The following is a 263,767-nucleotide window of genomic DNA, read 5'->3' as shown; positions in this document are numbered from 1 at the left end:
TTTCCTTTTTTATTACTGTAACATATTAATTATCATATTCAGAAATGGTCTTTCCTGTTGTGTAATCCAGTATAAGGACGGTGACTATTCCTGGTCCAAAATGATCCAATCCATCCATACAGCGATTTGCTGTATATAGCTTTGTATATAGCTTTGTATATAGCTTTGTATATAGCTTTGTATATAGCTTTGTTTATAGCTTTGTATATAGCTTTGTATATAGCTTTGTTTATAGCTTTGTTTATAGCTTTGTTTATAGCTTTGTATATAGCTTTGTTTATAGCTTTGTATATAGCTTTGTTTATAGCTTTGTTTATAGCTTTGTATATAGCTTTGTTTATAGCTTTGTATATAGCTTTGTATATAGCTTTGTTTATAGCTTTGTATATAGCTTTGTTTATAGCTTTGTATATAGCTTTGTTTATAGCTTTGTATATAGCTTTGTTTATAGCTTTGTATATAGCTTTGTATATAGCTTTGTTTATAGCTGTGTGTGTGCCAGCACCAAAGTTGAGGTAGGGTTTCCTCATTAGTTGTCATGCTATCAATAATTCAGAGATGGTCCTTGTCTGTGTTCAATGGTCCTGGTGCTAATGTGCTGTCAAGCCAAAGGGGGCCCGGGGTCCAGTGCCACTTTAATGGATGTCATGATGAGAAGGTGAAATCGGAGCCCAGTGATCCCGTGTCACCGATGGGAAAGACGATGGAGGCGGAGGACAAGGAGACGGCGGGCGTCGGAAGGCCTCGGGACGGATGGCTTCATCGGACAGGTGAGCCCAGGAGAAGGTGAGGGAATTGGACAATTAGGGGTGTTCATTTGCAGCTGACCAAAGATTGTTTATTGTGACGATGGTGTGCTGACCTCTGTCATCTCTCAGCTCATGGGAGACGTGTTGTGGAACCGAGCTACAAGTAGCTCATGAGCTACTGGTTGGAGACCCCTGACTTACCATGTATGAACAAAAATTATGGGAAAAAACCAATATACTTTCATGACATAAAAAATAAAACTGAACTCTTAACTCATTGACTGGCAGCCATTTTCATTCTGCCAGAGTTTTGGGACATTTTTGGTGAACTTTGAACCCACAGAATATTCAGTTTTAGGACGACATCAACATTGGAACGATGTAAAGAAATTTTAGACTCAAATGAAATGGATTGAAAGGGAAGATATGTAGGATGGTAATATGTATTTCCAATGAGCTATCTTCAATATTTCTAGGTAATGAACATAATGAGGATTATGTTTTTTAAGTGTGCAGGAGTTGGGGGTACATGGCTTCAGGTCAAATGTCAGAAGGGGTATGTGATGTTTGGAACCACTGCCTTGCAGTATTTATATGCACAATGGCGCCCTCTGCTGTACAAAAAGGGTATTGGACACAATATGCTGTACATGTACACTACATAGAAGTGATGAATGATTACGTGGGTTTTGCTGCCCTCTCCTGGTGTGACGATGGAGACACGCCTCCAGCAACCTCGGGGATGAAAGGGAAGTGCTTATACTGTATGTTTATGTACTTTATGGATGGGAAAAGTCATATTAAAACTATATAAAACTATAAAATGGTGTATGGTGCCCCCCCCCACATGGAGGGTGTGATGAGGCTTGTTGTTGACCCACAGTCTGCACTGAGGTCCTCTATGATGGCTTTGGGTTTCTTGTGGCACCATGGTGGTGAATTTAGAGCCTGACTACAAGGGTCAAAGGTCAGGCGGTGCCCACTGAGCAGTAGCCAATAGCATACTCGCACTTCCCCCCAAAGCTGAGGTATTGAGGTATTCCAGTGCTACCAGGAGATCAGTCCCAACGTATTACAGAAGTCCCACAATGAGCTCTACTGATAACTTCATGAAGAACATTACAGCTCATGAAGAGCATGAAGATACAGCTCATGAAGAGCATGAAGAACATTACAGCTCATGAAGAGCATGAAGAACATTACAGCTCATGAAGAGCATGAAGAACATTACAGCTCATGAAGAGCATGAAGAACATTACAGCTGAGTCAGCCCATAGTGATCACGATGACCTCTCGTTCACGAGCTAGCTAACAACAGACTTAGTTTTATTATAGTATTGTGAAATACCTTTTTGATGCTACAGCCCTCCCAAAACAAAACAAAAAAAACGGCAACAGTGTTTATTTATTATTTTGACATAACTGACCTGTATGTTAACCTAGCTACAGCGATTGGGACTGATGGGCAAAATAACTGATTAGTTATTAGTCCTGTGGTCTAAATGTCCAAATCGGATCTAAGACGTCTGCACAGTCCCGTGTAGGTCATCACAGAGGCCAATAGAACGCACGGTTTGGACCGATGCTGTTTGTGTGTGGAGACCTTTGCCGTCCCCCAGAAAGAGAATGTTGAAGTTGACTGTCAGACTAACACGTCCGTGACGTTTTTACACCCACGCTGGAGAACAGGACGTCTTTCTTTCCAACCTAATTCCCATCTCACAGGAGCAGCACCGTCGCTGCTCTTCCTGGCTGAAACCAAAACCACTGGCACCTCCAGTATTTGTCATCGTTGTCGTTCACACTCGGACATTCCTCATAGTGGGAAAGCACATTTTTAATGACACTCTTATTTTATTGCCACTCTTAGACAGGATGTGTGGCGCTCTTATTTTGAAGGCTGAAATGTGTTGAAAATGTGTTTTGACAGTTGCTAGGTGATGGCTTGATGAGAGGCCGTCGTCGTTTCACACGCAACCGTCCTAAAAAGCTTGGTTACACGAACAAACAGTAAAGCAGCCTGAGGGCCACCAGCATGCTCTAATAAACTAAACGTAACATGCCAAGATCTTTACACACCTTTGGGATGATTTACTCCTATTTTGGGGGGTCCATCTGGTCTGTGGTATACCCCCCCCCCCCCAACAAACCAGACCGAGTGGGGGTTGGGGTTTGCATATAGACGTGTTAAAAAGATCATTTCCAATCAGACAGTAAGAGTGGACAGAAAAAGGTTCCTTCCTTACCTGCCCCCCACATTGATTCGCCCTCCGGAGCTTCCAAGGTCAGATCTCCAACTCCACAGGCAGACTCACTAATTTCCTCAGATTGATGGATTGTTTGAATTATTTGGAAAATGGGTCAGCACAAGGAGAAGATATCCTGCCACCCGTACCACCTTTGGTGGTAAAGTCCTGGACATGAGCACCTTAGTCAAGCATCCACCACCAGCACCAAAGCATCACCCCCCCTCCAGTCCACATCTACTCCCTCCCTCCCTGCTCTCCTTGCAGCTCTATGTGAAAACATCTACGCAGGGCCTTGGAGTGAGCATTAAAATGAAGAAGAAGAAGAAAGGAGCAGGTAAAGCTGCAGAAAAGTGGCGAGGAAAAGTCAAATGTTGGTGAAGTCATGAGGGGGGGGGGGGGTTTAGAACACGTTGCTGAAAGGACGTTTGTGGAGAAATACTTTCAACAACTTCAGATATAAGGAATATAAGGAATATAAGGAATATAAGGAATATAAGGAATATAAGGAATATAAGGAATATAAGGAATATAAGGAATATAAGGAATTCTAGTTCTAGTTCTAGTTCTTATTATTCGCTCATCCCTAGTTATGACCTGAAGGGGGTATAAATGTTTTTTTCTCTAAATGAAAACATATTTTGGTACATTGCAGCAGTGTTTTTGTTTATTTTGTTCTTAGTCTATGTGATGGTCCCACAAAAGGGTATTTATTGTTATTAAGGGTATTTATAGGGTACATATATATTTATTATTTATTGGGTATTTATTTGGAGTGGGTGTGCACACCCACCAATCTGAGTCCAATCAGCGTTAATTAGACTCTGCTGTGAAAGCTGCTAAGGTCACCTGCTAAGGTCACCTGAGGGGAGTCGATCAGCGAGTTCTACCTAAGCGCCAAACATTAAGCTAAGCTACGTTGGCTAAGTTATGGCCGGCATTGAAGACTTCACCAGAAGGTTTGATGTCCACGGCAAGATGTACAGTCATGAGTTCCGGGAGAAAACCTTTGCAGACTGGCCCTTTCGAGAGGACTGTACCTGCACACCTGAGAAGGTGAGTACTACTCTTTGAAAGTAGTCGGCTGTGTATTAGCTGATGTATTAGCTTCAGATGAAGTAAGCTAAGTGTGGAGCGGCTGCCATGTTTGTTATGTACACGTCATGTAAACATTTGGTCACAAAGGGAATTGTTGCTGTGTGAAACTTCCCATTGGAGGCTTGGTGAGATGGGATTGGGATTAGAATTATGATATCACTTCTCCATCCCTCCAGTCGTGTGGATTATGTCTAAAGTACACTCTACCTTTGTAGCCATAAACATTAGTATTGCATCATCACGAGTACAGCATCCATCAGCACTCCATTGGGCTGGGCGGTGGGGTTCCGTGGAAGTGGAACACTGCTCTCTAGTGGATTTCTTTCACATCACATCTCTCTTCCCAGTGAGCTTCATGGCCCACTTTGACTCCAGTCTAACACGGTGACCAGAGGTCCTGTTTTCCGAGGACATGCCCTGTTTGGCCATCCTGGAAAAATGACCCTGTCCTGGTTTTCATTCTTTTCCCGTTGGGCCACTCATGACCGGCATGCTGCTCATGATATTTCTGGTATTTTAGTTTTAGTTTTGGGAGCTATAAAATATTTGTACATACTGTTGCATAACCAGAAGATTTGTCTTTGGTTGTTGATGGCGTTTGTTTGGTGTTTGTGTTCATACGGAGGTGCTATATTTTCAATATCGGAGTCGTATGGCCGTGTTGCGTTCACGAGTGGGCACCATAAAATATGTGAAAGAATCCGTCTGGCGTCCACAGATGGCCAAGGCCGGCTTTGTGCACTGCCCAAGTGCCAATGAGCCTGACGTGGTTTGCTGTTTCTTCTGTCTGATCGAGCTGGAGGGCTGGGAGCCTGATGATGACCCCTGGTGTGTTGCTCCTCAGCCATTCGGTTTTTGGTAGCTTTAAGTCAAATCATTCAATGAGTCGTGGCAACATGGCTGACGTTCTAACTTGTGGACGCTTCCCTGACTCCAGGTACGAGCACATAAAACGCTCGCCTACTTGTGGATTCCTCACCATGAAGAAAGACCTCATCTACTCGACCGTGCCGGAGTTTTACCACATCGAGAAGGAAAGGTTAAAGATTTACGTTGTGAGTGTTCTTGCGTGGATGGAAGACGATGCTTGAGTACGTTTGGTCTTCTTAATCTCTTGTTTTTGTTGTAGAGAAAGGTTTGTCATAAGAGGATGGCGTATCTTCGAGATGAGATAGATAAGGTCCGTCGGTCCTTGACGTGCCAATTGTTGCTTTAAGAGTCATTATTCATGTTCCTAATATAAATAAAGCTTTTTATACCTTGGTTGTTGTAGTATTGCTGCTGGCCACAAGGTGGCGCTTTGGTTCAACTATGTACCACAAACCTGAAGCTACCAGATGTTTCCAAAAGCATCTTAAATGAGAAGACTGGTTGCATGACAATGGCGTCGCTGCTTCCTTTTCCAACGCATACTTGCCATATTCCTGAAGGTGCCGCCATCTTCAGCATCCCTTTTCAAACCTTGACCCTGGACAGATGGCCTCAAGCCCCGCCCCTTCAATACCAACTGTTGCCTCAGTAACATCTGTTACATATAGCTAGGCTGGGAGTGCTGGGAGAGCCGTCACAACACAGCGAGACCCAGCCAGAGACTGGAATGGGGGGGGCAATGTGCTCATGTTTGCACAAGTTGTGCACGATTGTCATTGCAACGAAGCCCTCTAATGGTCTAATAGTCAGGCTGCTGTTTGAGGCCAGGCTGCCTCCTCCTCCAATGGAGCCAAGGAGATCCAGTTTGCTGATCCAGAAGTTCTCCATGAAGGCTTGGTGGGATGGCGACTAGGATGGCCGCCCCTCCAGTCTTCAAATGAAAGTATGATGGTTATGGTCATGTTGCAGTTATGGTTCTTTGTGGGTTTTTCTTGTCATAACATTGTCAACACAAGCGGGCTTGGTTACTGCATCACACGCCAAAGCATTCATTCATTAATGAACAAAGCTTCCTCCTAGCGTGACTTCTATCCCCGAGTATCACAGATGTTTCCCAATAGGTTTATCTATGCATGGGAATTGTGTGAAACTGTTGGTTTGGATAATCGGGGGGGGGGTGATTTCCCACAAGGTGCTTAAGCCAAATGCTATATTTAACCCCGAGGGTCAAGGTTAAAGACGGGATACGACGTATGAAGCCGACATTGACTAGGCTATGGTTTATGTTTGCTGATGATCAATAAATGATTGACTGCTTGTTTTACTAGCGTGAAATCACATTCGTGGATTTTATTGTCTAAACATTGCAGGGAGTTAAAAAGATTCATTGGACCTTTTTAGCAAAAAAGGTTTATTCAAGTGTACAATGAGTATACTTGTATTATACTAAAACTATACTGTGGTATACTGTACCAATACTACACAATATGACCAGCAGCAATGTAATTTGTAATTTGTACAAATAATTACAATAATTTAGAATAAATAAAGGTTTTGCGTGTGGACAGGTAGAGGGTCTTATTTGGCATCCAGCAGTCTGATGGCCGGGGGGGGGGGGTCTGTAAATGGAGCCACCTATTCCCTGTTCATGCTATGTTACATCATGTACAGTTCATCAGTGGCAGTAAACGTGATTAATATTCCTCATTGCTCCCACGATTGTGCTGTCATTGGTCTGCCATAACAAAACATTTGACCTCCAGTGTTTCTCCTCATGAATCAGGTTCTACTAAAACTGTAAACGCTGATTGTAGCAGATGGAGGAACGGACAGATGTTGCTGGCACAAAGTTTACAACCTGAGCCTTCCATCAGGCCCATCTGTTGCTGCTGAACCTGGTACCTCCTCTCCTCTACCACCCTCCCCACCCTCCCCACCCTCCCCACCCTCTCCTCCCTCCCCACCCTCTCCCACCGCCTGGCCATATTTCACAGGAGCCCCCTTCTGCTGTGCAGCCCCATTTGACCTTCTGCCTGACCCGGGCTAACCTTAAGTGGACAATTAGCCGCTTCGCCCACTGCGGCACCGTGTCCAGTCGCCTTCCCATTTTTGGGCCTGGGGAGTTCCGACTAAACAAACATTGTCAATTAATGAAAAACAAAGCTATTAATAGAAAATCCTTTTTTTCAAGTTATCCCCACATCCCTTGCAGTCGGTGGGCCTCCCAAACACTCCGGCCCACCTACCTTTTGTACCCTCTTCCAAAAGGGGCGCCCATCTGTCCCCTCACTCGGCCTATTGTGAAGTGCTAAAGCCTGGCAAGTTCCACAATGCAGAAGGCGGGCCGAGGGGCACGGGGTAAACACCACAGCATCCACATCCCATTAGAAGCTCTTTAATTTCCACACGCTAATGCTGGGACGCCACCCTGGGTGGGGAAGGACAACCCCGTATCTTCACCCCCTGCTCCCACCCACAGGCAATGAGGCTGCGAGCTGCTTGCTTGTCTTTCTGCTCAGGATGTGGAGCTGTACTAGATTAGAACGTTATTACATCACTACTGCAGTAGCGATGTAATAATAGCAGTAGTTGTAGTATATCGCTACTCTTCACACCAGGTCTTCCATTTTTCATTGACTCCGCCTAAATCTTCATCCTCCACCTTCATCCTTCGTTCCTCCACCAGCTGCTCCTCCGAGTCTGAGACTTCTCCATGTCAGGGTGCTCCACCTCTAAACCTGGACCCTCGCAACCCTGCTTGTGTGTGTGTGTGTGTGTGCGTGTGTGTGTGTGTGTGTGCACACAAGAAGAGGGAGGGATGAGTGTGTTTGGGGGGCTTAAAGGCAAAGGGATTACTGGCACCCAGACCCTGATGAAAGCTTCCAGCCTCCTATGGCCTCATTAATATAATCTTAATCACAATGCTTCATCCCTCAATCTCACTCCTGTGGATCAGGACCTTCTCATTTAGTGGCAGACTCTGTTGTTTGGCCCGTGGATTAAGGATGCACGGCTCCCACAAATAAAAGCAGAGGACGTGTTTAGTCTCTGCTGAGCATCAGGGGTTGTTGAGGTTATGTTATTGGGATGTTATATAAGCATATATATATAAGTATAAGCATAAAGATGAAAGCATCATTGACCAGCTCCCAGCAGATATGGGACATTACCTCTGGCCCCCAAGGGGGGGCTAAGACACAGGTCCCACAAAGATGAGGTGGCATTGAAGGTATTCTATGTTGTACTATTGTCCCAAGAAAAATATTCATTCGTTTTTTATGGTGCTTCATCTTTCTTGGAGTGGTTGCTGTATGCTGGAACCCACACAGCAGGGTACTGGTGGCCTGCCAATCACATGGAACATTTAGACTTTACACCCACGTTCAAACCCATGGACAATTTAGAATGGCATAACGTATGATTTTGGAAAAATGGGAGCTATGCTAAAAGATATCATTGAATATTTACAGAAATGGGAGGGGTGTCCTCCCCCTTGTGACGTAGCGTGCCTGCTCAACGTACAAAAAAATGGCTGCAGACGGGATTTCAGGTTAAAAGTGGCAGATGGACACCTTGCACTCCTCCATCTTCCTTGATGATGGATGCTGGAGGATGCTGGAGATGCCCAATCGGGTTCAGACGTGGAGCCGCCACGCGCCATCACCTTCATCTTCCTCAGCACTTGTCATCTCGGAGGCGTGTTTTTCTCAATGAACCGTAGTTCTCCACAGGGCCAGCAGCACTCGTGTAGCCACAGTCCATGATGCTACACCACTAAGCTGGTATTGCTAGGTTTGTAGTAAATCAGTATTGCTATACAAGCGGTACACTGTTTACCTGTTTACCAGTTTGCTTGTTTACCTGTTTACTTGTTTACCTGGCGATGTCATGATCTTTAACGATAGAGGCCGTGGGATCGATTCTCAGCCAGGGTTAAATCCAGAACGCCATCTGTTCTGATTGACTTCCTGTGGCAAAGTCACAGTGAAATGCTTCAGCTGCACGCTGACTACTCCAAAGTTGGCTTTCTGTAGTATTGTCTCAGTAGTATAAAGGTATATGCCTACTGTAATAAAAGTGTTGTGGAATTTAATGTGAGATCTGTGGATACTGTATACTGGGGGGGGGCAATGAAAATGGATTGACTATCATACAGAAGGGGAAGGATGTGGGGGCCACGATAACATTAAAGATGCTAAAAGCAATCCAACTTGGCTGAGTATATTGTACTACAGTATCAGACATGTACTGTAAGCTTTGTTGGTATTTATTTGCAGTAACTGAAGGTCAGCATTAATAACCCAGCTTGCCCGACTGTCCTCAACTCTACTGAACAGGCGGCATGCTGCTTTCTCTCATGTGGCCGGGGGCCCAGCAGGCACATAGCTGAGGAGATCGGGGGGGTCCAAGCTGACGTCACACTTGGCCGACACAGTAGGCGGGGCCACACGCCCGTTCTTGCCTGTTTTTGTCCACTTTTGGACAGACGCTCCCTCGCTTGAAATATGTGCAGGTGGGGAAGTAGGACATCAGATCGCCGGGACGACTTTTCACCACCTGGACTGGCACACGCTGGGCCCAGGAGGGGGGTTGTCTCATTGTCCTGTGCAGGTTTTACCGTGTACGGTTGCATCCCTGTCGTATCCGGTATGGTAAATGTTCAGTGGATGCACCATGGAATACGTTGTGGTGATCGACCACTCCAAGGATGTCAACTCATTCATTCATTTTCTACCGCTTATCCACGGGGGTGCTGGAGCCTATCCCAGCAGTCTTGGGGCGAGAGGCGGGCACATGGATGTCAACTGTTGGTTCCTAAAGTTGTGTTCTTCTTTTGTGCCTACTGATGACAAAACATTGAAGTTGGAAAACTTGTATCCAAAGTACATTCATTATCCCATCGACTTGTTTTGGATTTGGATTCAGGAAAATAATTGAACTTTTGTCCCAGGCCAAGTGCGTGTAAAGCTATGTCACTGCCGTACGCCAAGGCTGCCACACGGACAAGAGAAGACTTTTGAATGAGGACCAGGACCTCCATCACCTTTCCTGCCCTCCGCCTCCCCGGCCTTCCCTCGGCACACTGATCCCCTTTTCTCTCCGCCATCATGCTCGCATGCTCTCACTCTCCTCATTCTCTTTTCCAAATTGGCCCAGCTGTCCGTTTGCACCCCCCCCCACCCCGGTTCCCTCAGCTGTCTGCCCTCCCCAAATGAGCGAACCCCACAACAATAGAGGTCACAGGTCAAGAGAAAGAACAGGCTGCACTCACAAAAGACCAGTGGCGCCCTGTAAAACAATCGTTCCCTTTTTCTCTTGCTCAACTGGAAAAGACAAACCTTTGGAGAGCTATCTGAAGTGGGGGACATTCTTCTCCACAACAGCTTCCGAGGCACCGTCCCGTTCAACAATTGCCTAAACGGCCACGGTGAGAAACACAAGCGCTTGCTCTCGCCCCCCTGCTGTCGGACCCTGCCACGTAGTTTTTGTTCCGGTCGAGAGCCATCTTGGCCCTCGACGTCTTCATTAAAGTCAAAGTGGAAAGCTTTTGACATCAGTGGAGTGATATAAACGTGTTAGCCCCCACTTTATATCCGGACAATCTGGAAGAGCTGCATCCTATTGAGGCCTCTTATTGGTCCGTGACATTTCTGGAATAATAACAATAATAATAATAATAATAATAGACTATTTGGAATAATGTGGAGGAAGATGACTTTTTGTCTCAGCGTGTGTCTTCATGAGATGAATGGGGAAACGGGACACATGGCAGAGAATAGAGACAGTGGGAAAGGCCTGTGCCACATTCACCTGTTCCCCCAGTGATGTTTCCCATGGCCCCCAACGGGCTCCTGCTTGGCCTGGTAGAGCCCCCAACGGGCTACGGCTTGACCTGGTAGAGCCCCCAACGGGCTACGGCTTGACCTGGTAGAGCCCCCAACGGGCTCCTGCTTGGCCTGGTAGAGCCCCCAACGGGCTCCTGCTTGGCCTGGTAGAGCCCCCAACGGGCTACGGCTTGGCCTGGTAGAGCCCCCAACGGGCTACGGCTTGACCTGGTAGAGCCCCCAACGGGCTCCTGCTTGGCCTGGTAGAGCCCCCAACGGGCTCCTGCTTGGCCTGGTAGAGCCCCCAACGGGCTCCTGCTTGGCCTGGTAGAGCCCCCAACGGGCTCCTGCTTGGCCTGGTAGAGCCCCCAACGGGCTCCTGCTTGGCCTGGTAGAGCCCCCAACGGGCTCCTGCTTGGCCTGGTAGAGCCCCCAACAGGCTACGGCTTGACCTGGTAGAGCCCCCAATGGGCTACGGCTTGGCCTGGTAGAGCCCCCAATGGGCTACGGCTTGGCCTGGTAGAGCCCCCAACGGGCTACGGCTTGACCTGGTAGAGCCCCCAACAAGACTGAATCGCTCGTCCGTTCACACCATGCAACAGATTTCATATTTTACAAAAGAGTACATTTAGTACATTTACTACATAGTACATACGTAGTACATAGTACATTTAGTGTGAAGAGAAGCTCATTTGGCATCAATGCCCATTTTATATTTTATACGCTGCAGGGAGTCCAATTATTCCTAAAATATATATGTATGTATGTTGAAATGTGCAATATGCACTTGGGGATCACTGAGGAAATACACGCGCATGTTCAGTTCTAACATGACATCCAAAAGAGGTTCATACGGGTTTTTAGGATTAGGATGCTCCCATCAGGCTTTTATTGCCGATGCCGATATCGATCATCCATGAGTGAAATCAATCACAAAGACGATGTGTACTACTTGGCTGTATTTGGGGTACTGAGGGTTTTTTCTTGAGAGCTACTTTTACCAAATGATCTCCCATCTCGTTGTACATCTTGTATAATGACAATAAAGACCATTCCATAATGGAAAAGAGCTACTCATTTTTGTAACATTCATTATCATAGCTTACTTAAAGGGGACCCATGATGCTTTTTCCACGTTCCTGCCCTATAAATGTAGTTGGAATGTTGGATCCTGGTGTTAAACCATGCCAAGGTTTCAGATAAGGAGGTTTGGGCATTTGGAAGTGAGCCCTGAAAGAACTTTGGGATGGCTCAAAACGCTCGGTTTCAGAAGGTGTGGTGAAACTGCTCCTTTGTGATGTCACAGAGGGGCGGACTCTGCCCTCCCCGAAGCGCTGATACTTTGTTTACGAAACGAGCTCAGGCAGACGTTATTGCATTTGGTGCATTTGGTCATTCCAGCAAATACTTTCTTTATTGTAACTCCGATACCCACCATATTAGAAAATGGGGTTGGTTCCTAGTTAGGTACGTGACCAATCACAGCGGAGTGAGTGTGCCCGGAGGCGGGCCATGGGTGGAATAAATTAGGCACAAATCCAAAGGAATACAGCTGGAATAGGTGCAGATTCTAGAAGAACTATAAAGCTTTGTGTGCTGGTTATTGTGTGTATCTGCTCTATAGAAGTCCACAACTCAATCCAAAGGGCTGAAAAATGAGCCTGATAGGTCCCCTTTAAGCCAAACAAAGCGAATGTGCTTGTTCTACCAGAACATGAACACAAATTTTGAAAAGAAGAAAATATTATCGGGAAATAGAATATAATATGTAAATATTTATTCAATTAAGTGCGAAACAGCAAAAATATGTACAACAATAATACCCAAAAACCATTGAGAGCAAATGAAGAAGTACCTGAAGGACAAATAAATAAATTAAATACAGTCGAGTTTGCAGTGACTGATAACAAACCAAGAAGGCAGTGAAACAAAACTAAAAGTTATGAGCAAGATAAATATTAAATATGGATATAAATAAATGTTTTGTCTGGTCGGACGGATGTCCATCATCTTGGCTTTCAGTGTTCAAACCCTGGGATGCTCGTCACTGCAGTGATATGACATCCAGACATCAGCTTCAAATCATAACCAAAGCAAATAAATAACGTATGAAAGGTGACAGGTCTCAGGTAGATCAACGTGATTGGTCCCTGGGGGGGGGGGGGGGGGCGTCGTCTCAGATTCTCACCACAATGCAAGCGGCAGCAGTCTGTAGCGCCAACGCTCACATGGAGCTCATCTGAGAAGCCAGCAGATGAGAGGAAGCGAAGGAGTCAAACGCCGCATCTAATGGCAGCTCGTAGCGGGCGGCCTGAAAGAGCGGATGGCCCTGGGGCCCCCCAGGGAGGCCGCCGGCCGTGGAAGCGGTGTAGTGGTGGGACGAGAGGTAATGGGCGTGGTGGCCCGAGTGGGCCGTGTAGGTTCTCTCCGACTCGTGGGGTGAGGGCTCCTGCTTGAGGGCGAAGTTGCCGCTGATGCTGAGCGGGGGCGTGAGGGGCCCGTCGTACGGCGGGGTGCCGCCGCTGCACTCGTTAGGGGAGGGGTTGTCAAACGCCTGCCCCTTGAATCCCTTCATGTGGAGGAGGTGGGACGCCTCCAGGGAGCCGTAAGGGGGGCTGGGGAGCCCCGGGGACGGGTAGCTGAGGGGATGGCCTGCCTGACCGCCCACACCAACCAACCCCGGGACGCCGCACTTGTCTTCCAGCTTGTTGATGAGCAGTGAAGTGGGTCCCAGCTGCAGGCAGCCGGCAACTAGGTTACTGGTGGGCTGGGAGAGGCCTTTGCACAACATCTCCATGAAGCCGTGGCCCTCCGGGGACTGGCCGCTCTCCAGCACCTCAGACAGCGCCCAGATGTAGTTACGGGCGAGCCGCAACGTCTCGATCTTGGACAGCTTCTGTGTTTTCGAATAGCAGGGCATCACTCGCCGCAAATTATCCAGGGCGTCGTTCAGTCCGTGCATGCGGGAACGTTCCCTGGCGTTGGCCTTCATGCGGCGAGCACGAAACCTCTCCTGCCGAGCTTTCGTCATCTTCTTCTTCTTAGGGCCTCTTCTTTTGGGAGCATTTCCTCCATTGGGACCGCCCTCCTCCTCGTCTTCCTCTTCCTCTTCCTCCATGTCCTCACTGCCCAGCTCCACGCAGGAGTGGTGGCGCCCCCCTGCCATCAGACCCATGTCGGGGTTCTCCTCTCCGTCCTGAGAGCTGCCGTCCTCATCCAGCCAGGCCAGGGAGCTCACCAGCTCGCTCACGTCTCCGCTCTTCCCAAACGGTTTGGTCATCATTTTCACCTACGGAGAACACAAACGTCATCAGTTACTCATCCGCCGTTTGGAATGTTGTTGAATGTTGTCAGTGGGCGTGCTCCGATATGATCCCATACGAGCACGCGATGGGAATAAGCTGTTATGATATCCTTATTAGTATCTACTTCCATGCTCCTCTAGAAGATGAAGGTACAGGTGCTTTGTGATCGTGGGAGCATGGCTGGGCCCCTGCTGGCGGGCTGGGTGGACGTCGTAGGGACGCTGTCAATCTGGGCCATGATGGGATTTACTCGGCAAATAAAGCCCAAAGATTAAATCAACAAAATTAGAAATCAACGACACAAAAGGGAATTTACTTTTTTTTCCAAATTTGGAGTCTGAAGCTTAAAAGGTCACATAAAAAAATCTTCCACGGAGTCCTCAAAGCGGGAGATTAAAATAGTTTCCAGGTGAAATGTTCCAGATAATAATTACGTGCTATACGGATTATTGTAATGTATGAATTCATAAGTTTTGCCACACAATTATGAGAATAGAAACGATGATAAAAGACCATCTCGACGTCTTCCGTGAGGGTGCCTACCATGCGTGCTGAGATGTTCTGTGCATGGATGCCAATCATTGGAATAATTCTGACTACAAATGAAGATAAACAGAAGAAACTCACCTGCTTGGATTCTCGATGTTCAGGTGCAAAATAGTTTTGAAAAAGAGCTGCTAATAATTGAATAATTTAATAGTCCAAAATGTTCCTTCTGTCAGCAGGTGCCCCGTCCCAAAGTCCCAAAGTCCCAAAGTCCCAAAGTCAACTCTTCATAAGTGCGCATGGAGGCTTCATCCCAAAATGACTGCAGCGGGCTGAGGGGGGGGTTGCCTTAAAGCGGACGAGCCACGCAGGCCACGCCCCACCCTCAATTTACGCGTGGCAGTCTTGTGGCCTTTTCCAACGTTGGCGTGGGGGGGGGGGGGGGGGAGAGAGAGAGAGAGAGAGAGAGAGAGAGAGAGAGAGCATGCGTAATGACCGTTTTATTTAGGGGGTGTACAAAGGCAGATTGGGGGGAGAGAGAAGATAAATACCGTATAAATAACAATGGGGGGGTCACTTTATATAAATATCAAGTGATCAATATACAAATAAGCAGATATTTGAATTCCATAAGTAGGTTTTGCTGGCGGTTTAAGATAATAAATCAAATGTAAATGACAATAGCATATGTTACAATCTGTTACTCTTACGTCATAATCCTTATATTTATGTTTATTTCTGTGTTTTATAATCTGTCCCATGTGCATTTCTGCTCTAATCAATGCATAAAAGTGTCAGGTTGTGGTCCAGCCTTCCATCGGTACCATCGGTACCATCGGTACCATCGGTACCATCGGTACCATCGGTACCATCGGTAGGTTTTAATGTTCGGGACCTGAGTTAACTATTTGGAATCGATTGTCCGTCTCATGATTAGTCGGTCGGATTAGGAATTTTCCGCTTAATTAACCCCCCCCCCCCACCCCAAGCTGTACGGCTGCTTGGTTGACCGAGGAGACGCGCGTCCATGTGTGCGCATTGAAATGATTTTGCCATCTTGGTGCGCAAAGAGCAGGTGTTTGCGTCATTTTCGTCATTCTCGTCCTTTGATTCTTTCCTCGCATTTGATTGTCATATTCCGCTCCTCGGTAGGGATTGGATGCGCCATTTTGGTTACCAAGTCCACGTTTGGGTGGCTTTTATTCCCTTAATGCAAAAGCCCCCCCAACCCCCCCCCGTCTGTGACCCGCCAGCGAAGCCCGTGTTGTTTTTCCACTCTCCACATTGAAGAGTTTTCACAGTTTGCGTGGCATAATAAAAGCCCGGCAGCCTCGTGCGTGGCGACCCTCATCCCAGCGGGGTCCCACATTGTCCTCTTGGGGGTCTCGCGCCTTGCACGTGCCCCCGCATTGATCCCATTGTGCGCGCCACTGCGCACAGCTGTGGGAGAGACGAGGCGGGCCAAACTCTGCCGAATCCACGCCGAGCTCTGCCGGATGCGTGGAAAAAAGTTGGGAGGATCACTCCACGGCATCCTCGGCCGGGGAGAGGGCGCTCCACCAACGACTTACGGAGAGGACCCTGACAGATGGCGGTGTTGCTGGCGTGGGGGTGGGTGGGGGTGGGGGTGGGGGCGGGGGCATCTGTTGCTTGGATGCTCACGCATCACTCGCTTGTCCGTGGACGATGTCTCGTGCTGAAACAGCATTTATCCATCCACTGACGGTTCTAATCACTGTGGACATAAAGGCATGTGGACAAAGAGGAGGACGCCTTGTGTGCGTGTGCGTGTGCGTGTGCGTGTGCGTGTGTGGAGTGGAGGGGGCGTCATAGTGGCAATTTATATGAAAAACTAGAGGACATTAAACTTAGTAGTAATAGGAGTAAATATTCAGTTTTGGTGAAAATCTGGATAAAAATGGGATGATTGAGGAATTGAATTTTTCTTCATGTCGTTTTTGTCTTTTGGTCTTTTTGTTTAAATCATCGTATAAACCGGAAAGACTTGAATTGAACTGACTTGAAATCAGGCAACTATTCCACAATCTTCGCATGCCCCCCCCCCCCCCCTCTGTTGCCCCCACCACTATTGATCTGACAAAGTCTTTCTCAAGCCAGAAGCAGCACGCTCTCCAGGAAGGTACCTTCATTTTGGGACACGCTGTGCGTCCATGCGGCGCCCTCACGTCCAGCTTCTGAGCTCCACAGTACCAGCTGTGCTTCTGGCAAAGTGTGTCCGACAAACAGTGCTCCAGATTCTGCAAGATCTAGTACCTTTTTTGTGCTAGTTATTGTGTGTAGCTGCTCTACAGGAGTCAGCAACTCCATACAAAGGGTCCAAAAATGGTCAGAGACAGTCAAAAGTGATCATTTTAACTACCGCAAAGCATGCTGGGGAATGCGGCATGAACCCACTCCACAGCTACAAACTCTTCCAGGTTTCCCATCTCAAGCATTGGCATATTTTTGTGTTGATTTAGACTAGTGTAGCTTTTAGAGAACGATGATGGTGGTCCATCAACAAGCATTTATCAACATGTCCGCCATATGAAAGCGTATGTCGCTTACATTTCAGCAAGATTGGGTGAAAAAAGTCGTTGACCTCCTGCGTCTAGTCAGCGATGGCAGTAAGAAGATCAACCGAAAGGAGGTTGGGGCCGTGAAGGAGATGGCGCTAACACGCTACATTGAGCAAAACACCAGGAAGTTAGTAAGACGTCAAATGATGCTCCTATTCAGCCTGAGATGATTCCTGCTTCTCGAGCATGAATGCTAATTGCATACCTGATTGTCTTAACTTAAAGAAATGAAAGAATCGACAAAGAGTCTACGATGACACTCATTCATGTTGCAACCGAATCAGTGCCCTGTGTCAAATAAACCATATTAGCTGACTAGCTAGGCTGCTCCTCGCCATACAGACGAGTGCATGTGTGGAGACCACCGTGCCGTGCCCAAGCCCTCCCCAGGTATTCCCTCACATACAGTGCCCCGGGTCCCATGAGCCAGCGTGGCCTCCATCACACCTGCAGCCTGCACAGGGAATAGGACCGTCGTATCGTCTCCCACAATCCCCACATCGCTCTCCCAAATGACTGCCTGTTCAACTGAATGGGAATTGCATCCTGCTCCCATTCAAGCCGTAACACAGATAGCCAACCTTCTGGAAGAGGTCATGTTGCGTGCACGCATCTCATCTGATATTTAGTTACATCCCGTATGTATTACTGCATCAAGTACAGTAATAAAGAACAACAAGGTTGCTGAAGCTAAACCGTCGTCGTAAATAAAAGCCTTCCCACGCCATCATGCCCTGAAGTGGAATAGAAGGAAGTTCTGGAGGAAAGGAAGTGAGTGTAGTTGGTAGTCCCCAGGTTATGGCGTTTTGTGGTTACACATTTTCGTGCTTATGTATAAGTGCGCTCAAAAATGGTTACATGTATTTTGTATTGAGTTGTGGACTCCTATAGAGCAGCGACACACAATAACCAGTGCACTTAGCTTTCTAGATCTTCTAGAATCCGCACCTATTCAGCTGTATTTCTTTGGATACTTCTACTCAACTTATACTGCCTCCATATTGGGGTTCTAATATTACCTCCCTATCGCAATTTTTTATACAAATAAATAATAAAAAAAAACACAATAAATTGATAAATGGTTGAAATCATGCATATATAAATGCAAATTGTTTAGTTGTTTTTTTAGCCTAAATTAACCTAACACATACACATACACATACACATATATATACATATACATATACATACACATATACTGATGGGCTAGAACCATCAGGAGTGAGAATCAGTGCTTCTGATTAATTAGCGTTTAGCTGCAGGGAGTTAGCACTTTATCAATGCTAGCGCTGGATGTCATCATAAATGATAAGAAGCATCACTGAACTTTACGGTGAAGTTTTAAACCCGGAAATGTGCTGTTGGCCATAGCACTAATTCTAATGATCTATAATGATCTATAATGGTCTAAATGACGGTGCCTAATTGTTGCATCATCTGATGATGATGATGATGATACAAAAAGGCACCTTTTCCTGTCCATAAAGTCTTTTTCAAAGCTCCGTTTCTAAGATCAAATGTTTTTCGTAGTTAGCCAAAATAAGACGAGTATTGTACCAGCTTTGTAAGTTCTGTTGCTGCAAATAATAGGAACAACCCCCCCCCCCCCCCCTCCTCCAAAAAAAAAAACTGCCACAAGTGCGTTGTCTCTCACTCCGGTCCCCAGGGATTCATTTTGGAATGGGAGGGATCCGTGCTCTCTGCTGACAGATGGGTCCTTGTTCCTGTCTTTCTCTTCATCTCCCTCTTTTGCTAAAACACACTCACACACACACTCACACACACACACACACACACACACACACACACACACCGACTGCACCGATACAATAGGAATTAAAGCTCCGCACACATGCACCCTGTACCCTACACACATGCACCTTACACACATGCACCCTGTACCCTACACACATGCACCCTACACACATGCACCTTACACACATGCACCCTACACACATGCACCCTACACACATGCACCCTACACACATGCACCCTACACACATGCACCCTACACACATGCACCTTACACACATGCACCTTACACACATGCACCCTACACACATGCACCCTACACACATGCACCCTGCACCCATGCACCCTGCACCCATGCACCCTGCACCGCTCCTGAAAGCTGAGCCCCTTGTAGGGATCATAAAAGATGGAGTGTGCGTGGATTTGGGAGAGGGGTGGGCCGTGCTGGGGGGGGTGGGGGGGGTGCATGGCACAGAGTGATGAAATAGTATTGTTATGCAGTCAACATAAAAGGTTTGCTGGTTTGCATGCATTACAGTTTATCAGAGGGACAACAAATATGAAAAGTTGAAAGGGAAAACGGACTTCCGATCCCCAATTGTGCTTTTTACTGTCATTTCTCCATTTCTATTTCACGTTTATCAGAGGGTCAACAAATATGAAAAGTTGAAAGGGAAAACGGACTTCCGATCCCCAATTGTGCTTTTTACTGTCATTTCTCCATTTCTATTTCACGTTTATCAGAGGGCCAACAAATATGAAAAGTTGAAAGGGAAAACGGACTTCCGATCCCCCATTGTGCTTTTTACTGTCATTTCTCCATTTCTATTTCAGTGAGTGTTTGAAGTGTTTGAGTGCGGGCGGCACGTCAGTCGTATGCAAGCCCAACATTTCATAATGTACGTTTGTAAGATCTTGCGACGATGATTGGGCCATCGTTACGAGCAGATTGTTTGCAGCTTATTGGTCCTTGCTCGGGGATAATGGATTTAGAAAACATTCCAGTCTGGCAGATAGCTCCAGAATGGGAATCTGGCTGGAGGGCAGTTCTCACTAAGTGGGGAGAGAGCCATTAAACAAAGGTGCCTGTGGTTTCATATTCAGGATAGTTTACAACCTCCGTCCCAGGACATCAACAGTGTTTTTGGGTGTGCTGTTGGAGGGGGCAGAGGAGGGGGAGGAGGAGCCATCTGCCATCCTGCCGGTCCTGAGGGAGGCGGGCATATCCCTGGGGTGTTTTGGAGAGAGAGAGGGGCTGAAAGGATTACACCCGACCACTAATCAACGGTGGTAATCTGCAGGCCCCCGTTACAAAATCCCCGCCGATCCAAACAACAATTTGGGACAAAACATAAAAGCTGGCTGAATGTGCGACGTGTGACCGATGCCTGACGGTGGGACCGATTGGCGAGCAAATACACGTACAGGTGCGTTGAAGCTGGCAGACCCCCCTGAGGAGGTGTGATTGGCGAGGAGCCACCGTGTGTCTGTGAGGAGGTGCGAGTGTCCCACAAGTGGCCTGGTCTGATTCCCAGTGTGACCATTATGCAAATCCTGCAGGAAGACAAGCCCGGCCATCCTTCATGCAGATTGCAGGAGCTTTCTTGCGGTGCATTTTACAGCATTGGACTCTCTAGAAGGAGGAAATGCCATCCACAAAATGGCTTTTCCCGACTGGCGATGTCGTAGTCACTGACTTGGGGGGGCCACAGAGCTCCTGGCGACTCCTGGCACCTCCTTCCTTACGTCCTTTCTGCCCCTTGGCAGGGTGGTTCTAATGGACGGGATCTGAGCCCGCTAGTGGTGGCTTCAAAGCTCTGCTGGCCCATAGAAGAAGCTACTTAACCATGGTGCCAGTCCTCCAGGGCATAGGGAACCGGAGCACCCCGGCCTTCTCCTATGCTCTACCTCCTGCAGCCTGCCCATTGGCTAGCCCGCCGCTAAGCTCCCTACCCTGGAGCCTCATTGTTTAGCGGGCCGCACTGCCAATCTTAAGCCCGGCTAATGTGATCTGGAGGCAGCTGGAGCAGCCCGATTATTACCATGACACAGCCAACTGAGGGTGTAATATCATTAAAAATAAATCAGGTGGTTTGGAGATTTGCTCCACCAGGGGGGCGAGGCTTTGAATGGCATTAGGTGGGAGAACCGCCATCATTTCATGAGCCAGCAGGGACATCTCACAGGATCTGTTGAAACATCTCCTTCAAGTTGCACTAATTCCATTTCTGCTCGCACCCAATGATCAAATGAATAAAGAGGATTGGGATGGTAGAATTCCCGTGAAATGAATTGTCCGGCAATTATGAAAATGAACATGCGATATGTCACAAATCACCTGACTATACTGGCCGTTAACAGGATGAAATGCAATTTCCTAATTGAAAAGCGGCGATATTGTTGATTGGCTTCTCGTGTTGGATTATTGTTGGAGATGATAGGAAAAAACGTGAGGCCTGCTAATCTTCTTAAACTCTTTGACACTGAGCCGTCTGCTCAGCACTCGTCATAATCAGATGCTCAATGGCTGACACAACACAATAACATTTTGGTGCAGCAATGCAAAGCCGCTCGACACGATAATATCACGACAGTATCACACTATTGTATTGTATTATTGTTTTTTACATGTATTTATTTTGTTGATGAATAGTTGATGATATTTCGGCTGCATGAATGTTGCTGCTATTAGAGAGAGTGAATTGTTGACTTGTGACAAGTGCCGTTAGTCGCTATTGTTTGAACGTCAACACGCATGAATAAGGCGATTTCAGGGCCCATTGAGTACGAGATGGATTGATAGAGATGCTTATCAGGACACACCCATGAAGCTTTATTGATTTATTTTCACCATCAAGATCGAATGAGTTGAACGGTCGCCGATGTAGTAGCTTGAGAACTGTGGCAACACTGACATCTCGTGGTCAATCTTAAAACTACAATCAAATACACAAAATACCACATATCGGTATATAGTTTTGTAGTAGAGATCTGCAACATGAATACACAATCTACAGTAGAAGTAAATGTCACACTAGTCGGCCCAAATCCACAAAGGTTGAAGCGCTTTCAATGTAGTTTGACGCATACTCGTATTTATTTACTTGCAAGACTATCAACACAACACAAGGTGGTCTTGAACGCAGCATGCTTATATATATTTTCTACACCGTTTATCCTCACTAGGGTCGCGGGATTTATCCTGGAGCCTATCCCAGTTGGCGGGGTACACCCTGGGCTGAATGTGGGAGGAAACCCACGAACGGGGAGAACACGCCAACTCCACACACAGATGTCCAAGCAGAGATTCGAACCCAGACGCTCCCGATTTCCTGACAGCCAAGTCAAATCCAGAGTGTGCAGTGTGTATATATGTATTTAATATGTTAAAGATTGAAGTATGCTCACATAGATGGGTTATTGAGGGTTATGAGGAGGTGGTGCCTGCTGTGATAATAGGAGATTATTGTGTCGTACTACTGATAGTGTTGTGACGTTCACGAAAGAACCGGTTCTCTTGAACGGCTCATTAACATGAAGGATGGGAACCGAGTCGCAGCTGGTAACCGTTCTCTGGTCTGCACATACCACACAGCACCACTAAGTGACGCTGTTTTGCGGAAATAGGTCAGAATACAAAAGAGTTTTTGCTCCATAAACATAAACACCTTTCCGACCTAAATATAAGGCATGCACACGTCATCCTTATTCATTGTATTTCCCTCCTGCTCCTTATTCCGTAGCTCTTCCTACACTTTGACGCCTTTCCTCCCTGTTCCATGTGCCCACCCCTGTGGTCCCTGAGCATCATCGCCCGCTCTTTCCCCTCAACCAACCCCTCCACTGAACTGACACACTTTAATTCACTAAGTCGTCGCTTCCATCAGCTGGAGCTAATTTCAGACACAGGCCGTCCAGAGCGGGCAAAGAATGGCTCCTAAAAGAGAAGCATCTACAAAGAACCCAATTTCACCGGTGACCCGGCCCAGATTGGGGCCCCCTTTCCCCTGCCTGCCAAAAGCAGCCCAGGAGCAGAAACCAAGGATGGGGCCAGCATCAGATTCCCTGTTTGACCCCAGTGCTTTGGAGGTGAGTGGAAAATATCAGGGGTGTTTTGTGACCAAGCTTATGTGGACGTTTCCCCGTGAATCACCTGATGTGTGATTATGTTTAGCTGGTAAATCGAGCAAAGGACGAACGAATAGTAGTTTGTTGTCAGATAACGTGGAGACCTCGTAAACCAATCAGTTTGCTTGAACAAACACGGAATTGAAGATGATTTAGCATGGTAGCACACTTCAGATAAAGATGGCAGCCCCAAGCCGAGAGATTGCTAAGCTAAATAAAGAAATAGGTCACCGAGAGTGATGCTGACATTGAGTCTCTTTAGGGAGAAATGCTTCTTTTTGTGTGTGTACTAAAATGTAGTACAGGCAATTCCAATATATATATTCTTTCTACTTGCTATACTCTATATGAAAGTGTCAGAGTGGAAGTGGAGTATAGGAAAAATTGCTAAATGAAAAATAATAGCTGGCTTATTCTAGAATCCTGATGTCCATGCAGATTCCTCAATGCACACATGTAAATGTGTACACGCTCTAAATGATGATCTCACCCGAGTATAATTCCAATGTTGAGTATTCCTATAAGACATATGATAGAACATACCTGTCACGTCATTTTAAACACGTTTTATTTTTGCTATATCAATAACAGAACAGACTGAATAGTGTAACAACATCAAACCGTGATGAGATTTCTCGTTTGGGGAAAAGCTACAGTATTTAGCAAGAAGCCAATCAGGCCGTGTAGGATGACATCACTGCTATGAATGATAAGAATAAGAATGATATGGAAGCGGGAGTGCCTGAGGCGCTAATGGAGCCGTGCATTAACTGGTGATGCGCATCAACAAACCTTGCCATCCAACCCACTTCAGTGTTCCCAACAGCATGTGGCTGTTTTTTCGGAGTCCAGCAGCTTCATGCGTGTTAATGTCCAAGTCGGGTTGGAGATAAAAATGTTCCCACGTCCTAACGAGTCCTCCTGAGCTCCTGACCAAGTCAAAGAGAGTTAGCTCATGTGAAGCACATGAGGTGAACATAAACAATGCTGAGACATGGAGAAGAGGAAGGACTAATAATTAGCTCTACCATCAATCAAAATAACAACTTAAAGACAATCAAGTACCTTATAACCACATTACATGGAGGAGAATTAAATGCAATAGTTAAGGGAGATATAGTCTCCTTTCCAAAGCTGCAGTAGGTTCCCACTTCTATATATGGCTCGATCCACAGCACCGTGATGACGTCATGACGGAAAGCTCCAAGCCTTTTCTTGTCACCCCGCCCATCGCATCGAGCAAACGATCTTTTTTACCCTGCCGATATCTCTGTCACAACTTACCCGCCTCAGTCATGGTGAGTGTTTCCCTCTAAACTCTTCCTAACAAATGTGTCGATGTACACGCCGTTTAGCGTTAATGTGGTTGTTTCGGGAAAGTATGTTGGAATTTAAAAGGCGTTTACATTCGTTTCAAAATGTCGCTGTGCTGGCCGCTTGCTAGCGGAAGTGCAACTTTTTTGAAGCTAGCGTCAGCCTTCACGGTTAAATATGGAAGCAACACGCACACGTTTACGTGGTTCTATGTTGTAAAACATCTTTAATCATGTGTGCAACAGACATGTTAAAGACTCGTTACTATATTATGTGAACGACATGTTTAAAAGCAGTAGTTACTCGGAGCTAGCTTAGCACCGAGCCGCCACACAAGCCATGTTCACCCAGCTAAATGTGTCTTTCCACAGTCTGACTTCACGGACGATCAAATCCAGGGTGAGTTTGCACTCTTTCACTCTTCGAATGCATGCTGTCATTGTGGCTTGCTTCAGATTAGCCTTTGTCCCTTCTCACCTTGCCTTTTGGCCGCCTCCTGTCACAGCAGTAGCGCTTTTAATTTCCTCTTTATTTCACACAGTTTCATTCCTTTCCACTTGCAACTGCTTGTTTTTTCACAGATTGGGTTTAACCTGCAACAGATTCATGGTAAGTCGGTAAATGGGCGACTGACTTCGGAAATAACTGCCGGCTACCTTGGAGTCTCAAGGTTTTGCTTTGCATGAAGAACTAAACGCACCATGTGTTGTGATTGGGGCTTCTAGTCGGTCGTATTCCCATAACATTCCAAAACATGCCAGCTCTGACTGTGTTGCGGTGTGTTGTGTTCAGTCATGCATTTGTACTGCCTGTTATGCTAACCGTAGTAGACATGCAAAGTTCTTTTGTCCATATATCGTCTCTGGTTTGTGTCAGGCTACGGTAAACTTTGCCTTATCTTCTCCAAGACGCTCGTTGTCCCAAGCTTACCCTTTTTTGGTCCACACAATGATGGACTTGAGTCATTGTGGACATAATTGGCCATGTTTGTTGCACACTCCTCCTCCTCTTTTCCTCCACTCCTCTATTACCAAATATGGTGTGGGAGAAGTCCTGTATTGCCACAAGGGAAAAGGGAAGAGACACATTCCTTTCACCAGGGGAAAAAGCTCCATAACACTGCCTGAGCTACCTTGGCAGCATTGTTTGGTGGGGAAGTGCCTTGACAAACATTTATTTACTCACTAGATTGCCCAATTACAGGCTTAACCAGTGCAAAGATAAATACTTAGATAGTGGACAAACTGAAGCGCTGCATTGGTATTCCAGAATCCTGTTAACTGTTAAGTATTGATCAACTAACGTTATGAAGTTAGTAGTTGGCTTGCTGTGATTTGAAGTTGAATTTATGAGATCAAATGCCAATATATTGCTTTATTTGTTTGTATTTTCTAGCATGAAATTGCTCACATTGGGAGTTGCTCATGAAACATGGAAATGTGTGCCTTGACATCCCACCACTTTTTTGTAGTTCTGCCCCGTTGCGCCCCCTTCCACTGGCGCTGTTGACAGTGGACTCGCTCATCTTCCTCTTGTTGGGCCGCTGCTGTGTCCTCCCAATATGTTTTTATGTGCCTCCAGATCTCCAACTAGGATTTCCACCTCCGTTTTGCTTCTCCGTCTTCGGCGTCTCAGCAGCCGTGATTCAGAAGAATGGAGCCAAATGCAATCAAGGGTCGTTGAATTTGGCCTCTTTGCATTGACCATTTATGAAATGAAGACGTGTGGAGGGGGTGAGAAGGGGTGGAGGTTTTTTTTTTTAGGTCAAAATATTTTTGTCCTTATGCACATTTGGAGTTTCTGGCGTACGCAGACTTTTAGTCAGATTTCCACGTGCGTTTGGATAAATGAGGCCCCGGTTCAATATCCGCCGTGCTAGTGTTGTTTTTTGGATACAGGAAGAAGAAACGGGAATGACGTGTTCTCAGTGCATCGAGGCGTTGTCCGTGCGCCACTGTTTTGATGGCGATACCCCAATTGATTGGAGTTAGCATGTACACAGGAACAACCCCGCGTGCTCACACATAAACGGGTTATTCCAGATGCTTCAGAATCTACCAGAAGGTCTCAATTGTAGATGAATGACCACAATCGTGTTTCTCTATAAGTGATATGTCAGCGCCAAATGGTGCACTGCCTGCTTCTTTTACTTTTAGACTGTTTAAGCAAGTCGTGACAATTTTAGCTGTTTGCTTTGTGTGCTTGCTCATAGTTTCCACCATTTTCATTCCTCATTCTTCTCTTCTATCGTTTTCTGACCCTGCATGTGAATTATTCTACTCATGTTTTTCTTTTTCACACAAAATACCATCCCTTCTTGTAATGTGTTGTGTTTTCCAGAGTTTAAGGAGGCGTTCCTGCTGTTTGACAGAACAGGAGATGGGATGATCTGTTACACTCAGTGTGGGGATGTCATGAGGGCCCTTGGACAGAACCCCGTCACCGCTGATGTCCTCAAGGTCCTGGGCAACCCCAAAGCTGAGGGTGAAGCTAACATATTACTACATTGCAGGGGGGGGGGTTGCTGCTCGTCCAACTTGCTTACTGTGTTGTGTTCTCCACGCGTTTTTAGAAATGAACACTAAGATGTTGGACTTTGAGAAGTTCCTGCCCATGCTCCAGACCATCGCTAAGAATAAAGATCAGGGCTCCATGGAAGACTTTGTTGAGGGACTTCGTGTATTTGACAAGGAAGGCAACGGCACAGTTATGGGTGCAGAGCTACGTCACGTTCTCACCACACTAGGTAAGACATGTCTAACGCTTGGATAGATATCTGTGCCACAGTCAGAAAACATGCGTTGGATACTACTGCTCACATTTTTAACTGTACTTAATAATAATAATATACAGTATGGAAACATATTAACAGTTGTACATCTGATAAAAAAGTGAGTTCAATCTGTTGATTTTTCAGGTGAGAAAATGACAGAAGAAGAAGTGGAGACACTCCTCGCAGGGCACGAAGACGCAAATGGCTGCATCAATTACGAAGGTGAGATTGGGGGGCAAAATGTTGGAAATGCAACTTTTTAACCAAAGTAGGCACTAGTGGAATCCTTTATATACACGCATTAAATCTTGGTTGACATGTAGGATAGAATTAACTGACCAAAGGAAGTATAGTATTCATTTCATTGCCAACCTTGGAAGCACTGCATCAATGCTGGGCAGGCCTGTGCTCAGGTGGGTGGGTGTGGATGTTTTCCAAGACATGCTGACTTGACTGCTTTGACAGAGCCTTCAAAGTCACTCCACTCAACGTGTGTTAACTGTTCTTCCTCCACAGTGTTTGTGCGCCACATCATGTCAGGCTGAGGGCCGGTACGGGCATTGGGTATACCACCAAGTGGCACGAACAGGCTTTCCTCCTTCCTAGCTTTTTAATAATCATCCACTCACAATAGGCCTCCCTAACACTTCAAAATGTAGTTTGCATTCTGCTCATTGGGAAATGGTGAAAAGATGCGCAGGGTCAAAGTAGTAGAACCTGCCGGGAAAGCCTTGTGGTCCTTCTCTGTTTCAGGCTGAATCCCCGTTCCACCCCTCAGCGCCTCCCCTTTGTCTTACCCCTTAAATCGTAGGCCCAAGGGGAAGAAGCCGCTAAGAAATGGGACATTATCATGACATCACCCGTCACCGCTTGCTGGCTGTGACAAGATCTCTAATGGCTTACAAGCAGCACTGTAGCAAGAGTTGTAGCTCCGCCTTCCCCTTTTGTTTCAAGTGTGGTCCCCGACGACGGGGTGTATAGCCCTGAGCACTTCCTCTCCGTTTAAAGACAATTGGGACACCACTTGATCGTTGTGAACGCGGGTAAGGGGTACGGGGTAAGACAAGGGCCAAGGGGTAGACTTGGGATTCAGCCTTAGTTCTGAGGTTCTGGTGCGGTTGTAGCCGCCTGCTGCCCCCCCCCCCCCCCCCCCCCCCGCAGCAGTCTGTCGGGTTCTTGGCTGCAGCATGCCCCTCTGCATGTCAGGCCCCTCCTCAGGTGGGGCACGTGGGGGGCACACTAGGTAGCGACTGGTATCATTCAGGGAAAGCCTGGTGCCCACTGTCACGTCATTGCAGCTGGTGGCTGTGGGGATAACATGGCCGCCCCTCATTTGCATGTCAGCGGCGCTAGTCCATGAAGTTCTTCTGTTGGTGTTAGACGTTGCTCTTTCCACTCCAAGTAGGCCTTTAGCTTTCCCATCAACTTGTTGCCAGCTTTGGGAGAATGGACCAGCCCCCCACCTTTCTACTAACAAGACAAGTTGCACTTACGCTAATTGTTTTCTCCTCTGTGCTGACGAAAGACAAATTTGTAGCTGGCCGTTACCTTGATCTTCTCCCTTCTCTGCATCTCGGCTTGAGGAAAGCGTTCAGGGCAGATGGCTTCTCTAACCAGCTCCTGTTGGAATGTAGACCTAGCCAAACGCTTTGGGTCAATAGGGGATAGAGATGACCCTTCTGTCTTTGTATCTGGGCTCAATTTGGGTGATGAGCCTCCACATGCGTTTCTCATGTTTCCTTTGTCTCCTCTTTCTTCACAGAACTGGTCAGGATGGTCATGAACGGCTGAAGACCAAAAGAATCCGTCGTGTTCTTTTTTTCTACCCTTTCACGTTTGCAATGAGCTTCCTCCATCTCCACATGCTCTTTTCATGGATTTGTCTAAAGATGAGATATGACCTTTGCTGATCATATACTGTACATGACCAACACATGCATTCAGGCGTTCAACGCTTTTGTTTGCATTCCATTCCAAAATGCGTCCCTTGACACTTCTCCAATTTGGACATGATGGCATATCGTAATAACTACTGCTGGTAGTGTCATTTTTGGATGGGACTTATTTATAAACGTACACATTAACCGATGAAGTATCTGATCTACTCACTTCATTGGCCTTTTGAAGTCACCCAAACGGTAGGTGGCGTTTCAAATATTTCCCATGGTTTTAATTCACCTTCTCTTGCGCATATCAATAAATGTTTCCTGGAATATTACTGTGGTTCTGACAACATTTTTCTCGCCCGACATTCAGCGTAGTCTTCAACCGGTGCCTCAATGAAATGGCATCCGCACTGTCGGCAGGCTGACACAAGGGGGCAGTGTTACACTGATATACTGATACACTGTATGGCTAAAGCTCCGTATGTATAGCATATATATATATATAGGTCTTGGTCCTGGGAAGTGCTTTTCATAGAATGCAACTTTTTGTGTAAAACCGCTTAATCTGGATCAACAACCACTAAAAGGCTCAGCTGAGCTCGGACGGTTTGAACAGCGTGGTGTACTCCATTCCAACTCATACCTTCAAATAAAATCAAACATTAGCATTGCAATTGTAGCTTAAACGAATGGCTCGCTTTCAATATAAAGGTAGGTGTTCGATCCCCGGTGCGGTTTTTTCCCATAGAAAGTGACAGTTTTTGGTGCCTAATGTTTCCCTAGTTTATCAGTGCGTGTATGAATGTATAAACCTAACATTTGTTTTTAGAAAGGCGCTTCATGACGGTCAGCACATTCCCTAGTTTTCATTAGAACCGCCATGACGGATCCAAAATGGCGGCGACGTTGAGGTACAGTAAAGAACTTTTTCTCTACCGTGTGGCTTCGTTAGCTGACCAGGTTGCGGCGGCCCTGTGCGTAACTGCTAAAGCGTCCCAGTGACTTCCAATTAAGCAAGATAGATGACATTGAAGTTGCAAACAATATAACATACTGTTACACAGGAAGTGGATCCCGAGTAAGTCTAGTGTAAAACAACACATAAAAGGCACCCATAGTATTATTCATAAATGCTAGGCTGAGCACTCGGTAGTTAACAGGATAAATGAGTCCGTCATACTGTTAATGAAGCATACCAATGCAAATACAACAGTTATATAAGCCTTTAAGCATTACAGTAGTTTTCCTCCAGGGACTCAATTCTTGCGTGGCGCCATCAACACTGACCTTGAGGTCTGAGTCTTTGGGACCTCTTGGATGAGTCGTCGCTGAGCTTGGGGTCATTTTGGTCGGAAGGTTCACCACTGTTCCATGTTTTTGCCATTTGTTATCAATGATGGCTCACACTGTGGTTTGCTGGAGTCCCAAAGCTTCAGAAATGGCTTTTCTAGACAGATAGAACTCAATTACTTTCTTTCCGTAGGGGGCAAACGCATATTCACAGAGGGCCATGGAGGTTTGGATTTTGTTTTTCTCTTAATGATAAAATATATTTTAAAATATATATATATATATATAAATATTTAAAACTGGCATTTTATGTTCAGTTGGGTTGTCATTGACTAATATTTACATTTCTGGAAGCACGTGTGACAAAAACAACCAGGAAATGACATTATAGGCCTGATATTTGGCAATATAGTCCTGTATTGTCAATAATGGTAAGCTGTCGTCTATACACTACTGATATATATATATATAACACCCCCCCCCCCCCCCCGGAGGAATTAAACAGTGGGAAGTAACTACACAGTAATACTGAATGCCGGCAACACAGTACATGGATTTGACATTGTACGTGTTTTTTTCCAAATGATAATTATGCATGTTAATTGTCAGCGTTGAAAGTATGCAAATATTGTGTGTAAAATATATTGTATAAAAGGCTATGTGGTACTCCAGTGGATTTTGTTTATGGTGACTAAACACGAGATATGACCATCTTTTTTCAAATGCAGTGTGGTAGCTTCGTGACCTTTTATTTATTTCTGTGCACAAGCAGCCACTATTTCTTTTCATTAGACACCAAGCCGCTATTTCCCTGACTGTGTGTGTGTGTGTGTGTGTGTGTGTGTGTGTGTGTGTGTATCAGCTTTGGGAGGGCTTCCCGGGTCCACTGCTGAATAGGTTGCCCACTAATTACTTGGCGTGTGTATGTGTGTTAGTCGGGGCTATTGATTATTTTAATCCTCCTATTTGTGAGTGTGTGATCCTCATGGCTCTGCTTTGACAGGGGAATCGCTAATGGGCCACAGCGCAGCCCGTCTCAGACCTCTCTGCTGCTCCAATTAACTTTCAGCTGGGCTCTGCAAGCAGACTGAGGGGTCCCGCCAAGAAATGCTAAGCATTCATCTTAATGCTCAGAGGTAACGAATCCATCCAATATTGTACTTAAACATCCAAAACGCCATCACGTATCTTGTCTAATAAGATTTGGGTTGTACACCATTTCTGGTCACATGATGCCATTTTGCAGGGGTGGTGTAGAAAGGAAGAGCCCTCCAAGCGACCACAGATAGTTTGGGGATAATAACAAATTGACTTTACAAATGAAAAATGTCTCGTAACTGACTGGATTTGCAACAAGTGATTTGGCTTTAAACCCACGATAAACAACGTCCACTCGCTTTGGTTTGTTGGTGCAATTGATTGTGATATTGTTTCATGTGAGATTGGCTGCGTTTTGTGGATCCTGGGTGTATTACAAGTTGAGATCAATATAGCGCTATTAATGTTTGTGCTTTGGACAGTGTCTTAAGACGTATTGGAAATCCATGTCGGAGCAGGCGCTGGGTCTGCTCAGCCACAGGTACTTCGATCTCAGGTTGTAAGTCCACAGCGGTAAGCTCCGTATATCCAACTCTCTGCAGTCGGTGCAATTGTAGGTAGAAGTGAACAGTGTGTGTTTAGGACCCTCAGAAGTCCACGCCTATTCACTTGGATTCACTTGGCCCTGATAAGAATAAGGCAGCCGCACATGATGTAGGCATGGATCCTTTAATAGCAATTGTTTACCCAACCTGTTCAACATAACAGGCAGCTGAACATCATTATACTCTATATATTACAGAAAGACAAAACCAATAAATAAACACGTTGGTGTAATGAACTGTACAACATTTAATGGGGGTTAAACACTTTGGCGCGTCCTTATATTATATACTGTATCCATTTATACACATACGTAATGTAAACAATGCACTCATCACACACAGCTGCAGTTATAAAAGATGCTGATTCTTTTTTCCTTTGTGACGTTCCATCCATCCGCTCTCTTTGCTGCTTATCCCCACTTCAGGTGAGAGGAACATCACTTGGATGTTTTTGGAATGCGGGAGGAAACCACACAGAGATCCCAATTGGAGATTCCGAACCCTGGTCTTTCCGATCTCCTGACTGTGGGGCCTACACGCTAACCACTCATCCACCGTGCAGGTTTGTGACATTGGCCAAATAAATAAAAAAAAGGTACACCTGCACAAACAAATGAGGTCCACTACAAGATTTGTCATTTTCATACTCTGAGAGATGGGAATTTAACAACACACATGTTACTAATTGTTAAATAATATTATACTCACCAAATATTACAAGCAACCTTCCTTTGGATGCAGTGCAGTTTAACGTGCAGCGACAATGATAAACAGATCTGTGACAAAGGTTAGCAGGATTGTTTTCTACTTGTATTTTTAATACATGTCTTCTATTGTTGTTGTATGTTTATTCACCGGGGGTGGGGGAGGTGTACCTAAAGTTCAGGCCAGGGGATTGATTTGGCACAGAAGAAATGTTGAAACAAACACAGTGTAAGTGAAATGAAAGCAGCTTTGGTCATGATTAATGCCAAGACAATTATTGCATAAATAATACAAAATGAATATGGATCACATTAGAATATTTTGGATTACTGCATTTCAGAGCCACACAAAGGAGGTTAAATGTCCCTCATATAAATCACGTCATTGTTACGTTCCCTTTGATTCCCCACTTTATTAGCATTTATTAACCATGTGTGTGTGCGTGTGTTGGCGGGCGCTTGCATGCATGCATGTATGTAAAGATATGATGTGTAGGATTGCATGCATGGGTTGCGCATGTGTGTTGAGGTCTGTATATTATTGTATTATTATATAATAATGTATATTTTGGAACCGCTCTTCTCAGTCTGGGTAGATGAGGAAGCCAGAGAAGGTGCTGTACTTGTTTGTGTTGCCTCCGTGGACCTTGCCGCCATCCAGCTGCACACACACCTCATCCCCCACGTCCAAATGCAGGATCACACTATTGGAGGCATAGTCGTAATTCTGATCAGCGTCTTGAGCGATGGCGCTGGCTCTTACCTGTCACCAGGAAAGGACAAACCCATTAACAAGTGGATGGAACTGAACACACTTACAAATGTAGTATGACAATGGGCTCTAATTTCGAGGCGCAGCGCTAATTTGGTCCAGCGCACCACTGTGCATAGCCAATTTGGTCATTTGGTAGACTGGGCTGGATCGAGATGGGCGTGGCGGCGCAACAGGGGAGGTGTCCACATTTTCAGTTGGTGCAGGAACAATTTCCTGACAAAACAGTGCGCTAAAGGTGCGCTAAAAGCTCCAACTTGGGGGTTCTTGGCGCAGGCGAAGCGCACCCTTCGTAGTGGTAAGTTGGCTGACGGCGCACAGTGCACAGAAGTCCCCAAGGGTTTTTGGTAACGTGTGTGTGTGCACTGTGAATAGGCGCAGGCGAAGCGCACCCCGCACAGTGGTAAATTGGCTGACGTGTTCACAGTGCACACACGTCACCAAGGGTTTTTGGAACTCAACCTGACGGCAGCTGAAAGTACGATGCCAACCGCGGTGTAGGGACAACGTCCCCCCAAATAAATGGCTCGGTGCCTTGTCTACGAAATTCGAGCCCATTGTCTCCTTCTGAGATTGACAGTCATGCGGATAAACACACGGATAGCATGGTGACCTGTGACCCCAGAGGTAGAGTGAAAACACAGCCCCTCTTCCTTATATTGATTGGCTGTCGTAGGGACTCAGGGCGAAGGCTCGGGGACGGAGATGTGATTGGGTTGCGGAGATAAGCAGCAATGCTGGGAATAAGAGCGGAAGAGAGAAACAGCATGGCTTTGCATAGCGGCTATTGACCTGTTGCTCCTGATCCTAGACCAGCTTAATATGCACCATATCGAGTGGCGATGGCCAAGCCAGACAGCTTTACATTTGCACGCCGCGTGCGAGCTGGGGTTTATTGACCCGAAGGCAGTGGATCTTTACTTGTTTGTTAACACATTTAATTGAGTTTACTCTTTCTCGATGTTTAAGTACACATGCCTAGATTGAGGACCAAAATTGTCTCGTGTTAAAGCCATTATTAGCCATTATTTGATAAGCCTTGTAGACATGAAATAACATCCCTATAGTCACCTTTACACTCGGGGTTAGTATGTCGGCTGCAGTGGCGTGTTCGAATCCTGGATTTGTGGAGGTGTGAATGTGAGGTTGTCTATATGTGCCCCCCAAAGGGTGTACCCCGCCTCCTGGCCAAAGGTTCCAGCCGATGCGTAACCCTAATGAGGACATGCGGGATAGGAAATGATCAGCAATTGCACCAGGCTATTCACTCGGTAAAGGTTAGCTTGCGTGATGTGTTCACTGACAGCCGATATCACATTTGCATCTTTGGCTGCCTCTGACAGTGATGCTGTGAGTGCGACTTCCTGTTGACACCACGCATATGTCATCTTGCTCATTATTTGTGGCCAAGTGGCAGGGGACACACGCCTCCTTTCACCCATCAGGCCGTGGCAGATCCCACACAGATTCCACTTAATGTGTGTCCATCCTTACAGGGAAATATTCTTTGCTTTTGTAGGGATGCAACAATTGAATTCGTGCCCCAGCCCATGTGACTCTTGAAGGACTAACACGGGTCACGAGTACCAGACAGACAGGCCTGTGGGAGCCACGGCGGGATGAAGACAGAAAGCCCACTTTGATAGGGAAGGGGACACGGACTGATCCGTGAGATCGGGGCTGGGGTCCAAGCATGAGGCTGGCACCCCCGGAGCTTGCCTATGGCAGTCTTGGTCTTCGCCTCGTCCTTCCAAAAGACACCTGCAGCAGTCGAGCCCCCAGGTGAGGTGAAAGGTGAAGGAGTCGTCTGCATTGTTGATGTGCACAAAAGCAGAGATGGTCTAAAAGAAAAAAAGTAGCAGCGTAACAGACTGATCAAGCCAGGCTATTTTGTGAGACCAGAGAGATGGGTGGGGGGGTGGGGGGGCTATATGAAGTCTTGTTTTCATCTGTGGCGCTGTGCTCCACGGGTAATAAAAGTGACAGGATTCATTCACTGTGATATACTGACCTCTTAGAGCGGAGACAATAGAAAAGTAGCTGTTAAACTTACCTAAGGGACCGCCGCACGTAGGACGACGTTAGGGAAGGACTGGCGCGTGTGCTCCGGTTTACTGTGAGAGTGTGTGTGTGTGTGTGTGTGTGTGCGTGTGTGAAGGGCTGAAACCTTGCTGGAGTGGAGCTGGAATATTTATTGAATAGATGGGCCTTCTCCTTTGGGAGCACGGGGCTTACGACAAGTGTCTATAGCATGGAACTATATCCCAGATTGCTTTTCCCTGCCACTCCATGTTAGGCTTTGTAATAGACGGCAGCATGGTCTAGGGCAGCCATAACGATACCCAGATGGACACATACTATAATGGTTATGTCACATTTCATCCGAGTCTGATTGCGTCATTGAAACGCTTTGACTTTTCGGGCTCTAATTTTGTGGCGCAGCGCCAGGTGGAGGAGGGCGGCGTTGCCCATGCAGTGGTAATTTGAAGTAATTTGAAGGTAGGCTGGGTTGCACCGAGATGGGCGTGGCGGTGCACCTGGGGAGGTGCCCACACTTTCAGCTTGGTGCAGTGACAAAACACTGGAGCAGATAGTCGTTAGTATAAACGTTAGCAACGAGTATCCATTACGGATAAGGAATTTTTGACAGATAAGAGTATGAAACGAGTACATTTCGTCATCATCCGTAAACACAGGCCTATCTGTAGATATAAAGATATCTAGAACCCTACTTTGGGACTAATTCCATTTCACCAGTGGCTTATTAAGATGTCAGCATTAGAATATTTCTTATCGCTACCAGAAAGGGATGACATTTTAACATTATGGTGTGAAGCAACCTGACCTTTACCTGGGTTATTAAAAGATCACATGACAGGTGAAGAACCCGGCAAAGACTATATTACTGTAGAAGACTACAGAACTTCAGAACATTGTATCCATCAAATATGATTTCTTATTCTGGTCTGGGTGGCGTCTATGCTGGAGCCTATCACACCTGACTGTGTGAACATCCTGGACCGATTACCAGTCAATCACAGAGCATGTTTTTGTTATCTGATATGAAGTTTAAATGTTAAAGTATGAAATGTAACATAATTGTAAATAACCCAAAGAGAAACATGTAGGCCATGATGGTGAAGGGAGTTGGGGTTACAACGCTTTATAACACATAACAAAGCCTACACCAGATACCAACAGGCATGTTTAATTAAATCTGTCAGAGACGAGTCTCTGGAGGTTCTCTCTCTGGAACCAAGCCACTCCCAAATAGATCTCCTTATCAAAGCCAACAGAAATGTTCAATAACTCCAAAGAACACTTTTGGCCACAAAACAAAGCCATCTGCAGCCAAACGCCTCGCAGACATCAGGAGAACAAGTCTAACATGTGACAGAAAACATAAGAAAAAGCATATGCTACCTCTATCTACTTGGGTCTGGAAGTCCAATTATGGCTCTTCCTAATTCAAATGGATCGGCCAATAGCACAACGTTGCATCGTGTCACAGACATGGAAGCAACCGAAGTGAGACCTGTGCTGTTCAATCCCAAATCCCCATACTCGGAAGCCCTGTCAGGCTGCAATGATTTGTGAAAGTTAGATTGGGGTGTGAGCACGTCGGCTTCACACACTGTGGGGATTTAGGGAATGTAATAGGTATTGGATCTATGGCAATCCCATGGAAGCCATGCCGCAGTCAACACATCCTCCTAAGATTACCAAGCTCTTGTTCCACACAGGCGCTTCCTACCTGTGTAGCATTTTGGACAAAAATGATGCACTGTAATTATTCTACAGTGAAATCCGTCAAAATACATGAAAATCAATGACACAATGCAGGTATTATTAGGCTAGGTTAGTTCTACCGTACTCGGGATGGGTTGTTGCAGTACTAATCCTGCTAGTTTTTGATGGCGTTTTGGTATAGTTGCTCTAGTTTTACTGGGAATCCGCACATACTCTTCTATGTCGCTCTCCACACCAGCAGCACATCCTCATTATCCTCAATCACACTCATGGTGAGGTGCTTTCACAGATACCACAATCCCAATATCAACATGACGACGCAAGCGACTTCATGTTGGCCAATTAGCGCACGGCTCTCGTATGTACAACTGAAGTCTAGAAGAGTCTAGTAGCTTCACAATATATCACAATTTCCATTTGTATTTTCATGCAAGTATGCACTGAGTTATAATATTACTTATATTATTGAAGTATTTGAACTAGGGATGTTCCCACCAGGGTGTTATGCTCCCGATCTCGATAATCCCTGAGTGAAATCGACCAATACCGATACCAACACCAATCACATATACGCAACAGAAATATCAACGCTACACATTTGTTGTTGTTCCCATTTTTCATGAGATGAACTTAAAGATCTAAAATTCCTTCCCGATAAACAATATTAGCATTTCTCTCAAACATTGTTCCCAAATGTGTCTAAATGTGTGATAGTGAGCACTTCTGCTTTGCTGAGATCATCCATCCCACCTCACTGGTGTGCCACATCAAGATGTTCATCACATTTTCACAGCTTCTTCTGGGTTGGTCTCTGGGACACTTTGGCATCTTCCATGTTGCAGCTAGTCTTCTATTCCATCTTTATAGCTCTTCTACAACATCACGTCAGTTTTTAGTTTCCTTGTCAAGGCTTCAAATCTCTTTCAGGGAATTCTTTGGTTATCTGGAAGTTCTGGTGAGTCTTGTTTCCATGGCAACTTCACTTGATATCGCCCCTCTTTGTAACTGACTGATGTGTTGAACTGTTGTTGAGCCTCAGTGTCATCTGTTCCATCCCCAGCCTTGTTGGAAATGCCAAGGGGTTCTATTTCCCAGAAACTTGCTTAGGGTCCTCAATGCAGATCTTCATGCTTGCCATGGATACTGGTCCCTGTACTGTCCAGCCAGATGTGGTTTCTATGGCAACGACAGAATCTGATAGACTTTCCACCTTGCTAGACACAACCTTCCAGCAGTAATCAGCACACATCAGCACTGACAGCTCCAGTTCTTCATCACCACCGCTTGAAACATCTGCTGTCACCCAACCTTTCCCTTCTACGTGCTTCCCCATTTGCTCCCCTGGGACCTGGATAATGGCAAGGCTGACTTGGGGGATTTCCACTGCTTCAATCTCAAGGGTTTGCTCTTGGTAACGGATGTTTTGCAGCGTTAGATTCCCAACATTACCTTCCATTGTAACTGGAGAGCCCCCGCCAAAGGTGAGGCGCCTCAATGGTGAACTCCGCCTCAATGTTTCTTTTCTCACGGGTGGTAGTCCTTCTAACGCTTCTAATTGTTTCCCAAGCACAAACCGTCAGGCGGCGCACCTTCCTCCTTGTCACCAAGCTTACTCCAACTTTTCTTTCCACATGCTTTTCTTTTCTGTGCACCTACTTGTGACTTGTACTCTCACTAAATAACCACCCTTGTGGCGCGTCTGAACCGCTGGTGTGGAGTGTGGAGATGTTGCCTTAAAAAATAGTAACCAGAAATTCCCTTTAGTGCCACCATTTTTGAGGCACGATGAACATGCCCGCGTCCTGTTTGACCTTCAGCCCATACAGTAGTTTGAGAAACGCAGCGCTTTTGCAGTTCATTCAACAATTTTGAGCAGAAGTAGAAGAATAGAAATGAAATGGTGAGTTTAGCTTGAAAGCTCTCTCGACAAGTCCAGTCTACTGTCTGCTGAGTTTCAAATGCCACTTGCTAGGCTCTAATGGAGATACTGAAGGACCAAGAGAGGTTTTTTTTATTGCCATTTACACGCTGCTGCCTTGGCAGACTGTATGAGTCCCAACTGACAAGTGTTGGTTTTAAATACACTTGTTTTGTCCGTTTCACACGAGCGCTGTGTACGGCTCGGCACTGCCGGCGTTTGTTGTTGTTTTTGCTTCAAGCAGTGAACTCCGTGTACTCTCTGAACTTCCAGTGAACAAGGCTGGCAGGTGATTTCCCTGTTTGCCATCATTGCATGTTCACCAACTTCACACAGATGATTAAAAAATAAGTCTTAGAGATCACTGACACACATACTCGGTACACATATAGCGACATAATAACAGATATAGCAACTTCCCATCGTCATGATGTCTTGATGGCAAAGGCAATAAAGCTTTCTCTCTTTGAAAGTGGTATAAGCAAAGCCCCTCGCCATATGCTGCTGGGGTGGGATGCCTGATGAACACCGCCTGCCCAAATCCATTTTTGAGATGAACAAGAATGCAGCAGCCCCTCATCAATGAACGCTTTTTTGAAAATGCTATTTCTATTTCTATTTCAGGCCAAAGGAGAGCACAAGAAAAACAACAAAATGGTTCTTCCTACTGCCTGAAGCGTTTCATAGTCCCGGGGTGACTTACTGTCTGTACCACCCTGATAGCACTACATGGGCTACAATAAAAGGCAACCAAAGCAAAATGGTGAGTTGAGTTCAACTTTATTCTACTATTTAAAAATACATTGACACTCAAATGAATCTCCCACAAATCCATGAAAGTCCTGCCATCAAACATGCCTCGTTCCCGCTCATCATTGTCGGAGTCAGTCTCGTCATCAGGTGACTGTTCAGCAATGATGCCGGCTTTCGCCAAAACGACAGTTAAAGCAGCCACCTTAGCCCAAATATCGACAATCCATTCACATGTGGTGGCGTAACTCGCCTGACCCTTCGCTTCCTTTTGACGGCCTGTTTACGCTAATGTCCTTCTTCTTCACGACTTCTTTGTAGATCCTCCTGGAATGGTGGCAAGCTCTTACTTCGTTTGCTTCTCGTGGCAAGATGGGCGTAATGTTGTGTTGCAACGTTAAGCGTACGTACTATACAGTTGGTTTATCGTTTACCTCATAGCGCAGAAAATACGGTACTTCTGCTTCTTTCTACCAATTTCAGTATGAGGCTCCGCTTCTCCTCCCACGGAGACAAAGCGACTGTAAGACCGACAAGTGTCATTCCGTTGGAAGATCGTTGTTTGGCATAGACATGGGATGGATGGAATTCTCAATCATAGCACTTCAGGGTCTAAAAGCTTTGCTGTTTAGCTTGTTTGTGGAATTTGTTACAGCAGGCTCAATTTGAGTTTAATTGGGAAGACGTTGGACTGATAATACTGGTACTGTAATACTGGTACTGTAATACTGGTGCAGTATGTAGTACCGGTGTCGTCCTTACATTCAAAAATGTATCCTTGAAAGATAGGACCCAAGCATGCAGTACGTGTCAGAGTCCTTGAAGTGTTTGCTTTTGTTTTGTCTTCTCCTGGTCGACCTTGTCCTCGGCTTGTCAGGCCCAAACGTAGAGGGTGGGTGTCCGTTGGTTACTGCTGGTCCCGGCCTTCACTGCTGGCCTCCCTGATGCCTCGTCTACCAGTCCAGCGTCTCCACACCTCCATTAAGTCATCTATCTTCTTCTCTTTCACCCCCCATGTCGTCCCCCCCCCCTTTTGTTCGCTCCAAGTTTATCTCAGCGTGTCCCTGTCATGTCCAGCCAGGCGCTTGCTTTTCATTCACTGTCACTGTGTCCTGTGTGTGTGTGTGTGTGTGAACGTTAGAACAGAATACGAAGATAGGTTTTTCCTTTGTTTCAGTGTAGTTTGCCACCAATAAAGTCCAAGCCCCGTTGATGATTTCAAACAGAATCAGCCTGTCAATCATCGTCCCATTTAGTCAGCTGTAGCCACCGCCCCAGGCTGACTAGCCTCCAGCCCCCAGTCTTGGGTGTATCTCCAAATATCATCAAGTATTCTGCAGCCTCATACCCTTTTTTCCTTCCGCACGAGCAGATCGCTTTCTCTGTTCTCCATTAACCAGCCTGTTTAAATAGTAGGCCACCTGACGGGTGTCAGATGGAGGTTAAACACTTGAATTGAATGAAAATATCATTAATGGAGACTCAATGAAGAACCATTGGAGGGGGGTCAGAGCAGGGGAGTATCGCGGGTGTTTAGGACATCTAATCTAAAATGTTTCAATTATTTATCAGGCAAAGATGACTTGAATGAAAATAATGGACATCAGACGCCCCCCCCCCAAGCTCGTCACTGTCTCGTCTACTGCAGCCTGTCAAAAGGACGGCGAGGACAAATGATTTCAAACATATATTTTATATATGCTCGCGTGAGAATACGTGGAAAAAATCCACTAGTTTTGTGTATTCGGGGTCCTGTGATTAGATGGCAGCGATTGATCCTGCCCCCCCCCCCTCAGTCCCTCCGTCTTTAATTAGCGTTTGGGGAATGCCGGGCCGGATGACTGGACTGTCAATTTAGCATTTATTATTCATTTGTCTGAGGTGTCGAGCGGCCGGTCCACGTCGTGATGGACGTCTCTCCTGTGCTCTTTTGCACTTCTGTTTTGGCGCTAATCAAACTCCGCGTGTGATCCCCGCTAATTGGACTCTTCCATTTTGGTGCGCCTGCATTCCGCATTCTGCCACTTGTCACTTGGCCACCGCTCACGTGCAAATGCAAATACGGGTGGGCGCTGACGGCGGCTGTATGAATTCCGCCCTTAATGAGGAGGCAGATTGCACCTTCATTCCTCGTCTGTCATGTGGCCACCTGCTAAGTGGAATGTGCTCGGAATGTGACGAGCTCAATGTTGGAGGTGAGGCGAGTCGGCGGCGAGAAGCAAGTACGTGTCGGGCGTCGGCCGAGCGTGTGTGCGTACATCCACGGGTAAACATTATCGTGCAAACTTTCATGCAGCCACAAACACGTTTTACTAACCAGTCCGTTCTTCTTCAGGTCCGCCCACATGCTGGTGCCGTCCCCGCCCCTCATTAGCACGTGGTAGGTGAAGAAGTAAATGCCGGGCAGCGGGCAGGTGAACTTGCCGGTGCTGGGCTCGTAGTAGTTCCCTACGTTGGTGACCACGTCGTCAAACTTGAGTATTTCGCTGCCCTCGTGCTGCTTGCGGAGCCCGGCGTAGAAGGCGATTTTGGGAGTGTAGAGGGAAGGGGAGTAGCCGCCAGGACCCGGACCCGGGGGACCTTGGGGCCCCGGCTTGCCTGGCTCCCCTGGAGGCCCACGTGCTCCCGGGGGGCCGGGGATCCCCGGAGGTCCCCGTATGCCCGACTTAATCTTCTTCCCAGAATAATCCTGGGGTGGCGGGGACACCGCCGTTAATTCCTGGCCCGGCTGAGAAGTGGCGTAGGGACCGCAAACCATCCTGCAGCTTCCCAGCATTTCATAATGGCTGCCATCGCTTCCTGCCGTCCCCCCTTTGGTTGTGTGGACCAGCAGAGGGATGGCCACCAGCAGGATCAGAACCATGGCTACGCCGACCGCCGCTCCGATCACGCGTTTCCTGCGGCTGAGCCGGGAAGCGGCCAGCGTCAGGAAGTCCTCTTCCCCCTTGACCGGAATGGTGCCCGCCAGGGTGAAGCCTCTCAAAGGACCGGTATCTCGTGGGAAGGAGGGGGGGGGGGTGTCCTGGGAGATGAGCCAGGCCAAATGGCAGACTGCCAGACGGACACGAGCAGATGAAAGCGTCCAAGAAAAATGATGCTGATGTCCACGGGAGAAAAAATCTAAACGTCTAAGATTGGAAAGATGAAAATGGAAACACTATTGAGTTGAAGGTCATGAATATTTTGGGCTCCGAGGAACTCATGATCTGATGAAATCCTCTTCACTCTTGGATTTGGGTCTAATGTTTCCGTTCATTTGTTTGCATTAAAAGAAGCTGGTGGCTCCAAATGGACCTCATGAGAAGCTTGTCCTTTGCTGTTGAGCCCTTAGAAGAAGTTGACCAGCAATCTTCTCCTTGGCATGGTCTTTGTTTTCCAGCCCAATAAAGGATAGATTCCTCCTCTGGGATCTACAGCTGCATTGGAGGTAGATAGCAAAAATATACGTTTAAAAATGCAAGCAGTTATTTCCATTTCCTAACAAGTTTAGTAGCATTCACGCCTACGAAGGCCTACCAAGGTGTTGTTCATGAAGGACAAACATCCTTCCATTGAAGTCTTTAGTCGCTCCAACGTTCACTACTGAGAAAGTAAAAAGCTGCTCACCATCGCTCCGGGTAAATCCCGGGATAATCTTCAGCGCAGGAAGAGCAGCGTGGCGCGAGAGGCTCAATTAACGGCCAATGTTTCCAATCCCTTCTTGTGTCCAGGTAGGACGATGGTGACGTCAGATGGAGGTCAGTCCTAAAAGACACTTTACAAAGAGGTCCATCAGAAGGATGCGCACGCTGTGGATGTCCACTCATCCACTGAACAGACCGCCGTGTTGGCAGACACCTGTTAGAGCGGGACTCTCTCTCTCTCGCTCGCTCGCTCTCTCTCTCTCTCTCCCCCATCTCTCTCTCTCCCCCCATCTCTCTCTCTCTCCCCCCCCATCTCTCTCTCTCCCTCTCCAAACAGTGTGGCTAGAGATACAGATGGCGGAGGTTAACTCCACTTCCCAGCTTGTATTTATGATGATGAATTGAATTGAAAGCATATGTTCTGGAGTAATCCAAACAGATGGAAAATCCATTGTCCAATCCTGGATTTTGGGGGGCAAAGGGAGCATTCTCTCTGCTGTGTCTGTTGCATCTTGAATGAAGCCGCTGCAGTCGGACAGGAAACAACTGAAGCCCAAGTATTGATCTTTTTCCACATTGATATTGGTCAATACTGATACCAATGTTGCTTTCAATATTATTGATATTTGTTGAAAAGGTTTGTGAGGATACCTGACGGCTTTCATCACCAGTCCTGGAATACTTCCAGATCTTCTCAGATATTCTGCTGTTATCCACAATTGGGCATGTAAAGATGCTTTCATGGTGGGAAGTTCAGTGTTTAGCTCCACTTTTCAGTTGCTGAGAAATGAGGGAAGAATCTACGGTGTTTTGTTGTGGGGCAATTATTTATGCATTTTTCCATTTCCGTCCATGGGCCCCTCTTCCACTTCCACGCTTCCAAGGCCAACTGTGAGGCATCATCCCTCCAGCGTGTTTTGTGTCTGGACCAGGGCCCCCCCCAGAATGGGCATGCTGGAACACCTCAGCAAGGAGGCGAGGAGGCCGCATCCGGACGAGGGTATGTTGTGCTTTATTTTGGAATATCCCACTCTGCATTTCCGTGACTGATTGGGCAACATAAGACTACACTTCCTCCCTTTTGGAGTTGATTTCAACCATTTTTTGTTTTCTTTTACAGCCAAAACGTGTGATGAAGTGTGCTAAAGCAAAAGCGGATGTTTTCATCTTCCTGCGTGTGGAGGCGAGGACAGATGTGGCTGACAGTGGTTGCCTCGCAATGATTTGTGAGTAACGGAGGCTAGACTCTAAACATTCTTCCTGTGTGTGTGTGTGCGTGCGTGTGTGTGTGTGTGTGCGCGCGTGCGTGTGCGTGTGTGTGACTTGCATCCGACTGCTGCAAGGCCTCATTAGCCAGACACCCTGTCCTGCACGTTGTGCCAAACCTTTGCCTCACACACAAACACATGATCCACATATCGATACACATATTGTACATGGTTGCCAGGTATACAAAGAGCGTGTTCACCATTAGTGATGCACGCCGCCCACGTCCTCCCCTTTTGTAATGACAAAATATTACACGTACTGAAGTGTATATATGTAGTATCCAGTTACTATCTAATTACCCCACTTGGTACCGTGTCACATTCACTGCTCATATAACCTTTCATCTTGGGAACATTTTGGGCTCATTGAACTCATCATTTCCTGCTTTTCCCCGCGGTCACCCGTCTGACAGGCTCGATCGTGACTTTAAAGTTTAATGGCGACGCAGTGGGACCAATAGGGACAGGTCTACATACAGTATTGATGACTCCCTTTCATCAGGCACCACCTTGTCCCCCTCAAATACGATGAGCGCTGCCTGGGAATATGGGAATCTGATCCCCGCAGACACGGAGGGCTGGATAATCACTCTCCTTTCCACAAGGTGGTCGGGATTTAGCGGGAAATGGTCCGGGAGGATTGGCTTTTCCACTGATGGGACGCGGCATCCGTCCCAGGCCGGTTTAAGAACCAGAGTGTGGTTATCTCAACAAGGTGAAGAGCTGCTGCTCAGCAGGTGGGACATCCGCATGGCCGTCCGTCAGAGGCAATGAGCTCACAATGGGATTTTGAAATATTACTGAGCTGATGAATATTGAAATATGTGCATGTCTCCCAGCTGTCTGTCTCCCTTTGTGCTCCCTCTTGTCTGATTTGCTCCCTCTTCACTGTCACTGAACATTTCAATAACATCCACTGTGTTGACGGTTGAAATCCAGGGCTTTGGCTCCATGGCCGCCACAAACTAAAGGCAGAGTCACGGGAGGAGAAGTCCTGCTCCTGTTTGACTTATTGTCTTATTTACAGATGAATGTCTTACACTGAGATGGACCGAGTAAATCTCTGCCTTTGTTTTGCTTTTGCATCATTTTACTTTGCGCTTATCTCTGCTCTGTGTAAACAAGTGGAGAGAGACAACAGGAACTTATTTATGGACACATTACTCATGGAGATTTTTCCTCTACTATACAGCCGGCGTATCCGCATGGTTTCCGATACTAATTCTTCAAATCAACCAACCGCAGCAACATTTAAATAACTCCGCACTGTTCATGTGGAACACTTGGGAATTTGCACAGCACAAAATAAGTCAATTGTTTCTTACCATGGAGGTGATCATGACTGCTTTATATGGGCTGTACAGGTATGTCACAGGTTCAGCTGGACTTTGGGGAGCTGACAGGCCAGTCACGCAATACGCGCGATACGCACAATACACACACTGCACGCAATACACACACTGCACGCAATACACACAATACACGCAATACACACAATACACGCAATACACACAATACACAACATCACAGGGAACAGAGCAACCAACACGTATTGATCACCAGTTTTGAGGGATGATGACACCTTATCCCCGAGAGGCGCATCACCGCCACAGGGTCATCACTCCCGGGGGGTGGGGGGGGGGTATATTTCCATTTAACACTGACAGGAATTCAGCTATCAAACTGCCATTCTTTGCTATGGAGATTACTCCCTTGTAAGTACATTTAGGGGCCATGGGGGGGTAAACTGGCATAATGGAGACCTTCTGAGTACTGCAAAAAGAGGAAACATGAAGGGGTAGTACAACAAAAGTACAACATCAATTGCTACTTAAAAGCCATGCATGCACGGGACAACGCCTGGGCGCTATATATAATATAATCATATAATTATATAAAACAGCCCGGGCACTATATATAATACAATAATATAATCATATAATACAGCCTGGCCGCTATATATAATATAATTATAAAATACAGCCTGGGCGCTATATATAATATAATAATATAATACCGCCTGGGTGCTATATATAATATAATAATATAATAATACAATACAGCCTGGGCGCTAACCACTCAGTGGGTGTGCAGCCCCAATTATTCCTTTTTTTTTTTTTTTTTTTAAATCATACAAAAGATTTTGTTGTTTCAAGTTAAAAACTATCCAGAACTTTCTTTTTGGCACTTAACCAAAAATGGCGGATGAAAGCATGCTAGCTTATGTACTACACAGGCACATGCAAAGGTGCGCATGGGACACCCCGGGGCTGGGGTCTGATTACGGGTCCTGGTTGAGATTGACAGTGTGTAGATTGAGTTCCCCTGCCAATCTAATAACCAGCCTCCATGCCACGTCCAACATTTATTCATCACAATTTGTCATCTTTCTGCTCCCTGACTTGAGCCGTGTTCTCTTTCTTCGCCTCGTCTCTCTTTCCGTCCCAGCAGGCCCAGTTACCCCCCCCCCCCCCCCGCCCCCCACTTTAGGCTGGAACGCAGAGAGATGGTCCAGCCTACAGCAGGATGTTTTCAGGATGTTGTCATTTCATGAATTGCGTTTAGCAACAAGCTGCATTGTGTAGAATGCTGAAGATGGAATTCAGGATTTATAATTTATCATTTATGGCGACAAGTCCGTTTCTCAACCAAGCTCAGATAAACTGGGATAGACTCCAGTTTACCTGTGACCCCAATGCAGGGGCGGACTTACCTTTAGGCAAACTGGCAATTGTTTGGGGCCCGAGAAGTCCAGGGGCCCTCCAATGTCTCATAAAAAGTGATTAGCTGTAGATGGCGCACCAATCCGCCTGATGCTCTTGCATTCCATCCTTTCCTCACTTGTGAACAAGACCCCGAGGTACTTAAACTCCTCCACTTGGGGCAGGATCTCATCCCCGACCTGGAGATGGCACTTCACCCTTTTCCGGGAAAGAACCCTTTACGTCAGACTTGGAGGTGCTGATATTTGGATGGATTTATTTTGGACCATAGATCTTCAGCTCTTCATTTGATTCCAATACGATGGTGCTTTCATGACCATTGCTGCCAATCCAGTAATTGGTGAAAATAGCGCCATGACTGGAGTGCAATCACATCTCTGTCAAGCGGCCTTGACCCTCCTAGAGTGGTGATTTATGAGGCAGACGCTCCCTGAGGTGTTCCTCCGCCACTCGGATACTGTGGCTACATTTATGCTGATGGTTGTGACACTTTACAGATTTTTCATTTACCTTGAAGTCGTGTTTAATCACTGAGCTGGCTCAAGTTGGGCTTTTCCACAAACACGTGTAAAAACCACCTCGGTCAGCATCTCCAAATTTGGAATCGCACCATTTGACCATGAAAGCTCAGCACGTTCCTTCAGTTGTTTTCTCTAAGCAGAACTGGTGTTTGGGGAGGAAGCCGAGGCCATTTTCATGTGCAAATGTCAGTCGGTCCGTTCCCAGCAATCACAGGCCGGTCTCCTCCAGAGATGGCGGCTTGAGACACAGCCTGAATAATTTAGCAGCTCGGGGCCGCCGTGCTTCGGGGTCGCAACCTTCCAAAGCGATGACAGAAAGATGTTGGCTGATTTCCCCTCCCATCACTTCCATTACCACTTATTTGCCATCCCTGATTTGGAGGAGCCAAAGCGGGGGCCGCGGGGGGGACAAAAATCATTGGTGCTGAATAAATGATGTCACAAAGTGGAACACAAGCAAACAATGTGGTGATCATCTTTTGTACCCCCAGCCCCCACCCGGCAGAGGTGATCACAGACACGGACCCTCAGAAAGGTTAGGAGGCGACACAGCAGGAACATGATTTCCTAAAGGTAGACCTGAAGGAAAGATCCAAATATTCCCCTTTAGAGGACAGTCATGGAGGCCATGCCAAGCCCACGCGAGCACACATTTTCATTCCGATGGTGCGGCGGTTGGTCTGACGGAGTGGTCATCAGTCGTCTGCGGCGGTACTCTGACAGCAACAAGACGAGAATGAATGAAGTGTCCAGCTCTCCAGACCGAGACACGTGTTGTTGGGGGAGCCGTCGTCTGTCAATCATGATCACGTCTTCACTTTTGTCTTCGTGTACGACCGACGTGGCTCCCGATAATGAATGGCTAGCGAATGGCCACCTTGAGCAGGCGGCGTCTCGATGAACATGTTATTAAAAGCACTTTAGGGACTATGTCAGCCATTACACTGCAATCTGGTCCGCCTAGACCACGTTGGTAAGGACTTTGGAGGGTCATCGGCACGTAGTTTGGCCCCCTGTGATGGGAGTACATGACAAGGGCAGGCAGAGCGAAGGGAGGACGTGAGAGATCCCCCTGAATTATAGTGCGTGATTGTTTGGTGAGTTATGGTGGCCTGCTGTCAGGCCCGGCGTGATAAATGGTGCTCAGTAAGAATTACACTTTCTCATTTCCCTGCTGTCTATTTATCTAACTTTGGCTGCCAGACCCCCCCCCCTCGCCACGCAACGCTCATCTCTCTGTGTCCTTTGTGTTAGTGCAGATAGTGACCTTGGGGGGCATGTCCTAGCGAGACCTATAAAGACGGGGGACTTGGTGGAAGCCGCCAGGGGGCAAGAACGAGACCAATATAAGCCAATCATGAGCCTGCCAGTGTGCGATTCCCTGCTACACTAAATATTGTTACCATGAAAGCTTGGTCGTATTGGAGGAAACAACTGCCTACGAGGGACAATGTATTGTTTCTTCAATTGGCTCATCGTTGTGTTTGATTTCCTCAAGCCATTCCATAGTTTGATTCCACATACTGAAATGCTTTTTTTAACCTTGTCCTAGCATAGAAGTGTTTCAAATGTAGCTAATTTGTTATTTTTATCCTTATGCATTATTTTAGCTGTTTGAAGATGAACTATATCAGCAAGTTTAACTCATTTGAATTCATGATAATTGATTTTGCAGTACTCAAATTATGTTAAATATTATGATTGGACTCACTTGTTTATTTTGAGTACAGAGTACTCAAATGAACTTGAATGAACATGAACATGAATTAGATGACAGTAACTTATTTATTGTGAGCTTCCACTATTCAAGTGATCCCATCCATCATATTCAGGTCAACTTCATGTCATCTATTACACGATTTACACGAACACCCTTAAAACACATTGTATCCTTCTTGTCAAAAGCGGATGCGTGTCACCAAGTGTAACTTCGTAACGGCATGGACTATTCATATACGTATTTGCTGTCAAAAAAAGGGTTACAGCCAAGCATCTTACAAGAACAATACAAACATGCAGTTCAACGCGTCTGTCAAAATGTCACTTATTGTTATTTACAGTTCCAGTTATTTTAAACAGCATAGATACTCAATGCTTCGGCCTTTGTTGTACAAACGCTGCTATAGATAGACTTCCATGCTTCCTCTGGGCAGCTAACATATTCATTAGCATCTTGGCTATCGGTGCTATCTGTGCCAAGACGCGTTCACGTATATTATTGTGCAAGATGCAAGGAGCGAGGAACACGAACACGAGATTTGGTACGACGGAAAGCGTGGCGGCCCCAATCCTGGGGAACGACTTGCTTGAGTATAAAGCGCTCATGTCACCCTTCAATCACGACGTCACCGATCTCCACTCAACCATGAGGAGACTTTATTCAAGTGTATTCCCCACTGCCCTGGACACGAAATCCTCCCCTTTCCATTCCTACCGTGCGCATACCGGAACTATTCTCCCAATTCCTCCTGACATCCGCCATTGCATAATGTTTCTGACTGACTGATCAGGTAGCAGAGATTGAGGTCTTTGTGTAAATGCGGTGTGAATAATTCATACAAGACTGTCAGTGAGAGAGAGAGAGAGCGAGGGGGGGGGGGGCATTTTGGAAATCAGCTCGCTAGGCCCCTGACCATGAATAATTGATCTGAACTGATTAAAGTTTGCGGTGATTACCTCTTACCTCCTCAACATATAAAGTGCCACACCTGTGTTGCTGTCTCCACCTGTCCGTCATATTGTCAACCATCAGCCTACGCTAATGGCGCATGTGGCGGAATGTACTACCCTACCCGGGAATATTGGCTTTAGTCACATGACTACACTGTCAACCAATACAATGCGGCCCAGCCCTTGGCTACCTGGAGTCATCAGGAGCTTCTGTTGTTAAAATCTCTTCTTCCTGGTAAACGGGCCAAAACAAATATGCCAGCCAGCCAGGGTGTTATATACATAAGTCTGCCATATCATACTGCCATATAATACTGCATATTTAGCAGTATTACTCATCTAAATGCTCTTACATGCTCAACAGATTTGCTCTGCCAGGGAAAAGTGGAAGCCACTTCCCTGTTCTAGTCCTAGGAGTATTATTTGGCTTTATTTGATGGTTTTGTTTTGGAGCATCCGGACCAGAGCAGGAGGGGATAGAAAAGAAGAAAAAATAAAACGGGGGGGGCAGAGAGGGACAATACAGAGAGAGACAAAAACAACAACAACAATTGCAAAGACAACAACAGAACAACAGAAAGAAACCAGATCACAATGGAGAAGATAAAGTTAGGACAATTCTAATCAATCCCATCAATGAAATGACCACAAAAAATGCAGATGCATAGGAGGACCCAATGTAATTTTTTTGGGGGTGGGGGATACAAGCAGACGTAGAATAGGGGCATAGTTAAGGAGCATAGAAGTGTTTTTCTTGACACGGTTTGACCTCCTTCCAATGGAAGCCACCCTAAATGAGTAGCACCAGGTAGCATCCCACATGCTGGACCACTCACGGACGCTCTGTGATGTTCCAGCAGAGCCACCTTGATGGGCTTAGCTCCTTTCTCTATGTCTGCACATCAGATAATACTCGGCACCGAGGGCCCATTCAGGGATTGGCATCGCTTTTCTCCGCTCTTAACCTTCAAAGTCCGGCTAAGGATGGAGCTTTGATCTGTAGAAGAAATGTGTGTCAGAAAGGAGGAGCGATGCCGGGAACGGAGGAAAGAGTGACAGTTCCTGACGTGACTACAAGCTGTGACCTTTCCAGCAATCACACGGCCGTGACAAGCCAGGCGCAAGGTGACACAACAATGGATTACTTTGGAACAAGCTTTGTTTCTGTGTGCTTTAGCGGCCATGTTGGAGAACCGGTCATGGAGATGGTGTCTGTCAGCTCAATGACACAATCTGCCTCATTCATAAATTCATAGTCCAGTGGTAAAATCACCCGGCAGGTTTGAACCCCCAGGGATCAATGCAGCCCCATGCACCACGCAAACACTAACCCGACTGTTGTACGCAGTTCTGGTTTTTGTTGTTTTTTTTGGTGGAACGTGTATTTGTCTATTTTTGAGTCTGACATCAGTCACAGATTATTTTCCATTTTTATTGTCCTTACGAAAAATGAGTGTTAAAGAGGTTGTTGGATCCGGTTGTCTGTCATGATGGCTTTCAGATTTAGGATGAAAATGTTCCCACTTTTGAGAATTAGCACGGAATGAACACGGGAATTATCATGGGAACGGATGACATTTCCATTCCAGGTTCCTGTTGAAGGTTTTAAAAAGGCAGGGCGCTCCGAGCGTCCTGTCAACTGAACATGGTCCTAAGAAGGAAGAGAAGGAAAAAAGTGTCTGCATCACACACGGCTGGTCAGGGCCTCACCAGCCCACCACTTGTCTGGCCCCCTCGACTCCGCAGAGCCTTCACAAGAAGAGACGGGAGGAATACTAAAGAGAGCAGGCATGGATTTTCTGCCAGGGGTGGAGGAAGAGCGGGAAGGCTGTTGGAGGGTGCCGGGGTTGACTGCCCACGTCAAACTCCCTCCTTTTCTCTCACCCCTCGCCCCTTCTCCCCCCAACCCCCCCACCCCCATCTGACTGACTCTGGAGGGACCCTCTGTTTGTCAGCCAGGCAGTGGACCATCACCTTCCAACACTTCCTCTTCCCACTTCTTTTTCTCTCCCTTCTGTCCCTCCACCATCCTCATTTGGTTTGCTAGGTCTGTTAAACAACCTCTCAAATATGAGAGCCTGCAGATACTCAAGACTTTATTGCAGACCAGGGCCATGAAAAGGATATGGGGATCAAATAAAGGATTGTGGAGAAATATCTAAGCTTGCATTTCCCATTTCCCGTCATGCCAAGGCTTTCAACCACGGTCCTGGAGGACCCCTATGGGGAAGACCCCAGGACTATGGGGTACCGGACTCCTTAATTCACGTGGTTCGATGCTGTCAGTTTTTGGTTCACATTGCCAGATCCTGCCCCAAGTTCCTCACGGTCTTGTTCATGAGTGAGGGAAGGATGGATTGTGAGATTGACAGGTGGGTTGGTCAGGATGTCAATCTCCATTCCTACCCTTGCCTATAATTTTAACTGTTTATCATGTCAACATTGTAATAATTGTGATTTTAGGAATAGAGGGTGATCTCTGTAAGCCGTCTTATCAATCATCTTCTTTGTAGAACACTTAGTGGCTGAAGTCTACATTTCATATCCATGGTAAGACTAGACAACAAGAGTATGGAGTCCTATCTAGCTAGCTATCTAGCGATCTAGCTAGCTATCTAGTGATCTAGCTAGCTATCTAGCTATCTAGCTAGCTATCTAGCTATCTAGCTAGCTATCTAGCTAGCTATCTAGCTATCTAGCTAGCTATCTAGCTATCTAGCTAGCATCTAGCTAGCTATCTAGCTAGCTATCTAGCGATCTAGCTAGCGATCTAGCTAGCGATCTAGCTATCTAGCCTGCCTCTGCATGTGTGCCAGGATTCCAGGGTCTATCCAGATTTCTCACGTTTGGGCTCAGTTCGCTGTGTTTTATGTGACTGCTGCTTTTGGCCTCGAGGAGAGAGACAACATTGTGAAAGAGATGGAATGATTATGATCTGTGCCACATGAATTTCTACGCCATACAATATTATCGCGTCTGGAGAGGCCTATTGTTCGGGTGCCAGGGGGAAGTCCCTTTTGGGGACTGCGGTGAAAACCCAAAAGAAGTCGATGAGGAAGTGTGCCTGCAGATGCAGCCTGGACCAGGAAGTGCCCTTATATGGTCATCCGTGGCTCCATTATTTTAATGTCTTATTACTGTTATCTAAGGTGTTGGAAAATAATTGACTACTCTGGTGAATTGTGACATCACAAAGAGGCAGTCTTACCACACCTTCTGAAAGTGAGCGTTTTGAGCCATCCCAAAGTTCTTTCAGGGCTCACTTCCAAATACGCTAACCTCAGGATCTGAACCTTTGGCATGGTTTAACACCGGAATATAACATTCTAACTACATTTATTGGTCGGAAAAGTGGAAAAAGCATCATAGGTCTCCTTAAATGTAATGTCTCATCAATGCAACATTACTTACGCCTAGTGACCAGTGTAGAATTCTACATATGACTTCCGATATTCCAATATTATTTTGCTATTAATAGGCCATAGTCAGTCACAAAATGGCAATTATCTACCAATTCATTCATTTTTGAAAATACGCAATCGAGTGAGGAGCGATGTTCCAACGGTGATGTAGCAAAGGATAACTGTACTAAAAGTTTGGTTTCCAGAAACAGGCTTGTCAATATTTTCTCACGTGTCCTTGCTTTGGTACCCAAATCCCTGAGTCGGTGTGGCGGCTTGGCTCCGATGGAAGCTCATCCTTTCAGGCAGCTGACACAAAAGCATGTCGCCTAACATTAGCACACGCGTCTGCTGCTGCATCAGCCTGACTCCCTTCACGGGTCTAACAGAGCAAATCATCCTGGACCATTTAGTGCATTAGTGTAAATGTGAAGCAGTATGATGATCATTTGTACGACTACTACATTGAATAACTGTACAGTACATGTACAGTATAGCAAAAAGCAACCCTTCCCTGCAGCTGCGCTAATTCACTTTTCAATGCATGTCACATTTCCTTGTTTTTCTCTGTCTTCCTGTCTGATCCATGAAAAATGGATGTGGATTCCTGGCAGCTGGTTCCTTCCCATCTTCTAGCCAACACGCCCTGAATCCACAACCACGTCTATTGAGATATTTCTCCTCTTTCTTCTCTTCTCTGGGAAAGGTGCTGAGGTAAAAGGTGAAGTGAGAAGGTGGTGGCAGCTTCTCCCCCAGCGTTTGTGTCCATCATGTGTCAAGTTTGGCCGTGTCTCCTGCTCCGGCTGTCTCTGTTTCATCAATGGAGATCAGTGTCCCTCAGAGGCAGGAGGTGCACCGTCCTCTGTGTCTGTGTTTCACTTCAGCTCACCTTCGTGACACCGGCTCCTCGGCAGACACCCCCCCCCCATGGCCCCAGCTGGTGGACAGGCAGCTGTCCATGCAGATAAAGCAGGAGAGGACCAACACTGTACTCCGACTTAACATCACTGCCTGCTTTCCTCACACCTTTGCAGTGGCAAGCTCTGTGATATGGCCGCTTCTCCTGGAGGGATCACACGCCAACTTAAAAAAAAAAAACAATTCAAGTGACAGGTCATCTTCTTCTTGACTCACAATAAGTGAAATTTGCAAAGTAGCCAACATGGTTTTCTTACACACAAGTCCGATATTTTGGATAGAGAACATGAGTGACAAACACGCCTGAAAACAAAGCTCAGTAAACCAGGATTATGGTTCACTAATTCTTGTGACCCTTTGCATAAGTTATGTCATATTTCCGTTTACTGATGGCCAACGTTTGAGACAGTAAACGGACTGTAAAGGATAAAAACATGAGAAGTCCAAGCCGTCTGCTTACCACGGAGAAGAACATTTCAGTCACTGGGGCCCGACGCTGGCCAGAGGTTGATGAAGACAAATGTGCAAACACATGTTGGCAGAATTGCTTTTTGGTTGAGTGTGATCGGCTACGCTCGGCAGGGCGGAACCAGGACTTGTGATTTATAGTTTTTGTGCTGCCACGGACCACCAGTGTCTGCTGCCTCCCACGACTGCCATTACCATGGGTGTCTATTAGGATGGCTCCGACTGGGAGTCGCAGTAGGAGGAGGAGAGAGGAGGAGAGAGGAGGGAAGGAGGCAAGACGAATGAGATGAGACAAGATGAGAGCTTCCGAGAGATAGTCTTGTTATTCAAACAGCGTGGTCTACAATAGCAGGATACAAGTAGAAAAAGAAACCTCAGATGATGTGATAAAGGTCAAAAGGAACCATTGTAAAAGGTTGAGGGCTCCGAAGAATAAGGACAGAAAAGGATTTCTTCTCATAGGTCATGTGTGACTTCATCTGGATGCCTTGAAGCACACAATAGGCTTTCATCATAACTAAAACAGACGGAAGGTAGACTTTCATTTCCATCTTTCAAGTCAGGGTGGTAAAAATCATCAATATTGTCTTCATTTCAGTCTTTGGTTTTGGTCGAGTTTACATAAGCACGACACGCAGCTTTGGACAGTAATGTTAACGCTGATGCTGGTCCTGGCTGGTCCACCAGACATCTGAGCTAGGTGAGTCCACTGGGCCGGCGCCAGTTCGTGCTAAAGATTGTGTGATTGGCGTGTAGTGGCTCGCTGGGGCGCCGAATTAATGTTCGCTCGCGTGTTGCCATTTAGCTGTTATTTGGCACCACAGCGAGCCACTAAGTGCCAATCACATAATATTTGGCGTGAACTGGCACCAACTGGCGCCGGCCCAGTGGACTCCCAGCATAAGGTCAGCATGCTACTGTGCTTGGTATGAACCAGTGTACCATCAACATGCAACTGGCGTGTTTACTTTCATGTCATTTAGCTAAATAATAGCTGTTGCTATTTGCTTTGTATTGTGGCTTCCGCTATGATTGACAACATATTCAGAGTCCCGATAAGCGTTCATTACCAGTCCTCCCATCAATGAAAAAGTCTCTTTTTAGTTTGCTTTGCCCGGAGCCTTCTAGCATCTCCTAGTGGCAGCAATCGATATTTTCATGGGCCTTCAGCTTGTTTGTTGCCTTGCTTTTTATTACAGTTTTAGCCTTTGGAACATTTAGACATCATTCGATCCATGATCAAAGTACCCTGACTTCATACAGGACCCCACAATGAAAGGTTAAGATCTGAGTTTATATGAGTTTAGACAATGGTAGTAGGAACTGGATAACTGAACGGCAGAGTGGTTAGCACGTAGGCCACACATTCAGGAGGTCGGGAAGACCTGGGTTCAAATCAGTCCAGGGCCTCTCGCCCAAAGACAGCTGGGATAGGCTCCAGCTGACCCTAGTGGGGATCAGCGCTAGAAAATGGATGGATGATTGAGGTGAGACCCCACACTAATTAATATCCTGCCTTATTAGAGAAATCACCGTACCTCCAATTGATCTCTGGGACCACAAACTCAAGGGTCTCAGAATGAATTTGTCAGCCATCGATTCCTGCGGCTTATTAAAGCAACGAGTATCTGACTAGACAGGGAAAATATGAAAACAGGATTACCAGGAAAGAGTTCAGGAAGGGGGGGTATTGATTGGCTCAAGGAGTCAGCTTTATAGATTCCACCAGAGAAGCAGGATTTCATATGCAGGGTTGGCTTCAATTTATGGCAAAATATACTGAGGAGTTACAAACTCAGTAGTGCAGCAGACTGTGGTGCATTCAGGGGCGCTCCTAAACACAACATGGGCTCTACCTACTGCCGGGATGAGGCTAGGAAGATGGATTGTCTATAAGTATGAATGAGTGTACGTCTGGTTCTCTATATGTGCCCTCTTTTTGGAAGATAGCTGGGATAGGCTCCATCATACCCACGACCCGAGCGTACAAGCGGTACAGAAAATGGATGGATGGCATGAAAATCCCATGATTCCCCCTCCAGACGTTAATGTCAACTATTTTAATGCGAAATGGGAATTTGTGACTTTCTGATCAAATGTTAACATTCAAATAAAATATAACAAATAAAATATGTTGTCATTCATGTACCAATAGAAAAGTTGGCTGCATGAAATCGAGGTGTTTACGTATTTCCCCCAGTAGGTGGCAGTGTCGCCCTGTGTGACGACAAACCGGAAATAAAAAGTCAAGGAATTGCTTGGTTGTCCAGATTACGTACCTCAATTTTGTACCGTAACTGTAGGATTTCTATGCGACTCTTTTACTAAATATTTTCAATATTTTTACTTGAAGAGAGCCGCTTTAGTGGAGTGTGTTTTGCCTTTTGTGTAGGGCTACCCCTGGCGGAGCAGCGAGTCCATACAGTATCCATGCTAGCTTTGCTAGCTTTGCTAGCTGACCCGTTCAAAGATCCTTTTTGGTGACTGCATACGACCAGCAGATCTTTCCGTTCGGTGACCAGAATGTCGTTTGGCAGGAGAACATCGTGGGTTTGTCTTATTGCTGCTGCGGCGACTATAGTTTTGCTGAAAGCTGTTGGTGCTCAGGCAAAGGTAAATGGTGCACTTCCTGGTTCTAGCTCAGAAATAGACGTTTTGGTGCTAAACCATAACTAATACACATTCCGTTTATTGACATCAATAGCGTTTAGGGATATTCTTCCATGATTTGTACCTCCATAACTTTAGAGGTAGACGGGCTCAAAGAAAATAGCCCGACCTTCCAGTCAGTGATTATCATCTTGTAAATATTAGCTACTCAAATAACCTTTTGGATATTCGTGTTCCTGTACTTTAAATTGTCTTTATTTACAGTAGTCACTTTAAGGCTTTTTTTGCCAAAGAGAATAGAATAACTAAAGCATTGCAGCATGACAAATTGTCGTAATTGTGTTTTATTTCTGTTATGAAATGCTAGAACTTTGAAGACGTTCGCTGCAAGTGCATCTGCCCACCTTACAGAAACATCACCGGACACATCTATAACCGAAATGTCTCCCAGAAGGATTGGTAATCAAGAGCAATGTCATTGTTGTTCAACTTAATGGGGCGGCATCATCTTGGGCCTGTCGTCTCCGTAGCAACTGCCTCCATGTGGTGGATCCCATGCCGGTTCCGGGCCATGACGTGGAAGCTTACTGTTTGCTGTGTGAGTGCAAGTACGAGGAGCGAAGCAGCAACACCATCAAGGTCTCACTTCCTGATTGGACGACAAATAGCGCCGATAGTTTTGAAGTCAAGTTAAACTGCATTTTGTTTGCAGGTGACAATCATCCTCTACCTGTCTGTTGTGGGCGCACTCTTGCTGTACATGCTCTTTCTCCTTCTGGTTGATCCGCTCATCCGCAAGCGTGATGCCTACACCCAGCCTCTGCACAACGAGGAGGACTCCGAGGTATGTCCTATATGTGCGTTTCTTCCTTCTCCATATGACCTCCTGTTGTCTGGTGCAGGAGATGCGTCCGCAGGTGGACAGCAGCCAGGTGAGAGGCAACACAGTTCTGGAGCGGGTGGAGGGGGCACAGCAGCGCTGGAAGAAGCAGGTGCAGGAACAGCGTAAGACTGTCTTTGACCGCCATAAGATGCTGAGTTAAAGTGATGCTGATGTTGGATCTTCGTTATCATCTTCTCGCATGACCACTCTCGTCACCAGCTGCACTTTCTTCATTTCTCTGCATGCTTAGAACCGCTTGCTACATCGCGGCTCCAATATCATTCCCTGACTATTTTGAGGTTTTTCCAAAAATGATGACTGTTTTGTTGAGTCCTAAGACATTGAAAGTGGGGTTGTATCCAGCGTTGTGGTCATAAGCAACAGTAATGTTATGAGAAGTGTTAGACTACATTACCTTTCACACTGCATGGGGACTGGCTACTGAGCCACCACAGCTAAGCTGACGTGCCGATAGAGCGGGGGGGAGGTTATCCTCTCATTATGTGTGGAAGTGGTACTTTTTGGGCTTAGTAGTTAGCCTGGTAGCTTGCTATGCTAGTGACGGCTGTCTGTTATGTCTGCAATGATCCTGTTACAAGTCATCAACACGCTTTTTTATGGTCAAACTATGAAAATATTCAGTTTATTCATATCCTACTTCTTGGAAATTCACTCATTCTGGTTGGTTGTGGAACAAATTAACAGTGATAAATGAGGGACGACTGTAGTAGTAATTCTATGATGATTATGCCTTTCTCTGATGTTTCTTTGAGCAACGGGGTGTACAAAGTGTCTTTGGGGCATTCCCACCCCCCAATTTGAAATACTATCTACGTATTTATTTATCTATCTGTACAGAATGAATGTTGTTTCAAACAGCAGTGGATGTTTCAAATGCCTGCTTCTAATGCAGGATGAGGTTGGTGGTATTAAACTTAGCCGGTCCTGTGGCCCCATGGCAGAGTCCTGCACTCAGCTGCAATGAAAACCACAGCTACACTGTTACTAAAATCCACATCCACATTTGTACTAACATGCGATTCATAGCTTTCAAAATGAACACATGATAAAGTGTATGATTAGGTTTTAGTAGAGTGCATGTCAATTGACTGTCTTGTATTAAAACAGGAACCGGTCCTGATGTTTTATTTATAAGGAGTGCAACATTCCAATGCAAAGGGAGAGACTGATAAGGAAGCTCTTCCAGAAGAAGTTGTGAATGCTAAAAACTACTGCGCAATGTTCATGGCTAGCTAAAGTCACGAATTATAATTCATAAAAACAATCGGCAACAGTGTTTTTCATCTAGCAATTATTTGTGAAAAGGTATTGTTCTCGCCACTGTTTTGTATATATACTTATGTCACTGGAAGTGTGCATGTCTGTACATTCATCTTCATGCAAATAAGACTAAAATGGGTGACTGCAAATTGTTGGTGCTTCTACTTCTGTTTGTTTTACCAATGAACTGTTAGTGGATATTAGCGCTAGAGGGCGCCAAAGTACACGGCATGACTGACCATAGTCATGGTAGCTAAGGTACTTGGTCCCGAAGCCAAATTCACCTTTCCAGCAGCTCTGTAAAAATGTCATTCATTCATTTTCTACCGCTTATCCTCACGATGGTCCTGGGCGTGCTGGAGCCTATCCCAGCTGTTTTTGGGCGAGAGGCGGGGTACACCCTGGACTGGTGGCCAGCCAATCCCAGGACACAAACCACCATTCCGTTTTTTTCGGAATACCCGGAGAACATGCAAACTCCACACAGAGATGCCTGAGGTGGAATCGAACTGTGTGGCCTGCATGCTAACCACATGCTAAAAATGTCATAATAAACTTGTCTAAACACTGAAAAAAATCTAACAAACAAATCAAGATATAATGTAATAATATTATAATGAATAAAAAAGAATAAATCTAATATAAATATAATGAGAATAAATATACTATGCTGTATTATTCAATAACTGTATGAAAGTTGCCATCTGCTTGCCCTGGTTTATCTTGGTTTAATCTACTGCATGCTTGTATTAAGATGTGTCACTCATATGTTTAGCTATTTTTATTGTCATTCCACTGATTTAGAATCAATGTTGTTATATGAGCACCAATCTGCTATTAGTGTTTCGAATCTAAGAGGCTTCCCTGCGCTTGTATTATATGAATTCAACTCAAGTGTTCGCCCAACTTACATACAGTATAGTATAGTATGTATACTTATATACATATAGTATATAAGTGTGGCTAATCTTTGGAAAGAAGGTTTTGCTTTCTTCGCCAAGCCGTCTTTTTGGCGTTTTAAGGGACGTGCTTTGAGTCTGTAAGCAAGGGTCTGTGTTCAAGGTAGTGCTGTTACTTCACCAAGATGGACCCAGACCTGACACCGCTCTTCCACATTCTACCCCCCAAACCGTTTTTACCAACCCCAAGCATGGCTCGCCCCTGGTTGACTTTCTAAAAATAAAGTAGAGCAGGGCCAACTGCGCTTCCAGACACTTGGCCTGCGTAGGTTTTCCTGTCAGAGGTCCCCAGGCAGGAGGAGAGGGGCACTGAGGAGCGCGCTCGAGGAGCAGCAGGTCCTCACAACAAGGAGTTCCACTTATCCCCAGGTTGGACATTGTCCTGTCAGAGGACACATTCTCCAGGATTAAGAGCTTCTGTAGGAATCAGGATGGCGACCAACTCCGAGGCCGCCAAGCCGGTCATCATGAATGAAGATGAACTGAAGAGGAAGCAGCGGGAGAAGCTGAAGAAGCTGCAGGCCACGGGGGGCAACCCAAGACCCGCAAGGTCCCTCTTTTTCTTCACTCTTCGAAACCCCTTCCGTAAGGCCTGCATCAACATTGTGGAGTGGAAGTATCCTTTATATTGTACAGCTCTTCTTGTTCATCCTATTGGAGGAATAGACAATGTGTGAGCATCTTAAGAGCAGTTAGAAGGTTGTAGAACTTAAGAGCAGCTCCTGGCACGAACGCTGTGAATGTGCTGGCCACATCTCACCAAATGTGTGTTAATTTGGGATCTGAAGTGCAAAGACTTATTTGTCCGGCAGCTTGTGTCAAAGCCATGGTGGGATCATTTGCTTGGCCTGGGAAAACCAATCCATTGAATGCCTCTCTTCCTTTTCCTTTCCTGCGGAAATAATGTGTGTAAATACTTGCACTGTTTGAGGCTTGCAGCACAAGCTGACGCTTGGCCACTGAGTGATATTCCTGCTTTTATTTTAGCCCCGTCCACCTTTTCTATATTTTGACTTTACATACACAGATTGTGCTACCAAATTCCCCTCGGCCTCTTTATTGACACCTGTCCTGAACCCAGTCATGGGCTGTTTATATGGCACTCGTGTAATCACATTGGTATCTCGCTCTCAAGCACACAGTCACATGTAAGAGTAACAAAACATTACAAACATTTATTACAAATAACGTCCACTCTTGTCTGCTGCTAAGAGTAGCAGTAGATACAAGAAGGCAAACTTCAACAAAAAAACAACCCTGCTCATTTGGCCACGTGTGTTTGACTGCTTTGGGCATATTCCTGGTCCCTGCAGCTGTCCCGCTGCATCACAGGGAGACGGGATGCTGATCTGGCAGGGGAATTCCCTCACAGAGCCCCCCCTATGGGCAGGAATGGGGGAGCATGGGAGAGAATATTGCATGTACGCCGGCGTACCGATGTGGCACATTGATGGGCTGTTAAAGAGATGATGTTCCACCTGGACCTGGACAGCATTTGGTGTTGACCATGCAGGTCCTTTTGTCTATGGTGGGGTCTTTGTATTGTATCTGTCTATGGTGGGGTCTTTGTATTGTATCTGTCTATGGTGGGGTCTTTGTATTGTATCTGTCTATGGTGGGGTCTTTGTATTGTATCTGTCTATGGTGGGGTCTTTGTATTGTGTCTGTCTATGGTGGGGTCTTTGTATTGTATCTGTCTATGGTGGGGTCTTTGTATTGTATCTGTCTATGGTGGGGTCTTTGTATTGTATCTGTCTGTGGTGGGGTCTTTGTATTGTGTGTCTATGGTGGGGTCTTTGTATTGTATCTGTCTATGGTGGGGTCTTTGTATTGTGTCTATGTTTTTTCTTTTTCTTTTCATCATCAATCATCTTTGAGCAATAATCCTGAGCTTCCTCATCCAGAACCTTTGAGATCATCATTTTACTGACCATCTTTGCCAACTGTGTAGCTCTGGCCGTGTTTCTCCCCATGCCTGAAGAAGACAGCAACAACACCAATTTAAACTTGGTAAGTAAGAGTGATTCCCCATTTGGGACTCCAGTGAACGAATCATGTCCTGAACTGAAGGATGAGGGTGGTTGGGAAGTATTTTATTCCTTTTCTCTGGCTTGTCGTCCTGAAAGGGTTTGGGTATACATAGCAACATTTTTATTGTGTGTATTTCATCCAGCTACTCTTACCGACGCTGTTAACCAAATAAGAATACAATACACAAGCCAAGCCAGGAAATCAAACCACACCAAAGCTTAAACTCCTACAGTTAATACAACAAAAACATGTCTCCTAACACCTCTCACTAAATGATGCTTATATTTCCCGCCTGTTCAATAAGCTCCAATATTGTTTGGCTCCCAGGATATTTGCCTCTCACTGTGGCTGTGTTTACACACTGCAGGTAGTTTATGTGTGTGCATGCTGCAAATATTGGATGTTGGTCAGATGATGGTCAGACTGTCCCATGGAAGCCTGGCGGCTAAGCCTCGATATGAAGACATGGCACTGCTTGCTCGCCACCGTCACAATACGCAAATGTATATCAACACATGGACGACCTTATCCAGTATTAGTCTTGGGTCCATAACAGCTTGACCCAATTGGCAAAAGTCAACTGGCACTTTGTCACACACCCGCCGAGGTGAGCAATGTAACAGGAGATGGCCGACTTCACGCTGTGGTTGCTTTTAGGTGATCTGCACACAAACAGCAAATACTAAGTAACGGCACAGAAATATGAACCATGTCTTATTATTTTCCTTATTTCCATCTTGAAGAGCACAGTGAAAATAGATGAGATAAATAGATGAGATATCAGACGTAGAAGCTTAAGCCTCATTTCTGATTCAGCAACTAAGACAAATGTAGGAACTGAATTGAACTTAAAGGGGACCTATTTTGCTTTTTCCACTTTTCCGACCTATAAATGTAGTTAGAATGTTTTATTCTGGTGTTAAACCATGCCAAAGTTTCACATGAGGTTTGCGTATTTGGAAGTGAGCCCTGAAACAAGTTTGGGATGGCTCAGAACGCTCGGTTTCAAAAGGCGTGGTTAACCTGCCCCTTTGTGATGTCACAATTGACCAGGGTAGTAAATGATTTTCTATCTAAATGACCTTAGATAACATTTAGTAGTAAGACACCAGACACTCTGCAGCAGAGGCGGAGAATTGCACACCATCTGATATTTGATTTACAGTAAATATAGGCAAGGTTTTATCAGAACCATGAATGCAGACCACAGTGTGACTACCTACTGAACTATCTTACATTATCTCTACAATGTCATTTCTTAAAACCTCTTTAATTGTTTAATTGTTTGTTTTGAAAGGTACCAATTGACTGTGTTTTTCTGCAGGAAAGTCTGGAGTACATATTCCTGATCATCTTCACCTTAGAGTGCTTCCTGAAGATAGTGGCGTACGGGTTTGTGTTCCACGAAGGTGCTTATTTACGAAATTGCTGGAACATATTGGATTTTGTCATCGTCTTCATGGGGTAAGAAGAACTATGATGAGAAAGAAAACAGCAGTTTGCTCAGAGAGCGCTTACGGCTGATGTCCTCCTCCAGTCTGGTCACCTTCGCCTTGGATACCATCAATATGATATCAGGCGTTCCACTGGAGAAAGGAGGAGGCTTTGACATGAAGGCACTGAGAGCCTTCAGGGTGCTGCGGCCCTTACGGCTCGTCTCTGGAGTCCCCAGTACGAGCCTGTTCCCTCATCCAAGCAAGTTGATTAGCTGTGATGCTACAGGAGGAGAACCATGTTGTGTCGTTTTCATGTAGGCCTGCAGGTGGTGATGAACTCCATCCTCAAAGCCATGCTTCCTCTACTGCACATCGCCCTGCTGGTCTTCTTATTGGTCACCATCTATGCCATCATGGGCCTGGAGCTCTTCAAGTGCAAAATGCATAAAACCTGCTACTACACGGGCACAAGTAAGATGCGTACCTGGAATGTTTCTGAACTGTTGTGGTCAATTAAGTCACGTGTTCCTCTCCTTGGCCCGCAGACATCTATTCAACAGCAGAGGGGGAGATGCCAGCGCCCTGTGCTCAGGCGGGCAATGGACGTCGCTGCATCATTAATGGCTCGGAGTGTCGACCTGGCTGGGAAGGTCCGAATAATGGCATCACCCACTTTGATAACATCGGCTTCGCCATGCTGACCGTCTATCAGTGTATTACCATGGAAGGATGGACCAAAGTTCTCTACTGGGTTGGTCATCGCTTACTTCATGGGTTTAATGTGCAATGCCGCCCCTTGTTGAACACACCAGTTGGCAAAGGGCCCCCAAAAAGTATAAAAATAGCTTTTCTTTGGTCCCCACAGCTGTAATATGGATGGGTGTGGCTCCAATTAAAATTCATCTTAGGGCCCCAGTTTGGCCAGGGGCCAAATAAATGCTTATGTGTTGCAGTAAATATAAACTGTAGCTGTATAAATATTACATATACTGTGTGTATATGTATGTATGACCTGTCTTTTAGATCAACGACGCCATAGGGAATGAATGGCCGTGGGTCTATTTTGTTCCCCTCATTCTTCTGGGCTCCTTCTTTGTCCTCAATCTGGTTCTGGGCGTGCTCAGTGGGTACGCTAACTCCGTAGATACTTATTGCATACTGTCCACTTCACTCTTTGAAGTGAACAATATTTTTAAAACGATTCTCCTTTGCCAAGAGAGTTCACCAAAGAACGAGAGAAGGCCAGGTCACGAGGAGAATTCCAGAAGTTGAGGGAGCGTCAACAACTGGATGAGGACCTTCACGGCTACATGGAATGGATCACTCACGCTGAGGTCCTGGATGCTGACAGAGAGGGCAAAGGTCAGTGTTACAATGCTGGTTTCGGGGTGCAGAATGATCCGAAATAAAGAGTTAGCTACCTGGAAATTGAGATGAAGTGCTATGAACGTTTAGCACTCAAACATAATCAATACTTCAACGCGTGGCTGTTATTCTTTGTCAGGTCTCCTACCTCTGACCAGTGGAGAGTCTGACACCGACAGCCTGTTGGACCTGGAGGGCAAGAGTCGAGTGATCTACTATTAGTGAGTCTGCCCCCCCCCCCCCCCCCCTTGTGCATACGTGCAACAGTAGCTTGGCTCTGTAACCAACATCGTTTGTCCGTCCAGTCGCCTGGCCCGTCGCTGGAACCGATTCTTCAGGATGAAGTGTTTGGTTTATGTGAAAACCAGAGCATTTTACTGGCTGGTGATGTTTCTGGTTCTCCTTAACACACTGACCATCGCAACAGAGTACCACCATCAGCCCCTTTGGCTCACATCCCTTCAAGGTTCTGATGACAACCTTGGACGTTTTACCCAAAGCATCTTCATTCAAATGCTTTTTCATCTCAACAGATGTGGCAAGCCGCGTCCTCCTGGTGCTCTTTGTCATCGAGATGTTCGTGAAGATGTACGCGCTGGGCCCCAGGGCGTATTTTATGTCGCTCTTCAACCGTTTTGACTTCTTCGTGGTGATGTGCGGCATCCTGGAGATGATCATGCTGTCGGTGGGAGAGGTGACCCCTTTGGGTTTCTCTGTGCTCAGGTGTATTCGCCTTCTGAGGATCCTCAAAGTCACAAAGTGAGTTTTAAAAGAAAGCTTATCGTAGTAATTCCTGGATATGCACATATTTCCCCGATTACACTACTGTCATCTACTAGGACAATTAGACATACATCAGTAACATTATTGCCTTACTTGCAGAATAAGTCAAAAATGGAAAATATAAATATTTACAAGAAAGGAATAGCTTATTTGTTATGTTGGATCCACTAAAGGGGGCCTATTATGCTCACGTTTGGCCTTTTGTAATGAGTTGTGGACTCCTATAGAGCAGCTACACACAATAACCAGCACAGAAAGCTTTCTAGTTCTTCCAGAATCTGTGACATCACCAAGGGACAGTTTAACCACGCCTTTTGAAACCGAGCGTTTTGAGCCATCCCAAACTTCATTTGGGGTTCACTTCCAAATGTGCAAACCTCCTTATCTGAACCTTTGGTATGGTTTAACACCAGGATCCAACATTCCAACTACATTTATAGGGCAGAGGAGTGGAAAAAGCAACTTTTAAGTCATGTTGCATCAGTTAATAATAATAATAACCGGGTGACATCTTTATCTTCCTTTTGTCGAAACTCCTTTGCAGGTATTGGACCTCTCTGAGTAACCTTGTAGCCTCGCTCCTCAACTCTGTTCGCTCCATCGCCTCCTTGCTCCTTCTCCTCTTCCTCTTTATCGTCATCTTCTCCCTGCTCGGCATGCAGGTATTTGGAGGGAAATTCAACTTTCCCGACCACAGGCCCAGACGGAGCAACTTTGACAACTTCCCTCAGGCCCTCATTAGCGTGTTCCAGGTGAGATGTCTCCTTGAAGCTCTTTGAATCGATGGAGAAGTCTGGTGAAGTCCATAGGTAGAGCATGTTTGGATGTGCTGTCCCACCCTTCGCTGTGTCCCAGATCCTAACAGGGGAGGAATGGACCGCCATCATGAACAACGGCATCATGGCCTACGGCGGACCGGTCTTCCCTGGCATCCTGGTTGCGATATACTTCATTGTCCTCTTCGTCTGCGGAAACTGTATCCTATGGTAGAAACCTCCCTGTGGGATCATCGGGAAACTGCAGTAGATGCCAAGGTTCATGTTTTCCTGAGCTCCGTGCATCCAGACATTCTTCTCAATGTCTTCTTGGCCATCGCAGTCGACAACCTGGCAGAAGCTGAGAGTCTGACCTCCGCTCAGAAAGAGAAAGCGGAGGAGAAGATGAGGAGAAAGCTGCTGCGGTAAATGAACGAGCAAAAAAGTATGAAGGACATGAATGGATAACGTGTTTCCTTGTGGCCTGCAGGTCCAAAATGCCTGACAAGACAGACGAGGAGCGAGAGAGAATCTCCAAGAAACTGGCGGAGCAGAGAGCCAAGATGGAGGGCATGCCCACCACAGCCAAGGTTCCTCTACATATCCCACCTGGGCTTTATTCACACTCCATTTCTTAACATTGTACTTTATCAGCTGAAAGTTGATGAGTTTGAGTCCAACGTCAATGAAGTGAAAGACCCCTTCCCCCCCGCAGACTTCCCAGGTGACTTCTTGTAGTCTTCTTATGAAGCTTCCACACCACCAACTATTATTACTCTATTGGAATCAGGTGACGATGAAGAGGAAGAGCCTGAAATCCCCATCAGCCCTCGGCCCCGACCCATGGCCGACCTGCAGTTGAAGGAGGAAGCCGTCCCCTTGCCTGAAGCCAGCTCCTTTTTCATCTTTGGCCCCCAGAACAAGTCAGCAAATGGCTTTTTGTATGCGGTTGGTCCTTGGCTGTCCTCCAGGCCCTACATTCTTCTTGCTGGTTCCAGGTTCCGAAAACTGTGCTACAAGATCATCAACGCCTCCTCCTTCACTAACCTCATCCTGCTCTTCATTCTGCTGTCCTCCATCTCCCTGGCAGCGGAGGACCCCATTGACCCCAAATCATACAGAAACCAGGCGAGGAGCCGCACCAATGTTGATGTTACCATGGCGTATTCCATAGAAGGCCTAACCACGTCTGGCATCTTGTCCTGCAGATCTTAGCCTATGCTGACATTGTCTTCACCACCGTGTTCACCATTGAGATTGTACTCAAGGTAACTAAAGTATACAGTATACAGTATATATATATATACATATATACATACGTATATCATAGCTGCATGGAATGCACAGGCGGGACATGACTGAATAAAGGCTTAGTGGATGACTGGATCTACCAGTACATGGTTGGAATTATGGATAATAAACATAGAAAAAAATAATGTCACAATTTGATGACTGTATTTCCTGGCATTAAATGCAAAGTCTTGACTTCCTAAATAATAGATGACCGTTTATGGAGCGTTCATGCACGAGGGGTCCTTCTGCCGCAACTCCTTCAACATCCTGGATCTGATCGTGGTTGGAGTCTCCCTGCTCTCTATGGGAATGGAGTGAGATACCTTTGGGATTACCACGCTTTTCCTTCCATTGGGAAGATTGGGACTACGTCTCGAGCTGTTTCTATCATGCGTTGCCTGCAGATCCAGTGCCATCTCTGTGGTGAAGATTCTCAGGGTGCTGAGGGTGCTGAGGCCACTCAGGGCCATCAACCGAGCCAAAGGCTTAAAGGTGCATCCATATTGACATAGCACACCACTATTGGAAGGTATGCTCCTTCCCTGTTAACCTCAGCCCTGTGTGCAGCATGTGGTCCAGTGTGTGTTCGTGGCCATCAAAACCATTGGCAACATTGTCCTGGTCACCATGCTGCTCAACTTCATGTTTGCCTGCATCGGAGTGCAACTTTTCAAGGTTGGTGGCACCACACACTTTGGACTAAGGGTGAATATTATTGATATGTTATTGATATTGAATATTTGATTTGACCGTAGGGGAAGTTATACAGCTGCACGGACCCATCCAAAATTACAGAGGAGGAATGCCAGTAAGACAGTACAGCCGCATAGTGCACATCTAGGAAAACACATTCCCAACACCGACTGCTGTCTTTAATGTTTAAGGGGAGTCTTCTTGAAGCACATGGAGAATTCCCTGCAGGACACGGTGGTGGCCAAACGGGAATGGCTCAACAATGACTTCAACTTCGACAATGTGCTCTACGGCATGCTGGCGCTCTTCACCGTGTCTACGTTTGAGGGTTGGCCAAAGTAAGTACTGTGTACAGTATGTACAGTGTGTACAGTATGTACAGTATGTACAGTATGCGTGTGACAGATATGACACATTGCATGTCGTGATGATAGGAACTCGTTAGGGAAACTCACTAGTTTGATCTTCTCACCAACACCAACCTGTCCCCAGACTCTTGTATCGAGCCATAGATTCAGACCAAGAAGACATGGGGCCGGTCTTCAACAACCGCGTGGACGTGTCCGTCTTCTTCATCGTCTACATCATCCTCATTGCCTTCTTCATGATGAACATCTTTGTGGGTTTCGTCATTGTCACCTTCCAGGAGCAAGGAGAGCAGGAGTACAAGAACTGTGAGCTGGACAAGAACCAGGTGAGCATTGTGACCATTTGGATTTATTCCTGAAGAATGACCATCGTCTTCATGATGATGATGTGCACATCTCCATCCACTGTAGCGCCAATGTGTGCAGTATGCCTTGAAGGCCCGACCCCTGAGGTGCTACATCCCCAAAAACCCGTACCAGTACAGGGTCTGGTACATCGTCACGTCCTGCTACTTTGAGTACCTCATGTTCTTCCTCATCATGCTCAATACTTTGTGTCTGGGGGTGCAGGTAGGTCACGTTGCCTACTAGAAACACAACGAGCAGTATCCCAAATATTTGTGTTGGGATAGCATTAGCTAGGGCTAGCTTAGCTTCGTGCTTTAGCTTCGTGCTTTAGCTTTGTGCTTTAGCTTCGTGCTTTAGCTTCGTGCTTTAGCTTCGTGCTTTAGCTTCGTGCTTTAGCTTCGTGCTTTAGCTTCGTGCTTTAGCTTCGTGCTCGGATGAATGAATGAATTTGACTGTCAAGATGGAGGATTTTATCCGAGCGCAGCAGAAGGTGATCAGACCTTGTAGGTTCCAGGGAAGTCCACCTTGATTGGCATCTCTGAGCCGTGAAAGCGGACACGCCTGTGAGAGGTGGTCTTTAGCGGTGTGAACGCAGCATCTTCACGCTACTTTCTGTCCTGTCGTTTGTGGAACAGCACTGTAACCAGTCAGACCATGTGACCAAGCTGTCGGACATTCTCAACTTGATCTTCACTGTGCTCTTCACGGTGGAGATGATTCTCAAGCTCATGGCCTTCAAAGCAAAGGTAAACCTTGGTGGGAAACACCCGTCAACTGGACCTTCTCTCACTGTGGTCTTCTGTCCGGGCAGGGCTACTTTGGAGACCCCTGGAACGTGTTTGACTTCATCATCGTCATCGGTAGCGTTGTAGATGTCATCCTCAGCGAAGTGGACGTGAGTACCGACCACACGGCCTTCTGATGGAATGTTCACCTGAGGAGTTGATAAGAGCGTCCCTGGCGGGGGACCCCCAGCATCCAGACCGTAGACCATAACTAATGTATGTATCCGATGCTCCGACCAGACACGTATAACCGTGGCCCAGAATGGTGCCAGCACCGCTAGCTCGCCCAACACGGTCAGTACCGTCATTGGCCATCTCCGACGCCACCGCCATCCTTCTGTCTTCTGTCGCCCTCCTCTGCAGAAGCACGCCATGATTGACACTTTCTCTCATCCGGAATGATTTTCACGTGTTGCTTGGACTTTCTCAGGTTGCCACGCTTTTCCCTCATCTTGGCCCACAAACACACGCCCTCCGGCAGGTGGCCACGCTCCGGTGCCGCCTCTTTCACACCCTCCTTCCTTCCACGCTTGGTTGCTTTTTACTCTCAAACGCTGCTTGGTACTCTCCGCCATCTCACTTGACCTCTGCTTGTCCTTCACAGACCGCCCTGGCCGCCAGTGGGGGGCTCTACTGTCTCCAAGGCTGTGCGGTAAATATCACGCTACCGCCTTGCGTTGTACAGCATGTTTTGTCGTGGGCAGCGTTCTACTTCCTGGGTCTTCCTGCGTCTTCCTGTGTCTTCCTGTGTCTTCCTGCGTCTTCCTGCGTCTTCCTACGTCTTCCTGTGTCTTCCTACGTCTTCCTGTGTCTTCCTACGTCTTCCTACGTCTTCCTGTGTCTTCCTACGTCTTCCTGTGTCTTCCTACGTCTTCCTGCGTCTTCCCGCATCTTCCTGCGTCTTCCTGTGTCTTCCTACGTCTTCCTACATCTTCATGTGTCTTCCTACGTCTTCCTGTGTCTTCCTAAGTCTTCCTGTGTCTTCCTAAGTCTTCCTGCGTCTTCCTACGTCTTCCTGTCTACGTCTCATTTCATTTTTCTAATAGCATAATCTTGTGTATTAGAGTATGCATGTGTCATAGAATATTGATTGATTGATACGTAGACTTCCTTTCTATCGATCTCATTTATGTTTAATACGTCATCTTGTGAAAGAACACCACCACGTACATCCATCCCACACTGGAGTCCTTTTCTCTTCATCATCATTCCTTCTCCAACTTTCCCAAATGATTACTTCCACAATTCCTTAGCAAATGTTTAGAGGAAAAAGTGGAAGCTGTCAATCATTCATTGCGATACGAACTCTAACTAAGTCATGGTAAACCATAACCAAAGCATGTGGTCCATGTCTGGTCTGCTAAGTGGATACCATTTTATTAACTGGAGACCAGTGGGCTCCACCACTCCTACAAAATAAAATGGACAACTTTTATTTTCATATTCACTTTTATTTTCATATTCACTTTTATTTTCATATTCACTTTTATTTTCATATTCACTTTTATTTTCATTTCCAGCCAAACACACAAATATTCCATTTCCCATTTTCCTTCTCGTGTTTTAATCGGAAAGGTGCTTTGCCATTCGGCTCCTGGATGTATAACCATCTCTTCTACGTTTTGCAGGACACGAATCCCATGCAAGCCATCGCAGTAAGCATCCACATGGCCATCATCATCATCATCATCATCATCATACTCTTATGGTCCTCTCATCTCCTGGACATGGAATTATTCTCCTCTTGTCCCCAGGCCTCGGAAAACGCCTCCGTTTCCATCACGTTTTTCCGACTCTTCCGTGTCATGCGCCTGGTCAAGCTACTGAACCGTTCCGAGGGCATCCGCAACCTCCTGTGGACGTTCATCAAGTCCTTCCAGGTCTTGGTCACGGTGGACATTACCACATCCGATTCCACAAACGGGCTGACTGGCTCTTCTTCTCTGGTGTCTTCAGGCTCTTCCTCACGTGGCTCTGCTCATTGTGATGCTCTTCTTCATCTACGCCGTCATCGGGATGCAGGTATGGATGCTCTCCTCCAGCTTCCACGCCTGATGGTGCTCACCATGGAAGCTCAGGGCCACCATGGCATCCTTTCAGATTTTCGGGAAGATAGCCTTGGTGGATGGCACGGAAATCAACCGCAACAACAACTTCCAGACGTTCCCCCAGGCGGTTCTCATGCTATTCCGGCAAGTTCTCCATCAAAGCTCCTGGGTTCCACAACCGAGGCCAGATCTCACTGTGGTTTCCATCTGCAGGTGTGCTACTGGAGAAGGATGGGAGGAGGTCATGATGGCTTCCATGTACGGGAAGAAGTGTGACCCCAAGTCCGACTTCCTGCCCAGGGAGGAGTACACTTGTGGCTCCAACTTCGCCGTCTTCTACTTCCTAAGCTTCTACTGTCTCTGTGCCTTCTTGGTCAGCATCTCCAGTACTTCCACCGTACATCTCCTGCTTGCCCGCTCTTCATTCTGTGTGGCCTCCTCCTGCAGATCCTCAACCTGTTTGTGGCCGTCATCATGGACAACTTTGATTACCTGACACGGGATTGGTCCCTGCTTGGTCCTCACCACCTGGATGAGTTCAAGAAGATCTGGGCTGAATATGACCCAGAGGCCACGTAAGCCACCATGCTCTTCATCAGGTGGATGCTAGCATCTCTGAACCAGCAGACAGCAGGAAGGACGCAGAACTTGGAGTTGTTCCTTGCTCTGTGCCTTATATGAAATATGGATTATCAACGCGTTGGTCTGGAATACTTTTCATATTTAATAATTCATATTAACCTGCTTTTCTTTCCTTTGGTCCACGAATGGTTAGTTTGATTGGAGGACGTCGTTTTGATGGACTGGTTGATGATGAGCATCAGCTGGCGTGTGGAACATAAGACGCTTGACCAATAAGACGCTTTTGTGATGTCACAGAGGGAGAATCAAACATCTGGATGTGGTGACGCTGCTACGACGCATCCAGCCTCCTTTGGGCTTCGGCAAGTTCTGTCCTCATCGAGCAGCTTGTAAGGTAAGATGACGGACAGCCAAAGTCCCCCCCCACCCCCCACATTGGATGCAATGTAAGCCGCATTTCTCCAACGATGCCAATCCTGCAGCGTTTGGTGGGCATGAACATGCCCCTCAACAGCGACGGCACCGTCACCTTCAACGCCACCCTCTTCGCTCTGGTCAGGACGGCGCTGAAGATCAAGACGGAAGGTGGAGCTCAGCCGTTTGTCTTGTTGTGCTGAGTCGGCGTACGTTGACGGGAATGTCGTCTTCCCACCAGGAAACTTTGAGCAAGCCAATGAGGAGCTCAGAGCTATCATCAAGAAAATCTGGAAGCGCACCAGCATGAAGCTCCTGGACCAGGTCATCCCCCCGATAGGAGGCGAGTGCTCCGATGGATGGAACCTCTCCTCCTGAGCTTGTTCATAATTCCTCTTTCCCGGTTTTCAGATGATGAGGTCACCGTGGGGAAATTCTACGCCACGTTCTTGCTTCAGGATCATTTACGGAAGTTCCTGAAGCGTCAGGAGGAATACTACGGCTACCGGCCCACAAAGAAGAACGCCTCAGGCCCTGAGATCCAAGTAACAGACCTTCTTCACTCATGTTGTCTTCTCTGTTGATCTTCTAGTTATGTTCCTCCTTGTAATCCTCAGGCCGGTCTGAGGAGTATCGAGGATGAGGCGGCTCCGGAAATGCACAGGGCCATTTCTGGAGACCTGCAGAATGAGGAGGAGATGGACAGAGCGATGGAGGACGCTGGAGAAGAGCTTATTTACCAGGTGAGGAGCACGGCAAAATATGGTGAAAACAGGAAGTGAGAACGAAGTGATGCCGATGTCGTTCCAGCGTACGCATGGCTTGTTTGGGAATCGCGTGGAGTCTTTCTCGGCTGACAATAGCGACACCCAGTCCCCGCACATGACCAACCAGAGGCCCCTCAAGTTCTTGGAAAACCATCCCGAGTCCTCCGTTGAGGATCCCATTGCAGACTTCCTCCCCAGCACGGCACCCAAAGACAACACCAACAACAACGCCTTTGCAGAGTAAAGCACAGCCGTGGCGCCCACGCGCTGCTGGGGGCGTGTCTGACGGCGGCGCCTTCTTGTCTTTCAGGTTTTCGTTGGAAAGAGAAGGCAGTCCAGAAGAGTTGGATGGTCCCGGTGAGGATCCAGACCCAGGTACTGTCCACGCTGCGGGGCTTGGTCAGTCCAGGTTGTATCTGCCACCAACATCCCGTTGGTTCGTTTGGAAAGTTTCTATGATCAAAATGTCCGTAAAAACGAGACTTAGTGATCCGGACTTCGGTTCATACCGCTTCTCTACCCGCCCGTCCCTTCATGGGGGCACGGCGCTTCGAGAAGCAAACATTGGACCACCAGCTAAGGGTCTGAAAATAGGCTGCAGAAACCCGTCCAGATACGGCATGTCTTTACTGCATGTCTTTACTTGCTTCTACTTGCTGCACAAAACCCAATGAAATATCATTTGTCCTTCCCTAAGACAACCGCCACTCCTGGACCTTCCCAGGGAGGACGGACGCTACGCAGGTAATATTTGACAAGAAACCAGAGCCCGGCACTGTGGGCCCCATTCTTTGCTCAGTTGGGCTTTTCAGATTACGGTTAGCGTTCTTAGCGTTAGCGTTCTTGCTATGATGGGGACACGCTAGGGATTATCATTGACGTTGTTTGTGAGGCTAACCTTTTGTGGGTTTTTTTGCAGTTCCCTTATAAGCCGAGGCTCAGCGACAGTCCAAACGGCAGCTCCCATAGTGCCGCCGCCCACCTTTTCCAGGAGGTAAGATCATCTATTTCATGGACCTGTCAATGGACTCGACATTGCATATTGCGACACAGGAGACGGTGGACGCCGTGCACACAACACTAGAAGACATGGAAGACGTAGCTCGGGCTCTCCTCAACCAGCGCCCCAGCCGCGTGGCCCCCGTCAAAAAGAAACGCCCCGTCCCTGTGCCTCCTTGCCCCCAGGCTGTGGCATCCAGGGACCCAGAGCGGCCGGACCCGGCTGTGAGGAGGAAGAGGCGCCCTGGTCCTCCAGCTTCCTCTGCTCATGTCCAGACTAGAACGGAGCTGCCTGGGGCCGATTATAACGTTTAGAGGTCACATGGTTTTTAAAATAGATTTTTATTTGAGAAGGTGAGCACATCCTGATGGTCTGAAAGGCAGTTGAGAGACAACATGTTGTACTAATTACTAAAGGATGAAATACTGGAATTGGAAGTAACTGCAAGTACAAATTACTATCGATAAAAACATTTGTATTAAAAGTTAAAGGACAAAATGTGATTCATCCTAATTCCAATATTTAATCAAGTGTAAATAATGGATGAAAGCGCTGGTGAGTGAAGGTAACGCTTTAAAATGGACGGCCCCCTGCGGGCTACGCTCGTGTAACGTGAGCCCGTCTATTAATAGTCCTGCCTAGCTGAGCAGTCCGCTTATGGCCTGGAATGTCATGCAGTATCCCGGGTGGGCGGCTTGTATTCAACTAAAAGTGTTGTTAAGCTCTGGGATTTAAACACATACAATCCAATAAAAACTTGAATCTCAAAGTAAACATTAGCAAAGACCTTAAATAATTCAAACTGTATTTATTGAAAGCGGACGAATGAATAAAAGAGCACAGAGCTGACTCGTATAGACCTGACTCACATAGACCTGACTCACATAGACCTGCCTCACATAGACCTGCCTCACATAGACCTGCCTCACATAGACCTGCCTCACATAGACCTGCCTCACATAGACCTGCCTCACAGAACTACACACTAGTCACAATAAAACAACAAAATGCTAAATGTACATTTTAGGAATAGGCACATCCTGGGGGGGGGGGTCCCATGATGTGTCTGCTTAAAAAAAAATGTGGTATTCAATACTCAATGACATGTACATACTGTATATTGTGGCTATCGCTGTTTACAGGACAACCCTAAACTACCAAAAAAGATTGTATTCCCTAATATCAAATCATATCACAGGAGCGATCAAAGAAGGAAACGATGGAGGAGAGGAATCAGGGAATGGACCTTTGACCGTGGAACTTCTTGGTCTTGGTCTTCTTATTCGTTGGGGTTTGGGTTGGCGTCGGGATACTGGGAGAGGTCAAAGGTGAGCACTTTGCTGATGACACAGTCTCCTTGCTGTGGGTGGGAAAAGAGGAGAGATGATTAGCGGGGGGGCATCAACCCCGTTCATTATGAAGCCTTAAGGTGCCAATTCTATGTTTCTGGCCATGTGACAAAAGAGGAAATGGTTCATATTGTCAATAATTGTATCGAGCAATAAAGTGAACGAAGCATGGGCCCTCTAATCTAAGAAATTCATTTATCATCTAAGCCTTAAATGAGGGACATCTGGATGATGATGATGATGACGTCAGACGGATATCCGTATCGGCTAATACTCAAGCTGCAATATCGGAAGTGAAAGGCTGTGCTGATTTGTGCCAGTTGGTTCAGGATTAGGTTGGATGAGGTTGGATAAGGACACGTGGCTAAAAGGGAGATACGCACCTCCGGATAAACACCAATGAGGGAGTCCGCCTTGGTGTAGAACTCCTCCTTCAGGGAGATGACGATGGCCTGGAAGTTCTGGACTGACTGGTCTTTGATATAATTGGCCACCTGGGAAGGGAAGACAGGACTTTGCAATGAGGGCTGCGGGAAGAACCGGATGACCACTGGGGAGGGTCCAACACTCGCATGGGGACGCACCTTGCCGATGTTGGTGTTGTCAAGCGCAGCGTCAATCTCGTCAAGGACAAAGAAGGGGGCGGGTTTGTAGCTGAGTAGATATGTCAAGCAGTAGTAAGTCAAAATGTTGCATACATAGCCATGCATACATAACCATGCATACATACATAGCCATGCATGCATACATAGCCATGCATGCATACATAGCCATGCATACATACAGAGTCATGCATACATACAGAGTCATGCATACATACATAGTCATGCATGCATACATAGCCATGCATGCATACATAGCCATGCATACATACAGAGTCATGCATACATACAGAGTCATGCATACATACAGAGTCATGCATACATACAGAGTCATACATACAGAGTCATACATACAGAGTCATACATACACAGTCATACATACACAGTCATACATACAGAGTCATACATACAGAGTCATACATACACAGTCATACATACAGAGTCATACATACAGAGTCATACATACATACAGAGTCATACATACATACAGAGTCATACATACATACAGAGTCATACATACATAGACTCCCCCATGTAATGTTGTGTCACCTGTGAATAGCAAAGAGCAGAGCCAAGGCCGCCACGGTCTTCTCTCCTCCAGACAGGTTGTCCATGGGTCGAAACCTCTTTCCTGGGGCCACGCAGTTATAGTTGATGCCGTCCAGGTAGGGCTCCTCTGGGTTCTCCGGCCCCAGGAAGGCCTAGGAAACGATTGGGATGACAAACGTAGCGTTCCCTCAAAGCGAGGCTCATCCTGGACGTACCTGGGCGCTGCTGTTACGTGAGAGGGCCTTGTAGATCTCATCGATGTTTGTGGCGACAGACTCAAAGCAGGTATTGAAGCGATCGAAACGCTCCTTCTTGATCTGCTCGAAGGCTTGCTTGGCCTTCTTGGCCCTCTTGCGAGCAGCTTCAAACTCTGGGAGGGACAGAAGGTTGACATTGCCGCTTCCTCCCGTTGAGTCCGCCTCCGGTCTGCCGCAACTCACCGTCACTGGTTTCTTGGAACTTGTCCCTGACGCTCTCCAGCTTCTCCATGGCCTTCATGTTGGGGGCGCTGATTCTCTGCAAGATGCTCTGCTGCTCGTTCAGACGCTGCTGCAGCGTGTTGGTCTCCGCCTTGATCTCCTCCTCGGACAAGGCATCCTGCGGGGAACAAGCCGGACTCCTCATCCATGTGGTCACGGTCTACCACACTGGAGGACTACATTGTCTAGTGGCCACGGAAATGACACATGGAAAACCATGGAATGTTATCCTACAGGGATGTACCGTTTTTTAAACCACTATAGCGGAACGACTTTCCTCAGCACGAAATCTGACCAGAGGAGGGGAGGGAGTGGCATTTAAGACATGAAAGGAGGTTTGGCGTGGCGTGGCGTGGCGTACCTTGAGGTCTTCAGACAGATTGCTGTAGTCGATCTCAATGAGCGCCTCTTTAGCCAGGACGCTGCTGGAGGTCCTCTGGCTGCTGGACTCGTCGGTCTGAGAGCTCCCCTGAGAAGACGAGAGGGAGGGGGGCGTGGCTTGTCAGTCCATCCCAAAAGCAGGCAGCACCCGTGACGCACCCACGTACCTCCCCCTGGCTGATGTCGTCCATCGTCCCCGAGCGAAGAGGCAGCCTGATGTCCTGCATCTTGCAGGCCTGCAGCAGGTTGTGGCGGTCGCTGCGCTTCTGCTCCAGCTTCGTCTCGATGGCCGTCACTTCCTTTTGGAGCTGCGTCAACTCCCTGGAAGCAACGACAAGGACGCTTGGAGCGCGCAGAACCTTGGAAGAAGTGACATGTCGCTATTGCAGCCGCTCACTTGTTGGCACCGCCCAGTTTTTTGCGGATCTCCTCCATGTCGTGGTTCTTGTCATTGACTTCAGATTTCTTGGTGAGGTGCTGGTTCTTCAGGTCTTGGAGCTGCGCCATTGTCTCATCAATGATCTTCATGTGTCTGTGCTCCTCCTGAAGAGAGAAACCGAGACGTGAGCATGGACTGACTTGGACTGGCGGCCATCATTGATGATGTTCTCATCCATACCTTCTTCAGGCGTTCAATTTCAGCCTCGTCCTTCTTGACAGTCTGCTCCCACATCATGACCTTCTCCTGGTCCTCCTTGAGTTGGTTCTTCTCATAGTCCACCTGGATTCCCAGGCGGGTCTTCTGGGTCTCAAATTCCAGACTGAGACAACATCTCGTGTCAAATTGGACTTGTGAGAGAATTATGAGAAGAAAACAGAAGAACTCACCGCTTTTTGGCAATCTCATTCTGCCTCTTGACCTTCTCCTCCTCAAACTCTCTGATGTTCCTTACGCCAATCTCCTTGCAGAACTCCACAAACACCTCATCCTCCACCTGAACACCGTTGACGATGGTTACTGCATTGGCACGTACTTAGCACAGACAGCATCGAATGACTCCAACCTACCAGGTTCATGCGGTCTCGGAGGTCCGTGATTTCCCTCTCGCGGGACTGGATGATCCTCTTGATGTCATTGATGCGAGGACCAAAGTTGGCCAACTCGCTTTCCAGCTTAGACTTCTCCTGCAGGGCACGGAAGGACGTTTAGAGACAGGACTGCCAAGGAAGGAGGAGACAAAGGAAGGAGGAGATGTCAACAACCTGCATGTTGAGTGACAGGTGTCGTGTTTTGGTCTGCTCCAGGTCACTCTGAGAATACTTGAGTCTCATTTGAAGGCCGTGGGCCTGAGACTGGACCTGACGCAGCTCAGCCTCCTTCCTCTTGGCCTTCATTTGCTCCTGCAATGTAAACACGGCATTAGTTGGCATTAGTTGGCATTAGTTGGGGTCAGAATGAACCAACGTTTTAAAGACAGAGCATCCAAATTACTTTGAGCTCATCCGTCAGTTTCTCTTTCTTCTCTTTGAGTTTGTCTACCGCTTTCTCATCCCAACGCCTGGCCTTGGCCTTCAGGTCGCTGGCTCCTCCAGAAATGACTCCGGATTTTTGGAAAAGTGTTCCATCCAGTGCGACAGTCTAGATGTGGCCAGAGGAGATAAACAAGAACATGATATCAGCACATCATATCAAATCTGAGTTTGTCATGCAGTCTTCCCTCCTTTATCGCGGGACAGGGTCCCAAAATAGGCCGCAGTAAGTGTAACCCCCTAAGTAGCCAACTTTTTTAACCCTGAATATTATAAATGTTTTTAAGGCTAAATTGGCCAACATTTTCTCCCATTTCTTTCAAAGTTCAACCCTTTTTTCAATTTCAATAATCAACCTACGGGTCCGACACAAGAAATGACCGGATTTCACTCCTGGCACCATTCCGCTGTACTGTACCTTTTTTAAAGTCAGGTTCTCCTAGTGAAAGAGCCCTGCCATATGTGTACGAGTGGGGAATAGTAACAACGTGGTTGGTACCTTGTGCCTGTATGGGCCTCCAAAAGCAATCCTCCTTGCGTCCTCCACATTCTCACAAACCAGAGCGTTGCCGCATGCATACTGCAGAGCTTTCTTAATATGTGGAGGCTCGTAGCGGATCACGTCGATCACCAGCTTGGCGCCACGCAGCTCTCGAAGTTTTTCGTCTGTTGGCTTCACCTGTGATGAAACAAGACAAGGAAAGACTTCAAATAAAGTTAAGGAAAAAGTACACGTATCTAATCATGGCTCTCTTTTGACAGCTGCATTTCTTAATGCGATATTTAAACAAACTCTTTCCACTGACATTTTAAATTAAACAATTCTTTCAGGGCTCACGCATCATTTAACATAGAGAGAGACTACAACAGTCCAACTACATTTATAGGTCAGGAAAAGCATCATAGAAACGTCACATGACTCATCATCATGTTCCTGTGCTCCGAGTGAAAAAGCTCAAGTCCAAACTACTGTTGACATGCAATTCATGAACGTGGATATTTACCTCCAGGTAGTCAAGAGGAAGGAAGGTCTCGGGTTCTCCTCTCTGCTCCTTGATGTACTGAATACAATCTCTGCCCGTCTTCTCCGAGTCAACAATGATGGCATCCATGTTCTTGCCCAGCACTTTGGTCACAGCGATCTGATATTTCTTCTGAGTGGGTTGGCACAAGTCGATCAAACGGCCATACTGCAGAAGAAAAAGAAAAGTCTTCAACACCAGTCGAGTAAAATCTGAAAGGATGTCGTTGCAAACAAAAAGATGGGATGGAGTGATGGAACATCAACCTCACCACAGAGCCTGGGTAAAGTCGTTTGATGCTCTCCATGATCTCAGCCTTGCGTTGCTGTCGACTGTTCTCCTGCCTGTCGATCCTGGCGTCCCCCAGTTGCTCCATGACCTTATAGAGAGAAACAAAAGCTTGTGTGAGACTAGCACTGGCCCATATGACAAAATATTCTTATTTACTTTCAAAATCAACCATATATTTGGTATCGATATAGAACCTAGATTTGCGCTTTATCTCCGTCATGCCTGCCAGCAGGAGGCCCAGTTGAAGCTAACAGGCTACCGTGTGTGCGGTGGAAGAGGTCAGCAAGGATTAAGCAGTAACTCGGTAATATGGAGGTCCTATGGCCCAGCCCTACGTGAGACTTAGGATGACTTCTAAACACGCCAAGATGTTCACACCTGATTCAGCTCCATGTTGATCTCATCAATCCTCCTCTTGGCCATTTCCACCTCCTCAGTCAGCTCCTCTTCCATACGCTTCTGCTCATCCAGAGACTGCCTGAGGAGCAGGGGAAACATTGTGTGAATATGCGGCAAACGAGATCAAAGTTTCAGTGTAATGCCATGAAGCAGACCTGCTGGTGGTGATGTAATCTTCCAACTTCTCAATGCGCTTCTGGTTCTCCTCAATTTCACGAATTTTCTGTTTGATTTTGGCCTGCAGGAAAAAAAAAACAATTGCGGCGTGCATTCTTTCCTTTAATTAGCTAGACGTGTCCATTTTACCTCCGTCTCTACTTTCTTCCTTTCCTCCAAGTCGAGGCGGTCTTGATCAGCTTTTTGGTCACGGTTGAACTTCTCCAGCTCCTGTGCTAAAGTGGCTGCACGTTTACTGGCCTCCTCCTTCAGACGATGGTACTGCTTCACCTTCAAAAGGACACGGCAGGTTACTTGAAAACGTATATTATTCATAGTATATTTCCCGAACCTTTTTTTTTTACATTTGATTGCAATATTGTGATACTGATACTGATAATGAACACTACTGTGGTACCTGGTTCTCCTCCAGGGTGAGGTCCTGGCCCTGGCTCTGTGCCTCCTCCTCCATACGCTCCTCAAAGTCTTGCTTGGCCAGCTCCACCGCTCTCATCTCTTTGTCCAACTCATCCATGTCAGCCTTGCGCTTCTTGTACATCTTCTGGGCGTTCTGCAATGACTTCCGAGCTGCCTCCAGCTTCTTGATCTTGTGTGAAGTGTTCTCTTTGGCCTTGATGTACTGCGGCCTCTTCTGGTTAAGCTCGGAGTCTTTTTCTCTGGAGGCAAAAGGCCAAACATTTGCACAGGTTGGCTTTGGAATCCAATTGAAACATGCAATGAGACTGAGACACGCCAATGACTCACTTGATCTCTTTTTCTATTGTCTGCTGCTCCCTCATGAGCCTGCCGAGCTCCTTCTTCTTGTCTTTCAGCTCCTCCTCCACATGGTCCATTTTCTTGCGGTCCTTGTCGATCTCCTTGTTTCGCTGGCCAAGCTCTTTATTCAGCTTCTCAATCTCGGTCTCATTGTGGTAGAGCTTGAAGAGCTGCAACTGAACGCTGGCCCTCGCGACTTCATCCTTCAGTCGCTGGTAGCGCTCAGCCTGCACCAAAGATGGCCCATGAGCACATTCAAGGCTTTCAAGAAAGGTTTGATTGGATTTGATGGGCGTAAATAAGTCAGAAAAAAACCCTATTCAAGCCTGCATGCAGATATTAACCAACAACAACTTTCTTCTTTAAAGCCAAGATGTCCAAATATCAACACATTTGCCAACAGGACTCTAAAAGATGGACGCACCTCCTCTTTTTCCTGCTTAGCCTCTTTGCGCTCCGCTGCAATGTTCTTCTTGCGATGGTAGTTGAACTGCGTGTCTTCCTCGGCTTTCACCATCTCCTTCTTCCTCCGGTCATACTCCTGCGCCAGCTCCCCGGAACGCGAGATCTCCTCAAACAGAGCTGTACGCTCCTTTGGGTTCTTCATAGCGATGGACTCCACAGCTCCCTACAGGAAGAATGAGGAGAACCATTCTAATGTATTTCACTCCAACAAACGTGTCTGCCCATCGGATATTCTGGAGCACTGAAAGGATGCCAACACAATGTTGGTTAAATGTTCGGCTCACCTGGAATACCAAAAAGTTTCGAGCCTTGATGAGAATACCAAGTTTTTCCAACTCCTCGCTGTACTCTGGCAAGCCCACAACTTTGTTGTTGATGCGGTATTCAGAGGAGGATCCTGATTCACAATTGAACAGAAGGTCAAAGTTCAGGGTCAGGGAAAGTGTTGGAATAGTGTGGTAATAGACTCTAGTGCCACAAGGGCGTGTTTCAACAATGGCAGCCAAAGGATGTTCATTCATACCAATAATCATCCTGGTGAAGGAGCGCTCCTCTCCTGTGTCCTCCTGGTAAACCATACTGACAAAAGCTCTGTTGGCAGCTGGCTTCCCAACAGGCGCGCCATGGATCAGATCCTTCAGAGTCTTCACACGCAAGTTACTCGTCTTCTCTGCTAGCACAAAGCTAATAGCATCCATGAGGTTGGACTTTCCTGCAACGACAGCGAGATTCATTAGTGTGCTGGTAACTGATAACAGTTTCATGTACTGATAGAAGATGACCGACATAGTCTTCAATTTCTTGTGCATTTTAATGCCTGGTACAACTAAAGGCACAGTTTGGACAAATATAACGATGACAACAAAAATAGTACATTTTTGGAAATACAACGCTACATGCATGTTTTTTTTTTTTGTGGGTTTTTTAAAATATGAGAATACCTGGAGAAAACCCACACACCCACGGGGAGATTATGCTCACTGATTTATTTATTTATCTACAGACACAATTATGCATACTTGCACAAGCTAAAGAAGAGCGACAATAGAATGTGCTGTAGATGCATAGGGGTATCTTAAAGATGCACTTGGTTTTTAATTGCATGTATTGTATGCAGTATAAACAAGTACTACCAGCAGTGCCCTGCCTATGTTGCAGTCTAGCCACAGTAACAGTAACAGGAGTGTAGCAACATGCTAGCTATCGCAACCCTAACTTACCAGATCCATTTGGCCCAATGATCGCCGTGAACTTGTGAAAAGGTCCAATTATCTGCCGTCCTTTATATGACTTGAAGTTTTCGATCTCGATGAGTTTTAGGTACCCCATGGTAGTAGTATTTCAGTCCAAAGTTATGCCGCTCAAGTTTAAAAAAGGACGCTAACCACTAGGGCTAACTTGTGCTAAAAACCGATGAATACCGGACGAGCTCTAAACAAAAACGAGCTCTAAACAAAAGGATGCGCGGAGAATACAGCTCTCTGCTCTGTGTTTTACCTAAGAATTCGACCGTAACATCGCATCGTGTATCTTGTAGCAAATCATTGCAATTGTTCCATAAACGTAACTACTCGGTTGGGATGCAGCGGAGAAAACAATGCGCCATTTTACAATCTAACAGGAAGCGCTTTGAGCGCCAGGGACGTAACTTCGTAGAATGTCGCGAGACCAAACTTGGCGGGGCGGTCTCTTCTCCTTGTTCATGGTGGATCGCCACCTACTGTACCGGAGTGTGTACTGCAGTGTGTGTACTTAGGTTACAGAAAGTTTACATCAAAACGAAACACACAAAATAAACAAAATAAACTAATCTACCCCTTCTGCATTAACCCTGTGCCCTCTCTGACATTCGCCTTTATATTCATCCACTTTGTTTGTCTGTTGGATGTCATATATAGGATATTGTAGCGTTGTGTGTGTGTTGTGTTCTGGGCTGCTGTTTCATGCGTGGACGCTGGGGGGCAGTCGGGTTCAGCTTGCGGTTTGGAGCGGCCAGTTTGGACCAAAAAGGAGAAAGAACAAGAGTGCCAGGAAGTGCTGATTTTTTGTCAAAAATCATCACCCTCTAATACTGGCATTTTATGCCGTTTTTGGGTCCTGACTGGGTTGCCAACATGCTAACCAATAATAGGATAACAATAGGCTAATGTCATCAACTAGTTTTACTGCTCTTGCGTAGGCCCAGCGGGGATTTCTCACCGCAAAAAGTCAAAGCAAACAGACACACCCTTGCTATTATTCATACGCCTTGAAGCCATTTTCTTTATCAAGTAGCATAAAACTCAAAGATATCAAAATAGAAACATGCAGCATCTGCCTTGATGAAACATCTAACAACTCATCGTCTACTACTACCTCACGAGGGCAGTGGGGGTGCTGGAGCCTATCCCAGCTGTCTTGGGGGAGAGGCGGGGTCCATCCTGGCCAGCCAATCCCAGGGCACATATAGACAAACAACCATTCACACTCACATTCATACCTATGGACAATTTGGGGTGGCCAATTAACCTAGCATGTTTTGGTTTTCAGTGGGGTTTAAACCTGAGCCACGCCTTTCGTTAGTAGTCAGTAGTAGTCAGTAGTAGTCAGTAGTAGTCAATAGTAGTCAGTAGTAGTCAGTAGTATTCAATAGTAGTCAGTAGTAGTCAGTAGTAGTCAGTAGTAGTCAGTAGTAGTCAGTAGTATTCAATAGTATTCAATAGTAGTCAGTAGTAGTCAGTAGTAGTCAGTAGTAGTCAGTAGTAGTCAGTAGTAGCCAGTAGTAGCCAGTAGTAGCCAGTAGTAGTCAGTAGTAGCCAGTAGTAGCCAGTAGTAGTCAGTAGTATTCAGTAGTAGCCAGTAGTAGTCAGTAGTATTCAGTAGTAGTCAATAGTAGTCAGTAGTAGCCAGTAGTAGTCAGTAGTAGTCAGTAGTAGTCAGTAGAGTAGATGAATAAACTTTGAGAAGTTCCCACACTGCTGGACCCCCAAATCAACAGAGTCCCCGGTAGCCATGCAGTAGTAGTTCCCCGATGCCAAATGGTAACTTGTGGTTTTGCCACTCATGAGCTCTTTTATTGCAAACCGACAAACGGGCATGACGGCACTCACCAGTGTTCCCAGCTTGTGTTTAAAACCAGTGGTTCTCAACTGGTCAGTTGGACTCATTTTAAGTCCTTCCTCTCCCGCTCAAGCTTGGCGACGTAGGAGGGGGCAAGGAAGCCAGGAGCACCAAGCAAAGAGCCGTGACGTACTGATAACAGCTCTGTGACCACTGTTGGCTCACCACCCACCAGTTGAGAATCACTGCTTGAAACAACATCCAAACCCTGGAATCATTTTTCCAAATAGCCGCCACATTGTTCCCTAAATACCAAAGCCAGCTAATGTTTGCCGTGATGACATCCTGCTGCTCAGCTCTCCCAAGTCTGGCATCTGCGTGGAGGAGTTGGACATGCTGGAACTGGTACGGATCTCCAACCAGTGATGCGTGTTATTACATTGGCCACTGTGTTTATTAACTCATGTTGTCATTTCAGCCTCAACACCAACTGAAGGAGAAATGACAGGGCATGAATAGACCTGCCCCCCCACCCCCCCAAAGCATCTACTCTCACTGCAAGGTCGCTTTTTATTGGCTCAACAACAATCGTAGTCGCCATGGGGCAGGGAAAGGCCCTTTCTAAAATGATTATTGTGGAGGCTTGGGTCCACATTTCTATATATTACTTTTCAGCCGGAGCACCATTTTGAGATAGACTGGCAGACAGACAGGAAGACAGGAAGACAGACAGGCAGACAGGCAGACAGGAAGACAGACTCCTAACTGCAGCCCTGTGACTGATGGGCGTTTTCAGAAGAGGTTCCAGCACTTCCCTTAATCCTCCCCCCTCTTTAAACAGGAGAGCAGCCCCCACCTCCAGAGGTGCCAGGACGTGCACAAAGCCAGACGCAGCCATGTGGTCCTCCTGTGTGCTGATCCACGCCATCTTGGTGTGCCTTGCCCATGCAGGGATCCCTCATGATGCCATCCACTGGACCTACACGGGTAGGCTTCTTGTTGTTTGGGATCTTCCCTTCATGGGAATGTGGTCCATAAAGTAGATAGGATTTCATTTGGCGTGCAATACAATGTTTGTGTAATGATGATAATGATGATGAAAGTGTACAAATATTGATAATAATCATCATCATTATTATCATCATCATCATCTTAACAAAGACGATATCTCCAAAAGCTTACTGTAACAGTGGCAATGGTCATGATAATTATTATTATGATATTTTCATTGCAGACTATTCAATATACAATATACATACAGGTAATCATTATTATCATAAACTGTTGGGAAATATAGATGACTTAAGTCCGACCGTGACTGTAAACTGATTAATATTCCGATGAATAATTCTGCAGTTGTTCAAACAAAGTCCCTCCCTAGCTCCCTAGCTCCCTAGCTCCCTAGCTCCCTAGCTCCCTAGCTCCCTAGCTCCCTAGCTCCCTAGCTCCCTAGCTGATGACTTATATCAGACTGCGCTTGATGAAGCAACTGCGGAAGCAAAGACGAGAAGAACAGGCTGTCCTGTCTGACGTGTTGGTGTGTCATCCAAAGACAAACGTAGTATGGACTTATGACAACATTTCAAAACAAGTGCAAAACTGGACAACATTATGTGGGAGTACTACTTCAAGATTTACAAGAAAATTGAAGTACTACTTCAAAGAAAATGCTTGAACTATTGTCTTGCGTGCGATGTGGTGCAGAGGGAGCTTTGGACCAGATGCACTGGCCCACCAAGTACCCGGCGTGTGGGGGCAGGAAACAGTCCCCAATTGACATCCAGAGACGCAGCGTGAGACACAACCCGGATATCTTGCAGCTGGAGCTCAGTGGATACGACGCTCAGAGGGGGACTTTCCTCATGTCCAACAACGGCCACTCAGGTAAGTCTGAAGTACTTCTACTGGTGGTCATGATGCTACTCACCAGATGGACCTGGCATTCCTGGTTTTGGAGTGTGGCAGGAAGCCGGACACACATGGGCAGAACATGCAAACTCCACACGGAGACGTCTTCCAGATATCCTGGAAGACGTCCTGGATATACGTATCCCATGTGCAACCAAAGGTGACGGTGCAGAAGGTGCTGTGGGAAAACCTGAAAGAAATAAGTCAAAGTGGAAAGTTAAGTGACAGCAGAGTCTAACCAGTCGGGCTTAGGAACTTGTGAAGTACCACTAAGAAGCAGCAGATGAAGGCCCGTTGAAACATCTCCAAAACATCTCCAGGGAGGAAGTTCACAAATCCTTGTGTTGCACCGAACTAACCAGGTGGCCATGTTGTTTCAATCAGTCCAAATCGACCTGCCCCCCACCATGAAGATCACCAAGGGCCTGCCGGGAAAATACACCGCTGTTCAGATGCATCTTCACTGGGGGGGCTGGGACCTGGAGGCCAGCGGAGCAGAACACACCATCGACGGCATCCGCTACATGGCAGAGGTACTGCTGAAAAAATACATGTACACATGCCAAGTGATGTACAGTAGATGAAGGAAACTGGAACTGTAGTACCAATGTAGTATTCTGCTGTTAAACCATTCTGACCTAGAACTGTAGTACCAATGTAGTATTCTGCTGTTAAACCATTCTGACCTACAACTGTAGTACTTTGCCATGTCCGTTTTGTCTTCCAGCTCCATGTGGTCCACTTCAATTCAGACAAGTACAAGAGCTTCACTGAGGCCAGAGATAAATCAGACGGGCTGGCGGTGCTGGCGTTCTTCTATGACGTACGTCTGTGATGGCGTCCCCCCCCCCCTTCCTGTGTTCCCGTGTGTGTTTCCTGTATCCCAGTGGCCCAGCAGACATCGTGATTCCAATATCCAATATAATAATTAGGAGGATCTAGTTTCCTATTTCTGTGAATGTCAGGTGGCCAGTGGCCCCTCCATGTGGTGATCGCTATGGTAACAGCCTCTGGCATCCCATCATATCACTGGTGGCAATAATTAGAGATGATTGTAGCAGAGAAACACGACCAGCTAATCTGGCGTCTATTAAAATATTGGGAGCAAAGGTCACAGTCCAGGTACGCCCCCTTCTGCCTGCACACCAGATCGGTTGCTAACGTCTTGTTGCTACGTTGTCAGGACGGCCATTTTGAGAACACGTACTACAGTGACTTCATCTCCAACCTGGCCAAAATCAAATATGCAGGTAAGCAACGTCATGGGATGATTGGCGTTTCGTGACAACAGCTACTCGCTCGACTCGCTCGACCTGCTCCCCCCGGGCGTCCTGAGCCCAGTTCTGGTGATGAAGATGGTGATGGCCCAGCGATTAGTAGGGTCTGATTTTTTTGGTCTGCATTTCTGATGATGAAGAAATATTGTTTCTTTCCTCTCCTGCCCCCCCCCAGCAACTAGCTGGACCTACCTTCCTCAGCACCCCCATCCCAGCAGGACCGGGCTCAGGACTCCAAGCGGGCATGGGTGTGGGTTCACATACGGGGGGGGTCATGTTGGAAGTGTGCTTGACCTGACGTCTATTGTTTTGCCTCTAACCCCCCCCCCCCCGGCAGGTCAGTCCATGAACATCTCCAGCCTGGATGTGCGCTCCATGCTTCCGGAGAACATGAACCATTTCTTCAGGTACCAGGGGTCCCTCACCACGCCCCCCTGCTATGAGAGCATCTTGTGGACGGTGTTCGATACCCCCATTACTCTTTCACATAACCAGGTAGGCTGGACGGTTGCCCTTGAGGACACCTCGAGGACTTAGTGGCCACCCCCTTTTGGCTTTGTTGCCCCCCCCCCCAGATCAGGAAACTGGAGAGCACACTGATGGACATCGACAACAAGACCCTGTGGAACGACTACCGCGTCGCTCAGGACCTTAACGACCGAGTGGTGGAGTCGTCCTTCTTGCCGCGGCTCGGGAAAGGAAGTGTGTACTTCACCAGTATCTGAATACTTTACTCAGGAGCGAAACAAAGTATTACCAAGTATTACTCTTCATCTTTTTGCCCTGCCAGCGTTTTGTCGACAAGAAGAAATAGAATCCAAACTGCTGAAAATTGAAGGCCTGATCACGTCTCTTGGGAAGAACGTGTACTCAGGTGAGGTGGTACACAAGCTCACTAGGTACACACAAGGTGTACTTCCTGTACAGCCCAGTGCAAATACAGGGGCTCCTAGTTACTGAGCAATCTTCTACCTTGACTTGTACTCTCCAGGAGGACCACAGCACTCACGCCCAAGCAAACACGGTGAGTTCACGGTGGTGGAGGGCTGGAGCCTACCCAAGTGGCCTACACCCCGCCATGTTCATCAGTCCATCACAGGGCAAAAGATGCGTTTATAACAAAAATCCATACTCACTGATGGCTTTGGTTCTCCTCAGAACCTGCAGCTTTGTTCCCTTTGGTGCTCAACTTCCAGCCAGAGAACCTTGGAAGTTATGCAAAAGCCCACCTGGGCCGGCCCACGGATCTGGACTCCTTCACGGTCTGCATGCACGTGTGGCCGGCGGTGGAGGGGGCCCACACGGTCATCTCCTCCTCCAGCAGCAGCGAGCAGCACAAGGAGCTGCTGATCTCCATCAGCGAGGACCGAGACGGCAGGGAGGTGGGCCTCTGGATTGGCAACGAGTTTGTCAACTTGCCCTTCAACTTCCAGTCCCACAGTTGGGCCAACTATTGCGTCACGTGGTCGTCCCGCACTGGGGGTGCAGAGCTGTGGATCAACGGCATGGTGGGGGAGCGGCGCTACCTCAAAAGTGGTTACACCATCAGCTCCGGGGGGGTGTTCATCCTGGGAAACGACCAAGACGGAATGCTGGGCATCTCCAACATGGATGCCTTCGTGGGGAGGATGACGGACGTGAACGTGTGGGACTACGCGCTCAGCACGGCGAACATACGGGACCAGATGTCATGTGAGAGGAACGTCACGGCCCAGGGAAACGTCTTCAGTTGGGGGTCCACCAAACTCAGCCTCTACGGGGGGGTGCAGCTGGACAGTCAGTACAGATGCTCCTGAAGGACGCGTCCACCTCGGTGATGCTCCCGCTTCATGGCGTGCATGGGAATGTTTAAGGGAACGGTCCATATTTAGCAAGTATTTCATAAAGTATTTAGCATACTTCATGGAAGCTTCAGGAATATGCCAATAAAGCAACTTTAATGTTCCAACCAACCAACCATGGCTTTCATGATGTTTGATCCTACCAAAACATTGTATAACCAATACATCCAGTCCCATGCTAACCCCCCCATGGAGAGGACTTCCTCTACTGCCCCCCCCTCCCCTCTGAAGGCTGTGACCTTCCGTGTCTTTCACAGGCAACCTGATCCCGCCTTTGTTCCTCTCTGCAACATCTGGCAGACCTCCAGGAATGTCTTATGTCTCAGGTACCGCCAACATCTAAATCACCGCCCTATACCGGAAGTGGGTGTGGCTTTACCAAAAAATAGGCAAAGCTTTATGGTTTTTAAGGGTGCAGGAGTAGCGGCTACTGGACTTCAAGTCAAATCTCTGATCGCCATCTGAGTCCAGGGCCTAGAGTCCAGGGCCTAGAGTCCAGGGCCTAGAGTCCAGGGCCTAGAGTCCAGGGCCTAGAGTCCAGGGCCTAGAGTCCAGGGCCTAGAGTCCAAACTTGATTTTGACTTCACATGAAATGATGGCCAAGAATGAAAAGGGTGTGAATAATCCAAGTCCAAGTCTTTTCCAAGGACACTTTATTAACACGCCTGGACTATTTTAATATTTAGCATCGGTTGTGTTTATTTCTGTACCAATGAAGGTCATTAGTTGTGCGTATTATTTCAATCATCCATGTTAAAAGCGTCTGAACGTCAAGAGGAAGGAACTTAAAGGGGACCAATAAATGGAGTCAGAATGTTGCATTCCGGAGTTACCATGCCAACGTTTGGGACCGTCAGGTTTGCTGCACCTTAGGAAGTGAGCCCTGAAAGAAGTTTGGGATGGCTCTGTGGAATTCTGTGGAATTGTGGAAGATCTAGTGTGAGGTTTTCTGTGCGGGTCATTGTGTGTAGCCGCTCTACAGGAGACCACAAGTCAATAGTAAGGGTGGAAGTGGGCCCAGTAGGTCCCCTTAAGGCCGGTCATCAGTAGCGTCCATCATACGGACCCGAGGGTTCACTGGCCAGCTGCAGGAGAAAAGGCTGAGCGTTTGCTGCGGCGATGCACGAGATGGACGTGCGTGCAAAGATCTGAAGGTAGACCACTCACCGCGATGGCTGATTTAATGGCCTGGAGCTGGAAGAAGACCTTCCCCCCTTCCTCCGGACACACGGTCCTCATCTCGTCCTTGCCCATCTGCAGGAGCATCCTACCCGTCAGGACCCCCAGGCTGGCGACGGTGCTGCTCCAAAGACGGCACGTTTACGGTCCATCGGGAACAAATCAACGCTAAGCGATGTTGGAATGTTTCACTCACATTTTGGAGAAGCCTCTGTGCTGCAGCCACGCTCTGACCTCTGCAGGGGAGGAGGCCATGTTTAGGGATGCTGGGCCAGGAGATGCTCGTCGCAGCTGCAATGTGAGACAATAAAAGTCCAGTTGTGGAAAGAAGAATGATGAGAAGGCCAGCTAACCATATCCTCCGCTGGCATGCCGCCCCTGATGGGCTCCAGAACATTCTGAGGAACGTTGCCATCCTGCCCACGATCATTGCGCACCAGCCACCATTGCTTAGACCGCTGAAGAACCTGAGGAAGAACCACCTTGTGATGCCCAATCTCCCCCAGGGCGTCAACGAGCCACAGGAAGCATCTCACCTCCACCACTTCGCCCTTCATCGCCGTGAGCTCCCTGCTGTTTCGGGCCACGATGTCATACATGACACGCATGAGGTCACGACCTTCCTTCACGGGCCAGGAGTCTGGTCTGCTGGTCCTGCTCACGTGGTCGTTCTCATAAGCCACCTGGGCACGCCTGTGGGGCGGGGCGGGTGGCTGCCAGCCGCCGTAGAACTCGGGGATGTAGGGGGGGACGTCAGCAGGCCATCGAGACCTGGGGGCGACAGGGGGTGCTGTTGTGTACAATGCTCACAGCAGGAGTTAGCATGCTAGCTGGCTAGCGTCCAATAATGAGGCCTCGCCAGGAAGTCGATCCAAAGACCAAACATTCCTTCCAAAAGCCGTCTGAAGAAGAGGGGTCCCAGATGCAGGACTAAGATGGCGAGTCCCTTGGTTGCCCACCCAGCCTTTAGAGGCGTGTCCATGTTTGAGTCCGTATCCGGTTTTCCACCGGCCAATTAGCACTCAGGAATGTGTTTCTACCTGGGGATGTTCCAGCTGTCTCCCAGAGACCTCCAGAGCTGGTCTTCCTCCGGGCTGACCACCCGCCTGAGCAGCCTCAGGGCGGCCTCTGTCAGCAACGGGGCCACCACGGTGGGGGGCAGGTGTGCATGGAAGTGCGGAAGAATCTAGGCAGGAAAGAGTGGAGGAATGTCGCCGCTGCGGTTTGGTGTTGGAGAAGAGAGAAACCAGGAGCGGCTTACAGTCGCTAAGCTGGTGAAGAAGATGTGGACGTAGTCGGGGGCGCTGGTCTTGGCCAGGGAGCCGTCCAGCTGGCCCTGCGACGTCAGCGTATGGAAGTCATTCCGCTGCATCCGTGCACGGCCGTCACAGGGAATTGGGAGCACTTACCAGCAGATTGAATCCATATTTCATTTTCTGAAGACAAGAGACAAATTCCTGGGGGGGGGGCAGAAGGACGGCTGGACACAAAGCAGCGACACGTCAACATCACGTCCACCGTGTCCACCTGCAGACAACCAACATGCGTGGACCTCACCTGTGCTCTTGGTGTTTTTCTTCTTAAACACGCCCTTCCTTTGGCTCCGGCCATCCTGCTGAGGGGGGGGCCCATTCCTGGCAGCTAACACCTTACCCAGGAAGATCTCCAGGTCATCTAAAACGTGGTTTAAAATGTCCTGCGGGGGACACGTGTTACAGTATGTGCACGTGACGGGACAGGTAGCACATGGATCTGCTACAGACCGTGTTCCTGTCAGCCTCGGTCTGCTCGGATGCCTCCAGACTGGCGTGGGGGCCGCCCAGATCATGCATTGGCTCCTCTTTGGGGGCATACAGGTGGGGAGGGGGGGTGTCTTCTAATTGGATACAAGGATGGACATATGACTAGACAGACAAGATACACCTGCCCCCCTCGAGGAACAGAAGACCTGGATTCATGAGTCACTTTCCACACGGATAAGAATCCAAAATGGAAGAAACATCTCCCACCATCTCCCACCAAGGAGTAAATAACTAAGACAATAGAGAACAAAGACACGGCATGCGTGGATTGGCCAAAGTTTACCAGGTTCTCTGTAGGTCCACCGTGGGAGGGGGTACTCTGGGGGAGGTAGCGGTGGTTGGTAGGGTCTTTCTTTCTGCACAGCATGAGTTGCAGCCTGCTGGAAACCTCCAGGAGATCGAGGCCCGATATTATCATGCCTGCAAATTATCACCCCCCCCCAAAAAAACTGATCAGATTCAGTCCTCCTCCGTATCAAGACGGTCTCAACTGTGCCGGTCTACCTGGGGACTGTCTGGTCGCTGCGTGGCGGCACTCGCTCACCTCCTCTTTGGATAAACTTGTCTAGGTCACGCTTGAGAAGCTCCGCCTGGTTAAACAAATATATATAAATATACGTATACAAATATATGTACTGTACTGTACACACACATATATACATATACACATAAATAGATGGCCACAGCATTTGAGTATGTGGAATCTAAGCTGATGGGGGGGGGGGGGTGCCTGGTGGATTTCTTTGTCTTGTAGATGAACCAGAGATAAGTGCTGCAATTGAATAAATCATCTCATGGCTCATCTGCAGTATTGGGGTCTCCACGAGACTCCAGTCTGTCCTTCCAGTCAACTCCAGAGGGCAAATGCTCACATCCAACCCCCCCATAGTACCCCTGTAGGATTTCTTGACTCACCCCGGTCTCCTCGCACTGGAAGATGTAGACCTGGGGGAAGCGTTTGCCGCCTTCCCCGGTGGTCACCATCAGAAGAGCATCATAAGAGCAGCTGTCCAACACGGCTCTGGTCTGCTGGATGTTCCTCAGAGGCAGAGCCTCCAGCTCTCCCTGCAGGGTCAGGGGGGTCAGTAGGAGGGGGCACGGCCATGCTGACCTTTAGATCCACTCAGCAACATCACATTGGACCACATCAAGGTATACCAAGGTGCTTTGGTCCTACCAGGTGCTTTCTGTTGATCTCAACTCATGGGTACTCAAACCTTAAAATAAGCCTAATTCATAACATTTGCTTTTCCTTTGTGGAGATTTTAGTCCAAATTGATTGTTCTATTATTTTGGAACATGAATTTGACTCCACATTTCTGTAGTGTATCCTTCATAAGAGACTTGGATACTTAAACCGTTACTCAATGATCAGAGTTCATTATATTCACTTTCCACATCTTCCATTCATTTCTATTACTGCAGATTTTACACTATGATATTTATAACATTGTAGAATGATTTCCTTCCATATATTTCCATCTACTGTGTAATAGTAATCATTAGTTATCAATATGATAGCACTGTGGAATATGGCGACCATGTGACCGTACGGCCAATAAGAACGTTTAAGAAGTTGCTTCCAATGTCTCCTCCAAGCCAGCGAGGTCACGTCCATGGCAGTACTATGCAGGAACCCTTTGACCCCGTGACCCATGACCCCTCCAAGTCAGACATTCCGGTGTCTTACTTTGGTCTCGGTGTCGCAGAGCAGCAGGTATCCTCCTTGCACCTCCAGGATCATCTCCTGAGGCCACAGACGGCCTTTGGCGTCCAGCCTCGTGACCTTGGCCACGCAGTCGTCCAGTGACATCAGCTGCTGGCCATCCAGCTCGCAGGTCAGCACGTGCTGCGGGGTCAGAGTGAGGAGTTGTGACATGAAGGTCGGGCCGCACACAGATGCAGACGTCCATCAGCGTACCTCCACTCTGGTCTGAAGGTCGTCAGGCTGCCTGGTGAGCACCTCCGAGTACTCCTTTCTCTGCACTGACACACACGCTGCAAGTTCAAAGAGGCACTTTTGAATTCAGGACATGATGTTTGATGACGTGCCAACACACTATAGATGGATTTGCCCGTTGGTCGAGACACGTTTCTTTGAGAGCTCTGAGGTGAAGACCCCCTGTTGTCGTCTTGCTGGAGAGCCCACCTGGAATGAGGGAACTCATCTGGTGGAAAGCTCCTGGAACACAAGAAACGCTCACTGATTCTCAAACTGCAGTTCCATCACCACTGGTGGTACATGAGGAGGAAACTCATTTGGGCCTTGATCTTGTCCTCTCGGTCACGACCCAAAGCTCACGACCACAGGTGAGTAGGAGCGGACATCGACCCGTACAACCAAGAAACACCCACAGAATCCAGGGCCATGAACTTCGGGCTGATCTCATCCACCCCCGGGGTCCTGCCATCGAGGACCTCTGTGAGAACCTCAGCAACATCAGGCCTGGAGATAGAAGAGTCCACCATGGAGTCCATGGACTGCTTCCCCAAAGGAAGACATGTCGGGATTGAGGAGGTCTTGGAAGTATTCCTTCCACCGATCCACAACATCTGGAGTTGAAGTCAGCAGCACATCATCTCCACCATACATATGTTCACCATGTTCACTGTTCATCGCCCCCCCCGAGACAGCGGATGGTGGTCCAGAATCTCTTTAAAGCCACTCTCCATGGCTTCTCCAAACTCCTCCAATGACCTCAGCGACTGCTAAAGCCGTGGACCGCTTGGCCTGCCGGTACCAGTCAGCTGCCTCCAAAGTCCCATGAGCCAAGAAGGCCTGATAGGACTCCTTCAGCTTCACCTGGTGTCCAGCAACGGGTTCTGGGATTACCACCATGACAGACCCCGACCACCTTACGGCCGGACCTCGGATGAGCCTCCTCGCCAATGGAGGCACGGAACATGGCCCGTTTGGACTCATGTCTGCCACCTCCCTCAGAACATGGCTGAAGCTCTCCCAGAGGTGGGAGTTTAAAGTCCTGACAGGACTGTCAGCCGTTCCCAGTAGAGCTTGACAACAGGTTTGGGTCCGCCAGGTCTTCCCGGCATCCTCCCCCACCAGGGGATGGGTGGACAGCCCCGCCCTCTTACACATGGCAGCAACAAAGCAAAGGAGAAGCACAAGTCCAAACGTAACTGACCTCGGCGAGTAAGAGAAGGGGCGAGAGTTTCCCAACATTTTCCAACTTCAGTCTTCTTCTTTGTGGCGTTCCAAGACAGGAAATGCAAAAATGCTTCACGACACACCTGTAGAGGAAGTCATTTCAGTTACACTCAGCGTGTTACATTTCACACACCTTGAATCCTTGAATGACAGGCAGGTTCATTGAATGACGCGTTTACAAGCAGGCACATTTCCAATATAAAATACCAGAGATGAGAGGATTTGCCATCTGAATCCAACTTAAGTCCTTCAATAAAACATGTAAAGAAGAGCATTCAGGGTGGATAACATGTTTTATGTCACATTAACATTTCTGACGGTTATTTTGCTTTTACTATTTGACTATTTAAATGTAAGCTATGACATGAAAAACACCCGCACTCTCATGACTGCTACATTTCTTCATTGAACAACTCCCGTGTTCCACAGATGAAAGGCGTAGAAGGACAACAGCATGGAACGTAAACAACACATAAAAGGTTTGGGGGGGTTCAACTACCTGTCAGCTTTGCTCCGGTGACATCGCTCGTCAACACGTCTTCTTCACGCAGCGTAGCGCACAATATCGCCTTGACTTCCTGCTCACACGCAGTGATCAAAGATCGCCAGGCTGGGCCTGGTATTGGAAGTGGTGTTCGAGGGCGGTGGTGGACGTCATGTTTACTTTCAGTCCAAAGGTGTGCAAAGGTTCAAAGGTGATGAAGATATGAGAAAACACCCTACTTATGCAAGTATTTAGTCATGTGGAATTGCGGACGTCAAAATAGCTAAAGTACACAGGAGTCACACCTTGGAGAAATAAATAGCAAGCAGAACAAAACATGGAATAAGAGAATCATTTATTTGACTACCAGCTGAAGGGGAAAACTGTACACACCCACAATAGTGACAGAAACTGCCTAAGGGCCAATGAGCTTCAAGAGTCCCACCCTGAAGAGCGGACAGTTTAGGCCGTAGCTTTGGACTGAGTGGCTTTGGCCAGAGCCTTCAGGTCCGTGATGCACTTGGCGATGCTCTCCTTCTCCTGGGAACAACCAACCAACAAGTACATGTGACACTTTATGAAGAAATATGATGGACAGGAGACACGTTCATTTTAAAACCAACCAATGTGGGGAAAATCCTGGTCGGAGTTACTATAAAAATGACATTTTCTGTAAAGCCTCCAAGTGTCTGAATGAACAAAACAGATCCCAAAGACATGATTCAGTACGTAGTGGAACATCTGACTCGTGCGTGCCTTAAAGGGGGCGGGGCCTGGGAAGTGACACATGTGACGCTACTATTAACCGTGTAGCTAGCATGTCAGGTTAGACAGATGAGTGGAGAAAGCAGTGACTGGCAGGAGTTGTAGCCGACAGCAGGTCCTGTGTGAATGTTCACGTCATACGTGTTCTCAAGTACAATACCCACCGCATGAAGTACACAGACGACGCTGAGGTCTACGCAATGTCTGATTTTTTCTAGTAGGCATTTTTGTGATGCAAATGCACGATGCTTTCGAAGGCGTATTGTTTTGAGAAGCCAAACTCTTTCCTGGACTGTCCCCGGCAACTAGCTGGAACTACTTTCCTCAGCACCCAAATCCCACCAGCACTGGGCTCCGGACACCAAGTGGGGGTGAGTGGTTGCTGGCGGACTGCACTGCTTATGGGGGTGTCATACACCTTCACGTCAACAACCCCCACCTATCCCTTTCCAACAGACTTGCTGAGAAGTGGCCTACCTGCTGAGGCGTGATGCTGCCGACAACATTCTTCTCCACCCAGTTGACCATGTGCTCTTGGGCCATGCGGCGCTGCAGATCCTGCAGGGCCACTTGGTAGTCCAGGCGCCTCTTCACCTCATTAGTCACCATGTGCAACCTCTCTCTGTAGTTGGTCTCCAGAATCATGGCCACGTTGTTCTGAGAACAGCAACAAAATTCAATTCATTTTCAATTATGGTTAGAACAACAAAGACGTACTTTGACATGATCAATACAATCAACATGATTAATGAACTGTATTTAAATGAGTCATAGTCTTTTCCACTTCTGACTGTGACGATGCAATTTCAGCTTCAGGTCAACAAATCTCTCTGTGATGCAGTCTGTTATGAGGACAGTCTCCAGGTCGCCAGGATTTTTGAGCTAAAACCCAACTCTCACGGCGCACCATGCCTCTACTTCCATCTGTTTATCATCATCTACATTAGCATTCGTTAGTGGTGAGGACGAGGAGCGTCCGACAGGATCGGTCAACCGATACCATCAACAGGTATTAGCATAAAAATGTGATATCTGAACATGCAACGAAAGAGGAGAACTTGCCCTCTTTGCGTCGAAGAGCATTGATCGTCCGTCGACTCGCCACTGCTCTTTCTTTTCATCCTCGATGGCCTGCGTCAGCGAGGCGATGGCACCACCCTTCACCTCCTGAGCCTTGGCAACTTTGTCCTGCAGACCAACATGGGTTTGTACAGAGCTGCCATTGTCAACATCTGCAGTAAGATAGCAACCCACCTCGTTCAGTTTGTCAGCAAAAGCTGCCACGCTTGCGCCATACTTTTTGACGCCAAGGACAATGACTGTGCCGACAGAGATGGCAATCAAGGTTTCGTGGTTAATGACGTAGAGTTCCTTGGAGAGCAGGTAGGTGATGAGACCAGCACCCAGCATGTAGGGTCCTAGATGGCAGTTATCCACATTTCAATGGTCAGCAAGCATATTTTTGGATTCCTATTTTTCTTATTTTCAGTTTCAGTTCAGTTTTGATCAAACTGAATGTTAATTCTTTTGGATATGAACATTATTATATTATTATAAATTATGGACACACACACACCGTTCTCGTCGGAGTGTCTGTAAATTTGCTAAACAGTGCCAAATGACTGTGGTTATAGCCAACTGACCCGTTACTCCAGTTTTGGGGTACAGGAGCTGGAAAAGCTCCTCTGGGAAGATGCCGTGACGGACTTTGCTCCCCGTCTCTGGAAGAGGAGGCACCGGGGCCAGACATTGGGAGGACGTGTGCAGAGAGCCTGAAGCCTGGACCAGCCTGTATGTTATACATAGAACAATAAAGTAACATGACCACGTGTTTTTTATTATTTTTATTATTGTTATTATTGAAACCACATACCCAGCTCCAAGGGGACTGCTGCTTTTCAGGGCATTAGCTGCAAACAAGACCACAAAACAGCTTGAAATATTGGTACATTGTTCCCATCTATGAACCATATATGACTCGAATATTGGACTGAATTTCTCCCGAGGAAAGTGTCTGAAAAAGACGGCTTGTTGGTTCAAGTACACACCGTCCAAAGTCAACATATATTTGGCACTAGCAGTTTCTGTATGCGACACACATAGGCTAGCGGAACCTGGGTGCAAAAAAACTATTGATAATTGTTAGCTAGACGTGATTTAATAGCACAGTAGAGTCCAAACAGCAGCTTCCAGCTAGCTGTCAAAAGGTGACATAGATGCTAGCTAGCATGCTAAAGACTCGTTTATCAGTCCAATCAGGACCACGTTGATCAGGCACCCGAAGCAAAACACCGCAAAATGGCAAATAATTCCTTACAACGTGTGGTTGGGACCAACTTATTCCACTTAGCCGTCCCGTTATGCTGGCCACTCATTCAACGTGCGGCCTTCACTTTACCCTTCAGCTTCGCAGCCACACAAGCACATTAGCTCATCTTTAGCCGTGTCGTTGTCAAATGGAACAAACCAGATGGAACAAACCAAATGGAACAAACCAAATGGAACAAACCAACTGGAACCCCACCCACGGTCGTACCTGAAAGTATAACGAGCCTGGACAGCATGTTGTATGGATGGAGGGCCAACTTGTTTCTGCCTTCTATCAGCCCTTCCTTGCCCTTCTGCACAGACTGCCTCAAGGATGGCGGACAAACGAGAAGTGGCAACGAAACCTCGCGAGATCGTTTACGACTTTGGCGCTGTTACAAAAACAACCACTAGACGGCAGCGGTCGCTTGAAGCAGCTTGACGTGTGCTTCTTTTTCTCGCACTGTCAAAGAAATACGACACAAAGTAGTTTGTCATGTCACATAAAAGGCTCGTCGTGTTCAGACTTTAAACATTTAAACACAAGTCCATTTCAAACTGAAAATACATCGACACCACCTCCAACGAGCATAGGTGGTTTAAAAGAACAGAAAAAGGGCTGTATTTTTTCACAATTAAGACTTAAACTGCTTTAAAAATGCTCCTACATTTTCATTCAACCCGAATAAGACGTATTCCTGTCAAATAGATTGCTTTTTAAAACGATGTTTGATGAACCCAGGAACATGCACCATCACTTGTCATAATGCTATTATACTCTAGGTGGCAGCAGAGGGACATCATCAGTAGATTCAAGCATCACTTCCTTTAACAGACAATATGGAGTATTTATTATATAGTATATGATATTTCAACATCATTAGTATGTCATATAGGTGAGTGTGTTAAGAGAGTGTGTTCATATAATTCCATTTGACACCTGTTGAGTGATTTAGTATGTAAACCCGTCTAAAATAAATCCAGTATAGAAATAACTATTTGACCAAGTTATGTACCAAGTGTGTACTTCCACCGGCCCATAGGAATAAAGCAGTATTAACTATAGTAAGAAAAGAAAAAGAGCTTAAAAGTGTTTTTGTGTGTTCCAGTGAGTCAAAGGTCATGCTAGCACCGTGGAAGCCCACCCATGAGACATCTCGGACGCCAAGACTTGGATGTGCCGTTTGCAAAGAACCTTGTGCAGGATAACCACTCCAACTCCAACAGGCATGATGAATGCATGATGAAAAACAGTTATTGATCAAGTTATTGATGCCCCAGCCAATGACATCGCCAGCCAGGTCTACCGATCCCCGTGAAGAAGAAAGGCCACCCATAACCTGGTGTGTCCTATGCCAGCGTCCGAGGGCTGCTGTACCGTTTCTAATCTTTGGGGCCACCCGTGCATGGCAACGTCTTTGGTGTGTGCTCGGTGAGATAGAGGAACATGTGACGTGGCGCTTCACTTCCTGCAGTTATGCTGAACGGAAAGAGCCGAAGCACACAAGACAGACAAAGAACCAAACGGGTGATTTCCAAAGGGGCCCCAGGCCACGTTCACCTTGGATGAGATGATGGTGTGGTAGGTGACCGACTGGAATTTATTCACATTTTCTTGCATATTTGACTTTTATTGGGTATTGCCATCCCATATGACGCCTTCAGAGACCTGCTTTTTACTAGTGGAGATGACAATGACTATTCAATGTGTTCAATGCTAATTGGTTGATTAATTTCACCACTGGGCTTGGGTTCATTTAAGGCTGAAGCAATAAAAGTTATTGTATTATATCGAATATATGGCAGGCCCAGAGGCTCGTGTTTTTTCCATAAAATATTCACTAACAAAGATGAAGGAATTGTGGGTGAGCAGGAGTTTGCTTGTTGATTGGTTGTGATGATGAAGTGTCAAGCAAACATCATGGAAGAGAGAGAGTCCAAGCCATAGCTGCACACTTTAGAAAAGGACCTGCAGAGGAGAAGCAGGCTGAGATCAAATATGGATCTGTGCTGCATGTACGAGGCCCGGACCGGGAGCCGTTGAGGCCGGAACCAGGACTAGATGTGACCCCCCAAGGGACACCGGAAGTCTTTTACTTCCAATATATTGTGGCGGTGAATGCGACATTCAATCCCTCCATTCCAGATCTTTCTCACCTAACGCCATTATCATTATTATTATTATTATTATTATTATTATTATTATTTGTGTGTGCAAGCTATGGACGCGCTTGGTCGCGGTGGACGCCGAGTGTCCCCCTTGGAAGACTTTGATCGCAAACTGGAGATCAGAACAGAGAAACACGAGCGGCTACGAAGACGCACGAACGTGACGTCATGCCGGAGCCCCGTGCGAGACGACGACACGTTCCGGATAAAACATCGACTCAAGGAAAAGAGACAGAGCGAGTTTCTGAGGAGGCGTAGAGGAGGTTCCTCGTCAGGGTGGCTCTCCGAGGCCTCAGGCCCGACCTGGGGTCTACAAAGCAGGCCAAGCACAGACGACTGGGTGCTTATTCATCGTTCATTCACTCTTAAAGGGGAAGTGCACTTTTGGGGAATGTCGCCCATCATTCCCAATCCTTATGTCAATCATCAACACATATTTTTTTCCCTTTTCTGTGTATTATATGAGCAGAATAGCAAATAATATCAGCTAGCTTCCAATGCTGTGATTGGGATACAGCTATTTGTACTATGAATGCCTGTCAAAATAAACGTGTACCAACGTTGTATGGTTATATATCCATGCTGGGATCATGCATTAACACGTCCATGATGATAGTGTGTCATAGCTGCAGTATCTCGCCCTATTTGGATGATTAAAACACGACCCAAACTTCCTCCCTCTGTGCATTGATGCTAGCTCGCTAACACGACGCCTGGCTAATTGCTAGTCTCAGCGTCATTCCCAGACGGAAGAGTGGATAGCTAGCGCTCCGTTTGGCTACCAAGACTCAAGGAGATGCTGGTTCGCTGTCCGCGTTGTTCACCTGGAGCCCACGTCGTGTGCTGGAAGACACGGCCATCCCAAAGACAGCCGACATCGGAAGTGTTGTTGACAAACTAGCATAAATTTGTATCAATGCACAGAGGAAGGAAGTTTGGCTCGTGTTTTAATCATCCAAACAGGGCGAGATACTGCAGCTATGACACGCTATCATCATGGACGTGTTAATGCATGATCCCAGCATGGATATATAACCATACAACGTTGGTACATGTTTATTTTGACAGGCATTCATAGTACAAATAGCTGTAGCATTGGAAGCTAGCTGATATCTGCTTTTCTGCTCATATAATACACAGAAAAGGGAAAGAAATGTGTGTTGATGATTGACACAAGGATTGGGAATGATGGGCGACATTCCCCAAAAGTGCACTTCCCCTTGAATTGATTTCAAGACTTTGTGGCTTTCATCATCATCTTCTCTTCTCATGGTTGCAGCAGATGATGATGATGATGATGGAGGAAGACATCACAATGGAGAGCGTCATACATGACACAATCATTGGTGAGTGGCTGAGTGATGTCAAAGGTTGTTGCTGGCCTTCACATGAAAGTCCTCCTTGTCTCCTAGATGCCAAAACCATGAGGAGCGAGGCCGGCGTTCAAACACAGTGAGTGCAAACTTTACAGACAGAACTCGTACCTTTACAGACAGAACTCATATATGGACCTTTACAGACAGAACTCGTACCTTTACAGACAGAACTCATATATGGACCTATACAGACAGAACTCGTACCTTTACAGACAGAACTCATATATGGACCTTTACAGACAGAACTCGTACCTTTACAGACAGAACTCATATATGGACCTATACAGACAGAACTCGTACCTTTACAGACAGAACTCATATATGGACCTTTACAGACAGAACTCGTACCTTTACAGACAGAACTCATACCTTTACAGATAGAACTCATACCTTTACAGACAGAACTCATATATGGACCTTTACAGACAGAACTCATATATGGACCTTTACAGATAGAACCCATATATGGACCTATACAGATAGAAATTATATATGGACCTTTACAGATACCTTTACAGACAGAACTCATACCTTTACAGACAGAACTCATATATGGACCTTTACAGACAGAACTCATACCTTTACAGATAGAACTCATATATGGACCTTTACAGATAGAAGTCACACCTACGGCCAAAAGCTCGGCATGATTCTTCCGGCCAGGATGTATTGTCACCTTGGTGACATTGCTCCATAGAACAACAGCATGAACAGAGTGATTTTCAGTATGGAAATATTTGTGATAATGCGGTAGTGTTCAAATGTTGTGTATCGTCTGGCCCCGTCAAGTCTTAAATATCATGTATGAGAGTAGCATGAAGCTCATTCATTCATTCGTTCGTTCATGTTCATTCATTCATTCATTCGTTCATTCGTTCATTCCTTTCTTCATGCAGCTCTGGCCTCGTGACCATCAAAGAATGTGTGAGTTTCTCCAGCATGCCAAGTCAGGAATATGAGGGTATCATTAACTCCATTTTCCTTTCCAGGACGTCCTGCAGTTACAAGAGTACTTGCAGGTATTTGTTCTGTTCTCTGACATCGAGCGTTTTGAGGGCTCCCTTCCTAATGCCCCAACCTCAGGATGTGAACGTTTGGCATGGTTGAACACCAGAATACGGCATTCTAGCTACGTTGATAGCACCCAATCATGGCTCCCCTTTCAAATCCATGAACAACGTGTCACATGCAGTAGCGTACATCAGGACGTCTTCATTAGGCCTGGTCTTTGTTCTCCACCAGGAGGCCTTGTGGAGGGAGGAGACCATCAAGAAGAAATTGTCAGCCCTGCAGGAGAGCATCGCGCAGCTTCTCAGTTCCTTCAACACAATATGGAAGGTAAGCAGAAACAGGTATGATGGGCATGCCCACAACTACAGTCACCATCCACAGGATGACGGCTGTCACCGCAGGAAGCGCTTGTGCGGTCGCTTTGAGCTTCCTGTTGCCGGTCTTGTCTGTGCAGACGAATGCACAGGAAGGGTGGACAGGTCAGGTGACAGGTCAGGTGACAGGTCAGGCGACAGGTCAGGCGACAGGTCAGGCGACAGGTCAGGCGACAGGTCAGGTGACAGGTCAGGTGACAGGTCATGTGACCCAAAGCTCGCCAGCTCCACCCTGGTCCATTCTTGGCACAGCGGTAAATTGGGTAAATACGGGTGCGTGGCGTACAGGCGTCGCCAAAACCTCACAGGCAGGTTGTCGGGCAGATTCCAGTGGAGTGAACAATGGCAGCAGCCGGTGCTTCATGGGGTCAGGGGTCGGGCACACGGCAGGGATGGATAAAGCGGTGTCCAATGGAATCAGGTTGGCACGGACCTTTCCTTTCCTTTCCTTTCCCAACCACAGAGTCGCTCCAACGAAGACGTGCTGAGAAACAAGATCCAGGTCCTGGAGGGCCAGGTCCTGGAGGGCCAGGTCCTGGAGGGCCAGGTCCTGGAGGGCCAGCTCCAAGCCAGCGTGCCGGTATGAGAGAAGCTTCTTGAGCAAGCGTTGGAGGTCTTGAATGGGGGGGGTGACTAAGCGTGCATGGCCTTGCAGGTGTTTCCAAAGGATGCAACCAGGAAGCTGCTGCTCCAAATGAAGAAGCAGAAAGTCGTGTATGAGGAGAAGAGCCAGGAGAAGAACCAGGCCCTCAGCAAGACGGGGGTTAGTTGTAACGTACATCACCTTCCTGTAGGCCGATACATGATATGTGGTATGATTGATGTATGATTAATAATGATGGCATGATTGGAATGGGTTGGCCAGCTCAACATGAAAATATGAAAGAATGAGAAGAACATGAATGATTCCATTGGAGATTTACATATTTGGAGTAAAAATCCTCATTCCGGAATGTGGATGACTTTTTCCATCTGAATTTTAATGCAATATTTGCCTTTTTTCAAGGATGAGCCTTTCATGCAGGATCAAACCGTGTGTCCGCAGGAAGCACTGGTCACCGCCAAGGTGGACATCCTGAGGCTGCACAACCTTTACGAGGAGCTCAAACATACGTCTGAAAAGCTCAGGCAGCAGCAGGACTTCAGCACCGATCAACTACGTCAGCAGCAAGTCCAAATCGAGGTGTCCACATATCCACCGTACGAGCTGGAGCTTAAGCATTGCTCTTGGGATGCTAACCGTCTTGGGATGCTAACTGTCTTGGGATGCTAACCGTCTTGGGATGCTAACCGTCTTGGGATGCTAACTGTCCGGGATGCTAACTGTCCGGGATGCTAACTGTCTGGGATGCTAACTGTCCGGGATGCTAACTGTATAGGGATGCTAATCGTCCTGGGATGCTAACCGTCTCGGGATGCTAACTGTATAGGGATGCTAACAGTTTTGGGATGCTAACAGTCTTGGGATGCTAACAGTCTGGGATGTTAACCGCCTGGAGATGCTAACCATCTGGGATGCTATCAGTCTTGGGATGCTATCAGTCTTGGGATGCTAACAGTCTGGGGATGTTAACTGCCTGGGGATGCTAACCGTCTGGGGATGCTAACCGTCTGGGGATGCTAACGGTCTGGGGATGCTAACCATCTGGGATGCTAACAGTCTTGGGATGCTAACAGTCTTGGGATGCTAACAGTCTTGAGATGCTAACAGTCTTGGAATGCTAACAGTCTGGGACGTTAACCGCCTGGAGATGCTAACCATCTGGGATGCTATCAGTCTTGGGATGCTAACAATCTGGGGATGTTAACTGCCTGGGGATGCTAACCGTCTGGGGATGCTAACGGTCTGGGATGCTAACCGTCTGGGATGCTAACAGTCTTGGGATGCTAACAGTCTTGGGATGCTAACAGTCTTGAGATGCTAACAGTCTTGGAATGCTAACAGTCTGGGACATTAACCGCCTGGAGATGCTAACCATCTGGGATGCTATCAGTCTTGGGATGCTAACAATCTGGGGATGTTAACTGCCTGGGGATGCTAACCGTCTGGGGATGCTAACGGTCTGGGATGCTAACGGTCTGGGATGCAGCTGTCCAGATGCAGGGAGGCGGCGCTGACGGAGGAGCTGGTGTCACTGAGACAGGAGAAGAAAGAGCTTGAGTTCAACATCGGCCTGCTGGAAGAATACAACGGCTTTCTAAGAGACAAGCAGCATCGCTGCGGCCGTAAGATGGAAGCATTTGATTGGCTCTGAAGGAAACGCAGACAATTGACTTCAAACGCTTCCACTTTTTAAGATGGCGACGCTGTGGGAAAGGATGCGGAAGCTCAGGAGACACCAGAGGAAGAAGTCACGCCAAAGAGAGACGCGATGGTTGACATGACACCAAAGGAAGGGGGAGGAGCCCAGAGGGATTCTGACCCGCAGGGCCAGATTCATTGCGCTCAGAAGGAAGTGGGATTAAAGGGGAAAGAGGTGAGTGACACCTGGCAGGTGGCGGGGTTTGGCACGGCCAATTCCAGGTTTGTTTTTGCCATGGCATCCCAAAATGTTATTCCTCACCTCCTCCATGCTGCATTCCCAACTCTTCCTGCAGATATCACATGCGTCCTGGTGGAGTCTGTCTGTCCTCCTCCTCCTCCTCCTCCTCCTCCTCCTCCTCCTCCTGGCTGTGGGAGGAGCCGCCCTGCTGTGGCATCTTCCTGTCAGGGAGCCAATGGAGGACCTCTACTCTGACATCGGGAGACAAATTGAAGATTATTTTATGCAAATGAGCTCCCCCAAACACCCAGGCTGCTTTAGGCCCTTTTGAGCATGTTACATGTTCATTTGGAGGAAAGTAGTTTTGTCTGCAAATGTACGGCTTGTTGAATGTGGATGTGTGTGCTATGCAGTATTGTAATAATAAGATAGTAGTAGTAAACGTAGTTCGTGTAAACAATGAAATATCATCTTTGAAGCAATGCAAAGCCATCTGATCATGTGACTGATGATCATGTGACTGATGTCCGAGTCATTCCTCTTTACGGGAAGGGAGCATCCTAGCGACAGTCCATCATATCCCAAATATTAGAAATGATATCATAGTAGTAGTAGTAGTAGTAGTAGTAGTAGCAGCAGGGGTCTTTTATTGCTTTAAAAAGAAACCACGGGACGCTGCAGGCAGTGTGGTCATGTGACCATTGTTGCGTTGTTGTTGGTGTGGCGGGTCTCGAAGTTCCAGATGAAGCTCCATTATCATCTGGCACTGACACAGCACAACCATTACAGCCCCCCTGGCCCGCGTGGCTGGGGGGGGGGGGGCTCATCCATCCTGAAAGCAGAGGGCTGGAGAACTTCTTCGGCTTCCAGGATGAGGATGAGGATGGCAGGTCTGGTGTTTGTGACGGGGGTGTGCGTAGCAGCAAATGTGGTGCTGTCACTCAAGATCTGCGCTTTTAACGTGCAAAGTTTTGGCCAATCCAAGGCAAACAACAAGAAGGTCATGGGGATTCTTATCAAGGTATATTGTTATTATTATTATTATTATTATTATTATTAGAACCACCACAACGTCATCTTCAAAATACAAAGTTGATTTTTGTTTTGTTTTGTTTTGTTTTGGGGGGGGGGGTTCTTTCCGAAGATTCTTTCCCGATGTGACTTGTGTCTCATTCAGGAGGTCCGAGACTCGAAAGGACGAGCAATGCAAGCCTTGGTAAAAGATCTGAACAGGTTGGTCGAGTGAAAAGGTTTTGGTTCTTGGAGAATATTCCGTACTTGGGTCCGGACGCCAAACTCTGGCATTCTGTCTTGGGACCAAAGGATGAGCAGGCAAAACATGACGGACTTCCTTGGCTGACGTAACTCAAACATTCCACAGCAAATGGTCCCCTGCTGGATTGACCGTGGATCTTATTCTGATGTTCTGCTGGATCTACCAGCTTGGATTTCACAAAAAGCTTCTAAAAGATCCTTTTAAAGAACAACATTGTTCCTTCCTGGGCCTTCTTTCATTGGAACAGCAGTTGCCTTCTGCCTCAACTTCCTTGAACGCAACCAAACTTAGTGAGTCCACCATTTGTCTGCAGGTTTGACTCCCGGAACTCCTATTCCTACGTGGAAAGTGAGCGACTGGGAAGGAAAAGCTATAAGGAACAGTATGTCTACGTGTACAGGTAACATCGGGATCAGCGGGTGGCGTTGGTGTGGAAATGTCAGGTGAAGGTCACCCCGTGTTAATATTTATATATTTGTCTCCTGGCCTCCGTAGAAGCAACGTGTTGAAGGTTCAGGACCAGTATCAGTACTCTGGACTTGAACCGGGAGGGACAAACGACACCCAAGTCTTCTCCAGACAGCCTTTCATCGTTCGACTTCACTCCGCCACCACATGTAAACAAACTAACAGTACGGTGATGCCATCTGTCATGTGACCTATAAAGGTGGCGGCCACAACTCGAGAGCGCCTGAACGCCTCACAACGCCAGACCGTAGCAGGAAGAAGACACAGCGGCAAGTTATTCCTTGCGCTGTGTGCATCATAGCAAATCATAGCAAATATCAGCAGTACCTTTGAATGCCGACTTTGTGCAGTACGAGTGTTTGACCTTGAAGATGTCATCTATGTTGGCGTTCCAATTCATGCCCGCACGGCCCAGCGGTGACAGCCTGGTGGGTGGTTGTACTTTTAGCTTTCACCAGTCCAGGGTGGACCCCGCCTCTGAATGAAGTCAACTGGGATAGGCTCCAGCATAGCGGTGCCGCGACAGAGGACAGGCCGTATAGAAAAAGGGGAATAAAACAGAAGAAGCATTAATAGCAGGTTTTGGTTGTTTGCAGCAATGAAGGATCTGGTTCTGATTGGCCAACACACCAGTCCTAAAACGGCCTTGAAGGAGATGGACCAGTTGTATGACGTGTTCAGGGACATCTACGGCAGGTGGAAGACCGAGGTGCTCGTTATGATCATGCCAATCCTTCCCGCCGCATGCGTGATGATGAAATGGAAGCCTTTTCTTTTCACTCCCGTTTCCCCACAGAATGTGATGATCTTGGGGGACTTGAACGCCGCCTGCAGCTACGTCACCATCAAGGGCTGGCGAGCTGTTCGCCTCAGGAGCGATCCCAGATTTCTCTGGCTGATTGGAGACGAGCAGGACACCACCGTCCGGGAGAAGACGCGCTGTGCTTATGACAGGTCGGAACTGGCGGCGTTCACGTTGAGGGTCGAGATGCCGCAGCGTGTTCACAATCTGTTCAATGCTGGGGTCAAGCCTAGAGTCGACACTAGGATCAAGCTTAGGAGTCAAGCCTAGAGTCGACACTAGGATCAAGCTTAAGAGTCAAGCCTAGAGTGGACACTAGGATCAAGCTTAAGAGTCAAGCCTAGAGTGGACACTAGGATCAAGCTTAAGAGTCAAGCCTAGAGTGGACACTAGGATCAAGCTTAAGAGTCAAGCCTAGAGTCGACACTAGGATCAAGCTTAAGAGTCAAGCCTAGAGTGGACACTAGGATCAAGCTTAAGAGTCAAGCCTAGAGTGGACACTAGGATCAAGCTTAAGAGTCAAGCCTAGAGTCGACACTAGGATCAAGCTTAAGAGTCAAGCCTAGAGTGGACACTAGAGCCTAATCCTAGTCCATGCAGGTTGTCTTCTGCTGACCTGGTCTCTCCAAACTAGGATCATCGTCCACGGCGGTGAGATGATTTCCTCTGTGGTGCCTGGGTCAGCTGGAGCGTTCAACTTTAAGGAGACGTTCCATCTGTCGGAGGAGGAGGTAAAGGCACGGACAGGAAATGGTGTATCTTCTGGATTCATAGCTTCCATTTCTTTTCATGGCTAAACTTTAGGCCCTGGCAGTGAGCGATCATTTCCCCGTTGAAGTGGACCTGAAGCCAAATCATCGCTACCTTCTCCGCAATGAGCTGTAGACCAACACTCCACTCTGGTTTGGTAGTTAGCTATTTCATGATGGAAATGATGCAAGTCTGGCACATGGGAACCGCTTTTGCTCCTCCTCCATCAATAAAACATCGGCTGCACACATGAGAGTGTTTGGAATCAATTGTGTAGTCTGCCTACTTGGGACATTTTCAAGTCCCCTAAACGTGCAGCATAATGCCTACACAGCCGAGCAGGCTCATCCTGGTTCATCCTGGACCTCTGCGCTAGAAGAAGAAACACTGGCGGATCCCTGGGCGTCTCGATGCATTTTATTGATCCACTGGTCAAATAAGCATCAAACTTCACATATTATAAAATAAAGTGGGACCATTGTTTGTCACAAAAAGCCAAGAGGTAAGCATGTGTGTTTATATATTAAAGAAAGTTCTTCTAAGCTCCAAACAAGCATAATGGATATGTGAAGATTGAACACCGGGTCCCCAAGAGGCCAGTGTGGTCATTAAAGTCAGAAACTAGCACTTGAACGCAACATTTCCCTTGGGAAGAATAACTACTCCGGCCGACATCCCTTTGGAGTAAGACGGTACGCTAAATAAAACATAAATTAATTGAGTTAACTTAACACGCGGTCTGAGAAGACCAGCATTTTCCACAGGTCAGCAAAGGTTCTCCTTCTCTTCTCCAACAAGCCTCCAGTGAAACAAGGCATGCGTAGCTCTTTGGAAGAGTGGCTTCAGCTCCAACGTACAAGAGTCTCTCCGGCACCCGCTAAACAAAACTAATGGGTTCATGTCCGGCGACGGTGTGGTGCTGGGCGGGAAAAGGCCCGAGCCAACAAAGCTTCCCTTTTACTGGGAGTCTCCCAGTAGATGCACAATGAGTTCATACGTGGAGAGGACGATGGCCGTGTTGGGGATCTGCTTAATCAGCTGTGGAACCAGTCCTCTATAAAAAGCGGCGTAGCCTTCCTCCAAAGCTATCAACCTCCCCGTCTGGAAGAAATGCTTGTACTTGCTACCTTCCTCACGCAGCCTCGTTCGAATCACCTCTGTGGAGGCAAAACAGGTTTGTGTCTGTTACTCCATAAACACGGCAGGAGATGGAGAGGTCCGAGTGTTTACCATGTGGGTACGCGATACAGGATGCGCAGCCCTTGGAGAAGGCGGCCGCCATCATCAGGCTTATGAAGTCAGACGCGGCCTTCTCCTTCTCGCTATTTGGGGAAGCCAGCTGGTACTCGGCCAGGCGCTTCTTCAGCGACTCGTAGATGAGGAAGCAGATCATGGTCTCGGAGATGCCGGCGTAGGACGCGGTCAGACCGCGGTAGAAGCCCCGGACGCCCTCTGTTTTGTAAACATGTCGTGCACACTGCAAGGCATTCATCTTCTTTTCTCCTTTGGCTCTGGAAAGACAAGGCGCTTTAGTCACTAGCGCTAGGCGCTAGGTACGAGGTACGAGGTACTAGGTACTAGTAGTAGGGTACATTCACTGGAACCGACATTTGGGACACATCGGGCGAGGGACGGCGGCACAACCACCCACGGATACATGTCCTCCGTAAAGACGCCTTAAGCGAGAGGGCATCCCGGCTCGTAGCTCTTAGTGCCAAGGAGAACACCCTCGTTACAAAATGGAGACGAGTAGCCAAACAAAGGCACGTGGATAGGACAGAGTTGTGTATCCAGTGATATGCCATTAATAAGAACAATAATAATAATAATAATAATAATACAGTCATACAGGAAGTCATACAGGAGTGCATGGCTGGGCTTTCCTAAAAGGAAAACTCAACTATTGAATATGTTTATATTATTTCTGGGTTTGAGAATTGTATTCCTTGGATAACGGCAAGCTGGCACTTTGCAGTTTTCCCAACTGTCAAAATCATGAAATACATTTCCATAAAAGGTTCTCTCGCCGTGCTGCCGCCAATATGAAGGTAATGAAGGCATAGCATCACACCCTAGCCATCATTCCCATTTCACCATCTATGGATGAACGTGAATTCCCATCCCTTGGGTGTGGAAATATCCTTCCATTTAGCTTTCCTCTTTCAGCTTCATACAAAAGCAGAATGTGAAAGATGGAAGTATCCTGGTTAAAAGAGGAAACCTTCACTTGACAGCAATTGAAGTAATCCAAGCAAGGTGCAAGGCGACCATCTTGGCATCTTTTGCTTAGAAAATGACATTAGCCGTGCTGGTCCAGAGGCCAAAGAGGCGGAGATGATTGACAAGAATGACGGCCAAGTGGTTGGCTTTTGTTTGAAAGAAAATGTTCCTGTAATTGGCGCCCCTCCCACCGGCGTCCTTGTGTAAATATAGCCGCTTGTGCACACAGGCCAGTGCGTCAATGTTGTGTATTTCTGGACAGGGATCACACGCTCCATGTCACGTAGTGCCTGGCCCAAGGACAGCCAGGGCACATGACGTCTGGCTCATGAACGTGCCCATGGGCACTTCGGGGGATACTCACTTTCTCTCCAGCTGCATCCTGGTCTTCACCATCCAGACAGGGTTCATCAGGGAGTTGGTCACAAAAGCTGAACAACAAAGAAAGGTTTATTCTCCAATGCAAATATGTTAGAGTGTGATTATGATTACATCGCATAAATAGCATGTCATCGGCAGGCTGCTGGATGATTGGCGTGTCTATTGTTAAGGCTGTGTGCGCCAACGTGTGCTACGTGCTCACCTGCAACACCCGCAGAGGACATGTGCACAGAGCCGCTATTGGGAACCAACACGCCATTGAAGAGCTCTTTGGATTTGGAATATGCAGCAAAGTAAATAGCTCTGCAAACAAGACAGCAACCTGGTGAGAACGCGACACAAGTTGAATCTGCCGCTGTGCCGGTCATTGTTAGCAATTGTCCAGAGCGTGCATCCCGAGCATCCTTGCTTCACCGGGACCACTGGTCAGAAGGCTGGTCTGAATGGGAGCACGTCCAAGTTGGCTAGTGGATCAGTGAGGCGGTAGCATGGCTGACTGGCCAAAGTATCACCATGATGCAGCTGTTCATTAACCAAGGAAGGAACGTAGCCCCATGAGGTCTTCAGGGTACAGTGTCAAAGTCCAATCAATGTTTTGTTGCAAGGTATTCATGGTTATACTCCCGTGGTGGATTGCTTCACTTTAACGAGAGCAAAACCGAAATACAGACAGACAGTATCTGACAAATGGAATAAAAAACAACTAGCCTGGGCAAAAAATCCCAGTTAGCATTTTGACCAGGTTAGCATTTGATCAGTTTCATCTGGGACCATACGTTTATAAATTGTTCTCCTGCATCCCTAAATGAAAACGTACACTCCAATGGCCGAGTGAGGCGTGTTCTTGCACAATGGGGAAACAAACAACTTGTGTTTTCCAGTACAAGGACATTTCCTTGTGCGTAATCACGGACTTGCACCAACTGGCAGGTGACGTGACATTGCCACATAGATCGACTTTGTGCAACAAAAACACAATATGTAAACAAGGCAGAGAGGAACCTTTCTTTACCTTGAGGGAGCCACGCCAACAAGATTTGGCCCCAGACCGCGGAAAAGGGATCTTGGTCCCTCTTTCTCGAGGATTGATCTGAAAGAAATACATAGGAGCCATTGATGAATTCATTTGCTACCTGTAGGCATCATTAGCACGTATGAGGTGTACTGCATCGGCTACCAGCAAGTAGGTCTGTTAATGCATTGATACCTGTTCTCGTGTTTACAGTGGAGCCTTGGTTAGCATATTTGTCAGCTTGCAGTAAGAAATACCTTGGTTAGTGTCCGACATGAATGCACCTTGCGCATCCTCTCGCTGTACACTCGGGTTGTCTCGGCCACGATAGCTGGAGGTGCCGTAGGAAAGAGTGGGCTGCATCGTAAGATGGCCACACATGTACCGACACCCCCACTAACCCAGGTTTCACTGTATGTCTATTTGCAGGGTGGCTTTTATGGTAAATAACTAAGTAAGTAGCACTCAGTTATACGACGCATCTACACACAAACACACAGTCCAGTTGGAGTGCTTATGAATGTTCTTACCGAGGCGTGTACAGGACATTATCACATACATAGACACGCATGTTTGGAATGGAATCCTGATTTATTTATAGAATGGATATTAAAGCACACGGCTGAAAAGATTCCAAGTGTTACATAAGACTTGAGACAGACCCTCCGCCCCATGCAGGCAACTGGCTGGTCAGCCACCAGCCCCCCAGGCCCCAGCCCCTCACCGCCAGTCTTTTTGGTGAGCTGGTGACCTTCCTTATTCAGACGACTAGGAGGGAGCTGAGTGGAGCCAGAGTGTTGGTTTCTGTCATGGCCGACAAGGAAGAGTACTGTATGTTTTATTTGGGGTATCATGGTCCGAGCATCGCTCCCTCACTATTGCGGCTTTTCAAAACTTAATGGCTTCCGATCGCGATGGGTGTGGCTAGTACTATTGCAGCCTGCAGCCACCCCTGCATTCCCGCCGCCATTTTCCACCACTTTTTGTATCATTACATGTACTTTCTGTACAACGGATGTGTGTTCATGTCTCACATACGGATTGTGGATGATGGGCCACATTCCAAAAAGTGGGGTTTCTTTAAATGCCTTATTTTATGTGATCATATGTACATGTAAATGAAGCATGTTTGCCTGACCAATACTTACCGTAAGATTTGCACCAGCCCAGGCGTAACAGTCCCTGGTCGGATAACGCCGGTTCCACTGAGGGTGCCGAGCTGGACCTGGAAAACGGGACGCAGGGTGAGACCAGACGACTGCAGGCGTGTCTTTAACACCTCTAGAGGGCAGGTCACGATAGCTCCCACTGTACCACTACATCTGCAAAATAATCACAGAATAAATGAAGACTATTTAGTCTGCATGCACAATCACAATTTCACATCTCGCAGAACGCTCGGTAAAAACCCCCTTGAGGTGGATCTCAAATGAAATTATCTTGGAAAAGCGTAGTAGTAGTAGTCCAATTCAATAACTGCTATTCTTTATCTTGTGAAGATATTTAAGAAGTTCAATTCACTACATGTATGATCATGAAAGGCAAGATTTGATCAAAGCAGGTCATTTCTTTGTTTTGTTTTTTTAACAAACATTTAGCTATACCCATTTATTGTACATATACTGACATTGATTTGTATTTTTTAACAACGGTTATACCCCAATACTGTACATATATTGTACATATATTGTACATATATTGACATTGGTGTCATTTATTTGTATACAGACACGACCGAAGGTGTCCTGGTGAGTTCTCAAGGGTAAAATGGCGTCACTTTAACTAAGCATCTGTTGTTACAACATGGTGTCGTTTGTCACCTCGCCGTTACACTGTAAAATGCTTTTTGGGATCTGCAAGCAAGATTTGGTTGAGGCCGTTACGGTGGTTGACACCACTAGCATGGCAAACCGCCGTCCGTATTACATAACAGCACGACAGAACTTGACAAGGAACAACTAGCGAACGCTAGCTCAACTACAATGTTACAACGTCGGTTTACCATAGTATATTGGTTCATATTTAACTGTTGGTTAAAGCAACGTCACATTAAAGTCCTAACATTGGTCTACGGATCGAGCTAGCATAATGCTAACGTGAGTAAGCTAACATGCAAACATCTGCGAGGATGTAACGTGCTTTCGTATGACGCTGTAATATGATAGAACATAACATGATATGATCTGATGCCGGGTCAATCAACGGTACGTGATCATTTCACTTTCATTATGAGCACGAGAAGCGGCAGAACCCGTGGCAGAACCCGTTGGCGACATTTCTGAGGTAAAATACACCGGTAGAGTATGAAAGGACAAGTCAGAACGTTACGATGAAATGCTAACACCAGCTAACTAGCTAGCTCCTTTTGTGCGATGTGACGGTCGCCGCGGTTCCAATTCCGACCAATGTCCGGGAAACGGTGCGATTAAGTTACTCTGCAGCAATTTTAATGACCCGTTATGCGAACGTTATGTTAGTTCGGGCGTTAAAGAAGACCGTGAAGCCACCGTTGAACACAGATTGTCCATTTTCCACCCACGCTACGACGACTTACCCCCCGGCAAAGAGATGCAGCAGCGTGTCTTTCTGTGCCATCTTCCCTTTGTCGTTTTTATTTGCCTCAAACCGCGACCATATTGACCTGATATGTGTGCCGAAACTACCAGATCTACACCGACATCGCTTTTCGTGTCTCTTGACCGCCTCTGAGTCAGCTGGGCGGAGCTGTCACCGCAGTTGAGGCCGAACCGCTGACGGCCGAGGGGGAGGAACCCTCGATGACGTCAGCGGGCCGCACGAGGGGAAGTGTCTATGACGTCAGCCGAGGCGCACGTGCTCGGCGCCCTGTGTGTCCGGACTGTGGAGGTTTGTGCTTTGTTGTTGATGCGTACGAAGGTGCGGGAACGGAACGACTTCGATGGCAGCCAAGTGGAGCGAGGAGTCACGTGGAAGACAAACACAACTACAAGTCGCTTTCGTCTTCAACTTCAATGTTAATTATATTGAGCCATTGTCCTCGTGATTGCAGAAAGCTGGAGCCTATCCCAGCTGATTTTGGGCTATGGGTGAGGTACCCAGCTCTGCTACTAAACGCACTGCCTCCCGCTGTATTACACATATTCAGGCCCATCGATTCTACTGGATCTAAATATCACACTTGGCCCATTGAGACATTGAGATAAAAGATCTCTTTTAGGCAGACCCGGCCACGTGCTGGTGTCCTTAAAGCGTCGATCTCAAGGAATCATCTGAGTTTTGTTTGATTTCTTTATACTTTACTGCCATCTGCTGGAAGGTGGCTGTAACACACTCAACCTCGTGCAGGGTATTCAAAGTGTGGCACAGAACTTAGTAGCCCCCCCCCCCCACTACCTTTTTACGCCGTCACTGCACAAAATCAGCTCGGTTTGCCTTTAAAGGAAACTGAAGTTGCTCAAATTTGGAAATGTTATTTTCCTCAAGCTATTTTTGCTCCCATTTTCAAGAGCTAAATTGATAGAAGTCCAGTTTCTTTGTCCACAAAAGCCCTACGGTATCTCTCTAATGTTACTGAGAATTCCTAATTCCTTCACATCCCAGATGTGACCAATCGTGGCACTGATTTGACAGTAGGATTATCTCACAGGGTGCATTAGACTGGCCACAATAAAAGGCCACTTCTAAGTGATTTTCAAGAGATAGTTCCAAATGTTGGAAGTTGTACGACAGCCCCACCGACTAATCTGAGCAGAGTCCCAATTGATGCACGACAGTGCTGATGGGGATATCATATCACTTTAACAATACGGCCAAACATGTTCCGCTTAATATTCGGAGACAGGCCTTTTGTGCACATCCATTTGAGTTCAGCTCATGAAAAATGTGAGCAATAATACAAATGTGGCATTTACATTTTTGTTTAGTATACTTTCAAACACAAAGGACGCAAAGACAATTGGAAATAATCTTTAATAGATACTTTGAAACAAGACTACATGAAGAAAAGCAAATAAAAGGCAGGCAGTAAGAAAGGAAGAGAAGGCATGGCACGGAGTGCAGACTGATGATCGCACGCTTATCTCAGACAGGATACTACGGCATCTGAGCAGGGCCGCGGTGTGACGTTTTACTTTCATGACTATTGCTGTTCTGTGGATTGTCTTTCTGCTCGGACGATCACGGGGCCTTTTTGTTGCCACAACAATAACTATTTTCCCGTGGCCTGATATGCGCCGCTCACTTCCATTCCAAGTATTTCAACAAGCTGCTTTCCACATTGTGTGCTGACGTGTGTAAAATGTGGGTCATAACGGCACTAAGAAAGAACACGTGTCAAAGAGATTAATAAAAGCTTCTTGCAGATACATGCTAGGAATAATCAGTGACATTTCCTAAGACTTCAGCTTGTCGATGTACAGTATTTCCTTTCAGGAGAGTGATGGAGTGATGGAGTGTGAGCAGAAGACCCCCTCCATTGCTGCACAAGGTCAAAGGTCGAAGTCACTGGCATGGTCATCTCAGTCCTGTTTCACCATCTTTTAAAACTAACAATTTCTCTTATAAATAAAAAAATGACACTTTTCTTACAAATATAAATTGTTTAACAAATGCTGCCATCTTGTGGCCGCCGTAAAACTGCGACTGAGCCAGCCGTAATTCACCAGCCAATGCCATCCCATTTGTGACCGCTAGGGACTTGGTACACCAAATGTCAGGGCATATTTGCCATCAGCAGGTGCATAGAGCTCAGTGATTCCTGATATTAGACAAGTTAGACAATACCATTGCAAAGACAAGATAAAAAAATAGGAGTCCAGCCACGGATCAGATACACTTACTTGCTGAATCATCAGCGAGCCTGGGTCTGCCTACCAGCCCCAAGAAAATGTTGTCAAACAAGTTCGACCGACCGAGAAGGATCCCAGAGAAGAACAGGAGAGAAAGGAAGTGATGTTGAAGGTGACCCCGCCGTCATTGGTAGAGCAGGTAGTTCTTGAGAAAGGCCGGCAGGGGCAGCCGATGGATTTCAGCCAGACGCTCTCTCCCCAACGCTACCCTCACGGAGCGCCGACACAGGTCCATCAGAGACAGAGGTTCGGCTGGGAGGAGAAAGGAGACACGGAAGATGGTGAAAAGTAATCACAACTTAGCTTTACTAACGATTACCCACCCGTACCTGAAGTAGGAATCAGATCTAAGCTAATCCTTTCTTTATGGTTCCAGGTCTGACTGAGAAGTGAATTTCCACAAGTATTTTTGCAGTTATGGCATAGACAACCCATTTATGATCTTCTCAAGTACTTTGAACACAACTGTGATGGAGTTAAGCTGCAAAATGTGAACGGCAATGCGGCAAAGGTCTACCATTTAGGTTACAGCACTAGGAAAAAGGTTAGATGATTAATCAACACCAATGAAGGCTCCCATTGAGTGAACACCAGAGATGGTCACAGAGCGAATGAGATGCAGTATGAAAAGAAATGTACTTACGATCAAGCCCATTTATGTACCGGATTCGTATTTCACAGTGTCCCCACACAGCGCTCACCACCGGGTAAAGCTTCCTGCCTTTGAGTCCTCTGAAGGCCACCCCCAGGTAATGGCCGTCCACTATGTAGCCCAGAGTCCCTTCATCCATGTCCAAAACTACTAAGAGGGAGTCCGGTATGATGAACGTGTCATCCGGCTCCAGGAAGGAGGGGTACGCTTTCCCTGAGTGATTCTTGCTGTCGTGGTAGAGTTTACTCCTGCACAGGTCCCAACCCCAGGACTCGCCGTCGCTTCCCACCAGCGCCGTGTAGCCCACGGAGTGCAGTGGAGCGTCGCTTGTTGCTACGCCCACCACGGCGTGCGTGCCCCTCTGACGCATGGCCCAACTAATTTCCCACACATGCAGTCCCTGTGTATAGCCAACACGTCCCCGGATGGCGTCGGTGCTCTGCGCCACAGGGTGCCTGTGGAAAACCAGCTTGTTGTCATCCTTCACAAAGATGTTGAGCGAGCGGTCGTCGTTGTTCCACGAGTGCTGGACCTGAACATCCACGCCGGCTGGTGGCATATCCAGGAGCAAGTCCAGTCTAGAAGGCTTGGTGTGACTCAAGGCCTGTAGCTCCAGCTTCAGGGGACTGAAGGCTGGATCCCGCATATCAATTGTTTTAATGCCACCTGGGACTTTTTGCCCCATACTCTGGGTAGTTATGGAAGGGGCCTCGTCTTCTTCCTCCTCCCCCCTCCTCAAAGTCCAATGGGGGAGTAGTCCACCTCAGGTCTTCTCCTGTGCTCGTGCAACACCAGGCAGGTTTAAGTTCTGTTGCCGCTTGTTGCAGAAGGTGAAGATGTTTGTGCAGCCGACCTGGAGAGATGCACGAGGACAAGAAGTTAGCTCGCTAGTTGGAACACCATTTTGCTGGAAGAGCATTCGAGCCTTAACAGTTCTATAGCATGAACACCAACGTGACACGCCATGCCATTTCACTTTCACTTCTAGTTACATGAATGACAGTAGCACAGCCATGCAGTGACATCATCATCATCAACATTCCATCGATGACTTGATCGGGACTCACAACGTGGATCACTCATAATTAGCAGTACTTCCACTCTCAGCTTTGACATCGATATCGGCCCATTTCACTCACGGAATATCAGGATCGCCATCAGCAGTATGAAATCCTGATGGGAACGTCCCTATCTGACTAACTCGGATACCAATATCTTCATCGTCATTTTAATCATTTTCCATTATCCAGGCTGCACGGCGGGCGAGTGGTTAGCACACAGGCCTCACAGCAAGGAGACCCGAGTTCAGTTTCACCCTCGGCCATCTCTGTGTGGATTCTGCACGTTCTCCCTGTGCATGCCTGGCTTTTCTCCGGGTACTCCAAATGTGCAAAACGCATATTCTCGTTTTTTCCAACTGGTCTTGATTTGGATGAGGGCTGTATAAAGCCATGCTGAACGTGTGCTTGCCAATGCCAAACATAATGTGATGATTCCAAATATTGAAATAGCTTGTACAGGCCAGTACAGCTTTGGCCTTTGGTCCCTAGATTGGGACAAATGTTGCTGCAAGGCCTTGCGGGATTGTGTAACAGTGAAGGGAAGGCCTCTAATTGAATTGTAGACAAGAGTTCATTGAGAAGTGCCTTAGCTCTTCTTCTAATGCAAGTAAACAACCATTTAAGTGGGTCATGTCTCAATGATTGGAAAACAGGGGGAGGGAGGGGGGCCGTGGGTTGCCAACATCTGAATGTAAACAATCTCTTTCAAAGCCTGTCCAGCATTCAGAAAGAGTAAAATGTGTTAATTTGTACACTATTGGGGCTCACACTTTACCGCCCCCACCCCGATGGGCAAGTAATAACAGAACAATAGACGCTTCTTCCCAAGAACTTCAACATAAAAACACCTATTGAATAAGCGGTTTTGTTGGAGGGGGGGGGTGTATTTAGGCAGCCGCTCTGGCCTGGCCTGGGCTGGATGAGGTTTCAGGGCCCCTGGGTTGATTTGGGACTGATTAAGATGCAAGAGAAGGGTCTCGGTGGATTTAGTGGGCCAAAAAACCCCACAGATCTTCATTCTCAAGGGTGTTTGTTTACCTACGTACATTGGCTTTGGGTATCTCCAGTCATTGAAGTACATTGAAAGTACACATGCAGTAAAAATAGAGGGCCAAATACAAGATGGATGCGTCATTGGTCATTGTACCTCAGTTGGCACAGCCTCGTGTACACCTACTCTACCTCAACAAGTACTGCATTCACCTGGCCTTGGATGCGCAGAACCGTGCCAAAGTCCTAGGCCACCACTACAGCATTTACAGTGGTATGAGAAAGTGTGAGCACCCCTGGTCATTTGCAAGATGTTCCTTAGTAAACGACTGGTAAATCCCAGGTAAATGTATCATATAGCAGACCAACACAGGGATGGATGGGAAGTCACATGATCATTGTAGCATTTACAGGTCTGCAATCAAAATGTCATCTAAAGTAGGGAGGTGGCTTACCAAACTAATGTGTTCCAATAATTAGAGTTAAAGGTATTCAAATCAATAAAACAGGGTGCCTAAATCAGTTATTTTTTTTAGAATAATTGTCTCCGTTTATCCCCCCAAAAAACTTGAGAATGAAAAACAAACAGCGCCTCTGCTGGTTGCAGCCAAGCAGTGCACCCAAGAAGCAGTTGGGAAATGCCAGTATTTAGTGAAATAGTTATATGTATGTTACTTGAAGACAGAATAACACCAGCCCAATCCCAAGTGGTGTAAAAGCCCCCACTAACCACAGTACTCATGACGTCAAACTATGAAAAGATACACGTTGAAGTTTAATGAACACCGAAGGAAGAGTAGGTGAAGGGTAGCTAGCATAAGCTGTGCTCATCATGCTAGCTAGGAGGCTAATGTTTAAATAAAGTCTCCGGCTAACCGAAGGTTAAACACACCGGCGGCCACCGAGGAAAACACATCATGAGCAAAAGGTGTAGAAATATGGAGAATGAGGGGCCGAGGCACGTACACGACCGAGGCTGTGTCGTTGAAAGCGAAGATGCAGGTGTTTATTCGACGAGAATGCCCAAAATGGCCTTTCGACTCGAACGTGCGTGGAAGCTAAACAACACGCTTGGCTTCTACTAGTGATGATAGCGACTTGGATTTTTAAAAACAGACGTCGTGTTGAGATGAAGCGGCAACAGAAGCGGTCAGACCCGCCTTGGTTTCCAGTTTGTTGCTCGTCTGCCCCCCCCCATCGTTCAATCATGTGCTTTCCGTGTCGGCTGGCTTACCTTTGACGGTCCGATCGAGGACGACATGAATTAGGTGAAGTGATGGTGGCTGCTAGCTAACATATCTTCAGTCACATGGTATAATGCGACCAGCTGCTGGGCTTGCTGGGACCTCCCTTCTTCCCTTCTTCCCTTCCTCCCTTCTTCCCTTCCTCCCTTCCTAGCTGTACTGTACGTCACTGGTCTCCAACGTTTTTTCTTGAGAGCTACTTTTACAAAATGAAAATGATGAAGAGCTATTCAATTTTGTTCCATTTATGTTTTTCACCCCAAACAAGGCGAATATAGTTGTTTCACAGGAACAAAAAAATGCTGGCATCCACAACCCATATTTTTTTTTTATCTCGTCCACACGTTTCCGTTTGTTTATGTCTTATTCTGTGCCATGCACCCATGTCTGGTGACCTTTCACCCGTGGCTCAGCTTGGACCTGGGGAGCTGCATTCATACTAATCTTTGGTGACTTTGGTGGGCTGTGAGTTTAAGACCCTACTCCTAATCTCATCATAATATCTGAAGAATTGAGTAGGGGTCTGGGTGTGATATGCATAAAGAAGAAGGAAGGCAAAATTGTCAGGTGAGCCAGACAAAGCCACTGCCTAAAACTGCCATCTAGTGGATGTTATGGAACCAACTTGAGGTTGGGCTGGAGTCCCTTAGGTTGTTCCCGGTTCAAGTCAGTTGCTCTAAAGTGCAGTTCCTCTAAAAAGCCATTCCTCCCATCCGCCTGAAGGATACGGCTACTTGACGTCCAAGATGGCGTCTTCTAGTGCTCTGCCCTCAGACCATCTCTTGATGAAAAAGCCAATGTTTCAGTGCGGGACGCCACAATGTGCTGAGCTGGCCGATATCTCAGGGCCCTTCTACGGGGGGGGGGGGGGGGGGGCAGTGCAGACATGCTTACTGCCTCCATTTCAACAGGGATCGATTGGACGCGCCCCTCCACGGCTGGCAAAGTGCAGGCAGCCAAGGTGAATGATGGCATGCCGTGTCAGTCACTTGGGATCTTATGTGATGCAATTTTGGAAACCTGGGGAGGACATGGCTTTAAGGGGGGGGGGGGGACTTTGGCCCATCATTAGCAATCCTTATGTTGGCTTTGGTTTCATTTGAACATGCATCGGGTTCCAATGGAATACATGACATAATTCACAGTTCCACAGGTCCAAAAGGCGGGGAAAGAAGCAAAGAAGAATACAATCATTCACTTCTTGTATTCCAGATGTGGTTATTGTAATACAGAAAGTGTAAGGTAGTGTAATCATATTGGAATGTAATTTATATATATAAAACAAGCCTAAATATAACATCAGAATGGTGAGAAATAATAATGTAAACATAACATGAGCCGTTCAAGACTCCTCTCCCTTGTATTGTATTTTCCGCACCATAAGGCGCAGTCTCAATTGCGGGTCTATTTCTGCACTTAACCCATATATAAGGCGCATGCTAAAACATGTGGTCTACAAAAACCAGGCAAAGGAAGCAAACAGTGAGTTTAGTAACTTTCTTCCCCCCCCCCGCTTTAATGAATCTTCTCCCAACCATCATCTTGTGTATCTGAACTGAACAACTGGACGATCTGGTCATCAAACCCGCCGGGTTCCCTCTCACCATCCCTAATGCTAAGAGGTCAATTGGACTGTATTTGTCCAGCAGATGGCGCTACCTTTCCCCATTGAAAGCATACAGCTAAATGTCTAGATGGGGGCCTTGCTAGGACGTCATAGAGTGAGTGTGTGGGACTGTTCATGAGTGGAATGGTGCGTTTGTGGAAAAGCTCCTTTTCTACTCTACTCTTTTACTTTTGTTTTCATCCCAAAACCTCTTCCACTGGTCTTCCTAATGCCCCTCGCTGAGGCTGCTCCTCCTGGCATAAAGAGAAGATAAAGAAAAAGCCAATCATGGGTACATTGAGGTTAGATGTGATGTTGCCTGACGGTGGTTCATCTCTCGTAATAAAGGTTGCAAAAAGCCACCAAATGAAAAAAGCAAAGAAAAACAAGCCAGAGTCCATCTTTTCATGCTTTATTTGAATGGAGATTTGAGTGATGACAAATTGTCGTCTTTACGACCTCCAGGGAGTTGGACTGTGCGAGCTCCGCTTTGCTGGATAAAGCATGGCAAGGTACCCCAACACAAGCTATAAAGGGGACCCCCTTTAGCTTAGTCATGACTTTACTGGGAAGGAAAGATCTGCTGTTGGGGGCATTTTCCCTGCAGATGTCACGGTGGGGGTGGGGGGGGTTGGGGCTGGGGCAGATGCTGCATTAGGCTCTGCAGACTCATCCAATATGCCAACAGTGCATGCACGCATGCAAACTAAGTCTTAGCTCCTAACGCTGCAGTGTTTTGCTAACCTACTGACACCAATGGGTGAGATGAGATGCACCATGATTCAGCATTATGTAATCATCGAGTAATCATCAATCAACAGATACTAGCGGTCCTGCCCCCCCTCAGGATATACAGTATGCTATCTGCAATCCCTTGTCGCTGGTTGTCATCAATAGAAAAGAGAAATTTGTCAAACGAAGGAGAACACATTTATTTAGAAAATATTAAGAGGGTCAACCATTTATTTTTATTTAGGATTATTAGGCAACATCGGCACACATTGGAAATCATTTATCCAAAGTTGATAGAAAATGTTTCCATAAATTGACATGGCAAAAAAAAAGAATGTGAACATGCGACACCCCCAAACGCCCGTGTGACCCACCCCATGTGATAATCCTGGCTCCAAAATATTGATGCAAACATGAAGGCACCACCGCACACTGAAAGCTAAAATAAATATGTTGATTGATTACGAGCACCGGAGTGATCAAACCCCTGGCCTGATGAAGGCAGGGCGACACACTTAAGGACAATCACGGAAAATAAAGCTGCCGAGTTGAAGCCAGGCCCGAGGCAGCTCAAAGTCATGTCCTCCTCCTGCAGTGAGAAGAACAAAGTGCTGCACTGCTGCAGCAAAAAACTGATGGCTCATACGCAACGTTTCAACACGGAGCCACCTTCATCCAGCGGATGAAGAACACGAGGAGTGGCGCTACCTGCTGACTAAAGGATGGACCATCTCCATTTCACTCCGCCACAACCGCAGTAGGCCAAATATTGATATTTTTAGTGCAGTGCAGAACAGAATGCAGAATCAGGACGTGGGACAGTGGAGGCTCCTAAAGAGCTGAGGCTGAGCTCGGGCTACAATTCCTATTCTTACACTCCAGTGTGAAAAGGACTTTTGACAAGGAGAAAAGGTGTCGTTTAACGCCGGCGTCCATTTTTGTTGGGTCGGCTGATACAGCAGTGTTGGCCCAAACTTCCCACCAGAGGGAAATGGAGGTGGGGGCTACTTTCATACATTTACACATTAAAGATGCTAAAGTCAATACATGTTAAGTATCTGACACATTATGGGTGTAAATGAGTAGTACCTAATCATACAGCTGACTGCTGACCAATCAGTTTTATTGAAGAGCCAATACAAACATTCTCCAGACCACGAATGGCCCCTGAGCTGACTCACCTTTATTGTTTCTCTGCTATTTATGGCAATACATATTGTTTTGTACATTTTGGTCACGGAATAAACCAAACTGGAATGATTTAGCTTCAAATGTCTGAGGAACGCCGCTTTAGGTGTTTGTAGAATTGTATGAGATTTAGCCTGAATGTCTCGCTGCTTTTCTTCTCCTGTCAATGTACTTCCTATACTTCCTTAAAACACCCAGACCAGGGATAAAGTCATGTGGATGGATGGACGGAAGGAAGGACGGATGGAAAGATGGATGGAAGAATGTATGGAAAGACGGACGGACGGATGGAAGGCCGGCCAGTTCCTGAACACAAGTTGTCTCTGGCTAACGCTGAGACCCAGAAAGGTCTTTCTGGGCTGAAAGTGGGATCATTCTCGGAGGTGTCGGTGCCGTGAGGAGGAGTGCAAAGGATGTGAGATGAGAGAGAGAGAGAGAGCGAAAGGAGGTTGACCCTGAAGGTTGAAGTCCCCTTTAAAAGTCGCATCCCGCTCGGATATGCAGGGCTCATGCAGGATCTGCTGCGGCAGTAGGGGAACACTGCTGAGCGGTGCACTTTAGGCTGCCAGCAAGCGTGCAAGGGAGAGGAGGAGGAGGGAGGGGTGGAGGGAGGAGGAGCGAGTGATGGAGAGAGAGAGTGCAAACAATGTCATTTTGTTCAGGAGGTAATACTGCAGTCAACTTTGCAGCGCCATGAAAGCGCACCAACACGGCAAGAGGCTGCTAGAAGTTGAGGATGAAGGTAAGTGTTTCCTTCCTCTTGGGTTGTCTTCCCTTCCCTGAGAAGCATCGCTTACTTCCTATTGGCCTCGCAGCAAATGGTGCAAGTGTGATGTGCATGCCCGCTGTCATCACCTGCTGTCTCTCTGCACCACCAATGGTAACGGTAATGGTAACGGTAATGGTAATGTCTTTGCCAGCTAGCTAAACGCCAGGCATGCTACCGTAGCCGCTCAGACTAGCAGCCAGCGGGCCGGCTCAGAGGGCTCCTGCTGACTTTCAGGAGAGCAACATTGTTGTTAGTTAGTTGCTAATGAGCAGGGACGAGGTGGTGAGACGCTGGAGATAAGAACCAGGCGTCCTGCATGGGACGGGACGGACAAAACTTCTCTGCTAACTACTTTTCTCTCAGGAGGGGCTCAGTCAAAAGTATTTGTGCTTTGTCATTATATTGCTATAATCATTAGAAGAAGGGATGTGCTTTCATCCTAAACATTTCCCAAATGGTCATGATGATAGTCATGGATGATGCTCATGTATATGATGGTCATGTATGACGGTCAGGTATATGACGGTCATGTTAGACGGTCATGTATGACGGTCATGTATGACGGTCATGTATGACGGTCATGTTAGACAGTCAAGTATGACGGTCATGTAAGACGGTCATGTATGACGGTCATGTATGACGGTCAGGTATGACGGTCAGGTATGACGGTCAGGTATGACGGTCATGTATAATAGTTTGAGGGAAGCAAATAAGACGCAGGGTGATTGTTGTTCAACTTTTTCTGAGAGAGCCCAGCGTGCTGCTGGACCCGTTCACAAGTTCACATCAGGTAACTGTGCTAAGACCTTGAAAGAGTCGTCAAGGGCCTCTGGGTGAAGCACACCCCCCCAGCTCATCTCTCAGCAGGATGAGATGAGGGATGAGGGATGAGGGAGGAGGGAAAAAAGTTTACAAAAAAAAAGCCAACGCCACATTGAAACATCTGCAGTTTCCTAGTCGTAACTCCACTGACAAAGGGAAAACTGCCGCACTCACTTGATGTTCCTTGCACCGTGCACCCCCCCCCCAACACCCCCCTTTCCTCCATCTCCGGTTTCTAGTATCTCTAAAGTGATACGGTTGCCCAGCGCAGTGCCTTACCAGCATGCTTTGCACCGCTTACCTTTCCCCTGCATTAAGATCCACCCCCTCCCTTTTGGAAAAAGTATGCAGCACATGCACTCATCATCATCACCATCATCCTTGAGCAATTTGCTTGAATGAAGGTGGGGGGGGGGGGGTGAGAAAGCAGCAGTGCAGCAATCCTGCAACATCCTGCAGCAGCAGCAGCAGCTGACTTCCTGCAGTGCTGGCGCACACACACACACACACACACACACGCACATGCGCACACACACGCACACACTAGGTCATGTGACAACGGCCCACAGTACCCTGCCAGAGTTTGGAGAGGAGCAGCACACACACAGCTTGGGATGGTGCATTGTCCCATTCCAGCACTCCAGTTGTGATGATGTAATCAATGCAGCAAGCTTTGAACTTGCTGGGCCTTGTAGCCCCTCCCTCCCAGCCCCCACATCCCACCCGGCTGCAACGTCCCATGAAGTGACCCCCCCCCCATGCACGTTTACTCAAACAGCCCACCCCTGCATGGATGCAGTGTGAAATGGGGGTAGCCTTGCATCTTGGTTCCAATAAATGAAAGCAGTGGTCTGCAGACAGATGCCCCCCCCCACCCACCCCCCCACCTTTATAGCAGTTGCTCTTCCATTTGCCGTCAGCACAGAAAAAAGACAAACGGCACCATGTAGAAGAAAAGTGCTTTCTGGGCACAAGATGAGTGACTTGGCTCCCCCATTGATGTGGTCATCAGTCTGCTGCCTGATGCGGGGTGGGGGGGGCATGCACTTCCAGGACGCTCAGGCAAGCCAGACAAAGCGTACTGTAGCAGGTGACTTTCTGCTGAGCTGGTTCTTGCCACTGTGGCTGGAATCTGCCTAGTGATTACCTTCCCCTGCAAGACGGAGGAACTGGCTTCACCCCCCCCCCCCCCCCCCCCCCCCCCCCAGGACAAAACCAAAACCAAGCATCACAGCGGCACGGCACAGTTAGTGAAGGTGGTGAAGGTGCACATCTGAAGTCAGGAGGAACCCACAAAGTCACTGAGCTCCATCTGATGGGCCGGCCATCTATAATTTATGGTTATGGAACGATAGCAGAGATGATTAGCATACAGCATCATTACAGCTTTAATGGGCTATTCATTAGGCAGTATGTTTAAGGGCTGTGAAGTCATACTACTAAATGACAGCACTATAGTACTTGGATGTTTTAATGATTGCATTACGTATGTACACTACTTCAATTTGTATGTACATACTTGCAAGTATGTTTTTCCAAGTGTAAAAATGCTAATGATACAAAATCATTCTAATAATGATATGCTGCTTTATTTGGACAAATCTTAAAGCTAGCTAAGATTACTGGCCCTTAGATGACATGTTTTTGGGATGGGGGGAGGAAAGCGGAGTACCCGGAGAAAAACACACAATCTGGCAGGAAGTTTCTGCCTTCAGGCAAACAAGAACTCAGTTTTCTGACGTATGATGGTACAAAACCCTTTATGTACCGACTCAAACATTCCTACTCCTTTCACCTTAAAGTCTTTCATTGGAATTGTCCAACATATCCCGCCTACTTTGGGTTTAGACATGAAGGACTAGAGTAGGTGTCAATCACTTTAACGTCCCATCCTGCAACCAAAGTCTTGCATGCTAACCAAGTCAAGCAGGCTGAGTCATGCTGGGATTTTCGGACTATACCCTCCCTCACAGCGTGCTCTGCTCCTCCCCCCTCTGCTCTAGCAGCAGTCTTGTGCATCCCGGGCCTGGCTGAGTTGGAACATGCCTTGACTTGTCAGAGACCGACAGAGAGAGACACAGACCGGCGTCCTGGTCAAGGACCCGCGGGCTGCAGCGGCTGTGGACTCTGCCTGGATGTGGACCAATGAGATGATCCACTGCCACGGGTGAGTGTTTGGATCTAGACGCATGACATACAGGCTGATGTTACAAGAGATGTCTGGCTGAGGAGTGGCTGCTACTGCAGCCCACTTTAGGGAAGAGGAGTGTCTGTACATTGACTGTTGCAAGGCAATCCCAACATGACCTGGTCGTGTCGGGAAAGCAGCAGCGTCGTCAAGCAGCGTCGTCAAGCAGCGTCTTGACGCTACACAGCTTCCTGTACGACGCTATGTCTAGCCCCGCTTCCTCGTATGGTGGATGTAGACCTGTAGACCCCTACAGGCCTGATTCATTATCGCGGTGTTATTGTCATTGTAAAAAATAGACATTCTTTTATACAATGTGTTGATGTTGGTAGCACATGCTAGCCGATGGTGGAGTTCTATCTTTTGGTAGAAGAAATGTCACCATCGGCATACTGCCTCTTTAAGCCATGACCAAGTCCTGAGACCGGACCACAGGGAGCTGCCATATTGTCACTACCTTGACCACGGTCCTTCCTAAAGATGGGACTAGTAATGGCTTCCTTTGGTTCGAGCATGCTTACCACTATATTGGAACACGTCACACAGTCAACCTGCTGAGATGATGAGATGATAGCTAACGTAGGCTAGGTTTCATTCTGGTCACCTTACTACCGCCTATGTCACACGGCAGACATCAGGATAGATCATCGGTGTCATCAGTATTTGTAGTACCTCCAAATACCGATGAATACTTTAGCCAACTAAAGAAGGGAGGGGCCACGCATATGAACTATGAATAGACCACCCATATTACCTGCCAAGTCGTGTTTGTCCACAGCTGGATGGACTGCGATGTCAAGCACTATGTGTCACCATCAGAATCAACATCATGCTGACTTGATGGACAGCTGTCTGTCTGGTGCAGCTGGCCTGGGGCTTCCTTTCCAGATGGTTTGGTAGAAAAGGCTTTGTACCACTGCAGGGTTAGTTAGCGCTAAGTTAGCGCTTAGTTAGAAGGTCAACACGTGTCTCATAGTGGAGTTCCGTGATCTGACCACAGGGGCACATACGTAAAGACCACCAGGACGTTTGATGGAAAACAACACAGCTACCATCTCACTGATCTTCTGACAGCCAGTCGCTGGTTGGAAGAGGTGCTGAGGCAGTGGTCTGGGTCAGTGACCTTATGGTGGTGCAGACCAACACCTGGCAAGGCCTGGCTAGAAGATGCTCAGACCAGGTAGAGGAATAAATCTGGAGATTCGGAATACAAGACGACCCATCCTTTTCAGACTTTTTTCTATGGGGAAAAATATTCAAGGAAAGCTTTCTTTGGCTGAAAGCTTCTTATTGAAGATGTTGATATGGTTCTTGTCATTGCATACATTAGACAGGAAGTACGGGCTAGCCAGCACACCAAGAGCTGTCAAGACGTTTGAGCTAGAAGTCGGCAATCCTGTCAGTCACGGAGCAACCTCAGGGTCCAAATCAGATCCCAAGTAAGCGTCTTGACTCTCGAGGTGGAACCCGGTGAAACAGCCAATGCTAACTGAGCAAGCACTAGCTAGCTTTAACGTGGGCTGCGCTCGGCTCGCCACAAGGAGGCGGTAAAGACGGCAAAGCTGATTTTGACAAACGAAGGCAGGTCAGCATCAGCCGAGTGAGGAGTAAACGCAAAGTCAGTTACATCACTTTGGTAATTATTTGTGTCAGGGCATGCATGGCGCTACGGTTACACAACCAGCGTAGCATCACATGACAGCATGGGTAGAGCGTATTCTAGCAGCAGATACGTCTTCTTCATCACACATGCAGGCCACGCCGGAGACAGATCTCTCGTGTCCGCGGTGTCCGGTCAGCAGGGAGTGGGCGGGGAAAGAGGAGTGTGGGATCGTCCAGGCTGGTCAAGACCAGCACTGCAGTGCCATCTTGTTTTGCTTTACACGGCCCTGCTAACACACTCCACTCCACTCCACTCCGCTCCAAATCCACGGGAGGTCAATCAAAGCAAGGCTTCCTGGTGCTGAATCACCACACCTGACACACACTGAATCAGGGCCGTGGATGTGTGAACGTTTGCTCAAGTTGTGCCAACAAAGTGGTGCTGCACACCAGAAGAAGAGGGGGGGTCGGCGGGTGAATCCAGAATTATTTGGGAATGAGCTTCCGGTCACTTTGAGAAGCCAAGTGCGCATTCATGGGTGACTTATACGAGCCACGGCAGGTTAGATTTACTATGGTGATGTCATTGACATATTCTTTCTGCTGCACAGCTTCCAAACACCGGCGACAGAGCCAAGTTATGGACGTACGGAGCAGCGGCTGCTGTGGGTGTTTCTCTGGCAGTGTCTTAGCTGGTTGTTGTGAGGAGTGAGAACGAAGCAATCAGCAAGTATACTGCCGCAGAAATTCTTCGCAATAAGAGACCCTGCAGAAGACCCCGGGACTGGAAAACTGGCCCCGCCCTGAATGTGGATTTTACCATGGTAACGATAATGGTTTCATTTTATGTCAACATGCATACAGGTCACAAAGGAATACATCACATAATTTGCCATTTTACAAATAAATGTGTAGACGTTATGGCGTTATGGATTATCCTAACTTGGCGAGTCAAGATGACTTTGGTAGTTATTACCCATATTGCCCACAGGGTGGACTTTTACAAGATGGCACAGGCCAAATGCACCAACTCACATCAGCATTGCCTGGGGCAAGGGGGACAATGCCCCACCAAATAAATTCATTGGCCCCCTCCCCCCTAAATCTACATTTTAGAGGCAAAAACTCCTCCAGAAAAAGCACAAGACTCCCCCTCATCTCGTCTTCGTTTTTACGTTTCAGTTTCCCCCTCAGAGCTATAACAGCAGTAGGTCAGTCTTAAGGTGGGACCCCCAGGTGGGACAGGTCCCAGGGCAGAGATCTGGCAAAGTGCAATCCACCCCCCCCCCCACCCCAATGTGCAAGCCTAGAAGCGCCCCTGGTCCGGCTTGTATAGTTTGCCATTTTTTTAAACGACACTCTGCTGCCATCTAGTGACCAACACAAAGTACAAGCATGCAGAATAAGTTCTGTAGCTGCTTGTTAAAATGCATGTTTATTAACATTTATTCATTTGTACATTTCTTATCATTTGTGACAAACGTAACCACAAGTGGTTATGCATTTTTTTAGAATTGGAGCAAATAAACATGGAATGGAAACTTTTCCCATCAGTTGTTTGGCTTGTTTAGGCTCTTGGTGAATATATTTTGGACTGTAAACAGCACAGAGACATCTTCATCAAGAATCTTCATGTGGACGGAAGAGTTGGGTTTAATAAGCAGACATGGTGTCAATCACAGAAGTCATCTAACAATAACTTCACCACATATTCTGAAGACGGCACGGATAAATCTTTGTTTCGGGACTGGTAGGCAAGTGCTAAACGTTGAAAACTAATGTATATGTACTGTATGTAGTAACTGTATACGATGTATTAATAACTACTGCCACCAGTCCAGGGTGGACCCCGCCTCTCGCCCAAAGACGTCTTAGACATGGATGGCTGGACTCATCACAAGACAGCATGAGTGAATGTTGGGTTATTGTTGTGTTATTCTTATGAATATTTGTCCTTCTCGGCTTTGCTGTGAAGACGCCGGTCGCCTAAAGTGTCCTGGGTATGATGTCACAGCCAAGATGGCAGCGCTTCAGCGGAATAATCACAACGTCACTTCCCATGGATTTTATAGTTCCAGCATTTACGAGTATTTACCGGACGATGCCAAATTGCTTTTTCAAACATTTCTGGTGACATGACTTTGATGTCACACGGCCGTGCTTAGAAGAATAATGGTGACCGTATGAGAAGCACCAAGGGTCAGCCCTGGGGTCCTACCTTGGTGTCTCCACGCTGGGGGCTCTCAGGTGACCTTGCGACCTTGTCTTCTCCCTGATGACGGGCTTGGGCCCCTTCGATCCGGGGGACACTCACGTAGGACTGCAAACCGTTTGAGTCGACTTTCTCCAACCTGCAACAAACAAGACACTTCTATTAGCATCAGGCAGTTTTATCTGAATTTTTATCTGTCTCCTCACATGCTAGGTTGAATTAAATTGTATCTGATTAGTAACCGATTAATCACTCGATTCTTTTCTTTCTTGACTCAGATTGAGTTTTAAGCAAACACGTAGAAGGTCCCCTGGAAGTGTTGGCAGAATAAAGAAAGGATACCGATCCTCCAACAGGATCTGTCCGCCATGTGAGTAGTCCAGTAAACATGGCGGCTATCATCATGCTAGCATGTCAACATGCTCCTGGCTAGGCTGGCCAAATAGAAGCCATTATTTCTCCATGCTGAGTAAATAGTGTAAACTTGGATACCCTGGAGGAGAACCCACTTTGGGGATTATAGCTGCCATGTTAGATCCGGGCTGAAACCCTGCAGCCCAAAATAGCCCCACCAGTGTCCCACCGACCAGCTGACTGTGACCTCAGCCACAAGAGGAAGAGGAGGAGGAGGAGGAGGAGGAGGAGGTGGCGGGCCGGAAGGAGTCTTTAAAACCTCCGATGTTTACTTCACTTTCTTGAAGTCAAAGTAGAAGTTTAGGCAGTTTATGAGCAAATATGCGTGGGGTGTTGTGGGGCCCGAAAGGAATGGTGGGACACAACGAGACAGTCGTGCTGCTGTCCGAGCAGGTGGTGGTGTTGTCTTCCTGCGCCCTGTCCTTTGTGGGCTCGTCGCTCATCATCGTCCTTTACGTCACTTTGGCGGAGCTGAGGACCACTCCGCGGAAACTGCTGCTCTTCCTTTCCGTGGCCGACTGGCTCTCGGCCGTCTCCTACGCCTACGGAGTGTGGCGAGTGTTCGGTTCCGACTCGCCGGATTGTATCGCCCAGGGAGCGATATCCACCTTCGCCAACACCAGCTCGTTCTTCTGGACGGTGGCCATTGCCCTCTACTTGTACGTGTTCATCGTTAGGTCCAACCAGAGGGCTGCTGACAGCCTGGTGCTGCTCTTCCACCTCGTCAGGTAAGTCAAAGTGGTGCACTGTCTCTTTAAGACGCACATCATGGATGACCTAGGTAAGTCAAAGTGGTGTACTGTCTCTTTAAGAGAGCCTTGGATGTTCTGCCTCACCTGCAAGGCATAATCTGGGGCCAAATTAATCCATGTGCAGAAAACCCAAATTATTCGCCGATATCTGAAAATCCCGTGCTGTCCATTCTTCACGACAGTTATTACTGACACATATTTCCGTGAGATTGATAGATATGATTTTTAAATGATGTGACATGACTAAATAGAAGCACGTTTTGATTGCACCTCAGCTTGAAAACTGTTAGTCAGCAGGTTTGGAGAACATGTCCTATTGGAGATAGAGATGGAGATGGCCCAGACGTCCTTGTGCAAGTAGTACACAGCCTGGCCCTCGGCCAGGTGCTTTAAAAACAATCTGTCATTCCGACATGAAAATACTGCGTATTTGTAGCTTTTGCAGCCTGATGAGAGCTTGAAATGTTTTTAATCAGGCAGCGACAACACCCCAGTCTCAGGCCATCACATGGCGTCACGTGGGTGGACATGGAAGATGATGTCATTTGTCTAAAAGATGTGTGTTGTCCAGCTGGGGGGTTCCTCTGGCCATCACGGTGGCAGCCGTCTGCCTCAACAAGATCGGCTACAATGCTTCAGAGGTGTCCGTGGGCTGGTGCTGGGTCCGGATCCACAGTCCCGACCGAGTCTTATGGATGCTCCTGACCGGGAAGATCTGGGAATTCCTGGCTTACCTCACCCTGCCAGTCCTCTACATCCTCATCAAGAGGCACATCCACACGGCGGTGAGGACCCAAGCAGCCATTCGACTAGATCAGTCCTCTACATCTATAGTTCTATATCTATGTTGTGGTCTCCCACGTCAGCATGCCGCCCTCTCAGAGTACCGTCCGCTCTTGGCCGACAGGACGCCATCGCACTCCTACTCCTCCGTGGCAGACATGAAACTAACGCTCATCCCCATTATCTTCATTGTGTTGCGGATTTGGAGCACGATACGCTTCGTTCTGTTGCTGGTTGGATCCCCGGCTGGACAGAACCCCGTGCTGGTGACTCTCCATGTAAGTGCAATTCCGTCCTCATCCAGCCACTATGTAGCCTCGGCCACCCCACAGAGCCACGCGTGGTCATGGTGACGCCCTGGTGGGCAGTCGGGGCCATCGGGGCCAGCGGGGCCATCGGGGCCAGCGGGGCCAAGCACTAACTGACATTCACTTGAAGTAAATTCTTCATTCAGCCAGTCCAGACTTATCACGATTGCATTGAGATGTTTTGATGGTAAATCCAGTTGCCCTCTCCGCCCACAGGGCATTGGCAACACTTCCCAGGGGGCAGCCAACTGCATCATGTTCGTTTTGTTCACCACTCCAGTCCGTACGCGCCTCTTCGCTGCGCTCTGCTGCTCCTGTAAGGGCGGAGCCGAGAGCCAGCCAGCGCTGGACTCCTCTCGCGGGCTGTTCCCAGGAATGCGACCTTCAGGCCAAAGAGAGGACACGGCCACCGCTGACGGGTGATGCTCATTTGTCCGGCTGAGGGGACGGAGAGAGGACATCAAGCCTGCTTCTGGAAGCTGCTTCTGGAAGCTGCTTCTGGAAGCTGCTTCTGGAAGCTGCTTCTGGAAGCTGCTTCTGGAAGCTGCTTCTGGAAGCTGCTTCTGGAAGCTGCTTCTGGAAGCTGCTTCTGGAAGCTGCTTCTGGAAGCTGATTCTGGAAGCTGATTCTGGAAGCTGCTTCTGGAAGCTGCTTCTGGAAGCTGCTTCTGGAAGCTGCGTGTATATTCCAATGACAGGAAATACCTGCAGTTCATATGGAGGCACTCCATGCCATTTTATTTATGCTTCATCGTCATTGGTGCGGGGCCAACTCCTTACTCCTTACTGTGAATGTGCTGGGCTATGTTGTACTATTAAAGAGGACTACCGTTCTGGATCTGACCTGTACTCTCCTTAGCCTTATGGAGCGTTATGGATCAGCATTTACTTCTCCTAAATACTGATGTCATTTTTCTGTTGGGGTGCCCCCACCTGCCATGCTCAATGAGGTGACGTGCACTCCATCACCTTCGGGCACTTAGTGGACGTCCATTCATTTTTGACTCAAATAAGGCTTCAGCAGATGACCGTCATCATGATGTGTTTCCTGTTTATTTTCCTGATGTCGTTTTGCAGCGTCATGCTTTTTGCCATGGCCCCATGACGAGCATCCTCTGTGGTCGCCGTGGTCACCATGCTATCATTGTGTCATCATCACATGCTATCCTTCCTGCTTGAAACCAGAGATCGAGGGGCTCACTTCTCCTTTGACCATGCGGACGTTTGCTCCGGTTAGCCTGGCTTAGCTTCAGCCTGAATGAAAACACATCCAGCACAGCCATGGAGATGAGCGATGGGGGGGTCTGGATCACATCTAGACCTGGATCACTTCTAAAATGTCTCATCCCAATCCAATCTCTTCTATGAGTTTAGGGGTTGTCAAGGTTTTCCAGTGTGCATCACAAATGGCCCAGAAATTGTGTGCAAAAAGCCAATTCATTATTTTCACTTCCTGGTTGCTGAGCGTTATAAATGCCTCCTGCCACCTTGTGGCCGTCAGTACAACTGCACCAAACATCTCTTCTATGCAGTTGCATCATCACCTCTTTGTGCTTCTGCTTCTGCAAAAAAGTCAAAGCGTATAAAGACGTCTTTGGGAGCAAACGTTCGGGTTGAAAGAAATATGTTTTTGCTAGCGAATAAGTTGACTTTCCAAATCTGATGTTGATGGATTATGTTCTACCACAGAGGTGCTGTCCTGCAGTCCACAGCCTGATCATTCAATGTCACATTGTAGAAGACAGAACTTACGGAGGCCGTGTTTGCCAGCAATGGATCACATGATGCCATTACTCGGTGACATCATCCTGTCTCCATCCTACAAGTAGGGCAGCTGCAGGGAAACGACAGGGCGACATCAGAATGAGCGGCTCCGCTCCCCGACACGTCGCTTCGGACTCGTACTAGGAAAGTTCATTCCAAGGCCAGGCTTCTCATCAAAGCTGCTCTCCTGGAAAGAGGAGAAGGATACCGAGTCAGTAAATGTGGACCAGCTCCGATTTGAGCCTTCCCCGCAGACATAAAACTTGTCCTCATACGGAGTCCCAGTGTCCTCCAGCAGCAGGCGGACCGGCTGGACCAGCTACAAAGAACAACAGCAGGGTGTGAACGGTTTGCTTTGCCTGTGTAAAAAGGGATTAGGGATTATTTGTCCTTTACTCCGACACTGACAAAAACATGCATGGCAGCATTTGCTTTGGATGGCTTGTCAAAAACCAAACCATTCATTCATTCATTCATTCATTTTCTACCGCTTATCCTCACGAGGGTCACGTGGAGTGCTGGAGCCTATCTCGGCTGTCTTGGGGGAGAGGTGGGGTCCACCCCAGACTGGTGGCCAGCCAATCCCAGGGCACATATAGACAAACAAGCATTCCCACCCACATTCATTCATACCGATGAACAGTTTGGAGTGGCCAATTAACCAATTAAACTCCACACAGAGATGGCCGAGAGTGGAATTGAACTCGGGTCTCCTAGCTGTGAGGCCTACCAAACCAAAGAATACAAAATCAGTCAAGCAGGTCAAGAATGTGGCTTCAGATGTTGCAACGCCAACGCCTTCTGTCGTTTGTCATCCAAGATATAGAGTCAACAAAAACCCTTCCCAAATGCACACACACCAAGCTAAAGCTTTTTAAAGCGCCACCCCGGTGAGACATTTCCTATGGCAGGTTTCGTAGGGTGCAAAACTCATGACTCTTACAAAGACAGGAGGTCCCAAATGGCAGACATGTTTGTTGTGGATGCTGCAGTGCTGTTGTTGTAAATGCTGAAAATACGGCAAGATACCGGACGTATTACATAAAAAATGAAGAATAAAGATCATGAAATATGATGATATCAGATATGAAATAAAAGCAGACTGGAATTACAGCATAACTAAAGTCAGAAAGTAAATAAATATGGGTAAAAGAAGCAAAGGTGGCTAGGTGCACAGTTTGAATGGCTGACCATGAGTGGAGCACCCCCTGGTGGTGGCCATTGGCCACTACTTCAGCTTGGCCTGATGAACAACACGTCAACTTCCTAAAACCTGCAATTTGGACCAAGGGGAAAGCAACATTAGTATTAGTATTAGTATTAGTATTAGTATTAGTATTAGTATTAGTATTAGTGTAGCCGGCCTAGCCGACCCTCTCTTGTCTCACTGTGATCAAACTCCGCGTTGTGTTGTGTACAGATGAGATGGGGATCACCGCTGTTTTGCCACTGGAGCAGGATTTATTCAAAACCAGCTGTGCGAACAAAATAAAATCAGTAGAGCAACTTGTCACGACTTCAACAGGCACACCTCTCTCCTCAGCGGGATCTCGCGCCGTCTGACCTAATGAACGTTTCTATAAATTTGCTTAATCCATTCAACAGTGGCAATTTTTATGTTTTACCATGAACATTATAACAAATGAACAAAAAAAACATGAGCTCACATACCTGTGCGAACAAAATAAAATCAGTAGAGCAACTTGTCACGACTTCAACAGGCACACCTCTCTCCTCAGCGGGATCTCGCGCCGTCTGAGGAGAGTACCGCGAAACTACAGGAAGTTCCTTCCTTACAGGAAGTCACCAAAATAAAACAAATTTCAAAATAAAATTACAAATATACGTAAAATAAATAATTCAACATGAAAATGATATGACAAAATGAAAACAAATACTAAGGATGGACTTTTGGTGAATTACAATTGCTGGAACACACCTGTTACATCCACCCCTCCTAACTTCACCAAAATCCAGACTGTACATGTGAGCGTTCCAAAAAAAACAACAATTCACACACTCTGTGAAACCTGACGGAGGTAGTTAAAAAGCTCTGAGCTTTACCTTCCATGAGAAACCCACAAAATAGGTTCAGAAAGAACATAAGGGTGATCAAGCCTTAGTCTCTCCTAGGTTGATATGATGCCGTGTACACCATACACATTCTCCGTCACCTTAAACTTTGCAAAACATACTGCATACAAAATCACTACGGTAGTGACATTGTCCATTAATCACAACACATTTACACATCTGGACACCTTGATACACTAAAACAAAGTTAGGAGTGACTGAGATTTCCTGCTGAATGAACTTGCCATATCTTTTATATCAAAAGGCTTTTGAACCATGGATTCAATAAGACGATTGACCTTTCTACTGACTCTGCCAAACCGTGTCCTGACTACATGTTCTGTAGGTGCTGATGGGTTAACTTGTATGCCTCTGTCATGAACAGCATCTACTGATGGCACCTGTGAGTCTGTGGAAAGCACTGGGCTTGCCTGAAGTAACTCTGACTCTGTGTCACAGTCAGTGTCTGGATTAGACTTGGTGTCTGTGTCTACTGGAAGCATGTCTGACGAATGTAGGGAGTCTGAGTCAGGTTCTGCAGCTAGACTGTTAATGTCACTGTCTCTATTGGAGTCTCTGCCGCCAGGTGCGCACTGGATCAACTCATCTGCAGATAGCTCCTCATGAGCCAACTCTGCAGCATCCTGACTGGGCTGGTCCAGTTCTGACTGTCCTCCACTCAGGCTGGCCTGACTCTCTGCGTCTGCTGATTCACTCATAACCCATGCGCTTGTCCTCTCCTCTGAGTTCTCCTCCTCCAAAGAATCCAAGGAATTTGTCACACTTGATCCATCCTCATTCCCAGTGTCACACAGTTCTCTTTCAGTCGCCACCACAGGTAAGAAACTGATGTTCAGGACTAAGTTGCGGTGCACTACTTTTGTTTTGCCCTTATTGTCCTCCAGCCTGTACGTGTGGGTCTGCAGATTTCTGTCTTTGACTGTGTACACTGTTGGATCCCACTTATCAGCTAACTTTTTCTTCCCTTTTTCGCCTTTGTTTGCGATGAGTACTCGGTCTCCAATGCTCAAGTGAGTGCCTTTTACTTTTTTGTTGTACTCTCTTGCTTGTTTGTCTTGCTCCTTGACTGCATGTGTTTGAGCGATCCTGGCTGCTTCATTAAGATGTGACATCAGAGTTTTCACGTAGCTTTTGTGATCGACAACCACAGGGTCGTGAAGCACCTGTTTAAACATTACATCCACGGGGAGCCTTGGAATACGACCAAACATGAGCTGGAAAGGGGCATATCCGGTGGTTTCATGTACTGTTGCATTGTACGCAAACGTCAAAGTTTGTACTTGTTGTGTCCATTTGTGTTTCTCCTTGAGGGGCAACGATCTGAGCATGCTGCCTAACGTTCTGTTAAAGCGCTCAGTTCCTCCATTTCCCATCGGGTGATAAGCCGTAGTGTGTGACTTTGAGACTCCTGACAGTCTGAGCAGTTCGGCTATGAGCTCACTCTCAAAGTTAGCCCCCTGATCGGAGTGGATCCGTTCAGGGAACCCATACACACAGAAGACGTGATCCCATAGCTTTTTAGCTACTTGCTTGGCGGTCTGGTTTGTGCATGGAAAGGCATGGGCCAGCTTTGTAAAATGATCTGTCAGGACAAGAACATCGACGGAGCGCTGCCTGCTGTCTTCTGCACTCCAAAAGTCCAAACATACGAGCTCCATGGGACAAGAGGTTCTGATGCTTTCAAGTGGTGCTCTAGCAGAAGGGTCTGGTGTTTTTGCTAGAATGCATCTTTGACAGCACTTGACGTAATCTCTTACATCAGACTCCATCTTGGGCCAAAAGAAGCGTTGTCTCGCCAGGTGTAAAGTTCTCGCTTGCCCCTGGTGTCCAGCAATGTCATGGATACCATGCAGCGCTGTCTCCTTGAGAGTCTCTGGCAAGACAAACTGATGCCTTTTTTGTTTACTGAGGGGATCTTTAGTCACACGGTACAGGACACCATTCTGAAAGTGAAGCCGGTCCCACTGTTTGAGCAACGTCACAGCTTTCGAGTCAAGACCTGCTCTTTCACGCCTGGATGGTCGTCTCTTTCGAATGACAAACGGCACCAGCTTCGAGATGGTGGCATCAAGCTCTTGGCTTCGCTGGAGTTCTTCCAAGGTGAAGACAGGAAGTGGATCCTGGCCTTGTGTCAAAAGATCCTGCACAGACTGAAGCAGCTCCACAGCCCTGGTCTCAGCAGCTGTATCCCATTGGTCATGAGCATCCAAAAGAGCCTTGACGGCCACAGAGTCACAAGGATGTTTAGTTGGACTAACCTGAGATGATGGGCTGGTATGGGGTGGTTTCTTTACCCGATGACACTGGACCTTTAAACGGAGAGTGTCCTGAATGCCATCATAGCTGACATCCTCAGCTTCAGCAAGCAGTTGGTCGTAGTGCTCTGTGATGAGCCGATGACCGACTGTCGTGGCAAAGGGATCTCTGCTAAGAGCATCAGCAACTGTGTTCTTCGTACCAGGTATGTGTTTCAGGTCGAATGTATAAGGAGCAAGCTTGGACACCCAACGCTGCTCACAAGCATCGAGCTTTGGCTTTGTCATGATATAGGTGAGTGGGTTGTTATCTGTCCATACTGTAAATGAATGACCCCTCAACCAATGGCTAAATTTCTCACACACACTCCACTTCAAGGCTAAAAATTCTAGCCGGTGAGCTGGGTACCTTTTCTGAGAACTGCTCAGGGTCTTACTGGCAAATGCTATGGGGCGGGCTTTCTCTTGTCCAGCTGGTACTTGTGACAGTACAGCGCCGAGTCCATCTAGCGAGGCATCAATGGACAAGATCAGGGGCAGCGTGAAATCCGGATGCGTGAGGACAACACAGTTCAAAAGACAGTCTTTAAGCTTCGACAGAGCTGCATCACACTCACCGGACCAATCTGAGGGTTTGAGCTTCCTGAAAGAGCCAGCATTTGCTTTTGACTTGACTTTTCCTCTTTTCTTTTGTCCAGCAGTGAGAGCAAAGAGTGGCTTTGCTATGGCAGAGCAACTTGGAATGAAGTGTTGGTAGTAGAATACCATCCCGAGGAAAGACTTTATCCTCTTCACTGATGGGGTGCAGCCATCTTCTTCCATCAGATCTCTTTTGGACATGTTTGTGATTATGTCAACTTTCGATGGGTCCACAGCCACTCCATTGCCATCTATGACGTGACCAAGAAACTTGACTGAAGATCGCATCAGGTGACACTTCTTAGGACTTAGCTTAAGGTTGTGGAGTCGCAGCCTCTGAAACACAACCTCAAGCCTCTCCAAAGCTTCCTCTTCTGTCGAAGCAAACACCAGCAAATCGTCGAGATAGCATAACAGACTGCTGAAGTTCAAGTCACCAAATATGCTGAGCATCATGCGCATAAATGAGGCGGGGCTATTGCACAGACCTTGTGGCATTCTATTATACTCATACAAACCCACAGGGGTCGTGAATGCAGTGTACTTCTTGTCTCCCTCAGCCATCGGGATGTTATAAAACCCGGAGGTCAGGTCCATGGTGCTGAAGTAGGTGTTTCCTCCAAGCGCAGCAAGGCAGTCCGACTGATGTGGCAGTGGGTGCGCATCTTTGAATGTGCGAGCATTCAGCCACCTGAAGTCGGTGCATAGTCTTAAGCTGCCGTCCTTTTTCCACACCAGGACTAGAGGAGATGCATATTCACTCACTGATTTCCGGATTATTTCCTGCTCCTCCATCTCAGACAGGACCTGCCGCAGTTTCTGGTAGTGGGCTGGTGGCACACGGCGGTAAGGAAGACGAAAAGGTTTCTCATCGGTAAGTCTGATGTGGTGGGTAAAGCCTTTCGCCTCACCACAATCCAACGTGTGTTTTGAGAAGATGTCATTGTACTTTTCGAGCAGCTCAACTAACTTCTTTTTCCCTTCATTACCAGCGTGACACAGGTCAATGTCAATGTTGCTGAGACCAACTTGTTGCAGCCGCTGTTTCAGATCTGTGAGCTTGACATAGTCATGACTGTTGTCTGTTTCAGCTTTTCCAGGCTGACTGGAACCCTGGAAAACTTCAAAGTCTTCTACAGCTAGGCAGGGAGACACATCTGCCAGCTTACTGTTCCTCTTGAGGGTTATCGGCTTGTTGGACAGGTTAGTCACTTTCATGGGAACCCATCTGTCTCCCCAAAGTGGCGTAATGACACGGCCAACCATGATGTTGCGTGGCATGGACTTTGATGAGGTGGGTTCGACAATGACTGTACTTCCTGGTGACATTGGGACATTATTCGGCAGCTTACCCCACACAAGGTGTTCTTGTCTCACCAGCAGGGTGACTGACTGTTGAAGTTTGACTGTGCCGATCTTTTCCGGGAGCTCCTCACCTCTCCACCTGGATGAGTTTGCCATGAGGTCAAGAAACTGCTCACACTCAGGAAGAAGATTGCCACTGGAGACAAGACGCCAATAGTCACTGCTTATTTTCAGCTGGTGCATAAGAAATCTGATGACATTTGTGCCCAAGATTAAATCATCACGTTGGCCTGGCACAACAAGAACAGGAACAACACAGGTTTCTCCATACACTTTCATCTCAACTTCATACATGCACTTGGGCTTGCTGATTTTTCCACCACAGCCCACAAGAACAATCTCTTGAGTCAGAGGAATGGAATTTGATAGAACATTGTCACTTAACATCTGTAGTTCTGCTTGCTCACTTAGTGTGCAGGCCATGGAACCAGAATCCAGCATCCCCTTCACGTGCGACTTGTTGTTGATGCTGACAGGAGTGTAAAACAGTTCATCAAAAGGACCTATTCTCTGTGTATTCTGCACTATCACCTTTGCATTGACTGGAGCAGCTGCACATGCCCTAATATAATGCTGTTCAATGTTGTCTTTACTGAGGGTTTCTTCTCTAGCGTCCACATGACCCCTCTCCCACTGCGGACCACTTAGTTTAAAGGCTGGGAGTTTTGTGGTTGAGGGATAAATCGACTTTGAGCAGGCATGCGACGAGGGCAGTTTCTTTTGATGTGATTTGGCTCAAAACATGACAGACACAAGCGTTTCTGCCTGCAGTGCGCAAGGGTAGAGTGCTCGAGAGACTGACAGACTCTACAGGACCTTTGGTAAGTCTGTGCCGGATGGATCGGTTTGTCTGTGGCCAGGACATGTTGTGATAAAGCACGATCAAAGAGACCGATCAGTGTTCTCAAGCAACCATCATCGCAGGGGGGTTTGGCTGCTGGGTTATTCTCAACCTGCACAGGAGGCTCTCCGGGTTGACATGTCGGTGCCAAATTATCAGGTGCAGGGGTCTGGATGTTAACCGTGACAAGTGCAGGCTGCTTTGACTTGGAGAGTTTCTGTTCTCTGGCCTCGATCTGGTGTTGATCTATCTGCTCTTGAATATCACTAACAGTCCACTTGTCCGGTGCTTTAAACTTGAGGACTGCTGCCAGTGAGGGATCTGGACAGTACTTAACAAACATCATAGCAACTTCTTGGCAGGGGTTGTCTAAACGTCGACCTAGCCTTTTCAAACCTTCTTCCGCTGCATCAACTGCCTTGTTCAGCCGAACCCAATACTCTAGAGGAGTTTCTCCTGCTGTTGGGACTGTACTGTAGAAGTCCGCCATGGGCATACATGAGAAACTCACTTCACCAAAATGTCGACTGAGAATGTTGTAGATCACTTCTGGGCTCTCTCCTGGTTTCAGTGAGGGACTGCTTCTCAGAGTGATTCTTACAATGTCTTTGGCTTTTCCCATTAACTTACACATTATCTCAGAATGTTGCTCTGCTACGGGTGTGGCTCGTTTCTTGAAGTAGGTTTTCATCAATTCTTCCCACTCACACAACGTGATCTTGTCCGACTCATCTCCTCTGAAGACAGGAGGCTCTTTCACATCTGACTGCAGGACTAACTTGGCACCGGTCAGGTTAAGGTAAGTAGAGTCACTAGGTAACTGGTCGACACTGCTCTGAGCTTGTGCGCCTCTAACACCACTTTCTCTACATTCTTCCTTTAACTGATCCCTTATAGTTTGTCCCACCTGCTGTGCAATGCTTGTTATCAAGTCATTTAAAGCCAGGTCAGTTGTAGCTGAGTTGTCAGAGAGTGCGTTACTGGGCTGAAGACTAGCAGGTGTACGGTTAAGAATGCGAGTAGAACAGAAAGCTGGGGAGCCTGCAGCATTCACATCTCTAACTGGTGTGGCAGGCAGCCTACCTCTCCCAAAACCAAGGCTGAAACTGTTAAGCTGACTGTTATCATCCATTTTTCCACAGAAGACACATAAAGTTCACTTTTAACCACTTGAATAACGTAAATATACAGGAAAAAAAATTTACTGTGGCCTTTAAGCGCACCTCAAGAACATGCAATGTTTAACAATAAAAGAATAATCCTTTTTCCTTAGTTTTTGAAAACCTTGTGAATAAACATTTTAACATTAATACGTGAGACAAAGCAACCTCTGGTGACCAAGCTGATGTTGATCCACAGCTCCAGGAACCGCGATGACGATGAACCAGCCTGGAGCGGAGTGGATCCGGGTCACGGCACCACTGTAGCCGGCCTAGCCGACCCTCTCTTGTCTCACTGTGATCAAACTCCGCGTTGTGTTGTGTACAGATGAGATGGGGATCACCGCTGTTTTGCCACTGGAGCAGGATTTATTCAAAACCAGCTGTGCGAACAAAATAAAATCAGTAGAGCAACTTGTCACGACTTCAACAGGCACACCTCTCTCCTCAGCGGGATCTCGCGCCGTCTGACCTAATGAACGTTTCTATAAATTTGCTTAATCCATTCAACAGTGGCAATTTTTATGTTTTACCATGAACATTATAACAAATGAACAAAAAAAACATGAGCTCACATACCTGTGCGAACAAAATAAAATCAGTAGAGCAACTTGTCACGACTTCAACAGGCACACCTCTCTCCTCAGCGGGATCTCGCGCCGTCTGAGGAGAGTACCGCGAAACTACAGGAAGTTCCTTCCTTACAGGAAGTCACCAAAATAAAACAAATTTCAAAATAAAATTACAAATATACGTAAAATAAATAATTCAACATGAAAATGATATGACAAAATGAAAACAAATACTAAGGATGGACTTTTGGTGAATTACAATTGCTGGAACACACCTGTTACATCAGTATTAGTAGCAGTAGCAGTAGCAGCAATAGTAGTAGCATACAGATCTATTGGCATGATGTAATTATTCTATTGCGTCTTTTCCCCGTATTAAACGCTCGGATGATGATGATGATGATCAGATGATTTACAGACTCAAATTGACCGCAGTCTGCGTGCAGTCGGCAGTCAAACATGAAGCTACTTGACTGTGCAACATCGGTAATAAGCCCGACTGTACGACACGTGACCTAGCATGAGCATCGTCAACCCGGATATTGTGACGACTAGGATGGTGTGTTTGTTCCTGAGTGACAGTCTCTTTCAAATCAGGCATAAATGACTGGAATAATGGGATAATGGGATAACAGGATAATGGAAGAGGTGCAGAACTCACCCCACGGATATTCCAATAAGGCAGAATCATCTGAACTTTGGACCAGGACTTGTGCTGGTCCAGCACAAGCTAGCAGAGTGACAGGAGACTAGGCTGGTTTGTTTTGCTATCTGTGACCGGCCGGAAGTGGGCGGGTTGCACACGTGCCAACCTCTCTATAAGAATAATAGCCATTGGCTGTCCTAGAAGTCGCCGGAAGTCGTTAGGTGAGAGCGCCGTCTAATTTGCATAATATTTGCATACGATGTTGTAGAACGCTGTAGGCCAGTGGTTCCCAAAGTGTCGAACGTGTACCCCCAGGGGTACGTCAATTGAATAAACGTGAATAAAAATGAAAAACAATTAGCGGCAAATCTGAGAACACTCAGAGAAGAGAAAGAAGAAGAAAGACGTGTTGATGTCCACATGAGGATTGTTGAGGATGGGCAAAATTCCCCCCAAAATGCAGTTTTCCTTTACACTTCAAAGAATTGAAGAACAAACACACTCACACCAAAGTAAATTACAGTAATAGGTTACTTTCACGTTGTCAAATATTGATACACCACTTGAACGTGAACATGTATTTTTCCAGAAACACAGACAGCATCAAATCATATGACACAAACTTCATACATGATCACCCGGGAGAAGACAAACGTGGCTTCAACTGCAACTTGAAGCTTCCAGAATGGTCCAAAGGAACTTTGAAGGAAGTTCTGGGGTTGATGTGCTGATGACCTTTGGCAGTGGTTGCGCTTCGTGGCGAGGGTGTGACTGCAGCAACGTACAGTATCATCATCATCATCAGCAGCAGATGAAGGAGAGCGTGACGAGACGCTGTCAGGAGCAGCTTGGGGCGCCCCCACGCAGCCGCTGCTGAGGCAGCAAGGAAACATCAAGACCAGGCTCTAGCGTTGGCGATGAGGTCTACAAGGGAATCGGCACGGAAAGGCTGACATCATATGGCCAGGAGGACGTACACACATTGAAGATCATAGACTTCACAACTCACAGACGGAACCTCTGAAACGGCCACAGTGCTTTTGGACTATTTGTACTCATACTTGTAGAAAATGTGCACAGTTGCGATGCAGGGGAATTGGGTACAGTCAGGTTGACTTATTGCTGCGTTTGTGCAGATTCTTCCACGATGGTGTCCAGCTCGTCCGTACGGATGGCCTGCGTGATCAAATTGAGCTCCTCACACATGGTCTCGTAGCGGTACGCCACTCGGATGTCAGGAACGTTGGTGCGCCTGATGTCGTTGCTCTCCTGCCCTTCCTTGACGTAGTCCGGCCCCAGCCAGTAGCTCTTCACCTGAGCCGCAAGATTAGCAGCAAAATGAAGTGTCCGGCGAACGCCATGACTAACGTGTGGTCTGGTGGTGGACCCACGGATACCTTATGGGAGAAGCCACTCATCAGCACGCTGTTCCTGGCCAGCTCACACATGTCACACGAGCTCAGCTTCCACACCTGAGCGGCGATACTGTACTCCTCCATCAAGGGCTCCTATGAAGGAACGAGCCAATGCTAATCAGGATCCACACCCCAACCAGGGTGTTCTAGAAGATCATATGCAGCACCAGAGAGCGTTAGCAAAATGTGCAAAGACATCTGGTGTGTGTTGACCTTGGTGAAGTGAAACTGCAAGGGGTCGTCCGTAGACAGGGAGACCACCAGTCCCCTGGACAGGTACTCGGGCAGAGGGTTCCGATGGTAGCTGAGGAACAGACTGTTGTTGCTGAGAGGAGACATTGCGATGCCAATCTGAGCCAAATAGTACAGGTACTGCAGTACCGGCGCCTGCGGACAGACGAGGCATGATGCAATCGTGGTTAGATGAAGTTTTCATTCCCTTTATCAAGGTGACTGTGCCAAAATAAGCTGGCGTGTTATCAACTTCTGTAAGGACAAAATGAGAAAGGGTTCAGCAGTAGTCCGGAAGTCTTTGGGAGCCAATCACAGTGGAGATCTACGTATGTAGCATTCTGTGCGGGTTATTGTGTGTCGCGGCTCTATAGGAGACCACGACGCCAAAGGGCCCCTTTAATGTGGTACCTTTCTGAGCAGCAGTCCGTGGGAGATGTTCTCAGACAGCATGAACCCAGACACCAGGTGATGGATGGGGCCTGCCTCGCCACAATGAGGACGCAAGACAAGACTGTGGAACCCCCGCTGCCTGGATTTAAGAACAAACATACAGAGCAGTCACTCCATCCTGGTCCTGCCGGGCCCTCATTTAAACAGTACTTAACCCGGCAGTAAGTAGTCAGGGAAATATGACACCAGGTTGGGCATCTGAGATCATTCATATTTCATGACATCTCCACTCGTGTTCTTCACCTGGGAATGTAGTTTTCATCCAGACTCATGATCATACCAAAAAACTTTAGTACTCCACTCGCTTGATACGTATATATATATATATATATTGTATGCAGTAACAAAAGAAAACAATCGGAGGAAACCTGGTAGTGATCGCCACTAGCATCAGTTGCTTCTTCTGACCAGCAGACGGTGGTACGAGACGGCAAACCACAATAAAGTCATAAGGAAAAGGTCCAGACTCCAGCTAAGATGGCGACTCGGGCCGATCCATAACGGCTGATTCAAGATGGCGACTCGGCCCGATCCATAACGGCTGATTCAAGATGGCGACTCGGGCCGATCCATAACGGCTTCATTGCCAAATCCCGCTCTATTACCTGGAAATAATCGGCTGGCCTGGAATGAGCAGATCTGATCCACGCTGTGAATGAAAGACGACAATGGAGCTGCAGCATCGGGCGTCGTACCTGCGCAGGTGATTGAGCACGCTCATGTTGGCGTACATGTAGTAGAGGTAGTAGGAGTAGGGCGGGTTCTCCTCCTCTGTCCAGCCATCTGGCAGCGGACTGTCCAGGTTGAAGATGTGCTGCTCTGGTTTGGACTCATCATCCACACTGTCAAAGCCTACAACCTGCAGGGGGGGACCAAGACCCAGAGACCCCACATGAAACCCCCGTACTGTCATCCCAACTTCAGGACTTCCTGGTACGCACGTGCTGGAGGAAGAGATGCAGCTCAGGATGGCAGCCGGGATGGACCGTGACTTCAAACAGAGGCAGGAAGATGTTCTCCAGCATTTCCTGGAAGTTGGACAGCTGCTTCTTGGTGTGGTACACGTCACTTGGAGGAGAAGACACAGACAAAGACCCCTTCCTGTATGACAACTGACATTGTTTGCTTTTTACGGTGCTGTTCTCTACTGGAGGGGTGCGGTTGGGTGAGGTCAGGCTAGGTTGAAGGATCTGCTGAAGGACTGAGTACATGCTGAAGGTTTTGGTGGCGTACAGGCGCCATGGCCGGGTGCCACTCACAAAAGCCTCGGGACTTGTACCAGCCAGCGCACGTTGTTAGAGTAGACTTGGTGCTCCACGGCCCACTTGGCCAGTTTGTCCCACTCGTTCCTGGAGCGGCCATAGATGGACAACCTGAGCTCCACGTTCTGGTACTTGCTCTCCTCCAGGTCAGCCATCACCTCCTGATGGACAGTAGCACGACTCAGTCAGCAGAGGGCGCTACCGAGGACGGTATACTCTATCAAGGTGCATCATCATGAGCATGTGTGCACCTTAACGATGTGACCAAAGTATTTCCCCTCCACGTGATTGTCGGTTTTGATGAAGATCTCCCTCAGGATGGATTCTCCAATGGGATTGTATTTGGCGTTGAACTTGTCGAAGCGATGGAAAGTGTTGCGATCCTGCAAGAGGAAGGAGAGGAGGACTGTCACATGGAGTCCAAGACTCGCACGCGTCAACAGGATTTGATCCTTCTGCTACTCAGACCTCCAACTTACGGCGTGCATGTCCAAGGTGTCCACACTGAGGTCAAAGGCTGTCAGGTTCATGGTCTCAAACACCTCCATGAGCGTCTGGCCCTTGCCTCTCTCCACATGCACGATCTCCTGAGGATACTTCTTCATGGCTCTTTTGATGAAGCGCAGGAGGTGCTTTTGGTTCATGCAAGAGGAGGCGTGGATATGAGTGTCCACCTGCAGATGAAGAAGATGAAGCAGATGAAGAAGACGACTTTGGATTGGAACGCCAGAAGGCTTTGGCGAGGTTGCCCCCCAAGTGGTACCTTGCGGATGTTGTAGAAGTCTCGGTGCGGGACTTTCTTCTGTGCTGCCAGCTCTTTCATCTCGTTCAGTAGGATGTGCATCTGGAACTTGGAGCTAAGGTACTGCAGGCGCCGGTAGCAGAAGGACTTCCTGTGGGAAGAGCAGGTGAGGCCGTATGGTATAATGGGAACGCTCATTTCCTTCAATTGCTGGTGCTCAGGTTTGTTGAAGACGGGAACTCGATATTTGATGGCGGTCAAATAATATTTGGGGTGTCACGACGCAGACGTTCAAGATATTGGGTTTGGATTTCTTTGGAATGCACGTTCCTTGTATGACGAGCTGGTCTGGGCTGAGGAATGGTCAGGGTTGCATGCGTGCCCGTCGGCATGCCTGTTGGTCCCTGGGAGGGGAGGGCACATATTCCATATTCCATCCCCACCCACAGTCTTACCCATGGACAATTTGGAGTGGCCAATCAAGCCAAGATGTTTTTGGGATGGGGGAGGAAAGCGGAGGAACCCACACACGGGGAGAACATGCATGGGTAGATGCCATGCAGTGGAAGAGAAGATGGAGCGTACACTGGTCCGTTGATGATGAGAGCCATCATGACGTTCATGTCAGCGATGTACTCCTGCAGGTCCGGGTAGGGAAGGTCCAGCTCCGTAGTCCTGCACATGCAAACATTGGTAGAAACACTGGTGCCATGTTTGACCAGCTCAATTCCAGGATTCTTCAAAGCTGGAAACGCACATGAGAATCAATAGCTAATAGCTTAATAGAATTAATAGTTTGTAAAAATTCATAGGGATATATGGGAAGTGGTACCTCGGCTAACGTTGGCGCCTTTTTCCGTAAACTTCCCAAATTTTTGCCAAATTTTGCCTTGGCTGGCATTTGCCTGATTGAACTTGCATGTGATCACGCAATGCATTGTGGGCTGCGGTTTCCATTTTAGGACAACATACGTGATGTAATAAAGCAAAGACAAAGGATGGATGGGATTTACAGTCTTTTCTATGGGAAGAAGTGCTTTGGTTAGAGTCCGTTTTGGTTTGAGTCAGACCTTCTGGAACGGACTAAACGTTGGAAGGTTATTGATCCTGTGTAGTTGAAAATTGATCCTGCAAGTTGCAGTACTTTGCAATCGATATGGAATATGTATTTTGCAATTAAAGCTGTTTCCCGATTGGCCAAGTTTGTACATTCCAATATTTCCAACAGAACATACAATTCCATTCCCACTGGGGGCGGAGTCATTTGGAAAATTGTATCTTTAGGATTTCTTGCCAGGAAATCTAACAAGCTAAACTTACTCACTTGTCCATCGTGGCTCTCGACCCGTAAACGTGCACGACGCCGTCCACCATCTTGCAGCCATAGCCCATGTCGGGGGGCATGCCGGCCGGGTCCCGGGTCTTGTAGGGGTGGGTTTCAGCAACAGGTGGGTGCACCGTGGTGTCTGGGGGAGGACCCAATGCCAAATGCCAAACACCCATGAAGGAAAAGGCGATTTGATGAGGATGGACCGCCAGCCGTCATGGAGGATGGCGGCGGTTGACATCCAGTGATTTGGATGAGCTGACAGACAACATCACACCGTCTTCGAGAGAGGATCTTTGACCTGACGTACCTGCCGTCAAAGCGCTCTCCGCCCCCTCTTGGATGTCCTGCTCGTAGAAGTTCAGGTCGAGGGGTCTCTCGCTGAGCTCCTGCAGGTATCGAGCCGTGGTCCTGCAAAAGCTCTGCAGTGACAGGCCCATGTACTTCTGTCTTATGAAGAGCGCCTTCACCACACACTTGGCCGCATCCAGCAGGTCCGTGAATGGGACCTGGATGGGATGGAGGAGCGAGAGAGCAGCCAACAATACGTGGAGATGGATGCTGCAGCGTCTTGAGTCTTACTCCGCATTTCTCCTCTCCAGAGATGGTGACTCGCTGGTACTCTCTCTCTGGGAGAACCTCTCTCTCCAGGAGATCTGGCGCTTGGCTTTGCTCCTTCATGGATCTGACAGAATATTCATTTAGCAGTCATTTTTCACTTCCTGCTCTGGCAGCTGAGGGTCATTGAGCGACTTTTGGGGAGGCCGCTGTGAAGATGACGGTGGAGGCACTCACTGGAGATCAGCGGCGCTGTCGGCTTTCATCAACTCCTGTTTGGCCCGCAGCAAGATGTCTGGTTCGTACCTAGGAAGAGACAAGATGGGCTCATCCTGGCCATGTGGCATCCCAGAACAGCAGGAGTCCTGTCACGTCTTGGCTTCGACATTGCGACACGACCCCAAGATGCAGAGAGCAGGAGATCCAAGTGCAGATGAAAAGTCAATTTAATATATACTGATATGGTCTACAGCAGCAGGATACCAGCAAAGACGGTTGGAGTAGCGTGGAGAGCTACAACAAACAATGCAGCAACAAACGGGGGGGCACGCACCTGAACTAAATAGGAGGGGAACACAATTAGCAACAGGTGCGAGTGATGAGGGAACAGCAAAGCAGGCAGACAAAACAGGAAACGCTACCAAAACAAGAGCATGAAACAGGAACCAGGCATAGAAGTATAAACCAAGTAAACTGTCACACAGGCGAGCTTGCGGATCGTGACAAGTCCTTCAACGCCGGCCTCACAGCGAGGACGCCCGAGTTCGATTCCACCCATGTCTGTGTGGAGTTTGCATGTTCTCCCCGTTCATGCGTGGCTTTTCTCTGGGTACTATGCCCCCCCTCCCCCCATTCCAAAAACATGCTAGCTTGATTAGCCACTCCAAATTGTCCATAGCTATGAATGTGAGTGTGAATGGTTGTTTGTCTATATGTGCCCTTGGATTGGCTGGCCACCAGTCCAGGGTGGACCCCGCCTCTCACCCCAAGACAGCTGGGATAGGCTCCAGCACCCCCGCGACCCCCGTGAGGATAAGCGGTAGAAAATGAATGAATGAATGTTAAAATGTCCCCTCATTCCCGTGGAGCCAACCTCTCGGCGTTTGAATGAATTGTGCGGTTCTATGGATGTATGGACGTATGGACGTATGGACATATGGACGTATGGACGTATGGACGTATGGACGTATGGACGTATGGACGTATGGACGTATTGGATGTATTGGATGTATGGATGTATGGATGTATGGACGTATGGACGTATGGACGTATGGACGTATGGACGTATGGACGTATGGACGTATTGGATGTATTGGATGTATGGATGTATTGGATGTATGGACGTATGGACGTATGGGATGTATGGACGTATTGGATGTATGGATGTATGGACGTATGGACGTGTGGACGTGTGGATGTATGGACGTATGGACGTATGGATGTATGGACGTATGGACGTATGGATGTATGGACGTATGGATGTATGGGATGTATGGACGTATGGACGTATGGACGTATGGACGTATGGACGTATGGGATGTATGGACGTATTGGATGTGTGGACGTATGGATGTATGGACGTGTGGACGTATGGACGCATGGATGTGTGGATGTATGGACGCTGTCAAATATCCTTATTCCTTGGCACTCACTTGACATCCTGGCTAATCTGTCTCTCCAGACGTTGGCGTCTCTCCTCCAGCTTTTCAATGGGGCTGTCCTCTGGGAATTCGTAAGGAGCGCTGCGCATCTCACTCTCTGTCAGGCTGCGTGAGAAGAGCTCCTTCACACGGACGTACAGTAGAATACAGTAAATATACAGTATAAAATACAGTAAATCCGTACAGACGATGAAGCCATAGATGACAAGGAGGCCCTTCAACACCAACCTCAGCAATCTCCTTGTACTTCCCGTCCATGGATGTTCGCAGGTCAATGGACTGTTTCAGGGCCACGGGGATCCCAGGTAGGGAATGCTGGGCAGTGAGGAGGTGGCGGGAAGCACCAAAGTCAGCTGAAGAAGAAAACATGTTGATTATTAATGAATGCAAATAAGGTGGCCAGAAATACTTCAAGATTGAATAAGGCTAAATTTGTTCTTGATGAAAAAAATCTTGTTTATTGTTCTCTGGTTCTACCATATCTAACTTATTGCGTGGAGATTTGGGCTCATAACTAGAAGGATGATCCATAATGCTGCCTATGGAGAACACACTCATTTTATTATATTATTATCTCTAAAATACTACATTTGCTGATATAGTTCATTCCATGTCATCCAGTACTTGACCTAAGATGAGCCAATTACAAGCACTTGGTGTTGCTAAGAGTCTTATTATTGATTTATGATGACACTGATTATTTGATGTCATTCCCACTTATTATGAATAATACGAATAATGACATCAATGACATGTACACTTATATCCATGTTTGATTTCCCAACAAAAAGTGCAGCCCTCAAGGCAGCAGGACACCAATGGGACTTTTCCCTCCTAAGCATCTTCCTGCAGCTCTGCAGCTGGTGGGGCGTACGTACGTCTGCAGCTGGTGGGGCGTACGTCTGCAGCTGGTGGGACGTACGTACGTCTGCAGCTGGTGGGGCGTACGTACGTCTGCAGCTGGTGGGGCGTACGTACGTCTGCAGCTGGTGGGGCGTACGTCTGCAGCTGGTGGGGCGTACGTACGTCTGCAGCTGGTGAGGCGTACGTACGTCTGCAGCTGGTGAGGCGTACGTACGTCTGCAGCTGGTGGGGCGTACGTACGTCTGCAGCTGGTGGGGCGTACGTACGTCTGCAGCTGGTGGGGCGTACGTACGTCTGCAGCTGGTGGGGCGTACGTACGTCTGCAGCTGGTGAGGCGTACGTCTGCAGCTGGTGGGGCGTACGTACGTCTGCAGCTGGTGGGGCGTACGTACGTCTGCAGCTGGTGGGGCGTACGTACGTCTGCAGCTGGTGGGGCGTACGTACGTCTGCAGCTGGTGGGGCGTACGTACGTCTGCAGCTGATGAGGCGTACGTACGTCTGCAGCTGGTGGGGCGTACGTACGTCTGCAGCTGATGAGGCGTACGTCTGCAGCTGGTGAGGCGTACGTACGTCTGCAGCTGGTGGGGCGTACGTACGTCTGCAGCTGGTGGGGCGTACGTACGTCTGCAGCTGATGAGGCGTACGTACGTCTGCAGCTGGTGGGGCGTACGTCTGCAGCTGGTGGGGCGTACGTCTGCAGCTGGTGGGGCGTACGTACGTCTGCAGCTGATGAGGCGTACGTACGTCTGCAGCTGGTGGGGCGTACGTACGTCTGCAGCTGGTGGGGCGTACGTCTGCAGCTGGTGGGGCGTACGTCTGCATGGTTGTCATGCACGTCTACGTACGTTGTCTCTCCAGTCAGCCCGGAAAACAACCACTTTCATCCTCGCATTAACTCCTCACCTCCCGAATGACTCCAGGTTTTTGTGCCAATGGACCCCCAGGACACTCACCATCCTTTGCACCGCGCCAAGCCGTTACACAACGGAGTCGGGGACAGACAACAGGAGACCGTCACACTGAGTGTAAAGGAAAGGGGGGGTAGGATATTTGTGCTTGGGCTCAGAAGGAGGCGACATGGCGGAGCGGGCCTACCAGGTCTACCAGCAGCTGGACAAGGCCAAGAGGAAAGGAAGGAGGAGGGGAGGGAAAGGAGGAGATGGAGCATGCCTGGCAAAGCGGCAACGGCCCAGGATGCCATCTTCTGTCCTTTCGCTCTCCATGCACGATGGAGGGGAGGAAGGAGAGTGACAAAAAGCCACAACGAGACACGTTCATCTGCTCCATCTCTGGCTTCCTGCCCTACCCCTGTCACGCATACGAAGAGGCCATCCGGCGGATCCATCAACTCCCCCTCGCACGGCAGCGTGTACGGCCCTCCTCCTGGCGGCTGCACTCTGCCTCTGGAGCTGCCCCCCCCGTGAGATGCCTCTGACATTGGACTGGAATGTACCAATGCACAGCCATCCAGGAGGGGGGGTGGGAGACCGCGTCCTTCGTGATAGATTGGCCACAGTGCAAGCCGAACAGCAGCTCCCCCCCCATGTCCTTCTCAATGCTTTTGGCGTACGAGAGCTTCTGAAGCTAAGAGGCTTCTGAAGCTAATAGCGCTGGCTCAGACGCCATGACAATGAAGATGACGTCATCTTGCTGCTGTGCTGCTGGAGAACATCAGGCTGAGAAGGTAACTTGATGGGACATTTGACATTTATTAAAGGGACTGCCTTGCTCTGGGAGTCCTGCAAACCAAAGTCAGAAATGGAGATAAACTTCTTCCTTGTGATTGGTTCCAGTGATTTTATCGTAGTGATGATGCCATATTAATAATATTAATATTAAGTCATTATTTTCGTGCTAAACCCTAACCCTTTCTACAGAAGTTGTGGCGCATTATTAGACATGATTATTATTAGTATTATTATTATTAGAGTGGCGTAGACATGAACTAACGGCCGTGGTCACCTTGACGCTCTGACACGCTATTCCTGGCTTCCACCACGTTGGGCAGGGTAACGCCACTCTACCGACATGAGAGACCGCCGCCGCCGCCGCCACTCATAGTACCGTGTATAGCAAGTATTGTGTACTAGTGTACTAGCTAGTACTGTGTATAGCAAGCTACTGAGCGACCTAGCTAGCCTGAAAACTAAGAAGGTGTTTCAAAGAAAGTGGGAAAGGAAAAAGTAAGAAGCCAAAAATGATGATTTGGTCATCATGATTCATTTGGTCATGTGACGACATGCAGCGTGAAGGAATGGAACCTATGTCTGGTCAACCTTACTGATGTCTGGTGGCCACAATACTACATAAAGTACATAGAACTTTCAGTATTTCTGGACTAATAGGCCAAAGGCAACCAACCAAACAGGGATCATTTAGGAATGAACGTTTTGGAAAACCAAGCCGGAGCGATGTTGGAACCGCGAAATTGGGGGGACAATTGTATCTGTAAAAATAGGATTACACCAAGTAAATAGCAGTGGTCTCGCCCGAAGACAGCTGGGATAGGCTCCAGCCCCCCCCACCCTGGTGAGGATGAGCGGTAGAAAATGAATGAATGAATGAAGTAGCGTTGGTGCTAAGGTGTTTAGCCCGTCAGGGTTGTATTCCCAAGTCGTTTAAGCGGTTAACAAAGTGGAGCGAGTGGGTGGTGTCCAATTTCACAGCACCAGCACCGGACGGCCACTCAGTGGGCGAAGCCGGGCGATTAGGAGCTAAATGTGGACCCTGCTACGCCTCCACGCTCCACACAGCAACATGATGGCGTACACACCGGAGGGGGGGTGGGGGTGGGGGTTGGGGGCTGCTCTGGCCTCTGCTGAGGTAGGGTTGCAGGGTTCAACTCCTAGTTTCATCTTAGCAACATTAGCATTTCTATCAAAACACTCAGCAGGCCAAAGTGTTGTCTTCTACAAAAAAGAAAGGCAATAATAAATGGTGTCGTTAACTCGTTGGCGTCATGAAGTGGCATTGTGACGTGTTGACACGCCGTATTGGGTCCAAAGTAATAGTAATAGTAATAGTAGTAGTAAGTAATAGTAAATACTACATTGACTTTAGTGTCTGATTGACGCAGAGTTGTGCTGGATGTCAGCCAATCAACAGGTTTGCATTTCCTCAAACACGATAAGGTACGCCACTATCGCTCTGCCTCCACTCCATCACTCCATCACTCCATCACTCCATCACTCCATCACTCCATCACTCCATCACTCCATCACTCCAGTCCCCGAGTCCCCCAAATATTCCCAGCATCCTCACCTGTACTGGCCGTGTGCTGCAGGCTTCCCCGCTTCCTGAAGGGGGAGAGGGGCATGCTTTTGCCCATCCCTGGGGGCAGGTTGGATGCCATGATGCCAACTTGTGTGCTTCAGCTGTAGGAGGGATGCAAGCGGAGAAGTGAATGAGTCAAAACTGCGGAGCTTGTCGGCGCCAATGGAAGGAGAGAAAAGAGGAAAAGAGAGAGATGCTGCACAGATGCTGAGGGCTTGGGGTGATTCACTTCAAGCCAGCTTTGGTGTGTGTGCGTGTGTGTGTGTGTGTGTGTGTGTGTGTGTGCGTGTGCGTGTGCGTGTGCGTGTGCGTGTATGTGCCTGTGTGCGTGTGCGTTAGTACGTGCTCGAGAGCAGGGATTTCCACAGTGGTTAGTAGCAAGCGTCCCTCCGCAGGAAAACTGATCCCACCCTCTTGGAAGACTCCAGTGTTGGAGCTGCAGCACTGATGGGGGTTGGGGGCGTAGCTACCCCCCCCACACCCTCTGGTCACGCATGCACAAACACACACACACACACACACACACACGCCAACAGAATACAAATGATCCACACACTCAGCAGTGCAAAGCTCCTGGCTGTCCTGTTGCCATGACAACCAAAAGTGTGTGTGTGGAAGTTGTGATTCAGCGACCGACGTACAGTACTTGAATAAAACGCCACGTGTAGAGATTATAAAATGGGGATGGGATTTCATCTTAAAATAGAAAACCTTTTAGGGATTTTCTTTTCCATAGATGAACCTCACCGCACCACAGGAACATTTTAGGGGGGGGCACTAGGAAGCCGCATGGTCACTTCCCGGTCCTCGGCCATTCCTCCAGCTCCACCAGGAGGACACCAAGGCGTCCCCAGGCCAGCTGTGAGACACAATCCCTCCAGCGTGTCCTAGGTCTGCCCCAGGCCCTCCTCCCGGCTGGGCATACCCAGAAAACCTCACTATGGTGACTATGGTGACTAGATGCCAGAACCACCTCAACTGGCTCCTGGAGATGTGAAGGAGCAGCCACCCTACGGAGGGACTCGTTTCAGCCGTATCTGTGATCTCCTTCTTTCGGTCATGACCCAAAGGTCATGGTGGGAACCACATTGAGCAGTAACGTGGTCCAACGTGGTCTTCCCATCTCCTGAACAGCACTAAATAACCATCCATGTTTTCCCATGATGCACACAGACGATGAACAAGTCCTTTCTGCTCCGGTCTTCCTTTTATTCACTACGTCCTATCCCAGTAGGAGTGGTTGGGAATAACGACCAGCAACAACCTTAAATGTCAGCACACCGCCCTCTAGTGGTACACACAGGAAGTGAGCGCTGTCGTTTCCCAAAGACCCAATTGAATGAGAAATGAAGGTTTAAAACCAAATGAAACATCGTGAAGATGACTAAAAGGACTAAAAGGACTACAATGAAGAACATCTAAGACAGGAAGAGGGTAGAGCTCTAGGAGAGGAACTCTGCTGGCCAAATGGTGAAAGAATGTTCAGTGGCATTAAACGTATTGATACACTGACATATTGTATTTTGAAGATACATTAACAGGGAAGGATGTGGAGGTGCTGCACCGTGGAGGAGTGGTTAGCATGCAGGCCACGCAGGCAGGAGATGGGGAGGACCTGAGTTTGAATCTCGGCTTGGGCATCTCTGGGCGGTGGCTTGTCCCGCACGGTAATCTGTCTGTTCCTAATCCCTCTCTAGAAGTTGACCTTGGACACACGGCGTCCTCCGATGGCACACCACTCAGGCCACAATATTAGGTACACGTGCCTTTCCAACCATCTGCTTTGTAGGTGCTACTGAACATGGAACAACGCTTGCCGTCTTCCAGCCAAAGATTCTTTTGTTCCCACACGGGACCCCCCCATGGTCATCAAGGCTGTGATTTGGATGCTGATTAAGGGAAGAAGGTGCAAAGGTTGGAGTAAATGTGACAGCCTGGCGTCAGCCAGCCTCCCGATGCGTCACCAGCGAGGGTACGCCTATTTCCTTGGCCGACTTAGAGATAAACATGGCTCAAATCTCGCTGAGCTCCTCAGTGGGGGAAAGCTCACTCAAGCCCCCAAATTTGAGGAGGAGACCCTGGATGCTTTTCTGCGGACGTTCTGTAATGATGAATTGACTTCAGGGAGAGTTGCTTGTTGCCGCCACGGTTCAAATGTTTCACCGTCACACAATCGCTGTCTCCGCTTTTGCACCGTAAAACAGGAAGACAATATTATAAGCACCCGCAGAGCAAAAACCACAAGTGTTAATCTCCTGCCTCTCTGATTGAGCTCAGGCTCTCTGGATAATCTTGTCAACAGATCAGTGCCACAGAGTCACAGCGCAAAGCGGGGCTACGCCATCGCTGGCCTAATGGGATTGGTCCCGTCAGTGGATGTGTCACCATTAGCCTGTTTGGAAGCACACCGAACGCTCAGGCGGCCCACCCGCCATCCGTGACGCCGCCCTGCTCAGCACACGGATGGAGGGGACAACGTAGGGAAGCCCGAGGAAGAGTTAGGGATGGAGGGGACAACGTAGGGAAGCCCGAGGAAGAGTTAGGGATGGAGGGGACAACGTAGGGAAGCCTGAGGAAGAGTTAGGGATGGAGGGGACAACGTAGGGAAGCCCGAGGAAGAGTTAGGGATGGAGGGGACAACGTAGGGAAGCCCGAGGAAGAGTTAGGGATGGAGGGGACAACGTAGGGAAGCCCGAGGAAGAGTTAGGGATGGAGGGGACAACGTAGGGAAGCCCGAGGAAGAGTTAGGGATGGAGGGGACAACGTAGGGAAGCCCGAGGAAGAGTTAGGGATGGAGGGGACAACGTAGGGAAGCCTGAGGAAGAGTTAGGGATGGAGGGGACAACGTAGGGAAGCCCGAGGAAGAGTTAGGGATGGAGGGGACAACATAGGGAAGCCCGAGGAAAGAGTTAGGGATGGAGGGGACAATGTAGGGAAGCCTGAGGAAGAGTTAGGGATGGAGGGGACAATGTAGGGAAGCCTGAGGAAGAGTTAGGGATGGAGGGGACAACGTAGGGAAGCCTGAGGAAGAGTTAGGGATGGAGGGGACAACGTAGGGAAGCCCGAGGAAGAGTTAGGGATGGAGGGGACAACATAGGGAAGCCCGGGGAAAGAGTTAGGGATGGAGGGGACAACGTAGGGAAGCCCGGGGAAAGAGTTAGGGATGGAGGGGACAACATAGGGAAGCCCGAGGAAAGAGTTAGGGATGGAGGGGACAACGTAGGGAAGCCCGGGGAAAGAGTTAGGGATGGAGGGGACAACGTAGGGAAGCCCGGGGAAAGAGTTAGGGATGGAGGGGACAACATAGGGAAGCCCGGGGAAAGAGTTAGGGATGGAGGGGACAACGTAGGGAAGCCCGGGGAAAGAGTTAGGGATGGAGGGGACAACGTAGGGAAGCCCGGGGAAAGAGTTAGGGATGGAGGGGACAACGTAGGGAAGCCCGGGGAAAGAGTCAGGGATGGAGGGGACAACGTAGGGAAGCCCGAGGAAGAGTTAGGGATGGAGGGGACAATGTAGGGAAGCCTGAGGAAGAGTTAGGGATGGAGGGGACAACATAGGGAAGCCCGGGGAAAGAGTTAGGGATGGAGGGGACAACGTAGGGAAGCCCGGGGAAAGAGTTAGGGATGGAGGGGACAACGTAGGGAAGCCCGGGGAAAGAGTCAGGGATGGAGGGGACAACGTAGGCCAGATGTCTTGATGGAATCTTGGTTTCCTGTAAAGTACCTTGTACTTGTACACAAGTACCTTGTGTATGAACTGTGCTCTGGAAATAATGAATATAATTGTTAAGAAAGGCATCAAGTGACATTCCATAACCTTGTCCCAGGGTTCAGGGTGGAGCCTATCCCAGCTGACCTTGGGTGAGAGGTGGGGTATACCCTGGACCGGTCACCAGTCAACCATGTGAAGACACACCCACCCCCCCTTGGGTGAAAGACTAAATAAGACATTGCGGTCCACAAAGTAGCGTCGGCGCTAACCGCAACATGCCGAGCGTAAGACGGCACGCAACATGCGAGGCCACAGCACGGCCCACTGGACTCCACCGTCACCGTCATCATGTCCGCCCTGATGCGGCCCCCATCTTCGGCGAGCATCTCTCTCATGCCAGAAAAGAGATTGAAAGCCAAGACGATCGGAGCGATTACGTAACACACGTAAGTCCTGCTAACACCCGCACTCAGCAGAAGCAGGCTGCGTTTGCTCTATTTAGCAGTCCTCCAGCCCACCTGAGACTTAAACGTCTTAGCTGTAAGAAGTTTAGCAGACCTTAATGCCTCCCTCCTTGCTCGTCCATGTGACTGCTGTCAACAATCCAACGGTCAGCGAATGCAACACGCCCTGCACCGTCCCTTTAAAACACTCGCTCATATTTGACATTACAGCCAAGGCTGGCAAAGTCCTGGAAACGGTGTACTTCTTGGCAAATATGGCCCTTCACCCGCAGTTTAGGTACCCCACACCAACCCACGGTACTCGTTCCACTGAGCAACAAAACCGGACTAAAGCACATTCACGTCTCCTATTTCTTCAATTAGTTCTATTGATTAGGGAAGGACATTTGTACTGCGATGTATTATACTAATACTACCCTGCTTCCAACAAGGTACTTTATCTACCAGGTTGTATCTACTAGAAGTAGTGGCGAGTACGTCATCATAACAACGGGATTGGGCAACGATACATTCAGTGGAGGCCGCAGTCAGGAGATGGGAGACCCGGATTGGGATCCCTGTGTGGAGTTGGCATGACCCCCCCCCGTGCGGCTTTTCTCCGGGTACTCCGCCCCCCCATTCCAAAAACATGTTAGCTTCATTGGCCATTCTAAATTTTCCATAGGTATTAATGGGGGGGGGGGGGTGTTGTTTGTCTATATGTGCCCTGGGATTGGCTGGCCACCAGTCCAGGGGGGACCCCGCCTCTCCCCCAGGACAACTGGGATAGGCTCCAGCATGAGGATAAGCGTGAGAAAAAGGATGGATGGATGCGTACATTCAACTATCCACACATCCAACGTGCGGTCGGAGGTCCGCCACCTTAACGGCGGGACGTCATGCACACCAAGCGGTCCCCAGCACAGTCAGGTCCTGCGCGAGAACGAAGCTAGTGAGATGGTTCATAATCTCCCCTCTCTTGACATCATTCACATGGAGGCCCTGCTCAACTAATTGGATTGAGCAGCCAATCAGGAAGCGGCATCTCCTCGGTAAGGGGTTTAAGAGGAGGGAATTAGAGGGTGACTCTCGGCTGGGCAGAGCTGATGAATGTCAGTGATCCCTGGGAGGCTAACCAAGCCAAGCACCTCCTTCTCCTTCCGCTCGGAAATCGCCTTTGAACACAATTAATGCGTCACCTGAATTCTCTGCAGCAGTTCACAGAGCACCGGCAAAATTTCCATCCTTGAGGACCTTGAGTTTGCGGAGGAAGAAAGCATGGGAGCGGGAGCAAGTGCAGAAGACAAAAAGTCCAAGGAGTTGGAAAAGCAACTCCAAGAGGATGCTGACAAGGACTCCAAAACGGTCAAGCTCCTGCTGCTTGGTAAGTGAACGTCTGTGGGGGGGCGGCTTGTCCTGCTTGGAGATTGGAGATCATCAGATGGTCAAAGTGAATCCTGCAGGAGCTCAAGGTGGTCTTGCTGACCAGACTTTTGAGGAACATCTCCTCGGCGGAGCAGTGCAGCGGGAGTTGGGAGGAATAAGGATGGAGAAATGCCGTCCTGATGAAAAGGATCATAATCCTAATTAGGAATTAGGATGATGGCTGATTTGCTGCATGGCTACAACACATCTGCTCTCGACTGGGGGGGGTGTAAGTTTGTGGGGGATTTGCCCCTTCCATTAGTTTATTGGAAAGATGGAGATTACCTCCAGCAGGTCTCGTAGGTAACATCTGAGATCAAGAAGACACATCCAGAAACAAGTGAGAATGAATGCTAAACCAATGAAATCCTCCAATAATACAAATAATAATCAGCAGGATCAGCAGCATAGAAGACGAATGAATATAATAACATCCCATAATAAGAAGAATCATTTAGGCGTCAACTGGGGTTCTCTGACAACAAAAGTTAAAGAGCTGCAAAGACGTTTGAATTCTTAAGTAAGGATGTTGGAGCTTAAGAGATCACAGTCGCACCGCAGCAGCGAAACCACAATCCAATTACCTAACAGCTTTAGTGCAGATCCCATCGTTGGCGGACTCTGCTGATCCCTCAAAGGCCACCAAAAATTGCAGTAGTTCCGTTGGCATGATGCCAGCGGCACATCGAGTGTGAAACGTGAAGATGAGCACGCTGGATGGGTGAAGTTGCTATGCCAACGTTCAATCAATTGGTCCTCACAAGCTCCATCTGCTAAATATCTAAAGGGGTTTGCTTTAGTGGGGACCACTGCCAGAACTACGCTAAAGAACACCATGGCAGGAACCCGGGCCAACCCTAGACCGTGACCCAATGACTCCCTTTGCCAAGACTTCCATCCGTCTTGGTCACTCTGTGACACATTTCTTTATTATCGTTATTATAATTCACAATTTGGGGGTGTGGCCGCAGACCTTTCTGACTTGCGGTGATGTTTGATCTTTGTCGTACGCTGCACAGTTTCTAGATTTGCCCTTTTCATGTGTGCATTAGCTATACTAGCACTGTGGGATGGCGATACAGGGGCCTCATCATGAGGATTTTGGAAGGCAATTACGAGCCTTTTCAATATGATATTGACTATATTTGCTCATATGCGTACCGAAGGAGCCGGATAGCAAAAGGAGACCATATTTCAATCCAGGGGGGCAGAACTGCTACCCTAAAGCAAATTGGTCTGCCCTTTGTGGGGCAAACATCGGTAAACCCTGTCCTCTGTCTTGCAGGTGCTGGTGAGTCAGGGAAAAGCACCATTGTCAAGCAGATGAAGTAAGTCAACTCACCCGCACTCATGATCTCATCCACACTGTGTCGCTGTGTCTTGAAGCTGATTGGTTGGCTGGCTGAACGACCCGCCTCCCTGTCAGAGGTCAACAGTCAAACATCCCTGAGGCTCGTTAGTCCGGGAGGCACCATATCCGCTCCTAAAGAAAAACATGTAGAAATGCAGCATCTCATGCTTTCATTAACACGCATGCACCGCCATGCTTTGCCCCCCCCCCCCCCCCCCTCCCCCCATCCCACGCACAGGATTCTGCATCAGGGTGGTTACACAAAAGAGGAACAGATGGAGTTCAAAAGCATCATCTACGGCAACATCCTGCAGTCGGCTCTGGCCATCATCAGAGGCATGGAGATGCTGGGCGTGGATTTCGGCTCCCCCGCTGCACAGGTCCGCCATGACACCAAGACCAGATAGCGTTTGCTTGGTTAGGCTCACTCTTCAATTGGTATTTTGGAAACCACTTTCACGTCAGCCTGCCGCCATCCACTTTGTTAAGCTTTGTTAAGATGTTTGGGGTTCTGGAGCCTCCAACCGGAGGCGGCACGGCAGACAGGCGGAGGGAGAGCTGCCGTGCCGCCTTCACATCACATCAGCTGACTTCCTTTGATGAAGCTCCAGGGTAAAAATCCTCACGGATCTCCACATTTCTTAAACTGCAGGAGAATGCCCAGAAGCTGCAGAACCTGGCCGACTCCATCGAGGAAGGCACCATGCCCGCCGAGCTGGCCGACGTCATCCAGAAGCTGTGGAAGGACTCCGGCGTGCAGGCCGGCTACGAAAGAGCCGCCGAGTACCAGCTCAACGACTCTGCTGGCTAGTAAGTCCGTCCAGAAGGAGGTCGTGTTGGTGGAGGTGGAGACGTGACGCCATTTGTCCTTCAGTTACCTCAACGAAATGGACAGAATCTGCAAACCCGACTACTGCCCCACCGAGCAGGACGTGCTACGATCTCGAGTGAAGACCACCGGTATCATCGAAGAACAGTTCTCCTGCAAAGAGCTGCACTTCAGGTGACAGACCGGCCTTGGAAGACCACCTTCCATCGCCCGCCTCTCGCGTCAGACTCCAACGTTGTCTTTGCTGCCCAGGATGTTCGACGTGGGAGGTCAGAGGTCAGAGAGAAAGAAGTGGATCCATTGTTTCGAGGGTGTGACCTGCATCATCTTCTGCGGCGCCCTCAGCGCGTACGACATGGTGCTGGTGGAGGATGACGAAGTGGTGAGCTGGACTCCATGATCCGCAAGGAGCTGTCGAGAAAGACCTTGAAAAGAAGTTCTGCTAGGTTCTGCTCTGTCATTTCAGAACCGCATGCACGAGTCCCTGCATCTATTCAACAGCATCTGCAACCACAGATTCTTTGCGCTGACCTCCATTGTGCTGTTCCTCAACAAGAAGGATCTTTTCGAGGAGAAGATCAAGAAGGTCCACCTGAGCATCTGCTTCCCAGACTATGACGGTAACGACTAACAACGCTTTGATGCTAACGTATCCCAGGACGTTAGCGTGCATCTGGTATTGTATGAAGACCAGGTTACCATCGACTGGAGGTGCTTCTGTGGGACCTCCAACATCTTGTGGTTATGGTTGCTGCCTAGTGATCTGTAAACAAGCAAAGACGATCGGTGGCAGAAGTCGAACCCCTTGGTCGACCTGCTACCGACTGTTTCTGCCAGCATGAACATGACGCTCAAGCGCCATCCCGGCTGGTCCGCCATTATTCCCGACTGAGAGATAGACCATTGGGGTTGTGAAGGTTATGGGAGAAGAACCGGACATCTGAGCGTTAAGGTGATCATTCCATAGATGTTGCTGCAAAGTTGTGACAAGTGATGCTGATCTGCTCCAGGCCCGAACACGTACGACGACGCCAGCAACTACATCAAGTCGCAGTTTACGGAGCTGAACATGAAGAAGGGCGTGAAAGAAATCTACAGTCACCTGACCTGTGCCACGGACACAAAGAACGTTGAGATTGTGTTCAACGCCGTCACGGACATCATCATCAAGGAGAACCTTAAAGACTGTGGTCTTTTCTAAGCAGCGCCACCTCGTACCAGGTAGGTTCTTCAACCAGTGGCAAAACGCTTGGGAGAGCACGCTCGTTTCAGCCGTCTGTGCCGACATCTTGTCATGTTCTCGTGAAGCTGCTCCCATCCTCCCATCAAAGGATGTACTTGAATGCACCTCGAATGCACCTCGAATGCACCTTGAATGTTAGCATACTTTGCCATTGCGTGCTGCTCTTTTGTTATTGGGCGTGGACATCAGCTTCTATTTCAGGTGCTCCCGTGCCTCACTGGTACTTTGGTCTTTTGGCCTCGTCACCAGGAAAAGGAAATAGTTCTGAGTCTAGTTCTGATAAAACTGCTCCCAAGCGTTGTGCGCTGCTTTCTTCTACTTGAACTTTGACATTCGTCCAGTCAGGCTGGCACCGAGCAAAATGTAGAAGTGGTCTAGTTCTGATAAAAGTGCCGACCTAAAGCGTTGCTGGAGTGGCCTCGATCCGCACGTGCATCACATGGAATTTTGGTATTTTGCAAGATTGAGCATCTCCGGTCTCTTGTTTCTTGCAGAAGTCATCTCGGCCCCCCCCGCCCCCCCATATTGGCGTTTGTGTGCTGACGGCGCACCAGGGATCCACCAGGGTTTAGCGTATTCATGCCAGGCACGGCTCCATGACGGCACCTCTCCTATCACGCATCCAACCATCCACCCCCCCGCCACCAAGAGCAAGGCCAGCAGGGTGTGGACGTGCAGGTTTTACTGGTTTCAGTCCCAAATACTAGTAGCCGCGAGGATTTGAAGATGACCTCATTGTCCCCTCCGACCTTGGCCGAGCTCCGATCGGCCCAAAGAGAGTTAAGATGAATGTTTGTGTAGCATCTTTGCATTCTTGTTTTTCTTGGAGTTCCATAGTTGCTGTTGTCTTGATTGTTGCCCAGCAAATATTTCTCATGCGCTTGCAGAACATCCAGACGACGTATGATAGTGATGAGTTCAATGCACCCAACATTGGAAGGTAAAGATATACGCTCAAATATGTTAGACCATCTTTGTACATAAGAGTAGTTCATTCATGATATTGTGAATGATAATCAAATGTATATGCTTATATACACACGGTAACTAAGAGAGAAAGGGGGGCAAACAGTAGAGAGGGGTAATACTTTATTATTCAAAGGGAATGAAAATCTCCAGTTTGTCCTTTCTTATGCAACGTAGTCATGAATTAAAGCTGCATTAACCTCACGTGTCCGTCTTGTTGTTTGGGCTGGCGACTGGAATTAGCTGCAATTATATTCCACATTTGCTTTCCACGTTTCATTTGATGACTTATTTACGTATTCATGTACGTCACGTCAACAGGAAGTACACCCGCGGGACACACTTTGGACACCGCGATGTGCACGGAGTTCACCATTTTGTGTTTTTTACAGTTTTGCACGAGTCAGTGATCTGAATCATTGGATAAATAAAATATAATATGATATAAATCATGAGATAATAAAGAAGTGAGGATATAACCCGACGTATAAATCCCATTGCATCGTACCCACAGAGAAGCATGCAAATACCACATGATAAAAATCTGACATTTACAATAGAATATCACTATATATACACATATTAGTATATACTAATATATACCTATTATACCAGGTGGTGGAATCTTGAGTCTTTTAATCTGAAAAAGTGATTGGACTCACAGAAGAAATGTCCAAAATGTCCAAGAGGAACATCTCAACGATGGCCTCGCAGCAGTCGGCAACATGTCTCCATGTGTGGAACTGATGAGTTCCAGAGCTCCAGAGCCGATGTTGACGCGGTGAGCGCGGTATGTATCCAGACGGTCATGGAAGCACCCCCCCCCCCCCCCCCCCTCCCATCCAGTTGCCTAATAAAAGCTCTATTTTAGCTCATGGTCCATTGTGCATCAGACCAAAGCGGTTGCTCATCTTTCCCAGCGTATCTCGCTTCCCTCCAGACAAGACAGTCTTGTTGCACGACAGAAGCAACGCTCATGGTGGTCGGCCATCCCTAAAATAGTCCTTCCCATTTGCACCACAACCTTCCCTGCTTTGTTTGGAATGGAATATAAATGCAGAGCGGAACATGCAAATGTTCCGTGGGAAAGCTAGCTGAAGTCAGCAGGAAGTCAGGCAAGAGTAAAGTCCTCCTTAGTATGAAACTAAAAAAACTGTGGTTAGCATTAGCATTAGCATTAGTCAAAAAATATCATCATGTCCCTCCTAGGAATCCTTATGGTGCGATCCTGGTAAAAATATCAGCGTAGTCATATGAAAATGTGCTATATAAAGGTTCGATTGCCCCGCTGTGGAGTTGACTAGAATGCTATTCTAACCCTAGAACCTACGAATGATCTTTAGCAAAACCCAAATGACAGTATGTCCACCATACTGTACAGGTTATGGCGTCCATACAACACAACCGTAAAATAGAAGCAATTCATGCAGCCTCATGATGGCACTTCATAGCCGCTGACCGCAGATGCATGGGTGTCTTTACCTGCCTCAGGTGCAAAGATCTCACAGTCATGTTTTGCTAGTCAATCTCCCAAAGCAGTTAGTCCCTTGGTAAGCCCACTCCCGCTGGCCGTCTGCAGACACCGCATACCAGATACCAGCCGAGACCACCAGGAAACCACTGGGACCCCTGCAAGCCAAGCATGGAAGAGCAATCAACCAGCAGAACATCCTGGATCCACATTTTGGAAATAAGACTGAAAACAAATGTGGATGAACGGCGGAGGCCACACAGCTAGGACACCCGAGTTCGATTCCACCCTCAGCCCTCTCTGTGTGGAGTTTGCATGGCTTTTCTCCACAACTGGATCCTGCTTGTTGACGATGACGTGTCCACCATCGACCCACTTTGTTATCTTTGCGTGTCTCCTTTGTTAACATTGCAATTAGAATATTTACGGCCCTGCTTGGCCGCCTGTGCTTTTTCCAGTCTGCTTCATCTCCAACCTTCTAACAGCCAAGAGTGACATCATTAGTTTCACGTCCTGGTGTTATCCCCCCCCCCCGGTTGAGCTACTGCCATCTTGACAGCCAAGCAAGGACAAACCAAATGAGGAACGCTTTCTTTCCGAAATCCATCCCGTCCTGAACCGCCACACGTCTTTGGTTATCATTGCTGCCGACCGCAAACTACCTCACTATACAACTGGAGATGTACACGCAGTACACGCTTCTTACTGTGTAGTCTTTGCTTTATTATTTAGTATGTATACTGTGTACAGTACACCGTGTACTGTGTATTGTTGGCTTTATTATTTTGTATGTATACTGTGTACAGTACACTGTGTATTGTTTGCTTTATTATTTAATATGCATACTGTGTGCAGTACACTGTGTATTTGTTTAATTATTTAGTATGTATACTGTGTGCAGTACACTGTGTATTTGTTTTATTATTTAGTATGTATACTATGTGCAGTACACCGTGTGCTGTGTATTGTTTGTTGTATTATTTAGTATGTATACTGTGTGCAGTACACTGTGTATTTGTTTTATTATTTAGTATGTATACTGTGTGCAGTACACCGTGTGCTGTGTATTGTTTGTTGTATTATTTAGTATGTATACTGTGACAATGAAGTATTCTGTCATTGTTGGGCATCCCAGCAGTAATGATTGACATGAAGGGCCGCATAACCAGCGAGGACTGAGGAGCTGACCTTCAGGGCCGATGGCCTCAGTAGAGTCCGATATCCGTCAGGTTGATTTTGATGATGACATCTGTGACGACGTCAAACACAAATTCCACGTTCTGGGTGTCTGTGGCACACGTGAAGTGGGTGTAGATCTCCTTGCTGGCCTTCTGCTTGTTCAGGTCTTCAAAGCGGCCTTGGATGTACTGAGCTGCCTCCTCGTACAGGTTCTCACCTTTGACAGACACAACCCAAAAAGTCGTATTCTGTTAAAAAAGTCAGCGACAAAGCGGTGCTAAACAAGCGGGCGGTGTGGCCATCATTTAACAACGGAACAAATAACGGAGCGTGAAGTTCAGCTATGTTGACTGCAGCTCATCAAGCGTGGAATATCAATATCAATATGGAAGGTCAACCAGAGCAGCTCCACAGCAGTACCACCGGCCAATGGCGGCCACATGGAGAAGCCTGCACAGTGACGGACATTTCATATGCGGCTCTTTTAACGAGCCTGGCTGTGCAAGGACACTGCAAGCAGTACACTTGTAGAAATACACGGACATTGAACTGCATATTCATATTACTCTGCCAGCTGTGGCGTAGAGCCAGGTGTCAGTCATCTCCGCAATATTTGTTCCAAGAGATCCAAGAGAGGCAAACGTAGTAACGCCCCAGATGGAGGAAGTACACCCAATTGGAACTTGGCCTCCTCCTATCTTGGACAATCACCACGTCTCGGGTCTCCCGTCTCCCGTCTCTAGGATGAAAGCTGTAGAACCCGCCGCTGCGGTTTTTATCTTACCGCCGTACTCTGGGTAGCAGATTTGAAGTGGACTCTTGCCGATCTTCTCCTCAAACAGGTCCTTTTTGTTGAGGAAGAGGATGATGGAGGTGCTTGTGAACCACTTGTTGTTGCAGATGGAGTCAAACAGCTTCATGCTCTCGTGCATACGGTTCTGGGGGGGGGGTGACTACAAGTCAACTGTTTCTTAAATATCATCATGTTGTACATAGACTGACTATACCATGTTGTACATAGACTATACTATGTAGTACATAGACTATACTATGTAGTACATAGACTGTACTATGTAGTACATAGACTGTACTATGTAGTACATAGACTGTACTATGTAGTACATAGACTGTACTATGTAGTACATAGACTGTACCATGTAGTACATAGACTATACCATGTAGTACATAGACTATACCATGTTGTACATAGACTATACCATGTAGTACATAGACTATACTATGTAGTACATAGACTGTACTATGTAGTACATAGACTGTACTATGTAGTACATAGACTATACTATGTAGTACATAGACTATACTATGTAGTACATAGACTGTACTATGTAGTACATAGACTATACTATGTAGTACATAGACTATACTATGTAGTACATAGACTATACTATGTAGTACATAGACATACAAACGCATGGAAGTAGTTTTCATCTTTGGAGATATTGTGACGGGCCAACAAGGAAGAAAAGGGAACCAACCATCTCCTCATCCTCGGCCAAGACCAGATCGTAGTCATTGAGAGCCACACAGAAAATGATGGCCGTTACTTCCTCGAAGCAATGAATCCACTTCTTCCTCTCCGAGCGTTGACCCCCGACATCAAACATTCTGAACACACAGAAATCAAGCCTGGAAAGTTAGACACCAAACACGCAGCCATCCCTTGCAATGCCACGCTTGGCGTACGCACGTCGTCTACAGCAAGTATTCTTGGGCTACAATTTGGAAATGAAGGGAAATCCAAGGACGGGGTACACACGCTATACAGTACACTATACAGTTATTGTTCAGTATCCTGGACACCGATTGGCTCCCCCTCATCCAGCCGCATGTACTGTACACAGTACACAACCAACCCAACCCAAAGTATCTTTGCTCTTCTAAGTCTTCTTCATCCCTAAAAGCAGATCTGCAATCTGCCGTAAAGCAACTTCCTGCAGGTTACTTCATCCTGTTATTTTCCCACCTGTGGTCCAGTGTGCAGCTTTTACTAACTTGAAGTGGAGATCTTTGAAGGTGAAGTGAGTTTCCACGATTCCCGTGGTTTTGACACGCGTCCGCAGAACATCCTGCTGGGTCGGGATGTAGTCGGGCTGACAGAGTCTGTCAAAGTCGTTGAGATAGCTGCAGCACAGGACATACGGTTAAAAATGCAAACAAGTCATGGCGGGATGCTTTGTGTAAAATACACACACTGGTTCCAAACATCACCACAATGATTGGACAAGCTGAAGACTCCCGTAACGCTTTGTGTTACAACACGGCGTCCCGACTTAAAAGTTGTGTCACTGACTTATCTAAGCTGACACTCCAAGGAATGCTCTGCTCTGCTCTGCTCTGCATCCCCAATCCCCACAATGCATCAGTAAGTATATCTAAATGGCTCCAGGTGCTGCTTCGCTCCTGTTCTTGCTCAGGAATGCCATGAATCCAGCAGCAAGCTCACACAGCAGCCTTTCACAGACAAGACCCATCTTGCCTCCTTGGGGTAAGATCTACGCCTCTGGTGAGGGGCGACGGGATGAAAGACACGTTTAGAGCTATAGAGCAGCCAACCAGACCAGCACTGAAGAACTGGAAGTGGCTCCTTGTGCAACAGAGAAGGTTGAGATTAGCCAATAGCACAGCCAGATGCATTCATGTAACACCCAGGTTGCGGTTTGATCCCGGCCTGCACAGTACGACACGCCCACGGCGGAAGAAGGGGGAGTAGAGCTCCGCTGAAGTGGATAAAAATCAGAGTGACTTCTCACTACGCAGCAGAGTCGTTGAGCTGATACTCTCGTGAGCGATGGAAGCAGGCTTGAACGCCACCGTCGCCCCAGAGCCGCCGGATGACGCCGCTGAGGTCTGCCGACATTGAACCCTCCTCCGCTGAAGCGGCCAGCACAAAGAGTTGGCGGGCATCGTCCTGGAGGGGAACATTTTGTGTCATGCAGCGTGGTCTTATGTCTTGGCGTGGATGTTTGAAGTATCTCCGTATTGTCATCTCACCGCCCGCCGCTCGTCCCCAAACTCTATCTTTAGGCGTCCCATGGCCCGGATGATGGCCGTGATGGACTGGATGGTGTTGCTGTAGACCACCACTTTGTACTGACTGCATTCCTCCTCCGAGTAGCCATCTTCGTGAATGATTCTAGCACATAAAACAAGCTTTCAGAGGTCACATGTAGGTCAATATCCAAAACCGCAACCAATGGCTGCGCTCATGTGGGACATGCTAGCGATCTGCAGCATTTCCGACAATGCTGTCAATAGAGCTGGAATTTGAGCTCCAGTGAGCATGCGGCACGTCTAATGTGGGAAACAGGGGAGGCCATTCAGGTCTTGCCAGGCTAGGACCGGCCTTTCTTTCACATCTTGTACAAAATGGGGGCTTTCGGTGTATGACTTTCCACATAGATGAACCTTAGGGACCGCTGACCCCAGGGCTCAGAACCAACATGGCAGCAACTGTTCCACGCTTACTTCATCTGCTTGACTAGCGTGCTTTTCCCAGATTCTCCAGCACCTGCATCGGAGGGACGGGAAACAGAAGAAGTCATAAAACCTCTCTGAAACATCTTCACATCTTCATGCAATGTACACAATGTTTGCATCGCACTTTCATCAAAGCGCTGAAATGACAGCAAAAGCTGGAAAGGTAGAAATGGCCCATTTTAAGCAGCACTTTGGATTTTAAAAGATCTAAAAAGAAAAAAAGCATCTTGTCTACCAATCTTCACGACAGGAAAAAACATGTAAAAAATAAACCTAAGCCAATGCCTATGAAGATAAACTTCACGGCTTATTCTTATATATAATTCTTATATAAGGATTATTCTTATATGCCTTGGACTAAGATTAAAACTAGGTACTATCGTTCCCATTCCAAGACATGCAAAGATTTGCTGATGTCAGCTCAGTCGAATGGCGAAACGGCAAACGCCTTGGAGCGTACGGGGTCATGACATGGTCGTGTCGCTCGCGTGTTGATGGCGTTTCCTTAAATGCAAGCACTGTTGCCTACTTATCAGTAGTAAATAGTGCAGTATTTAGTCATTCCTAGTAGTAATAGTATTAGTACAGTAAATAGCATTCCATCAAAAATAAAGTCTAAAGACGATAATACAACGTAAGGGGAAATCACTCAGGCAAACAAAACTTTCCTTCGTCATGACCCCACGGTGGAAGCCAAACTTTGACGGTTTGCCAAACGATTTAGACATCACATGTGTGGCAATAGTGGGCGAAGAACCACTTCCCATGGCGGGACTTTACAGAATTTCATCAACTTCAGTCACAGGATGCATCTGGCAGACCGTTATGATTTATCACTATTATATTACTATATTATTCTGGCATTGGAGGGATGACGGGGATAAAACGTTGATAGATTTTCAATGTATACAAATTTCCCCACTGAGGGACGAATAAAGGCATATCTTAATCTTATACACATCACTAGGCAAGGTGGAACTTTGGGGGGTTGAAATCTTCATTTACTGTATTTACTGTACTGGATCAAGGTCGTGTGGCTGCTGGCATGGTTGGGTAAATGTAGAAGCGTCAGGGTCAGGGTTGGGGTCAAGGGTCAGGATTAAGGTCAAAGTCAGAGTCAGGGTCAAGGGTCAGGGTGAGCCACTGTCAGTGTTTATATTAGCAATAACTGGAATTTAAAGAATGGTTTCTAAATCTCGTCGATTTCTGACGACGGGAACAGGTGGTGCGTTCAATGACAGGTGACCGATTCTTACCGAGCAAAAGCAGCTTGACTTCCCTCAAGGACTTCTCCAGATCTTCTCGAAGGTTTTTATCGATCATCTTGCTCCTCTCCACCGCGGCTTTGTCCTCGGCGCTGATGGTGCATCCCATGGCGGCTCTCCAACTACTTTGGGTCAAATGTGGTTGGCGTTCCTCCTTAGCGGCTCAGAAGTCGCAGGAGACGAGCTGGAGCTGTGAGGAGCCCAGAAGGCGTCGGCGGTCACGTCGGTCCTCCTGAGAGCTTCAGATGTTCCGCTCCACAAGTGTCCCGAAAAGAGGCACGTGACTTGGCGGGAGTTTTCAATTGTTGGGTTGATCGGGATTTATAACTAACTATGCCGACGAGCGGGGTCAAAGGTTAACGTCAAGCTCACAGACAAACGGCTAACACGGGGCATTTCTAAAGTATCCTGCCAGTTGATCCGGACGCTTCTCGGTGAGACGGCAGGTCTGAATGCAGAAGGGGGCATGGTGACCCTCCCTCGGCATGATGGGAAATGGAGTCAAATCGACCAAACTTATGACACCTCGTTTTCACAAGACTTTATGCGGCATGAGCGCCCCCGAGTGGTTGTTTAGCACAACTGCAAAGAATTACACATGAAAATCCATTTGGTGGCCGAGTGGGTAGCATGCGGGCCACGCAGTCAGGACATGGAAGACCTGGCTTGGGATCTCATCTTGGCATCTACGTGTGGAGTTTGCATGTTCTCCCTGCGTGTGCGTGCCCCCCCCCATTCCAAAAACATGCTAGGTTAATTGGCCACTCCCAATTGTCCATAGGTATGAATGTGAGTGGGAGTGGTTGTTCGTCTATATGTGCCCTGGGATTGGCAGCTGGGATAGGCTCCAGCCCCCCACCCCAGTGAGGACCTGATGAAGATCTCCAGACCAGTGTAAAAAGATCTAGAATTGACCTGCACATCTGGACCGTGATCAGGTTTTAAGGAGAGCCAGGATGACCAAGTGGCCTGGTCACATGGCCTCCACGCCATCATGGCTTCCTCAGATGCTTTATTTCACTTTGGATCTAACGTTACCTGGTCACCTTGTCTCATGAACCGTTTGACTGGCGCATTGACTGGCCACAACATTAGGTACACCTAATCACACATCAAACACTCTGCCTGTTTGGCTATGGTCAAATATTACCCCCCCCCGCTGTCTTTTTGGAGAAAAATACAGTAATTTCTCTATCCGCCATCATCTGCATGAACAACAACCCCCCCCCACACACACACACACACATTTTAAGTCAATGAAAGCCCCACATTTGAATGAAAAGTCATAAAATAATAAGTCTTACAGACATGCATACACACATACGCATACGCATACGCATACGCATACGCATACGCATACGCATACGCATACACATACACATACACATACACATACACATACACATACACATACACATACATATATATATATATATATAGCAGACTAACGGCAGACATAGCAACGTCTCATCAATCCATATCCATTTCAGACATCAAATAATGTTTTGGCAAATCAGCACTTCAAAATAAAGGCCACCAGAAAGAAGAGTAGTGATGCCACAAGTCGGCCATGAAGGGATATGCGCCGTGCCGTGGTCTTTGGCAACGTCTGTGCAAACCGTTTGTGTTCCAGCTGAGATGCCAGACTTCCATTTTCCAAGCCAAACGAGGCCAAAGGCAAACGAGCGTGTGTAGCCACAACATGGCTGCTTGTGTGGATCACAAACACAGGAGCACTCGCTCCACTCCCGTGTTTACCTGTCAACATGCAACACGCTTTGGTCACACGGTCAAAGATGGCTGCTGGCCAAGCCTCCATGGAGGCCAAAGGGACCTTTTCTTCGTTTCTGTAGAGCCAAAACACATTTCAGAAACGGACGCTTGGTGTACCTCCATTAAACCTCCACCTTAGTGTACCTCCACCATAGTGTACCTCCACCTTAGTGTACCTCCACCATAGTGTACCTCCACCATAGTGTACCTCCACCATAGTGTACCTCCACTTTAGTGTACCTCCACCATAGTGTACCTCCATTAAACCTCCACCTTAGTGTACCTCCACCTTAGTGTACCTCCACCTTAGTGTACCTCCACCTTAGTGTACCTCCACCTTAGTGTACCCCCACCTTAGTGTACCTCCACCTTAGTGTACCTCCACCTTAGTGTACCTCCACCTTAGTGTACCTCCACCATAGTGTACCTCCACCATAGTGTACCTCCACCATAGTGTACCTCCACCTTAGTGTACCTCCACCATAGTGTACCTCCGTTGTGATGTCCCACAATTAAAGCAATGTTTGCAGAACCACAAGCCTCCCGATGTGCCAGGACTTGGGCCAGGAATTGCCGGTCTGAAAGCAGACAGGAAGACCGATGGCAAGAAGGATGCCAGAGGAAGGATTGAATGGCGGCTGTGTCGGCCTGCTTATGGCGGCTGGATTTCAACGCCTCCTTGTTCAACTCTCCCTGCGGAGGGAAGCAGGGTCGTCCGGTGGGACCAACTAGACTTGGTCTACGATGACGAATCTGAGGTCTGGACAGACTTTGTTGCAAGTCCCGGTGGAGGAGCATCGAATTGTCTTAAAATGCTTTAAAAAGATTGCACGGTGGAGGTGTTTATTATGCAAACCAGATCAAAAGGGAATCGGACCTTTCGCTCAGTGTCTATCTGCTGACGGATGAACGCCGCAAACCACAAGACGCACTTGCTGTGTTCATCGGTGATCTAAAAGATGGCGATATCCAAAACAGAAGACATCAGCAGGTTTCAGTTGGAACACCAAATAACGGTGCGGTCATGGAAAGGAGATTCCAAAGAAAGGAATGGATCATCAGCTCATACGGAGGAGGCAGCTAGAGTTCTTCTACAGTGTTGGGCTTTTCCACACCATGGACCTGATTGTTCAGTTTTTGCCGCTGGACGAACTCTGAGGGTTCTTCAAGAATCTGGCCGGGGACGTGGCCATCGGCCAGCGTGCTTTGCAGAGCAGATGGTTCCTGAAGGCCTTCATGTTCCACCTCATCTGGCGTCACGGCGCTGTGAGAGTTGCGCGGCTCCAGATTGCACGCCGTGCCCTGAAGAAACTGCAAGAAGTTCTCCTCAATGGAAGCCTCACGGCTGGGCAGCTGTTCCCCCCGACCGGACCTGGCCCGTTTGAAAAGGCAGGCCAGGTGGCGCCCCAGTTCTTCTCGAATCTGCCGATTGAGACAGCCGTAGAAGAACGGGTTGGAGGTGAAGCAGAAGTAGCCAATCCACGTGACCACACCTTCCAACCGGGCCAGCCAGGCGGGGGAGGCGGACACCACGGCTGAGTAGAGATGGAAAGAAAAGTACGGCAGCCAGCAGACCAAGAACTGGCCCCCCACCGCCACCAAAACCACGGCGGCCTTCCCGCCACCAAAGGTCCTTTGAGCTGTGCTGCGGGAGCCCGTCCCGCCGAAGCTCGCAGCCGTGGTGGAGTGGCTGCCGGTGGACTCGGATCGTGGTCTCAGGGTGTCCATCCACGTGGGGAGTGGGCCCTGATGGGTGGCCGCCACTCGGGCCACCTTGAACATATTGCAGTACACCACCAGAATAATCAGCACGGGACACAGGAAGTAGATGACGGTGAAGAACACCGTGAAGAGCAAGTGTGCCGTCCTGCCTCCCGCCCAGCGGAGGGAGCAGGATGTCTGAGCTGAGGTGAGCGCCGAAGGGGAGCTCGCCTCCTGGTTCCCTTGGAGCAGCCACCCCAGAAGAGGCACCGACGACATGACGACGGCTTTAATCCAGACCCCGACCAGCACCGCCGCCACCACCCCCAAAGTCATCTTCACCTCGTGGCGCATGGGGTGCACGATGTAGTAGTAGCGCTCCACGTTGATGGCGCAAATGGTGAGGATGGCCGCGCTCACCAGGCAGACACTCAAGCAGAGGTAGGTCTGGCACAGGGCCTCGTGAGCCAGGAACTGGTCGGACACCACGCCCAGCGGCATCAGCACCAGCGCCGCCAGCAGGTCCACCAAGCACAGGTGGAACACCAAGGCAAACTTGCGCAGCTGCATCATTTTGGTGATGACGATCATCACGGCAAGGTTCCCCACCACGGCCAGGGTGTCCATCGCCAGCATGGCGCACAGCGCCAAAAGCTGGCTCGCGCTCGCTCCGCTTCGGACGCTGGCGACGGGCTGGCTCACGTTGGAGGCGTTTGGATGCAGAGAGACGAGAAACCAAGGCAACCCGGAGAGCGACGTGTTCCAGGAGGGACTTGGCGTGACAGGGTGCTCCATGAGAGGATGGGCTGTGGAGGAGACGGTCCGCTAGGTGTCACGGGCCCATCTCCCATCCTCCCCTGCTGGAGGGCGTCACTGGGGGGTTCAGGAGGTGGAGTCCATCATGGAGTTCAAAGGGGATCACAGAAGACTGAAGTCCATTATCGATGAAGCAGCTTAGATGCTCCACTTTGGAGTTAACCAGGCAAAGCTGAAAAATAGAAATATTGTTATTCACAAAGCGGTATTAAAATTTGGATTATTTATTATTAATTATTATTTAGATTATGGTTACTTTTATGATTGCATATCAATGTATATTCATTCACTCATTCATTTTCTACCGCCGGGGTGCTGGAGGCGGTAGAGGCCCAGCTGTCTTGGGGCGAGAGGCGGAGCCCCAACTGCATCGGTTGGCGTGCGTTCTAGAATTGATTTGAAGATCTGACTGCTGGTTCTTGAGGCATAGAAGGGGCTGGCCCCACAATACATCTCAGACCATCCAAATGTAGACTCCAGCATGCTCAAGGAGGTCTGAAGGTCAGGCCCGCCTGGTGGCGGCCAAGACAAGACTTAAGACCAGGGGAGACCGGACCTTTTCTGTAGCTTTTAACTGGGCACAAGTGGTGTGGTCCTCTATGTCTCTCCGTCTTTTTTTTGTTTGTTTTAATTGGTTTTATTTCTTTTAGTTTTATTTTTGTATTTATTTTTACCAAATTCTTGTATTTATTGCTTGAATTGTTTTATGTATTGTTTTTTTTTAAAATATATTTCTGTTTTAAGTGTGTGTCTTAATGTGATCCTTGCCAGGCTCAACCCAACACTATGTTCGTGATCTTTGTGTTTACGGTCACAACCTCACCAGCGCACCGTAAAACTGGTCCGGCGAGCACCAGTACGGGTACATTTCCAGGTGCCGTGCACCTGCATTGGGCAACTTTTCCATTCAGCCATACCAGCGAGGCGCCTGCTCTTTCCCTGCCCACATCCACACGGACGGCGTCACAATGCCCCGACAGCCTTGGCATGGCGGCCGTTTAGCGTACGGGTCAAAGGGTCACCGTCACCTTCAACCTAATTCCACGACCTGGCATGCAGCCAATGTAGAGCAGGTCTCTGGGGGTCCTTGGCCGTATCGTATTGATCCTTTTCTTTGGTCTCCATAGCGTTTGATTTGTGAGTTGCAAAGCAAACCAACACAACAACCAAAAGCAAGGCAGCATGTCGCTGAGGAGAGGATGGCGTGCTTCGCTTCACTAAATCTGAAGAAGCACATCAAATCATACAGAAACATGGAAATATGATACTGGCATAGTATCAGGATTGAATGGAATGATAGACGATAACCAACGATTATTTTTGATACATGACAATGGAGGGACAATAAATAAATACAAAGATAATAATAATAAATACGAATAAGAAGCATCCCGTTGTTCTGCTACACTTTGACTCCTGACTCTTCTGTCAAAGTGTTCTCCGAGTTTGGAGATCCAGAGGACCTGACGCGGGATCTCATTTGAGTACAGTACTGTACAGATTAGTATTTAGTAATAATAGTATTTAGTGAAGTATTTGACCTTTTCACCAAAGGGCTCCCGTTCACTTCACTCACCAACACGCCTTCGTCATGTGTGTCACATACCTTAGTCTGCAGAGAGCTGCTCGCCGCTGACCAGATTCACCATCTTTCCGCGTCTCAACAGCCGACACGAGGATACACACAAACACACACAGCCGACACGAGGATACACACAAACACACACAGCCGACACGAGGATACACACAAACACACACAGCGTACACACACAGCCGACACAAGGATACACAGCAGTCAGAAGAAGAAGAAGAAGAATGGGATGCTCCTGTGTCTCCTCCTCACCTGGCCCTTCCCACCCAAACCCTCCCCCTCTCTTTGGCCGGTCCCCCTCCCCATTCCTCCAAACACACACAACACACACAACACACACACACCCCTCGCTCTTGCAGCCCCCCTCCAAAGCAGGTCATCCATCCAGGTGGGGGAGGCAGAGCTGGAACAGAGGGGAGAGACGGAAGAGTAGAGCAGGAGGCTCTCACACAAACACACACAAACACACACACACACACACACACCCACGCACGTAGTGGCTTCAACATGAGCCCAGGGCAACTGCAGAGCAGACAGGCAGGGTGGGGGGGCAGGAGGCCCTGTTGTCAGCTGCAGGGTCCTAGTGCCTCCTCACCCCCACTTTTCTTTTCTCCCCCCACACTCGTGTGAACGCGGGTCACCTGTCTTCTCTTTGGCCAGCGTTTGGGAGGAACAACCACCCTCGGCCCAGAGATAGGAGTCACGTCCCATTAGCCGTCTCGCTGTACGCTCGGCACGCCATGACCTTCCTCCATGCAGCACAATCCAGCACGAGCTGTCTGATTGGGCGGGATTAGGGATGGACATCCAGGGAAGGGATGGACTGGCTCATGTAGGGATGGAGACCAGAAGAACGTTTACAAAATAGACCATATTATATATTATAATACCTCATATATGCCTCTTGACTTTCAAAGAGGTCACCATACTTGCCACTGGGGGGGGGCTCGCATCTGTGGTCGGGAAGGACCCTTCAGAGTCCCCTGCTGCTGTACATCTTCTGAGGATGGGCCTGAAAGCTTCACAGCCGCTGAACATGTCATGTGAATTTCACTGCCTGCCGTTTCCTTGCCTGGGGGGGAAGTCGCACATGCAAGAAGCAAAAGTCACAATGGTCGAATCTCGTAAATCTCAAGTCTCGTAAAAGAGAAGGATTGCTATATTTGCACCATTTGTGTCAATCGTAAACAGGGAGATTGTAGACCAGAGCATTGCAGACTGGAGCAGCGAAGCTTATCTTGGATACGCCCGTGTGTTGCGTCATCACAGCAGCCGACCTCTGAGATGAAGATCAACCTGCCACCTTCCCCTCCGCTGCTGGACTCGGTGCACCTGCCGCTGATGGCCTCATGGGGGGGCACCCGGCACAAAGCTACACCTGAATATGAGCTCCATCTTCCACCACCAAAGCCGCTGACTCATAAATTCCCTTCAAAATATCGCCATGGGCAACAGCAGCCGTTACATAACCGCTGCAACGCAAAGTCAAGAAAAACATATGGCTCCGTCCGTCTGCTGCTTGCTTTAGGAATACTATTGGAATACACCCTTGGAGTATACTGGTGTATCACACAACACAATCAAGCACTTTCCACCGGGGACGACGCAAAGAACCGTGTTGATGAAATGGGGGGATGTCTAGTGGACTATGGACTATAGATTATAGACTATGGATTATAGATTTTGGACTGTAAGGGCTTTTGGAGCAATGGCCATGCTGCTGAAGCCATGGACTGGACTGTAAGAACAAAGCTTGGCATCTAAATGCAGGGTCACCAACCATGAAGGAGATTTCCATACACATGAATTCAACAACAAATGTTTCATAATCCCATCCGGCAAAAATGCATCATCTGTCACGGATACTGCTCTGTAACGCGTATCCCGCTCATCCCTACTCAATGGTTTCATAATCCATTGTACCGTTACATAAAAAAAATCAAATTCTGGCTTTTACTATGAAAAATAAAGTGCATTCTTTTCCTTTGGTCTCCGCCTCGTTCCAAGCACTCCACTCCAAAAGTCCACACACAATTGCCTGTCTCCCGGGAGCACAATCATTGCCGTTTGAATGGAGAGCTGCTAGTGAGGGCCTCTTCCTACAGCGCTTGATGGGCCATTACGGTCACGGAGGCAGCGGGAGGACTGGAAGGCGAGCCGGAAAGGCCAAGTACTCGGAAAACAGGAGCGTGGCGGCGGGTCAGCATTCCCACTCACTCAGTCTCAAATGATGTGCGCTTAACATAGACAACAAACTGAATTTTGTGCCGTTTCATCCAGGCCCGGGTCCAGGCTGCACATTTGGGGGGCCTTTGCTCCATCCCTACATGCTTTTAGGGCCTTTGGAAATGCTCCAGTCTCCAGTTGGGCGCTAACATGACAACCCTGCGTGTGCGTTACTGCCACCTCCACCACAGTCAGGTATGTGGTTTAGGATGACAGACCCCAACAGTAAATAGTCAATAGCAATGGATCTGTACAGTATGTACCAATAGCACCTTGTTAAAGCGGTCGGCCTTGGACAAATGTTGACTTTGTCACCACAGCAGCCGGCTGGACGACAGGCGCCACGGGGCTCTCAATACGACGTAGCATAAGCTGCTTCAGGCATGTCAATAGGAGCTTCTGTAGCGTCTCGGATTCGGTCTCCATTTCACGTTACGTCATCTGTGAAACGTGATCAGGGAGACAGCCCTTCCAGTGTTAATGAGCTCAGGTCACTTCAGGCGGCTACGTCTACTTCACGGTTCAAAAGCAGTTCGGGTTCGATGCCCGCTGAGAAACAAAGCTGCCACGTATTCCAGTGTGACGCCTTGGGATTGGACTGGCTGCAGAAAGAGAGCCCTGCCTTGAAACCACTTAGGAAGGGCGCCAGCAGCGAGGCGAGAAGGCAAGGCCACTTCAGATTTACCAAAGAGCCAAAACAGCCCATGAAAGGCCACAGGCGGTTGCCTGGCAACAGTATCGCCACCACAGCAGGAAGTGGCGGCAAACCGAGCATTAATCACTCTGGGCTCCATCTCGCACACGACGCAGCGACAATGCTTTGCTGTGCCAAAGGTCTCTTCTAAATGCCCTTCAGTTCTCTTCCACACGCATTATATATATTATTATTTATTATTATTTATTATTATTTATTATTTAGTCACACAAGCCAGCAATTTATTGTCAAAACACAAAAAGGCTTGGTGAATGTTTTCCCTCCATCCTAATAATCTCTCCCAATAATCCATCCCAATAATCCGTCCCAATCTATTGCCAACAATCCATCCCAATAATCCATCCCTGTGCCCGAGTTTTACTTTGCCTCGGAATTCCCATCTATTCCAAGTCTATCAAAGCATGGCTGGAAAGTCTTCCTCTGGCCCCCAAAGGTGTTCAACTACTGAGCCAAGTGGGATTGATCATGGATGTAGTCTGTAATCTGTAAAGGAACTGATGGAATATTGTTCAGTAGAGTAAATACTTTTGTACGGCATCTAACATCTAATGTGGTCGTGATTACCAGTGATTGGGAAACTGGTAATTGCCCCCCCCCCCATGTGTTGTTATTTCTACGTCATATGTATATTTGACACGATCGGTATTCAGCCCAAATTGCTCAATTTGTGGCTCCGCCCATGTCCGGTGGGCGTGGCTAGCACGGGGTATTTTTTCATCTGAGCCCGGGTAAAGGCGTGACGTCACAAAGGCAAGGACAGCGACGGCAATGTTTACTCGGGCTGTTCAAGTGTTGGATGACTCGCCATCATTTGGAAGGAAAGCGTCGTTCCTGCCCGTCCCACTTTGGAATCGAAGACGCCTGTCCGGCTTCCGCTACGTCGTCTAGACTGCGCATCCTCAGTGCGGCCACCGACGGCGCTAAATGTGCCCGCTGGCTCTCAGCGCACTTCCTTTGGCGCAAACACTGCAGCGGCGGGAGGGAAGCTTCGTCGGCGGGGCTGAAGACACCACGGGAGGCTGGGAGATGTTAGCATCCGTCCAAAGTGCTTTTAAACCGGTCGATGACGAGACGTCGTCGCCTTATGGAGACCCTTTTGTGTAGTTTGGCATCGGGGTTATTCTGGCGCCGATATTTCCTCTTGGCGTCCTTCCCTGTGTCCTCCTCGTCATCTCCATCATCATCATCATCATCATCAGACAGGGAGAGGAGAGCAACATCTGCATGCTGCAGCATCGTCAGCAGTCGGGGTCTTCATAGGCTCCATCTCGGCTGAAGGTGGGTGTCTCGGTCCAGTCTCCATCCTTGGCTCATGTTTTATCACCAATGCTGCTTTGTTTTGTTGCACAGCGCTGCCATTAGCAAATACTACACTACTAGCAAATACCGTACTAATAGCAAATACTAGGTACACGGAACTATCAATATATTATTAGAATCAATTCCCGGCCCGGGGAGTGTAAGGCTCGACAATGTAAGGGATGTCCGTCTTGTCATTGGAGATGGAAATGGGACATAGACGGGCTGCGATGCTGCATGCTGCCAATGAAGGACAGGAGGACATCATGGGGGGGGTGGGGGGGGGTGTTGATGCTTGCTTTTTGTGTCAAAGTCAAAGGAGAACTGCTTCATCGCTTCACATTCAAACTTTTACTTGCATAACAACAAAGGGAACCCCCCCCACAAACAGCCCCCCCCCCCCCCCCCCGCCTGTTTACTAAATATTTAACACAAGCATTTTCTGGCTAGTCGCATCCTGGCTCACCGCAGATCATAACCCTCGTCTCCTTGCATTGATGCACAGGCTAACGTGCTAACGTGCTAACGGGCATCAGCTGTACGACAACACACATTGACATTACGGACCAAAGTGTTGTTTTCACTCGCTATGACTGGCAGTCTCCGAGTTCCGTTAGTAACCGCGGTCTCTCCCTTTCAGCCCCCACCAAGCGATGCCCAGGACTTTTCCACCTTCTGGGATTGAGGCCGCAGCACAGCTCCCTGGGATATAGACCTTCTGCCAGCATGTTGCAGGTCTCCAGCAGAGCCGGCGGCAGGCGGACCAGAACATCACCTCCTTGGAGGGAGTGTTGGCAATGGGCCCTGTGTTTGGGCCTCCTGTGGCCCCCGGGGGCCGTGGGGTCAGCGCTCAACTGCCACAAGACTTGTATCTGCGCCTCCAACATAATGAGCTGCTCCAAGATGAATCTGACCAGCATTCCGACGGGGCTGCCACTCTATACGGCCGTTCTGGATCTCAGCTACAATGACATCACAAGCCTGAGGTCAGAGTGGACTCCTGTGAAGCTCCCGAAACTCCGCAACTTGCTGCTCAGTCACAACGGCCTCCTCTTCCTGTCTGCAGAAGCCTTCAACTATGTGAAGAACCTGCGCTACCTGGACCTGTCCTCCAACGGCCTGCAACAGCTGGATGAGTTTGTCTTTGAGCCTTTGGTCAACCTGGAGGTTCTCCTGTTGTACAACAACAACATTCACCAGATCGACCGCTCGGCTTTCATCACCATGGTCAATCTCCATAAGCTCTACTTGAGCCAGAACCAAATCTCCCGATTCCCCGTGGAGCTTGTCAAGGAAAAGTCCCGTCTGGAGAAACTCAGCTTGCTGGACGTGTCCTCCAACAAGATTAAAATGTTGCCCATTGATGAGCTTCAGGTCCTGCCGGCCTGGATTAAAAACGGCCTGTATTTCCACAACAACCCCCTGCTGTGTCACTGCGACCTCTACACCCTGCTGGCACACTGGAACATCCGCAAGCTCAACTCAGCCCTGGACTTCAAGGAGGACTTCACATGCGTCATGCCAGGCCCGCAGAAAACCCGAGTGGGGGTTTTTGATCTGAGCGGCGACACCATGAACTGCAGCACGTTCAAGGAGGCAGAGCAGGAGGCCTTTCTGGAGCAGTCGCTTCTTCTGGGCTGCGACACCAAACACAGGAACATGTTCAAAACCTGGACACTTCCTGGTAATGTGGCAGTGGTGCCAGGAGGCAACCAGACTGCCCGGGTCTTGCCAGACGGCAGTCTTCAAGTTAGTCCGGTCAGATCTGACGACTCCGGAACCTACACCTGCTTTGCCACCAGCGACACCTTCAATGAGACCATCTATGTGGTGCTGAAGGTCCACAACTTCACCATGCATGGCGGTGGAGATACCCTGAACACGGCATACACCACCTTGGTGGGCTGCCTGGCCAGCGTGGTTCTGGTGGTCATGTATCTCTACCTGACGCCGTGTCGCTGCTTCTGCTGCCCCAATAAGGGTAAAAGTAGGGGGGAGGACAGCATCCACTCCTCCATGTTGAGCGTGACACCAACTCACGGGGAGCCGCCGTTCAAGGCCGAGCTGGACAGGCACGTGGCTTTCATGGACTCCAAGGAGGCCCAGCGCCAGAACGGCAAGCTGAACCCGAATGGGAATGAGGACGATGACGACCTGGACGTGGAGGCCAGTTCGCTTATGAAGGGAAAGAGGAAGAAGTCTGGAGCAGAGTCCATCAGCTCGGTCTTCTCAGACACTCCGATGATGGTCTGAGTGGGGAGGTGACCTCTACTAGCAGCCTTGCATCAAGGAACATGGCTAAAGCTAAAGCCAGCTTAGATGAGACACTTTATGGAAGTCCATGGCTAAAGCTAAAGCCAGCTTAGATGAGACACTTTATGGAAGTCAAGGTCTTGTTGGCAACCATCAGCAGGACTTTTCCAGCATCGTAACGTGTAGCACTTCATGGAATGATGTACTGTGAAGGACGGGCCGTGTCGTGGAAGAAGGGAAACTCACCATGTGACGGCGCTAATGTGGGCGGGAATTCCTTTTGACAAAGTAAACTAGCACCCAGCATCATAACAAAGACCAGAAGACATTGCTTCTAGCCTATAGTAGCGGAGGGGAGGGGTCAGATCGGCATCATCCACCTTCAGTCATCTGTAGGGGGCGCAGGATGCTGCATTATAGGAGATCTAGATGGCGCTAGCCGACATTTTAGAGAGTAAAATGTAGCATAACTTGATAACAACGGTATACGTATGTAGAGGTATATTTTCCATAACTGTGTACTCCTACTGTATTTACCTCCATCTCCTACATCCATTTTCTTCGGGTCAAGGGTGAGCTGGAGCCTATTACAGCTGACTTCAGGCGAGACGCAGGGACCCGGACCAGCCAATCGCAGGGATCATAGACTACTGAGTTTTAGGGTTTCAAAAAAGAAGAAATGGGAGTGAGAAAAAAAATGCTGACTAGTGCTGAGTAACCACCAACTGAAATAGACTGTTCACCGGCTTATCAAAAGTCCCCCCCCCCGTGGCCAAAATATAAATCAAATGTTCCCAAAATGAGTAGCTGTGGCATTTCTACATGGCCATTTTGACGCCCCTGCACAACCTGCAGCTCCCTTGTTTCAAACGCCACCAATCATGACACCCCCCCCCTACTGTGTTGTGTGGAAACATCTCGGGTGGGTTCTCTCTGTCATGCTAGTAACGTGGGAAGCCACCAGGACTAGCGAGCCTTCATGGCCTCTCATGACAGATCAACACTTTTACCTTTCAATGTCCCGTCTTTGTGCTCCTCCATCCATTTCCTTCGATCCGAGTCCTGGTCGTGGTCGTGGGGGCAGCAGTCTGGAAGCCCAGACCTCCTGGTCCCCGGACACCTCCTCCAGCTCCACAAGCCGTCCATGCTGGATAAGACTCCTTCTTCGGCTCGTCTTTGGTGCTGTCGTGCAAATTCCAAACAGGCAACTTAGAAGACATTTTTGTTCTTAAACCCCCCCCCCCCCCCTTGCAGGTGCCAAGCGATGCTATCGGACCGCAGTCAGCCCGCTGTGAGACGGCCTTGCTTGTGCAGCTCAGCAATCCAGCTGTGCTCAAAGGGAGCATTTTGCCTTTGCCATCTAGAGATGGCAAAGGCAAACTGCTGGTGGCAGTGGGAAAAAATGACATTGAATCCACATTTTGGACAAGATGTCTTTTGGAGGCATTTGATGAACAGTCTATTTCAGTTCATGGTCATGCAATACATTGCTGACTCAAAAATGTTTTTGTCTCGCTCCCATTTGTCCTTTTTGCATTTGGATGCACTACTTGGAGCCTCCATAAGGTGGAACACAGCAGCGTGTAAATTCTTTTTGTGGTTTTTGCCACTTTCAATTTTGATCAGCATTCACGCTCACATTGACGCCTACAGCCGACTTAGCGTCTCCAATGACCCTCACATCCACGCACTAAACATGCTAACTCCGCAGAGATACCCCGATGGAGATCGGAACCTCTGATCTCCAGGCCTAGGTCAGCGTGCAGCCCCTCTGCATGTTCCTGGCGTTAAAAGTAGTAGAAGCAAGTCATTCCGATGACTGCGGCTCCACACATGCACGTTGGTCCAAGCGTGTTTCCAGGAACGAATGGAGAGTAACGGGCCATCATGCATGTTGGATGTTGTTTAGCGGTTATGAAGGGGTGGACGGACACCACAGAAGGCTATGTCAGCATGAACAGGAATAAGACGGAATGAAGAGCTGTCAAACGGGAGCTGGATGGACGAGATGGGTTGCATCTTCCCACTGTCTTTCATCATGAGTCCCAACATTAAAGCCATTGTCGGAGGCTCACTTCAGCTCCTGGCGTGCGTTTAGCCCTCAGAAGTCATCCACGGAAATGAATACGGAGTATACGTAAATGCCCACGGCATTAATTGAATGTGTTTGCTCATTAAACGAATCCAGCGATTAGAAAAGAATTGTAGTCCTTTAAAAGGTGCTTTGGCCTCTTAACAGGAACGTTGTCAGCACCCCCCCCCACATCGGGATATAGAACATCGGGTCTGGAATAACACAAGACACTTGTTTAGCACTAATTAGCACTAATAGCGTGGGCCACTTTGAAGGGTGCAGACCTCTTTCCAACATTCCTGCATATGGACATATAAAAGTATATACTGTATCTGTAGAGTATTGTAGTTGTACAGTTGCGTATGTTCTATCAGTGTACCGCACATGTGTTGTTGTATAATCCGACCATGTTGCTCATTTGGTCTGCTTCTGTGCTATTGTTGTTTTAACATGTAAGTCTTGACATACAGACGTATTTTTTAAATAGCTTGGGTTTGTGACGCCGTTTCCATCTATCTCTCCATTTCCTGTACTGCATGTCTTCATCAGGTCACAGGGTCATGCTGCGGCCTATCCAAGCCGACTTCAGGCAGGGGGCGGGCTTGACCTTTGATGAACAAGCCAGAACATGCTAACAGGCAGTGATTATGTAGCCACAAGTGATTTTAGCCAGCATCTGACCTGAAGAGGAGGTCCTGTGACCTGCTTGGGTCGGGCCATGTCTGATGCCTGCTGGAGAATAGAATCCCTTCAGGATCACGTCCATCTCCATTAGACAGTACTGTTATGACTCCCACGCATGACAGGAAGAGCCGACATCGAGGATCAAAGCTGCGTCTGCACGCTTGGCGGCCACAACCCAGCGATGAGGAAAACGCTCATGCATGGCGACGAGGATGTGGGATGGATCTTTGAAAGAAAAAAGCTAAACTAAACGACTGCATCCGTGAAGGGCAATCTGGTCCTCTAACCATACACCAGCCGTCTGGGAATATTCCTGAGGTGATGGATGGAAACCCTTAGATTGACAGGTCAAATGTAGAATGGCTTTGCACGGAATGCTAGGTGGGCGTGGCCTCTGCCATTTGCGGTATCACTTGATTAAAGACTGATATTGACACACTGTGCTGCCTCCATCTCCATCTTTTCCTGCCTGAGTCTGCCTTCCCTCACATACTGTACTAAGTGGTGATACTTGACTTTGTCTTTTCATGTACTATATACTACAAACTCTGTTTTCCTTTTTCATTCTCACGAGGACGTCAATGAAATGTCAACTTCTTCATGTCACATAAAACAACTTCTTCTTGAGCATTTCATGACAGATAAGAACCACTTAGGCAACGTCCTACGTTCAAGTGCAGCATCCTTGTTACGTACACAGAAAGACCCCGACATGACCAAGTGAATCAAAGGCCACAATTCTTTGTTCTACTGGGGGTTAAATCCTGTATTGGATTCTAGGATTGCCAGGAAAAGGGTGAAATATCTGACTGCTACATCTTTGACTTTTGGTGCAAGTCTGAGACCACACCTAACAGTCCGTCCAGAAAGAGCCCGTGTTCTCTGTTCCTGCATCTTCATTATCCCAGACTTTGAGGGCACGAGGAGGCTGGCTCTTTACGACGGTCTGGCTCCCGCCTCTGCATCGGCCTCTGCAGGCGGCTGGGGTGACTTGTGGAAAGGAGTCTCCTTGTAAATGAACCAGCAGTTGCCGGCCCACAAGATGAAGTTAAGAAAGCCAAAAATCTGGGAAAAGAGGAATCAAAAACGTTATGGTCATGCAAAGCACAGGGGAGGCAGAGAGGGAAGAGAACCTACCACCGAGGCGTTTAGTCGACCCATGTGAGGCGTCGCACCAGCGGTGCACTTGGTGGTGCCGTCCTTGCACACGGTGAGGAACGTCAGAATGGTTGAAGGACTGGTGGCCCACTTCACGTCAGACAAACCTTTAGCCCACGCCGAGGAAGACGCCAGCCACAGGAAGGCAAAAGCGGCGGTAATGAGCAGGTCCTTGGAGAGAAAGAGGAAGTATTAGTAGTATGACAAAGTCCGTGTCAGATGCACTCTTTGGCCCCCACACAAGAAGGTATTTGACACTTGGGTTCGGGTCGGGGTCCGACATGGCCCATACATTCCTGCCTTTTGCGGCCAAGGAGAAGAGCATACCAGCACGGGCCCACGGCTGCTTCCCCTGTACGTCTGCTGGAAGCCCAGGTAGATGACCAGGGAGGCGGTAGTGGAGAGAAATGCCAGCACTCCAATGCAGACATAAAACTGTGCGGATGACGAGTGGTCTCCGGTCAGGTAGTAAACGGTGGGGGTGGTCTGATTGACAACACAGGTAGGGACATGATAAGGATGCTCCATCAGCCTGGGTCAACACATGAAGGAACACCGGTGATCATCCTCAAACTCTTTCAAGAAGAATGCAAGCCTTGAAGGACGTGGCGTTGCGTGCTCACCTAAATGGGTAGTTAAAGTCTGCTTGTATTTCCTGGTTCTGGCCCCCAGGACACTGGACATTAACATGAGTTGTGCCGCTGTAGCCTCCAGTTGTGGCAAAGGCAAATATGGCGAAGACCTGCAACAACAACACACACTGGAGATGGGAGCTGCACTTCCTTTTCCCTTTTATGTCGTCAACGTAGTCCTACTCCTGACAGGAGGAACTCCTCAGTCGGCCTAAGGATGGGTCGTCCCGCTTTGGGCTCCAACTTTGGGGTGCATCCCAGCGCTACCATGTGGTGCATTTGTGAGAAAACAGAAAAACAAGAGCCCAGGCCACAAGGGCTCAGCAGTAGAAGAGTTCCCGAACATCCTGGTGTTTCACTTAGCTGTTACTTTTTTACCTTTACTTTGCATTTCTAGCATCAAAACATCAAATGGTGTGATTATTGATCAACTATCCTTGCAAGCCAACACTTTAGCATGCTAGTCAGGAGCTGCGCTTCATTCCAGCCATGGAAATACTTGGTGTCAGCATTTATGACAACCTAGCTTGGCCAACCAATTTCGAGGTTTGTGGCTAGCAAGGATGCGTCATGAGATGCTAACGGTCCATATGAACACCATGTTCGAGTCCAAACTCACCCATTCTAGCAGACGGATGAATGCCAGCGGTTCTTTCAGAGGACCCAGGTCCAGAGTGAATCCAGAAGTCAGCACTTTCTGTGGTGAAGCGAGGAGAAATATTCGGTATTATGAGGAATATTGGGAGGAATATTCAGCACTAGCGTGTTTGTGTAAAAGTGCGATCGACGTGTGTGCTGTTGTTACCTGGACAACAGATTCCATAGTTTCTCCTCGTTTCTCCTCTCCACAAAAACCTCCTTGCTGGTTTATGTTACTTTACGTTCGATGGTCACCGAGCTCGTCCAAACTTTTCTTCAACTTCAGAAAGGGCGGTGTGGGTGACACGTGACGTGGGGCCAAGACGCCGGCAGGGGGCGTCAGTGAGACGCATTGGCGAGGAGGAAGTAGACACCGGATGTCAGTGTTTATTTACGTAGCCTTAAAAAGAGCCTCAAGGGCTGAACAGGCAGGAAATAATAGGCCAAATTGTCAACCAAATACTTGCTTAAAATGCCAATAAGAAAGCCATGCAACGCAAGTGTTGTGTTCATTTATTTCAAACACTACGCTCCCATGCCTGTAGGGGGCGATCACACATATACATATACTATACAGATGAGAAGTTTGAAACAATTTACAGTTTTAGCTGTTCATACTGCTACCAAACAGCATGATTTTAGTTTTTCTTAGGTTCACGGACAATCTGTTAGTATGAAAGCATGGTTTTAATACACAGAGGGCCCAAGCACTGCAGCTTTTCTTTCCAAGCAGGTTCTCCAGCAGGTGATTAACTTGACCAGCTCCTTCCTCAAACCAAAGGAGGGTCCATCATTCAAATCACCGGCTTTAGTGACCTGGGAAGAAAACCAGAGTGTCTCAGCCCTCCATGGCAGGAGTTTGACACCTCTGCTAATATGACAATTTCTTCTCTGATTTTTCCAATGGTTCTTCTGTGCTTCCTCCAGAACAAAAAAAGGCAGTGGTATCATCTGCAAATAATACCAGCTTTCTCCTAGCTTTACGTGTTGCTTCCTGTCACCTAGGTAGCTTTTCACCCAGTTCAGAAGTAATCCTCTGATTGCGTACCTTTCTAATGTATCCAAGAATAGAATCAGTTCCATGAATACTGCGTCTGATCTACAGCATTAGTGATCCCCCCCTAATTACAATCAGTGGCATGGAGGTTGAAATGTTGACTTTCTGCAAGTAATTCATTCCTATGAATTCTAGTGATTCCTTCCTTTGTCCAAGCGGTTCAACTTTTCAGACTTCTTTGCAGTGTTGACAAACAAATGTCTGGTGACAGTCCCTTCCGCTGTCATGTTATTGCTATACTATAAACTATAACTATACTATTCTATTTAGGTTTGGGTCAAAGCAAGTCTCTGCTTTTGAGCTTGGCAAACAAAGTGGGATACAAGCAGCCCCATCCTCCATGTTTGCTCTGTGCAGCCAAACAAGAAAGTTTGGCTTCTTTGTTGAAAGGCGCAGCCTGCACGGTAACGTATCTCCGAGGAATAAGAGTGGCTTTGTTTGCCACCACTCAATAGTTGACTGCTTGGTCAAAGGAAGGGTCCCAAATCGGCGGTACAGTCCACTTGTGAAGGGTGTGAAGGGTGTGAAGGGTATACAACACAATAGTTTGCCAGAGACTTCAATGGTTGCTGACTTGTTACACCACTTTTTTTGTTGAGCAACCATGGAGAAATAGCTTTTGTTGCTGCGTAATGAGAACATGTTAGACTGGTTTGCCGCCTGAGAGAGTAAACAGGAGCATAACCAAATAACTCAGCAGAGACCACATGACTGGATCCTCCCTTCCCTGACAAACACTTTCCTTTTTCACCCCTCTAGACGTTACACGTAGACATATGAGACACTTAAAGATTCATTTTATTTCTGATCTGCAGTTGCAATCAGAGCAACTGAGGATATGAAGTATTTGGCCCCCAACACATGACCCCAGTAATGAGCTTACACGGAGCAACCACTGTCCCATTACACCAATTCAATGATACAAACAATACTTCTCATTGCCACTGCAAATGAACAAATAGCAATCATGACCTAATTGCATTTGGAGACATGCGTGCAGTATTTTATGAAGTAAATGTAACTTTAGTAATTGAATCAGTACTTCTGTATTTGAGCAGCTGATGCCTAAGACAAGACAATCGCACTATGGATGAACATTTGACTCCATCATTTATCAAATAAATAATTGTCATGGGATGATAAAGTAGTAAGATATCACAAGTCGTGCAAATCAGTTGTTTTCAGAAAAAATATTTTCGTCTCTTAGAAAAGAATTCAAATTCCCATGTACTGTATTAAATAATTATGAAATAAATAGTTGTCATGGGATGATAAAGTAGTAAGATATCAGAAGTCGTGCAAATCAGTTGTTTTCAGAAAAAGAATCTTCGTCTCTTAGAAAATGTAAATTCCCATGTACTGTATTGATTTAGTGTACATGATAGTTTTGCTCAACCTACCACGATAGTCGCCAGACAGCAGGTTTTACTACTGTAGCGGCGCCACCCGTCCAAAATCTAACCAATCAAATTCAAGAGTAGGTGGACCCACAGGTAAATTCAGCCAATCGGATTATTGCTTGTGGGTGCTTGGTGCCATAGCCACAAAGGCACAATTTGCCTGCTGGTACAGTGTATCGGGCTGGCTAGGTGTTGACAACCCTGCTAATTGGCGTGGAGCTCCCATCGTGAATTTGATATTTTCCGAAATATTTTCGACATTATTTCACCGCTGCGCGGGGAGGCAGTCCTGGGTTTTGAGGTCTCTTCATGTTTTCAAACGCTGAAATTAACGTTGTCAGCAGGACAGTTTTCGATCGAAGCGACCTTCAACTGACTTGAATAAACAAAGACTTTTTGTTTCTGTTTTACATTGACTACTTCCATTGTCCAGTGACGTCCGCGGCGGCCATGGGACCTTCGCAGCCTGGCATCTTTGGCATCTTTGGCAGCTTGCTCTTATGCTTCTTAACTCTGACAGCCGGGTCAGATTTCCCTTTGAGATCCAAACCGTCCGGACAGGCAGCTTTTGCTCGGCATTCAAACCGAGCTGCCAAAATCACTAAGCGGTCTCTGCCGGCTTCTTCGCACCTCCACGCCGCAAGCCGGCGGAGCGCCTCCGGGGATGCCTCCGGGGATGCCTCCTGTGACGCTCTCCAAGGATATGGATCCAAGTTGGACAACAACACCCACCATGTAAGTCACCGCTGCGACCGTTACCAAGTGTACCAGGTGTACCAGGTGTACCAGGTGTACCAGGTGTACCAAGTGTACCAAGTGTACCAGGTGTACCAAGTGTACCAAGTGTACCAGGTGTACCAGGTGTACCAGGTGTACCAGGTGTACCAGGTGTACCAAGTGTACCAAGTGTACCAGGTGTACCAAGTGTACCAAGTGTACCAAGTGTACCAGGTGTACCAAGTGTACCAAGTGTACCAGGTGTACCAGGTGTACCAGGTGTACCAAGTGTACCAGGTGTACCAGGTGTACCAGGTGTACCAAGTGTACCAAGTGTACCAGGTGTACCAAGTGTACCAAGTGTAGCTGTCACCTTGACGTGTCTGTTTTCAGCATTCTATTACACTTCCCAAGTTCATGCGGGACGTGTGTGTATTACATATTATTATTTGGTCATTAGCACAATATGAGCTCTTCCACACTCCACATCACCAACATGTTGCCTTCGGGAATGCAGCTGTCCGCTGAACCATAACTTTGGTATACAGAGCCGTTCTGCACTTTGACCTTTTTGCCAATACAGTAAGACATGACAATATGCTGCTATGTTCCATGTGCTCCTATCTGCTCCTGAAAATGGTCACAAGGAGGACACCTTGTGACTGGCAGTGTGGCAGTTATTAGTTTTGAGTTGAGGAGTATTTTGTAGCTGTCAATATCAAAGGCTGATCTGGAGTCTGAAGTCTTTGTCTCCTAAATGACACCCTGTTCTGTGTATGTTTAGTATACCTTCAAAGACCTCAGTGGATCCGTGTCACTGGCCTGGCTTGGAGATGGGACCGGGGTCAGTGTTCCTCACTCGTGTCACTTACACCAGCTTTCGACTTTCAGAATAATTACTGCATGGTCAACGTGAATCTTTGTTTCCGCAGGTCATGCTGGCTTTAACGACGTTTCAGGTTCCCTTCTTCATGATAAGACTTGGACAGTCAAAACTCTACAGGAGGTAAGTCAAACCATGAGGCCTGGAATTTGCATGAGATGTGACTGCAGCTTCACGTATGCCAGTGAGGACTATGGCAAGACCTTCTTGGATGTCACGGACCTCATCAACAACACCTTCATCAGGTCGGAGTTTGGCATTGCTATTGGCCCTGAGAATTCTGGGAAAGTAAGAGAAGTTGTCAGCCTTCCAGAAACCTTGGTAGGAACCTCTCATCGCTTTCATCAGTCTGGGTTTTGTCCTTGTAGGTGATCTTGACAGGCGAGGTGTCTGGGGGTCACAGGTCACGGATATTTGTCTCTAACGACTTTGGGAAGACTTTCACCCACCAAGAACTGCCCTTCAACCTCCTCAGAGCCATCACCTACAATCCCGAGAATTCCAACGTGCTGCTGGGACTTAGCTACAAGGTAAGTTGGGAATGAAGGTGTATGATGATAATATTCTAAATACAAATATTGTGTTTCTTAGCTCAAACATTGGTTTGGTTGACAAATACTGATATTTCAATTCTGACTGATGTCATCGCCTCAAAACAACGTCCGACTAGCTCTGATTTGTCCAACGTCAGTGCAATGGTGACATTTCACCACTCCTGGAGTATATCGTCTCAAGGGACAGTACTGAATGAATCAATGAGATATGGCTGCACTTTAGAGTAGTCAGTGTGCAGCTTGTATTCTGACCACATGTCCCAATGGGTCTCGGTGTCAATACTCAGCACTAGCGTGTGCGAGCAACATCCCCTTGGGCTGGAACCCCGTTTGGGGCTTTTCCAAAGTATCTGTAGAGTAATGTTTTATCTGCAATAGGCTAACTCATTTCTTTGGTGTCTTGGCTAAACAACAGCTATCGATTACAGCTAGTAGTTCAATCCTTTGGCATTGCTTCCTTAGCCTCTTTCAAAATCCAACACTGGGCTCAAGGGCCTTCCACTTGAGTTTTTCATTGCTGCAAAGCTGTCAATTATTATCCAAGTGTTGACATGGGTGCAGCCATTAAGACTGCCATGCTGGTCAGCGCTGTTCTACGTGAAAGGAACTGTGTGATGCAACTGGCTGAACTCTGACCTGTTGAACCAATTACCATCTTTTCCTCAGGATGAGCTGTGGCTGACTGAAGATTTTGGCTCTAACTGGAAAAAGATCCATGACATGGTGTGTCTGGTGAAATGGTGAGAGACCGGAAAGACGCACTCAGCTAATACGCCTGCGTGTTCATCCGTATTCCCTCGGGCATTCTTCCAATGAAATATAGTATTTTCTTTGCACAAGAGAGAGAAGTAGGGATGCTCCGATCGTATCGGCCGATATCAGTGAAAAAGGATGGTATTGATATCGGCCGATACATGCTTTAAAATGCCGACCAGCTCCGCCCCCGCTGCAACATCCAGAACAAGCATGTCTGCCGCGTGGGGGACTTCCTGTCTTTGTGACAGTGATAGAAGTTTGGACCCTGCAAAACTGGCCTCAAAAGTGTCTCACCGGACACGATGTAGCACTTTCAGTGCAGGAGGAACGTTGGTCGTGTACAGCCCTGTGTCGGACTCCGGATGATGCGTGACGACCGTGACCTGTGGCGAGCGAGCGTTTACGGCGTGCTGGAAACGGCCGTTGTGCACGCTGGTATTTTATCTCCTCTCCTGGGGAGGGCAGTCGGCTGCATCTGGCGTCAGAAGGCAGGCGCCCAGCAGAGGCGGATAAACCTGTTTTCCATTCAGGCTTTAGTAAATCATGTGAGAAGACTAGAAATAGAAAAGGTGACTTGTGGATGCCAGCATGTTGTTCCTGTTGTGGTAAAACCAGCATATTGGCTTCGTTTGCTGGAAGTCAGCTATGACGGTAAACGTTACCAACATGGGTCCACTTCATGGAGCTGATTACTGTGGACTCTTTATGTATGTCGTACGTCGTACGTGGTATTTCCACTCCAGTACACTCTAGTACACTAATACTGGCACAGACAAAGGCAAACACGTTGACAACGATTCTGCTGGGACTTTTATTGCTGCACCTCCACAGTAAACCTGCTTGGCAGACTTTACAGCAGGCGTGTTGGTTACAAGGAACTTCCTTGTGTACCTCCTGAGTAACCTGGACAGGTGTGTGTCTTGGACTTGGTTGCCAGGTAGGCATTTTAATGCGCCTTCTGAAATAAAACATTCAGATTTTGTCTCATCAGACCAGGGTATTTTCCCAGAGGCCTTTGGGGGTCATCAGCATGTTTGCTTTTGGTCCTGGAAGTCTTCCATGCAGCTTGTTTTTGTCCGGTTTCTTGCTACTGGTGGCGTCATGAACTCTGACCTTAACTGAGGCGAGTTAGGCCGACTTTTGTGGCCAACTCTTAGATGCGTCGTCGCTGCGCTGTTGGGGTCATTTTGGTAGGCCGGCCATTCCTGTGTAGGTTCACCTTTGTTTTTGTATGTTGCGTATCTTGTATTCGAGCAGCACATTTTGAAGCTTGCATAATGAACCCTCCTCTCTGAAATACTCCATCATGTGACTATAATTCCAGGGAGAGGAAAAATACCATCTTCTTTTCAACCAATCGCAATGGATCCTGTAGTAAGTGTTTCATCCTTTCCATCTTGAGTTACCAACAACCACTGTTAATGTTACCATTGCATTGCAGCACAAAATCTCCATTCCTAATTTGCCCTTTTGTGTTATTGAGATGATCGGGGAGTGCTGGAGCTTAGGAGAACAACTGATTTTGGGAAAAGCATCACAACTGTCGCCACAAAAATCTACTCCTTCGGCCTGGGCGGGCGTTTCCTCTTTGCTTCTGTAATGACGGGCAAGGTGAGTCTAAAGTACCTTCAAAGGAAAACAGTCGATACTTGGCATGTGCAAGAAAGAAATCAGGTCTGCTAAAATGACGCTACTTACTGTTTGACTCGTTTTTTTGTTCCTCTGCAGGGCACTGAGAGGAGGATCCACGTGTCAGTGGACCAGGGAGAAACTTGGAATATGGCTCAACTGCCCGCCGTTGGTCACGAGCAGTTCTATTCCATCCTTGCAGCAAGTGATGAAATGGTCTTCATGCATGTGGATGATCCAGGAGGTCAGTCCATACAGCAGCACATGGACACTGAGGCTCCCTTTTTATACTGCTTCCGATGTCTGTGTGGTCTTATTCGGTTCCATTAGGTCAGGTCATTTTCTAGTTATTGATTATGTATGCTTGTGAAGGCTCCTCTTGTGATTTATCTTGACAAGTACACCGACGGCACTGACTAACCGGCCTGGATTTGGCATGAGCGCTAGGGATGCCAGATGTCTGCGTACACCCAATGGTAGAGATCAGTAATGGAATAACAATACAATCAATAAATACATAATACCTATGGACAATTTGGAGTGGCCAATTAACCTAGCATGTTTTTGGAATGTGGGAGGAAACCGGAGTACCCGGAGAAAAGCCACGCATGCACGGGGAGAACATGCAAACTCCACACAGAGATGGCCGAGGGTGGAATTGAACTCGAGTCTCCTAGCTGGGAGGTCTGCGCACTAACCACTAGGGCTTCCCAGGCCGCACGTGGCTGCTATGCTTCTACCTTCCTGCAGTACTTTTCCCAATGTAGACGCTACAAGGAATTCTTGGCTTCCTTATCACGATCCCATTTGTCTTTTCCCTCCCAGATACTGGCTGCGGCACCATTTACGTGTCCGATGACAGAGGCACCGTTTACTCCAGGTCATTAGAACGCCACCTTTACACCACCACAGGAGGTGACACCGACTTCACTAACGTCACCTCCCTGCGAGGAGTTTTCATCACCAGCGTCTTGGCTGAAGGTACCCGTGCTTGCATGAAGGCCTGACCACAGCTCCCTATAGCCATGTCACCTGAGAGCCTCGTGTCGGGGGCAGGGTGTGGGCCCAATGTTTCATTAGCTGCCGTGTGATATCTTAGTTTGTCTCTCCTGTCTGACCGAAATATTCCTGTCTGATACTCCTGTAATCATCTACTAAAGATGTCAGTAATAGTCAGTAATAATTGTTTCATTTCTACGTTTTCATATGTTTTGTCATGATTTGAATCCATATTTGCGTAGTGCGTGCATGATGGTTCCATAGGAGGAGCGTTGGCCGAGCGTGCACGTGCTGGAAAGGCTGTTGTGTCGTTCCAGATAACTCTGTGCAGTCCGTGGTGTCCTACGACCAAGGAGGGGAGTGGTCTCCTATTCAGAAACCTGCAAACAGCAAGTGTGATGCTACAGCTAAAGACCCAGAAGAGGCGAGCAAAGGAACAAGGAAGAATCGTTAGCTTGAATGTAGGCTCTAACATTGTTTGTTTTGACAGTGCAATCTCCATATCCATGCTGCCTACAGCATTGCCATGAGGCTCAATGTCCCCATGCCGCCACTGAGTGAACCGAACGCCGTGGGCCTCATATTAGCTCACGGTAATTATGAAACATCTCCATATGTTTATGGTTTTAGCTACTGTGCAAGGAACAGGAAGGAACATCGAACGTGTGAGTTCCTGGCTAATAAAATGAATAATATCGGGCTAAAGTAACAAGGAAGGAACATCGAACGTGCTGTTTGAGTTCCTGGCTAATAATATGAATAATATCGGGCTAAAGTAACAAGGAAGGAACATCGAACATGCTGTTTGAGTTCCTGGCTAACAATATGAATAATATCGGGCTAAAGTAACAAGGAAGGAACATCGAACGTGTTGTTTGAGTTCCTCGCTGGTAATACGAATAATATTGCAGTAACGAGGAAGGAACATGGAACATGTTGATATCTGATCATTTTGTGCATCTTTTCAGGAAGCGTCGGTGGTTCGATATCAGTGATGAACCCTGATGTATACGTGTCTGATGATGGAGGCTACACCTGGATACAAGCTCTCGACGGACCCCATCATTATGCTATTCTGGACTCGGGGGGCCTGCTGGTGGCTGTGGAGCACAATCCCAATGAACCGATAGACAAAGTCAAGTAGGTAGTCGATGGAGGAGCGGGCCTTTAGTTGGAACCTATCATTTGTCCTGGTCCTTTTTACTTGGTACAAGAGCGTTTTACTGCCTTTTCTTACGTTAAAGTCGGCATGCTTCCACTTTCTATGCCCCTTATCAGGCTCAGGCTCAGGCTCATGTGAGCGCTACATAGACACCAAGCTACGCCGCACATGTATTTTAAATACAAATTTGCAATTCCACCCTCTGTGTGGAGTTTGCATGTTCTCCCCCATCCCAAAATCCTGAAAATGAATGAATCCTGAAAGGTCCCTTTTCCCAAATGTGTCTTTGGAGTTGAGCAGTAGATTGTGAAGCCTGGCCCCTACCAGTTGTCATTGGTCACCCAGCGAGGCGCTCTGCAATCCATTAGTTTGCCTCAGTTCTCAACCTGGACACCCTCTGCTGATCTTCCAGGTTTTCCACCGACGAAGGGCAGTGCTGGCATCCATACACCTTCACCCAGGAGCCCATCTACTTTACAGGGCTTGCATCAGAGCCAGGGGCCCGCTCTATGAATGTCAGCATCTGGGGGTACAGAGACAGCCTGCTCAGCCAATACTGGATCTCCATCACCATTGACTTCAGGGATCTCCTCACCAGAGACTGTGAGTGGGTGTAATTCCATTTCCAATGCTGCCCGTTTATGATCTAGCATTATAATGAAGCAAAGTCTTTTTGATCAGGCGTGGACCGTGATTATGTTCAGTGGTTGGCCCACTCTGATGACATCAGCAACCCCAAGGATGGCTGCATGCTGGGCTATAAAGAAAAATATCTGCGTCTCAGGAAGGACTCCGTTTGCTGGAATGGCCGAGATTATACCATCACCACTCAACCAACTCCTTGCCCGTGCACACTGGATGACTTCCTGTGGTATGACTTGAAACATCATTTGATAGATGTCTGCACGTTTATTTTACCATCATTAGAATAACCGCTGACCGGTAGTATCAGAGCAATCTGGTGTGGGATCATCTCTCCATCTGTTTTCCTGCCAATATTGATATCGGCATGCAAGTCTTGATCTTGAGACTTGATCAATCCCAGCTGTCCTCCACGGAGCAACAAGCTAATAGCTCAGTATAGCGCCGACAAGGCGCATGTGAAAACAAACAAAAAAAGGCAACAGAAGCAAAGTTTAGTTGAACTTGATTCTACCAGGTGACAACCTCTCTCACAAATCCATCAAAGTCCTCATCTTCTCCTCATCTTCTGTCTTCACCTTCCTGATGCCACGTGGCTGACTGCAGTGACTTTGGATATTACCGCAAGGAGAACAGCTCCGAGTGCCTGGAAGAGCCAGATCTGAAAGGCAAAGTGCTGGAGTTCTGTCTGCATGGCAAGGAGGAGCAACTGCTGACTCATGGGTAATCTTCATATTTTAGCCCCCCGGACGTTGGACCGCGTCGGGGTCAGGTTATGCTGATAGGTTTTCATAAATACATTTCAAAGCAGAGGAACGTGAAATGAACAAGCAACAAGGGCTACCAAGGGCTACCAAGGGCTACCAAGGGCTACCAAGGGCTACCAGAACACAAGACTTTTCAATCTGAAATAATAAATGTAACAAATGACAAATAAATGCAAGTACAACAGACTGCATTGCTTACCCAATCAGCGCTTCTTCTCTTCTGATGGCACCACATGATCCTGACGTCACACATGCTTTTCCGTGTCCCAGCTACAGGAGGATCCCCGGAGACAAGTGTGAGGGAGGACAGACTCCTGAACGGAAAGAGATTGACCTCAGTAAGAGGTGTGTGAGTGACCTGCTGGGCCATGATCTCCAGGTCAGCACCGCCGCCTGCGTCCGTCGTGACCTTTTGGGATTCAATTCCCTACCTCATATATGGTTTTTACAGAGAGAAGGCCACTCCTCCAGATCTGGAGCCATTGTGACAACAGTTGTCATCATCATGCTACTGAGCGCTGTCGCTGGAGTTGTCTTCGTCAAGAAATACGTCTGCGGTGGCAGGTTAGATGCCTTTCCTCTCCACCAGCGCATGCTGTAGTTACTGTAGGTTGTTTTGGTTACCCTTTGCTGGATAGTTTGGTTGGTTAACCCATCCATCCATCCATCCATCCATCCATTTTCCTCCGCTTATCCGGGTCCGGGTCGCGGGGGCAGCAGTCTCAGTAGGGAAGCCCAGACTTCCTGGTCCCCGGCCACCTCCTCCAGCTCCACCGGGAGGACACCAAGGCGTTCCCAGGCCAGCTGTGAGACATAATCCCTCCAGCGTGCAGAGAGCGTGCAAAGCGGCATAGAACGTGGATTAATAAGCAATGCTGGTGCACTTTGAAATGTTGATTGTCTAATATTAATATTATAACTAATATTAATATTAATAAACTAATATTATTATGACATTTTGTCAGACCAAATAAACCATTGTCATTATCCATCCATCCATTTTCTATGCCGCGTATGCTGGAGCCTATCCCGGCTGACTTGGGGTGCGAGGTGGAGTACACCCTGGACTTTTCATTTCCCATTCCCATCATTAGCTGACAAGGAGCGTAACCTGTGCGTTAGTGGGGGTGGCGCTACATTGGAAAGCTAGCGCCCCCTGGGCAAACAAGGCCTTTTAGAAAGGGGGGGGGGTTGTTCCTGAAGTTGTTTGGAGCAAGCTAACAGCATTTGAACATTTGCCTCCAGGTTCTTGGTCCACAGGTACTCGGTGCTGCAGCAACATGTGGAGGACAACACGGCCGAGGTCATGGATGAGCCACTGGACAGCGACCACGCCCCAAATGGAAAGGTGGACTTCCACGACGACTCTGATGAGGTAGGCTAACGTTTACATCGATTCCCGGATGCAGAGGACCACGTTGATACATTTGGCATGTTGGAGACGTTCCAACCAACCGAGGTCAATAGATGCTGATCTATGTGAAGAACATCGAGATCTTACTTTGGCCTTGTAGCTGACAAATTAGTGTAATATCTAATAATAATACATTTCTACAATATGCCCAATATGCCCAGTGTAATATCTAATAATAATACATTTCTACAATATGCCCAATATGCCCAGTGTAATATCTAATAATAATACATTTCTACAATATGCCCAGTGTAATATCTAATAATAATACATTTCTACAATATGCCCAGTGTAATATCTAATAATAATACATTTCTACAATATGCCCAATATGCCCAGTGTAATATCTAATAATAATACATTTCTACAATATGCCCAATATGCCCAGTGTAATATCTAATAATAATACATTTCTACAATATGCCCAGTGTAATATCTAATAATAATACATTTCTACAATATGCCCAATATGCCCAGTGTAATATCTAATAATAATACATTTCTACAATATGCCCAGTGTAATATCTAATAATAATACATTTCTACAATATGCCCAATATGCCCAGTGTAATATCTAATAATAATACATTTCTACAATATGTCCAATATGCCCAGTGCCGGGAGGAAAAGCAAAGGAGCTGGGGCCTGAAATGGCCCATCTTAAAGGTTGTTCTTTGTTTCTTACATACTGTAATTAGCCATGCTAGCCCAGGGATTGAGGATCATCGTTGGCCACCTGATATCGTATGAGCTAAGCGTTAGCTGCTGCTGTGTTTGCCAAGCGGAGACGTGCAGGTAAATAGTTTATGAGGGCTGGCCACAGACAGGATCCATCACAATGTCAACTGGTCAGATGAGATGCAATTCTTACCGCCAAACATCTGCTTAGGCAGGACCTGAAGGTGCGACTGTGGTCATGACATGACAGGAGGATCTTTGTCATCTGTTTTTGGCTAAATGTTTTTATTTCCATTCTCTGCCAGGACTTGTTGGAATAGCAGGTAGAGCCTGTTAATCCACTCAGCAGCAAGCTAGCCTAGCTGCTGACGGCAGCCTGTCTCCAGCCACTTCCTGTCATCACGTATGATCTTTGACCTCAGCTAGCACACGGACGGCCTGTGTCGCTCTGCCGTCTTCTGGAAGCACAATGAATGTATGCCGACTCCCTGGGCGTACGATATGTTTGGTTGTAAATTGCTGACGTTTATTTATTATTACATGGATGCAAGACCTGAGTCAGGCCAAGAGAAACTAACTCCTGACCAAAGCATCACCGCCCTGCCTCGGCTACAACTTGGCAAGCGTTCCTAAAAATACTCGTCCTTTCTCTGCACTCTGTCTGTATGTCGGCTTGGCAGGCGACTGATGGGTAACGACCCTCCCCAATCTCTCCCCAATCACTACAACAGACAGCTACTTTGTCTTCCTGCCCCCAGTGGCCAGGATGGGACTCTTTTGGGCCTGCTAGTCTGTGGCTCGTTCCTTTGTTTGTTGCTTTGGCTTTCAAAAGCAGCCTGGTGTCTAAACGTTTAGATACACGTAAAAGACATCTTTAATATCTGCAACCTTGCCAGCTGCCCTGACGGATAAATGAAGCCTCCACAGAAACATCTGAACTTCACCTGCTAAAAGCTATGTGGTGGCTGTCAAAGTATGTGGCTGTCGTACCGTCGTCATCTCAGCACTCGTAGTCGTCTGTAATGATTTCATCTGGTTTGTACTAAAGCTTTAGAATCTGCACGGCGCAAGTCGTAGCGGATACATCTGTACTTTCATAGCATCACTTTCAAATGTCTCAGAAACACAGGAAGAATGACATGACAATGTCAATATTGTAGGATGTAGAAAGTACTACGTCAATAACAAAACTCTCTTAGGTTTTGGCCCCCAGTTTGTTTGTCCCATGTTTGTCATGCCAATTCTATTTGGGATTAGCAAAGGGTGCAGTAAACGTGCTGCGGCGGTATGCGTGCCCCCCCTCACCAGGGGGGAGACGAGTACGGTTCATATAAACTTGCATTGAACTGCACGTAGCCCCCCAGTTGGTGTCCACGCCTCAGAATGAGAGCATTGTGGTACTTTGGTAAAAGGCTCATGGAAAGATGAAAAGATGGAGGGCGGAGCGCTGGTATTCCATGACATTCCAAGTCATGCTATCTTTTTCTTACAATGTGACGCATCACGTGCTTACGTGTTGTAAATACAGTATGCAGGCTTCCATCTTCCCGTCTGCTGCTTTTCCTTGGATTTATCAATAAATGATCCTGTTTCTCTGCTTGTGGCTCCTGCCTTTTTCTTGTAAAAAATCGAATGTGAATGAATTTATTATATTTGATATTTAAACTGACATTTATTTTGTAGCACTTGGTTGATGATATTTGAGCTAAATCTTACCGTCTTCAATAAATCCAATTAGTTTTGGTTGTAGGGTACACAGCAAATGCGATCATTTCAAATGCGGTTCGGACATGCAGGCAACGGATCTTTGCAATATTCCAACCCAGATGAACCTGCTGAATTTATGCCATCACTGGTGGCGCCGCAGACGTTTTATTGGGGTGGCCAAAATGGAGCACGAACACCCCGTTCCCGTCTTCACTCTAGACTCCTTGCTTTCCATTCATCCGTACGATCCCAACTTGTCCCGTTGGCTCATCCGACAATCTCATCTCATCTAATCCAACCCAACCCAATCCAATCCGGAGTTGCGTACAGGACACTATTTATGTTCAAAGCAGGTGTTTATTTGCCACGACTCAAGAAAATGTTGTCATCACAAGACCCCACGCCCCCTACAAGTGTTCATATTCTGTACAAGAAACCGCCCTCGCCATCGAAGAAATCCTTCCCAACTTGCACCACAGGCGGAGGCTTGTCCGTCTTCCACTGCTCCATCTCTTCCTCGGACAGCACCCGACCACGCCAGCACCCGTCCTCCTCTGCCGGGTTGTTCTTGTTGGACCGAGTGTCGTCTCCGGCCGGCGTCCTACCTGGGGGGTCTTTGGTCTTTCCAGACGTCCAGCCAGCAGTCGGACCTGCGTCAGCTGAAGAAGCTACAGCCAAGGACTTGGAGTCCGGGCTCGTGTCTCCACGTAGCGTATGGGCAGCCACAGGAACCAGACCATTGTTTGGATCTCCTGGGGGGAGCGCGGCTGCTGAGCGGCCTCCGTGCCTCTTCGTTCCGCTCTTCTCTCCCCCGGACCCTGAAGGCAACACAACCCGAGCATCCTGCTGGGTTTTCCTGTCTGGGTCTGGGCTGAACCTGCTCTTCAGCACTCTGACAATCACATCGGGGGAGACGGAGAAGCCTTCAGCCAGACGCTGGACCGACCACTCGCCTGGCTGCTCCTGTCCGAGATATCTGGAACGACACTGAACCCGTTTAACTGGGGGTGGGGGTGGGGGTGGGGGTCAAAACTCCTCAACTCTTCACCTTATCTGCTCAATTGCTAGCCAGGTCAGCTTCCTCTCCGGAGCCCCTGAAGGCATCATCTTCCTCTTGATCATGTGGTACTTGATAGTCTTTCGAGTCTTCTTCCTCTGTCTGAGCAACCATAAGGAATGAAACCACACTTGTAGACGCATCAGATGTTTTGAGAACACTCACGCCAGCAATGTCTCCAGCTGGTCCCCCACGTCCTCCATCATGAAGCCTTCATCTTCTTCTCGGTGGAACTGTTTGCGCACAGCATCCTTCTCCATCCGTCCCTTGCTGGCACCTCCGCTGCTAAATCGGCCGAAGATGAGGGGAACCTTGCGACCGCATGCCGACGGCGGTGCTACTGTTCGAGCCCCAAGCGTGGCCAGCACGGCGGTCACGGGGAGCCGTCCGGCCATGATTACGGCCCGAGTGACGGCGGACTTCTCAAGATGACTCTTAAAATGTTAGGAGGCCGAGTGGAGCTGTAAGCGACACCATTAACACTCTGGTTGCGTCCCGTAAAGGCAACACGGTGTTCTTCTTCTCTTTCTGGCGGCTGGCAGGCAGCTTTCTGCTGTGCGGTAGCGCCACCTTCTGGACAGGAGTGGGGACAACCCCTCCCCTTCTGAGATCCATCAAGTCCAGCTTTTCTTACAGATGAACATATATATACGTATATATAAGATATCTAACCCTGGGCGGATGCGCGCAAAGAATGCTGGGATATGATGTACTGACGTACCACGAAGGTTGGCGGGAATGCAGACTTCTTCCCAATGCAGAAGGAGGACACATTTGTAGGCCGCATTTGGATGAGCCTTCGCGCGGCACTATGACGTCATGCAGCCTACAATTGCGCACTTTGAGGATGCAGACACAGCCAATGTATGCTCGTCATGTGTCAAGGAGTCGCTGAGCACCTCCCCCCGAGCGCAGTTGTTTCATTTGCGCCATTTTGTTCGCTCACTTTGTTGATTGGGCTTTAGCGAGCTGCACTGGAGCCAATCAGAGGGGAACCGGACAGCGACTACACGGTAAGGCAGACCCAATTGAAGGCGTTGGTAGTTGTCAGCACGGATTGGTTTGCTGCGGACCAACCAAATTACTAACCCCGCTAAGTGCACAAAATCAAATGACACAGTTTTGACCGCCGCTGTTTACCCACGCTTGACCCGGAGACTAGTTAGCGTTGCCGGTCGTGCGGAGGAACAGCTTCTCGTCGCCCAGCTAACGTCTAGCTAGCATGCTTAGCTAGCGTGTTGAAGCTCAAACAAAGAGAATACCGACAAGGCTAACATTTAGCAACCTTCGGCGGCTTCCAACGAAGTACCACAGACTACTGGACGCAACCAGTACATTATCGGGGGAAATTCATCCGCATTTCTCCCCAACGGGGCACCTTAACTGGTGCGACTGGCTTGCATTTTATTTAGCTTAAGCGCCGTGCAGTCATCCTGCTCTCAATCAACCCCGTTGTCAAAATATCTCAATACTTGCGGGGTTTTAAATCGATTCTGTTTAAGAATTCAAGAAATACAATACAAAAAATACATTGTACAAGAACTACAGCAAATATTCTCCACACGGCTTTTTGCCGTGCCAAATGAAAACACCTCTAGTTGAACACATTACACTCAACTCAGCGAGGCATACATGTATAGTAATATTTAAGATCTTTTATATTTATCATGGATTTACTTAGTAGAATTTTTTGAAATAAAAAAATAAGCTTTTTTTAAGCTTTGGCTTTACCAACCTTTGTGTTATTATTGGTGGCTGCCATCAACATTGCATGGCATCCTTTTGCTCTGTTTTTACCATGTTTGCTGTTGTTTAAATGTTATTGAATTTCTGCAGCTATGCAATGACAAATGAGCCATAGTCCACCGATGGCCCCTGGGCCGCACTTTGGCCACCCCCAGTCAGGGTGGGGCTTGTTGGCGAGGCGAGCAATGGTCTCTCTCCCTGCCGCTGAACGAAACCCCGCATGGAATCACGTTGGCAGTAGTCCTAAGTTGTTACCACTTAGTTACCACTCTATGAACGCTATCAGGGACATTAACCTCAAGCTCACTGATTTGTGCTATGTTAAGTTTCTCTTCTCTCATTCAGGAGGAGATGATGCGACTCATCTGTGCCGGGTTACATCAGATGCATTATTTTCTGTTGTTTTGACATTCTGCATTCTCGCGCGTCTTCAAACCTCTGCTTCTTTCGTCGTTGTCTGAGTGGGTGATGTAAGTACGTTGGTGACGTTAGCGATGGGTCAAGGTAGTCCAATTATTCAAGTAGTCATTGCAGCCCTAATACATTTCCATAGCATGAGCTTCTATTCAACACTGCTTCCATAAGACACCGCTATACGTCTATACATTGTATCCAGTCGGGCCACCTTTTTTGCACAATTTCAACCAAACCAGCGAGCACCATCACACACTGTCCGTGGTTGAGGGCAGGGCAAGTTGAAATGGATGAACACAGACGTATCCTGCCGCTTGGTTGGTGTGTTGCTGCCATTTTTGGCCCATCGCCGAACCTAGCACCGGCAGAATGGGAATGTCAGAAATGTTGCTAGGCTAACCTTCTGGTTATACCTAAATACCTATTTTGCTAAATGTATGCCCCACAGCAAAGCATTGGATAAGCAGCTATGGAGCAGTACACCGCTGCCACCACTGCTACAGGAGAGCAGATAGTAGTACAAACAGCCAATGGACAGATCCAACAGCAGGTGAGCTCAGGTTAACTCTTTTACACATGAATACTCACACTACAACCTGTGTTAATAGTACTTGACAATTCATCCTTCTTCTTTGAAGCTCTCAGGTGCCCAAACATGACAAATCAGTGCTATTTCTGTGAGATTTCATGATCCTGCCTTACCTGTTACCTGCAGACTCAGGGCACAGTGACGGCTGTGCAGCTGCAAACAGAATCACCAGTGGTGACGGCCTCAGGCCAGCAGGTGCAGACACTCCAGGTAGTGGTGTATTTGCCGCCCTGTGGTGGTGTCATGACCTTGTTGTCAGCCAGTATTAGGGCTGGGCGATATATCCATGTTGCCAAATATTCATATCCATTTTAAACACAATATCAAAAACAAGCTTATGGTTCATATGGATATAGCCTGGATTTGATATTTCAAGATAGCGCCGCCTGAGTGCAAGCTAGTTATGGCAGCTTTTTGTCCCCTGCAGCATTTTCAGTGTTTGTTTAATAGTGCTTTTTTTATTACTTCCTTATTGTTTTTGTGCCATAGCGACCCCTCTAGCAAGTGTGCACCTATGGATGTTCATCTTGTTACCTTTTGTAGCTGGCCGCTTGCTCCATTGTTTACACTTGGGAGCAGCTGTTAGCTTTGAGCACCCCTCTCTACGCAACATGATGGGGGGATATCCTATGAGACATGGAGGAGGAGAGGCTGCATAGCGGGAGTCAACAGCGAAAAGGACGGTATAAATGTTTCTGTGTAAAGACGCTATCAAGCATGTTTACCGTCCGTCGTCGTGGGGAACATGACATGGAAGCGCTAACGCCGCTAACACTGCTGCAGAGAGACTAGCGTGAGTGCAGCATGGTTGCACTGAAGATTGAACATCATATTAACGTTTTTCTATATTTATTAAAAAAGAATATACTATTTCATTTCAACCACTACTTTTGTATAAGATTGTTTACATATACACACAAATTTGGCTTTGACGTTTGTCTAAATTCAGTTTATGTAAAGAATATCAAGGTGTATGGTATATGGCTATTCTAGCTAAATATATGGGGATATTAGTTTTGGTCCATATCGCCCAGCCCTAGCCAATATGCATTTTTTGCATGCTACAACCAGTGCTGAATTTGTTTTATTTTTATGTACCGTCTGTGTGCTGTTTGCCTCATGCTCTTGCCCCCAGCATGTTTTACATCGTCTGAAGTGCATGCTGCTGACTCGGCATGGACAGTCTTAACCTTGATCAAGGAATATTACTCAAAAGAGAGCAATCATGCGTATGTATGAAAGACTGACCCCTTTACTTCTTTAAGCACATGGGGCATACATTTCTGTAAACACTGAAGTGGTGGATAGGCATAATATATCCAGGTAACATTTAAACCTGACTTTCTCATCACCAACGCAGGCTGGTCATCGTTTCTGTTCTAGATAATGACTTCTTGTCATCCTGTGGGAGTTTGTCCCGTGATGGTACTTCAAATGTGCATAACTTTAGTGCAATCTGCAGTGTCTTTTTTTTGGACTTTAATGAATAATACACAGCCATTAATTTAACCTTGTCTCCGGTCTTCCGTGCCAACCTCCCAGAGACGATGGGAAGGTATGGCTGACAGGGTTCACTTCATTCAAGACTTCATAGAGCAAACGCACCCAAGGGTCCTTCTTCCTGCCTGTCTAGAGGCCAGAAAGAGGAAAACAGATATGCATGCAGCTGGCAAAATTACTGACTTCATTTTCATTTATTGTGTGGTTCATTCATTCATCACACAACTGCCCTTTTTCTAAATGACAAATGTCGTCTTTTAATCTCCTGACACCCCTAAAAAGAAGTGAATGTTTATGATAGCCATTATGCTTGTTCATAAAAAGACCGGCTAACCATGAAAGGGGACCTAATTATGCTCATTTTTCCACCCTTTGTACTGAGTTGTGGTCTCCTATAGAGCAGCTACACACAATAACCCGCACAGAAAACTCTTTAGATCTTCCAGAATCTGCACCTATTCCAGCTGGATTTCCCTAGATTTGTACTTCCTGCCAAAACGCTCTGTTTTCATTTATTCCACATACGGCCCGCCTCCATGCATGCCCACCCAAAGTGCCTCCTAACTGTGAACCATATAACGAAGTCAGCCCCTCTGTGACATCACAAAGGGGCAGGTTTACCACGCCTAATACTACATTGGTACTACAGTTGTAAGTCAGAAAAGGGGGAAAAGCATCATAGGTCCCCTTTTAAATCCCATTTGGTGTCTTTTTTATTACAAGCCAAGGTGTTTTATATTTCATTTCTTAGATGCAAGCAGGTGATCAGAAGAGGAGAAGCATTTATTCTCCGGAAAAAATGTTGCAAATAATCATCGTCCCTCATTTATTCCGCATCTTTGTTATGCTCTCGTCGAAAGCTGGCCTTCCACTTGCCGTGCTGCTGTGACAGTTGTCCTTCTCTGTAGGTTCAAGGGCAACCTCTGATGGTCCAGGTCAGCGGTGGGCAACTCATCACGTCATCCGGACAACCCATCATGGTGCAAGCCATGTCAGGGGGTCAGGGTCAAACCATTATGCAGGTTCCTGTGTCTGGAGCTCAGGGACTACAACAGGTGAGGCATGAAGCTCACTCTGTAGATGATTTGTGATCACGATGTATGCTTGTCGATATTCCAGGCCACGGTTGTAAACACACGATTGGATGTGTGTGCATTTGGCAAAAAGGGAGTTGTTTACTTGATTGGAATTCCGTCTGTGTGCCATTGTGTAGATTCAGCTGGTGCAGCCAGGTCAGATCCAATTGCAAGGTGGTCAGACCCTCCAGCTCCAAGGCCAGCAGGGTCAGCCCCAGCAGATCATCATCCAGCAACCCCAGGCAGCCATCACAGCCGGACAGAACCAGGTATTAAATATGAGCCAACACCCTTTAAAGTCTAAAATGACTTGCTCTTTTTTTTGACCTGTGGTCTTGCAGGGTCAGCAGATCAGTGTGCAGGGCCAGCAGGTTGCACAGACGGCTGATGGACAGACCATCGTCTACCAGCCTGTCAATGCAGATGGTACCGTCCTGCAGCAGGGTAAACTCCACCTGTCCTCCATTTGAGCGTGCCTTCATAACACAATGCTGTTGAGCTGTCCTGTTAATGAAGATCTGTACTTGTCAGGAATGATCACAATTCCGGCAGCTAGCTTGGCAGGTGCTCAGATCGTACAGGCAGGAGGTGCCAACACTAACACGACCAATAGCCAAGGCACTGTGACCGTCACCCTGCCCGTCTCTGGCAACATGGTCAATGCAGGTGGAATGGTCATGGTAAGACCCGGTGCAGAGGTACCCAACATCTTGTTACATTTTTCCTCACTTAATCACTCAGGAGGCGTGGGTGTGCTCACAGAGCATCAAAAATCTACTTCTCACATTTTTTCACTTAGGAGCTGTTAAACCTTCCTTGCATTAAAGCCGTAAAATACAAGCTCAAATACACATCGTCATCGATGGCACACACTAGCACAGAAGCTAACCCTGCTAGCTTCCATTCACACGTTTATGGCCGTTTCAACCTGTGGAGGTCGGGAGTGTTTACGGTCTTTCACTAATAATACTGCTGACTGCTTATCAGTCAGTGCACACGACTGCTGCCTTCCCTGGCATTGGAACTAATGACGATGTAGTATTGGTCTGGGTTTCAAATCAGATGGTGCCTGGAGGCGGTGGAGTTCCCACAATGCAGCGTATCCCTCTACCAGGAGCTGAGATGCTTGAAGAAGAGCCCTTGTATGTAAACGCCAAGCAGTACCATCGTATCCTGAAGCGAAGACAGGCCCGAGCCAAACTGGAGGCTGAGGGCAAGATCCCCAAAGAAAGGAGGGTAAGTGAAGTTCATTCGTCATCATGCCAGACTATGAACAATCAGCAGAGCTTGGTCATGAGTGACGGTCATGAGTGACGGTCATGAGTGACGGTCATGAGTGACGGTCATGAGTGACGGTCATGAGTGACGGTCATGAGTGACGGTCATGAGTGACGGTCATGAGTGACGGTCATGAGTGACGGTCAAGAGTGACGGTCAAGAGTGACGGTCATGAGTGACGGTCATGAGTGACGGTCATGAGTGACGGTCATGAGTGACGGTCATGAGTGACGGTCATGAGTGACGGTCATGAGTGACGGTCATGAGTGACGGTCATGAGTGACGGTCATGAGTGACGGTCATGAGTGACGGTCATGAGTGACGGTCATGAGTGACGGTCATGAGTGACGGTCAAGAGTGACGGTCAAGAGTGACGGTCAAGAGTGACGGTCAAGAGTGACGGTCAAGAGTGACGGTCATGAGTGACGGTCATGAGTGACGGTCATGAGTGACGGTCAAGAGTGACGGTCAAGAGTGACGGTCAAGAGTGACGGTCAAGAGTGACGGTCAAGAGTGACGGTCAAGAGTGACGGTCAAGAGTGACGGTCAAGAGTGACGGTCAAGAGTGACGGTCAAGAGTGACGGTCAAGAGTGACGGTCAAGAGTGACGGTCAAGAGTGACGGTCAAGAGTGACGGTCAAGAGTGACGGTCAAGAGTGACGGTCATGAGTGACGGTCAAGAGTGACGTAATGGTCACCGGTGCTTCTCTCACCGCTATTCTATGTTTCAGAAATACCTTCACGAATCTCGCCACCGCCATGCCATGCAGCGCAAGCGAGGAGACGGTGGCCGTTTCTTTTCACCCAAGGAAAAGGAAGAAATGGCCTTGGCACTGGCCCAGGTAAGATCAGTGATGAAATCAGTGTTTTATCCATCAGCCCATTTCTATTTTTATCAATCCTTTTTCTCCCACAGCAACAGCAGGAAGCTGTGCAAGCCGCCGCCGACGAGACGGTGGCTCAGATGATCCGGGTCTCATAGCATCTCTCCCCAGCATCATCACTTCTTTTTGTGACCTCTGCTCTGCCTTCATCCCATCTGTCACATCTTTGCTTCTTCTGGTCTTCCAGGCAGCAGGCCAGCCCTGTCATGGAAATCTCTCGTCATTCGGCCTCATATTGACAAATGCTTCCAGCCACCTTGGTCCAAGCAGCTATTTATTTTCACGTGTTGAACTGGGGCCTTCCATACAGAATTACGTGAAGTTAGACACGGATATGCTTTCATTCAATGGCAGGAGAATTGGAAATGGTACAACATTTTTTCTCAGAGACTCATTAACTTGATTATGCATCAGTGTTGAATTTGTATCATATCATTTATGTCATGTTCTGTACTTTGGACATTTTTTTTTCTTCCACCCATGTTCCGTGTGGAATAACCTGACATCAACTGAGCAAAACATTTGAAATGTGATACTGTTGTAAGAATCTTGTATATTGGTTGTTTTTATCCCAAATTGTACTTACAACTCATTTTAACATTTTTAAACCCATTTTATACAGTCTAATTCTTGGCGGTAAAGTTCTTCTATCCTTATTTACTTCCTGGCCCAAAAAAGTCACAAAAAATACGGCACACATTCTCTTGTACTGATGACATGAGGTTAGGACCGCTGCCCGAGTTTCCTTCCCTGGGATCTTTTCCACTTGCTAATTATGCAATGGATAGTTTCAGGAATCTCCTTACGTGTTAGCTCACGCTTGATGCATGCCAGTAATGAAACAGGATGAGAACAGAGGAGAAGGTAAACGCAGCATCATTTAGGCTGAAAACGTCTTTCACCCACCCAGTAAATATCCAGTATTTGCTTAGTGAACTGCTGCTGGTGACCTTTTTGTGGCCAGGAATTGTCGTTAATACTTACAAAGGTGTCTTTCAACCCATGAGTGGATGCAAATGTTTTTATACAACCATTACTGATTTCATATGCACACACACACACACGCACACACACAAACACTAGTGGTTGGACACCTGAGCTAATTAAACCATTTGTGACCACATCGTGTGTTGAATAGTATTTTCTAAATGTAATGTGTGAAAGGCTACGTTTAAGTATTACTTTCCTAAAATCGAAATGGGACAAATATGCGAGTATTTCGCCCGAGTGTGTTTTTCTGGAGGTATTTGGTTCCAGTTGATTGTGGCTGTGCTGTCAATCAGAGGATTTGGAGGCGACTCTGCCCAATTGACCAATCGTGGAGAAGAAGGTGGGACGAATGCGGAAGTTCCTTTGGCGGGGCGGGCGCAATAAAGGTATTGTGTTTAGCCGTGGGATTCGGTCGATAGCTGGTATGCACAAATAACTCAAACGCTGACTTTTTCTTCCATTTTGTCGTCCTGACCGGCACGTTTCCCTCCGCAGAGGCAGGCGATGGTAAGCCCCGCCCTCCCACAGCCAGAAAGCTAAGGTGACCGGGTCCACGCACCGCCCCTCCCGTCAGAGATGCTGCCTGTGGATGACAGCCGAGCAGCCGCAGTAGCGATCCGGTGTTGCCCCAACGTACACTTAGCAAGTCCAAAAGATATTAAACAAGTGAATATTCCATACGAGATTGACCAATAGTCGCTGCTTGTCGTCGTTTCAGTGGCGAGCGGCGGTGTCGAGGCTCCCACAGTAACGGGACGCTGCTACCTGGATGCAATGACCGAGTCGGCGGTGGACGGCAAGGTGGAGGTCAAGCAAGGCACCAAATATGTCAAGGAAACCGAGAACGTCGCGGAGAAATATTCGGCCATGACCGTGAGCAAGAACAGCAGCGACGTAAACATGAACGTCGGGGAAATGCCTTCTGCAGCCTTCACCGCAGTCCCCACGCTGAAATCCGTCAAGAAGGTTAGTGCAACCCCCCCCCCCCCCCCCCGCCATCAAGCAAGGCACAATGGGGGTGGTGGGGCTAATCCCGCTTGGTACGCATTGTGCTGCAGTCATGATCATGTGTTTCCAACTCCAAGACGTCGTTTCTCGCCGTTTCAAGGGTGTCTCTTTATGACACTGACACTTTGTGTCATGAGCACTGGACAAGCTAATGGTACCCCCGACGAGATGCATGCTCAGCATCCTGCACTTCAGAGTGGTGATGGAGACGTGCTGTCCTTGAGCCAGGCAGCCATGTCATGGATCATCCATTATTATATCTCCTTTATTGACCATTTCCCTTTGGCCACAAGCTATCCATCAGAAATAAAGCGATTTTGGGAAGAATATGTTCCGGTTTGAAATACTGATGTGGTACTTACTGTATGCACGTGGATGTCTTTATGCAGTAAGACCAGCTAATACATAGTAGTACGGTAGTACATACAGTATAAGCACCAAATGCAAGGTAAGCCTGCCCAAATCTCAGGTGCCATATGGCAGTGTCGTCTGCTGGTAAGCCCGCTTTTTGTTATGAATCCATTCCAAAGGGCCCCATGGGGGGTTATTTTGCAGCTGTGATGTAATTGTGTTAGTTAGCAAAGAACTAGCAGTGATGGTGGCGTGGAGGGGCGGCAGACCCGGGAGAGAATGGCACGTGTTGTATTACAGACACACGGCAAGACGAGTCACCAACACGTGGGATTCTTTCTTTGGGCACTCGAGTCCCTGACGGTACACGTACATTGGCAAGCTGACTCGTTTGTGGAACACTCAATTGAGGGGGGCCTTACAGGGTGCCGTTGTATGAATGTGGAAAGTCAGTCTTGCAAGAGGGGGCCAAGTAGCGAGGCAACGCTATAAGCTAGCTATAAGGGTGTACTGTAATACAACACTTGGTGACAGGCAATATTGGACCAGATTGTTGTCAAAAAACAAGTCGTACGAAAAGGGGATGTTTGAAAACCGAAGTTTGACTGAGTGACCTTTGTCATGTTGTGATGACCTCCTGATGCAGTCTAGCGACCAAGTGGCAGACCAAGGCCTTTTCAAAAGGCTTTTTAAACCTCTCAGTGATGGAACACAAAAGCAGTCTGATTTGTTTTAGTGAGCACGTAAAGGAAATAAATAAATCCGGCTGTGACCTTTGTCTCCAGTAGTCACTTTTAGTCAAATATCAAGTATTGGTTCTAGCCCAAATCCCCCAAAGAAGGGCCCTCCATTCATTGGACGTTTGTTAACCAGTGAAATATTTCCACATTATGTACTGCTTAGGTGACAAAGTACTGTATATTGACCACTACGCCACCTACGTCGGGGGCTTTTATGCCATGATCAGACAAAGAGCAGCTAAAAGACCCTACCAACATTGGACCATGTTTCCACCCCCCTTGGTGACAGTGTCTTTGTTGACACTGCAGCATCGTGTGGACATCGGTGGGGGGGGGGGGGGGGTACCTCTGGATTGGCAGACCGGGGTGGTGGGCTCCCTTTTTAAGAAGAAACGGGACGCCCAACCAGTGGAAGGTCTCAGGGAAGACCCAGGACATGTTGGAGAGTCTGGGCGGTCTGGGCCTCCCTGCTTGGGCTGCTGCCCCCACGTAGCGAACACGGATAAGCAGGAGAAGATGGATGAGTTCATCTTAACGTTGATGTTTGTTTATAGTTGGACAAATCTTTATACGAGTGGAATGTACGCACTTTCCCAGGAATGGCGTGCATAGACGGACATATTTGTTCAAGTCCCAGTCCATAATATGTGGACTGTGAGCCGCAGCGTGAAGTCTGACTGAAAACATATTGGATGGTCGGAACGTGCGCTCCTCAACACAAAGCGCTTTGTTTTGAATAAATGTGAGAGCGCAGTGTCAAACTGAGCTCCCCGCTTGTATAAAGCAAGTCCATGCGAGAAAGAAATACTACTGTCGATACACAAAATACGTCAGAGAAAGATGAAGACGTCTGCTGACAACGTGGTATCGTCACATCAACGGCTATGCGTTGCAGGAATAAAAACATCAAACTGTGCAAGTGTGTGGGTGGGTGCATGAGTCAATGAGCACCTCCTCCACGCTCCCGTCCATCTACCCTGGCAGTTACACAATACCCCCTAGTGGGAAGAGACTGGCCGTGTATTTGCTCGTGCATCACCATTTTCATGATTGATAGAATGGACATGTATGGACATGTATTGTCTTCTGACCCTCAGGTACCAACTGCTAATGTAATCAGATGCTACACAGGTCACCACACGAGTCCTTATAAGTGATGGACTCCTCCTTACTGCCAGCCTCCACACAAGTCAAGCACTGTGTGGGACGTAATCAACATTTAACTATGAAAGTCGCTATAACATGAGAAATATAACACATCTATAGCGACTAGGTTCTTCCTTTTTCACTATGTACCTCCAGTTGGTTGGTGAAGGTCTTCATGGCCGCTCCCATCATTACTTTCTGTATATTTCCCCCAAAGGTCACATAGCTGTGTAGGATGGCCTCATAGACCTGGGTTGTTTTCCAACAGCGTGTAATCCACCGTGCACAGGTTCTACAGCGCCCCTTGGCAGACTGAAGGATGAAGAAGTAGACAACTTTGATTCAAGACTGTGGTGTGGATCTGATGGCGGTGTCTGAACATCGCCTGATTGAGCTCTTACACGGTCACACCTCAGCTTAAGTCTGTGACCTGACCAAGCCACTCAAAGCTATTTTTAGCTGTCAGATGGAATTGGATGGCTTGTTTATCGATGCCGCGGAAGGCTAGCCTGCTATCTGACAATCCCCCTTTTGACTAGTAGTCCAGATCAGGAGGAGGTCTGCCTGTGTCACGTTTGATCACATCCACCTATTTCATTCATTCATTCATTCATTCATTCATTCAACATTCATACCTATGGGCAATCTGGAGTGGCCAATGATGCTAGCATGTTTTTGGAATGGGGGAGGAAAGCGGAGTACCCGGAGAAAAGCCACACATGCATGAGGAGAAGATGCAAACTCCACACAGAGATGGCCGAGGGGGAATCGAACCCGGATCTCCTAGCTGCGAGACCTGTGCGCTAACCACTGGGCCTTCACCCATTCAGTCCACCTGAAATAACATCCTCCCTAAAACAGGACTTTAGCGGCTGGTCGTCAAGTCGCTCCCTCTGCAGGTTGGCCATTAGAAATCAGGATAATGCTTGGGAACCTCCCCCTCGCTCTGCCTGGGAGTGTTCGGGGGTGGTAGCATCAGGGACACCTCGTAGCATCAAACAGAGGACACACAGACACAGAAAGCGGAGAGATGGCACACACACATGTTCACGGGGGAGAAAGGGTGAGTCACCACTAATCCGTCACCGGCTACCCACACACATTTATTCCTAAAAGCTCAGAGGCCATGAGACGTTTGTTCTCATGTTCTTATAAAAATATGTCTTATCCATATTGTCAGGGTCACCCTGAGGGAGTTTTGAGAGTACCTTCATAGAGACTCTTCCACTGTACTGGCTAATCCAGGACAAGGAGAAACTAAAGTCTGGGCTCAGTCCTCAGGAGGCCAAAGTGATGCGAAGCTGACTTAGCTCGGTGGAGTTAGAGAAAACAGGAGGCATGCTGAGTTCTCCTCGGCTCTGTCTTACATTCGGTCATACTTTGTGTTTCTTTTGAGTCCACAATCCTGTAGGGTGCCAGCGTTTTCACTCCTGCAACCGTGCTACTTACTTAGTACTTCACCCCAAAGTGGGCAAAGCTATCATATTGCATTTTTCACATAAGCTTTATCTTATGATTGTTTTCGGTGCGGGTCAGTCCACCCCCCCATTTGTATGCACCCAGATTTATCGTCTGTGTGATGTCTGTTGTGTCAACTCTCCTGCCCTGCTTGGTAGTTTTGAGTCCAAACACGTTCTATGGACAGGTAAAATAGGAGAAGAAGGAAATTTGACAGCATTCCAAAGCAAATGAAAACATCCCTGAAGTCCTGGGGATCTTTCTGCAGGAGAACAGAATTATGGTCCGTCACATTTGTTGTTGTGGTGACTCTTGATAACCTGCCATTTGACTGTATATTGACTGGTTGGTTCTGGTTCTTTCTAGATCCAGTTTGCCAACGCTGAGGATAAACAGGAATTCAGCAAATACCCGACCAAGGCGGGTCGCCGCTCCTTGTCTCGCTCTATCTCGCAGTCTTCCACGGACAGCTACAGCTCAGGTACGATGCATCTTCAGACTGATGGGTTTGGTGACCACTAAATGCCAATCGGCCTGGTGTTCAGTCCACCTTCTGCCCAAAGAGGCAGCAGTGAGCCTGATGTGTGTTTAGCCGCGTTGTCTTCACTGTAAATCACCATCACGTACTGTGCACACATTGGACCTTCAATCACACACACTTTTCCTCCGTGACGACTAATGGGGCTTGTCGCTCCCCAGCTGCTTCCTACACTGACAGCTCCGATGACGAAACCTCACCTCGAGACAAAACCCAGGTCAACACCCACGGCAGCAGCGACTTTTGTGTGAAGAACATCAAGCAGGCTGAGTTTGGCCGCCGTGAAATTGAAATTGCAGAGCAAGGTACGTAGCGCTGCTAACATTTAGGATACGACAAAGGTGACGAGTGGTTAGCATGTAGGCCACACAGTCAGGAGATGGGAAGACCGGGGTTGGAATCTCTGCTTGGCCATCTCTGTTTGGAGATTGCATGCGGTACTCCCCCCCCCCCCCCCATTCCAAAAACATGTTAGCTTCATTGGCCACTCCAAATTGTGGGTGGGAATGGTTGTTTGTCTATATGTGCCCTGGGATCCAGCTGGGATAGGCTCCAGCATACTGCCACCCTAGTGAGGCTAAGCGGCATAGAAAATTAGCATACAATTCTGATCCGGCAGACTGGAAAGTTTCAACCATTTTGGAAAATGAATGAACCCTTTAGAGCTTAGAGCTACCTGAAAAGTGGTTAGCTGGAAGTCAAAGAGCTGGAACATCGGTCCGTGCTTGCTGAGTGCAGGCCATCTTGGCACGACATCGCTAGGGCAAATGTGGTCATTCCAAGTTTTTTGCGGGACTAGCGGTGTTTAAAAACAACTCAGGTAGAACGTCTGATGGGGGGGGCTATTAACAACTCCAGACATCGGTGAGCTGGTAAGCTCCGAGGCATTGGAATTATGTTGATGTTTTCAAACCCAACTTGAATGTTTTTCATTTCTTAAAGCCTTCTGCTTGGGCTCAAACTGTCTATTTTGCCTGTTTTACTGTTCAAATGTTTCCTTTGATCGTGAAGCACTGTGACCTTTGGTCTGTGAAATGTCTTCTATAGATTGATTTGACTTACTGACTTACTGCTGCTAACATTGCTGCTCCACCTGCTTCCACGTTCTACCTGCTGGACAAGAGTTTGGCTTTTCCATAGCGTTCCATTTGACTAGTCAATGGCTGCCTCTTTGCCCCATGGCCACTTTCATGCACTCGCTGTATTTGCTCCCCAGACATGTCAGCGCTCATTTCCTTGCGGAAGAGAGCCCAGGGGGAGAAGCCGCTGGCAGGGGCTAAAGTCGTAGGCTGCACTCACATCACAGCGCAGACAGCAGTATGTCCACACTTCCTCTTCGCTAACTTTGTCATGTTAGCGGCCATTCCTTGCATGATTTATCAACACGCGCCATTGTTGACCATCAGGTATTGATTGAGACCCTCGTAGCTCTGGGGGCCCAGTGCCGCTGGACTGCCTGCAACATCTACTCCACCCAGAACGAGGTGGCTGCTGCTCTCGCTGAGCTGGGTAAGAAAAATGTCCTGGGCTTTATGTCGTTGCGTATATGAGGATACGTTTGAAATCAAGAGCTTTGTTGCATGAACAAAATAGGCCAAAAATCTCTTTGAAGAAGTTCAGATTTGGTGGTAAGAAATGGAAGTTAGCCAGTTAGCCAGTTAGCCAGTTAGCCTGTATTGAATGCTCTCGATTGCCAAATTGTTTTGGGTGGGCCAAAGCAAATAAAGGAATGTCTGGGAAAGACTGCAATGGGAATGCCGCCATATGTCGTGTACGGGACGTCCTGTAGTAATCCAGTAGTGAATGTTGGACGTGATGCTCAGCTGCTTCTCTTGTTCTCGTCTTGGCTTCCTTGCTGTCAGCAATGCGTCTTCTGCCCCAGGGGTTCCTGTGTTTGCTTGGAAGGGGGAGTCCGAGGATGACTTCTGGTGGTGCATCGATCGCTGTGTCAGCACCGAGTCCTGGCAGGCCAACATGGTAAACCTGGTTGCTCTCCTCGGACCTCGGACTTGAAGTGGAACCTCTGATAGTAGTAGAATCTCTGATCTGTCCTACTTAGATCTTGGATGACGGCGGAGACTTAACACACTGGGTTTACAAGAAGTACCCCAGTGTGTTCAAGAAAGTACGGGGCATTGTCGAGGAGAGTGTGACTGGCGTTCATAGGTGAGTTTTTTGTAAATGCAGTAGCTCATATTTTAGACTGATGAGGGCTGGAAAGAACTGGACCTTTTTGTGGTCTCAAAGGCCGTTAAAAAAGTTCTCTTGTGTACTAGATTGTTCTGGATTGTGGCCCACGTCTGGCGGGTCTACTGTGGGCTTGCTTGTACTACTACTACTACTACTACTACTACTACTACTGCTACTACTGCTAAATAATCACAGTAAATCAGCCATTGAAGACGTGAATAAGAGTTGTGCTGGGGTGTGTTGCTATAAATGTGTTCACCAGATGAGAGGAGTGGCACACGGACAGGAAGTGAGTTTTAGCTTGGCGTGGCTTACTACAGCAACAGCAGCAACGTCCCTCACCGTAGCGGCGTTTTGACCGCCCGTGCTACACACAACGTACGTCGTGAATCCTCAGGGATGGCCCATCCTACCACCCAGAACTCGGGGAACCTCTTCTGATGCCTGCCATTTTGATTTGAGCTCATTTAGCCATGTTATGCTTGAAAATGCTTCATTTAGGCCAACAAAATCTGTGAGCAACCGGGACGCGGTGAAGCGTGATTGCGTACGTCAGCCTGAGCCGTGGACAAGAAGGCCACCGGCCAACCGAGTAAGATCACTGCCGAGTCTGGATGTGTGCTCACGTTCCCAACTGTCCTCCCAGACTGTACCAGCTCTCCAAGGCCAGCAAGCTGTGTGTCCCTGCCATGAACGTCAACGACTCGGTCACCAAGCAGAAATTCGACAACCTGTACTGCTGCCGTGAGTCCATCCTGGACGGGTGAGCGGGATCCATCCCATCGCTACTTTGTTGAGGTTTTCATTGTGAACGTGTGTGATCTTGCTCGTCTCTGCCAGATTGAAGAGGACGACCGATATCATGTTTGGTGGCAAACAAGTGGTGGTTTGTGGCTACGGAGAGGTGAGCGGTTCCGTTCATCTCCTTCGTGTGCGCGTCAGCTGGTATTCCACAAACTGCAGTCTTTTCCGCCCTGTAGGTTGGGAAAGGCTGCTGCACTGCTCTCAAGGCCCTCGGCGCCATCGTGTGCATCACAGAGATTGACCCCATCTGTGCCCTGCAGGCATGGTGGGTGTCTGCTCAATGCTGTTATACCAGTTCATGTGCTTACCGGTTCTCTGCATACTCCAGATGACTATGTTTGGAGTGTTGGTCACCCTTAAACTCATGGATGCATATCTGTCTACCCAAACAGCATGGATGGCTTCAGGGTGGTCAAGCTGAGTGAGGTCATCCGGCAAATGGACGTGGTCATCACCTGCACTGGTGTGGAACCTCACATAACGTCATGTCCGGGACTCGACTGTCATTGCATGCAAAGGCACCGTGTAGTGTACTATTTAGTCCCTCCATGCTGTGACATCACTCCAGGGATGTCAAATGTTAGCGCTTTGCGATTCCAATACAGGCCTTAAAGGGGACATATTATGCCTATTGTGGTGGGAAAGGCTATTAGCAACTCCAGACTTTGGTCAGTTTGTAATTTGCATGCATGCAGGTAAGACGCTCCCTGTATGCGCACTCTATAATGCTACACAGGCAACGAATGATGGGCAACATTCCAAAATAGTGCAGTCCCCTCACTAAGTGTTTCCTTCTTCATACCAGGATATCATCATCATCACACATAAAGGATATCATTGTCAATCATTGAAGTAAACACTAATGTAATGACATATATCGTCATAATGCAGTACAGCTTTTCAAATGCAGTATACATGTATTTATAGTATCTTTGTCCTACTCTGGAGTGTCAGGATGAGTGTTACATGAGACCATCCTAGAAGGGAAAACAGCACCCCCGTGTGGTAGCAGTGTGAACTGCATAGTGCTTTGCAGCATAGCATCTCCGGGCCACCGTGGCCACCATGGCCATCGTGGCGTGGAAAGTGACCTGCCTCAGTAGTGAACGACATGACAAGATGATTGAAGGCTTTGTCTTCTGTTATTCCCGCCCCACTAACTCGCTTTTCCTTTTTTGCAAAGGCAACAAGAATGTTGTCACCAGAGAACAGCTGGACCGCATGAAGAACGGCTGCGTGGTCTGCAACATGGGACATTCCAACACGGAGATCGACGTGGTATGTCAGCCTGTCCTACGTTCTCAATGTCCAAATGGATCCATCCAACGGATGGACTTTTGTCCTCCTCAGGCGAGTCTGCGCAGCCCCGAGCTGACCTGGGAGAGGGTGCGCTCGCAGGTGGACCACATCATCTGGCCTGATGGAAAGAGAGTTGTGATGCTCGCAGAGGTGATTCCTTGCGTGTCGTATGTCCATAGCATGTCTCGAGGTCACGGCTATCGACTTGTTGCCCGAATGAGCGTTGCGTTCCCTCTCAGGGTCGCCTCCTGAATTTGAGCTGCTCCACTGTTCCTACGTTCGTGTTGTCCATCACGGCTACAACTCAGGTCGGTAGCTCTGCGCTCGCGGTGTCCATGTCCGTGCACTATGGTGTAGGCGGGTCCCAGCCTTGTGGTCATGTTGTCTTCAGGCCCTGGCCCTGATCGAGTTGTTCAATGCTCCAGAGGGGCGTTACAAGCAGGATGTGTATCTCCTGCCCAAGAAAATGGGTAAGTCGTGGACAAAGCACCATTCCGTGCCTGGGCGGTGTCTCCGAGGGGAGCCTGAGCTTTCCAAACTGCGTCTTCCCTCCAGATGAGTATGTGGCCAGCCTCCACCTTCCAAACTTTGATGCTCACTTGACGGAGCTGTCTGATGAGCAGGCCAAGTACATGGGCCTCAACAAGAACGGCCCCTTCAAGCCCAATTACTACAGGTGCTTTTCACGTCTTTCCGGTCGAGGTGCATCCTCCGTGTCCGCAGTCGTGTCAATCATTGTCATATTCTGCCTGCAGGTACTAATGACTGAGCCTGGCCAGGGTTCTCTGGAAGAACCACAAATGTGGGTTTGATTGATCCACTGCTACCAAATGGAGGAATTATTTAGCTTTGCTGGATGTAACTTACTAGCATGTAAGTAGACATAGCTTTAAAATGAAAACTAAGCCGCACAGTATGTTGTATGATCAGCTGGCATATTACACGTCTATACTTGCATGCTGTTACCTGTTAGTACTGCTAGTTGCTACAGCTTCTGACTTTATTTGTACACGCTGTGCCAACTGAAGGCCAGAAGAATGGAACCCAGCCTGACGTGATCCAATCCAAGCCAATGAGTAACGTTGTTAGTGTTTGTTCAGCATATACGCCCCCCCCCCCCAGGTAGCATCCAGTCACTTGTCTTCAACAAGGACCAGCTCCAAGCCACATTGAATTGAAGATAAGTTAAGAGATAAGATGTTGCATTGAAGAAGTGTGTCTGGCTGCCGACGTTGCGACTGGATGCTACTTTGAAGGCCATGGTGTGAATGTGCCTTTAAGAAGACGTGCAGGTTGATGGTCCAAACACCATGCATCTTGTCAGTGGTGCATGTCCTTGTGTGGAGCGTATGATCACAGCACAGTGATGTAGAAGATGCAGAAGACGGCTTGGATGGAGGCCATTGCTTTGCTGTGGCGACCCCTAAGGGGAAAGCCCGAAGAGAAAGAGGAAGAACAAGCTGACCGTAGCGTAGTGATGATCTCAACTAGGACACATCTTCGGCGTCTGCTTGTCTTCTTTTGAAATGTTTGTTATCACGATGCTTCAGTTGTAAACACAGTAAGAATGCAATAAATCAGCAATAAAAGAAGCTCACGGAGGCGAGGCCCTTCAAACACGCCCTGCCGTCTTTTCTAGCCTTTAGTTGGACTCAGCTCGGTGGACTCATTGTGCTCCTCAGCTGCAGTAGTTGCTTGGGGGGGGTCCGGATCATTCTGGAGAACCGCTTCTAACAATCACTTGTGATTATAGGAAGAAACCCAGAGGTGAACCCCAGGAGAAGGACTCATTTGTGATTACCGAACCACCTACTCCATTGGTCACAACTTTAGGTACACCTGCTCAATCTAATGCCATTTATTTCCTGCTGGAGGTCCATCAGATATTTGGCCGAGATAATACTTTCATGTTTATTATTGTGGTCATGACGAGAAGTTGGGCAGGGCGCGTCCTCCTTTGTGGGGGCCTTGAGCTTCTGACATGCGTGTACTCCATGCCGGTCCGTTGCTATAGTACCCGTGGACCTGCACGTGGTCCTCACCTCTGCATCCGGGGGTGGTCGCCTGCCCCCGGAAAGGGTTCTTTACGTTTGTGTGGATAAAAAGGGGCAAATATTAGAAAGGTGACATGACGAAAGTGAGCTTGTCTTCTTGTCTGGATGAAAAGGATTCTGAAGCTCTGATGTTGATGGGAGAAGAGGACCCCCCCCCCCCCACACACACACACAGACACACAAACCTTACATTTGGGTCTTCCATCTTTCACCCAAACTGGAGGTGATGGCTCCACTTGGTGTGTGTACTTGGTGTGTGTACTTGGTGTGCGTACTTGGTGTGTGTGTGTGTGTGTGGAATATCCCAGTAAGGTCAAGATGTCCTGGTCAAACCTTAGAACTCAGCTTTTCTCATCACAATAAAACAATCAGCACAGGATAAGGAGATTGATATGACCTGTTATTTATTCATATGATTGGCAGTAAGATGGGACCTGATTGGGGCCACGGCTATCATAAATACAAGTTATTTATTCATATGATTGGCAGTAAGATGTATCCTGATGTTTGGGGCCACGGCTATCATAAATACAAGTTATGTATTCATATGATTGGCAGTAAGATGTATCCTGATGTTTGGGGCCACGGCTATCATAAATACAAGTTATTTATTCATATGATTGGCAGTAAGATGTATCCTGATGTTTGGGGCCACGGCTATCATAAATACAAGTTATTTATTCATATGATTGGCAGTAAGATGTATCCTGATGTTTGGGGCCACGGCTATCATAAATACAAGTTATTTATTCATATGATTGGCAGTAAGATGTATCCTGATGTTTGGGGCCACGGCTATCATAAATACAAGTTATTTATTCATATGATTGGCAGTAAGATGTATCCTGATGTTTGGGGCCACGGCTATCATAAATACAAGTTATTTATTCATATGATTGGCAGTAAGATGGGACCTGATGTTTGGGGCCACGGCTATCATAAATACAAGTTATTTATTCATATGATTGGCAATAAGATGGCACCTGATGTTTGGGGCCACGGCTATCATAAATATAAGTTACTTATAAGTGACTTATTTGTTTATGATAAATCTAAACTTTGTACATGAAGCAGTTAACGAATAGCTGGTGTTCCCAAATCAGAACAAACGGATTGTGACCTCGGGTTGAAAAACATGGTCTACTAAAGTAACTGACCGCTAGGTGGCAGCATTTCCCAAGCAGCGGTGCCGCTTCTTGACGTCCATCAGCATAAAATAGCAACTTTATGTGCTGCTTTTGTTCCGGAAACAGGAGGTGTTAGCATGTTTACTGGAACATGCAGCCTTCACACTACACATGGACTTGGTGCTGGGTTGAAGTCACGCGCACACGCACACGCACACGCACGGCAGGTCTAATTGGAGGGCGTGGTTCCATGAAGATCGAAGCCATCCAACCGACCGTGTCGCCAGGAGAGGAGGGATGCTTGGGAAGCAGCAGCATCTCCCACCGGAACCCAGCATCTCCCACCGGAACCCAGGATCTCCCACTGGAACCCAGGATCTCCCACCGGAACCCAGACGCACAGCAGGTCCACTCGCCGAGGAGCTGTTGCTCATCTCCGGCAGGTCCTGGGCAGCCTGGCGTGAGTCGAGAGGATAAGAACTTGGCCGGATTGCAGAATTCGGAGGCGGGGGAACCGGGTCTACCGGGCTCGTCCACCAGGTGGTTTCATTAGACAAAAACTGTTGCGCTTCCGACCCGAAGGGCAAATAAGCGCCAACATCTGGCGGACTCCAACCATCGGCCTCATCCACACTTAGTTTGCCAACAGGTGGTTCCGGCCGCTTCCGCAATGAGGGCGCGCTTGGCGCTAAGGCTTTGATCGGTGCCGCACAAAGTCATCATTTGCGGCAGGTGCGGACCAGGCTGCGGGTCTCGATGATCAGCTCCGTGTGCGTCTCGTCTTACCGAGGACGGAAGTCCGGCAACAAAGCCCCGTCCAAATCATGCCTCAAGGAGGAGATGTCCAGGGGTGAGGATTCGGACAAAATCACCATCAACGTCGGCGGCACCCGACATGAAACCTACAAGAGCACCCTCAGGACCCTGCCCGGGACCCGCCTGGCATGGCTGGCCGACCCGGACCCGCAGGTCAGCTCCGACAGGTCGTCGGACTCGGCGCCTCCGAACTCCGACGAGCTGTTCTTCGACCGACACCCCGGCATCTTCGCCTACGTGCTCAACTACTACCGGACCGGGAAGCTCCACTGCCCGGCCGACGTGTGCGGACCGCTCTTCGAGGAGGAGCTGGCCTTCTGGGGCATCGACGAGACCGACGTGGAGCCGTGCTGCTGGATGACCTATCGCCAGCACCGGGACGCGGAGGAGGCCCTGGAGACCTTCGAACCGCCGGAACCGGACGAGGCGGACGACGAGGGCGAGGTGCCCAGGAGGTTTGGCATCGAGGACTGCCCCGACGGGTCGAGGGGGCGCTGCCGACTTTGGCAGCCCAAGATCTGGGCCCTCTTCGACGACCCCTACTCGTCCAGAGCGGCTCGGGTGAGTTTGGCTTGGACTTGGTGTGACAGGTAGGAGGACCTGATCCTGGTTCCAGCGCTCTTGGGGGTTGGGGTCTGGCTTCAGGTCCTTCCTACGAGAATACTAATTATTATTATTATTATTATTATTATTATTATTATTATTGTTGTTGTTGTTGTTGTTGTTGTATTACTATTATTATTATTATCATACATATGTGGAGAATTATTTTCAATTATGACTAATGTTTATTTTTACGGCAACAAAAAGTCACATGATATCGGCAGCAGTATCACACCAAGTTGAAGATTGGTAAATAAATCAATTGATGAAGTTGTAGATGACGTCAGCGTGTCTGATGACGTTTAGCCTTCCTTCATTTGCTCAAAGCATCGCAGCATGAGGAAGGGAGTTAGGGCAGATATACATTTCCACCAGCTGGTGGCGCCATTGGGGTCAGTATGAAAATCAGAACCCAACCTGAAGGTTCGTGTGAGTTTTGAGGGCGATCCATCTTTGATAGGCGGGTAAGTTATGGCGGAAAAATTGGCCGCTTTAAACCGTATCTGTTCACTAAAGGAGCCGTAGTCGTGTCCACACTCGGGGTGGGCGGGGCATCAACCAGGAGTGGGTGTGGCTTAACCAGGAATGGGGGGGCAATGACTGCCATTGGACCGATGCGTCTAGTGATAGCAGGACAAGACGCTAGGCTATTGTACAGGAACACGTTTTTAAAAATGGCAAAATGTTGCCCCCCATCGGATTGGACGTTCATTTTCCTATGGATGAAGAATGTTTGTCACCGAGCGTGAGCTCGTGAACGACAAGAGCTAGTGAAAGCTAGCCGGGTTAGCTTAGTTTAGCAGAGCATGCTAGCGTGTGTCTGTGTATTTTAGCCCAAGCTGTGTGTGAAGCCGCGACTACAAGGAAAGCTAGCTCACTTAGCGACCGTCAAACACATTTCCACGTACGGCAAACTTTCTCCGTCAAAATAAGAGCACATTTTTACACACACCTTAAATGTCCATCTATTTTTTATTATTAATAAAGCTATTATATATATATATATATATATATATATAAAGCTATAAACATTGCAACTGTAACCACAAGTATGTTTACATAATCCATGGTACTCAAATAAATGTGAAATGAAAAAATTGAATTAAAATGGATAAATGGAATTTAGGAAAAAATCTAATGGAATTTGAGAAAAACTAAAAGGGGTCCTACATGTGAAACGAAGAATAGAAATGGTACCCCGTCGCTTTACTTGTCCCGCTTTGTTTGTCTCGTGTGAGGCTTCGTTTGCCCGACATGAACGGTATCGCTGCCTTTACTGGAATATGGCCATGTGCCACGGCCGATGATCGCTTTTCATCCTTGAAAGGGAAGGGCGCCCCCACGTAACGTAAACACCCTCATGTCCCCACAGTACCCACGGGATGAGTAATATCTGGAACACACACACGTCTGTGGAAAACGTGTCTGTGCAATGGGGGGGTTCCTAGATCCTCCAGGGGCCCGGTCAAGGCAAGTCCAAAGATCAGGCCTCAGAGGTTCAGGCTGTCAAGGTAGAAGCTGAACTTAACCTGAGCTCACACTGGAGGCCTCAATTATTATCACCTATTTGTTGGCTCAATAGCAGGATATTATGTACCCTCATTGGACATGAATAAAGTATCTACCTAACTACCTACCTCACTCCCTACCTACCTACCTGCCTCCCTGCCTCCCTGCCTCCCTACCTACCTACCTCCCTCCCTCCCATTGATAGCTGCTGCTGTTTGCTATCCCACATCCAAAGACTAGAAAGTCAACACGAGGGTACACATGAGATCCAAGAACATATTTATCCAGCTGGGAGATGATTTAGGAGTACTGAGTACTTTACAATGCTAAAACAAACACAATGAATGGTTTGGCGAGGGACGCTCGTGTTACCCGACAGGTGACTTTCATCTTCATTGTTCATTGTTGAAATGTCCTTGATTGTCCTTGACAAACCTTTCGTCATGTTTTTCCGTCTACATTTGACAATGTTGTTTATGTTGAAAAGATGATATGATTTAGCCATTTGGCTGTGCTATTTTAGCCTTTGTACGACCTCACAATGTGTGCCATGGTCCCCCATGTTGGCTAGTTTTACCTGCTAACGTTTTGGCTAGTTTTACCTGCTAACGTTTTGGCTAGTTTTACCTGCTAACGTTTTGGCTAGTTTTACCTGCTAACGTTTTGGCTAGTTTTACCTGCTAACGTTTTGGCTAGTTTTACCTGCTAACGTTTTGGCTAGTTTTACCTGGTAAAGTTTTGGCTAGTTTTACCTGCTAATGTTTTGGCTAGTTTTACCTGCTAACGTTTTGGCTAGTTTTACCTGCTAACGTTTTGGCTAGTTATACCAGGCGTGTTTACTCGGGTTCGCCCGTACAAAACATCCACGCTTCAGTTGGCTTCAATACGTTTGGGTTACATTTACAAAAGAAGAAATACACTGAGCTGTCAGCACCGAGCACCGTCAGAAGAATCGAACCCCGGTCTTCCCCATCTCCTGATTGTGTGGCCTGCATGCTAACCACTCAACCACTGTGCGGTCCGTGACACCCCTTGTCATTAATAACCTAAAGCAAGGATTATCAACATCGCAGCATATTCTGTTTGCTAGTTGACTGTAGGAGCGACGTAGGAATCGAAAACAACGCATGTCATCTTTTGCCGTGACGAAACGTAACGTCTTTAGTTGTCTGAAGTCTTCTGGTGCCCCCATCCCAGGGAAGCCTGTGGAAGTCCATGGAATGTTTCTGTAAACTATCTTGGTGTTGACGGTTAAATGTTTGTCGTGTCTCACTAGGGAGTGGCTCTTGCATCCCTCTTCTTCATCCTGGTGTCCATCACCACCTTCTGCTTGGAGACCCACAAAGCCTTCAACGAGCTGCAGAACCGCACAGAGCTGGTGGTCGTCGGCAACATCACACGTGCAGAGGAGAGGTGGGAGATGGTGACCAAGCCAATCCTCATCCTGGTGGAGGGCATCTGTGTGGTCTGGTTCACCTTCGAGTTCCTGGTGCGAATCCTCTGCTGCCCCAACAAATTGGAGTTTGTGAAGAACACCCTAAACATCATCGACTTTGTGGCCATTTTACCCTTCTACTTGGAGATGGGCCTGAGCGGGCTGTCCTCCAAAGCGGCCAAAGACGTGCTGGGTTTTCTCCGAGTGGTGCGGTTTGTTCGGATTCTTCGGATCTTCAAGCTGACACGACACTTTGTGGGTCTACGCGTGCTTGGACATACTTTGAGGGCCAGCGTCAATGAATTCCTCCTGCTCATCATCTTCTTGGCCCTGGGCGTGCTCATCTTCGCCACCATGATTTACTACGCCGAGCGCATCGGCGCCAGCCCGGACGACCCCACCGGCTGCCGTCACACGCACTTCAAGAACATCCCCATCAGCTTTTGGTGGGCCGTGGTCACCATGACGACCCTGGGCTACGGAGACATGTACCCGCAGACGTGGCTGGGCATGATGGTGGGAGCGTTGTGCGCGCTGGCCGGGGTCCTGACCATCGCCATGCCCGTCCCGGTCATCGTCAATAACTTTGGGATGTACTACTCGCTCGCCATGGCCAAGCAGAAGCTGCCCAAAAAGAAGAATAAGCACAATCCCAATCCAGACGCCCAAACGGACTCCGCGTCGTTTGTAAAATCGGAAACAAACTCGCACAGAGGCAGCACTCAGAGCGACACATGTCCACTGGCGGCCGACGAGAACGCCAGCAGGAAGCGATCAGGTCAGACCCCAAAGCTCCGTTTGCTTCTCCTGCGTTTCTTCATTTATGATTTATTATTGTTATCATTTCATCCTAAACATTGACATTTGAACATGTTGACATATTATTGATAATAACGGCTACCAGCACTTTTGTTTGACCTTTTTGAAGTACATGTGTTAGTATCATCACCTTGGCATGAAATAGTATTTGTTACTCGCTTGCCAGGCGTTTAACCTTCCAGGGAACATTGCTTGGCCAAGAAGACGGCAATGGTCATGGTAATACATGATATGTATTATAATAGTATATCATCTCATACCATAATACCTAATCCTCATCACACTTCCACATTCCAAAGCCGTGGGAAGAGGCGGCGCTTATTCAGGCCACATCGCTTTCAGGACATTTATTCACTTCCTGGACTCCAGAGGTGATTTTCCTTTTCCTTTACTGACTTTACTGGGAAAGGATCGCTGATGAATCATCCAGATGAATGATTGCTTATCACACGCCAATCAAATTGGATCGAACCAAAGAACGCCAACGGTCCATGCAGTCTTGTGCAAGCTCATAGTTGGAGCCCCCGCCCCCGCCCCCGCCCCCGCCCCGGGGGGCTCTCGGTCAAAGCTTTGGCATTTATCCTTGTATGTTGTTTTCCTGTCAGACTCCAAACAGAACGGGGACGCAAACGTGGGCCTCTCAGAGGAGGAGGACAGCAGTCTGACCCAGCCCCTGTCCCCCAATGACAGGTGGTCCCTGCGTTGCTCCCGGGGGCGAGATAGAACTAAAAAAGAAGCCACCTGCTTTCTCCTCACCCCAGGAGACCCGAGCATCCATGGCGGTAAGTTACCTGTGAACCGCTCTTTATCTTCTGTGCTCCTCTACGTTGGCATGTTGGCACGTTGGTACGTTGGCATGTTGGCATGTTGGCACGTTGGCATGTTGGCATGTTGGCATGTTGGCACGTTGGCATGTTGGCACATTGGCACGTTGGCACTTGAAAAGATTCCACTCCAGAAAATCAGACATGAAATGAAATCATTGATTGGGACAAAGACAAGGCCCCGCAGGCCATATGTTGGAGCATTCTTACTGTACTTCCATCCAAGATGGACGTCGCCGCCATCCTTCCACTTTTTAAGAACACATCGTACACTTCTTCACACGGTTGGCACGTCCAGAAGTCTTCCTTCTTCTTTTGGCCTGCTTGATGTAGACCAGATCGTGATAAGTCGATTCTCTACAAAGTAGGAGAAAGGTCATATTTCTGTCACAAGACCTTCTCAATGCCTTTTTGGGGGCTGGGGGGGCTTGGCGTGTATAAGAAGCAACCTGGATGCTGATAGATGTCATTCACACATGACATCAATATTTAGACGGAGGCCTCTGGAACCCTTCAATGCCAGTCTGGGACACACAGTTACTTAGTTACTTAGTGACTTAGTTACTTAGTGACTTAGTGACTTAGTGACTTAGTTACTTAGTGACTTAGTGACTTAGTGACTTAGTTACTTAGTGACTTAGTTACTTAGTTACTTAGTTACTTAGTGACTTAGTTACTTAGTGACTTAGTGACTTTTTGCTGAAACATAATCACCCATGTAGTAATTATCCAATGAACCTTTATTTCTTTCCATAAACATCCTAATCCAAAAATGTGTTTGTGGCGAGTCGGACCCCAATCCAATTTGTCAAATAATAACTATATAATAAATGTATAATAACTATATAATGACTATATAATAACTATATAATAACTATATAATACTTATAATAACTATATCTGCGTAGCCGACACAAACATTTCAAAGGTTTCCTCTTATGACAAAAAGAGAAGCTACAGAGAGCTGAGGAAAACCAGAACGGGGGGGGGGGGGGGGGGGGGGTAATTCAATCCCGAGCCATGTGTGAGTGGTTCATACAGTAATGGCTGTTCCGTTATCATCATGAAATGATCACGTACATCCTAATACATCCTAGTGGCCAGGAGCAGCAAAAGGCTTCACGTGTTCCCTGACAACGAAACACCATTTGGAATATGAAACATATTCATAATAATAAAACATAACAGTGAGTGTAAATCCCAAATGAAGCCCCAGAGTGGCAGTATTAGATGAACTAGTACACTAGTACACAGTACTGTATGTCATGACAGTATATATGTACACACAGTACTGTATGTCATGACAGTATATAGGTATATACAGTACTGTATGTCATGACAGTATATAGGTATATACAGTACTGTATGTCATGACAGTATATAGGTATATACAGTACTGTATGTCATGACAGTATATAAGTAGTATACCCAGTACTGTATGTGATGAATATATGAATCCACGGATAGTCCACGCATGACGATGGATGCTTCCTCGGCCCAGGAAAGAGTCAACTTCCCCAAAGCATCGCTTGGATGGTCTCATAACAAGAAGACTCTGGAAGCATCTAAACTATCCAAACATCCTCCTGGCTTGGTTCCCAACACCCCACCCCCACTCCCACCCCCACTCCCACCCCCACCCGATGAGTGCTGCTCGGAGAGGGAGGGAGAGCCACGGAAGAAGCAAAGAGACAGAAAGGCTTCCAAGCCCACATGAGATTCCATATTGTCTTGTGACCCCGCCTGCATGATTGCCACTAAAAGGTCTCCATTAACGGGATGATGGAAGGAAGTGGACCCCTCCTCTTGGCACCTGCCGACGTGTGTGGGCCTCGGAATATTCCATTGCACTTTCATTTTACCAGCCATAACTGACAGACCTGATTATTCTCGCTTCAGAAAGGCTGAGCGCTTGTATGATTTTTAATATCAAAAGTCATACCATACTTTCTATGGGATTGGTCTCAGTGGATGCTGGCCAACAGGTGATGTCATAGTCCTCCTCATGATTGTTACCCGTGGACGCCACAGCGCCTCGCGGGGTTGGGTCCGGTGGGGACGTCATGTGACCGGAGCCCATCAGCATGGCATCAGTCCATACGTGTTGATTGGCGTAGCCAATATTCTCACTCCTCCTCATCTTCTCGTCGCACGCCTCCTTCTCGCCTCCTTCTCGCCTCCTTCTCGCCAGTTTTGCACCTGCCTTTCAAACGTGCCAAAAAAGACGAAAAATACAGACTGAACAGCTTTCCAAATCGATATCTGGCTTTGTAGGTGCCAAATGATTCCACTGACACCCCCCCCCCCCCCATCCCCCCATCCCCATCATCTGCATACGTGCTGGCAAAGGCTTGAAGGCCAAGATGCTGAATGATGGCTTTGGTTTGTTGCTCCTATGAGCCTCTCAGGGATCAACTTGGCTCAGTGTTTCATTAGGGGTGTGGAGGTCAAGCATTAATTGGGGTTAATGAACACATACGTACAATTGGAAATGTTTATCTTCATTCTAGAATCCAATCATTCTGGTTTGAGTCTCATGGTCCTACTCCACATTTCCTGAATGACCTAACCTACAAACCACATTGGCTCTGATCCGCATTGTCATCTGTTTCTCCGCCTCCTTTGCAGACAGCTGCAAAGACGTGATGGCGCCACCCGCCAACTACGCCCAGCCGGAAGTCGGCACTCGGACCTGATGCTGGCTGCTAACAGAGAGGAGAGCCAGAACTGAAGGGGCGGAGGAACTGTAGACTGGAACCTTTGGAAGGATGTTGTTTTTGTCTCTCTAGCATCCCTACATCTACATCTACATCTGCATCTGCATCTGCATCTGCATCTGCATCTGCATCTGCATCTGCATCTGCATCTGCATCTGCATCTGCATCTGCATCTGCATCTGCATCTGCATCTGCATCTTCATCTTCATCTTCATCTTCATCTTCATCTTCATCTTCATCTTCATCTTCATCTTCATCTTCATCTTCATCTTCATCTTCATCTTCATCTACATCTTCATCTACTCACAGCTAATGATTTAGTACCATGTACGTGTAAAACTAGCATCAAGACTAGCCTAGTCCAAAGCTAGTCTTGGTCTTAGCGGGGTTGAGCCTTTTTCATTTCTCCATGGTACGCCGTCACTTCACTTCTGGCCACATTCCTACAACGCTTGGAGGTTTTTCTTGGTCCGCCCGCCTCGTGAGGACAGACCACAAATCCTGAGAGAGATGAACGTCAGAAGAGTTTCCTGGCCATGGACCCAAAATGTCCACGTTTTGTTCCCCGAGCCAGTTGTGACCTCTGCCTCATGGCAAGGTGCTTGGTCATGCTGGTTTTGGTGCCGGTCTTCATCCACGGCGGTGTTCTTCTTCCTGCGGTCCATGGTGAGGGAGCCCACTCCGCCGCTGAGTTCAGCTTCACAGGATGCTGGCTACTGCTGGCACGTCACAGGACCGCTGGTAGCGTTCCTCCAGACAGTCGGGATCATCCCTGACCTTTCTGCCAATATTCCTGTCATTCTCCAAACTTTGGCCATGACTGCACTGTGGTTGCCGTCATCCAACCACGGCGTTCGTCCCGCGTTTGAAAGCATGTATTGCATGATCCGTGTGATCTGTATCATTTCTTAACCATGTAGCGACATCTGCATCCAGCCTTGCGTTCCTTAGTGTACTGATGGAAGGAATTATGTAAGGAATACCATGTACACAAGTGCATTAGTGTGAAGTGAATATGGCGTTCCCATTTGTAGGAATTCTGTTAGAAAACCCAAACATCCTAACCGTGACCGTCAACTATTCATACAAGACTTTTTTACTGAGGAGCCTGAAATGTCTTCATGGTGGACCTTCTGATGATGGCATCGACTGCTTCTACCAGCACTGCTGGGGTTCGGACCAAACGCGAACAGGACCAGATTCCATTTTCATGAGCATCTTTACTTGCTGGATATACTTGCAGTACAAAGTACAGCCTCGTGTGGCGTAGTGGCACCTACTGCATACACCGGTATTGCAATACGTATCCAGTATGTGTACCTTATCTGATATTATGTTGCTGTGTTGCGTTTGTGTACCGCAGGACTAGAAATACTTTGTCTGACACTTGGATAGTTTTCTAGTCGTCCCCAGTCGACCGTAGTGGCCTTTTGTTTACAACTCCACCCTCCATTTCTAGCACGTTAGCAAGTAGCACAGTAGAATATTCTAGAACATTTGTGTACATATGACGGACGTGTGGACGTACCAATGAACTATTTGGATATTTCCCTCTTTAGGCTTACGTCCCGTTTCCTCTTCTGTGGAAATGTAATGAAGCACATCGATTTGTTTCCAATTCAAGACCGTCTCAGTCAGTCGGCAAGTATGCGTGTGTGTGTGTGTGTGTGTGTGTGTGTGTGTGTGTGTGAGAGAGAGAGTGAGAGAGAGTGCATGTTTATTATGAATAAAAGAAACCCTCTCCAGTTTTGTATTGCAGATCATGTTTCTTATCTTTCCATATGACTTTCATCCATGGGCTTCTCGTCTGCAAAGCTATTTATAAGCTATTTATAAGCCATTTATAAGCTATTTATAAGTCATTTATAAGCCACCTATAAGCTATTTATAAGCCATTTATAAGATATTTATAAGTCATTTATAAGCCATCTATAAGCTATTTATAAGATATTTATAAGTCATTTATAAGCCATCTATAAGCTATTTATAAGCCATTTATAAGATATTTATAAGTCATTTATAAGCCATCTATAAGCTATTTATAAGCCATTTATAAGCTATAAAAAGTCATTTATAAGCCATCTAGTATAAGCTATTTATAAGCCATTTATAAGCTATTTATAAGTCATTTATAAGCCATCTAGTATAAGCTATTTATAAGCTATTTATAAGTCATTTATAAGCCATCTATAAGCTATTTATAAGCCATTTATAAGCTATTTATAAGCCATTTATAAGCTATTTATAAGTCATTTATAAGCCATCTATAAGCTATTTTTAAGCCATTTATAAGCTATTTATAAGTCATTTATAAGCCATCTATAAGCTATTTATAAGCCATTTATAAGCTATTTATAAGCCATTTATAAGCTATTTATAAGTCATTTATAAGCCATCTAGTATAAGCTATTTATAAGCCATTTATAAGCTATTTATAAGTCATTTATAAGCCATCTAGTATAAGCTATTTATAAGCCATTTATAAGCTATTTATAAGTCATTTATAAGCCATCTATAAGCTATTTATAATCCATTTATAAGCTATTTATAAGCTATAAGAGTGGCTGCCGCATCCCTTCTCAGTGAGCCTACGCCTGCAGGTGGGGGCACTGTAGGCGGGGACGAGCTACACGGGCGGCACCACCGTCCTCGGTGTAAACGGTCATCTCAACTACTGGCCATTATTTGCTAAATATGGATGGTCTGGGAATGGAACCCCAAATAGTCCTAATAGTCCCAAATGTGGTCCTCATGACGGCTCTAATTTCTTGTATGAACTTCCATGATTTCGCTTTCCAACAACAACGTAAAGAATGTTTGTTTTGCTGGATGAAAGATCTGCTTGTAGATGGACGTATGGCATTGGCATGCCCTGTCAATCACTAGGTTTTACCCACAAAGGCCACATATTATTTATTATATATATAAGTATATATTATATAAGACCAGAGGGAAATGCCAACTTAACCCTTTCTTTCCCCCTCGATGGAGATTTTATCAAGAGAAGGAAGACTTCCCAGGCTTTGCCGATGGTTTTCCTCTCTAATGACCGCCGGGGCGAAGCGGCGTCTCCAGCTGCATTCAAGAAAGATGATTGGCAGTGAAACGGCTGTGATTCATGAAATGAGGACGAGGAGCAATACGAGAGGAAGAACATTGTGTGAGGGTTTGGGGAACCTTTTATTGTGTCCCCTCATTTTGTTGCTTTCTGCTTTTGTTACGACGTGAAGGTTGTCATGGCAGTATCGAACAGCGTTTCCATGGTGAGCTGCTCAGCCCGACACATTTTTCCATTTCCTTCATTGGTGTGAAAAAGGATTACGATGTCTTGATGGCATCATGTACCCTTCAGGACATCCATACTATCCATACCAATACTATTATACTACATAAGAGCCATAATACTACTAAGAGCCATTATTAGAAAAACCAAAACGCTCAGTATGGGAGGTGGTAACGTAACAATCTGATGATCATTTTAACGCCAATATGGGTCATTCATAGTCTGCAATTCTATATCCACGGACAAACCAGTCACTGGAAAGCCTAAGGCGACAGAGCTCACCACTTCTCCACTGTGCTGTCCGTCCAAGGATGGGTATGTCAATTCTCAGTTGTAAAGGTTCTTCTCTCCAAACATGTTGGCATCCTTTCGTTGTATAAGTCACCATCGTCTGGTCAACTGTCAAAACTATTCTATACTCGAATACTTTACTGGAATACTACGGATACTATCCATGAATTTCCTAGAACATTTGATGACCAGCTACTGGTCTGCAAAATATGACATGAGTTGGCACCTTCCTATACAACCTGTATACAACGTGTGTACAACGTGTATACAACCTGCGTACAACCTGTGTACAACCTGTATATACCCTGAGACATGGCCCCGGGTCTGTCCTTAATGTGGTTAGGAACGTCACCAGACGGGTCACCAGACGGGTCACCAGACGGGTCATCAGACCAAGCTGCATACTTTTTCCCGATGAAGTCAGTCAAAGCCAAGCGAGCGTTAATGAAGACGTTCCGAGCAAGGAATGCTTGCTTTGCCAGGAAAACAAATGCTGCTAATTCTTTCAGTTTTGTTTAATACCATCGGGCCACACGATATCTACATGTTGATAATAAAAATAATAATAAGCATCCTGCCGTAGAGCAGACGCCATCATGGTCTTGGGGTAAAACACCCACTGGCCATGAGAACTAAAGCTAAAAATAATAATAATAATAATCATCAATAAGATGAAATCAATGTGGCGTTGAGAGTGCTAATGGAGATGTGATGCTCTGTGAAGATGAGAAGAACATTTCTCAGTGGACGAATCTAAAGGGAGTTTACCTCCACCACAGAGCATTAGGACAAGGTCAGCCTCTTGGGACCACTAATGGACGACTCTCTCTCTCTCTCTCTCTCTCTCTCTCTCTCTCTCTCTCTCTCTCTCTCTGTTCTGGTAGTTATTGCTATTTATGGCTTACATTGCTGCATGGGACAAAAGTCCAGTAGACATCATGGGGACCTTTGCTGGCGTGTTTGCATCGCCATGGTGGGATGTTCCAAAATAAAGTAATCCCTAATGGAAAACTTTATCAAAGGTGACAGTAGCGGTTTGAACAGCCGCCATTGTTACTTTCAGCAAAGCTGTTCCCGCATCCGCACATCAGAAATGGAAACAAGAAGAGCCGCCATCCCAGAAATCTTTGGATATCCTGAGTTATCCCAAGTAAACTTGGTGAGACCTAAGAGACCTTCTCATTTCTCAGGTCCTCTTCCTCTTCCAATGCTTAAGAAGCTTTTATGTGAGCCTTGACTACCCCAAAGTCTCTGCTGGGCTTTTTGCCGCTATTGAGTAAGGTTGTATTAGCAAATGCTTGGATGGCCTTCTCCACGAGAGAGCGAGCGAGAGAGAGAGAGAGAGAGCGTGCCATTATGAGACAGGCGGGAAATAAAACAGCCATTAGCATGTGCATTTTCCTCTTTAAGTCCGGCCTCTGAAGTCCCAGGAATCCTGGATCCATTTAGACGCATTCTTGTACACTCACTTCCTGACACGTTGAAAGGAATCAATTATAAATATAAATATTATATCATATGAGCGAACAGCTACAGCTCATGAATATTCATGCACAAACCCTTCTTGGAAAGATTTCACAAAACACGGCAAAGCCTTTACTTATGCATAGTGAAGTCTGCACCCCCCCCCCCAGCTAATAATCAGTGCCCACAGATCCTCTGCTGTCATTACAGGCAAGGGATTTCAAGGCGTTTCAAGACGTTTCAAGGCATTTGTCTCAGAGCGTCCGTCTGGCAAAATGGCTCAGCGGGTGCAACCATCTCCGGGGCCTCTAAATTGCCGGTGCATTAGTGAGACACCCCACCCCCTCACCCCCCAAACTCCCCCACAGGTGGGTGGGGAATCAGCCAGGCGCCAATGCTGTTCATCAGTGAATGATGTCCAACCTTCATCCGCTCTGCATGGACCACCGTCTTAAATATTTAACAGCTGGCAGGCCAGTCCGTGTCCTTTGAGTCGGACTGGACGTGGATGATGGATGAGGGAAGAAGCTACAAGACTCCAAAATGTTCATTGCATGTTTTTGGAAATCAAGATCATATTATTATTTGGCCAAAGGCAAAACGGCCCGGCACAATTCATCATGTTTGCTTGTCATTCATTCAACATTTGCTACATTTCTTCATTTTTGTCATTTACATCGCTAAATGTAAATGGTGTCTTGCTGCATGTCAAGTCAAGTCAAGTCAAGTCAAGTCAATGTTTATTTACAGCATACAGCATTTAATCACAAAGGAGTCTCAAAGGGCTTTACAAGCGGCCAACAATCTGAACCCCGATCCGGGCGGGGAGACCCCCCCCCTTCCAGGACAGGTTGCTATGGATGTGGTTGGGCTTTTCCAACCTTCATTCACACCAACTTTCCATAATCATCAGACAAACTTAGTGGAGATGGGAAACCATGGAAACCACCAGCAGATCAATGCAGTGATCAATGCGACAGATCAACCCAGTCGATACACGCCCCCTCCAAGTGTGGGCCAATCATCATCTAGCGATCGCTGCTAACAAGAATGTTTCGTGGTGACTCTTTTCACAAGCGAAGTCACGAATGGTCAGCGGCGGCCGTCTCTCGCCGCCTCCTGGACGCATCCTCGGCAGGAAATCAGCCTTCCCTCTAAAAGCAGCCATGATAACATCTTCGCTTGCTTCTATTTCCAGGTCACAAGCCCGCTTAGTCAGATCAATAACACCAGATCGAGTTACAAGGAGGCCTGCTGAGCTCAGTGGGAGTCGAATCGGAATGAATATTTCCAGAGATGCTGCTGCCTGTTGCCGTGACGACTGGAGACGGACAGTAGAGTCAAAAGCAGGACTTAAGAGAATCACATAAAGGTTTTGATGGAAGTATGACATATCTCATGCAAATTAGGAGAAAGGGCATTGAACACAACACTTCACTGCAAGGAGAGACAGGAAGTGACAGACGGGAAAATAAAGCAGGAAATGAGACAAAAATGTGGAAATGCAAACACCAGATTGCAGGATGAGACCGTGCAGCTGCTCAGCCCCCCCCACCCCACCCCCACCCCCTCCGAAGCCTTGATAGGTTTTCCATCTGCTCGTGGGTGTGGTCTGATTTGTTTTTTCAAATGATTAGTCATGTTGTATCTGGGGAGGAACTATGCAGTTATGGCCGTTTCAAACTTCAACTTCGACTTCCTTTAAACGCATCATTCGTCTTGTCTGCCGTTCGCTCGCTCTCTTCGTATTCATCCTTTTATTTTTAGGAGGATCATTTCTAATTGTTTAAAGGAACATCTTCATCAGGGTCAGTTTCACCCTCTTCATCACCTTCCTCTGATTTGGCCTCAGCGTCATCAGGGAGACGTTGCTTCTCCAGCCAATAAGAAACCACATTCTTACGTCTGCCTGCCTTGACTGTCATGCTGAACAACAAATCTGCCTTCCTACGAAGGTTAAGCGCCTCCCAAGTGGGGTTGCAACAAAGGACTCCATGTTCAACTCCATTGGACATTGGAATTGCAGTGTTGGATTTTCAGAACTTTACAGCAACCAACATAAAGATCCCGAACGAGCCCCCAACTGTTTGATTCCCCTCCAAAGTAGAACACAAAGTGGTGAAATAAAGCTTGCTAAGGGAAACCAACCCAAACTGCATGTAAACCAAAACTGGGTCTTGGGTTCTAAAAGGTGGCAGGGGAATATTCATTCTTCCTGCCGCCCACCAAGTCTATCAAAATGATAGAACCAAAAAACCCAGTTAAAGGAAAGAGTGGACATCAGTGGACACAAAATCCCACACAGCAGTTTATTCTCACCAACACCACGAGAGCCAACCGAGGGCGTTGACTCTCACACGCTCTCATTGAAAGGCATCGTCCCTAACAGTGGTTTATCATTTTGCGTGCCAATTAGGAAATTGGAAGTAGGAAATTGGTCATCAACTGGTGGGAAGTATACCTAAACCGTGCTGGGCTGCGTACGGTGCACAAAGACAGTTTGGAAATCTGAAAAGAAGAACATTTGTGACGAGCATATCATTTCTGGTGGTGGTAATTTATGAATTTATTGACGGTCCCTAGCATTTGAGGGGAAACTAAACAGCAACGGCGATACCGCTGTCACTACTACCACTGCCCAAGGAGCCCCACAAGGCGTTACAGAAAAATAACAAGATCAAATAATCAATAGAAATTCACGCACAGAATCCCATCTTTTGTATTTGGTCCATGACGGACGGTTAAAAGCTCAGCCAGGTGACTGATGACCTTCAACACGAAGAGAAGGACGTTAAAATGGATTCTGGAATGTACCGGGATCCAATGGGGAGAACGGAGGATGGGAGGGATATTTTGTTAAATAATATACTGCAAAGCCATGCCATCACAAAAGAGACACACAACGTGGACATTTAGTCAAAGTGATGGTTTTATTTCTCCTCGTCATCTTATCCCATCAAGTCGGACTTTTCTGTCTCATTGATACTTTCTTTGTGTTGCAGGAAGAAACGATGACATAAGCGGTCCCACGGACAACAGTGAGAGCAGAAGAACTACAGATGAACACCAAAAGCTACATTACGATATTACGATACACACTTTTACTCAACACACACACACTCACACGCGTACACATCCACAATGTACACCACACATTGCAGGCACGTCGACTTTTGGGTCCCACCAACACCTCACTAACAGACAGCGACAGTAAACTACGGTCAACTCCAGTACAAAATAAACTCCAAATATTAAAAAAATATCCCATGATTATTATTTACAGCTCAAGTATACGACTGCTCACTTTCACTATACAGTAGATACTTTGTGGATACATTTGTTTGGACCGTGTCGTGGCGATGACAGTAACAGCCCATAAGAGTTTCATTTCTTGATCATAACCAAATGAGTAGCTATAACATTGTTTCCCAAAACATGTTACTCTTAGGAGCTATTTTTGTTGTCATGCTTCTATTTGTCCAAACAATGGTGCCTTAAGTTGTGCCAGACATTCAACCCAACAAGAACCAGGAGAAACAAAGCTCTAATGGTTTTTCCCATGACTGCATGTACACACATATATATGTATATGTATACGTATACATAGTATATGTAAAGAGTGTATTTGCACTAAGAAATAAATATGGATTCATCTCGGTAACAGACGCTAGGAAGCAGCACATCCAGCATGGAACACCAACGGCATAGGATGGACAGGACAGAGAACTACAAAACATGGACAAAAGTACTGCGACACTACTTGGTTCATTCCAACGCTCCCATTGGTTTTGTCTACGTTGGGCATCGTGCCACAATGTCTTACGGACTGGCGGCCTTGAGAGCAAGTAGGAGTGGGCAACCGAAGTGAACAAAATGGAGCGCGTCCACCTGGTATGGCAGGACCCCTGAAGTAGGAGATCAAATGAGTCCGGGTTTGGTCGGGATAATGCTAACGATGGGGTAATTGTTCATAAGAAAGGCGCTACTGATAGCATTACAGTCGCTGGTACCATCAGCGACACCAAGCCTGAGCCAGTGCAGCCTTCCTCCTTGGTGAAGACCCACGGTTGACATGATGGATACGTTTGTGCACCTAATTCACGCTGGCTGCCTCAGAGTATTTTTAGCTGGCTGGCTGCTGAAGCTCATTGCTCACACGGAGACGTGGCTGCTTTGTTCCGTCTCTACTCGTGCTTCTTCACTTGCTTTTCTTCTTTTGCAGGCCAAGGGTGGACAGTACCTTGAACCTGGGAAACTATAACCATAGCCCAGAGTTTTCCTATAACCATAGCCCAGAGTTTTCCTATAACCATAGCCCAGAGTTTTCCTATAACCATAGCCTAGAGTTTTTCTATAACCATAGCCTAGAGTTTTCCTATAACCATAGCCTAGAGTTTTTCTATAACCATAGCCTAGAGTTTTTCTATAACCATAGCCTAGAGTTTTCCTATAACCATAGCCTAGAGTTTTTCTATAACCATAGCCATAGTTATAACCATAGTTTTTCAAGTGGTACCTGCAATGAACGGTACAGTCTGTTGTTTCAGCATGGTCTGAAACAATATGTGAACAGTACAGCTCACATATCAATCAATAGAATGAGGATTATTGTTATTATTATTATTATCATTATTTGACTGAGAAAAGATTGCTTTGTGGATTGCTTTCTACGTTAGAGTGCTCATTTCCTTTTAGCTTTGGGGCAGGGAGTTTGTGAGGCAGGTAAAGGTGCCAACCTTCCTTGGCTCCAAATGACACCCTCTAGGGGTGCTCCCATCCGGTTGATATGCTGCCGATTCTGATACCGATCACCCATGAGTAGCATGGGCTGGTGCTGACACCAATAGCATGGATTGACTGTAACATTATAGTGCTATTGCCCAGGGGCGTGATATAGGGCGGAAACAATTCCAAGCGGCCTCCAATAACACTGAATTATTAAAGAATACAAATGGGGACCAAGCGTGATGTGTTTTCATGGGCCGGAATCCTGGCCTGCAGACAAGACTTTAGATCAGCATTAAAAGTGCTCTAGCACCTGAAAAAAAAGTTAGACCCCTAACGGATACTTTCCGTTTCGTCGTACGGCCGCCGGAGATGGAGCTGCACCGCACGGGGCTGGTGTGGCCCTACAGCAGGAATTCCAATCCTGCGGAATGCTTCCGGCGGCCGCAACAGATGTGAGCCCAGGGTCAGAAGCTCCATCCAGCCAGTGAATGCCTTATATGGGCATGTCCCCCAGCACTTGGGAGGGGGACCAATCCCAGTGGAGAGGGCATGCCCAAAAGCGGGCTGTTGGTGGAATAAATGAGAACAGATCATTTTGGAAATCCAAGGAAAGGAAAGATCCAGGAAGCTCAGTACAAAGGGCTGAAAATGAAAGGGCACGGAAGAGGGAGTCTGCATCTGCGCTTCAGAAAGCAGCGGATGCGGCTGGAGGGGCCCAGCAGAGGCAGATAACCCTGCTTTCCATTCAGGCTTTAGTAAATCATGTGAAAGACTAGAAATAGAAAAGGTGACTTGTGGATGCCAGCATGTTGTTCCTGTTGTGGTAAAACCAGCATATTGGCTTCGTTGGCTGGACGTCAGCCATGACAGTAAACGTTACCAACATGGCTAGCTCTGGCCCATTTGCATTCTGTCCAAGTAAAATCCTTGGTGAGCCCTGACATAGCCCGTAGTACATGTAAACATGTACACTGCATGGATGGGATCGGGATCGGCAAACTTGACACATGGATGATCGGGATCAGCAACATAAGACCCTGATGGGACCATCCCTGGTGTTTAGGAATAGCCAGTTACTTTTAAATCGTATTCCGTGGAGCGCATTGAGCACCTTTCACCCCTTTTTAGAAGTGCATCCCAGTAACTTCAGTTCCCACAAAGCGTGTGCTTGACTAACAACTCCAGGGGATTGACCGACTTCAAGTGCTCAAGTTGCAGGGACAAAGCAGAGTAGATCCAAACTCCACGTAATTGAAGTACATCATCAAGACGTAAACACAAGAAACAGAAGGCAGCCAGAGTGGCGGAGGCTCCACAGGCACCAAACACCGAGACCACCTTGTGTATGTCTACCCACTTTATCTCAAGGAGGCCTGGGGGGGGGGCATTGTCTTCTTTACTGGCTAGCAGAGCCCCCTGGTGGCTTCAATTGTGTCTTACCACTTCAGAACGTTTGTTACTGCATGAAATGAACACTAATCCACCAGCAAATCTACACACAGGAAAATACACTGGAGAACTGCATTAGTAACCGTATTTACACACATGAAAATATACATCTTATGTTCAAGGAATTCAAAGGGTAGGAATGTTCTAGAATGAAACCAAGCAGCAGTGCAGGAGTGATACGGATGGACAGTAAACATCTCGTCTACTGCTGAGCAAAGAGCGCCCCCCCCCCTCCCCATGACATCTATGCCGCGTTGCCCCCCCCCCTTCCTCCTCCCCATGACATCTATGCCGCGTTGCCCCCCCCCCTCCTCCTCCCCATGACATCTATGCGGCGTTGCCCCCCCCTCCTCCTCCCCATGACATCCATGGCGCGTTGCCCCCCCCTCCTCCTCCCCATGACATCTATGCCGCGTTGCCCCCCCCCTCCTCCTCCCCATGACATCTATGCCGCGTTGCCACGGCGTCCCCTGGGTAGCCAGCTCTATTTTTCCCCAGCGAGGGCCTCGGGAGCCTCGCATTCAGCATAAACACACCTTTGGGCATCAAACTGAAGTCTCCGTGACGTCAAGCGTGAAGCTGATCAAACAAAAGCGGTCAGCTTGATTAAACGATGGATTGAAATGGAAAAGCGAAGAAGCAGAGCGTTGTTTGTTCCATCTTCAGGCCCAGAGAGGTTCTAACGAGCTGCATCTGTCCCAAAAGTAGCATGTGCTTGTTTAACTCCATCACTCGTCCATCATCTCCTTTTACATAGTGTCAGAGGTCAAAGGTCAAATGTGAAGCATTGAAATGTAAACCGGCGGCTAAGCTTGTGCTCTTACATTCCCGACCCAGCTCCTAAACGTGGCTTCTTTGGAATTGGACACACCTGAAGCTCAGCAAAGCTCTCGGCGGACGCCTCCGAGCTGCTGCTGAATTCCTCTGGAAAAGTGAAGGTGATACAAAGAAGAGAAGAACATGGAAACACTGGGACATTTTTCCTTTTTCCAAGTGGCCAAAGATGCAAATGCTGCATCATAGCTCGGACTCGGGCGAGCCGATGTTCTGGTAGCCCGTCTTGGTGCCGGTGCCGTAGTTGGTGTTGGTCATCTCCTGGGTGCCGCCGGGCCCCAGGTAGGCACGATAAGGAGGCATCGGAGAAGGAGCCTCGCCGGGGTTCTTGCTGAGGATGAAGCGCTGCTCGTCCTGCTCCTCCAGGTTGGACATATCCTTCATCATGCCTTTCCGGTAGGACACGGACAGCTTGTTGGAGCCGTCAGACACCAGGTTGAAGTGGCGGGCGATGAAAATAAGAGGTAAGGGCAACATGGCCACCACGATGAGGGAGTAGGCCATGCCCAAAGCCCAGGGTGGGTAGCTGTGGAAGCGCTCTGAGCCCTAACGAAGGAACAATGATGACAGAATAAACATTCCATTCTTCATAATACATCAAGTCATTATAATAATACATTGTTACATTAGTTATACTAGTTATATGAATACTGAACACTGACTATACGGAACCATCATTCGTGGTAGGAAAGTAGGAAATGCTCCGTGAAACCGATGCACCCAGGGAAGAAGTTCCGAGCCAACCACATGGAGGCTAGGTACATCAGCTGTACATCATCTGCATGAAAGTCAAAATGGATGTGGTGCCTGGAGATGACTGATCCTAATGGTAGCATCTATAGCGAAAATAAGGGAGGTCTCAGGACGGAACCTTGGGGCACGCCAGAGGAGAGGGCAGCGGTTTTGGAAGAAAAGTCATTGATCACTAAAACAACTCCTGTTAGCGAGATGTGACATGAACCAGTTGAGTACAGACTCACGTAGGCCAACGCAGTGTCCCGGTCGGGACAGGAGGACTGAGCGGTCCTTAGTGGTCTAAAAGCACCGACCCAACGAGGGCTGTGAAAATTGTGTACGTTGAATAAAGCCGATTCTGTGCTGGCGTCCTGAAACCCAACTGGAGTCTGTTAGCAATATTATGGCTTGACAGAGAAGACTGGAGTTGGAAGACGACAAGTGGATGCAAGTTGGACAAAGTTGAGGGATCGAGGATTGGCTTTTTGATGAGTGGTCTAACTACAGCTTGCTCAAGGGCAGTGGGGACAATACCCAGCCTGAAGCAACTGTTCCTGAAAGAACCAGGCTGGGACCGACGGTGGCCAATTCCGCAATTCCATCCACAATTCCATCCACAATTCCATTAATGTGGAAATCCTTGGGCCCTAGTTTGGGTTCCATGGCGGTCCAACAACATGCTGGTGGTCCACGTCCTTGTGTGTTCAATCAGGTATCAAGACGCAATGTCCGTCCCTTTCCTGGCTGTGATGTGAGTTCATGGCTGGGGGGGGGGGGGGGGGGCAACGGGACTATAAAGTGTATAAAGTGAGTCCTTTCCTTTTGTTTCATGAGCGCTACTTTTCTCATTTGAATGATCTCTTTCCCGCAAGCTGACAGTTTAGTGCAATGGTTATTTTGCTTCACTGATATTGGCCTGCTATGGTGCACCATCTTACCATCTTAGGAACGGGACTTTCAACCGCGCAACCTCAGAGGACATACGTAAATCATGGCAAGGATCTGTGGTGCTTTCATGAAACACACAAGCAGGAGGACAGAGAGCCACTGACCTCGGCTTCAACCCAGGCGTTGTATCCCGCGGGGCTGACGGCCATCTCGATGACAGTCGCCATAATAAGCACCACCAGTACAGTCGGTGACACGTACCGCCACATGTAGTAATAGAAAGAGTACGGCCTGAATCCAAGCATGTCCTCCAGGTCCTGCATGAACCTGTGATGATATAATGAAGGTAGTTCCCATATGGCCGCGCACATGTATGTTTCATGTATGAACACAAACAGACGTGAATCATGAAGAAAGCAACATTTCCACGTTCATGTTGTCTTTAACGTCAGTAAGCGATTGTTTAGCTGAGGTACCGTTTAGTGCCATAAATCCAGGCCACAGAGATGTTCTCCAGGATGACCACCACGGTGAGTGGCAAACCAGCGGAGTAGTCGTCAAACATGGCGACAAAGTAGTTCCCCGAGCGCTGCACAAACAGCAGACCCAGCAGGAAGGCGATGACACAACAGACCACTGAGGGACACAAACATGCAGTCAGAACTTTTGTGGACTTCAAGTTCAGTCAGGAATTGAAAGCAAGTCGGCTCACCGCATAGGATCTCTTTGCGGACCTTGAAGGCATCAAGTATCGGTGTGGTGATGCCCGTCATGGTTCCAATCATGCTGCCCAGGCCCAAGTTAATCAGCATGAAGAAGAACATGACAGACCAGAAAGGGCTGGCGGGGAAGTGCGTCATGGCTTCCGTGAAAGCGATGAACGCCAGACCGGTGCCCTGAACCGCCTAGATGAGCAGATGAAAAGAGAAGATGCTGAAAGAGATACAGGAGGTCATGAGCAGTTGCAAGTATTATTATTATCAGTATTATTGTTATCAGTCATCCACGGGATGTTCATATTTGCTACCATCAGTGGTGCCACCGGGACTTCTAGGCCCCATGAAAGCTCCCTGTCTGTTGGGGGCCTTAGGAACGTCCCCCCCTAAATGGCACCCCTGCATGCATGTACTGATACCGATGTCAACTGTGAAATATAAAACATGTCTGCTAGCATGTTCCTATGGCTAATGCTAACCCTCGTTTAGGGAGGTATTCCCATGGACGTGGTTCATTTACTTTTACTTTTACTTTTACTTTTACTTTTACTTTTACTTTTACTTTTACTTATACTTTTACTTTTACTTTTACTTTTAGTTGATTTTAGTTCCGTGTGTTGTGATTTGTGGACCCGACATGAAATGTAGGACGCCACTCTATGCGGGAATATCCTGAGTTCATCATGAATTCTACGCCACACCCTGGTTTCCCCCCACGTTAGAAATACGTATATGGTCTGTGTACACTAGCCTTAGAACTTCAAGAAAATGCAGGACAGTAAACAGAACGTGCAGTCAGGGCCTAAATATTGGTATGTTTTTGCCATGCGCGTATCAATTAGGCTGATTTGGGCGTATTCCGTATAGTCATGGAGAAAAACATTGGCAAAAAAGACTATATTTAATGTATTTGATTTCGTAGTGATAACAATATTTTGGCAATGACTGTAAGTGATGGTTTCCATGGCGACGTGAGGTTGTTTGGGGTAGATGGTTCAAGATGAAAATACCGTCGCTGGGAGATGCCTGTTTGTGTTTTGGCATTCACCATCGTGAACAAATATGGGCACCTTGTTGAGTTCATCCTCCAGCACACAGGGATCCAGGCCCAGCTGGGCAAAGTTGTCCTCCTTCACCGTCCTGATGACGCCGTACATCTCTGCGTAGTCCTTTGTGGTCAGGTGGGAGAAGTTGATGTGAGGAGGGATGAGCTCTTTGCTCAGCACGCTGGTATTCAGATACACGAGGATTTTCTCAGCATTTCTGCATGTGGAGAAGCAGAGATTTCCTAGAAACAGGAGCTTCTGATCAACTTGCTGACGTGGCATATACGTCGCATACTCACTCAACAACACACTTCTCGTTCATGATGTTGGCCTTGAAGCCCAGGACGGCAAACACAACCAACGTGGCCAGGATGGAGGTCACAAAGTTGATGATGGAGACCAGAGCGGCGTCGAAGTGGCAGTTGTTGTCTCGCTTGTTGTAACTGGAAAAGGCAATGACGCCGCCAAAGCCCAGACCTAGCGCAAAGAAGACCTGGGTGGCCGCCTCCCTCCACACCTGCGGCTCCAGCATCTTCTCCAGCTTGGGAGGAAAAGCAGCGGTGATACATTCTTGTTCCTGGACACCATTTCATTTGACACCATCTTGTGACGCCACGTCAGCGTACCAAGCCATCCAACTCCATGCTCATATCAATCAAATGTAGCATTTTCTTGGTTCTTCTGACACTGGTTAGGTTCATGCTCCAGGACTGTGCAAAAGTCCTAGTTGCTTTAATGAACGTTTTCACAGGAAGTAAGAATGAGTGCATTTGGCTTCATTTTTGGAGGTGCTTTACATTGTTGAGCAGATCAACCTAAGTTTAACCTAACTGAATCTTTAACCTGAATGACCATTTGCAAGTGTATTGTCAGTGTACTAATCACAGACCATTTTGGTTTTTTATATTTGCACAACCTTATGAATACTGAGTGGCTGCCATGTGTGCATACAGTTAATGTATGCAAAATATGTACATTAAAAATGTCAATAAAAAAACTTGTATTCGTGGTCTGCTGTCCCACGTTTTCATATCATTCTGCACACTGGCCACTAGAGGGAGACACTATTGCTGAACATGGATGCCGTGAATGTCAGGGCCTTGCCAGAATCAGACAGCCATCACAAAAAGCAGATTGAACCCCTTGCTGAGAGAAAGCGTCAACTTCAGTTCCAGATCTATTTGGCATGGCTGGCAACACCATGGCAGCGAGGCCTTCGTTATTGTCGCTGCTCAGGAGGTGAATACATCTCGATCTTCTGGATTTGTCGTTTGTTGTGACTCACCTTTGGGGTGAACATGTGCGCGATGCCATCCACCGCTCCTCTCAACAACAACCCTCTCACCAGGAAGCAGAAGAGCACCAAGTACGGGAAGAGAGAGCTGAAGTACATCACCTACGGGAGACAAAGTCATTGTGCTGCGTTGCCATGGACACGCTTTCCTCACACACACACACACACACACACACACACAAAGCGACAAGCAGTCACATACACACCCTTTCACTACATTCTGTGTGCAGCAAGTGTTGTTGAGGTTGGGAGAAGGAGTCAAACATCCCTGTTGCCTTCAGGTGGCAGGGAATCATCTTGACTATGATTGGCTACCAGAGGTTCCATGCGGTTTTACACCCCTTTTTCTTTCACCTTGTACTTGCTCCCCAATGCTGATACGATGTGGGAACGCATAAAGGCAAGATGTGATGACTTTGAGCGCTAATGTGCATCATTGTGCTAGATGGCTAATGCTAGCACAACGCTGGGCTTCAGGGTCATCGCCAATAGCAGCTGGAACTTCAGAGATGTCAAAATGTGAAAAACGCCGGTTAGTTGGGCCACTCCGCATTAGCCTTACTAAAATATAAATAAGCTAAAATAAGTGATGGATGGATTTATTGTGTTACCATGGCGACTGCGCACCTTCCCAGAGGACTGGATGCCCTTGATGACGGCCAAGCACACCAGGATCCAAGCCACCAGTAAGGAAAGAGTCATCTTCCAGTTGAGTCCGCCAGTGTCATCGATGCTGCTGGTGATGTTGAGGGTCTGACGATACCAAAAGTATGTGGTCGCTGAGCTCTTCTCGCACTCTGGCTCCACGGCTGCAATGAGGAAAGCAATGTGGCAGTGATGCAGGATGGCAGTGATGCAGGATGGCAGTGATGCCAGTGATGCAGGATGGCAGTGATGCAGGATGGCAGTGATGCAGGATGGCAGTGATGCAGGATGGCAGTGATGGTAGTGATGGCAGTGATGGCAGTGATGCAGGATGGCAGTGATGGCAGTGATGCCAGTGATGCAGGATGGCAGTGATGCCGGTGATGCAGGATGGCAGTGATGCAGAATGGCAGTGATGCAGGATGGCAGTGATGCAGGATGGCAGTGATGGTAGTGATGGCAGTGACGGTAGTGATGCAGGATGGCAGTGATGGCAGTGTTGGCAGTGATGCAGGATGGCAGTGATGGCAGTGATGTAGGATGGCAGTGTTGGCAGTGATGCAGGATGGCAGTGATGGCAGTGATGGCAGTGATGGCAGTGATGTAGGATGGCAGTGTTGGCAGTGATGCAGGATGGCAGTGATGGCAGTGATGTAGGATGGCAGTGTTGGCAGTGATGCAGGATGGCAGTGATGGCAGTGATGTAGGATGGCAGTGTTGGCAGTGATGCAGGATGGCAGTGATGGCAGTGATGTAGGATGGCAGTGTTGGCAGTGATGCAGGATGGCAGTGATGCAAGATGGCAGTGATGGCAGTGATGGCAGTGATGGCAGTGATGTAGGATGGCAGTGTTGGCAGTGATGCAGGATGGCAGTGATGCAGGATGGCAGTGATGCAGGATGCAGGATGCAGGATGCAGGATGCATCCCATCCCCGGTCAAGTCACAAAATGGTCACATTTAAGGATTTTTAGACTGTCATTTCTTTTCAAGCCACTAAACAGTAAAGTTGAATAATAATAATAATAATAATTGTAATGTATTTTATATAGAAGCATTTTTAATTCATATAGTGTACATTATTTCAAAAAGGAACATAAGTTAATTTGATGGATACCTTGAAATCGTGGCGTTTCCTAACTGTCCTTTCCATTGCCTGCCTTTTTAATGATTATGATCAGCAAAGTGGAGTGAAGTTAATGCTGATGAAAAACGATGTCTGCACCGCAAGCTATAAGCTGCCATTGTGCATAGTGACAGTCCCACTGCGGGAGGGACGCCTCAATAACAATCAATTTTAAGGTTGAGTGTTCTCAATGTTCCATCATCTTTTTCCAAATGAATCCACAAGGTCTTTTGATGTGCCTTTTTCTGTGCATCTTTGCAGTCTTGCAGGTTATTTTTGTGACTTACTGGCTTGGGTTCCATTGATGTGGACGGGACATTCAGCCCAAGGAAGCGGGTACTGGAAAGACTGGAAGAAGTAGAAGATGCTCCATCCGATGATCACATTGTAGTAGAGGCCCACAAAGCCGCACACCTGATTGAAAACGGGAGAAAAACATCAGCGTTAGCCGCATGGCGTGGCACACGCGTCTCCTTCTGGAGTCAGGCCAGAGATGCTAACCACACTGCACATGAATTATTGAGCTGTTTGCTCTCGGCGGCAGGGGCAGGGGTCCTGGCTGAGGGGGTATTTATAGCTGCTGGATGCCCCGCCTGCTACATGGGAACACGCCACACGCATTGCTGCCCCCAACCCCAATTGTCTCCCTCCCCTCTGTTGTGATGATGACATCTCATGGCCATAAGAGGCCAACTCAACCACTGTGGCGGTCAATCGAGGTACATTTCCATAGGAACGTTGCGGAATCTGGTCCAGATCATTGTTTGCCGTTTATTTTCCACTTGCCCTCACCAGGGTCATGGGTAAGCTGGAGCCTATACTAGCTGACTTCAGGTGAGTGGCGGAGCGTACCCTGTATGTACGGGTTATTTCTTATGGCCTACTTGTAATTACTTGATAGATGACTTGGCAAAATAGTTCACAGTTAATACGTAAGTGTGCTGGATTTATTTTCAGACTCTCAGACTGATTTATTGATATTTACTGATATGATTGCTGAATCACAGAACACTTCTGACATCTAATTACATATATGAACACACGTGAAATTCCATTATATCACATACTGGTTATGGGGACATACTCCCATACCGTTGTTATGCTAAAATGTATTTATGAGCGTCACTCTGCTGTCAAATCTATAACCGCATTCTGCTAACTGTGGGTACATGAAACTTGAAAAAGCATTTTTCTCTGGGACGATCTGCAGACTGCAGCCTCCCCTTTTCCCAAGGCATCCCACTCCTGTCACTACATGCCAATTAGTATAAAAGTGCAGCCAGCAGGATGTCACAATGATAGATGGTGAAATGAAGTTCCTCTGAAATTAGGTTCTTCTTTTTTGAAACAACAAATAGATTTTTAACCTGCATTTGCTGTACACGCGAAGGTCCACTGCTCTGTTTAACGTGAAGCTACAGCATCTGATATAATGCCTACAAAGATGATTCATATTGTAGTGGTGCCAGATGTGCCAATAAAGTTGCATTGAAAAGCAATCACCGGTATCCAGTTGACAAGGCCATGCTGTACTCACCATCAGACTAGAGACACCGATGCCCCCCAGCTGGGGGTACACATAGTTCCACACACCGATGCTGCCGCGCCTAATCCTCTGTCCCACCGCCAATTCCAGGAAGAAGAGAGGGATACCGATGAGGAGGAGGAGAATGAAGTAGGGCACCAAGTAAGCACCTAAAACAGAAAGAAGAACAACTGATCTCCATGTTGAACCTATCAGTGAGGAAAGCTTCATGTTCATGAGCAGCGCCATCCAAAAGCCAAATGATGTTGACTTCAGGACAAAGAAAGCAAAGACGCTACTCAGCAGTAGTACTCAGCAGTAGTACTCAGCAGTAGTACTCAGCAGTAGTATTAATCATATCTTCCGTGTGTGTTCTGATCAAACCTTACTGATACAGAGATGGTCAGCCGGTGCTCATGGAAAAGTTGTGATGTAGTCAATACTGTCAATATGAAGGTTCTACTGTACGTGTGAAAGCACTGTATACGTATGAATGTATGCATATATATATATATAAATATATATACATATATATACATATATATACATATGTATACATGGCGTGAAGTGATTTCAAGAGGACCTGCTTGCCCGATGAACATTGCTGCCAGCGCGGTAGGAACATCGATTCTTATCCCTTTTCTCATCCCAACCAAGCTTTGGATTTCCTCGAGTGGATTCTGTTTCCGTATTGGATTGGAAGTCAGAAGACCCTCTGAACTGAGTAAGAAAAGGTCTTCAGGTTGAATCGTTCTTTGAACCAGTTCTTTCTTGAAAGCGCTGCCAGCATCGTTTTTAATGCTCTGAGAAGCTATTTTCCATTCCACACATTGATGTTTATTATTATTGTTATGATTATTATTATTATTATTTCAGAGAAAAAATATTGATTGGTTGTATGCTTTCCTTAATTTCACCCATTCTGGTCTTTGATCTGATTTTCATTGCACTATTTGCCAACGCGGATCTGGTTTGGTAGAATGAATGGTAGCCGGTGTCCAAGTGCTACACCAACGTAATGCTGTGCAAGTAAACTGCTCTTGGTCCAGCCACCTACCTCCACCATTCTTCTGGCACAGGTAGGGGAACCTCCAGACGTTGCCCAGGCCCACAGAGAAGCCCACCTGTGCCAGAATGTACTCCAATTTATTGTTCCAAGCTGGCCGTCCGTCCTCTGCATCAGGGTCAGGGGACGGTAGCAGCGCCCTCCCCGGGGCAGTGGAGCCAGGACTGAGTCCCATGCTCATCTGACTGCTCTTATAGTCCATCGGGTGCTCCAGAGACAGCAGGTCGGCCACAGACTCGGTGACCGGCTCGCTGCTGTGCTCCAGCTGGGTCACCCTAGTATTATTTGGCATAGCTGCAAAACAGGGGCGTCCCTCCAAGGGGTGGAGGTGGTGGTGACGAGAGGAGTCTTTTGAGGTGTTCAATGGAGATCTGGAGATCAAGAGGAAGTGGGAAGGTGCCAGGGAATGGAAGTTGTCCTTCTGCAAAATGAAATGTTTGTTGAGAGTCAGAAAATATACAGGTACTTTTTTCCATCCATTAATCATTGCCTTGACTATTCATTTTGAACTTTTCTCTCTTTTTTTATAGGCGGACTCTGTAGAACTCTATGACAGAGTTCCAATACAAAAACCACCGCTGAACAAAAAGAAGATCAAGCCTTGTCTCCACTTTGCCAGAAAACATTTGCATGATCCCCAAAGGCCTTTGGTGAAAATACTGGTCAACTTTTTGGAAGGTGTGTGTCCCATTACATCCGGCGTGACACCATCCATCCTTTTTCTATGCCGCTTATCCCCACTAGGGTTGTGGGAATGCAGTCTTGGGGGAGAGGAGGGGTCCACCCTGGACTGGTGGCCAGCCAATCCCAGGGCACATATAGACAAACAACCATTCACACTCACATTCATACCTATGGACAATTTGGAGTGGCCAATGAAGCTAACATGTTTTTGGAATGGGGGGGGAAGCGGAGTACCCGAAGAAAAGCCACGCATGCACGGGGAGAACACTAATTCGATTTTTATTGCAGGAAAAGGTAGTTGTGAACCCACGACCCAGAAGCGTGGGGCTTAAACATTACATGAAAAGATGATGAGCCAATAAGCCAGCTGAATATCACAATCACAAGGAGTAATGCTGGCAACACATGGAGTCCGAGCACTTAGTTGCAGAGAGACTCTTGCTATCGCAGTGTGCCAAACTCAATAGAAGCCAGAGGTTTGGATCTGACACGGCCTCTTCAGTGGATGAACCGATGGTTCTGACTGCCACCACAGTTGCTTGTCTAGTCACTGTGACTTGTCTTGGTGGTCTCCAAGCCCACCT

The 263,767-nt window shown here is 47.6% G+C and overlaps 27 protein-coding genes across 61 annotated transcripts in view; 14 read left to right on the top strand and 13 right to left on the bottom strand.

Annotated features, from left to right (window-relative positions):
* Positions 1-3,905: 3,905 nt before the first annotated feature.
* Positions 3,906-5,317, top strand: birc5b (baculoviral IAP repeat containing 5b). The gene is made up of 4 exons (XM_058083377.2): positions 3,906-4,051; positions 4,812-4,921; positions 5,031-5,148; positions 5,223-5,317. The coding sequence occupies exons 1-4, from the start codon at positions 3,926-3,928 to the stop codon at positions 5,307-5,309; spliced, it is 441 nt and encodes a 146-aa protein (XP_057939360.2). The 5' UTR covers positions 3,906-3,925; the 3' UTR covers positions 5,310-5,317.
* Positions 5,318-12,543: 7,226 nt separating this feature from the next.
* Positions 12,544-14,871, bottom strand: neurod4 (neuronal differentiation 4). Its single transcript, XM_058083320.2, has 2 exons — positions 14,721-14,871; positions 12,544-14,077 (listed from the first exon to the last, which is right to left on the bottom strand). Exon 2 carries the CDS (start codon positions 14,069-14,071, stop codon positions 13,013-13,015), a length of 1,059 nt encoding a protein of 352 aa, XP_057939303.2. The 5' UTR covers positions 14,072-14,077; positions 14,721-14,871; the 3' UTR covers positions 12,544-13,012.
* Positions 14,872-24,203: 9,332 nt separating this feature from the next.
* Positions 24,204-29,343, top strand: LOC131136475 (myosin light polypeptide 6). Of its 3 annotated transcripts, none has more exons than XM_058083322.2 (7): positions 24,204-24,336; positions 24,724-24,751; positions 26,693-26,836; positions 26,925-27,098; positions 27,270-27,347; positions 27,642-27,676; positions 28,888-29,343. In XM_058083322.2, the coding sequence occupies exons 1-6, from the start codon at positions 24,229-24,231 to the stop codon at positions 27,668-27,670; spliced, it is 561 nt and encodes a 186-aa protein (XP_057939305.1). In that variant the 5' UTR covers positions 24,204-24,228; the 3' UTR covers positions 27,671-27,676; positions 28,888-29,343. The 3 variants fall into 3 exon arrangements, with proteins under 3 accessions (XP_057939305.1, XP_057939306.1, XP_057939304.1); XM_058083323.2 differs by having other exon boundaries at positions 27,642-27,689; XM_058083321.2 differs by lacking the exon at positions 27,642-27,676 and having other exon boundaries at positions 24,205-24,336.
* Positions 29,344-32,059: 2,716 nt separating this feature from the next.
* Positions 32,060-42,849, bottom strand: c1ql4a (complement component 1, q subcomponent-like 4). Its single transcript, XM_058083326.2, has 2 exons — positions 42,156-42,849; positions 32,060-33,411 (listed from the first exon to the last, which is right to left on the bottom strand). The coding sequence occupies exons 1-2, from the start codon at positions 42,699-42,701 to the stop codon at positions 33,232-33,234; spliced, it is 726 nt and encodes a 241-aa protein (XP_057939309.1). The 5' UTR covers positions 42,702-42,849; the 3' UTR covers positions 32,060-33,231.
* A 14,812-nt stretch (positions 42,850-57,661) lies between these two features.
* Positions 57,662-60,353, top strand: tmem9 (transmembrane protein 9). Its single transcript, XM_058084504.2, has 5 exons — positions 57,662-58,043; positions 58,408-58,499; positions 58,571-58,679; positions 58,753-58,884; positions 58,943-60,353. Exons 1-5 carry the CDS (start codon positions 57,954-57,956, stop codon positions 59,081-59,083), a joined length of 564 nt encoding a protein of 187 aa, XP_057940487.2. The 5' UTR covers positions 57,662-57,953; the 3' UTR covers positions 59,084-60,353.
* Positions 60,354-61,331: 978 nt separating this feature from the next.
* On the top strand, positions 61,332-77,348 carry LOC131136598 (dihydropyridine-sensitive L-type skeletal muscle calcium channel subunit alpha-1-like). Its single transcript, XM_058083650.2, has 45 exons — positions 61,332-61,779; positions 63,068-63,173; positions 64,519-64,658; positions 64,732-64,865; positions 64,949-65,101; positions 65,176-65,381; positions 65,654-65,757; positions 65,847-65,992; positions 66,135-66,216; positions 66,301-66,461; positions 66,529-66,754; positions 67,323-67,530; positions 67,634-67,754; positions 67,844-67,958; positions 68,024-68,123; positions 68,188-68,257; positions 68,324-68,456; positions 68,532-68,661; positions 68,742-68,801; positions 69,034-69,140; positions 69,231-69,318; positions 69,394-69,501; positions 69,582-69,634; positions 69,711-69,857; positions 70,012-70,213; positions 70,299-70,457; positions 70,871-70,981; positions 71,047-71,130; positions 71,625-71,672; positions 72,649-72,675; positions 72,775-72,900; positions 72,977-73,042; positions 73,121-73,212; positions 73,282-73,441; positions 73,516-73,643; positions 73,948-74,044; positions 74,133-74,235; positions 74,306-74,407; positions 74,476-74,609; positions 74,682-74,807; positions 74,875-75,071; positions 75,142-75,206; positions 75,529-75,575; positions 75,751-75,825; positions 75,885-77,348. Exons 1-45 carry the CDS (start codon positions 61,595-61,597, stop codon positions 76,143-76,145), a joined length of 5,493 nt encoding a protein of 1,830 aa, XP_057939633.2. The 5' UTR covers positions 61,332-61,594; the 3' UTR covers positions 76,146-77,348.
* smc1a (structural maintenance of chromosomes 1A) lies at positions 76,160-85,414 on the bottom strand. 2 transcript variants are annotated; one of them, XR_013630171.1, is made up of 27 exons: positions 84,992-85,414; positions 84,295-84,483; positions 84,056-84,168; positions 83,731-83,934; positions 83,295-83,533; positions 82,948-83,206; positions 82,680-82,820; positions 82,529-82,611; positions 82,353-82,452; positions 81,955-82,062; positions 81,666-81,851; positions 81,161-81,340; positions 80,624-80,770; positions 80,395-80,532; positions 80,200-80,316; positions 80,020-80,126; positions 79,811-79,952; positions 79,589-79,734; positions 79,359-79,512; positions 79,172-79,279; positions 78,772-78,928; positions 78,547-78,701; positions 78,332-78,483; positions 77,765-77,834; positions 77,564-77,674; positions 76,797-77,191; positions 76,160-76,751 (listed from the first exon to the last, which is right to left on the bottom strand). XR_013630171.1 is itself a non-coding variant. In XM_058083504.2 (26 exons), exons 1-26 carry the CDS (start codon positions 85,098-85,100, stop codon positions 77,111-77,113), a joined length of 3,696 nt encoding a protein of 1,231 aa, XP_057939487.1. In that variant the 5' UTR covers positions 85,101-85,414; the 3' UTR covers positions 76,160-77,110. The 2 variants fall into 2 exon arrangements, 1 of the variants encoding a protein (XP_057939487.1); XM_058083504.2 differs by having other exon boundaries at positions 76,160-77,191.
* Positions 85,415-87,646: 2,232 nt separating this feature from the next.
* On the top strand, positions 87,647-91,943 carry ca6 (carbonic anhydrase VI). Of its 2 annotated transcripts, XM_058085257.2 has the most exons (10): positions 87,647-87,797; positions 88,515-88,694; positions 89,103-89,251; positions 89,446-89,541; positions 89,902-89,968; positions 90,333-90,490; positions 90,571-90,697; positions 90,786-90,869; positions 90,987-91,019; positions 91,154-91,943. In XM_058085257.2, the coding sequence occupies exons 1-10, from the start codon at positions 87,707-87,709 to the stop codon at positions 91,789-91,791; spliced, it is 1,623 nt and encodes a 540-aa protein (XP_057941240.2). In that variant the 5' UTR covers positions 87,647-87,706; the 3' UTR covers positions 91,792-91,943. The 2 variants fall into 2 exon arrangements, with proteins under 2 accessions (XP_057941240.2, XP_078654174.1); XM_078798048.1 differs by lacking the exon at positions 88,515-88,694 and having other exon boundaries at positions 87,670-87,797.
* Positions 91,944-92,472: 529 nt separating this feature from the next.
* Positions 92,473-98,659, bottom strand: eps8l3b (EPS8 signaling adaptor L3b). 3 transcript variants are annotated; one of them, XM_058083239.2, is made up of 18 exons: positions 98,483-98,659; positions 97,961-98,066; positions 96,878-96,999; positions 96,739-96,803; positions 96,508-96,666; positions 95,733-95,882; positions 95,322-95,407; positions 95,101-95,237; positions 94,779-94,891; positions 94,573-94,711; positions 94,425-94,495; positions 94,277-94,351; positions 94,056-94,201; positions 93,552-93,786; positions 93,369-93,482; positions 93,212-93,306; positions 93,004-93,136; positions 92,473-92,921 (listed from the first exon to the last, which is right to left on the bottom strand). In XM_058083239.2, the coding sequence occupies exons 2-18, from the start codon at positions 97,996-97,998 to the stop codon at positions 92,880-92,882; spliced, it is 1,920 nt and encodes a 639-aa protein (XP_057939222.2). In that variant the 5' UTR covers positions 97,999-98,066; positions 98,483-98,659; the 3' UTR covers positions 92,473-92,879. The 3 variants fall into 3 exon arrangements, with proteins under 3 accessions (XP_057939222.2, XP_078654172.1, XP_078654173.1); XM_078798046.1 differs by having other exon boundaries at positions 97,961-98,068; positions 98,487-98,659; XM_078798047.1 differs by having other exon boundaries at positions 96,739-96,798; positions 97,961-98,068; positions 98,487-98,659.
* A 146-nt stretch (positions 98,660-98,805) lies between these two features.
* Positions 98,806-101,899, bottom strand: atp5pb (ATP synthase peripheral stalk-membrane subunit b). Its single transcript, XM_058083260.2, has 7 exons — positions 101,769-101,899; positions 101,106-101,142; positions 100,876-101,021; positions 100,487-100,650; positions 100,295-100,420; positions 99,710-99,889; positions 98,806-99,007 (listed from the first exon to the last, which is right to left on the bottom strand). Exons 1-7 carry the CDS (start codon positions 101,794-101,796, stop codon positions 98,930-98,932), a joined length of 759 nt encoding a protein of 252 aa, XP_057939243.1. The 5' UTR covers positions 101,797-101,899; the 3' UTR covers positions 98,806-98,929.
* Positions 101,900-102,960: 1,061 nt separating this feature from the next.
* On the top strand, positions 102,961-109,284 carry traf3ip3 (TRAF3 interacting protein 3). Of its 3 annotated transcripts, XM_078798051.1 has the most exons (14): positions 102,961-103,121; positions 103,759-104,048; positions 104,988-105,054; positions 105,121-105,160; positions 105,981-106,008; positions 106,074-106,103; positions 106,327-106,422; positions 106,933-107,001; positions 107,032-107,049; positions 107,125-107,232; positions 107,515-107,652; positions 108,560-108,695; positions 108,768-108,946; positions 109,068-109,284. In XM_078798051.1, exons 2-14 carry the CDS (start codon positions 103,761-103,763, stop codon positions 109,281-109,283), a joined length of 1,413 nt encoding a protein of 470 aa, XP_078654177.1. In that variant the 5' UTR covers positions 102,961-103,121; positions 103,759-103,760; the 3' UTR covers position 109,284. The 3 variants fall into 3 exon arrangements, with proteins under 3 accessions (XP_078654177.1, XP_078654176.1, XP_078654175.1); XM_078798050.1 differs by having other exon boundaries at positions 104,991-105,054; positions 106,933-107,049; XM_078798049.1 differs by having other exon boundaries at positions 106,933-107,049.
* A 359-nt stretch (positions 109,285-109,643) lies between these two features.
* dnase1l1l (deoxyribonuclease I-like 1-like) lies at positions 109,644-112,498 on the top strand. Of its 4 annotated transcripts, XM_058083253.2 has the most exons (8): positions 109,695-109,973; positions 110,097-110,185; positions 110,542-110,628; positions 110,724-110,845; positions 111,293-111,405; positions 111,493-111,650; positions 112,133-112,229; positions 112,303-112,498. In XM_058083253.2, the coding sequence occupies exons 1-8, from the start codon at positions 109,695-109,697 to the stop codon at positions 112,381-112,383; spliced, it is 1,026 nt and encodes a 341-aa protein (XP_057939236.2). In that variant the 3' UTR covers positions 112,384-112,498. The 4 variants fall into 4 exon arrangements, with proteins under 4 accessions (XP_078654180.1, XP_057939236.2, XP_078654179.1 ...); XM_078798053.1 differs by having other exon boundaries at positions 110,130-110,185; positions 111,293-111,650; XM_078798052.1 differs by having other exon boundaries at positions 111,293-111,650.
* A 149-nt stretch (positions 112,499-112,647) lies between these two features.
* slc25a33 (solute carrier family 25 member 33) lies at positions 112,648-118,610 on the bottom strand. Its single transcript, XM_058083255.2, has 7 exons — positions 118,416-118,610; positions 117,010-117,183; positions 115,862-115,939; positions 115,052-115,152; positions 114,833-114,899; positions 113,479-113,759; positions 112,648-113,405 (listed from the first exon to the last, which is right to left on the bottom strand). The coding sequence occupies exons 1-7, from the start codon at positions 118,454-118,456 to the stop codon at positions 113,206-113,208; spliced, it is 942 nt and encodes a 313-aa protein (XP_057939238.2). The 5' UTR covers positions 118,457-118,610; the 3' UTR covers positions 112,648-113,205.
* A 1,183-nt stretch (positions 118,611-119,793) lies between these two features.
* On the bottom strand, positions 119,794-149,456 carry spsb1 (splA/ryanodine receptor domain and SOCS box containing 1). Of its 5 annotated transcripts, none has more exons than XM_078797726.1 (5): positions 149,361-149,456; positions 139,762-139,960; positions 135,760-135,892; positions 121,331-122,192; positions 119,794-120,939 (listed from the first exon to the last, which is right to left on the bottom strand). In XM_078797726.1, the coding sequence occupies exons 4-5, from the start codon at positions 122,022-122,024 to the stop codon at positions 120,812-120,814; spliced, it is 822 nt and encodes a 273-aa protein (XP_078653852.1). In that variant the 5' UTR covers positions 122,025-122,192; positions 135,760-135,892; positions 139,762-139,960; positions 149,361-149,456; the 3' UTR covers positions 119,794-120,811. The 5 variants fall into 5 exon arrangements, with proteins under 5 accessions (XP_078653852.1, XP_057939241.1, XP_078653853.1 ...); XM_058083258.2 differs by lacking the exon at positions 149,361-149,456 and adding an exon at positions 140,017-140,176; XM_078797727.1 differs by lacking the exons at positions 139,762-139,960; positions 149,361-149,456 and adding an exon at positions 136,246-136,264.
* On the top strand, positions 136,063-138,545 carry gpr157 (G protein-coupled receptor 157). The gene is made up of 4 exons (XM_058083254.2): positions 136,063-136,895; positions 137,491-137,704; positions 137,786-137,980; positions 138,227-138,545. The coding sequence occupies exons 1-4, from the start codon at positions 136,489-136,491 to the stop codon at positions 138,431-138,433; spliced, it is 1,023 nt and encodes a 340-aa protein (XP_057939237.2). The 5' UTR covers positions 136,063-136,488; the 3' UTR covers positions 138,434-138,545.
* Positions 149,457-149,862: 406 nt separating the features above from the next.
* ampd2b (adenosine monophosphate deaminase 2b) lies at positions 149,863-161,893 on the bottom strand. Of its 7 annotated transcripts, none has more exons than XM_058083348.2 (19): positions 161,879-161,893; positions 161,120-161,232; positions 157,223-157,347; positions 156,986-157,116; positions 155,571-155,639; positions 155,358-155,460; positions 155,086-155,284; positions 154,773-154,914; positions 154,034-154,123; positions 153,470-153,599; positions 153,186-153,380; positions 152,958-153,089; positions 152,704-152,867; positions 152,386-152,512; positions 152,140-152,303; positions 151,403-151,523; positions 150,974-151,147; positions 150,743-150,853; positions 149,863-150,659 (listed from the first exon to the last, which is right to left on the bottom strand). In XM_058083348.2, the coding sequence occupies exons 2-19, from the start codon at positions 161,208-161,210 to the stop codon at positions 150,462-150,464; spliced, it is 2,466 nt and encodes an 821-aa protein (XP_057939331.2). In that variant the 5' UTR covers positions 161,211-161,232; positions 161,879-161,893; the 3' UTR covers positions 149,863-150,461. The 7 variants fall into 7 exon arrangements, with proteins under 7 accessions (XP_057939331.2, XP_078654011.1, XP_078654008.1 ...); XM_078797885.1 differs by lacking the exons at positions 161,120-161,232; positions 161,879-161,893 and adding exons at positions 158,812-158,877; positions 158,954-159,020; XM_078797882.1 differs by lacking the exons at positions 161,120-161,232; positions 161,879-161,893 and adding exons at positions 158,762-158,877; positions 158,954-158,968.
* A 4,475-nt stretch (positions 161,894-166,368) lies between these two features.
* gnat2 (guanine nucleotide binding protein (G protein), alpha transducing activity polypeptide 2) lies at positions 166,369-171,303 on the top strand. The gene is made up of 9 exons (XM_058083354.2): positions 166,369-166,669; positions 167,996-168,038; positions 168,300-168,441; positions 168,714-168,871; positions 168,936-169,064; positions 169,143-169,272; positions 169,357-169,510; positions 169,901-170,111; positions 170,628-171,303. The coding sequence occupies exons 1-8, from the start codon at positions 166,564-166,566 to the stop codon at positions 170,089-170,091; spliced, it is 1,053 nt and encodes a 350-aa protein (XP_057939337.2). The 5' UTR covers positions 166,369-166,563; the 3' UTR covers positions 170,092-170,111; positions 170,628-171,303.
* gnai3 (guanine nucleotide binding protein (G protein), alpha inhibiting activity polypeptide 3) lies at positions 171,208-179,001 on the bottom strand. Its single transcript, XM_058083282.2, has 9 exons — positions 178,504-179,001; positions 177,236-177,278; positions 176,762-176,903; positions 176,521-176,678; positions 175,763-175,891; positions 175,246-175,375; positions 174,534-174,687; positions 173,759-173,966; positions 171,208-172,728 (listed from the first exon to the last, which is right to left on the bottom strand). Exons 1-8 carry the CDS (start codon positions 178,619-178,621, stop codon positions 173,776-173,778), a joined length of 1,065 nt encoding a protein of 354 aa, XP_057939265.2. The 5' UTR covers positions 178,622-179,001; the 3' UTR covers positions 171,208-172,728; positions 173,759-173,775.
* A 929-nt stretch (positions 179,002-179,930) lies between these two features.
* Positions 179,931-184,530, bottom strand: gpr61 (G protein-coupled receptor 61). Of its 4 annotated transcripts, none has more exons than XR_013630136.1 (3): positions 184,409-184,530; positions 180,446-182,974; positions 179,931-180,402 (listed from the first exon to the last, which is right to left on the bottom strand). XR_013630136.1 is itself a non-coding variant. In XM_058084524.2 (2 exons), the coding sequence occupies exon 2, from the start codon at positions 182,779-182,781 to the stop codon at positions 181,366-181,368; it is 1,416 nt and encodes a 471-aa protein (XP_057940507.2). In that variant the 5' UTR covers positions 182,782-182,974; positions 184,409-184,530; the 3' UTR covers positions 179,931-181,365. The 4 variants fall into 4 exon arrangements, 1 of the variants encoding a protein (XP_057940507.2); XR_013630137.1 differs by having other exon boundaries at positions 179,931-180,477; positions 180,542-182,974; XR_013630138.1 differs by having other exon boundaries at positions 179,931-180,493; positions 180,553-182,974.
* A 3,532-nt stretch (positions 184,531-188,062) lies between these two features.
* amigo1 (adhesion molecule with Ig-like domain 1) lies at positions 188,063-190,974 on the top strand. Its single transcript, XM_058084446.2, has 2 exons — positions 188,063-188,612; positions 189,274-190,974. The coding sequence occupies exon 2, from the start codon at positions 189,360-189,362 to the stop codon at positions 190,884-190,886; it is 1,527 nt and encodes a 508-aa protein (XP_057940429.2). The 5' UTR covers positions 188,063-188,612; positions 189,274-189,359; the 3' UTR covers positions 190,887-190,974.
* A 2,893-nt stretch (positions 190,975-193,867) lies between these two features.
* sypl2b (synaptophysin-like 2b) lies at positions 193,868-196,437 on the bottom strand. The gene is made up of 6 exons (XM_058084442.2): positions 196,240-196,437; positions 196,054-196,131; positions 195,426-195,544; positions 195,130-195,334; positions 194,782-194,973; positions 193,868-194,709 (listed from the first exon to the last, which is right to left on the bottom strand). Exons 1-6 carry the CDS (start codon positions 196,255-196,257, stop codon positions 194,581-194,583), a joined length of 741 nt encoding a protein of 246 aa, XP_057940425.1. The 5' UTR covers positions 196,258-196,437; the 3' UTR covers positions 193,868-194,580.
* A 2,205-nt stretch (positions 196,438-198,642) lies between these two features.
* Positions 198,643-210,328, top strand: sort1b (sortilin 1b). 2 transcript variants are annotated; one of them, XM_078798202.1, is made up of 20 exons: positions 198,643-199,265; positions 200,032-200,091; positions 200,180-200,253; positions 200,316-200,418; positions 200,499-200,660; positions 201,351-201,424; positions 202,765-202,811; positions 202,924-203,051; positions 203,169-203,313; positions 203,895-204,050; positions 204,386-204,492; positions 204,559-204,661; positions 205,037-205,208; positions 205,643-205,833; positions 205,912-206,101; positions 206,479-206,595; positions 206,910-207,018; positions 207,091-207,203; positions 207,885-208,014; positions 209,037-210,328. In XM_078798202.1, exons 1-20 carry the CDS (start codon positions 198,981-198,983, stop codon positions 209,049-209,051), a joined length of 2,481 nt encoding a protein of 826 aa, XP_078654328.1. In that variant the 5' UTR covers positions 198,643-198,980; the 3' UTR covers positions 209,052-210,328. The 2 variants fall into 2 exon arrangements, with proteins under 2 accessions (XP_078654328.1, XP_057940423.2); XM_058084440.2 differs by having other exon boundaries at positions 198,646-199,265; positions 202,765-202,814.
* A 447-nt stretch (positions 210,329-210,775) lies between these two features.
* On the bottom strand, positions 210,776-212,330 carry ngrn (neugrin, neurite outgrowth associated). The gene is made up of 3 exons (XM_058085519.2): positions 211,661-212,330; positions 211,487-211,597; positions 210,776-211,414 (listed from the first exon to the last, which is right to left on the bottom strand). Exons 1-3 carry the CDS (start codon positions 211,888-211,890, stop codon positions 210,856-210,858), a joined length of 900 nt encoding a protein of 299 aa, XP_057941502.2. The 5' UTR covers positions 211,891-212,330; the 3' UTR covers positions 210,776-210,855.
* On the top strand, positions 212,287-220,098 carry nfyal (nuclear transcription factor Y, alpha, like). Of its 6 annotated transcripts, none has more exons than XM_078798203.1 (10): positions 212,287-212,508; positions 214,104-214,205; positions 214,371-214,454; positions 216,653-216,799; positions 216,958-217,089; positions 217,162-217,264; positions 217,352-217,518; positions 217,883-218,056; positions 218,830-218,940; positions 219,015-220,098. In XM_078798203.1, exons 2-10 carry the CDS (start codon positions 214,125-214,127, stop codon positions 219,078-219,080), a joined length of 1,065 nt encoding a protein of 354 aa, XP_078654329.1. In that variant the 5' UTR covers positions 212,287-212,508; positions 214,104-214,124; the 3' UTR covers positions 219,081-220,098. The 6 variants fall into 6 exon arrangements, with proteins under 6 accessions (XP_078654329.1, XP_057941494.1, XP_057941498.1 ...); XM_058085511.2 differs by having other exon boundaries at positions 214,371-214,457; XM_058085513.2 differs by having other exon boundaries at positions 212,299-212,508; positions 217,352-217,500.
* Positions 220,099-220,346: 248 nt separating this feature from the next.
* Positions 220,347-231,125, top strand: ahcyl1 (adenosylhomocysteinase-like 1). Of its 4 annotated transcripts, none has more exons than XM_078797605.1 (18): positions 220,347-220,394; positions 220,468-220,938; positions 225,042-225,156; positions 225,375-225,518; positions 226,430-226,530; positions 226,620-226,722; positions 227,096-227,190; positions 227,273-227,379; positions 228,050-228,166; positions 228,244-228,307; positions 228,384-228,472; positions 228,600-228,670; positions 229,391-229,485; positions 229,558-229,656; positions 229,746-229,814; positions 229,898-229,976; positions 230,062-230,182; positions 230,262-231,125. In XM_078797605.1, exons 2-18 carry the CDS (start codon positions 220,747-220,749, stop codon positions 230,266-230,268), a joined length of 1,668 nt encoding a protein of 555 aa, XP_078653731.1. In that variant the 5' UTR covers positions 220,347-220,394; positions 220,468-220,746; the 3' UTR covers positions 230,269-231,125. The 4 variants fall into 4 exon arrangements, with proteins under 4 accessions (XP_078653731.1, XP_078653730.1, XP_078653732.1 ...); XM_078797607.1 differs by lacking the exons at positions 220,347-220,394; positions 220,468-220,938 and adding exons at positions 224,205-224,280; positions 224,834-224,958; XM_078797604.1 differs by lacking the exon at positions 220,347-220,394 and having other exon boundaries at positions 220,410-220,938.
* A 2,102-nt stretch (positions 231,126-233,227) lies between these two features.
* Positions 233,228-241,485, top strand: kcnc4 (potassium voltage-gated channel, Shaw-related subfamily, member 4). Its single transcript, XM_058084860.2, has 4 exons — positions 233,228-234,064; positions 236,892-237,828; positions 238,475-238,651; positions 241,322-241,485. The coding sequence occupies exons 1-4, from the start codon at positions 233,444-233,446 to the stop codon at positions 241,387-241,389; spliced, it is 1,803 nt and encodes a 600-aa protein (XP_057940843.2). The 5' UTR covers positions 233,228-233,443; the 3' UTR covers positions 241,390-241,485.
* Positions 241,486-253,066: 11,581 nt separating this feature from the next.
* Positions 253,067-263,767, bottom strand: part of slc6a17 (solute carrier family 6 member 17) — a 16,312-nt gene continuing 5,611 nt past the window's right edge. For both annotated transcript variants that reach the window (XM_078797815.1, XM_078797814.1), the window contains 11 exons: positions 262,491-262,920; positions 261,446-261,603; positions 260,196-260,322; positions 258,766-258,947; positions 258,130-258,240; positions 257,144-257,385; positions 256,869-257,061; positions 255,795-255,987; positions 255,559-255,718; positions 255,247-255,409; positions 253,067-254,005 (listed from right to left, as the gene is read on the bottom strand). In XM_078797815.1, the coding sequence (XP_078653941.1) occupies positions 253,643-254,005; positions 255,247-255,409; positions 255,559-255,718; positions 255,795-255,987; positions 256,869-257,061; positions 257,144-257,385; positions 258,130-258,240; positions 258,766-258,947; positions 260,196-260,322; positions 261,446-261,603; positions 262,491-262,791 (2,193 nt within the window). In that variant the 5' untranslated portion in view covers positions 262,792-262,920 and the 3' untranslated portion in view covers positions 253,067-253,642. The remainder of the gene's footprint in view (positions 254,006-255,246; positions 255,410-255,558; positions 255,719-255,794; positions 255,988-256,868; positions 257,062-257,143; positions 257,386-258,129; positions 258,241-258,765; positions 258,948-260,195; positions 260,323-261,445; positions 261,604-262,490; positions 262,921-263,767) is intronic.

This window comes from Doryrhamphus excisus, linkage group LG17 (assembly GCF_037039965.1).
Source record: "Doryrhamphus excisus strain RoL-2023G ecotype Guam linkage group LG17, RoL_Dexc_Guam_v1.1, whole genome shotgun sequence".
Lineage (NCBI taxonomy): Eukaryota > Metazoa > Chordata > Actinopteri > Syngnathiformes > Syngnathidae > Doryrhamphus > Doryrhamphus excisus.
The sequence above is the reverse complement of the archived record's forward strand: the minus strand, read 5'-3'. Positions and strand labels throughout refer to the sequence as shown.

What these genes read in the sequence shown, in the direction of transcription:
- gpr61 (XM_058084524.2), bottom strand. Translation starts at nt 182,781, where the DNA reads ATGGAGCACCCTGTCACGCCAAGTCCCTCCTGGAACACGTCGCTCTCC.
- gnat2 (XM_058083354.2), top strand. Translation starts at nt 166,564, where the DNA reads ATGGGAGCGGGAGCAAGTGCAGAAGACAAAAAGTCCAAGGAGTTGGAA. An exon ending in ACCATTGTCAAGCAGATGAA is followed by an intron (nt 168,039 to 168,299) that starts GTAAGTCAACTC and finishes TCCCACGCACAG; the next exon opens with GATTCTGCATCAGGGTGGTT. An exon ending in TGCAAAGAGCTGCACTTCAG is followed by an intron (nt 169,065 to 169,142) that starts GTGACAGACCGG and finishes TTTGCTGCCCAG; the next exon opens with GATGTTCGACGTGGGAGGTC.
- c1ql4a (XM_058083326.2), bottom strand. Translation starts at nt 42,701, where the DNA reads ATGGTTCTGATCCTGCTGGTGGCCATCCCTCTGCTGGTCCACACAACC. An exon ending in ACCTGAAGAAGAACGGACTG is followed by an intron (nt 33,412 to 42,155) that starts GTTAGTAAAACG and finishes TCCTGGTGACAG; the next exon opens with GTAAGAGCCAGCGCCATCGC.
- LOC131136598 (XM_058083650.2), top strand. Translation starts at nt 61,595, where the DNA reads ATGGCGACCAACTCCGAGGCCGCCAAGCCGGTCATCATGAATGAAGAT. An exon ending in TGCTGACAGAGAGGGCAAAG is followed by an intron (nt 65,993 to 66,134) that starts GTCAGTGTTACA and finishes ATTCTTTGTCAG; the next exon opens with GTCTCCTACCTCTGACCAGT. An exon ending in GCGGTTCTCATGCTATTCCG is followed by an intron (nt 73,213 to 73,281) that starts GCAAGTTCTCCA and finishes TTCCATCTGCAG; the next exon opens with GTGTGCTACTGGAGAAGGAT.
- sypl2b (XM_058084442.2), bottom strand. An exon ending in GCAGCCGTGGGCCCGTGCTG is followed by an intron (nt 194,974 to 195,129) that starts GTATGCTCTTCT and finishes TTTCTCTCCAAG; the next exon opens with GACCTGCTCATTACCGCCGC. An exon ending in GTCGACTAAACGCCTCGGTG is followed by an intron (nt 194,710 to 194,781) that starts GTAGGTTCTCTT and finishes CTCTTTTCCCAG; the next exon opens with ATTTTTGGCTTTCTTAACTT.
- neurod4 (XM_058083320.2), bottom strand. Translation starts at nt 14,071, where the DNA reads ATGATGACCAAACCGTTTGGGAAGAGCGGAGACGTGAGCGAGCTGGTG.
- ampd2b (XM_058083348.2), bottom strand. Translation starts at nt 161,210, where the DNA reads ATGGCATCCAACCTGCCCCCAGGGATGGGCAAAAGCATGCCCCTCTCC. An exon ending in CAGATTAGCCAGGATGTCAA is followed by an intron (nt 155,640 to 156,985) that starts GTGAGTGCCAAG and finishes GTCTCTTCCTAG; the next exon opens with GTACGAACCAGACATCTTGC. An exon ending in TGCATCTCTTCCTCCAGCAC is followed by an intron (nt 152,304 to 152,385) that starts GTGCGTACCAGG and finishes CCCCCCCTGCAG; the next exon opens with GTTGTAGGCTTTGACAGTGT.
- gnai3 (XM_058083282.2), bottom strand. Translation starts at nt 178,621, where the DNA reads ATGGGATGCACCATCAGCGCCGAGGACAAAGCCGCGGTGGAGAGGAGC. An exon ending in TTGGGGACGAGCGGCGGGCG is followed by an intron (nt 176,679 to 176,761) that starts GTGAGATGACAA and finishes GTTCCCCTCCAG; the next exon opens with GACGATGCCCGCCAACTCTT. An exon ending in TGGCCGAGGATGAGGAGATG is followed by an intron (nt 174,688 to 175,245) that starts GTTGGTTCCCTT and finishes CCCCCCCCCCAG; the next exon opens with AACCGTATGCACGAGAGCAT.
- tmem9 (XM_058084504.2), top strand. Translation starts at nt 57,954, where the DNA reads ATGTCGTTTGGCAGGAGAACATCGTGGGTTTGTCTTATTGCTGCTGCG. An exon ending in AATGTCTCCCAGAAGGATTG is followed by an intron (nt 58,500 to 58,570) that starts GTAATCAAGAGC and finishes TCGTCTCCGTAG; the next exon opens with CAACTGCCTCCATGTGGTGG. An exon ending in ACAACGAGGAGGACTCCGAG is followed by an intron (nt 58,885 to 58,942) that starts GTATGTCCTATA and finishes TGTCTGGTGCAG; the next exon opens with GAGATGCGTCCGCAGGTGGA.
- ca6 (XM_058085257.2), top strand. Translation starts at nt 87,707, where the DNA reads ATGTGGTCCTCCTGTGTGCTGATCCACGCCATCTTGGTGTGCCTTGCC. An exon ending in GTCCAACAACGGCCACTCAG is followed by an intron (nt 88,695 to 89,102) that starts GTAAGTCTGAAG and finishes TGTTTCAATCAG; the next exon opens with TCCAAATCGACCTGCCCCCC. An exon ending in GCATCCGCTACATGGCAGAG is followed by an intron (nt 89,252 to 89,445) that starts GTACTGCTGAAA and finishes TTTGTCTTCCAG; the next exon opens with CTCCATGTGGTCCACTTCAA.
- eps8l3b (XM_058083239.2), bottom strand. Translation starts at nt 97,998, where the DNA reads ATGTTGGGAAACTCTCGCCCCTTCTCTTACTCGCCGAG. An exon ending in CCCTTCTCTTACTCGCCGAG is followed by an intron (nt 97,000 to 97,960) that starts GTCAGTTACGTT and finishes CTTGTGTTCCAG; the next exon opens with GAGCTTTCCACCAGATGAGT. An exon ending in AGCGACCAGACAGTCCCCAG is followed by an intron (nt 95,238 to 95,321) that starts GTAGACCGGCAC and finishes GATAATTTGCAG; the next exon opens with GCATGATAATATCGGGCCTC.
- dnase1l1l (XM_078798052.1), top strand. Translation starts at nt 109,695, where the DNA reads ATGAAGCTCCATTATCATCTGGCACTGACACAGCACAACCATTACAGC. An exon ending in TCATGGGGATTCTTATCAAG is followed by an intron (nt 109,974 to 110,096) that starts GTATATTGTTAT and finishes TTCTTTCCGAAG; the next exon opens with ATTCTTTCCCGATGTGACTT. An exon ending in ACGCGCTGTGCTTATGACAG is followed by an intron (nt 111,651 to 112,132) that starts GTCGGAACTGGC and finishes TCTCCAAACTAG; the next exon opens with GATCATCGTCCACGGCGGTG.
- ngrn (XM_058085519.2), bottom strand. Translation starts at nt 211,890, where the DNA reads ATGGCCGGACGGCTCCCCGTGACCGCCGTGCTGGCCACGCTTGGGGCT. An exon ending in CAGCTGGAGACATTGCTGGC is followed by an intron (nt 211,598 to 211,660) that starts GTGAGTGTTCTC and finishes ATGGTTGCTCAG; the next exon opens with ACAGAGGAAGAAGACTCGAA. An exon ending in CTAGCAATTGAGCAGATAAG is followed by an intron (nt 211,415 to 211,486) that starts GTGAAGAGTTGA and finishes GTGTCGTTCCAG; the next exon opens with ATATCTCGGACAGGAGCAGC.
- birc5b (XM_058083377.2), top strand. Translation starts at nt 3,926, where the DNA reads ATGGCCGGCATTGAAGACTTCACCAGAAGGTTTGATGTCCACGGCAAG. An exon ending in GTACCTGCACACCTGAGAAG is followed by an intron (nt 4,052 to 4,811) that starts GTGAGTACTACT and finishes TGGCGTCCACAG; the next exon opens with ATGGCCAAGGCCGGCTTTGT. An exon ending in AAAGGTTAAAGATTTACGTT is followed by an intron (nt 5,149 to 5,222) that starts GTGAGTGTTCTT and finishes TTTTTGTTGTAG; the next exon opens with AGAAAGGTTTGTCATAAGAG.
- gpr157 (XM_058083254.2), top strand. Translation starts at nt 136,489, where the DNA reads ATGCGTGGGGTGTTGTGGGGCCCGAAAGGAATGGTGGGACACAACGAG. An exon ending in CTGCTCTTCCACCTCGTCAG is followed by an intron (nt 136,896 to 137,490) that starts GTAAGTCAAAGT and finishes TGTGTTGTCCAG; the next exon opens with CTGGGGGGTTCCTCTGGCCA. An exon ending in CCGTGCTGGTGACTCTCCAT is followed by an intron (nt 137,981 to 138,226) that starts GTAAGTGCAATT and finishes CTCCGCCCACAG; the next exon opens with GGCATTGGCAACACTTCCCA.
- ahcyl1 (XM_078797605.1), top strand. Translation starts at nt 220,747, where the DNA reads ATGACCGAGTCGGCGGTGGACGGCAAGGTGGAGGTCAAGCAAGGCACC. An exon ending in CGCTGAAATCCGTCAAGAAG is followed by an intron (nt 220,939 to 225,041) that starts GTTAGTGCAACC and finishes GGTTCTTTCTAG; the next exon opens with ATCCAGTTTGCCAACGCTGA. An exon ending in CGTGGTCATCACCTGCACTG is followed by an intron (nt 228,671 to 229,390) that starts GTGTGGAACCTC and finishes TTTTTTGCAAAG; the next exon opens with GCAACAAGAATGTTGTCACC.
- amigo1 (XM_058084446.2), top strand. Translation starts at nt 189,360, where the DNA reads ATGTTGCAGGTCTCCAGCAGAGCCGGCGGCAGGCGGACCAGAACATCA.
- atp5pb (XM_058083260.2), bottom strand. Translation starts at nt 101,796, where the DNA reads ATGCTGTCCAGGCTCGTTATACTTTCAG. An exon ending in TTGCTGACAAACTGAACGAG is followed by an intron (nt 100,421 to 100,486) that starts GTGGGTTGCTAT and finishes GTTGGTCTGCAG; the next exon opens with GACAAAGTTGCCAAGGCTCA. An exon ending in TGCTCTTCGACGCAAAGAGG is followed by an intron (nt 99,890 to 100,294) that starts GCAAGTTCTCCT and finishes TGCTGTTCTCAG; the next exon opens with AACAACGTGGCCATGATTCT.
- slc25a33 (XM_058083255.2), bottom strand. Translation starts at nt 118,456, where the DNA reads ATGGCACAGAAAGACACGCTGCTGCATCTCTTTGCCGGGGG. An exon ending in CTGCATCTCTTTGCCGGGGG is followed by an intron (nt 117,184 to 118,415) that starts GTAAGTCGTCGT and finishes ATTATTTTGCAG; the next exon opens with ATGTAGTGGTACAGTGGGAG. An exon ending in GTTGGCGTGGCTCCCTCAAG is followed by an intron (nt 115,153 to 115,861) that starts GTAAAGAAAGGT and finishes TCTTGTTTGCAG; the next exon opens with AGCTATTTACTTTGCTGCAT.
- nfyal (XM_058085511.2), top strand. Translation starts at nt 214,125, where the DNA reads ATGGAGCAGTACACCGCTGCCACCACTGCTACAGGAGAGCAGATAGTA. An exon ending in TCACAGCCGGACAGAACCAG is followed by an intron (nt 217,090 to 217,161) that starts GTATTAAATATG and finishes GTGGTCTTGCAG; the next exon opens with GGTCAGCAGATCAGTGTGCA. An exon ending in AGATCCCCAAAGAAAGGAGG is followed by an intron (nt 218,057 to 218,829) that starts GTAAGTGAAGTT and finishes TCTATGTTTCAG; the next exon opens with AAATACCTTCACGAATCTCG.
- kcnc4 (XM_058084860.2), top strand. Translation starts at nt 233,444, where the DNA reads ATGATCAGCTCCGTGTGCGTCTCGTCTTACCGAGGACGGAAGTCCGGC. An exon ending in ACTCGTCCAGAGCGGCTCGG is followed by an intron (nt 234,065 to 236,891) that starts GTGAGTTTGGCT and finishes GTGTCTCACTAG; the next exon opens with GGAGTGGCTCTTGCATCCCT. An exon ending in CGCCAGCAGGAAGCGATCAG is followed by an intron (nt 237,829 to 238,474) that starts GTCAGACCCCAA and finishes TTTTCCTGTCAG; the next exon opens with ACTCCAAACAGAACGGGGAC.
- LOC131136475 (XM_058083322.2), top strand. Translation starts at nt 24,229, where the DNA reads ATGACGGAAAGCTCCAAGCCTTTTCTTGTCACCCCGCCCATCGCATCG. An exon ending in CACGGACGATCAAATCCAGG is followed by an intron (nt 24,752 to 26,692) that starts GTGAGTTTGCAC and finishes TGTGTTTTCCAG; the next exon opens with AGTTTAAGGAGGCGTTCCTG. An exon ending in TCACGTTCTCACCACACTAG is followed by an intron (nt 27,099 to 27,269) that starts GTAAGACATGTC and finishes TTGATTTTTCAG; the next exon opens with GTGAGAAAATGACAGAAGAA.
- sort1b (XM_058084440.2), top strand. Translation starts at nt 198,981, where the DNA reads ATGGGACCTTCGCAGCCTGGCATCTTTGGCATCTTTGGCAGCTTGCTC. An exon ending in GCCCTGAGAATTCTGGGAAA is followed by an intron (nt 200,419 to 200,498) that starts GTAAGAGAAGTT and finishes TTGTCCTTGTAG; the next exon opens with GTGATCTTGACAGGCGAGGT. An exon ending in GGATCTCCTCACCAGAGACT is followed by an intron (nt 205,834 to 205,911) that starts GTGAGTGGGTGT and finishes CTTTTTGATCAG; the next exon opens with GCGTGGACCGTGATTATGTT.
- smc1a (XM_058083504.2), bottom strand. Translation starts at nt 85,100, where the DNA reads ATGGGGTACCTAAAACTCATCGAGATCGAAAACTTCAAGTCATATAAA. An exon ending in GATTACATCACCACCAGCAG is followed by an intron (nt 82,453 to 82,528) that starts GTCTGCTTCATG and finishes CCTGCTCCTCAG; the next exon opens with GCAGTCTCTGGATGAGCAGA. An exon ending in TCCGAGACCGCATGAACCTG is followed by an intron (nt 80,127 to 80,199) that starts GTAGGTTGGAGT and finishes AACGGTGTTCAG; the next exon opens with GTGGAGGATGAGGTGTTTGT.
- traf3ip3 (XM_078798049.1), top strand. Translation starts at nt 103,761, where the DNA reads ATGGACGCGCTTGGTCGCGGTGGACGCCGAGTGTCCCCCTTGGAAGAC. An exon ending in GGCCAAGCACAGACGACTGG is followed by an intron (nt 104,049 to 104,987) that starts GTGCTTATTCAT and finishes TCATGGTTGCAG; the next exon opens with CAGATGATGATGATGATGAT. An exon ending in CCTTCAACACAATATGGAAG is followed by an intron (nt 106,423 to 106,932) that starts GTAAGCAGAAAC and finishes TCCCAACCACAG; the next exon opens with AGTCGCTCCAACGAAGACGT.
- spsb1 (XM_078797726.1), bottom strand. Translation starts at nt 122,024, where the DNA reads ATGGGGCAAAAAGTCCCAGGTGGCATTAAAACAATTGATATGCGGGAT. An exon ending in GTACATAAATGGGCTTGATC is followed by an intron (nt 120,940 to 121,330) that starts GTAAGTACATTT and finishes TTCTCCTCCCAG; the next exon opens with CCGAACCTCTGTCTCTGATG.